The sequence below is a fragment of the Cygnus atratus genome, chromosome 10 (assembly GCF_013377495.2).
Source record: "Cygnus atratus isolate AKBS03 ecotype Queensland, Australia chromosome 10, CAtr_DNAZoo_HiC_assembly, whole genome shotgun sequence".
NCBI lineage: Eukaryota > Metazoa > Chordata > Aves > Anseriformes > Anatidae > Cygnus > Cygnus atratus.
This window is the reverse complement of record NC_066371.1, coordinates 20,592,553-20,880,910: the sequence shown is the minus strand read 5'-3', so window position 1 is coordinate 20,880,910 and position 288,358 is coordinate 20,592,553. Positions and strand designations below refer to the sequence as shown.

The 288,358-nt window shown below is 37.1% G+C and overlaps 5 protein-coding genes across 6 annotated transcripts; 3 read left to right on the top strand and 2 right to left on the bottom strand.

Annotated features, from left to right (window-relative positions):
• Positions 1 to 21,920: 21,920 nt before the first annotated feature.
• Positions 21,921 to 25,637, top strand: SELENOK (selenoprotein K). The gene is made up of 5 exons (XM_035558281.2): positions 21,921 to 22,035; positions 22,398 to 22,488; positions 23,271 to 23,348; positions 23,936 to 24,028; positions 24,936 to 25,637. The coding sequence occupies exons 1-5, from the start codon at positions 21,984 to 21,986 to the stop codon at positions 24,937 to 24,939; spliced, it is 318 nt and encodes a 105-aa protein (XP_035414174.1). The 5' UTR covers positions 21,921 to 21,983; the 3' UTR covers positions 24,940 to 25,637.
• A 624-nt stretch (positions 25,638 to 26,261) lies between these two features.
• On the top strand, positions 26,262 to 44,596 carry ACTR8 (actin related protein 8). The gene is given in 16 exon segments (XM_035558332.2): positions 26,262 to 26,471; positions 26,582 to 26,758; positions 27,541 to 27,651; positions 27,928 to 28,032; positions 28,808 to 28,981; positions 29,576 to 29,669; positions 30,345 to 30,477; positions 30,871 to 31,024; positions 31,735 to 31,830; positions 32,402 to 32,444; positions 32,447 to 32,541; positions 32,959 to 33,147; positions 33,149 to 33,224; positions 33,537 to 33,700; positions 34,388 to 34,534; positions 44,171 to 44,596. Coding segments are annotated over 15 exon segments (1,878 nt in total). The 5' UTR covers positions 26,262 to 26,348; the 3' UTR covers positions 34,532 to 34,534; positions 44,171 to 44,596.
• IL17RB (interleukin 17 receptor B) lies at positions 36,287 to 44,136 on the bottom strand. The gene is given in 8 exon segments (XM_050712814.1): positions 36,287 to 36,875; positions 38,978 to 39,062; positions 40,115 to 40,266; positions 40,906 to 40,953; positions 42,156 to 42,189; positions 42,191 to 42,283; positions 42,913 to 43,040; positions 44,106 to 44,136. Coding segments are annotated over 8 exon segments (1,026 nt in total). The 3' UTR covers positions 36,287 to 36,420.
• Positions 44,597 to 53,198: 8,602 nt separating the features above from the next.
• On the top strand, positions 53,199 to 64,984 carry CHDH (choline dehydrogenase). 2 transcript variants are annotated; one of them, XM_035558431.2, is made up of 8 exons: positions 53,199 to 53,485; positions 58,524 to 59,328; positions 59,761 to 59,912; positions 60,635 to 60,764; positions 61,420 to 61,554; positions 62,727 to 62,869; positions 63,917 to 64,019; positions 64,458 to 64,984. In XM_035558431.2, exons 2-8 carry the CDS (start codon positions 58,563 to 58,565, stop codon positions 64,874 to 64,876), a joined length of 1,848 nt encoding a protein of 615 aa, XP_035414324.1. In that variant the 5' UTR covers positions 53,199 to 53,485; positions 58,524 to 58,562; the 3' UTR covers positions 64,877 to 64,984. The 2 variants fall into 2 exon arrangements, with proteins under 2 accessions (XP_035414324.1, XP_035414326.1); XM_035558433.2 differs by having other exon boundaries at positions 53,250 to 53,489.
• A 6,268-nt stretch (positions 64,985 to 71,252) lies between these two features.
• On the bottom strand, positions 71,253 to 255,264 carry CACNA1D (calcium voltage-gated channel subunit alpha1 D). Its single transcript, XM_035558258.1, has 50 exons — positions 255,222 to 255,264; positions 253,048 to 253,366; positions 250,486 to 250,591; positions 189,821 to 189,960; positions 185,362 to 185,504; positions 183,800 to 183,952; positions 182,287 to 182,483; positions 169,297 to 169,400; positions 158,822 to 158,991; positions 155,547 to 155,624; positions 150,383 to 150,470; positions 149,192 to 149,218; positions 145,236 to 145,396; positions 144,428 to 144,653; positions 144,053 to 144,260; positions 142,116 to 142,236; positions 140,924 to 141,038; positions 140,077 to 140,146; positions 139,389 to 139,458; positions 138,025 to 138,169; positions 136,113 to 136,242; positions 132,794 to 132,853; positions 129,412 to 129,518; positions 128,186 to 128,273; positions 127,578 to 127,685; positions 127,356 to 127,408; positions 126,927 to 127,073; positions 125,957 to 126,158; positions 124,330 to 124,488; positions 122,894 to 123,004; positions 119,773 to 119,802; positions 117,098 to 117,181; positions 106,615 to 106,653; positions 106,068 to 106,196; positions 105,248 to 105,313; positions 103,928 to 104,019; positions 102,020 to 102,179; positions 100,865 to 100,992; positions 100,647 to 100,743; positions 99,362 to 99,464; positions 98,206 to 98,307; positions 92,807 to 92,937; positions 82,897 to 83,013; positions 81,026 to 81,393; positions 80,689 to 80,715; positions 79,691 to 79,840; positions 77,713 to 77,879; positions 74,075 to 74,196; positions 72,297 to 72,617; positions 71,253 to 71,546 (listed from the first exon to the last, which is right to left on the bottom strand). The coding sequence occupies exons 1-50, from the start codon at positions 255,262 to 255,264 to the stop codon at positions 71,253 to 71,255; spliced, it is 6,576 nt and encodes a 2,191-aa protein (XP_035414151.1).
• Positions 255,265 to 288,358: the final 33,094 nt, after the last annotated feature.

Below are 288,358 nucleotides of genomic sequence, written 5' to 3'. Positions count from 1 at the left end.
CAATTTCATTTAATGTTGGTCTTGTCTCTTTTAATAAGCACAGGCAATCACATATTCAGTAAAATTTTAAAATAGACATTCAGCATAAAATCATCCTGAAAGAAACGTGCAAAATCTTATTCTATATGACTAAAATTCAACAGATTACGCTAGCACTGCAGCTTTACAGCTGGATCTCCAGACACCCATTACATTTTGTGAGCTGTTTGTACTGTAGCTTCTGATATTCTTAAAGGATTGACAGCATCTATTTCCTTTCGAATAAGGTTGTTTTCAATTTAGCAGCATTCAGCAACCTGCATATCTGAGTCTGCAAGGCACTCTTCAGAATATCACTTTCAGACGATGGATGTTTTCCAGGTGGTTTTGCAGAAAAACATGAAATGCAGCTTCCACAAAACGTTTGATGAGACATAAGTAGAACAACATCAAAAGTGTGCTTCTTTTTGAGCAAATACATGAAAGCACAAAACTAGCTGACAGTGTCACATCATGGAATTCATTTGAACTTGCAGACAGAAACCAAGAGGAAAGATTATTTCTATGACCATTACTTGGAGCATGGCCTATTCAGTATAAAATCACAGAAATACATTCCTAACTCCATCATTATATAATCAGACACAAAACAAGAATTAAGCCTTTCAAATAGATACACATATATAAGTATGGTATATACAAATATATGTGTGGTATAAAAGTGTGTATGGTACCATAACTTATGATACTGACCTCCATAAAATTTCATTTCACTGCAAAGAAAAAGGTAGATGAAGAAAATAAAATAATCACAATTGCAACTCTCCCCTGAGCTTCACTCAGCCTCCTAAAAGGTACATCAGCTGGTGTGGACGACAATGCTCAGTACGCCCAAGGCAGGCACAGTACACTTAATTGTCCATTTTGCTAAAAACCAGCTCAGTCTAAGTGTTTCATTTATCATTTATAAAACAAAACACTGGCTGCTATATAAAGGGTCAGTTCTCTAGGCAGAAATAATTCCGATTCTGACTTGTTTTATATGATTAAGTTCTTAGCATATATTTCTTTATAACCTGTATTATTTTGTTAACAAGTTGGGAAGGTTAGGCAACAAGGACACCTTTCTGACATTCCGATGCACATTTGGACCCAGTAGACTAGTCTTATTTATGTGCAGAGATGCATGAGATAATCTTACGTGGAATTAAAAATAAAATAGTCTGTTGCTGAAGAAAACACCATATAGAAATTATCATTGGAATATTATTGAGAACACATTTACACATTACTTCAAGTCCTAAGGCAAGACTGTTAGGGAACATATGTTGAAAAACAAATACCTTTACTCAGTCCACTTGCCATTGAATATTTCATCAAATTTGAAAGCATTAAGCTTTATTTTGATCAGCATTTGGGACCATTCGGATAAATGAGAGGAATCTGAAACAGTGTTTACCAGAATTCATACAAAACTTAATTGCTACTTACAAAAAGTACAAAAATATATTCACTTTTTAAAGTATGTTTGGCTTATTACAAGCAGAGAATTACTGCTATTGTAGCCACAAGCATATGTTCCATGCCAAAGATCGGAAAGTAAAATATTTTGCTTTAATTAAACTACAATAAGCAGTGTGTTTTGTTTCTATAGCCAGAGGTCTGCATTTCAACCAAAACCCTTTATAGTGATATATGTAACCTAACTACAAAATATGCTCAAATCTGATATCTAGTAGATCTCAGCTACAGAGAATTTCTTGCATTTGCTATAAGTTTGTTGTTTTTGTTTGTTTGTTTTTTTAGTGTATGTCTCTGGTTAAATCCAGAACGAAGAGGCTTGCTTAAAAGTTTTGCCACTGCCTTCAACAGATGTAAATTGGAACGGCAGTAAGTAGAAATTTAGTCTAGTCAGTGGCTCTGCCACTGCTAGAACAAGCCTTGATTGCAGCAGTGTTTCCAGCTCCAACACTTACTGTCCTCTCATGGCCCCACTCTATAAAAACTTATATAGAATTATAATTTTTATGGACCGATTGTATAAACTTATTTTTCCCTACTGGAATCTAAAGAGATGTTAAAAAAAACCACAGTCTATGTAGATAATTTCCTATTAAAACTAGATGCATTATTTTATATTAGCCGATAATATATATCCCAACCTTTGGAGATATACTGCTAGTATCTTTCTGGCCTCCACAGGTTGAAAAAAAAAAAAAAAAAAAAAAAAAAAAAAAAAGATTTGTTTCTTATTTTATGAAAGGGACTTCCACACCTGATCTAAGGAGATTTTTTCTTTTGCTTGTTGTTCTGAAACAAACCTGATCCAGTAGGAAGGAATAAGTCTATCAAGCTGTTAGCACGAAATTACGATCAGGAAAAGAATTTTTAAAAATTTAAAGTGTGCTTTATTTAGCAATTTTTTTTCTACTATCTGGATATTTTTTTTTTTTTTTTTTTTCTACCTTAACACATATCTTTATTCATATTTGCTCTTCAGCATTACTGTGGTTGTAAGTGCACTATTCTGCTCTGCTTCACTAAACTCACTTAGTATTTTGCAGTGAAAAATCAATTTTATTGGTCTCAGAAAACCAAAAAAGCATCATTTCAGTGCCATTTACAGACATACTGCTTGCTAAACATTGTTAAGTATAAAGACATTTCAGATCTGTTACCTTGCAAGAATTTCTTCCAACAGAAACAAACGGAACATGTTCAGTTCATGGAGTAACCTACAAAATCACCAAGTCCTGGCAGAGGTTCGGTAACTGCTTGCCTTCCATTACCACTATGCTCAGGTACCTTTGGATTTCCTGGCAACATCCTTGCCAGCTCATATTGGTCTCACAGCCATTCACAAGTTTCTCCTTCTGGCCAAACTCATTCACTTCAGCTTCCCCCTTTCATGGTTCTTACAGAGCAGCCACCAAAGCAAAAGGGTCTCAAGCTAGTTTTGGCATGCATATCCCTTTGCCCTTGTCTATATGAAGGGTTTCCTCCTTACTATCCTTACCTTCTCTGGAATTTCTAAAACACTTGTTTTGTTGTTGTTGTTAGTTTGGTTGGTTGGTTTTTTAGAACCTCCACTATACTTCAGGCCACATTTTAGTCCACAAGGCATATAAGGAACCAACTTTTCTGGAGGTTTAACTGCAACTTGTTATTTGTGACAACTTCTCCATATTATTAACTTTTCCAAGCTGGTGCCACTCACACACAAGGAAATTTACAAGGAAATTTGGCTGAAACAACAGGATCTCCAACTATATATCTTGTATATCTGATATTATTACTGTCATTTGCAAGGTGGTTGTAAAACTTCGGACATTTTACACAAAATTTTTGCAAGCTTTTAGAGTGCTAAGTAATGACAAAACACAGTGAAGAAGATGTAACCTTCACACAAAAGCTGCAAAGTAGCATAGAAGCACAGCAATGTGTTTCAGAATCATATCCACAAGGATGACTTATTATTATATATTGTAATATATTATTATTATTATATATTATAATATATTATTATTCTAGGTCTGTCCCTTATCCGACAAATTTCTGTCAGCATCATTACAAAAATTCAACCTGGCTCCAGAAAACTATACACAAAGCATTTCTTGATGAGTAGAGAAGGATTTTTTTCCTTGTTGTTATGGGATATCTACACTTCAAGAATGCCCCAATTGGAAGCAACACTTAAAATATGTGAGCAATATTTCTTTGACATCTGCCACACACATTTCAGAACAGTCCTTTCCAAAAACACATCCTCATGAATCATCTACTGGAAAACTACCTCATTCTCCAAAAAGATGGTGATAATGGAAACCTGACAGTTTTTTGGATTTGTTACACTGATGAAACCAGGCAATATGCTGAGACAAGTCCAAGCACCCATAGGAAAGGAGAAGGAATGGTACAGTTGAATTTCATCTGTGCTACAATTATTTGGCTTTTCCACATGATAAACTGAGTTATTCATATTGCTCCTCATTCCTCACCAGGTTAGCAACTCAAATACCACTGCCCATCTTAAAAATGGGAAAACATCACTTCTAATCAGCTAATCCTAAACTTGCTGGTAGAACCCCAGTTTGTCCATCATCCAAGGAGACAGCAGCAAAGATACTTAGATTCAAGAAGATATAAACATATTTACCTTCTGTTCAGAGGCTATCACCAACCTCACCTGTCTGCTAAGTGCTGAAGCACCCAAGAGTGTGTGCAATTAAGTCATTTCAAATTTTCTAGTGAAAATCCCTAAAGTATTGCCAGGCCACAGTCATGATAATTCCGATAATTCCAGAGTATACTCTCCTAACCTTCACCAGTTTGCAGCTCAGACATCTTAGCCCAGAAGTTATATGTTTATGCTTCCTCTTCCTTCAAGAATTCTTCTTTCATAAATTTACATAGCCGATTTCTGAATTCACATAAAACCTACAAACAACCTAAATAAAACAGGAGAAGGGTTCCACAGCCTAATTGTATAGTGAGAACTACACAGTTATTTGTAAACCTGCCACTTGTGACTTCACGGTATGTTTCCTATTCTTGCACTACAGGGATAGGAACAGTCTTGTTCCTTGTTGACTTCTCCACACTACTCATGACTGAACACACTCACAGCTCTCTTCAATTCTCTTATCAAAGCTGAAGAGTCCTATAACTACTCTTCACACAAAGCCATCTCCATACCTTTGATATTGTTGAAACTATCTTCTATATCTTTTCTAGTTACGCTACATCATCTTGGAGATAGGACAACTTCAACCACACACTGTTCAAGATGTAAGTACTTGCATTCAGAGGAACAGTAACAATTTTAGTTACTTTCCTAACCTTTTTTCTTCCTTTTTTGACCACTGCCAAGCTTCAAGATAGTATTTTTACAGAGCTGCCTACTACAAGCCAAGATTATTGATCAGTAAATTGGAGTTGACCACTGCAATGTAAACCTGTTGTACAGAATTCACCAGGATACAGTTAAATAAATGATGCCACAATCTGCACATTTAGTAAATAACTGAGTCAGTATCCTTGAAATTATGAAATGAACTGCATCTGCACCTGCCAAATCAGTGAATGCATATGCATTAACTACAGACTGAAATAAAGAGGGATGTGCAAACTGCAAATTTTTATTTTAGCCAAGAGACTGATGAGAGGAAGACAGCATGAAAGGTCATTCCAGTGATGATAAGAAAGAAGAGAAATGTTTGAAATGTACATCTCGTAAGTGCCTCGCATTACATCTAAAACGCTTTCATGAAAGCAGATTATTATAACAGGCCTCTTCAAATAACAAAAAGGGCTGTCACCTTTATTCATTCTATAATTTGCTCCATAATTGGAGTTTAAAAAAATAGCCCACAGGTAGCAGGGCCTTTTGTAGATGTACTCCTGAATTTCAGTATTACTTACACAGATACATACTTTCCCTTTTAGCAGTTGGGGCTGCATTTTGTTTGTTTGGGTCTTCTGGTGATTTTAATATTGCTTCTGCCATTAAGTTTGCAACGATGCAAGGAAGCACATGATAATCAAAGTTTGCTGCTCTGTAAAATTATGAAAACCCAAGAAGCAAACCCAAGTCCATTACCTGTAATGATACCCAATGGAAATCCATGCCATGCCATGGGAGAAGCTTACATTATGGCTTGAAGATCTATTTCTTAAATAGAAAATCAACTAACTACCATACGGTATACTTGATTTCTTTCATGCTACCCCAATCTATTGCTAATTTGCTGGAAAACTATTGCAGACACTGCATTGACTTTATTGGTCAAATATGGATTTTCCATGAGGGCCTGAAACATCTCAATTTTTCAGATTTTCCAAGTATTTTTTTTTTTTTTTTCCAGGAAAATAAGCACTAGTACTAAAAAGAGAGGCAGAAATCTAGTTATTTTCTGTGCCCAAGAACACCATAATTGTGTATGCATGAGAACAGCTATTATCAGTTACATATATACTGATATTTATACTGTTCTTTCATGCCATTTATTGAATATAGGCTATACATGACACAGCCACTAAGCTCCAAATATCCCAACATATTTAGAATCAAAGTCAAAATGCAGTTTAAAGTGTTAGCAATAGCTGTGAACCAAGTAAATTCCCTAAGAAGAGATGGTCATCATGATGAAAGGGCAATGCACCCTAGTAGTGAAGATTTTATCTTTTTTTATTTTTAAGGTACAGTTATTTTATTTGTTATTGATCTGAAACATAATGACAATTTTATTCTGCTTATAAATTACTTCCACCTTAATTTAAATACAGTTGGTTGAAGTCATTCTTTTCAAGAAGCCAATAAAAGCAATTTATAGAAACAAAAACCAAAGCGCTGTCACTTAATTTATAAAGCTGAGGTTAATTAAAAATATGACACTAAAGGAAAGAACTGTAATTTATTCGTTTTTACCCTAGGAGAAAATATATCATAAAATGGCTACATTTAATGATGAAAACACTGATCAATGTAGATAAGTTTCTTTGACCTATGACGCTGACTACAGAGATTCTTAAAGTTTGTGCAGTGCGTAAAACAAGTGCACCAGTATGAATTAGCATCAGGATTATCAGCCAAGAGATGCCCATAAACTCTTTGCCATGACATACTGACTTTATTATTATTATTAAATGACAGTGGCCATCTGCAAATAGTTAACTGTTCTTCAAAATGTCCAAGGTGACAACAAAGAGCACTCTGGATTCTGTATTACAAATACCAAATGCAATATTGGTAAGAATAATAGTTCAAAAGGCTTCTTTTAAGAACCATAATTTATGCATTTTTGTACACTAATCTCCTTAAAACAATCTCTTAACTTTGAATTGTACTTTTTTTTCCCCAGTGTGCATGATTTCCATCTAAAAGATTTGACAATTTGATCCTGGAAACAGTTTTTCACTACTCTGAGACCTGAAGTTTCTTAGACTCTTCTATGTCCTGTGTCCTCAGATAACACAGAGCTAATGAGTTCATCATATATGAAATATATATACGTACACAAAATTCAGATACTTGTTAACTGAAAGTAAAGAAAATAACATCTAAAGACCTTGGGATCACTACTGTCTGCATTATGCTTCTTACCTCCCTGAACTTGGTTCATGTGCCACAGATCCTTTGGAGTAAAAACAAAGCAGACTGCTACCACTTTATCTTGGAGGTGTATATTTTAAAATCATTCCTCTACTTGCATCCATAAATAGAGCCCACGGTACTTTCACATAAGTCTTTAACTCTTCTTGTCTTAGTGAAAGATTTCACGGGGACACTTATGTAGATAAGTATCTTCTCACTTCTCTCAGCCCACCTGCCCTCTACATCACTCCTGACAGGCACATGCCATTAAAAAAAAAAAAAAAAAAACAGGGTTCAGTTACTTCTCACAGAAAAAGCAAGTCCTCTAGGAAACTGGGAATCATTTCTAAGTCTTTGTAAAGCCTTTGTAATCAGATTGCTATGCACTGGAGACACTTTCAAAACGTAAGGTCTGATTTTGAGAGTCACTGTATTTGAACACAACAGTGAAAGCAACCTAACACCTGCAGTTCTCATTAAGTTTTGCCAGACCAATGAACACCTAGACTTTCTGATAAACAAATGCATTATTGTTCCAATTAAGAACCTGGAAAATGGAATCTCCAAAACACATTTGCTATGTTTTATAATTTTAAATATAGCAAATTGTTTTAGTACTTGAGGAAGATGCAAAAGTTAGAGTTGATATACCTTCTGTGCTAAAAAACATTTTCTGTAGGATTTTACTCAGGTCATTAAAAGGAAAGCATTCTTAAGCATTATATATCCTTGATCCCAATTCTGTAAAAACTTGGAAATGTGCAAGAAGAAATTCTCCTCCTTTTTGCCCTTCAAAAACATAAACCACAAGGAGAATTTATCGGGAAGCAATTTCTAGAACTATATGGCTACTAGATTAAACAAACAGCTGATGGATGGCATACTTCAAAATTATGAATTTGTAAGGCAAAGGTTGTCACAAATTAAAAACTGAAACTAAGCTGCACATCAGAAACTAACTATTGCCAAGAGTATAGATCAGACTGTGCAATATGGAATCTATGGAATCCACCTGGCTAGTGTACAAGAAAAACCTCCATCTTCTTTGGTTCACATCAAGTCAGATAATTCTACTGAACTGTGAAAGTTCTCTAGCTTATTTCAAGATATAAAATGCAATAGGCATATGCTTTCAAAGACTGCCTAGTTTAAAAAAAAATAAAAAGAAATCAATCAGTTTCAGAGAAGAAGAGAGGCTATCAGAGGCGATTCAGTTTATGTTGTGGACTATGGTTGAAAGTGAAAAAAGCTAGCCTCTTATTTCTCCAGAATATATTTTAGGGAATGAAGCAGCTATGAAAGAAGTTAATTAACACAACACATCTCCTGCTCCACACCAGGGACATAGAATCTATGATAATCTCCACCAGCTCTACAGGAACAGTTTTGTATACAATTTATTCTGACCATCCAGGTCAATTGGCAGAACACATGGAAATTTTCTGAAAGTGAAGAGAACTCAGGGTCCTTTCCTATATTCCTGTTGGGAATTCTTTCACCTGTTCTCTTCTCTTCTTCACAATACAGGGGCACCCCATTATCTGCAGCTGATCTTTCTACCCATCCCTCTGACCCTATTATTAATTTCTTTAAATTTTTTCAGATGAGACTGATACCATTTTTTTTTAGCTTGTGCTCTTGCATCATTTAGTCAAGAACTCCCACCTCCTACCTCAGAGCTGTGAATGTATTCTAATTTTAGTGATACTGAGTCCACAGAGTAATTTCCGCACTAGTTCCTAAAAGACTTTTACATATGTTGTGGTGGGTGGACCTAAAATCCTTGAGACTTCAGTATCTGACCTCACTTTGGAGAGTTTTAAAAGTGAAGAGTAGAGCCACACAGAGTATATTTCCTCTTCATCTTATATGCATATTTATAAGAATTCATTTTAGACATTTTTCTTACTCTTGTTCCTGCATGTGAAAAATGAGTGTTGCCTGACTGATGCCTGTCATAATGAAAATAAACGTATCCTTTTCTTACAGCAGGTTTACAGCATACAGATATTTTTATACATTACATTAATTCACTTCTTTGTTTCAAGTGCATTTGATAAAGATTAGAAACCACCTACACGAACTGCTACCTGAATAACTGTTTCTGTAGGTGCATGGCTGTCTGACATCAGAGCCTTTCTGTACCCTCTTATCTCAGGTACCTATCACATCCTTCCCCAGCTACCCTTGATAGTTCTTACTTTAAAAACCTGCATGACTTGAGGAGTATCTCGAATAAAAAGACCTGCCTGAGAATTATTTGATGACTACTTCTGAATTACCTTGAAACATCCTTTTACAGGATCTACAGACAGATTTTTTTTTATTTTTTTATTTTTTTTATTCCAGACAACCTTAAAGGTAATCTAGACCAGCAACTATTAAGAAGAAAAAACAAAAAAAAACATCACCCTCTCCCCCTCCAAACACACACCCCTGGCTAACCACCAGTAGGCTTGCAAATTACAGACTTGCCATTATTTCAGTGGAAGTTCCAAGTGACCAAGAGATACAGGACTGATTTTTTCCCCTTCATGGTCCAATTCCCAGTACAAGAACAATTTGAGTAATATCTTGAGAATTTAAAGAGCATTAATATATTCTTTGACTCAAGTGAGTACTAAGCATTAGTATCTTCCCTAAATAAGGTAAATGCAGGAGGGAGAACATGACGACAGTGTTAAAGTTAATGACCCAGGGCAATAGTATTTAAAACAGATTTGACGCTAGCTTAATCACATTAATTGCTACGTTGGACAAACTGAAGAACAATGAATACATTGTCCCTGAAAGTCCTGAAGCAGCATCTTGTCCATTATCTTACGGATGCAGTAACATTCATGAACTTCTGGTAACTGGAACTTCAAGACTATTTCGCTTGCCCTGACACATCAGCTAACTTTGTGTTATTAATCTGAGCACTTCATTCTTTTTTTTTTAATATTCTGTGAAGTACTTTTAACAAGCAATCTGACTCTTTCCTAATCACAGCAATAGTGGTCAAAGACTATTATTAATTTTGGGATAAGATCATAAGAACAGGCGAGAGAAATGTCACCTAGTGCTACTGCCCTAAGAAAGTTGTTATTCTTAGCTTAAAACATATGTGCTTTTCCCTTTTTTAAAAAATATCATCCTAAAAGAACTGGGCTTGCCAGAAAGCACCAGCAGCCATTCCCCAGAAAGTAACCACGTGTACCTCAGTTCTGCCATGGTCAACGCAGACTGGGAAGTTTACAGTCCTTTTTTTTTTTTTTTCCCCCCAAATGTGAAGTTTCAAGATGGTTTTCAGCAGTTGTACTATGGTCCTAGAGCAGCCTATCACTACCACTCCAGTCTCATGCTGCCCATAGCCAGCTGAAGAGCCCAATGTATTTTCTACAGTCTCAGGCTAAGCAGATCATTAAATTCATGGTCCCCCACACATTCCTCCCCTAAGACTATCTAGCTCTTCTGGGATCTTAAGCAACATGTGAAAGTTCCCACAATTTCTCCAGAGGACCAGAGCCCAGAAAAAAAATGAATGAGTAGACTTAAGGTGGGGGGGAAAAAAAAAAAAAAAAAAGGAAGATGAATAGCACAGTCTTGCTAACTTTCATGCAATCACAGAGAAAGGAAGACATGGTAACACTGAACTAAGTCAGAACACCATAAACAAAAACGCATCATGGCTGATGGCACGTAGAACCAATTTTGTTAACAATAATAAAAATATGTAAAACAGGATATATGCTAGGAGAGTATGAATGAAAATTCACATAACCTGACTGTTAGCACAGCTGTCTGATATACAAAATAGGATCCTTGACAAAAGGAAGAAAAGTAATAACTGGAATAAGATTTCCCATGATAAAATGAACATGGTCAGATTAAAATGCCCTATTTTCATGTAAGAAGGTCTGTCTAAGGACACAAACTCATAATGAAATAGATAACATAATTAACCAGATAACTTTGGAGAATAAGAGGATACTCAATCTTTTGTAATTAGATAAAGGTTTGTTTGGAAAAGAAAAACCTTATATTGTTTTCTGTAGTAGATTTGCTGCATTAGATAGAGCTGCTGGATATTTTAAAAAAAAGTAGAAAATTTGTATTTGTTCAGATCTCAGACTACACAATTTTAATAAAAACTTCTTAGAACAACAAAAACAATATTCATATATATAACATCATCATATATATAACAACAAAATATAACAACCTTTCACATCAAATTCCTAGACTCTACCTGATTTTCCATCTTTATTCATAAAGACAGTCAAGATTGTGTAGACTATTTACAGATTGTTTGAGAGACAAAGATGTGAAGTCTTTTGATTACATCCAAGGTCACTGAACTGAAGTGAGCCACGCATCTTCCAGATTCTTTTCTGCTTACACTATTATATTATGTTTTCTTTTTGCAAGCATTATCTCTTAAGGGAAAGAACATACTGTCAGCAATTGCACTTTCTGCTAAGTCATTCCACCACCTTGCAAAGACATTTGAAAATATAAAACTGATTTACAACAACATTTTACAACAAAATGCTGCACTAGTTACAAGTGAGATGAGCACTATATATCAGTATGCAGAGTAGGAAAGGCCCTGCAAAAATGCTAGCAACAATCTGTAGGAGTTCCATAGAGTCACAGCCGGCCCAGGAGTTCAAAGCCCCTTATGAGTTTGAATAGTAATACATTCTGATGAAGCAATGATCAAGGCTTAAGAACACTGTAAAGACCCTACCTGAAGAATTACAGATTAGAAAAAATTAAATTGACTTTACAATATAGGTTGTGAAAACTCTCTGCGTGTAACACGTGTAATAATTTCTTCAGCCAGAAGAGATCTACTTTTGCCTTGTAGCAGCCAGTACAAGCCACAACATAGTCTCATAGAAACAATTTCAGGTATGGTGGAGGCTCAAAGAGCCACAAAAACATGTACTTGAAAGGGAGGGTTTGCAGACTTCAGAAAAATAACTTAGCATGACTTGAAACTTCTGTGCCATCCACACCAGCAGAGAATACACATAGCATAGCTGTAGCACATAGGTGCACAGACACTTGCAAAAAAAGCACTTTGCTTCTGCCTTCTTTCTATATTATATTGCAACTATTTTGTACTTGTCCAGGGCTATACACAGGTGCCATAAAATACTGAAGGAATGAATAATTTGCAGAGACCTGTTTCTACAGATGACACATTGCAAAGGAGACCTACACTTCACAGTCAGGTAACAAAAGTTTTAGGAAGGGTAACAATAGAAAGGAAGGGAGAAAGAGTATTTTATGCTGAAGTACTGAGATAACTATGGACCCTCACAATATCACTAATCCAAACTTTCTAGGACAAAATCACAGCATGGAATTCAAGTTCTTTGGTTCTCATAATTAATATCTATTGGGTCTATTGTTTGTTTGAAGAAGCATAACCTCCTTCTGCATGGAAGCGTCTTTCTGTCAAGACACTAAAAAAGGCTTCTTGCTACTTGTTATCACTGACTAATTTTCATGGGCATAAAATGTTTTTGTTACCACCAAAAATGCAACACTTGGCACTGCTTAATCCATTTACATTTTGATATATTTCAGTTCAACTCTCTTATTATTGACCTACTAAGATACCTAGATACTATTATATATGTTTTATGTGTGACTTTGCTTTTAAAAGAAATCAGCTTTTACTGCCTTTCTCTGTACTGCTATAACACCATTTTTATGATGCAGTAATTAGAACTGAACATACTATTCTATGGAAGAATTTAACTAGAATTTTTATCATCCCATTATTTAGATTGGCTTCCATTATTTTCCTCTACCTTTGAAGGTCAGCTTCATGCTGACTGGATTTCCGAAGAATCTTAACTCTTAACATACTTAATGGTGAATGAAAATAGCACTTACAATTTTTTTTTTAAAAGCTAGACATTTGTTCCTTGAGCATGAAACACATTTCAATTTCAACTAATTGTCAACATAAAGACGTTACCAGGGATTCTTCTCAATGTCCAGATTTGTTCCTTCTGAGTTAAAAAACTACTTATTTAAGCCAGGAGTAAAAGGATGAATTGTCCAAGTCATGATGAGCTGAATGTAGAGAACTGAAAGCATAGTTCTCTCACCTAGTCTGATTGAGGCAGACAAAAACAATTAACGTGAAATATTTTCTTGTTCATGGCTAGTTCTGCTTCTAATAACAAAATGTCAGTGTATGCTATGTTCTAGATTAGAACACAATGGGCAATCTGAAATGAGAAGAGATGGACAACACAATAAATAGGACAATAAAGAATTTCAGATATATTTTTAAATCATATTCATTGCAGTCCTCTATCATGTGTTAATGGCAGGAGCAAACGATATTCACATAAACTTTAAAACGTGGGTATAGCTTGTGCCCCAATCAGATATTATTTAATACTTCTTTGTTTGAGTCTACTGTACAACATCTTGCATATACCTAAACTGGTATTTCATATGGTAACTCAACATTTATGCAACCTATGAGACACTGTACTGCAAGGTGTACAAACCTCCTGCAAAATGTGGTATTTTTCTGGTGGTGTGTTGTCCTTCTATAGCTCTTAGGTGATTATCCTATCAGAAGCCCATTGGTTTAAATACATCTTGCAGATGTGGCAATCTGTTTTTGCACTGAATCTTTTGTCATGGCCATAGCGTCCCTGTTCTGCTCAATAAAAACAAGAACAGCAATGTTGCATACAGAGAAACATCAAAATCAGGAGCAATGAGAACGGAGTAAGAATATTGCAACCTCAAAGCAAGGTATCTCTACAGAATCACTATGTCAGCACCCTTCACAGCATCCACATCTTCGCAAATGCCCCCTAACAAATCATAACTGTTTTAAAAATATCTACACTGTTTGCACCAGTTTACAGGATTTTCATTCTCATTACCATATCTTATTGAAGTAATAACTTTTCAGAAGACAAGCGTTGATATTATTATTCCAACACAACCATAAGAGCTCTTCAGAGCAACGTGTCAATTATCACATTGCTGTTTTATTCAGCAAATATATTACAGAATTGGCTTCACCTACCTGCTTCTGACAAGTACCTTAACTTATTTTAAACTTGGTTGTTAGGTCTGAAACAGTTAAAGTTCAACAGCTAAAGCTGCAGATCAGCTATCAGCGATATCTGCCTCTAGCAGCATTTAGAGCCTTTTTTCATTTGTCACCTTATTTGCATTGCATTTTCATTTGCAGTAGTGAATATCCCTCAAATATCTGTTAACTTTTTTGTACCTAATGTCCATTGACAAGTATACATCACTGGCTGGTGTGGTGCAAAGTGAGAAAAAAAAGGTTTCAGCCGCTGAAATCTAGTATGATTCCAGGACTGCATATCCACATGAACTTTGCTGCTGGTAAAGTTGTAAAGTCAGCTGCTAATCCTCTGTGTTTACAGCAGATGGACAGAGAGCTAATGACCCTGTGTCTACACTGCAGGAGTGCTCCAGCTGCTGCACAACCGCAACCTTCATTCATCCCTAGAGAAGCCACCCTCAGCACAATAGTATACATCCAAGTGCCTACGGCAAGACTCCAAATACAGGCACGGAACTCCAAACATACAATAAAGTTTTGCACCAAGAAGAACCAGTTCTGTTAGCTCATCAGTGTAGATACAACCCGAGCAGAAAACAGTACAGTCTATATCCTAGCTATATATATTTTCAGGCATGCATGCTGTTACAATCGATTATGTATGAAGAAACAGAGAAATAGGTGAAATTGTCTTTGTTCTTCAACAATATTTAGCAATACGATTACTGTTTATGTTAAAGGGATAGACATAATCAAGACATAATTTCAGACATATCAAGACAATCAGACATAATTTAACTTATGTATAAATGCCTCAGTACATAAATCATCAGAAATTCTCCCAGGAGCTACAGCTGGAGATAGCACGGAAGTTCAGTAGAACTGGATTAGGCTATGGGACAGAAACTTTCTGGTAAAGCCAACCACACTAAACCAAGCATTAGGAGCAGCCAGCTCTGACAAAAACAATATACATACAAATGAGAAGAGAAGAAACTGAAGTAATATGTGGCAGGTTTGTGTTTTTTTCAGAAACGTTTAACCTTCAGCACAGGAATTCCCCCAATTCACTCCTACTAAACTCTACTACCTTTCTAGCTATGGCTAGAAAAACCTGCCCCAGCTATACCATGAGGTACTGCCTAGACAAAGCTCACCAGAACATGGATGAGGCCAGAGGATTCCATTATAAATTTCACGTTGTGGTGGGCTCAGACACACAAATAAAAGGCAAGCAGTAGCATCACACTGGAACATACGTTTTTCCAGCTTCCTTTCCCACTCTTCAAGTATGAGTTTTCTCAGTCACATAGTTCATGCTTCTCCCACAGCGTGGCTGCTAACAAAGTTCCTCAACCAGCTATCTACAAGCAGCTCCACAGCAACAGCGAGCTAAATGTTCTTTTCTCCCTTTGAGTATATTCATAACCAAGCCATCATCCAGAAGGGATGCATGCCAAACATTTAACAGGGCTTTACAGATAACAGAAACATGCTACACGCCTTATCAGGTGTATAACACATGCCTAACACATACCCAGTGAACACATTCCATGTAAAATAGATTGTTGACCAACCTTCTGAACAAAAAGAGGTTTGCTTAGATATGATGTCTGACATTTAAACCATTTAGATTTCTTCAGCATTCTGAGACGCCTTTTTTTTTTTTTTTTCTTGAACCCATTTATTCCCAGTCTTTAAAACAACTCCCTCTGCTTTGCTAGTACCATAGTGCTAAATAAATCAGCATAGGCAAATTTCCACATGCAGATAAGACCAAATGCACAGAAGATTATGACATCATTTCCAACAAGGTTGTCATCTGCTGATGATGCAGTGCCTTGGTCTGTGGGCTAAATATTCTGGTAGAAAAGCCAACATCCGCATCACAAAACCTGTCCTAACAAATTTATTCCTCTGGTTAATCATTCCTTTTTAATTTCTAAAGATATCGCAACAGGATAATGCTGTTGTTTTCAGTATCAAATTAAAATGTGTAAAGTGGAAGTAGCCATAAGAAGTCTGTAGGTATGTTTACAGACTGACTTAACAAGTAGGGTTTAAAAACGTAAGAATGATAATGACAAAGGAGAATCCCTATCTTGAACATTTATTTTTCAAACTTCATTACATTAAGTTTTACTTCTCACAAAATAGAAAGTCCGTTATTTGAAAATGAGTTCAGGAAAAGAAGAGGAAGAAAAATGTACAAAAGCATATACTGTGTGTGTATGAATTCAAAATTCAGTCTCAGCAGTCACATGACAAACTAGAGTTCTGGGCATTAGCAGAAAGCATAACAAGGCAAGGGATATTTGCCTTAAACCAAACCCCTAACCAATTCTAAGACTGCTTTTGTTTCTCCTTGACAGATGCAAGCATGTCCTGGAGAAATTAAAACAGTTGTAAGAATGAGCAAGTCAGTTCTATTTCAGACTTTGTCATTAGTTTGCTGCCTTTGAGGAAGCTATTTTTATTTTCAGTAGACCTATCTGATGAACGCCATTTTTCCTAATTATTGTACTTCAAAAGGTAATTAATAAACATATTTGTTATACTTCTAAAATTCTTTTTTTAAAATATGCAAAAATTATTAACACTTTTGGACACCAATATATTTCCTTTTGTATGTACTTATGTGTTCTGTCTTGTTTTCTATCTACATTGATCCTAGCGTTTTCACAGTTTTGCACTTATTCAAAGAAATAGCCAAAGGTACCACTAGCAAAATTAAGTTTGTTATTATACAGCAGAGTTCTCAGCCTCTCCTCAGGCTAACCATGGCTTAAAAACAAACAAAAAGAAACACACACAAAAAAAAAACTTGACTCAAAACCATGGCTCTAGTATATTCCACTCAGCAAAAGTCTTCAGTGTCAGGTGCTGTTCTAGAAGTGAACTATGTTTCCAGAGTGAAATCTAACCTATGATTCTATAGTAACTTTTGTGTTATAAAAATAGCGATATGTAAACATGCAAATGTTTCCCCAGTTTTACTCAAGACTCTACCAATACAAGCCTTCTACCAAATTCTCAAAATTATTTATCTGTGTATTCAACATTGGTTCTTAATCCAGTAAGAATTTGCCACTTATGCATGGCAAACTTCTAGTGACACTGGACCAAGGATTTTATACGGCAGAAACCAAACATATTATGATTAATTCGATAGAAAACCTGCACTGCGACGAAACAAGTAGATCGTGTTATTTCACACTTAGGCTGCCACCTGATGGCTATTCAAAGTATCACCACCACCCAACACCCATGAGTGGAGCACGGATTTCTTCACCATTCTTCACATGGTCAGGCGCTTGCTTGCACAACTAGAGCACGCTCTATTTCAGGCTGAAAAGAAAATGTAGTGGCCTATTCACCCTGCCTAGAGGAGTATGGAAGTTTCTTTCTAGGCTTTCTACAACTTCAAGTTGAAGGCCAACAATTTCATTCTACTGAGAAGTCAAGTCTTTGTTACTAGGAAAAGTAGATAATGTTTACAGAAAGTTATAGCTTTCTATACATAAGGATATGCTATTATCTAATTAAACATCAAAGCATATGGCAGTCCTTCAGCCTATATTTGTTTTCAGACTGTTAATTGTCTTGTAGCAATAAGTTTGCACCAAAGCCTCATCATGTTTGTTATTCAGATACCAACAAATAGCATAATGAAAACAGATCACAGACAAACTGTTACTGCAACACCTGGCCTGTCCCAGCTAAGGAGAAAAACAGGTCAGAGCATTACATGCTTATTTTCTTTACGCTTAGATCAGAGCTTCAGACTTTGCAAAATATATCTCCCTGTTGATATCTACACAATATATCTTCTCCTTTAACTGAAACCCTACAGTACATGAGTATATTCTTGTCTGAGGAAGCAGAAATTAGAAAAAATAGGTCTTCAATCAATTATCAGAAGTGAAGCCCATTTAAACAGTTAAGTTCTGATCAAAATTTAGACTTTAAATCAGCATAACTTAATTTCCAAGCATAACCAAGTTTCGGCTCATTCAAATAAAGCAAATTATTTTTTTCTTATGAGAGCTGTTAAAAAAAAAAAGATGGAATACTGTGAAATACCCTCTGAATTTCATCTTTAAAGATATAAGGAACATTCTACATTTGTAATTTGTTTTGGAGTTTATACAATCTTCTACCTCCAATACATACAGTATTAAATGCACGCGCATAAGACACATACTACAAGACAATCAGCTCTTCTACAAGTAATTCAAGTCTAACTGAATTTTGGCATGTTTCTATTTGAATTACGTGATGTGAAAAATACTATAGGCCAGCAAAAAAAAAAAAAAAAAATGCCTTTGCAATTTCTGCTATTCAAATGTGGTCAACAGTTTGCAGATCTTCTTCAGGACAGGGTCAGGTTTCTCCAAGTTAGCTTTTAATTCAAAATGATTTTCTGATACAAAGTTACACTGATATATATTTTTTAAAAAAAAAAAAGACTTTAGGGAGTACATCCTCTGTCATACTATATCACCACTTCTCTATGATCAGATGCACACAATTTTCTAACTCTTTTGCATCTCATCTAGAAGGTAATTCCATAGCATATAGAATGCTATAAAAATAGCTGACCTACATTTTTGGTACTTTTGATGAAAAAAAAAAAAAAAAACAAGAAGTTGTTAAAGCACAGTAATACACTATTCAGACACCAGTACTTAGGTATTGATATATAAATACGCAGTTCACAAGGAACCAGATTACACATATCTCTATCTAGAATAGAGGTCAACAAACTAAACAGACTAAAAGCACAAAAGATATCACAATTGAGAGTTCAGATTGTGTTACACACACACACGCACAGAAAAAAAAAAGAAAATCCCACTTAGTATCGGTCTTCTGAACTTACTCAGCTTAATATATAGACTACCCTACTCTTACTAGCATCATACACACATTTACTATACAATCAAAAATGATCTCATCTCTCCAGTTTCCAAACAGCATATACATTAACTTTTAGCACATACCTGTAACTGCCTGACTTCATTCTCCCTCGTATCTGTCTTCAGGGAGGCAAGCCAGATGTTTTGTATTTCCATAGCCAACTTTCAAAATGCCTCCTCCTGTGTTTCATCAAGAGCAGGTGCACTGCTGCTGTTGTCCTCTGAACTTCCCAGCATCAGGCAGGCAGACTGAAAGCACGAGGGAGGGTCACAGAGTGACATAGGCATAGCAACAACTGTGACATAACACAGCCCCCCCACGACCCGCCCTGCCCTTTGTCAGGGAGTAGCTGCTCAGAGCAGGATGCTAGGACAGTGCAAACACCAGAAAATAGTTCCAACCAGAGCTTATGTCTCCACATGCTGTCCCAGCCACACCACAAACTGCAAATGCACATGAATAAACATCTTCCTCTTCCGTACCCCATTCCCAAGCCAAGGATGGCCCGATAGATAATATGCTTGACAATGCTATGCTACCATAGATTTTTAACCACACCTTCTAAATCTCACATTTTCATGTATAAAGTTAAAATATGTATATAAATAAATAAATAATGCATATTTGAGCACTTAGAAATAGTTATAAACACTAACATTTTCATGTACCATTTTATGCAGTAGTTATTTATTTTTACTACTGTTAAGTACCTGGATATGCTTTCATGGAAAAATATATAATAGGAATAAACAAGCACTGGTAATCTGAATTTAAAATACGTATATCTTTAATTTCATTCACCAAAACTACTTTTCACATAGAAAGTTCGTATTGTACTTATATAATTTTAGAGCACTGAGATAACAATTTAATGAAATAAACCAAGACAATCTCCCATGTGATTTTACTTTTTTTTTTTTAAAATAACTGAAGAAGCATATACGTAGTTAAGCATCTTATGTGATATATATATATATATATTTTTAATTTGGAAAACAAAAAACCACAATTTTCCTCTCTGCAGAATTAACACATTCCCTTTGAAAGATAATCCATTAAAAATAGAAACAAATTGTTCAAACTGTTATTGGATGAATTCATGCAGGACAGCATCAACTGCATACAGCGTATGAGTTCAGGTGGAATAACTACTTAATCTTATTCACGTTCATTATTATGCTTCTGTCTAAACCACAGTGGAAGGCTTGGACTTTGATATCTGTTTTTATACAAGCAAGAGTCATTTTGTGTGTGTTTTCAGTATATCATAAAATTTACAATACCTCTTTTATCTCAATTTATTGCCATTAATTTCCCATTGCCATCCTCCCTGTTTTTGTTTTCCTCTTGGCAAATCTTCTATCTACAGCTTGTGCAACAGTTCTCTAAACATAATACAATTTGGTATTCTGTCTCAAAGCCTACTGGGAAAAAAAAAGTGTATTTGCGAAAATTATTTAAAAGCAAAACTATACCATTTTCACATTTTAGCATATAAATAAAAGGGTATGCATTTGTCATATACTTTCCTTGAGTACTGTTATTTTCGTATTATTTGACAATACCTTTTTAAAGTAATGCTTTCACTTTCCATATAAACTTAGTATTTATGCAACAATATCACCTAACACATCATACCAAATCTACAATGCATTCCATAGATTAAACTTATACCAATACACCTTTCCTTCTTTTTATTGTTCCATTTAGCTGGTTTCCCTGAGACTCCATAAACAAGATTTCAAAGACTTACTGAGTGAATGTCTGTTTTTCTTATACACCTAGTCTGTTCTGTGAGTTCTAAGCTGAAACTTTACTATTATTTGAAAAAAAAAATCATAAACATACTTAATGAAGAAAAAGGACAAATGCTGTCCCTGAATAATTTCAACATACACCCTGCATTTGTGCACACTTAACTCTGAAGCCCCCACTATTTCCAAACACTGTTGTACTTCCCCGTTTATTGAGTGACAGATTACCTAGGTCTTATATGAGGGATAAATATTTTTATTTTTTTATGTGTTCCTACAGATACTTTTCCTTCACAATTGCTTTCAGTCATTAGCAAGAGTTTATTTCTGGAAGGTGGAACTTGTGTAAACATCTGTCAGTTGCAAACAATTTCCCTGCTGTGGGACAACTACATTGCCAAAGACATATTGCACTACAGCTTCAAATTCAGACACCACCTTTGCATTAAGGGGGTTAGCAAATGGCTTTAAGTTGTAGTTATCAGGAAAAGGCCCGTCATGTTAAGGCAGTATTAAAAGCATTTTATCTAAGTGCGTGTTTTTCTTACTGCTGTCTCCCTGCAAAATCGCATGTGCTTTCTCTACATGTTTACAGAAGATGAGAAAGGGAAGGCATTATGTAAAATTAGCTTTCAGTTACCTCAGATTTTACACGCATGGACTCTCCATGAGAAGAAATGCCAGCCACTATTTGCTGGGCTTTATAAAAACGAAATCAATTCAAACAAATGCTTAACTCTGGTCTGAGCGTTAACATTAACATCAACGCAATGGGAATATGCATCGGCCAGTATAGGGCCGGTACCGGGAACATACACCTGCCCCGCACCGGCCCAACACCACGGCCTGCGGCCTCCGCGCTGGTGCCCTCAGGGCTGGCAAGGGGCAGAAGGGCACCATCCACCACGGACCGGAGGCTACCGAGGACTACTAAAAACGCGTCTATTTTGCGAAAGCGGTCCTGGTGCACTACTAACTACGGCTGGGGGTCGTGAGGGTGACAGACGCTGAGAGGCGGAGCGCCGCCCGTCGTGAGGTGGCTGCCGCTCTGAGCGACGCGGCGCGTCCCCAGGGCAACGACCGGCCCCGCCGCAGCGCCCGCCCCGTCCCCTTCGGCCTCGTCAGCCCGCAGCACGGAGCCGCCCTCAGCGCCCCATGCGCCTCCCGGCCGCGCATGCTCGGCGGGCAGGGGCTGGCGGCGGGCGCCATGGTGTACATCTCCAACGGTGAGCAGGGCGGCCGGGCCTCCCCACGGCGGCGAGGGGCGCGGGGCCGGGACGCTGAGGGCCTCCCCCCGCACGGCACGTCCCTCGGCGTGGGTTTAACGGGGAAGAAGAAGGGCAAAACGCCGCTCGGCGAAGGGGAGATGGCGTTTGATCGTCCCTCTGCGCTGTCCAGACGCAGTGTCTGTGTGGCGGTGACAGCCCGGCTGTTCCCAGCCCTGTGTGCTCATGTTCCTGTCAATAAACCATTACGCACGTCGTGTGGCAGCCTGGGTGTAAATGTTGCGCTCCGTGGACGTGGCTTTATGTAACGCGCTGTGCGGCGTCGCTTATTAAACGTCGCTGAATGTTTTCTGTCACGACAGGACAAGTGCTGGATAACCAGAGTCGGGCTCCTTGGAGTTTGTCATCTATAACAGATTTCTTCTGGTCAATAGCAGATTTTGTGGTTCTGTTGTAAGTAGAAATTAATTCTTTTAATCCGCGGTATTTTAGATTTGTCATAGGTAGATGGTACTCAGTACTATAAGCAACACAATGCAACAGAAATATTGGATTTATTCTTTAACATCCCATGTCTACTGTTCTCAAAACATGTATGAATGTTCTAATATGACAACATGGCCCTGGTTGTTAAGCACTTTGAAATATGTAATAAAAACTACATGGAAACTGGTGCTAACGTACTGGCAGGTCAAATGAGTTTTCTTTGATTTTTTTCCATTTTTATACTGAAAAAATGAAAAAGCGTGTATTCTTGTTAAATATCTAGTTTCTAATAGCTGGTCAAATTGAAATATTACTTGGAGAACTTTTACTGGTAACGATAGTTTCTGGCTGCATGAAAATAATCACACAGTGGTAATCACACATGTAAGACCCAGATTGAAGCCAGTAAAGAAACAAAGAGTTCTTTTGGTGTCTTCAACAGTCGTTCATTATTTCAGTTATAGGTTTACATTTTACGCATTTCTTGCCCTTTATTTAGCACAAAAGTAATTTTATTGGTTTTAAATATTTGAAAATTGGGTTTGAGCTGTATTGCAATTTGGGAATTACTTCAGATTTTATCTTCCCATATAGAAGAAGAATTGCAAAAATTAACAACAGTAATTTTAACAGAACATTGTTCATTCCTGACACTACTGTTTTTTCAGTCCACTTATCTTTAACTTTCAAAATACAGAAGTTGTATCTAGCAGTCAATTCAACCTAATTTCACCTGTTTTATTTTCAGGTTTCCAGAGCATTATTCAACCAGATTTGAGAAGAAGAGGCTACACATCCTCCTATTTAGGACGCAATGATGGAAGAGGGTATTTTCCATATTATCAATAGTTCTGATTTTTTTCCCCTTCTTAGACAAATGTCATTCAGATTCAAATGTATTCAGATTACAGTTGTGATTTGTGTTGAATCAGTCATGTCAGAGGACTGAAATGTTTGTTGTTTTTTTTTGTCTGCAGCATTTTGTCTGAAACTTGTTGATAACAATACTTAGTTCTGAATAGCTGTAATAACAGCATGGTCTAACTAATTTTTCAAGGCTGCATAATCGACAATATGTATCTTCAAAATTCTTATTTTGTTAGACTTCCTTAAATTAAGTGTTAGATTACATGAAATCTGTCATTTCATGTATCAGATGGCCTTACCTTTTTGTAGAGCTGTGTGAAAGCATCAGTTAGTGGTAGCTTTGTCTTGTACTACTGGAGTAATTAGAACAGTTTGTGTATGAGAAATTTTGTGAAAGTGTTGGCTTTTTTGTTACAGCTTTTCACTTGAAACCAAACAACTTTTCTAGCATCTCTAATTTTGAAATTACTGTAAAATAGGGACAGTGTTTTTATATTTCTAGTTGAACAATGGAATGTTTACTGAATACATTTTGTTTTCTTTTTAGGCCTCCAGGAAATCCTCGCCGTAGAATGGGTCGTATAAATCACTGGGGTGGAGGCCCCAATCCACCACCAATGGCTGGAGGTGGATGAGGAAGGTAATTCCAAATATGATATATCCTGCTTTGAACTTTTCTTAAAACTCCAGGAGATAACAGTGATAATCAGAGCTTAAGGTAGAATTGAGTGCTTTGTCCTACTTTTGTAAAAGTTAACAGGAAAGAGAATCCAAGTGGTTAGACACTTCATTAAGGGGGTGGGGGGGGAGTGTGTGTGAAGGGGTATCGTATAAAGTTTTGGCTCAGAAATGATGAGCTTCTACTTAAATGTTGAACAGCTATTTGAACACAGCTGATAAAAAATGATATGGAACTCTCTCTTTATTGGTTGCTAATACAAAGTCCCATCCAGATCAGTAGTAACGAACCTTTGCATTTCTAATGGTTATCATATGACAGGTGAGATTTTTTGTTTAAAGGGGATGCTTTTTGTAATTCAAAATCTGCATTGTCTTTATTCATTAAGCTGAGGGGAGTTTCATCTAACACTGCATGTATATATAGTATGGTTTAATTTACTTTAGGGCTTAAGAAAACAGCTCTTTTCATGAATTCCCCCTTGTTACCATAATAAAAGTTACAAGAAGAACACACATGCAGGTGATCAATACCAGGAAGCTTTGTAGCTAAAAGTTCATACTCAAGAAATAAACAAAATCAACCACGTATACTCATACTTCAGTTCTGTCCCAAAAAGGGGATAAGTGACTCTCCATGATCCTTTTTCCATCTGGATTTTTCATTTGACTAGATATGAGGCCAGCAAAGCCAGGGGGGGAAGGCTTTTGTGTGATAACAATGATGTGTAATCTGAGGAAAAGAATTTTGCAAACCTTTGGCCTATTTAGCTAAATTAAAAACAATTTTATTTTTATATGGTTACTTATATAATGTTATCTTGCAAAGGAAAGCCTTGTTTCTAACCAAGCAATAATTTGTCTTTTAGGTAAACGCCTGCTGTAAGAGGCGGGCAAATGAGCATGCACATTTGCAAGGTGAAAGGGAAGAAGAGTTCAGCGGTGGACCAAATGAGTTTGAAGTCATGAATGTGTATGCCTAACCAAAAAACTGTTCTGCAATACCAGCAGATTAATGAAGTTGTACTGGGAAACTCCTTCAAGGATCTAGTGTAACTGAACTGCAGTTTTATTAAATACATGTTTACTGTCTGTCTAAAGTCTTTGTATAGCTTCTGAACATTTTACTGTAGTTGCAAAATAAGTAAATTATTTATGGCTTGTCAGTAGGCAGACTCTTTCTTATCATTCTTAGAAAAGGAAAAAGTTCTATTCAAACCCTTTTCTGTGCAAATGAAAAATGCACTATACTTACGTGATACAGAGGATCATTCAAGAGTCAACTTCAAGCCGTGCTTCCTGAAAGGTGTCGGTTTTGCTGTATTTTTGTACATTGCCATATTTTTATAATATTAATGATATGCTAAAAACAGTTTTAAATGCATTTTAAATTAGTCAGTTTTACAGATCTTCCTTTTACAAACTCTCTTCCTTAAGCCCAATAATGGGTTTTACAACATGCCTATTTTATAAGCACTCTTGAAACAACTTCCTTCTGTTATAAAGGTATATGCCTATTTGCTGTACTGATGCTGATAGGACACTTCTTCAATAAAGTTTTTTTTGTTTTGTTTTGTTTTGTTTTAAAGGAAGAAAACATAGCAAACTTTGGTAACACCCAGTACTAACACAGAAGAGTTATTTTCTTTCAAACAGTAACTACTTTTCTGCAGTTCGGTGTATTTTTTTTATTTTTATTATTCTGGGGGTCAACTGGTATTTTGTACTTCAATGGAGAGGACTGGGTCTATTTGAGAAAATAGCACCTGCTAAGGAGAATCCAGACTGACTTATCTTCCGTAAGGTGCCACTTGAAGCTTTTCCACCTAAACTTCTCTAATAACCTCTAGCAGGTAATTATTACATCCAACACTGCCCCCTGGTTAACATATGGATGTACTAGTTTGTTTCGCCTACTAGTTACAGTGAAACGGCCCCTCCAGATGGCGATGCCCCCAGCCAAAGCCGAGCTACCCTCGCCCCGCGCTGTGTGGCTGCACCTAACGCTCTCACCTCCCCACGTTCCTCCTCCTGAAGAAGCTCCGTGCCCTGGGACCAGGCGCGGGCAGTCCCTGCAGTCACTCGGAGGAGGCCACTCCCCTTCCCCGCAGCAGCACAGCCGAGCACACGGCATTTCCCTCACAAATACCGGCCCCGAGCGGCCGAGCCCCCTCCCGGCACCTCCCTGAGGGGCGGTGCCGGCTGCGGGCCCCGCCCGCTCCCGCTCCCCTCTCGCTCCGAGGCTGGGCCGGGCGCCGCTCGGCTTCCTCAGGGCTGGGGCCATGACCCAGGCGGAGAAGGGCGAGGCGGAGAACGGCAAGGACAAGGAGCGCGACCGCGAGCGCGAGCAGCGCGGCGCCAAGCGGCCCATCGTCCCCGCCGCCGTGCCCGAGTCCCTGCAGGAGGTGAGGCCCGGCCGGGCGAGGGGCGGGGGGGGGCGGGGGAGACGGGCCCGGGCTCAGGTTCAGGCACAGGCACCCACTGCGGCCCCGCCGCGCCTTGTGCTTGCTTGCAGCAGATACAGAGCAACTTCATCGTGGTCATCCACCCCGGCTCCGCGACACTGCGCCTCGGCCGGGCCACGGACACGCTGCCCGTGGGCATCCCGCACGTCATCGCGCGGCGGCAGCGGCAGCCCGGGCAGGCGGCCTGCAGGGACAGCTGGCTTCTCAGGGGACGGCCCTCAATGTAAGCCCGGCACCCCAGTGCCCTCCGACCGCGCTAAAACGGGTGTTTGTGGGCGGTATTTCCTGGCCTTTCTGGCTGTGTGACGCGGCTTTTCCCCTTATGCAGATTTTTTCCACAGAACAACACTTCTAAGGACAAACCTTTTCTTTTCCCCCTTTGAACATGCTGTAGATGCCAACTTAACCAAGCCAGTAGATTTGCACCACTTTATGTCATTTCATTTGGTCACAATGAATTAAATTTCATAAATTGATAGAGTGAGAGCTTGTACTCATTGACTTCTCTGCCACATGATCTGCTACCATGCGTACTGTTTGTGTTTATAGAATGACAGCTGCGGAACTAGAATCGAACCCCTCCTTTAGTGATTGCACCCCTTACAACTTGTTTTGTAGTATGGATAACGTAGCTAGTAATATTAGTCTATTCAGAAAATATATGATTTTATTCATAATCAAAATCTATACCATAAATCATTAATCAAATTCACATTTCTAATACTAAAGCTCACTTCTAAATAATTGAGATCTATTTAAACATTTTTTCCTACTTTATATTTTTATATTTAAATAGATAATGTCCAGAGCTCCTCAAACTGGAGATGAAGTCCAGCAGCTGTTACAGTCAATTACAAAAACTCAGGATGACTTTGACAAATAGGTGTCAGGAACTCTAATATAAAAAAGTCCTACCGTCTAGCAACTACAATCATGATTCTCAGTCAATGTTACTAGTTTACAGACTGGAAAGTAAGTATTTTGTTATATATGTCTTTTTGTTGTTTAGAAACCTGAAAGCACTGAGCAGAGACAAAATGGCCTTAAAATGGTGGACCAAGCAATATGGTCCAAAAAGATGTCAAATGGTGCGAGGCGTATACCAGTGTCACCCGACCAGGTAACTCATTCTTAAGATTTTAATAAATTGTTAATTCATGTAATCATTTGATATAATGCTATGTTTTAATGCCCAAGAACAGACATCTGTTATACAGTAGATACAGACAGTGCTATTGTGTGCATTGATAATGAAGATTTGAGAAGATGGTGAAGATGTAAATTGGTTCTTCCGTGTCGATTGCTTTGATTTCTGGTTTTGTTTTGTTTAGCTTTTAAGCATAAAAAGTGACTGGTAAAATATTTATCAACAGCGTTTGACTCGTTTACATTTCAGGCCAGGTCATACAACAGACAGATGCGGCCAGCTATTTTAGATCACAGCTCTGGGGCAAAGTGGACAAACACATCAAATCATCCTGAATTTTTGGTAGGAGAAGAGGTAAGATTCATTTCCCTGCTAAAATGAGGCTATTATTTTTTAATATGGTTATTTAATCAGTAGTACTTTGCTATATAGTAGTATGTATTGAAGAACAATTTAGGCTAAATTTAGCAATATATGAGAAACTTTACTAGGGACTAACTGAATATTATTATTATTCAGCAAGACCAGATGGTTTTTCCTAGGTGCCTAGCAAGTAAACATTTTTTTCAAACTGCAGGATAAACCGTGTCTCTTTCATTCTTGTATTTGTCAAGGATAAGTAAAACATATGTGACTACTCTAAAGCTTCACTTAGTTATTAGAAGCAATAGGGTGGATTCTTTGCTGCTGTAAATCACCATTTCTGTAGGGACTAGGTAAGAACTTTGCCCATGTGGTATAATTCAGAGAAAAGGCAAGAAACTGATTAAAAGGATCAGCACATGGAATCACTGCTCAGTAAGTAGGTATTCATGAACTTCAAAGAGTTTTTAAATTATTTTAGTTATTACTTTGAGATAACAGAAAAAAAGACACTGTTAGAGACTTGATCTTGAAGGTCTTTTCCAACCTAAATGATTCTGCATCCATGGATAGGAAAATTCTGGCAATTTAAACCATGTATTGAATGTTTTTTAATGCAATCTAGACCTGTTAAAAAGAAATCCACTATATTGCTGTTACATTGGTCTCGGTGCTGCTGTATGCCATGTTCTAACTACTTCTGAAATATTATTTTAATATTTATTACTGATTTGGGGAGAAAAGTAACTTCATCTCTTATTTTCAGGCACTATATGTTAATCCACTGGATTCTTATAATATACATTGGCCTATTAGAAGAGGGCAGTTGAACCTCCACGCAGGGCCTGGTGGCTCCCTCACTGCAGTATTAGCAGATCTTGAAGTGATATGGTCCCATGCAATACAAAAATATCTGGAAATACCACTGAAAGACCTAAAGGTGAGCTATAAATGTGTTAGTGTGGCCTGTATCCACTTCTGTAAATGTTGTGATAAAAGAGAATCAACCTGCTATTTACTGGTAGCCTCTTACTGGTAGTTTTCTTAATGGATAGTCTGTCTGGTGACTGTCAGACTGTCTAAGGCTGTCTGCCTGTCTAAGACTTCATTTGGAATTTTGTGTGTTCCTTTAGGACAAAATTTGTTAATAGAACTTCTAGCAAGAAGATCTGGAAATCCTTTATGTAATCAAAGTCCTTTATAGAATCCATCATAGAAATTTCTGTCTTATTTTTTGTATGTTGACTAAAAAGGAGTCAACAGGAATGGGTGTCTAACACTTGCATAATTTCTCTTCCTGGCCAAGTAGGTGTTTTTGCTGTATTTGGTGTACTTGAAAACACTTTAATGACTTAAAAACTGTTAACTTGGTACTTATTCTCAATATTTTTAAAAAATTATTAAAAATGTTCCACCTTCCCATAATTTTGCTTCTTTAGCACCTCATATATTATGCTTTCTTAATTGGCAACAGGTATTCAAACATGCAAAGACAAACTCAGTTTGAGAGCTGACTTACTGTTCTTATATTCAGTACTATAGGTGCATTTTACTAATTCCAGACATCTACAATAAACAGCATGTGAAAGAACTGGTGAATATGATCCTAATGAAGATGGGCTTCTCAGGTAAAACCCTACAGAAGCAAGCACTGAATGATTAATAGCATAAAATTGTGTTGTTTTTTTTTTCCCCTTAAGACACATTTTTGCAGGCCAATCCAGCTTGGCCAGGGCTCACAGCTTTCATCTTTGATATTCCTGTAACTGTTGCCTCTTTTAATAGGGCAAAATGGTTGCCTAGCACTGAAATCATTTTCTAGCTTTGCTATCAGGTATTCCAACTGTGGGCTTCTCACTTCAGCTGAGATAAAAAGGCTGTAGCAAGTCTGATTTCTCAAGTATTTTTAAATGACTGTTTCTAAAATGTACAATGTTATTCTAGAAAAAAACTAGGAAAATGTTTCATATGCATCTTATAACCAAGACCTGGCAATACAAGTTACAAAAACAGGTTGTCTGGCAACAGTGTCCTTAATCTCACAAAATAAGAACATACAAATACAGGCATCCATCCTGGTAGTAGCTTTTTGCAGGACTTCAAGGGTTTACCCAACAAAAACTGTGTTAGTCCTCCACCCAATCATCACTAAATGTACAACCTTTCAGTGGAGACTCAGGCTATGAGTAGATTTTTTAAAGAATTTAAAGACATAAAAGACATTTAAAAGACATGCTTTGAATTCAGAAACGTAGCTGCGGAGCTTGGCGTAAATTGGATATTCTTTTTTCTCATATTGCTAGGAATTGTAGTACACCAGGAGTCTGTCTGTGCTACTTTTGGAAGTGGTTTAAGCAGTGCGTGTATAGTAGATGTGGGAGATCAGAAGACAAGTGTTTGCTGTGTAGAAGATGGTGTTTCCCATCGCAACACCAGGTATCTTTTCATGTGCAGAATTATTACAAGCATGTACTTAGTTACTTACCAAAGACTTGACTTTAAAAATGAGGGAAAACTTTTTACAAATACAGAAAACTTTGCAAATACAGTTGTTTTGTTGTGTTGTTTGTTTTTTTTATGTTGTTGTCATGTGGTTGTTTTGTTTGTTTCATTGTGAGCTATTCAACAAGGTCATCATGTTAGAACATGAACCTTAAAGAATTCTGACATGTTTAAAAGAAGAAAATAGCAGAACATTGTGCTCTGCAAACTATGTGGAAGTCATGATCGTAGTACATCTAAAATGTTGCCTTCATTCCTATGTTTTGCCACTATAAAAGGCCAGTATTACAGAAAATTAATAAAATATTTTTCTTCTCTATTCTTTAGGCTGTGCCTTGCATATGGAGGATCTGATGTGTCAAGGTGTTTTTATTGGCTTATGCAACGAGCAGGGTTTCCATACAGAGACTGTCAGTTAACTAATAAGTTGGATTGCCTTCTGCTTCAGCACCTAAAGGAGACATTCTGTCATCTAGACCAGGTGAGAAAGGAAAATTGTCTGTTCTCTTTTTTTCCTCTACAGAATGCTACTCTGGGAAACCTTTAAGTGAGTCTACAATTGCTAGCAAATGGAAAAAGCGTATAAAATGGTTAGAATATATGCAACAGTTCAGAAGATGCATGCTTTTTTTCAATGCAAGGTGGTGTTTGCACATATTGTGTGCTTTATTTTTAATATAGAATAGTCATCTCATATAGTCCTCTCTAACTGGTATATTTTTAATTATTAGATACAGGAGAGCTGTAGGAAATAGGCTTAATGGGCATAGAAAATGAAATACTGGCAAGAATTGTAGAAGGTTTAGAGCTGAAGTATTTGAAATATGTTTTATTTTTCTTGTAGTTGAAAGGAATCCCAGCTAGTTAGAAAGGAGGTTTATTTGTTCTCATTACTGAAAAAAAGCTGATAGTATTTGCATATATGCTGTTTTTCAGCTTCAGTTTTGTGAGATCTGCCAGCAGGTCTCATTGTTCAAAACACACCATCATTTTAGAGGCTTAAGCACGTGGAAAGGTGTTTTGGTAGATCTTGCTACAAGGAAAAGACTTTAAAAAGGAGTTTGAAGAATAGATTTATGAAATTTAGAACTGTTATTTTTTGTCATTGCCCACAGTTTAACCAGATTGTGCAGCTTGACATAGAGATACAAAAAATACATATATATATTTTTTTAACATTTTTGACTGCAGGATATTTCTGGATTGCAAGACCATGAGTTCCAAATTCGGCATCCGGATTCTCCAGCTCTATTATACCAGTTCCGATTAGGGGATGAAAAATTACAGGTGATTTTTGTAAAAGGGACAAGAAGTATATTCAGTGTTCAGGTTCAGGGCCTCTCTTTGTATTGTCTCCATGCTATTTAGCCTATGTAATTTACATACTGTTTTTTACATATGCTTAATAATAATATTAAAATGAATTACAATATATATGAGCGTGCCTAATGAAGCACAAGGCAATGCACAACATTTCTAACTAGCTTTAGCCAGAAGGTTTGTGAGTTCAATTGAATATGACAATGTTTATCCTTCAAGTGTAAGGAATGAATGCTGATTCTGCAAATTTTTCACTGCACTGAAATTTCTAACTCTGTAACAAACTACATTTGAATCATTTGTACGTCACACAAGGCTGTAAAGAAACCTATGAAACATCTACAAGTATATTCAATGTTTGTTTTTTTTAATTATACAAAACTGAAGACACTAAGCCTTTTATGAAACTACTTGAAAAAATCTGTATTAATTTTGATTTGCAAGAAAACTAAGATAATAGAAGATTTTTCTTTTTTTGTAGTAAATACCAATTTGGTAAAAATGCACATAATAAAATGCCAAATCTCTCATTCTTCAGGCTCCAATGGCTCTGTTTTATCCAGCAACTTTTGGAATTGTTGGACAAAAATGACAACTTTGCAACACAGGTCACAAGGTGACCCTGAAGATCCTCATGATGAACATTATCTGCTAGCCACACAAAGTAAGCAGGAGCAGGTGTGTGAATGCTGGTTTTATTTTTCATTGAGTATTATGTAATTAGGGAATGAAATGAGGACTTAGTACCTCATCTCTGAGACCAAGGTTTGTTATCTGGGTCAGCAGCATTAAAGAACAAATGTAAAGTGAGGAATTACACATGTCTAGACAAGTCCTTAATTAGAACTGTGTATTTTCAGTGTCTAAGGAGACTTCATAATAATGGCATTGATACTTCTGGTGGATTTGAAATTAAAACCCTTACTCTGAAAGTGGGAATCAAAAATTGTATGAGGCAGCAATGCAATGTTTAACTTTTCTGTGCAAAAAGGTGAAGTAGTGGTACTTAATCAAGTCTTTGTACTGTTCTGTAACCTGTTGAAGATCTTTTTCTATTTTTCATAGTTTATATTTAAACTTGTTTTCTTATTTAAGTCTGCAAAAGCTACAGCTGATAGAAAGTCTATGTCAAAGCCTGGTACGTATGAGGGAGACTTGAGAGGCCAAGCCACAGACATTTCAGAGAGGATCTACCCCCAAGAAGTGGAACTGGGATCTTCCCAAAGTGACTGTATGATATCTGGAAATGATTCAGAGGAACCTTTAAGTGCACACATGTCCAGGAAAAACAGCGATTTCTCAGTTTGAAGGCAAAGCCCTAGGCCTTGACAAAGCCATCCTTCATAGTATTGACTGCTGTGGTAAGAAATACGTTTGTATAACTCTGTCAAATTTCTTTTCAGGGTGGATTTAAAGTAACTCCTAGATTTAGGAAAGTAGTATGTATGTCCCTTTATTTTATCATCTCTAGAGTAGCTGCACTGTTAAACTTGAATCTTTGTTGAGTTTTCTTGAGCTCGTTTTTGAAGCTCCAAGGAATAGCAAAAGAATTTTAAAAGTAAATTTTTACCAATTTGTATCTAGTTTGACTTACATTAAGTTCTTTGAAATATAAATACAGGCCCTATTAAAGTTTAAAAATAGATATACTTCTATATATCCATTCCTTCCAGCATCCGATGATACAAAAAAGAAAATGTACAGCTCCATCTTAGTAGTGGGAGGAGGTCTTATGTTTCATAAAGCTCAAGAGTTTCTTCAACACCGAATTCTCAACAAAATGCCCCCTTCTTTCAGAAGAGTCGTTGAAAATGTTGAAGTCATCACAAGACCTAAGGTATAACATTAACTAAGAGCTACACGGTTAGTAAACTAGGGTTGATTGAAATCTTCAAAAGATCTTTAATAATACATTCTTTCAAACCACAGAAAGAATGGTTACACTTTTTTGTGTATTTTTGAGGAGATTTAGGCAAGCTGGCAGCTCATACTATAGCACTGGTATTACAGGCAGGCAATTACAGGTAAAGCAAGATAATTACTGGTATTGATCATGGAAGTGCTTATTAGCTGAGGGCCATGTTCTCAAAGAAGAAATTAGTATGGGTCCATGAAAGTATCTTTCTGCTCAGTAAGGAATTGTTAGGTTTTGGTTTTGTTTTAATTATCATCAGTGTTAAAGTATGGCCATTTTAGCTTGGCTGTAACCAAACAAAATTTGTAAAAAGCAAAGCTTGAGTATTTTTAGAGCATTTGGCCTGCCTGCTTAGGGCAGGATTTTCCTGGCATGTCTAAAAGTCATTTAAAAAGTGACTTTTAAAAACACCTTAAGTATTTTTTTTTCCATTTTTTTTAAAATCTCAATATCATGAAAGTTTTTTCTTCTGAATAATTTTGAAAAACTTTTTCTCCTCTCCTCACTACCAAGATTCTAAGTAATGAATACTGTTGGGAAAAAAAAAAGGAGGCAGCATTTGAGAACTGCGCACAGAGTAGTGACTCTCCCTATGTATTTTAAATTTAGGATATGGATCCCCGCTTAATTGCATGGAAAGGAGGTGCTGTTTTAGCCTGTCTTGACACAACTCAGGAGCTCTGGATATATCAGCGAGAATGGCAGCGTTTTGGTGTAAGAATGTTACGAGAGCGAGCTGCGTTTGTCTGGTAACTGGTATGTTTACAGGAGAGCATGGTTAATCGATCCCCAGATGTCACTTTTTTCCAGTGCAGATGTATTGATTTTCTGCTGATGGTTTATTTTATTAAAACTAACTTCAACTGAGATTTTTCCAATAATGGTGCAAAAATCTTATCGAATGCATATTACTTCAGCATTGCTATAGTTGAACTTTTCAATTGTATGCACTGAATTTAGTGTACAGAATATCACTTATCTCCAGATTCACTGCATTTATATTATGTAGGTTTTAAATATATACACACACAAAAGTGGCACAATGTGGGAATTTGAGATACCATATATTGAAAAGGTCAAGTTTAAGCCAAGATTAATTCCAGACACACATACATATACACAGAAACAACACCTGAAGGGTGCATTCTGTGTGATTAATGCCTTACTCCCATTCCTACACTAATGTTACCAAGAGATAAAATTGTTATACAAATGATCATCATGGAAAAAGTGAAATAGAGAACCTAGACTTCAGTTGCTGTTGTATTTCGCTTCTATAATAATTTATATTATTAAGTGAAAAAACTTATGAAAGTGGAATATATTTTCTTCCCTGGTTTCATAATTAAAATCTCATTTTAGCTTCTCCTTATTTGTGGTAGTGCTCTACTCTTTCCCTATTTAAAAAGGAAATCAATATAATACACCTAGAACTAGATTTATTTTTTATATAGCTATAAATAGCTATTTATATAGCATGGGCTTTTTCTCTGAAATCCTTAAATAAGTGAGGCTTAGTTTATATCTAAGTGCTATTTGTTGTTTTATCTTCTGTAATGAAGACTCCCACCACCTGCAAACGATGCCTTAAATCCCTATCTGCAATTAAAATGTAGGTTAATATTATTAAACCTCTTTCGACAATATAATATCAAAGATAAATGTTTCTGCAAATCACATAAAAAAGAACTGACTTACTTTTAACCTGCTTTCATTAAAAGTTTTAGAGAAAGGATCTCTCTAGTCAAATTATGCTGTAAACTCATCTGAAAATAATTTACTGCAGGCTATAGTTACATTATAATATTTTATTTAAAAGTAGTAACTGTGAGCTCCCTTTATTGAAGATCTCCAGAAAGCATACCATACTTCAGATTTTACTCTGGCAAGGTTACTTGTCAGTGGTGGGTTTGGTTTTGTTTTTCATTTTGGGGGGGGGGAGGGGGGGGGGGGGCGGCAGGCGGGGGTGGATGTCAAGAAAAGGGTCTAGAATTTCAGTTACAGAATTAATTTCTAGGTCACTTGAGGGTGATACAGAAGAGATAGTACGTATGTACAAAGATTTTTTTTTTTTATTTTTTGACCTACAAATATTCTCCACAGCAAAAAATTTCACAACTTTACATCAATGAGTGCTGATGACACCTGGACAACAAGTGAAATGTAAAATCTACTTCATTCTTACAATACCGTATCAATTATACTGTAAATGTGCACTGTATCTCAACAAAGTTACAATCACCAAAACAGCCTCTGAGCCAGACTGCACCACTTCACTGCAGCTGAGGAGTCCACCAGTTAACTTCACAAACTCTGCGCAGGGGAGAGCAGTACTTCTAAATTACTTAGTGAACTACATTCCATTATTTTCACAACCAATTACTTCTTACTGGTTATTTTAGTTGAGAACAAATTTCTTCATTTCATATTGTGGAAATCACTTCTACGTTTTTCACCAGTTAAAATAGAAGTATTTTATTAGTGATTTCTTTCAAGTAAGAAAGCTCATATTAAATTTGTCCCTATTGTACAGCTTTTGTAAGACTAGAGCTTAATATCCAGACAACTATTAATTCTCAATTTCTTGCTATGCACCTAGTTGTATGAAGCAAAAAGGTCTCTATAGAAATTCTTCATGTCCTTCATAAGACAGTATTTGGACAGATATTCAGAGCACTTGGTAAAGTGTCTTGTGCATTCGCCTCATTGAAAGAAACAACCATATATTTTTGCACAGAGGACCGATTTGTCATGTCACTACAGAAGAGGTTAACTGCAAGAGAGAACATGCTTTCTGTGTTACTGTAGTTTCTCACACTTTTACAGGCACTGTCACACGCAGCAGTGGTAGGGTTTGAACTAAGGAAAATCACCCTATCTTCTGCTGCTTTTTGAGCAGCAAGCCATGCTACAGGACCTTTTTCAGCAATTCTCCTTCTCTCCCACAAGTCTAGAATGACATCAGTCTGGCAGCCCTCATGCAGAAATTGAGCAAAAGAAAGGACAGTGTGATAAAGACAAACATCTGGATATATAACCAGTACTTTAACACGTAGTTGTAGCCACACCTGATGGAAGAATTGCCTTCTAAATGTATCTGCTTAACAAAAAAGACACCATATGCTCTCTTAAAATGTCAGTGTTTCTAGAAACAATGAAAACAAAATTTGAATGGCATTCTCAGTATGAAGGGGTTGACTGCAGCCTTGCATTATAGACTGGTGTGAAGAATAGAATGTAGCAGAAGGATACTGTTAGTCCTTCTGCAAAACTAATACTGTGAATAAAGGTGCTAAGCAAAGAAAAACAGCAAAACTATAGGAAACATCAGCTGGGTTATTGCAAAAGAAGAAATGGCAAACCAAAAATTGTCCACACTATGTAATTTACTGTTTCATAAGTGTTTAAGAAATTGAGTATCTATTCTCCACTTAGGAAAGAAACAGTGGAAGGAAAAAGGGTAGTCTTACATTAGTGAAAAGTGTGGTAGAATAACAGAGACTACAGAGCAGAACAACTGGGCCAAGGACCAGACTGCACCAAGTCTTTCAGGGGTTTTACTGCAGCTTATCCCTGGTATGGTCCTGTGGCTTGCATACCCACTAGTGGTTGCACTACATTAGATTCTTTAGAGCCTGTCTTCCAGTTCAATTTCACATGTGAGAATCAAGGCCACACTCCTCAACTACGCAGCGATATGAACCAAACTGTAATGAGTATGGTGGGTGATTCTCCTGAAAAGCACAATATTGATTTAAAATAAAGCATTAATGGAGACTTACCTGGAGTTTCTTAAACAACCTTGAGACTATCTATTACGATACGTCCTAAAAGGTGGTGACTTTTGTACGATCTATTTCATCTAAAAGGATAGGGTTGCAAAAATCACAAAATCAACAGGAATTACTGAAATACTGAACTTCAAAAAAAAAAAAAGAGAACTCTTACCTTGCTTTGTAAGGATACAAACTACCACAGCAATAACAGATACAACTGCAAGTACGGCAGCAAGGAGAAGACAAATCTTCCAACTGAATTGATTGTTAGGATCTCTGGGGAAAAAAAAAAGAAACAGTTTCAAACAAGTCTTGCATAGCTGAAAAAATCTGTCTCCAGTTAATGAATTACTGAAATGAACATTTCTAGTGTCCATACTTGGAAGAAGAATCGTGATAAAAGGTAACGCAAAAGACCTAATAATCACACTGACAACAGCATAGTTGTGTACTGAGTTACTTGATTTCCTTCCCTATTTTTAAACAAAAAAACAGTCTGAACCTATTTCCTTAGACTTCCTTCCATGTTTTTGGAACGCACCTCCTCCTGCAACCTCTCATTACTTGTTTTCTCTACCCTTTTGTTGAGTTTTGCCATAAGCGATAGTTACTAAGTAATCTCTGAACTGCAGCATTACTGACTGTATTAAGTTTAAAACTTCAACTTTAAAGAGAGGGAAGATGTAAGGCAAAGTTTACCAAGGCCAGTGTGTATAAAATTACCTTAGACTGAAGTCACCTGCTTTTTCAGAGGTTTTTGATGCTGTTGTGGTTTAACCCAGCAGGCAACTAAACACCACACAGCTGTTTGCTCACTTCCCACAGTCGGACAGGAGGGGAGAATTGAAAGAATGGACAAAGTGCAAGAACTCGTGAGTTAAGATAAGGACAGTTTAATAAGAAAGGGAAAAGGGGAAGAAAAAAACCACAATATTTAAAAACACAATTGCTTGCCACCCAACTGGCCAATGCCCAGCCAGTCCCTGAACAATGTCAGCCCCTTAGCCAAATCCCCCAGTTCCATTGTTCAGCACAATACCACGTGGTACGGAATAGCCCTGTGGCCAGTCTGGGCCAGCTGTCCTGGTGCTCTCCCTTCTCAACTTCTTGTGCACCCCCTGCCCCCTTGCTAGCAGGAGGGATGTAGCTGAGCACTGCCCAGCAATAACTAAAACATCCATGTGTTACCAGCATTACTTTCATCTAAAATCCAAAACAGCACCATACAAGCTACTAGGAAGAAAAATAACTATCCTAGCCAAAACCAGGACAGACATTCAAATGTTTGTTTACCAAAACATTTATTTTCCCAGATTTTGTCAAACATACCATGGAAAATCTGCTGAATGTACATAATACAACAGAAAACATTGAACAGTTGCTGATAAGTTTGTGACTTGGAAATGATAAACACTCACCTAACCGTTGTCTTTCATCTGTACACAGTTTGATAGGTTTTCTGTAGGCCTTGGGCAGTCATATCCCCACTTACCAAAATAAGGAAATATCTGGGGGAGGAAAAAAAAGGAAAAAAGTAGAACAATTCCAGTACACAATTAAATGGAAGTTCTGCACAGATTAACACCTTTCATATATTTTCTTTGGTGTTAGGGTTTAGTCTCCTTGGAAGAATAGTGCTTCCTAAAACAAGATTTTCTTGAAAGATATTTTCCTTACTAATATATAAATAACAATAAAGAAGAGACATTCATGAGATAAGTAAGAATTTAAGAAGATTCAGCGTGAATATATTAGGTATGTTTGCTTTAAGCTTTATAGCACACAAACACTACTGAACAATACAGTCTCCAATTACCACAGTGAGATGAGGCATGATGTCTATCAATCCATAATCAAAAAGCCATTTTAATAAGAAAAAATTATGTACAATGCTATAGTTGCATCTTGTTTGATAGCCAGAATCGATATAACTCTTCACATTAGCTATACACAAGCAAATATTCTGTTCACAGAAAACAAATCCAAAATTTTACTTACCTCTACAGAAATATCAGTGCTCTCATCACTCCCTAGTATCCTCACAGAAATTCTGCTTTCATTTATCTAATCATAAAATTCCAAAGAAGTGTCCAAGAGGGAGGAAAAAGTCAAAGACATTTATTACAAAAGGAGTCATTAGTAAGTTAAATTACAGGTAATAGTTAACTGCGTTTCAAATCACATTTAATAGGTGGTATTATATATGTTTTAATGTCTCTATCATTATTACATGCAGTGTATCTGTTTATCTTTAAATGCAGTTAATAAAACAAATAATATCATAGTGGAAAATGCAGGCAAGGATGAGTTTCATATTAGTTAAGCCTAAGTAACTAGTGACTATATATCTTCTTATATTTTCATATATTTTATTAAGCTCACAATGAATGAAATCATTTTGTTTAAAAACATCATAAAAAATAAAAAAGACCATCTCAAAAAGTGAAAGAATGTATTGGAACAGTGGAGTGCGGCACTTTGGAACAGTGGAGCACAACTGTGATAGTAGAGAACTTACAGGATGCTGCTTTCAATATATTATGATTTAACAGAAAATTACTTTTGCTTCCACGTTTTTTTCAAGAAGTACTTCATAATTTTGGCACTCATAAAGCAGAATTAAGTATTCAAGCCCAAGACTGCTTGTTGTAAAATTCACTTCTAATCCTGTCTCTATTTTACAGACAGTTACATTTGGATTCCACAAACTTCCTGAGGGTTGAAAATATTTCAGGTTTTTTTTTGTTTGTTTGAATAACTAAGTGATGAAATGGATGTCTGCTGTAAATGTGCTTGTGATAGGCAATGAACACCCTGCAGATGGCAGCTTATGACCTAAGAGAGTGTTTGTGCCTTGGAAGAGGGCAGGTCAGAAGTGTTAGTTACAAGGAGACCCTGCAGCTGCTTCGGGTACAACAGGTACTGTCACTTGAAAACATATGTGCTACAACTAGCCCATAAATGCTCCAACAGATTGGGAAGCAGTAGTACTTAGTATTAATGACAAGTCTGAATGCCAAAATCTGCAAGGAATTTTAGTCTATTAAATAAAGTACTTTTTTCATGTCATAGTGTATCTACCAGTAACTAAACTAAATTCATTATCTCAGAGAAACCAAGAAAACTTCTCAATCACATTTTCATGGACTAAAATATGGCATTATTATCTAAATTAAACTGTGCAGAATTCTCAAAATTCCCATCTTAGGGCCATGGAATATAATATACAGAAAAAAAACATAAGTAGATCTTAGATTATACTCAGTATGCAGGCAAAGATGATCATGTAAAACTTGTGAAGTGTTATTTTTCCCCTCTTCAGATGTCTCTATATGCATACATTGCACTTACCCATTTCAATACAACTTTTGCTGTATTTCATTACGTTGTCATTACAGCCTGTGAATGTAAATGGATATTTAAAATTTTAGCAAATGCTTGCATAATGTGTGTACATTTTCACTAAAGTCCATCAAATTAGCCATAAGTGAATCCTTATGCACAATGCATTTTAAAATGGACAGTTAGCAATAAGTACTAGCCTATGTAGTTCCTGCTCCATGAACAGTGGCTTAGTGGTTTTGTCTGATTTTCTATTACCATCCCTACTTTTATTGTCACCTCAAACACACACACAAAATGTACTCCACTTACCTATCTTCCTAGAGAGCTGCCTAAAATGTGATGGTGATAACTAAGGCATTCAAGTTTTTTTAAAAAAAAAGTCCCAGTGAAATCCCAGTGCTCTTTCTTGTGGCATCAAAAGCTTGTTTACAAATGATTCACTTATCTTACTGCAGATTAAAGGAAACCAGAAGAAATAACATCCTACTAAGTCTGCTGCGCTTATTACCTCTCCATCTCCCAACAATCCAACTCAAAACAAGAAAGAAAATTGTTATAAACAGATACAACCTATTTCAAACAATACTAATATAAGCCTTTTTAGGAAGAGAACATGTTCTGGCTGGAAGAGTGCTATGCATACAGCAGCAGTGCCTTGATCCAGATATGTGAAGTCTTGAAGGGAGGCATAACGAATACAGCTGTCTTTTAAGAAGGACAGCACTTGTCCTCCTAGACAGCTGTCCTGGAGGACAAGCACCAAGCTGGTCTTTGTCTTTGTGTGTGGAGACAGTTCAATAGTTATTGGACAAAATGACCAGAACAACACGTTCTTTAAAGCACCTCTGAATCTACGGTCTGCCTTACAACTTCAGAGGAATAATAATATTCCTGATTAATGTTGTACAAAAAACTACACTGAAGAACTATACAGTTAAAAATGCAAATTATTTTAAAACTGACAGCAGAACAAATATTTTCTTTACAATTATATCAATCCATTGCTAAAAGGAAAGTGGCAAGGAAATACAGAAACAAAACAAGCCTGGGGGAAAACAAAGTGAAAAGAAACAGTGCTAAGGAACTGCCTGCATCTGAGTACACAGCTTTGATAATGGTGTGTCTATAGGGTACCATGTAGATTTCAAAACACATTTAAAACAGAAGCCATTTCTGACCTCATTAAGGAAGACTGTGCAACATCATGGGTGGAAAAAGAAAGTAGTATCATTACCAGAGAATTCTTGGTAAATTACCTGGTGTAGTTAGCAAAAGGGATTTCGATGGAAAAATCATCATTTATATTTGCTGGGGGTAGATTGTAAGCCTGGATGAAATATTTTGTTTCCGGTTCTACAGGGAATCCAACGTAATAGAACTGCCACTAAAATAAAAATGAAGAAAAGTTCACCTTGAGGACTTCATACTTAGAAATATGTATACTATTATAGTGGGACTAGGTTTAATGGAGAATTTATATAAATAAGTATCTGCTAACAGATAGGTGCACATAAGAAGACAAAAATAGTTTTTTTGGGAGAAGAGAATTCTGAACTCAGAGACTGCAACAAGTTACAAAGTATCAGTGTAATAATTACACATGCACAATTATAGCTTGCAGCCAATATGGGATAATTTTAATTATTTCAGCCCACAATGAAGGACAGCTGCTCCCTATCACACCATCCTCTGTCCTAGATCATCCAATGACAGCTCATGTATTTCTGGCTTATGTCACCCTAGCTCTAAGCATTCACTTGAGAACAGAAGGAGAGGTAAGTCATGGAAAAGAGACAGGCCAATTTTCTTATAGCTTTGTTCTCCATCTTCCAAAACACATGGCTAAGAATCCTATTTCAGTAAAAATCTTAAGTATCAAGGTTCAATTTTTCCTTTTCTAGGTCCGTTTTTATTATCTTCAGCAGAAGGGACATTTCTAGTGCATATTTTTAAATGTCACTTCCCTTTTCCCAAAGTAAGGCAGATGAAGAAAACTGCTTGAAAATTTCTTACTCCTTGATTACCAGCTGCAGTTTGACTTTGAAACTTTTCCGTATAATAGCATCGAATACACTGAAAATGTTCAATAATTCCTTTGCTGTTCACAGAGATCTTTGTGGCTGTCAGTTCTTTGACATTGGCTTGAAGTGAAACAGACATAGTAAAAAAGATCAACAAAATATAAAAATGGTTTCATCTCATAGAACATTAAACAGAGAAAGCTTCTGTGGCAATAGATTCTCTGAATAAGATGTTGCAATGGTAAAATTTGCCATGGTACTTGATCTTTTGGCCTGTTTACAGAACTAACACCAAGGTCTGTCACACCTTTCCCAGTTTTATCCAGTTTATTCCATGTTCATCTCATGAAAACAAAAAAAAAGTCGGTTATTAAAGCATAAAATATCTAAATTATAGTCTCTGTATTTCAGCTCTCTGCTCAGTCACAGGAATAACTTCATTTTGTACCTGTGCCTGTCCTAGGAGATCTGGTAAAGTGGTTTTCAGTCTTGTCATTGCAGACATAAAAACATCCCACCGGAGGCAGAAAATCCTTTATAAAATATTTTATATTCTAACAAGGGAAGTCCCAGATCTGGGAACCAGAATTCATAATTCTGCTGGGGAAAAACGGTCTCTGCAATTTTATAGCATATTCTAATTTCTCACCGTCCATACAATATAAATTATGTTAATATCCCTTCCACTCCACAAACAACTACTACCTTCTCTATCTTGTTGATGCTCTCCTCGCTAGACTCCAATCATTTTTTTCCCAGCTCTTTTTTTTTTTTTTTTTTTTTTTACCTTTGCCATCCACTGCTTTTGTTTCTAACAGGAACAAAAGTTTGATGCCCAAAAACTTAGCTATTTTTTCCAATGTATTATGTTTGCCTACAAGTCCTGCCTGTGGTTGCCAGTGGCATAGTATCTTGTGTATTTATGACTGCAACCAAGTCATTGCTTTACTGAACATGTGGGTTCAGTACTTTAGTACTTTCAGTACTTTACTGAACATGTGGGGTGGCAGTATTCACTGCAACAATTCACCCAGAGTCACAAAGTCAGGTAACGCATCAATCAACCCAGGAGACAACATGCCTCTATTGATCTGGAAGCACATAGGTTTGTACTCACCAATCTCTTTAGAACAATTAACTTTCATTCTTAAACCTCTATGGTTAAACTGAAAGGCAGCAGGATACCTTTTGTTTGCTCATGGCATGTGTCCGACATTACCCTCTGCAGTTCATTTTCTCACTCTCCTTAGGATCACCACCAGCCACTTGAACAAAAAAAACTACCATCTGTGCTGAGACTCCAACTTATATTCATGAAATAGGAATGGAATTGTGTTTCAACTTGTTTTTCAACCAATACAGCATTGAGATTATGAAGATCTGCTGGTGCAACATGGTACTGCTTCCTCAGCTCAGGAACAGGACCTTCTGAAGAAAGAGAACCAGGAATTAGAAGAGACAGATCATAGCCAACGTATTCCCCACCTGTCCATCAGACTCTGGAGTGCATTTTTACTTGACACTGGGAGTGGAAGGAAGGAAAAAAAAATACACTTTGAATCTTGAATTTCAGTATCTGTTTATGAATACCACAGCCTTTCTTCTCCCATGTACCTTCTCTCTTTTAGAAAGAGAAAAATTTCTGTAAAAATGGCAAAATAAAGAGTCTGATTTTTATCCCCCTTCTTGTTTGTCTAGATGAAAGTTATTTGTCTTAAGCTGCAGTCTTTGATGTCAATGATAAAAATCAAATCAGGTAAAATATAATCAGATAGTAATCTTAGCTTAAGTTTGTAGATCACGCATTTTTGGGATTTTTTGTATATCAGTTATCTCTTGTTATAAGTAGGGTGAAAACATTTCTTGAACAAGAAACTAAGCCATGCTTTTTAAAAGGAGTGCTTTGCAAAACGCAATAGCCCTGGACCTCATGAACTCATCCTGACTCCCTGGTAACACAACGAGCCAAAACGAACCGTCAGAACTCAAGTGTTCTGTTGGGTGGACAAGCAGCTATGCAATAAACATGAACCTCCTCTCCCACAGAACTGAACAATGCCCCTTAGCACAGTAATTCTTCCAGGATAAGTTGTGAAGCAACTAGAAATCCATCTGAGAAGGAAGGTAAGTGCCTGAGAGCATTAAGGTGTGAAAAACAAATTTAACTAGATCCTACTACATCAGAGAGAAAGTACAAAAAAGTAATAATAATAATAAGTAACACAAGTTCTAGATATGTAAACATGTAAAGAAAGGATGCCACTTAAATGACTGTGGCAAACACAGGTGGGAAATCAGATTTTTAAACTTTATTTCTACATACCTGTTTCTAAGCCACACAGAAGGGACTGTAAGAAAGAAATGTAATCTTATTTTTCTTAAATGCATAAATTAAGCAATCATGCCTACATAAAGACATTTCTCTGTGACCTTTATTTGCAAAACCACAAATTTAAAGAAATAACATTAATTTGAAGGCAGAAATCATACTTCCAGTTTCCTCTATTTATAGGTATCACGTTGAGCTGTTAAAAAATACATAGCAAAATAAATTGTTTTTATTTTGCACATCCATTGGGATTTGGTTTTGTGTCTAGCTTTACTCTTATACACCTGGTTTCTTCTTGCAGCAAACACACACGAACACAGGAAAAAAAAAAATCCATATTATTTGAAGGGGTTTTTGTTTGTTTGTTTTATTAAAGTCAGAGCACAATAACTTAGGTTTCTCTCAGAAGCATCATAATTATTTAGTTATTGCAAAAATAATTTCCGGTAAAATCCTGAGCCCATACACAAAGTGTACGAGTGGGTCCCCAGGTAACAAATGGTCGAGGGGCATACAAAGCAGCAACAAGATCACCGCAAGCAGCATGCCAAGATTCAGTCACAACTCAGCAATTACCTAGCTACTGGTAGGCTTGGTTGTTTTGTTTTGGATAATGGTGTTCAGAGGCTTCAGCACAGAAACTGAAAGAATAGAGGCAGATCAACTCAGACCCTTGAATTTGCTTATTATGTAGACATCTTGGGAAACAGGTTAATTTATATTTGTGTAATGTTTATCAAAAGCATCTGGGCTATAAGGACAAATCATAAGAAAAAGATTGTATCAAAATTTCTGAATATTTTACGTACATAGCCTAAGAGAATTTTTGCAACAACAGGCAAGAGTCAATGTTTTGGCTCTACACTACCATCTCATTCTTGAGAGGAGAGCTGTCACCCTTTGTTTTAAAAGATGGATTATCATCTTTAAAACACTGATGGCTATCGACATTTAAGTCTTGTTTGTCTTTGAGTCTAACACTGAATGAGAAGCTACCTTGATATAACAAACACTTTGAACTCAATAATTTTCCTCCTTCCCAGTCCTTTGGGACAACTGTATTCTTTAAAGGTATTCTTTTCTTCTCCTCACAAGGATTTTAAAGGAAAGAAACCTGATTAATAAAGCTGGACATAGCACCTATGGATTCAAGCCATTAACCCACACAGGATTAGAAGTAACAGAACTGTAGCCAGTGTCTGTAGCCACAGTAGCATCCATTTTCTTTCTAGTGCATGAAGAATCAGCTTCCTTTTATGTCTTCAATTCAGTGTGAGAAGCTGTTATTCTGCTTTTGATGCAGAATAGACAGGAGAAAGGAAGGTGCATTATTTTCCCACTGATATCTTACCGGCTTAGCTTGTTCACCACCACTACAGCTTTTCATTACCAAATTCAGCAGGACACAGGCTGCCAGATTGATCTCCGCTGATAAAAATGATACAAACTCTTCGATCTGGGCAGAATCATCTTTTCTTCTGAAAACCAACTTTGCTATAAATCATTCGTAGCCCAAGCTGTGTGCTGAGAATTTTAGTTATCCTTGTGCTTCCCCCCACCCACACACCACAACATCTCTCCCATCAGCAAATTTCCAAAGTACTACAAGAAAAACTTAATGCACTTAGGCTGAAAGTCAGTAAATGAATACGGAAGGGCATACCTTGCAATATGGAGAGAAACACACAGATGACAGCACAACACAAAACATGTTTACAGAACAGACGTTAGACAACACACATCTACTCCCTTGTATGCTTAACGCCTCTATAACTCTAAACTTTAGTAAAGAGGAGATTGGAATGATAAAATGGAATTACTTACAGTTTCTACCCTTTTGCCACTTCCTCTGAAAATTAATACTGCTGTTACAAAAAGATGTGAAATACAGCACGCAATGACAAGTACCCACTTCTCAATGTAACATTTTTTTCAGCGTTAATGTCTGTTTTATATTAAAATAATGGCTTGATAATCAGCCTTACTTCCCTTAAAGTAAGCTCTTTTTACATATATTTTTCCTCCTACTTTCACAAACAGTTCATTTCTTTCCTTTACTCTTTAAGTTAGGATATTTGGTCTGCGTATTAGGCAGGTGCTGCCGCTGCTGCTTGATTTTACCTGCAATTATTCCCACAAATTTAGCAAAAATGTGAAACATCAACTTGCTCTCAACTGAAATGGAAATTCAAGGATGCAAACATACTCCTAAGAGCAACAGTTAGCCATAACACTTTTAATGAAACATACTGCTGTGAAATTTTGAGTCTCTTTAAAAGATTACAAAATTAAGGTAAAAATACTATTCTATTTTATGCTTTTATGTACTTTTCATCATAAAGGATTTTAAAGTGCTTTAAAGAAATATTTAGATAGTATAGCCACTTTCAAGCTTTAATAGTTGGCAAAAAAAATTAACTATACTTTGTCAAAGAGATGATTATACATTTTGTGAGATCAATGGAGATAAAAAGTATTGGTGCAGAAATAAAAGGATGATATTTATTCTGAATTTTACATGTTCACTACAGCAGTATTTGAACTGTTTAGTAAGAATCATTTAAGAAACACATTCATTAACATTTAATGCCCAAGTACAAATGAAACAATGGAAAAAGGAATCTGAGAGGAGTAAGGGAAATCCTGGCGCTTGGGGAAGGATCAGTGCATAGGAGGGGGCTCTACGTCAGTGCAACAGAAGGGAACTGAAAATATCCAGATAATGATGTGACTGTGACAGAAGAAAGTCGTGGGTTAGTTTGCTGAGCCAAGGACAGAAACAGCGATGCTCTGAGTAGCCAGGCATTGCTATTTTCTACAAATCAACAACAAACCCATAAAATACTGGCCACCTGCAGGAGGAGCCCTTGCCAAGATGTGGGAAACTTCTCCATTTTTCTCATCTTCAAAACACCAAGACAAACAGAACATGGTGCTACAGATCTGTCCATCGCTAACTGCTGAAATTACTGCTTGCCTCAAAAACAAAAACCCACCACCTCTTTTTAAAATGATATCTTAAAGAAGGAAATAAATTATTGAGCATCAGGAAGCAAGAATAGAAAGGAGAGGCAGGAAGGAATCCTCGAGTCCAAGGCAGACACAAATTCCTTCCTGAGAGAATGGCTGGGTGAGCTGCTGAATCTAATAACTATTTCTAACTGCCTTTACTGTAATTGCTGGATACTTTTAATTATGCAGTTGAGAGTCTGTATAATGAAGATAACATGATTTCGACTTTCAAAGTGTTTTGAACATGAGAGCTGATCCTCAGATCTAAGTATGCTCAGAAGTATGGTTATTGTACTACACTACACAGAACTTTGCCGCAACGGTTTTTTCTCCCTTCTCCATCTTGCAGTTATCAAGGTGCTGCAAAAATGCTCATAACCATGCAAATCTCTGTAGTTCACATAAATATTGATTTAAAAAAAAAAAACTTGGCAAAGTGCCACACAAAGAGAATGTAATGCACTTCTAACTGGAAAGAAAACAGTGAATATTCTAGATTTTATAGCATCCCTATAGGAAACATGGGATTCAAGTGAAATATAAACATGGGGATCGAAAAAAATTAGTGGAAGGTTTGAAACAGTACGACATCATGTAGTTTGTTTCTGCTAAGAGTGAACAGAAGAACTTCCATCATTAACAGCCAGACACGAACAAGCACAACGTTATGGATTAAAGCTTGGCTTTTCTGTCTGAAGTTTTCCCTTGCACGCAATAAGAAAAGTTTAAACAAGACAGCAGGCCAGAAAGTGCCAGAAGTTTTAATTACTATTTGCTTAATTTGAGATGGAAAGAAAAAAATGATTATCATTACCATAACTTCAGAAGTAGTTCATGATTCTTATTTTTTGCTTAAGGTGATAGATTCTGAATACATGTCTAGAAAATATTTTATTCAAATAAGCCCTGAACTTCCACTAGCTAAGCTTGAGAACATAGCAGGTGAGAAGCATCAGTCTGGATTCTACAAGTTAATAAGTGACTTGCATATAGCAGCTGCTGTGCCTTCTTAAACAGTAACAGATGCTTGTGACACTTGGTGCTCTACTAAACAGAATGTCAACCAACTAATTCTTTTTCAGTTTACAGTCCTCACGTTATTTATAGCCAAATATAGTTTCCTGTATAAGATAGAATAGAAATTAGTACCAGTTTTATTTGCTACACTTCCTTTTGTTGCAGCTAAAGTGGAGCAGGTTAAGTCTGAATAGACTTGAAGCCTGGCATATCCAAACAGCTAGTACAGCAAACTCCCTTTTTTCTCTTGCCTACTTCAGTCAGAGCTTTTGAAGTTTGTACTATAAGACAGCATCCTACTTTTGCTAAAGTTTCTGACACTAAAAACGTTATAAATGAAGATACAACTCAATCTGAATTTAGTAATATTTATAAGAGGCAAGTAAACAGCGCTGGGTGCGCGGGGAGTCTCTACCAACACGCGCACACAACCGTCAAACTTTCTAAATATATAGAACATGACTTTTACATATTCATAAGAAACCCGAGTACGCCTATACATATGTACAATCAGAAAAGGTACCAACTGAAACATAAACATGGCAAAGTTTTCCAAATTCTGGCAAGTGTTTAACAAACAATCTGTTAAGTCTATTACTATTAATGTCCATGACTGGGGAGCATAGTTGGAGTTGGTAATCCTGGTTGAAGTGCTCCCATATCTTCCATGACTTCATTAATTTTTCTCAGATCATATAACAGTCTCTATTTTCCATTCCTTTTCTTGATTACAAACACCGGAGAATTCCAGGGCTAGTCGTGGGAACAGTATGTCTCGCTTTAAGTTGTTAAGCAACTCGGCCTTCGGGCCTTATGTATCCTATTCCTTCTGGATCGAAGGGAAACAGATCCGGCTCCTTTTCAGGGCCTGTAGGGCCTGGATCAAAAGGAACGTCCAGGTCACCACGGGGCGTAACAGCAAAGGCCTGCGATGGCAGTAGCGGCGGGGGGGCCGATGGTGTAGCAGAAGGATCGGTGGACGAGCCCGCAGCTCCCTCGCTATCTGGCAAACCACACGTTTCTGATTGTGGTCGCACACGGCTCTTCAAGGCCTCAGTCTGCTCGCCAGGCGCCAAGCAATCCCACCTCAACCCTGTCGTTTTTAGTAGCGGAGTCCCACACCTTGACCTCTATTTGGTCCCATGTTTCAGGATCATAAACTGTCTGAATAAGCTGTAAGGTTACCAGGACAGTCTTTGTTTCTAAGGACGTATGATTGCCCATAATGCGCAACCGCTTACCTTCGGCCAGAGAGGGGCAGTTGTGTGCGCGGGTCCGCTTCTCTCAGCTTGAGCTTCTTTCCAGCTCCGGTGCGCCTATTTCCACCGACTTTCTATACGAGCTTCTTTGAGCTGTTTGCTGAGTTTGGCCGAACCTATCTTCATTAGGCGATCAGTGTCCTGTTCCCGTCCTGGTCCCTGTTCTGTTAGCCTGTCCCTGTTCCTGTTGTTCATGTCCCTGTTCGGGTGCCATTCGTGGCGTAACGACCACACGGACACCAGGGTTCTTTTAGGATCAGTAACTGCTACTACTTTATTGATGACAGAACTTCATCATATCGTGTTGCATCCCATACTGAGGACAGGCTCCCTTCTTATACCATTCGCCCCACAGCAGTCCTTTCCCGCTAACTCTTCATTGGTCAAACAACTTTGCCCAGCAACTTCCATGTCTTAACGGCAGGAGAACAAGCAACCCGAGACGGCATGACGTCTCCTGAATCACCATTCTTTGTTCCCTCTAAACTCTTTACATTCCTGATGGCCTCATCATTAAGAGTCCGATGTTATCGCCAACAACCACGGGGCTTGTCGACCCCCACGGCCACGCTCCCACATCTCCCCCTTCTTTATTAACATCAACCATCTTCTTGACACGAATTATTACTCCATATATCACAAAGATAATCCTGATTTATGCTTATCTGTTTTCAAGAAATACATCCACAAAATTTTAGCATGGGAATTCATCTATTGCTCTCTAGTCTTCTGGTCTTCTCTGCTTTTATGTACTGTTTTATTCCTGAAGAACATGTACTTATTAGTTTATATTTTCTTGTTGCAACTATATATTTAAGGTGACTTTAAAAATATACTAATTTCTATGGCAAAATACACATGGGTTTTGCCTTTACACAATAATGCATTTTTATTTTGTCTTTGAATCATCAGCTCAAGCGAAGATGTATTTTTTTTTTTCAAATAAAGTATTTCAGATTTCACTACAGAATATTTCATCATTAACCTCAGAAAAACAGAGTAATGGAAAGTATGCTCCATTGACTAACCAAATAACAGAACATAAAACCACACTGAAGACACTCCATAGTTTCATAACATTGTTCAATATATCTCCTGACCACAATTCTTTCAAGCTTCAATGAAGATTTTAAGAATTAAGAAGGAAATACTTCATAGAAAATAGATATTCTACCTACTACATAAGTGGTATCTCGAGCTGACAATTCAATTCTACGTGAACATAACATTAAAGGAGATACAAGTTAGTACCTTTGATTTTCTGTATACCTGAGATGTATCTGTAAGTGATCTACCCAAGCAGTACTAAATAAATAGTGGTCATCCATGCAAACTTAAGCACTTTGCTTCTCCAAAGCATAATTTAAACATACTGACAGAAACAGAATTGCTAGTGAATTTTCACTAACCCGTGTGCCTCTAATCCATGTATTTGTATATTGCCTTTCCAATAGTTTTAATGTAGCATGAACCAGCTGTAGTAACACAGCTGTAGTAGTGGAATCCATCCTGTTCTTCCACCTCCAACAGAAAACCAAAACAATAGCTTCCATAAAGATCCTAATCACCAGCTCTAGTGCCTGGTGCCCCAAAGTCTGTTCTACGTGAGGGTAAGGATTACTCACAAATAACTCAGCCTACAGTTTTACATCTTGCTTTAGCCAGATATTTACGGGTAGAACTTTTCTTGAAATTGACAGAACCAACTGCAATCAGCAAAATCAGCAATTTTTTTTTCCTCCCCTGTAGGAAACCAAAAATAATTATTGCTCTTAAGCACTCTGACAACACTAATAAGAATCTCTAGCAAGGGACCAGGTCCCCACAGCAGTTGGTGCTATGCAATCATGGACAAAAAGCTCAGTCATAGTTCTTAAACGTATATACTAATACATTTGTATATATTTTGTATAATCTAATATACATTGAATGCATGTTTTCTACAGTCTTTATTTGCTTACCAAATAAAAGCTTTGAGTAACCAATCATACTGCAAACATCCATCAGCTTGGCTTCATAGGCTTGGCTTTATTCATCACCCACCACATTCCTAACAGAGCCATGGGGAAAGACTTGGGAAAGTAACCAGCATCTACAAGTGGCATTGAATCATAGAATCATTAGGGTTGGAAAAGACCTCCAAGATCACCGGCTCCAACCATCCATCCTACTCTCAATGTCACCCACTAAACCATATCCCTAAGCACCAAGTCCAACTTTTATTGAAGATACTGTAGCAAAGGAAAATGTCCTTGAAATATCTCTGAAGAAAGTAAGTTCTCTTGATTAGTCTTCGTTATATCATTATTCTATCATGAGTGTTCTGAATGGGAAAACAAGACTCTTAGTTTCATCCCCACCAGCCTAGCTGTGCAGCTCTGACTGGCGGACTACACATACCTGGGCATTTTTGTCATTTTCCACGGAATTTTATGGCATCCCCCCGATACATTTTAATACAGCTTAACCTCCACTGAATGAAACTGGCGAGATTTAGAGGAGGCAGCCAATCGAGGGGCAGGCCCTGTGGCAGTCGCATAGGGGCGGCAGCTGCTGAGCCCCCTGAGGGGAGCCTCCCAGCTCCCGCCGGCCAAGTTTCTCAACGACCCCACGGCGCTGTCGGCCACGTTTCTTTCCAGCGAAATGCCTCCTGTTATCCCGCCCAGGGCCGGGGAGGAACAAGCTCAAGCACTCCCGGGGCGGGACGGGGAGGTCTCCTCAGCGCCGGGGCCGCTGTGAGGGGCGAAGCCCGGGGCCCTGCCTCGGCCGCCGTGCGTGAGGCGGACTTCGGCCCGCGGCCGCTCCGGGGGTTTTCGACACCGCCCCGGGCCAGCCGAGCGCCTTTCCCCGACGGGCAAAGGGCGCCTTGCTGCGGGAGAGCCCAGCCCGCCCCGCTCCCCTGCCCGGCCTCCCCCGGCGCTTCCCAGGGACCGTGCCCGGGCGTGCGAGTGAGTGAGTGGGGCCGGCGGGGGCTGAGGGGAGAAGGGCCGGGGGGAGCAAGCGTCTCCGAGGGAGGATCGGCAGGGAAAGGGGGTAACACGGCCCAGGGGTGCCCCGTCCAGGCCCTGGCCCCTCCTGTGGAGCAGCAGCGGCTGTGTGCCGCAGGTGGGTTGTTGAGAAAGAGCAGGGTGGGTGGGGTCGGTCAGCGAGAGCAGTTTCGGCTGTGGAGATGAAACCTCCCGCACCATTTCTGTGGGTAGATGAACTCTTGTTTACCTGCAAGACTAAAGGGAGAGTTACTCCAAAACAACCCCACAGCAGATAAATTTAAACTATGTACACAGCCTGCGGCAAAAGAGAGCAGGAGCTGCCGTTACCTGAGGGCTGCACATCCCTCCACCAGGCCCGGCAGGAGCAGGCTGCCCCAGCACCACACCAAAGGCTGGGCTGCGCCAGTCATGGGCACTGCCACCAGCAATCCACCTTTCTTGTTACACATTTTGCATCTGTCAGGGGATGGGAGCATCTTGGCCACAGTACAACGTACAATTCCAGTCAGCAACCATCTCCATGTAGTGTCCATATTGGTCTGGAGGAACCAGGGTGGGCTAGTGTGCAGGGAGGAGGCCCATGTGTGGGTGAACAGGGGGATCATATGATAAGAACTGTGCTTTAATATTAGTGTATGTTTTCTACTACGTATGTTGGATTTAAATTAAAGCAGAACAGCTTGATATTTAACCTCTGCACCTCAGAGCTTTAAAGCACAGAAATTTGTGAATCATCTACATGCTGATTTGCAGTCACTCAAATACCGTGGTGTGGACACTGTTGACTGACTTCACTCCCCACTCACTGCAAGATAAAAGTTAATTATCTCATTGATACTCTGTCTCTCCTGTTCCATTTTAATGGGTTCATTGATGTAAAACAAAAACAACACCAACAAAAACATAAAATAACATCTAAATATAAATCTGGTAAATTTATGTGATGGAGCAGATTCAAAATACTGCTTCAGTAACTTCAAAGGAACATTAGAGAGTCTGCTTATTTTTTTGTTCGTAATTCGGCCTCCTAGCCCAGACAGCAGGCACCATAACTGTCTTGGTACATGTCTTGGATCATTTTTATTTCCAGCTTTATCAGAGAACAGCACAGCTCTGATTGGTTAACAGTAATGATTCCCAATGCCCTCTAACCTTTCTAGATTAGCCACCTCATCCACCTACAGACCCACTCGGCTACTGCCCATTTTTCAGTATGTCCACTTGTGCAAGCAAGGCACTTAACCTCTTTGTCTTGGACTGACAGTCCTTTAAATCTAAAGGTCTAGAAATAAGGTCCCTGGGCTGACTTCTAAGACTTTTGCTTAGCTTTCTTGCAGGAGGACAAGCTGATTTAATCCTCAGATGTCCTATGCAGCTTTTTTCTTTGTCTCCCCAGTCCTTTTCCAAAAATCAGAACAGAACAAAAAGAAGTAATTCATTTTTCACCTTTCGTATGTTTGCTATACTTCAGAAAAGTCTCTTCTCACACATGACCCCAAATCAGCCACCATAGAGTAGCAGTGGTAGGTACCAATAGGTTAAGTGAACGTCTGTTTCTCCTGCAAACTTAGTACTGCATTCAGAAACATTACAAGGATGCAAGGAGCCCCTAACAGCTAACTTAAGAATTCCACTGCCCACTTCTAGCTACCTAGTGTAAGATTACAGATATTCTTACATCACAGCAACAGTTTTCCTGCTAAGGTGCTCTTGCTCTCCTCACTCTTAGAAGAATGCTGTCCCTCGGCCCACTTATCAGTATCTACCTGGAAAGCAGATACCATTTTTAAAGTGAGCTCCAGATTTTAAAGCTCACAGAATACAGCAACATAAAATGTAGTTATTGTATGTACTTCTGCAGGGCTGCTTGCTGATTCTTGAGGAATCTCGTGATGTGTATGTTCATAAAGGGGTCATGATATACAAGGATTCAGATAAAGACATTCAGTAATAATCCAGTAAGACAAAAATACAACTTTTTGTTTGTAAGTACCAAACATTTCATTAGAACCAGGCTGTTTACATCTCCTTAAATCAATATATTTTGCTTTGACATAGCCACCATAATATTTAATACAGCTGCCCATAAAACTAAAAGCTCCCTCCTGGGTAAGCGTCAGTTAGCATCACCAGCAAATCTCAGAGCCTCAGATGTACCTATTGGGATACCAATTTGATTTTTGCAGTTACAGGAGCAGGTAGAAAACCAACCAAAACCCACTTTTGTTGAAATACAGTTCTTAGGAACATGACGTGGGCTATAAATTCTCATCCTCAAAAGAGCAGGATGAAACTAAGTTTAGAAAGAAGACATTAAATTTGACTGATGCTCTCCAGTTCAAAGACTCCTGCAAAATTCCATAAAGCTATAAAAGGATTTGAACATTGATAAACCCATGTATGCTCATAGAGGTGCATACATTGTCAGAGAGCAAAGTATCATCATGTTCTAGTTCCAGAACTTAATGATACCAGTCTCTTCAATATACATTTGAATTGCTCTATGAGTTTCAAAGTCTGCATGCACGGGAGGCTCTTAACAAACAAGCTTTTAAAAAGATCTAGACTTCAGTAATAGTATCCTAGCATGAGACAGGACATGAACACCTAGTCCCATAACATCAATGCTTCCTTTTTATTGTTGTTTGAGATAACACCTTCAGGAGCTCAACAGGCACAGCTTATGCTGTAGCAAACTGTAGAACTGCAGCCTCCAGCACTGCCCCTTAGATTGTAGCACAGGGTAACACACTCTAACTGAATGTTATTTCAGGGATTCCACAGTCTACTCTGGCTCTTGTAGCCAGCACCTACGTAGGTCATAGGCTTTGCAGCCAGCAGCCTGTTCAGAAAGCACAGTAATGTTTGTTGGTATTATAGATCCCATGCCAAAATAAACAGACCAGTATGTCTTCCTTATGTAATTGACCAAGAACCTTTCACAGATTATCAGGGCCAAAGCCCATACTCCAGCAAACCCCATCAGCTATCTGCTGTTCCTGTGAAATGCTGTGACCGACCAGTTCTCTAGATTAAGCATATATCCTTTAGAATTGTAGCCGTTCTCATCACTAATAAAACAACACAAGTAAAACCTCTCTGCCTTTCTGTTCTCCTCTGCTGCATCACCAGAAATTGTAAAGCTTTCTTCTGATGAAACAACCCTTCTAATATTCTCCATCTGTAAAAGATAACCCCCCCAACTTCAGCTGGGATTCATTTTGAATTAGCCAAGTGAGAATCAGGTGTGTCATTCTCAACTTAGACCTATACCTTGCATCTTTTTTTTTTTTTCCTTTGGCTAGGGCAACTGTTTTTCCACAGTTGGTCATTCATGTTCTAGAAAATTCAGGATTTGTACAGCTTATTACTATCCTTCCTAGAGAAAAGTAAAAGTATGCTTCCCATACGTTCCCTGAGAGAAAACCACATTTGCATGTGAGAGCATACATTAAATTGTAAATAAATACAGTTCCACATGGAAGACTTCTAACATTAATTAAGGACTGCATATAATGTTGCTACAGAGTTGGGCCTTCAGGGTTTGTGTGTATTCTCACAAACTAGAGATTTCTCTCACAAAATTGTAGAGTTTCACATGAGAGAATGAGTACAGTTCTATTCCACCTTTTAGTAAGGAAAAAAAAAAAAGCTATTTCAATGATTCATTAAGACACTTTTCTGTGAAAATAAACATTTTACGACAATGTGGGGCTTATATCATAAAATATTGGATAACTATGAAACTTAAGTGTAAGAAAATCAACATTAACAACCTAATTCCTTTCTGAAAAAAATAGATTTCACAAACATAATATAGTGTTGAATATATTTCCAGGAGCAAGCTTGCCTGTCTTTTTCAGATGGGCAGTACATTACAGCATACCAGCCCCTGGAGAGGTTGCTGTTCCTAGAATCCACAGCAACCCTTTAGATAGAAGCCATGGGACAGGAAAAATTAGCTTTTACAATCCAAGGATATCTATCAATTTTTACTAAATGTACCAAGAGTAATGGTTTCAAAGGGAGAGCAAGAGAGACACACTTCAAACTGGCCAGCAGCATTGGTACTTTGGCACTTAAATGGGCTGTGAAAATCTTGGATTTAGTCCCTGCACCTGAACCCCTGGAACACGCAGCTCAACCTGTGCTGCTTGCAAGGCTCACAGGCATTTCTGAAGGTTAAAAATTGCAATTCCAACTGAGCCTCAGGATCTGGTGTTACTGGATTGTAGCTGTACTCGGAGCACTCTTGCAGGATCTGGTTTTAGTAATAAATAAAACACGTTAAACATGGCAGAGGGATTGGAATTAGATGATCTTTAAAGTCACTTCCAACCCAAACCATTTTGGGTAGTAAGGGAGAAGCCACAGATGTACAAATTGCGTCTTTACCTATGTTACCTCAAAAACAGCAGTTTTTCAACTTGGGGATAGCTGAAAATTAATTTCACTGTTACATGTACTTTGTAGAGAGCCATCCTAGTTTTGATCTGGCAGAACTACAGCAGGAATACTCATCCCATTGTGTTCCCAACTGAATCATGTACATGGTTGTGAATTGGCTGTGCACTATCACTGACTCACAAACTTACAGAGCAGTGTATGAGATTGTTGTTTTTCTTAAATTCTCATCTACTAGAGGCAGATGAAGACAGACTTCCAGGTAAACAAAGGTGTCCATTCCTTATGGTCTTAGCAAATACTTGAAAATGTGCTGCAGGTATTCACCTCATGAACCAGAAGCAAATCAAAATCAGGCTGCATGTAATACAAAATACTGTGCCACTCAACTGGTGCGTATAATGCATCAAAAGAATAAGACAGCAAGTTTCAAAGTAAATTATCGTTTTATTGGCATTGTAGTTAACCTTTAGGATAGTGAGAATGGGTGAAGTATGACGATTTTACCTGAAAATGATGGACATTTTAGAGGTCATACACTGTATTAATGGTTATGTTTTAATTAGGATTTCTTGTTTGTTTGTTTTTCTAGGACAAAACACCCAATTCTGGAGGAAATACTGTAGGAACGATGTTCTTAGTAAAGATGTTCTACTTAATCAAAGGAGTTAAATGTTACAGTCCTGTGAGTCAGATGCACAAAGTAACAGGAGCTCTGTTTAAAGCACACCTGTTAAGGAACACATTGGGCAACAACGAATCATTCACAATCGCACGTGCATTGTCTCAGCTTAGTTCTGAAAAGGCAAACTCTTATAATTATGTCATTGTTGGAGCTGGATCAGCCGGGTGTGTATTAGCCAACAGGTTGACTGAAGACCCTCTCAGTACTGTACTACTTTTGGAAGCAGGCCCTAAAGATACCCTTCTAGGTAGTAAGAGGCTGATGTGGAAGATTCATATGCCTGCTGCATTAACTTACAACCTCTGTGATGAGAAATATAACTGGTATTACCACACAACTTCACAGAAACATATGGATAATCGGATTATGTACTGGCCCCGAGGAAGAGTGTGGGGTGGTTCCTCTTCTCTCAATGCAATGGTGTATATTCGTGGGCATGCTGAAGATTATAATCGATGGAGCAGAGAAGGGGCTGTAGGATGGGACTATGAACATTGCTTGCCCTATTTTAAGAAGGCACAAACGCATGAACTGGGACCAGATCAGTATAGAGGTGGAAAAGGACCTCTGCATGTGTCAAGAGGGAAAACAAACCATCCTCTTCATCACGCATTCCTGGAGGCAACTCAGCAAGCTGGGTATCCCTTCACAGATGATATGAATGGCTATCAGCAAGAAGGATTTGGCTGGATGGACATGACTGTACACAAAGGTAAATCATAAATGATTCCTTAAGGAATTTGTGTTTCTGACCCACCAGAAGTGCTTCTGAAAGCATTTTAGAATACAGACATATAACCTGCACTTTCAGTTGTTTGGTTTGCTGAACAGCTACTGCACTCTAAATGTACATGTATTCATTTCACAGCAGCTTGTTATCAGTCTAGGCTGTATTTCATTGAAATTTGGGTTGGCATCCAGGTCTTGATTCATAGTTAAATTTGGGAGAGTAGGTTTGCAGAATGTCACTGAGAAGTTTGTTATGTTAAAATAAAATCTTTAGTTATTATATCAAAGCACATTTGCTTTGAACTCTAAAGAAGAGTGTATAAAACCTGTATAAACATCCTGATTGGTATTGGTGAAAATCTTGAAGAATACTTAGCATGACTATTTTGATTTTCAATGTTAATATAAATTGTAGGTCAAAGATGGAGCGCAGCTAGTGCTTACCTTCACCCAGCCATATCCCGCCCAAATTTGTCAATCACAGAGAAGACACTTGTAACAAAAATCTTGTTTCAAGGAACAAAATCCATTGGTGTTGAGTATTTGAAAAATGGTCAAATGAAAAAGGTAAGAGATTTTTATTTTCCAGTATAAAATACATTATTCAAAGCAAAATTTAAAAAAGACAGAAAGACGGAAGGAAGGAAGGAGGGAAGGGAAGGGAAGGGAGGGAGGGAGGGAGGAAGGAAGGAAGGAAGGAAGGAAGGAAGGAAGGAAGGAAGGAAAGATAAAGAGAAGGAGAAAAAGAGAGAGAGAGAGAGGGAGAAAGAAAGAAAGAAAGAAAGAAAGAAAGAGAAAGAAAGAAAGAAAACATGTTACAAGTGATGCTTCACTATACAAAATATAAGCTTTCCGAAACTGTTTTCTCTTCCTGTGTAGGATTCCTTGTGAGTTACTTTATAGCAAGTGATATTTCAGTTGTCTTGATTTAGAGATTAACATCTCCATTATATTTCCCTCTAAGGCATTTTCAGAATTGCTTTTCAGAAATCCCAGCATTTCAGCACACTAGTCAATATACAGAGACAGTGTACAATTACAGCATAGGTTCCAGCTCGAAACATTACACAACACTCTTGTGTAACATCAAGTTATGGCTTGTCCCTTCAGACTGAAAGCTTGAGCATTTCTTTTTGCTGAAAGACAGGAAAACATTTGGAATAGGAAAAATGTGGGGGAAGGGTGTCTAATCTGGCTCATAATAGTATCTGAACAGAAGCTCTTGATGTGTCACTTACATTCAGATCAAGCTTAATAACGTCAGGACTTTTGCGCTTGTTTCATTTTAGGCTTTTGCCAGTAAAGAAGTTATTTTAAGTGGAGGTGCCATAAATTCTCCACAGCTGCTTATGTTGTCTGGGATTGGCAATGCAGATGATCTAAAAAAACTGGGGATCCCTGTTGTTTGCCACCTTCCTGGTAACTTTATTACTTCTTTCAAACTTGTACCTTCCTAAGGAGGCAATTCAGACCATTAAATGGAATGAATCCATGAAATTTGTTTGTCTTTATGTCAAGTTGTATGGACAGAAACTAATAGTGTTACAAATCTGTGGAAATGCACTGATTTTAGAACGCAGCAATAACCTCCTACAGTTTCTTCACTATATTTGATAGTGGAAAATGCCTTTCTGAAAAATGCCACTGAATAACTTTAAAGCAGCATATTTAGAATTTTGGATGGGTGGTTTTGATCCACAACAGATTTCATAAGCTTCCATCGTCATATATATTCAAAGATGGAAGAAATAACATAAACTTTTCCTTTAAACTAGAAAATCTAGCATTGTATTTAGAAGTCATATCTGGCAATTTTAGAACAAGTGATATGTCTGCCATTTAACTTTCTATTTTCATTCTAGTTATACTATGTTTATGTAAAACCTTGTTCTGACATGAGCAAAAGGCTGATATGACTCATGGTCTTGGTGTTAGTCATCACTGCCCTTGTAAGAGGTTAGTTTAGTTCCCATTTATGCTGTTTTCTGGTAGCAAATGTTATGTATAATTGTTCTCTGTGAAATAACTTTTTCTTTTCTTCTCCCTCCTGCCCCATTTTTAAACATTTAATCAGGAGTAGGCCAGAATCTTCAAGATCACTTAGAAGTGTACGTCCAGCAAAAGTGCACCAAACCTATCACTCTGTATAGTGCACAAAAGCCGGTTAGCATGGCAAGGATTGGTCTAGAATGGCTTTGGAAGTTCACAGGTATGAAAAAAAGTATGCAATTGTTCCACTGTTGATCACTTCTGAATTATTACAGCCTTTTGTCTGTGAATTTCGAAGTCTTTATATAAATTGTTTTTCATGTCTACTAAATAATTGGATCCTGCAAATGGGCCTAAAAGATTTCTTTTTCTTACAGGTAGGAGTCTTTTTAAATTGTTATGTCTTAAGTATCAAGTGAGGTTTTAAACATTTTTTTTAACACATGTAAATCTCCTTAATTTTAAGAAAATAATCTACTTTTAAATCTTGGTGCCACTGATAAAAGCTGTTTTAAAAAATAAAAATGAAGAAAAAAAATCTATTTAGAAATAGGTATTGTATAGATAAAAATGTACTGCAAATTTGTTTTTCGTTATCTCACCCCAAATGAAGTATTTTGTTTTTCTGACCAGAACCCGTTAGGCTTGCAGGTAAATAAGAGTGACTTCTGTTAAAAATGACACTGTAATTTTATAATAATCCAGCTGTAAGTTGTATTTTATAAAGAATCTGTAAAAGTCATCATTGAAATCAGTAAAATAGTTTGGCCAAACTCAAGGACTTCATCTCCTGCTTAATCCTTATGTTAGCAGCTGATCCAAAGCGATGATTTATGCTGTGTACATGTGGCATTTTACCATGCAAGTAAATGTGTATTGAGGGCTGAATCATGGTGTTAAATGGATTTGAAAATAACATAATATGGGGGGGCACTGTAGCCTCTTCATCTTTTCCCTTCAGGGTAGGCACTGGGGATGGCTCTGCCTGTTACATGTGACTAATGGGATAGTTATGCTGCATGTCATGGAGCATGCAGTGCAGTGATATCAGGGTGCTGCAGCTGGTTCCCTCCACACCTGTCAGGATATTGATTACAAATCTGCCTCTGGCAGTGCTTCTGCCAGTTACACTGAGGTAACTATAACATCCCACTCTCAAATAACTGGAATTTCCAAAATTAGATGTAGTTACAGTTACCTAGTGATTCAGAAGTAGGTGAAAGTGGTGCATATTTCTTAAATTGCAAGCTGTTCATAAACATTTGCATTCCTTGCAGTTTCCACTGTATATATGCATTATAAACTGTAGTGAAACAAGGGTTAAGAAGAAGTGGATTTATTGCTGTTCTGAGGTCTTGTAATGGCTTTTTCTCTCTCATTTACACTCTCTAGGTGATGGAGCCACTGCCCACTTAGAATCTGGTGGGTTTATTCGAAGTGAGCCGGGAGTTCCTCACCCTGACATTCAGTTCCACTTTCTTCCTTCTCAGGTGATTGATCATGGTCGCATTGCTTCCACAATGGAAGCTTACCAGGTGAGTTTTTGAAGAACATATTCCAGTAATGTTCTGTAGCAATTAGCAAGTAGGCTTACCCTTTAGTATAATCATCGCTAATTTGGCTATATACAGGAAAATACCTTTTTCATTATTACACAAAGACTTGGCTTAACCTCCTACATTGGGGAAAAATATAGGCTTATTGTTTGATATTGCTACCAAAATTATGTTGCTTTTTATCTTTGGGAAAGTATTTAAGTATTTGCACTACTGAGCTGCCATAGTGCTGTTCATTAGGATACCATTGTGTTAGATGCTGTACAAAACTAACCCAAGGTGTTCCCTGTTCCACTGCAGTTTAGGCAGAGGTGTAAGCTAGAATATATGAGGCCACTCATTTATTCGTTGAACAAATCCAAGGCCCATTTTAGAATGTGATTTTGATCCAAGAGTCTGTTGTAATGCTGGGGAACTGTCACTGAATATACATATTTTTTCTTGCTGATCTCTTCAGTGATAGTAGTTTGGTCTGACTGCTGATAGGACTAGAATGCTGTGCTACTGGTAAATTGGAATGATTGTACTTTAAATTAAAAGAAAGCTGTGAATTGTAAAGACAGGTATATTCCCTTCCCCTTATAGAATGTCTTATTTACAGTTTAGGTTGGATATTAGGAAGAACTTCTTTACTGAAAGGGTTGTTAGGCATTGGAATAGGCTGCCCGGGGAAGCAGTTGAGTCACCATCCCTGGAGGTCTTTAAAAGACATTTAGATGTAGAGCTTAGTGATATGGTTTAGCAGAGGACTTGTTAGTGTTAGGTCAGAGGTTGGACTAGGTGATCTCGGAGGTCTCTTCCAACCTAGACGATTCTGTGATTCTCTAAATTTATAAAATTCTGTAAATTTGTAAAAAATATTCTGTAAATATATAAAATGGAAAAATATTCATACTTTGACTTATTTCATTATCTTCCTTTAACATTTACATTTGCTTAATTTGTAAAATCTTGAAAAAAAAATCACACTGAATTTGGAAATGTGTCTGGTGGGATTGTGTCATGAGCATAGTATGGCTGTTGCAGGTCCACGTGGGCCCCATGAGGAGCACAAGTGTGGGCTGGCTGAAGCTGAAAAGTACAGACCCAAAGGCCCATCCAATCATTGAGCCTAACTACATGTCCACAGGTAAAAGCAGCCTCTCCTTCATCTGATTAACCACTCATTTCCTGCCCATTTCAGTAGAATTTCACATCTACTCAACACCAGTTCAGAAGTGATGGTTGGTGCATTGTTATTTAATTTTAAAGTCAGTTAATATCAAAGAGGCCTCTGTGCAAAGCACTGTATAAACCTAAAGAATTCTGCACTGCAGATGCCATCAGTTCTTAACATTTGCCTGGGTTATGCTCATTTCTTCTCCTTATTCCTTTTTGAGAGTGTGCCAGATATGTAGCAATTTTGCTCACAGTGAATGTAAATATCTGTGACTTTAAAAACTGTTCTGCTTTATTTTGGCCTTCAGCAATAAGTGGGAGACTTCCCCTCCAGCCTTCCTTCTTTGATGCTATTTTTTTCTGTTATGTAAGAGTGCACTTACAGTCCTCTTATTTTCTTTCCTTACAGAAAGAGATATTTGGGAATTCCGCCAGTGCATCAAGCTGACCAGGGAGATCTTTGCTCAGAAAGCTTTTGAAAAATTTCGTGGGCCTGAAATTCAACCAGGAAACCATGTTCAGTCTGACAAAGAAATAGATGCTTTCATAAGACAGAAGGCTGATAGCGCTTATCATCCTTCCTGCACCTGTAAAATGGGTCAGCTTTCAGATAGCACTGCTGTAGTTGATCCCCAAACAAAAGTAATTGGTGTTGAAAATTTGAGAGTAGTAGATGCCTCAATAATGCCCAGTATTGTCAGTGGGAATTTGAATGCCCCAACTATTATGATAGCAGAGAAAGCTGCAGACATAATTAAGGGGCTTCCGTCACTTCAGGAGAAAAATGCTCCTGTATATAAGCCCAAGACCTTAGAAACACAACGATAAACAATGTTGCCATACTTTTATACTTTTGCCACTTAGTCTTTCAGTCTTTCATCAGCATGTTGGTATGTCACACTGGACATGCCAACCAAATAAAAGCTATGCAAAAAGCAACCATTAATTTGATCCATTCTCTTATAGAAGATTATCTAATCAGTTTTTTAATCAGTTGGCTCAAGTTTCATTTTAAATAGGAAGAGATTAATGTGTGCTATTTTGAAAACCTTTATGATATGCCTTGCTATTTAAAGGAAGAATTTTAACTGTTTTGAGAGCATTACCCACGGTAACAGCTAGTTAGCATTCTCCATGTGCTGAAAAGAATGGTTAAGTAAGCATTTATTTAACTTCTTATTCACAGACCAAAGTAGTATCAGCATTGATAGGAGAGACACCTACATGATGTTCCTCCCTTTTTATGGGAGGAATGCACAGTTTACAAATCCTCACTGAACGTTAGACTTTATCATACCTAGCAGTCTTAACTATATAGTATTCAGAAAGAAGACATACGTCTTTATCAAAAAATGATTTTTTTAGTAAATGATGATCAAAAGCTGATGTTTATAAAAATATACTGAAAAACTGGATTTCCTTGCTTTTATTGCAAGAACTATAGTAGAATTCAGTTTACATTTTTAGCTGATTTAGTTGTGCTGCTTTATCATGTATCATAGTAAGAGTCCATGCTCCCGATAACTTCCTTAAAGTCACTGGTCTTTGCTCAAAGGTGAGTGTGTACAAAAGATATTTCTCAGCAAATACTCAATCATGAGTCATCTATCACTAAAATTAATTAATAAAATAGAGCCAAGGTAGTTTTAAAATGGAAGTTTACTCAAAATAGCTGCATTAAATAAGATATCAGTGACGTAGGAAGAGATCTTTTTAAATTAGTGTCCTGGTTTTAGCTAGGATAGAGTTAATTTTCCTCCTAGTAGCTGGTAGGGTGCTATGTTTTGGGTTAGGATGAGAAGAGCGCTGATAACATGCTGATGTTTTAATTGTTGCAGAGCAGTGCTTACACCAAGCCAAGGACTTTTCAGCTTCTCGCTCTGTCCTGCCAGCGGGCAGGCTAGGGGTGCAGCAGGAGCTGGGAGGGGACAGACCCAGGACAGCTGACCCAAACCGGCCAAAGGGGTATTCCATACCATCTGACATCATGCTAAACAAAAGCCGGCTGCTTGGGGATAGGCTGGGCATTGGTCAGGGGGTGGTGAGCAATTACACTGTGCATCACTTGTTTCATACACATTATTAGTAGTAGCACTATTATTATTATTGTTGTTATTATTATTATTATTGTTATTATTATTTTCCTGTCTTAATAAACTGTCTTTATCTCAACTCACAGGCTTCACTTTCCCGTTTCTCTCCCCCATCCCAGAGACGGAGGGGGGGAGGGTGAGCGAACGGCTGTGTGGTGTTTAGCTGCCGGCCAGGTTAAAACCACAACAGTTAGAAGCCAAGTAGCTTATTCAGTAAACCAATGCTTTAATTAGAACTTAAGTCTTTTTACTGTTTTCAGATGTGCCAAGGAAATAAATGATCTTTCATGGCTGCTTTCTGTATCAGTCTTTCAGATATTGATTTTAAAAATAATAATAATAATAAAAAAACTAAACAAATTGAATTAATTGAATGAATTAATTCATTGAATTGTATGGATTTGTTAAGTATTCCAAAATATCTTCTGACTAAGCAGCTGCTGAATTAAAATGCTTTTGTAGCTTGGGATTGCTCAGGACTTGTGATGAACAGAATAAATTTTTTTCCAGGATAAACGGAATTTTACACCATTTGAGCACATTGAAAAAAAAAAACTGCTGAATCAGATGTTAGCTAGAGGGACAACTGCAGATGTTTAAGGCAGATTCTTCTACCTGGTGCTGCTGCAAGGCAGTGGTTGGAAGCCCTGCTGCTGAGGGAAAGGACTTAATTGATTAGTGTAACAAAAATACTGAAGATAGAAGATGATAGCAGTGAACGTCACTCCCAAAGGAGACAGGTAAACCCTTTCTATGTACATCATACATTCTTGTGGAATGAGGGGAACAAGAATATTTTAAGTCAGAGGTGACTGATTGGCTGTGTTAATAAGACAATTCATCTGACAAAACTGTGCCTTCAGGGAAAGCATGAATTGTGTATGGTGTACCATTTTTATGGCAAATAATGGCTTTTATTCAACACCTGTGCTTCTGAGATTTTCATTTAAAGCTATTCACTGTATCTTAGTGTCATTTGGAATATAAAGTATTAGGCTACACAGAATGATATGTACTGAGGAGACTTACCACAGTCTTGTGCTGTTGAAAGGGGCAGCTATTAGGAAAGCCAGGATATTGATGGTCCTGCGTTTGCAGATTTACAACATTGGTTTCCACTCTAGGCATGCAAGACTGAAATTGTTACTATGAAACTGCAGAGGATTAACTACCCACTGTCTTACATAACTTACTACTGAGCACACCTAGGGCTATCCTCTACCACAGCAAGGTTAGCTGTACAAGCAAAATGCATGTCTCTGTTATATTTGGGGACACGTTGCTGCATTGTGCAATCAGATAATCAGACATATCTGAACCATCATCTTTTTTTTTTCAGTTCTCTGTGCTCTGTAGAGTACTGGGAGCCCGCAAGCTAAAAATTAGCCATCTATACACCTTATTGGATGATGCAGAGCACAGGCTGATGATTCCAGAATTTTACCTATTTAACAAAATAATATAGTGAATAACTGAGTATTATTTCCAGTTTTACACGGACGTTATTTTTTTTCTATAAATAAGCAGTTGGTACTGCATTATGTATTCAAAAACAGTTAACTGTAAAAACTGATGTAAGAATTTGGAACTTACTAGACCTGCCAGCATGACTTGAACAGCAGTGGTACCACCAGTGAGAACATCAGCATTTCCATGCTAATAACTTGCTGCAGATACTTCAGACTCACTTGGAGGTCTCTGGCTGGGGACAATCAGATTAAGAAAGAAAAGTGACCAAAAACTTTCCGTACATGTATCTCAGTTCAAGTTGCTTTAGTATGAGAAGTGCTTTTAAAAGCAGCAGAAAATGGCAGCATTTGTAAAACTGCATCTTGTTTAAGTTAGGCCACTCGAGGTTTTGTACATCAGAACTTTGATGTTTCCACAGCTTAAAATACTTTAAAATACTTTTTGAGTTCAAGATTTCAGTTAGTCTACAATCAAATAAGGCAGCTATAGAAACACTGGAAAAGTGGAAAGTGGGCTTGTACCATGCATTCTCTGTAAAAGAAACATACAAAAGCATTTATGCATCTGAGACAAGTAATGGTTAAAAAGTTACAGAGAGAACACAAGCATATCTTATTCGAGTGTTCCAATTTTTAGTCTATATTGTTCTGTCATCCAACCTCCAAAAAAAAGACACTGTTCAAATACATTTTTTATGTACACTTTTTCAGTGACTATACTTAGCTATGTTTAACTCTGTGTTAATGATCAGCTATAACATTTTCTGTCATTATATCCATATATAAACAAATCTGGAATCTCATGAAATATGCTTTAATGGTTGAGTTGACTTATAGTTTTTCTGTATTGAGTGATAACTATGATTGGCAGTATTTTAAGGTTGCCAATTACCATGTAATTATGCATATATGGATTACTTTTTTTCCTTACATTTCTGTAATAAAATTGAACAGGTATTCTATGTATCCATATATATATGTTCTCCCTTAAACCATTAACTATCTAGAACATGGCTTGTAGCTGAATTTCCTTTATTTATTTTTGTAAGGACTGTTTGCTCATAAAATAGCATATCTGTGCTAAAGAGTATCTCTCTCATCAGACTATTCAAAGCTAAGGACTAACAATACTAGCAAGAAAACATGGTGAGATCAGCATATCCTTTTCTGTCTCCTTGGACAAATATTTAATTAAAAAATTGTTGTTCAGATCAATCTGCTGAATCAGATGTGCTATGAAAAGTCCATGTACTTAAGCAACCTGGGTTGGGACACCCCCTGCTTGTTCATGATGGTATCACATCTGGAAAGCGTAATTTGGTATCCTGAAGTTTGCTTCTGTAAACTGGGATGTGTAACAAAGTGACTACAGCTGGGTTACCTGTCCCAATGTTTCTTGGCAGATGAACATGGTAGATTTGGTTTTGACATTTTAGGGGCTGTTGCTCAGATTTTCCTGATTGTTTCCACAGATCTGCATCTAGGGGAGTATTAATCTCCTAGACAGTAGGGGAATAAGAGTACCCTTTTTCACAGAGTTACTCTGATCATTTTACTCTTTTCTGGTGAACAGCAATCATTCATAAGACTTGCACACTATGATAGAGTAGATTGATTATTAAATTCCATGCATTCCCTCTCATTCTCCAAACAGTGCAATCAGAATTTAACCTTTGGAGCTTCATGGTGAAAAACTGTTAGCAAAAGGAGTCCCAAGTATAATAAAATTATTACACAGTTTTATTTTGAACATTTCGCATTTTTTTTAATACAAAATTATGTAGGTCAAGAAATAATTTACAAACTTTTAAGTTCTTATCCTGGCATTTGAAATAAGAATGATTCCAAAGGAAGTTTGTAAGCTATTCATAGGAAATTGTCGTTATGTACAAAATGTTTATTGACATGATTTAAACATCACATTCGTAAAAATGTGAGCTGGATTGCTATCTAGCATATGAACTACAGGTAAAACCTGATAAGATAACTTGTTAGAACAAGTCATTGTTATCCAGTGCTAACAAAATAGACAGTAGCTTTCAGAGTTTTTTGATTTTCCTCCAAGGTTGTATTAGCCTCAAAGTCATTTCAGGGTTTTACTGCATTGTGAACAATATCTAAGCCCTCTTATGATTGCATAAAAATAAATTTTTGAAACATTATACATAAAACAACAGAAAGGTAGAGGCAATAAAGTAATATATTTTTTATATAACCAAGGGTTTTTTTGGTTCTGTGAAGAATCATTTCATCATATCCCTTTTTTTTTTCTGAGCAGAGTAAGTAAGCAATACTGAAGTAAAGCATTTTCATCTACCTGTAAAACAGTTTCTGCCCTAGACACATCCTATCAAAGTAGGTTATTTAGGTAATATACTTAGCCAAAATGAATTGTCCCATGAGCAGCAGTACCCTGGCATGAACTTGTCAATTTTTTAATGATTTTAATATTTTTGTAGCATGGGATTAATACAAAAATAAAATTACAGCTTATTTTTCAATCCAAAAAGTTAAAATAATTTCAAATCTTTTACCTTTCCAAGTACAAGACTGCAAATAGTCAACAGTGCAACCCCTACACAGAGAGACTCATTCGACTCAATTATTTAAAAAAAAAAAAATCTGTGTGTTGCCAAGTTCAAACTTGACAGTTTATCCCAAAAAGAGATTTACAATGAGAGGTGGCTCTATTTAAATATTTATGCTATAGATCTATATATTCCAAGTAAAAATACTTATATCTAGAATTCTGTGGAGAGTTATAATAATTAGGGTCCATAAATATTGCTGCAGTTCAATTACGGTACAATAATTACAAAATATAGAACATCTCTTTACAAATACAAATCAGTATATATTACAATTCATTTACAATAATTTCTACTATATAATTTTTAGCAAACTATCTTATCTAATTCTACTTTAACCTGGTTGCAAATGCATTAGTAAGAATGCAATTATTCCAGTATGTTTTGCCCTTAACGTGATAGTCATAAAACAGACTATCTGAATGATATTTTCCTATGTAAACTGGTGTTACATATGACAGAATATTCTTTATATAACTTCTTTTTCCAATGATCTCTAACAGGTAGAGCATGACAAACCATATTTTAGAAGAGCATTAAGAAAAGAAATCAGGAGGCAGGTTTGAAAACAATATTAGAATGGATATGCAATGAATAGCTGATATGCTATTGAGCACTGAGGTAATGACATTATTGGTTGTCATCACTCATCTTGTTATTTCCCACGCAATTTTGTGCTGGACTTACACAGATACTTCATTGACAAAATCCTGCTCTACTACAAAGGACAGCAGCACAAGGTTGAAAGACAGGCAAGATATTACACCTCAGAATCCTACTCTAGCCCTCAAAAAACTGATTGTCAGAACCTGCTTGGTTTCAAAATAACCTTATCCCTACAGAGGAACTGAAGATTCTGTGGGAGGAGCTTGATGTACCGCAACTCCGACCACATTTCAGCAACCCGGAGATAATCTATTTATTAGTTATGGCTTCCTTGAGGTGTGACATCACTTGTACAAAACTTGATTGGTTATTAATTCCAGCTAGTGCCTAGCATCTTTAAACTATGAGGCACTTTTTCTGTTATTAAAATCATTTTCCTTGCTAAATACTATAAGCTTGTAATGCATATCATTTCATCAGCTAAGTCTTCTTCATATCGTCCTGGTTCTGGTTCTTCATCGCTGTAGCCAGGACCAAAGTCTTGAAGTTCATAATCTTGTCTGCTTAAAATGGGAAACATATCCCCATTGGTCCCATTGCTAATATTTCCATTGAGAAGATTACTTGCTGCGCTTTCCATCTCATCAATAGTCATGTCACACGCATCAGCAATCTCGTGTTTTGTAGCTGAAACAAATTTAGGGTCTTTTGCATACCTTCCTAGGCCTTCAGATATAAGTACCTGGCAGATGGAGAGGACAGAATGAGATACAAAGTGGAATTATGGAAGAACATTCAGATCATAAAAATGTTTTTCATTTGTGGAAAATACTAGAAACTCCATGCTAAATCACAAATCAATGATCCAAGTGATAGATGGAAGCAAGAACAGTAACTATGATACTCAGAAATGCAATACATTATTTTACTTATCTTCAAATCCTTTTTTTTATAATACAAAGGAATTCTTAGCATTCTTTAGTATACTACAACTCAAACATTGTGGTCCTTATTCATCCTCTCCACACCCAGTATATTGATTCATAGAGTTCTTGTTCTTTTATTCAGATTACTTTAAAAATAGTGATGTATTTATATAGAAAAAAAATACAGAGAAAACTGGTCTATGTGTTATCTTTCCCCTATCAGCCCTTGTAGAAGGATACTTCACAACTAATCCTCATTGTCTAATAAACTTAAATTTCATTTTAAATCCTGTCCTTGAAGCGTTTCCAATTTTCCTTCCACGTATTTCTTGCAGTTTGATTTCCAGCTCCCTGCCACTGATGTTAAGATTTGGATTTACCTGAAATCCTTTACAACATGACAACTGAGAATAAGTTCCCCTATCTTTACCTAAAACCGTTTCATTTGAAAGTGAAAATACCACATTTTCAGGGAGATCATATGAACTGAGCCATGTGCTTTTTAAAGTTAACATAAAAACTGAGCAGACACACTTGACTACTTCAGAGGTTTCTGCAATACTTACCGCTTCTACCAAACTGTCTGCGCTCCTCTGTTTGTCACTATGTTTATGCCTAAAGTCGTTAGGTACAGTTAAATTGGCTGGTGTAAATGTTCGGTAGGAAATATCTGGGTCATCTGTGTACCAGGAGCTCCTGTGTAAGGAAGGCAGGCTACCATTCATATGCTCTGTAGATTCAGCCCTGTCAACTTGGATTAGAGGTGTGTAATACGGAGTGCAGTCCCTGTTGGGAGGGGTTGCAGGAGGGGTGGCCCAGGAACGTGTTGAACGACTTGGTGAATGTTTATGAGCTTTACTGGAATCCAGACCTGCAACAGCCATGACCTGGTTGTGGGGAAGAATTTTAAAACTTAGAGAATTCAAATGCTCAGTCATACCCATTTCTGATTTTAGCAAACAAGCTGTTCAAGAAGCAGCTATGCAAAGTTAGCATTTTGTGATGTTTAAGAGTCATGTAAAAGGGGAACAGAAATGCAATTAGTAGATAGAAGATAAAATTGTATTTTTTTTCTGTTATTATAACTGGTTTAAGCACGTCGCTTTCCTCAGCCTCTGAGGAAGAGCGACCTATTCACCTGGCATCATTTAGAATTGCTGAAAAACTTTTCTTATTGGTACAAGTCCTCTATGCCTGATGATGAAGCAGGGGATAGGAGACTTGTGCCACAGAAAGATTTTGTTTGGTCATATGAAACCAAATGATTCCATTTAATTTGAAGTAATTAAAAACATCAAAAAATGAATAAGACTACATGCCACAAGATCTAGTTTAGATCAAGTAAGGAGATGTAAATACAATGTAATAGGAAGCAATAATCTGATTCACACAAATCAGATTCAGCTCCAGACACAGAACATGAACTAATTTATATTCACCACACATTGCCTATGCTTGTTAAAACGTCTTTTAATTATCCCAAAGCACCTTTTTATTTCACAGCAACATCCTCATGCATTGTAATGACCATCTAGTGCTATATATCTCTATTACATGACATACTGAGAGCTGCAAGATTGTCTTTACAAATTCAAATTCATTGTCCTATTTTCATTGAAACAACACCAGTTTTTATGCAGCACCAAATGAAACAGTGCACTTTGACTCAGAGATAAACCATTAAGATAAACTTTTGTTTTACTAAATCCTTAAGCAGGTAGAAAATACTGCAGTCACTGAGGTTTGCACACAAAGTACTGACTCGCAGATTTTTCCTTTTTCCCCCGACTCAGTAGATCGGTGGAAGATCTTCAGGAACTCACCCAGGTGACCAGGGGAAATGCAGGCTGCTTAAGAAGTGCAGTAATAGCAGCTTGCAGCTACTGAGCATTTTCCAAGGATCCTGGATGGTATCTCTAGGCTGTACAAATTACCATTTTCTCAGGGCCACATGAGAGCTGAGTAATGAGCTGCAGAAAATGTATAGGTTGTACTTGCAAACTCTTGCAAATGCAGCTGAGTAACTCCATGTGGAAAGATCAATCAATGGTTGCCACATTATTCAGCCCTAGTCAAAACTAGGGTTTGCCAGCTGCTTGTTCCACTTAAAGAATCACAGGGAAAACTACCCACTTTCAGTGTTTTGTAGAAGGCAGATGTTAGAGAAGCCTTGCATCTAGCAACTACCAGAAATAACATGGTACACACGTGGCCTGGAAATAGTGCACAGGCAAACTGCAAAATCCACTAGTACTGTTTCAAGCAGGAATGACAGTCAGAGGTACAATATGGAAGCTACAAAGATGGAATTCATTATTAGTTTAAAAAAAAAATTTGGATTTACCTGCTGCTGCATTAAGTGAAGTGGTAAAGCAGTGCGATGGTGGAAATTTGGAGAGAGTGGTATGTCATCTTGACTACTTTGTCGGCGGAGGCATTCAAAGTTAAAGGAAGATCGTCTATTTGCTACAGGGAAACCATAATTCATTAGGAAAATAAAATACTTTCTTTTCCTCCAGGTTTATTATTTCCAGAATTTCAGTGTGGGCCAACTAGCACACAAATAAAAAGATATCCTTCCAGTGAGAAATAAAGTCTGCTAACAGAAGTAAGCAACTGGTAATAAATAAAGGATAGATTCAGCACATGAGCAAACACAGTCCTAGGCAGAAACATGAGCAGCCTAACGTGACGCAATTTGAAGCAGCTCTGTTGACAAAGCAAGCGTTGTGTAATGCAGCAAATTGATTCAGACAATTCAGAGTTTTGCTGTAAAATTCTGTGAATAGTTAAAACGAGTTTATTCCTTCTTCCCCATTAACTCTTCATTCTAATGAGCTGGATTTCCCCAAGAAAATACCAAATGCCCAGTTCCCTGGAAGAAGTGTGCAATATGAAAAGCCACGTTCAAGTCCAAATCAACTAAACATTATCGATTCTTGGTGTTTGTTGTGTTACCTAAGACAATGATAAGCCATGCTCTCTGCTGTTATGAAGAACATTTACTGCTCATGTAAATGCCAGAAAGGAAAAAAAAAAAAAAAAAAAGTAGAAATCTAAACTGGATCTAGATGTTTAGCTCATGTGGAATTGTTTCATCTGGTCTTGGTGAAAGCCTGTGAAACGATGGATAGCAGCACATGGTGACATTCCTCTGTGTTAGTTTCAGTGTGAAGAAAACCTGGATGCTGAACAGCAGCTGGGATCCAGCTATGTCTTCATCGGAAAACTGGAATAAGCCTGACAGCACAAAGGAATGATAAAAAATTTTGCTCTCCTGAAACTAATGGAAAGTTGTATCTTTTTTCCAACACCAGGAATGTTGTGAAGAGAGTTGAAGAGTTAATTGACATAAACTCTAGATTCATCATAGTTATCACCGGCCCCTTAATGCTGGATAGCAACAACTGAGGTTCCCTAAAGAGCCACAAGATGAAACCAGGCTCCTCCAAAAGGCAATTCAGTCTACTTTTAATACAAACTCTGCATCTCTTTTCATTAACTCTATAGCAAATCATATACTAACAGATCCTAACAAATGCTAAATGTACCAATTCTGAAATGAATAATAAATAAAATAAAATAAATAAAATAAAATAAATAAATAAAATAAAATAAAATAAATAAAGCTCCCTTGTCCAAAACAGGACATTTTGCAGATGCTTCTCTCCAGAAGACAGGTGGAAAGAACATGAGAATTAGTTCTCAGTGCACTTCTGGAAGTTACTCAGATAATACAGTAATGAGTTTGCTATAAAACCTCTAGAAGGCCTGACAGAACTCAATTTACTCACTATAGTACTCAGCCAAGATAATGGATGTTACATGAACTTGGGTTGAATTCAGATGCTAGTAGAAAAACTTCAGTGCAATGTTGCCGGTACTTTTTCAACACTTTAAGTAAGAACATGAAGACTTCCTCCCAAATCAAAGAGCACATAAACTAACTACAAATAATAGCCTTGAACTTCTTTTAAAATCTGCTGAGATGCTGAGCCTCTAAAATTTCTCATCTGTGCTCCCAAACATTAAAAAAACAGTTATGACAGGAGGCCTGACTGTCCTCTTGTGTATACTGGTGTAAATCAAAGGGCTTTTCTGAAGCTCTTCCTATGCCACCCTTATGCAACTTAGATCAAAAGTAGGTCCTCTTATCCTAGGATGTCAAATACCCTCTTATCTAGTACATTTATCTAGCTGCTTGCATGTAAGAAAGAGCACCCTGCTTAGTTCACCCTATTGGTGAACTTCCTCTAAAGACATCTGTTGTATACTCTCATCAGAACTTCATCAGAAAAGTTAAATGGAGCCAAAAGGCTGCAGTCACAGGAAGCCTTCAGCCCTTCCAACACTTCCACAGGAAGACCCCAGAGGATTTTTACAAGAAGGCTGTTGTCCTACAGTTTATGGAACAGATACCTGAAGCATCCATCTCTCTGGCTTAAAATTCCTCTGCTATCAGAGCATCTTGTAGAAAGATGTACAGAAATCTCCTTTCACAGCCTCCCCTTTGTCTGAAATCTTTCCCTGCTGCTGCTGGAGGAAAGCCAGCAGCTTTCTGTACATTCAGCTGAGCTGAGCTATTTACCCTTTGTAGAATGAGACTCAGTCCTTGTGCTTTTTTCCATCTGCACCACTTAGGGTCAGAAAGTCACAGGAGGGGTCAGACAGTCACAGGAGCTGAGTGCCCTACATGTCCAGATGGCACTGTGTATATGGTCAGAGCACTCAGGGACGTGTGTAACAGACCTGGCAATGCTGACCATGCTATACCTGAGTACCCTTAGGGGCACTGTGGGGGTGGCATGGAGCTGAGTTTTGTTTCTCACGCACCCACCCCTCCACACCAACCCTTGTTAGTTTAACACTCGAAGGCAGTTTAGTTTGCACTTCACAACCCAGACAAAGTGCTTCCTCCCTGTGAAGTGTCAGAAGGCCAAATTCCAAAACCTTTGCATCTGCGCCTCATTTCACCAGAGGATTAGCACTGCTAACCTCCGTAGTATGGCCTGGAACATACAAAAACAAAATTAGAGGATAAGAAGCCTGAAAGGTCTTGGTAATGCAGACAGAGAAACACTGTGCTTGAGAGGAAAGGAAACCAAGTGAAGGATCTGAGAACTAAAAGAAAAGACAGTTAAAGAAATGAGTAAAAAACATATGTTGGCAAAAATAATTCAATCTATACACTGAAATATTTTCCCAATCAGGAGCAGCACAGAATTTTAAGGTACGTTCTACAGATGGCAGAGTGAATTTCCAATGTAAATCTGAGATAAGATGCTTGGTCTGGGATAACGCTGTTATTTTTCACAGGGAGTTGAGACACACATTAAAAATCTAAAGGCATTCCAGAGTTCTTTGGGCAGAAAAACAAAACAAAAACTATCAAAAAACCCACAACCCCACACCATTAAGCTCTCTCTTGGTTCTGTTTTCCCTGAAAACTGCTATATTTCAGTCTAGTGTTTACTAAAGCAGCAGGAGGTAAAGATGTAAATGGAAGCGGTCCCAGTGCCAGTAAGCAGCATGTCTGCCAAGAGATGGGGACGTGCCAGCAGGTCCGGAGGTGTTCCAGAGGGATAATGGCAGCACAGCATATCTGTGGGTCTGGATAAAGGGGGCACAGACTGAATCCCTCTGATCAAAGTTTCAGAGAAAACTACTGCTGCATTCTACCTTGCTCTTTCTTCATTTACCAATTCAAGTTAAAACTAGCAGTTAAATCAATTATTTTCATATTACTGCATGAGTGAGGCAAGAGATATTAAAAAGGCTGACTTGTGTGCTAGAATCTGTAGGTTGAGCAATGTCTCAGGATGGATAGGTTCTTCTGCTATACACAGTAATCTGCTAGCAACATTCATCGAGAAATGTCTTGTTTGAAATCCAAGTTACAAAGAAGCATTTTGAAACTGGAAACCGTCTTAATGAATTTAAATAATTCTGGATTTGCAAACAAATTGTTCTTAATGTACTTACGTGTCGGTGTTGGAGGTAGCAGCCGTCTCCTAGGAGATCTTTTTGTATCGTAACAGGGCTGTGAATCGTCTTCCTCAAAAAACCCATGTGGGTGATGGTAACCTTTTGGTCTCTCAAAATCATGGCAGTCATGGCAGTGATGTCTACAGTGGTAATCATATATATGCCTGAGTTAAAGTACAATTAAAGTAAATGTTATTTCAGAGTTTCTGTAAGTTGATCTATTTAGGTGTTTTCTAGAAGATAACCAAACAAAACCAAGTATAACTACATTATATAATTACATGACTCAGTTTTAAAACCCATGTTCTGTATGCAAACTGATTTTGAGAGAGTGAGCATAAACTTTTCTATCAGTATAATTACATAATAAATTCTCAGATTAATTTTTTATCAAAGTATATTTTCAATGAAGTTATTTTTACCATTACAAGCTAAAATGTACATTGCTTAAAAAACAAAAACAATATTCTGTTCTGCTCCTGCCATTCTCTTTTGTGAACCCTAGCTATGGAACACAGAAACCCAGAGAATGGAATTCAGCCTTTTACACTTGGATACTTGTCAAAAATCAAATCCTGTAAGGTTATTATTTGGCTGTAATTATCATACCAAAAATAAGTGGCCTGAGAATTCTGTATAACTTAGTATTTATGCAAATCTTAGCTTCTATGCAATCCAACAAGATGCACATGAGTGTGCCAATCTTGTCAAAATTCAGATGGCAAAAAAGATAGGAGAGGAGGAGGAGAATAAAGCATGTCTGGCAGTTGTGCGTATTCATTTACGGCTCTAAGATAAAAGGCAATAAATTCCTCCACTACTTTTGAGCAGTTGTTAAATTTACTCATCAGAGGGAAGCACAGCTATTTTAAGGAAGAACACCACAATCTACTGAAGATCTTTTAAGTCCAAACGAAAAGTTAGGACCTGACGTTACTGAAGCCATGTCACAGCAGTAATACTCAAGCCAAAGTTAACTTAGGAACCACTCTTCTAAAGTTAGGAAATCCTATCCCAGTCCAATTCTGAAGACTGTGTGAAACAAAGCTGCAGTGAAAAGCTTCGATTTATCAAAATTAAATTAAGGCTTTTTTTTTTCCCCTTAAACCTAAAATTAAGTTATTGAATGCAAAGATCAAAGGAGTTAAATACAAACAATCAGGTAACAGTTGTTAAATACAACTGGACCTTGAAAAAAACAAACTAACCCTATGTGATAGAAATACCACAATTAACTAGGCTACTATTCTGAGTTTCGGCCAGAGAAAACACAAATGAGTGAGAAAAGCGAGAGGAACTGGGTTACAAAACGAGAACTGTGCAGTTACAGCAAGGAGCCTCTGGTCAATACAAGTCTGCACATTGTTCAGTAATACAAACGTGTAACAAATGCCAATATGCTGACTGAAATGCAATCTATGACATTTCCATAAAACATATGAACAAACCATAAAAACTATCCATTCCAATCACCTAAAGGCTAGGAAAACGTGACAGTGATTGTATCAGGGAGACAGAAAATGATGCTGAGAGGAACATTATTAATGAAGTGGTAATAAAGAAAATCTTCAAAAGGAAGACATCCAATTCATTAGTTAAGCTAATACTACAAGAAGAAAGCCATGTCTAAAAGTTCCTTTATCTGACCTTAACCCTTAATTCCACTGTAATTGAAATTTTGTTTATAAACAAAAGGCTTCTTTGGTTATGCACTACTTTATACTAGTCTATATAGTTCAAATGAACTTTCTGCTTTGCTTAAAATCTTGTACAGAACTTTTGCCGAATCCAGCGCTTGATGCCAAACACAAAGGTTTGCAGAACCTACACTATTTCTATTCATCATTTCACTTACCAGCAGTTGTGGAGTATTAACTTCATTAGAAAATTTTCACTGTAAGTACTCTTGGTGGAGCATATATGGATACATACATATGTTCCTGAAATCTTTTCTCAGTTTAACAAATATCCTCACCTGCTTCCTGACAACATGCTGTCTTCCTCATAATATTCTTCTCCACTAAAATATTCCTGTTCTTCCAAATAATGATCGTCATTGCAATAGTCTTGAACTTCACGTTCTTCACGGCAAATAGTAGGTCGACGTCCATCACCAGAGTCAGACCTGTAAGCAGCAAACAAATACTTGGGACTGATTATAGTTTAGACATAGCTCTTTGAAGGTGCATTCAATAAAAAAGAATTAACAACTCAGGCAGAATGTGACTTTATAGTAAATTCTGTAGAACTACAGTTCAGAATAGAAGCAGTTTACCTGTTTTTTCATGACCTTCCTTTATTTGTTTATGGTACAAATATGAAAAGAATTAACATGGGGATGTTCTGTGAAGTTGAATACATTTAAGACATTTTTACAAAATATAAATTCAGAGTACTTGGCAGAAAAACAGCCTCTCTCAAATCTTGGAAGGTTGCCACATAGCTAAACTATTAAGGAGCATTCACTGAGGTCTTCCAAGAAAAATGCATGTCCAAATCTAGACACTAAAAACTACCACTGAAAGTACATTTAGCAATGCACTTCAAATAACACACTACATCTAATTTTAAAATCTTGTCTTAGAAAATATTCAGATACAAGGCCAGGATACATTTTGGGCCCCCTATAAATGGGATCATGCATAGAAGTATTTACAAAAGCTAACATCATTTTTTTTCCAGTTTATGCAAGTCAATCTTAAACAAGGACTACCACCAGGTGTGATCTTTTGTTTGCTGAAAACTGCACAAACCTGTGCAGACTTTAGGAGGGTTTGAATAGTTTTGAACTATAAGAGAAGTTTACCATTTTAGAATAAACAGTGGAAAATCTGACTTAGCATTCTTCTATTTAATTTATCAGCATATGCATTGTCATGCAGTTAGTCTGGAGAACTATACAGCTTCTTAAAACGAACAAAGAAAAAAAAATATTTTGTGCTTTTCAATTATATCAGAACAAAGTAAACTCACCTAATGTATGTTTCATAGTAGCGGGTTCTATCCAGGTAAGCCATGAAATTATGGAGAAAGATACTTTTAAATCACGTAGTTTTGAGAAATTCATTGGTGATTACATTGTCTGTACTGTAACTAATAATTTCATTTTAAAGAAAATGACTATTTTCAAACCTTATTAAAGTTATACCATTTTCCCACATATCAAAGCTATAGTTTGAGTTTTGTACATTAATAGAGAACTGAAATGAAGCTAAATATATGAGTTAGTTTAATGCAGCACAATTTTTCTTATAGTGGATTTAAAATACATACATTAATTTAAAAGCAAATATTATTTTTGTAAGTTTACCTTCTACTGCTTGGCCTTCTACGCTTCTCATGATCAGCTCTGGAGTATGAATGGTAACCATTTTCAGATCTATGCTCATGATTTCCAAAATTTGTATGTTTTCCGTGGACAACTTTGGACACGTTGGCATTATTGAGATTGGCATTTGTTGAGTTTGGAACTTGCTTTCCTACTGAGCTGTGGTTATGATGATTGCGGTATATAGAATTTCCTGTCTGAGGATATGGATTTTTCTCAGTATCACTTGCAGATGGAATTGAAGGCCGTTGAACATGTAAGGGACGGTGTGTGGTGTTGATCTGTTGAAATGAATCTCGTCTGTCACTGCTAATATGGTTTATGTGGTTGCCAAAGAGGGCACCATTCCTCTGTTTTAGGGGAAGAGAAAGAAAAAATAACATCAGATACCTTAGCAAAACACGTTTCTGACAGCGAAGACGTCTCTCCTACATGCATACAAAGTACCAAATAAACTGTGATTTTTCTTTCTAATTTATGATGCTTCAGATGGGATCTGCTGAAGTGATAGAGATGTGATTGTGATAATGACAATATTTGTATTTCAGAGTCAAATCAGTGAACATTATTCTTTTTCCATACAACTAAATGTGACATCCAGCTTACTCTGTGTTTTGTTACACAAGAGAAACCTAGATTCCCCTACATGAAGAACATGCACCAAATTCCTCAGAAAGCGACAGGTCTGTGTAATTTCTGAGAACACTTCGGTGGAATTCTTTCTTATTTTCTCAGAGCATCGGTTTGCAACAGGTGTCACTCAGACAGGATGGAGTGCTATGCAACAGTTTGCAAGCATATCTCAGGTAGATAGCATTAACTTCAGTGGTTCCATTCTTTCTACTTGCAGAGGTATAAGAAAGAGCAGTAACTCTTTATCAGTCCTGAGAGTGAAATGGATGATGAGAAAGAATGAAGTGATAAATTAGGACTATGACATGCAGCTCTCTTTTCCATCTAACCCAGATTATGTAGCCTCCCTGTCTAGCCAGGGGTGCGTCTTGGATGACAGCAGTCTGTCTTGAAGCTCAATCTAGAGAAGACAGGAGGTAATGATGGTTGGCAGAGAAATGCATCTACTGATGGTCACTGCACCACTGTCTCCAGTACCACATCCTCCTTTTTTGTAAAGGAGGACAGCAAGCTATGAGCTTCTGACAATTACTGCAGGAACATGCCTTTACATCGACTTCTTCTGAAACGTTGCAAAGAATTAAGTTTTCTTGCTAGCTGAAAAACAGTTTGCTGATTACAATACCAACTTTAAGTGCTCACCATTAGCCTGAATAGCTAAAGCATAAAAGAGGAAAACCAAAATTTTTTCCCAATTAATTCTTATTGATATCCCGCACAGGAAACTGGAACTGGCATTTGTGAGTTGACTTCTGTGCAATTCTAGGCATTCTTTTAAAATATGCAGCTCTGCAACTCTTGTGGTTTGGCTGCCTAGAAGTTCATCTCTTCTTCCTACCCACCACTGCAGATGTTAAGACATTTCCCATTTAAACCTTGCCACTATCTCAGTTTGAGCTGTCTTCATAGACACATGCAAGACTCACACATTTCTTAGGATTTACTTAAGAAAAAATAAGAATTAGGGAGAAAAAATTAGGGGCAGGAGAATCACCCTTGCAGGAACTCCTTTCTAAATTTATGATGAGACGCAGATGTCCTGGTAATACCATTTTTCTAGATAGACATAAAACATACTTGATGTTTATAAAATATTTACATTTTCTGGTTTGAGGCTTTTATTATTCTTCCATATTCGGGGATAAACTCATTCTATAAACCTTATATTACATAACCAAACAACAACAACAAAAAGTCACATAGCTGTGTTCTAACATTACTTTATAAACATCCTCCTCCTCCTCTGGATTGTTTTCCTCTGGTTCATCATCTTGCAAGTCACAGGATATAGCTCGGCGTATTTCAGGACCAATATCATGAAGTGTCCTTAGTCCTGCCTAAATCAATGACAATATCATAACATATTAGGAATGCAAATTCTTCTATAGTTACAGACATGTAAAATTCTTAAAAAACAGTTAACAAGCTTTTGTATCCTGATATTCATAGATGAAGCATCCTACTATGTCTCTTTACTGTCATTAATAAAAGGCTTATAGTCCAGTACAGTCCCGTTGAAGTGAAGTGTCCTTATTACCACTGTGTAGATCCTGACTAAAGGACCACTGATATTTATGGAACCCTACAGAAATAAAATTCATCTTATAAGAAATTATAAGCAATCAACAAGTACTTTAATAAAATGTATTTCAAAGAGATGTATATTTAATGTTAAAAACGTGTTTGCAGCCTGTGTCCATGCAGGAAACACAAAAGGATCTTTGCTCCAGCAATAGCAGTTTTAGCAGAGCTCAGACTGTAAAGAAAGCAGTGAAATAATTCCAGCTCGTCTGTGCTGCCTGCAGGTACAGATGTGAAGCTTCAGTGTAGGACAGAAAGCCATCCAGCTACAGCAGCAGGGGCCTCAGCATGTATTGGTTCATACTCCTTCTCAAGCCTGCTATCAAAAGGAATTTATAGCAAGAGGGTCTGTGCTGGAACTGCCGAAGAGACCCCTACACATCACAGAGCTAACAGACAGCATCCTAGCGCCCAACAATTCCGTGCTTTTGTATGCCTTACCTACTCTGAAAAGATGATATTTTTCCTATTTTTACTCTGGCTGCCAATGTGTAAAGAAAACAAAAACAAAACAAAACAAAACAAAACAACACAACCTTGTTCTCCCCAACTCTTTTTTTTTCTTCTCAGGTTCAGAAGAAATCAAGAATTTGTTTACCCCCTTACTAATGCTACACTTACACATATAAAGAGCATGCATGGCACTTGGCACAATCACGATCTAAAAGCCTGATTTATCATCTTTCTGCGCATTTTTGATACAGATGTGAGGGCTGACCAGCCCATTGGGGCACGTTACTTCTCCTGGGGTGGCATGGAGATGGGTGGGGCATTTTGCATGGTTCAGAACACAGATGGAGCTGGAGGGCCTTAGCAGGTACCAAGCATGGCTGGGTCGCATTCCTGCTGCCCATCTCACACATCCCTGGGAGCTCGCTGCAGCCCTGCACCCAGCTTTCAGACCCCAGTGGGAACAGCCAGTTTGCTGGGGAGCAAAATGGCATTTATGCAGTGTGGGCAACCAGAACCTGGAAAGGGATGAACTAAAAAGCTTTGTATCAGCCTGTGTGGATTTACCACATGTTCTTGCTCAGGTTTCACTCTACTGGTGTTTTACCTCCTGAAAATGGTGCTTGAATAATCACATTAGCTACGTGAACTTGGCAATTACATTTTCTTCCTCAGGGATGATCTTTGAGAGTTATGCTGTAGTAGAACAGGTCTCTAAAATCATTTACTAGGGAGTTAATATCCAATATACTTTTCATGAATACATTGTGCTTTTTCCCACTTCTTGTGCTAATTACATAGTCAAGTTTAGCAAGGTTGCTAATGGCATCACTTTGTAAGGTGCTAAAGGGAAGTAGAATTAACACTCTCGGGTACAAATTTCAAAACAGACCAAAGGCTTTAGTATTTATTTAGCAGAGGATTACTACTATATTTTGGTTACTTGGTCATTAGCAAGAATAATCACTTACATTTCCAAATCACTGACACTATAACATAAACTGTAGTAAGAACAGAACACAATGCCAGAACTACTAAAATAAGAAAATATGCATGCAGAAAAATAGCTGATTAGACCTACGCTATAGCAGTGAACGTAAGAGACGTAGTAGCCAAGTCTCGATTCCCCAGTGTTCCTCATCTTCATCAAGCCCACCCTCTAACACTGAGGCTGAGCGCACTGCTCTACAACGGCACAAAAGCTCTGTGCTTTTGGTCAAGCCCCAACTCCCTGCAAGCTAAGCCCTTCTCTGAATGCAATGCTCTCAGCAATATTATACATTTTAGCTCTAGCAAAAACTACTAGCTTATGTTCCTGTATGCCAAATTGTGACAAAGTCCCATAAATATATACCTGAAAACTGAGAAAAGGCAAATGTTTGGCAGGAACATATCCAATAATCACGTAATTACATTTCCCACTTCCTTCTGGTATATTTCTTGCTGAATTACTCCCTCTTAAAAAGAATAAATAAGAGCAGGCAGCTTTTATCTTCTCATCTCACCTCAGTAATACTCATTTTCCTGTGACAGACCCCTTGCAATGACAGTCACCAGCAGAAGATTAAAACCTGAATCACAGTATGTAAGAGTATACCTTTTAAAGTGAAACAATCAGCTTTATTTACTGACATCCAGTACCAAAGCCATAGGTTCTACAAGCAACACCTGATTGCAGTATTAAAATATCCCTCAGGTTATTTGCTCCAACAGAATCACCCAGAATGACCTTGCTAAGTCCATCAGTAAAGTGACTACTCCCATGTACTGCCCCATTTTACATGGAGTACTCGAAAAGTATTCTAAGCAATCTAAGAACAATTTTTACAGCAGGAGGGCTCTGCACCATGAGACAAACTCTAATGCTGAGCTCTCACTGGTGAGAAGACAACCCCTCGTTATATCAGTCAACTTCACTGAAGTTGGGCTGACGTAAAAACGCAGGCACTGTACTTGTCTGCCAGTAGGAATATCCCTCCTCTGAACCACATTTCAGGTCTTCTGTGAAGATCACAAAGAAAGCATGGGCTGATAAATACTTAACTTTTACCTTCAAGTACTTTAGAAGCAAATCAAAGATCTCTTAAATAAAAAACAACATCACAAAACAACACAAAATCAAACCAACCCTACCCACATCTATCCATTAGTTGAAAGGGAAAAAAAGGTCCTTCTGATACACATTTTCCCCTACAATATTGACCAGTTTAGCCTACCCACAGCAAGAACCCCTCAGGGACAATGGGACTATGCACTGTCCTCCCCTGGACAGTGATTTACCTGCATTTTTCAGGGAGGTGTGCCTGTTTCTTTGTTCCTACAACTGCTGAAGTCCATAGCAGGCAACTACTTCCCTAAGAACTTTATAAAACCTTTTGTTGTTATTACATATAACGAATCAAGACCAGCCACATTTCTGAGGCATCATAATTAAATGACTTTTTAAAAAATGTCAAATTTTAGCGCTATACAGAAATTACTTCCTCACATGGCTTGTCAGAGCTGCAGAGGAAAGGAAATCACAGCTAAATCCTTTTTACTTTCCATAAATGGAACAACTGGTAGGAGTTAAAGACTTATATAAGACCCTTCATAACATTTCATTTAGTTAGTAATGATTGCTGGAGGGGTGACACTCTCTCTAGTCTCCCTTATATCCTTTATATCTATTTCTTAAGACAGATTCTTGATTTCTGCAGATTTTCCCCTGTCCAGAGAATTTTTGCCTTTCCTTAAAGGAAGCTTCAAGATTATTTTATGCTGTTTCATCAGTAAAAACACCTTTAAAGTTTTTCCCTAAATAAATATAAATGTGAGTAAGTATTTTATTTCCTATTTTTTGATGGCCAAAATATAAATCACATTATTTCAAGAAGCAGGGGGTCATATATATGTCTAATATCCATCTCAGCTCATCAGTCTGGAAACTTGCCTGGTTCAAGTTTGTTAAATCGGTCAAACGGATCACATTTCTAAGAAAATGCATTAATAATATCAGATTATAACAGAACACACAACTCTTCAGTTCTGTTATCTCTAACTTTCCAACACAGAGTATCATTATTTGCTATTCACAAGTATTTTTGCTTAGTGGATATGGGACTGGAAAAAATAGTGTGTTTTTTTTTCATATAAAAGTTAGTATTTATGTACATTTACCCAACACCTTTTAGCAAACTTTGTTTTCATCAAAGACACTGGAAGATAGAAAGACCTGTAACAGAGCTGATAAAACATATGCAAGAGATGTTTAGACACTAGTTTTACAGGGATAACAATCAAAACTGCACCACTGAATTATTCACGCTCTTCTGCAAAAGGACATCTGTTGGTTCTATTCATATTGTTCCATTTTGTTGACATTTCTTTGAAGTAGGGGAAGAGAAGAGATACATGCTACTATATTTGATTGACTCTAATTCTATTCTATAGATTTCACTACAAATTTGCAAAAATAAAAGCTCTTTCTTATTCAGACGTTTTCTCTCCAAAATTTATTTTTGATGCCTTTTTTGCTTAATTTGTTCATTCTAGGCATGGGAAATATGAGATATATCAGACCAATAGTTAGTTAGTTCGTGACACAGAGTGCGCCAAACATAATTACATAATAAAACCAAGCATGTCTTTAAATAGGCTTTCCTCTAAATACACAAGATGACTTCAAATTAACATGATAATTCTGTGCAGCTGTCCTTTATGAGGCATAATAGCACCTGCAATGTTTTCAAGATGGCAGGAAGCACTAATACACCAGCGCTGTGTGCTAAACAGCAGCTCGAGAGACAATTAGCGATGCCCCCTGTCTCTGACACAGCACTGAGATGACATGTGTGCCTTTAAAAGTTAAAGAACTGTAGGTGTCCCTCAGTGGTAAAATTGTCATATGACTAATAACTATAGTTCTCAATTGGTCATTCAGAAGGAGATAACCTTAAATATACTTGAAAAGCATCACGTGCCAAAATGCAAAAATATTTAAGTCAAATTAAGCTTGAAAATATTAAGAAGTTAAATATTTCAAAAAGATTGCTTTTAACAAATGCCAAATAGTTTTAAGATTAATTTTATGCATCTGTAGTATTCATAAAACAGTAGCACCATTTTAGATATACATTTTATATTGAGAAGTTTGTGTATAATGCAAGACTTCAGAGTCACGACTTTTAGAAAAATTTTTAAAGGCTTATGAATACTGGAACTACAAAAAGACAATTTTCCCTATATCTGAACTCAGTGCACATCCATTTAGAGGCATCATGCAACCTACACACAGATGAAGTTTTAGCTTATTTTAAGCTGAGTAAACACAACAGTCTAAATAGTAAGAATCACGATCACCACAGTAGTTCTAGTCACATAAAATAAACAATGCTCCGTACTTGAGGCATTTTATAGTGATATCAGGAAATGGCAGACACTTGTATAATATGCTTCATAGATTTTAGAAGAATGCTGGATAGTTACGTATATTGCTATATAAACTAATTACATCTGAAATAAAGCATAAACATGAATTCTAAACGCTTATGTCTTAAGAGTTTCAGAGTACTGAAAGTATATGACTATGAAACTGTTCATATGAACCACTGTATAATGAATGTGATAATGAACACGTTTTTAGTAGCTGCTTATTTTATAGCAAAGAAAACCAAAAAGAACAAAAAAACACCACAGATGCACTGTCACGGCATAAAATAACCTGAAGGCAGTAAGAACAGAACACAATGCCAGAACTAGTAAAGTAAGAAAATAAGCATGCAGAAAAATAGCTGAATAGACCTACACTATAGCAGTGAATGTAAGAGATGTAGTAGCCAAGTCTTGATTCCCCAGTGTTCCTCATCTTCATCAAGCCCACCCTCTTAACACCGAGGCTGAGCGCACTGCTCTACAATGGCACAAAAGCTCTGTGCTTTTGGTCAAACCGTGGCTCCTGTCAAGCTAAGCCCTTCTCTGAATGCAACATGAACACAGAAGACAATTAAATTGAATTTGAAAAAAGAATATTAGCCCCTCAGTAGATGCGTGCTAGGGGTCTACTTTCTCTCAAGTTTACTGAAGGGTTGATTTTACTAACAAAATCTTCATAGATAAAAAGCATAATTAGCTTAACCCAAAGCACATTCCCAAGATCAAGTTCAGCTCAATAAATCAGTGTCTTGTGTCCTTCTGATGTGAAGGGAAATATCCATTAACTTTTATTTGCAGATATTAACAAAGCAGATTGTGTGTAAATAAATGTGAAATACAGATGTGAATGTTACATAGTTTAGAGCACACATGTTCCCTAGGAAAAAGAGCATCAAATTAATTCATTTACTCCAACTAACAGATGAAAGTAATTAAACCTGTTCATGCTTCACTTAACATTTATTTTCACCAGCAATGTGACTACTGTTTGGCTCAATACATTTTTCCATCACCACAAAAAGGCATCTCCTGAACTACTGCTACAAATATAATTTTCTGGTTTTATCCCAAGAATGTATTCATTCTCATTGCGTAAGTATCAATTAATAGAATAATTCACCCCCAAGGAATTTTGTGTCTCATGTCCTAAAAGTGTGTATAACACAACAAAAACGTTGGTAGATAGCTAATGCAAACTGGTCACCTATCATTTCAGAACTAGCTGCTTTTCTTCCCTTCATAAGGACTGAAAACTCCTGAATCTGCAGAAGACATTCAAGCCTGTTGTAGTTCCAAGGACCATCATTATACTATTTCTGAAGATGTTTTCAATGACAATACACAAGTTTAGACCAAATGCTGTTGGTTATAACTTGAAATGCCCTTTTCTGACTGAGGAGGACTTTGAAACTTCATGGCAAAAAGACTTTACTGAGCAGCCTGAGCAGATAAACTCTGGAGACACACTTCATGTTCTAGAGTGCTTCCTCTTCTCTCCCAAAGAGCAGCCTTTGTTAGGCTAACCACAAATGCTGCAGCCTTGAGGACAAACTGAGCTATACAGAACGAAAATCACCCTGAATGCAATCACTGTGGGGTAATAAGGGGAATTCCTGCCTGCTGCAGACTGGTATTCACAAAGCAAACCTAGTTTTGCAGGGAACTCCATTCCAATGGTCTTACTCAACCCAAACTTTGCTGCTTCTTCCCCTCAAACATTTCTCAAGCCAACTATCAGAAGAAGCCATTGTCTTTATTCCAATTGTGTCAAGGTTCTGATACAAAAATGGCAAGGGGACTGCCACTGAAATTCTCTTGACATAACAGGCAATTTGTCTCATGTAACCAAATAACATGAAAGCAAAGGATGAAATTTTCAGATCTTCATTTGTTAAAACTCCTGTCTTAATGACTAAAAAATAAATTAAAATGGTATTCTGTACTTATTCTGTTGTTAATTAGAAGACACTAATTTACAGCTTCTACACTCTTAGCTATCTTAAATATTCCCAGTTTCTATTCCTTTCTTTCTAGATAAGTTATTTTGGTAGAACATACTATTAATTTTCTTTTCTTACAGTCCCCTTCTTTCTCTGATTGTGCAAAGAGTCTGATACCTTCAGTAATTTATTTACTACACATATCTGGTATCATGAACATTGGCATCTAGGATCCAGCTTTCCTTCTTCTGGAAAATTCAATAAATGCTAACTATAAATGTGTTCTGACTGGAACTGATAAATGGCAGAAATGAGACAATACAGAGTGAGTCTTGCAGACTGGAGCATAAAACTCCAAAAATTCAGGAGACGATATTTAGGGTAGAGCATGACTCTATGTTTTTCTCCTTCCTCCACTACAGAAACATGGTGTTGGACAACCTATGTTCTTGATTTTGACAGCTGACGGGATGGAAAAATACCTGCTATCAAGCCTATATATCATACTCACGATGAAATGCAAATGGAATTGATGGAACAGTTATCAGAAATGAGATCTAATTTACTGTTAGCCCCACTGACCAAGTCTTCCTGAATAACTGACATTTTAATAAAGGAAGCTAAAATGTAAATAAGCAGTAACTTTCTAAAAAAAAAAAAATAGGGAAGAGTTTATTCCAGTAGAAACTCTTCTGACCATATCAATACATTGTTTTTTGATTGAGCAAAATTGGTCAGCAAAATAAAGAGGAAAAAAAATAACTTGTTATATTTGTTGATAATCTACTTTGGAGAAATAGCTATAGGAATCAGAATCATTTAGGTTGGAAAATACTCTTAAGATCATCGAGTCCAACCATCTAATCCTTTAACTGCTGGGCTGAACCCCCATAAGACAGGGCTTTTTTCCAACCATAGGTTTCAGGTTTCTTTGAAATGGCATTTCTACTGATATTTGGTAGATGAAGCTGAATTACTATTTATTTATTAGAAAGACAGAAGTAGAACAGAGGAAAATGTGGAGAAAGAAAGAAACAACCTCCTATCTACTAGCCTGAATCATGTTATTGCCACAGGAACATTGTTTTAATCAGAATGAAAACAAAACAAACAAACAAAAAGCCATTGTAGATTCCTAGCAGAGATTCATGGTGCAATTTTTAGCTGTTCTGAACTGAGAAATGTTTGTCTAAAGACAGAGAAAGTGCTAATTCTTCCCAGTTTCATCTTTCTCTCTGTCTTTGGTATTGAACAGAAAGCACAATCTGATAATAAACAATGGAGCACACTCACATTTGGGAACTCTATTTGTTTCTATACTGTTACGTGCGCGACTTCAAAAACAGAGGTGGAAACCTGTAATACTGTGGCTTAGAAATAATTTTGAGCTCCTTATTACCAAATACTGTTCAAAGTCTGCAAAATCCTTTCTAACAATCTGGTGTCTTTCACTTTCCTCTCAACTGTTTCCAGCCTTTTCCTTTTTACCTCTTCCATTCCCCATGTTATTTCTTTTCTCTCTGATGATGTGCAAATATAGCTCATGTTGTCCCGGCAAGCCGTGTGCTCATACATCAGTAACAAGCACTGAGATGAATTTTTCTCTGCCTATTGTAGAGAAATGCATGACTTGGAACAGCAAATGTATCAGAGCTCCTGGTAGAGACATTATTAGGAAATATGAGAGAAAAATTGCCCACTGAAGACAGCAAAGATTGTTATGTTAGACAAAAGAAAAAAAAAACAGTAGGATTTTTAACAAAGAAAAAGATATATGAATTAACACATTCCTCCCCCTTTAGATACTTTTACAACATAGTCTTCAACTTGCATCAGAAAGGTTAAATATCTTTACAGTTTGTTGGAATCCACCCAGCATTAACTGAAGTTTGTTGAGTCATAATCCAATTAAAATGATACAGTGTATGATATCTGGAATTATTTGAGGGCAGCCTTCCATCTGCATGTTTCAAAGTTCATAATGCCAAGGGTATCAATGGATAAAATTTTCAAAATATAACCTTCAGATCACTTATACTCTATGGACTGCTTGCTGCAGGCTTTCCAAAAAACAGATGGCCACGTAGTACTAGTTAATCTATTGTCCTGGGTTCCATTTGACAGCTTGTTTTAAGACACAGGCATTAATATAGCATGTTAATATTACTTCGTACAGAATAAATTGATGAAAGTGAAGTTCAAAATGTGCAAACATTAAAAATGTTGATAAGAACTTATTTCACCAGTAACCATGAATGGAAAAGAAAAAGAACAATGAGAATTAGGAAGCAAATACCATATAAAAACATCTTTACTATGAGGTATATATACTATAGTACTATCTTTACTTTACTAATACCTGTTAGGAAGTTACCTGAGAATTGGCTTATAACATCATAAGAACATAAGAAATTAAACAGTTGAAGTAAAACAACATAAATGATGGCTCAGAACTTCGTTTATCTGATTTTACTTCAGCAACTTTAGACTTGGATGTATCAACTGTACTTGTTGAGGAATCTTATAACTGTTGCTACATTTGAGTAATTCACAGAGAATAATTTATTGCACTTACCTTGTTATAGAGAGAAAAGCAGGGTTACGTTTTACTTTTCTGATGAACAAGGGCCAAAAGTGTCCCAGCTAAATTAAATCCTTGCAGCACTGCACAATCATCAATATTCATCTACCTGGTATTTCAAGTAAGCTCACAAAATGGTTAGTTAAAATGTAAAAACAAAATCACCTGCAGAGCAATCGTGGTATTCTTCGCAGGATATTTCCCCACCAGTCCTTGTTCTTTGCGTTTCTTGAATTTCCTAAAGTAGTCCTGTATCAGGAAGGTGGCATAGAACTTCCCCACGGTTACCTCATCATCTAAATGAACAGACCAGACAGATCTCTCCCAGGTCAGCACATTTGTCAATAGCCTGTACACTCATATCTGATTTGGGGGAAAAAATGTGATGGGTGCAATAGGCACTATGATTTCAGCTTACAGTAATGGAATCTGTAACTAGCTTAAAGCAATGTTTTAGCAAGCAGTTTAGGCTCAGTGAGGTAGGTGAACTCGTCCTTAATAAAGAAGGAAATACAATACTTTACCAACTCTCATGTACTTCTAGGCAAATTCATGTAAGTTTCTAAAAAAACCATAAGCATGTTTATATGTTCATAGAAGCTGAAAGATTGGCTTTAGTTACTTGAAATAAATTGATTAAAATAAGAGCTACTGTGACTTACACACGCTTATAAGAGTGACTGTCTATAAAAAAAAGTCTTGCTTGTAACATATTTCACTTTTTTTTATTCCTGCTGAGCCAAATTGTCTTAGTGTACCAATATAGCATTGTTTTAATTACATAAGGACTTTGGTATCTTTACAGGCTGCTTTGTTATGCACTTTTTTTTTTTTAATTGGTGTCATATCCTTACTATAACAGCTGAACATCTTCCACTTTGAATTTGGTCTGTTACAGATACTCATGTTGGACCGTATCTTCTGCTGTCTTACTGTCACCCAATAAGACTGATTCTAGAGTAAAATCTCACAGATTTTACAATTTCACATATTTTCTGTGAGGCTCTTATTTAAGTGAAGATTTAGTCCTTAGTCACCTCCTAGATAGGTAATGATGATAAGAGTAAATATGAAACAGACATGGTGCTTTCCCACATTATTGTATCATATAAGGTCTGATTTGCTGATAGATAGGAAAATAATTTGCAACAGTTAATTTTGCACAGTTCAAAAGATACACAGACAGACAGTGCAGTAAAAATTAGATTTTTTTTACAGAGTCACTGTTGTGAACCAAATCCAAATTTCCAAGTTTTCAAAGTTCAACAACAGGTACCTTATGACAATATTGAAATCTCCTGGTTCACAGCATGTAAGTATGTATGCATGTGTTTTATGAGTCCCATTCAATCGTTCAGTTGTGGAAGTTTGATGCCCTGATAAGTAATGCTTGCCAGAAAACTAGAAATAGTTTTCGATTCAAAAACATTGCTTTTGTTCTCACACATTTCTTTCCCCTAAAGTTACCTGGCACAAAGTTAGCTTTCTCCCTTTCTGCTGCCTACTCTCTGGAGTTTAGCAATATGTAGAGCCAGCCATTTGCGACGTGGTTGCTAGTTGGCTAGTGCTGCACATAAAGGAGGACTTTAGTACTGGAAGGGCTGGTGTATTTTAGGTGTCCAAGTTCTCTCCACGGTTACGGCCTGCATCCCGGTGGACAGTAAGCCCCTGCCATTCTGGCTACCCTCGTTGTGTCAGATGGGTGCTTAACACATCTCAGGATCTGGGTTACACCTTCGTGACTTGCTTGGCTGAATGCAGAAAATCTAATGTGCTCAGACACACTTTAACACACCTTTGATAGAAAGTACAGGCTTTTTTGTTGTTGCTGTTTGTTGGTTGGGTTTTGTTTTTTTGTTTAAGTTTTATGTCATTTGCTTTGTGTGTACTTTAACGCTAATGGAGATTTAGTAGACTTGATGTTTTTGCTTGTTTCCTGTTGGTTTGTTTTGTTTTCTACATATGAACATATCTTCCTAAGCAAGCGTTTTCCCTGTCAATGAAATTTTTTAAGTGACTGTCATCTAGTGTAACATCATACATTAATGTTTGATTAAAACAATCTCCTTGTGGTTTTGCATTATCAATTTTATGTTGCAATGTATCTCACTAATAATAGCACTTTTCCCTGTAATATGACAGCTTTTGCTAATTTAAATTTCAGTAGCCTTCTTTTTTTCATGACGTGATGAAATGTCAGTAAAAAGTATGGGGAAATCCAATTCATATGTAATACTATTTAAACTTATTTTTATCTCTGTGACACAATCTGTCTCAAAATGAATCCCCACCATTCAAAATAAGCTCCTTCCAGAATTCACAGGATGCATTTCATTATAATGTCTGATGTGGGTTGTGTGCATGTGAGAAACTATGACAGGCTTTAACTTCAGAAAAATTGTACCAGGGATGTATCCTCCCAGCATTTTATTGTCTTTAGAGGTATCAAAGCAAAAACAATTGTAATAATTGCATTAAAATATCTTGTTTGGAAGACCAGTCTGTTGCAGGAAATGTCTCTGCTTGTTAATGAGTCTGTTCTGCCAAATCCTGATATGTCTTCAAAGGCTGGGGTCCCCCCAGTTCCTACTAGGAAACAGCAGGGACTCCATAGCTCACAAGAAAAGCTCATCAGTGTACTGATTCAGTCTCATCGTAAAAAGGTTTTTAATTGACTCCCCAAATCTAATTTCTAATCTTTTTGTGAACATTCACTTTGAAGTTCATCTGCAATCTCTCTTGGTAGCTCCTCAGGAAACAAGTCTTCTATTAAGAAGAGTTCTCTTATAAAGTATCTAACCTAAACCTGCCTTCCCTAGTTTAGCTGAATCTGTTAATTTCTGCAACGTATCCTTGGTCAACCTCCCCCAGTAAGCCTTTCCCCATCTTCTATATTATTTTATTTCAAGTATTTCAACATAACTTTTAAGGAAGTGATATAGCAAATGGCTCCTAGAAAGAACAAGCACATAGAAGTGACAGACTTGATATAACATAGACTACTATGGGTTGCAGTTAAAGTGTGTCTCAAGACAGGCTATGACTACTGACTGTACCTGAGACAACAATAACTCCAAAGTCTCAGTATGCACAAACAGAGGACCCTATTAATCACTGCAGACATAAACCAATTTTTTATTAGCATATTAGATGGATGCATTACCAGTTTCCTGAATTGTGTATGTCAAAGTCTGTTTTTACAAACAAGATGCACGTGTAATTCACAGGCACAGTCAGTTGTATTGCAGACAGGTGCACACAAGAACTGAAGCTTGGCCAAGGGGAGCCATCCTTGACTTTGTTTTTTGAGTAACACACGTATAGCCAGATATGGACAGGTAGGGAGGCAGCTAAGCATAACTGACCACAGTATAGACAGATGTATAGTTACAAATAGGGACAGCAAAAGGAATCATTTCAGTAGGAAGTTTTTGGAAGAGGTCAAAAAGTATTAGGCAGGATTAAATGGGTTTGCAGGTAGAGACTGGGGAGCTTAGAAAATAGAAAGCAGTTGAATCTTTAGTGGGTTGTATGCCTTTCTCTTACTCTGTAGTCTCCTAAGAATATGAACGCGTTCATACATTCAGGCATTTGACTCTCATTCTATGTTTTTGCAAAACAGTTTCATCTTTCTATACTGAAAATCTGTTGCTATCTATTAACAGTTTAATTAAAGTATAGTAATGAGTTATTTAACCAGTATTTAGCTAACTGTCTGCAGAGAAAAAGTAAATTGAAAATTAGTGAATCTTAAGGACTTCACAACATGTTCTAGTTTATATCAGACCACTGAAGACATAGCGTCTTTTATCATTCAAGCAATGATCCAGATTTTCAACCTTCTAACTACACTGAAGAGCTATATTTGTGGAATAAATATTAGCAATGAATTTTAGTATAGCTGAAAGTAAATATACAGCTTACATTCAGCAATGAAATTAAGCTGAAGTTAACAGTGAGTCGCTATGTAAGATTAGTTCTAGGAATGTAATCCTTAAAGATTCTTTGTCAGATTGGTTTAGGCAGGCACAGCTCACTATTCTGAAGCATGCATCTCTATTTCAATAAAAAATGTAGGGGAATAAAGTTGGCAAGAGGCAACACTAATTCCATGCCACCACCCTAAAACAGAATTGCTTCAGAATATTCGGAAAGACTCATAGTTGAAAGGAACAGAGGCTGCAGAAAAAGCTCAAGCACATAGTTACAACAATAACAAAGCAATTCATCTATGCCATGCAAGCACTTAGGTGTAAGGCTAAAAACAACAGAGTAGAACACAAAAAGTTGTTTTAAATGTGCAGTATCAGTTCCCCTTTGGATCATCAAATTTGCTAGATTTTTGTCTTAATCCCCAGTAGTAGCTGGCAGCCACCACACCAATAGCAAGTGGCTCCCTCCAGCGACAAAGCTAATGCTGCTTCTTGGGTCATGCTGAACAGCAGTGCAGCCAGCATGCTCTTTCTCTCCTAGAGACTGAGAGTATCACCTTCAGAAAGGGATCAGCATCCACCACCATCGGGCCTGGGATCTTGAGTCTGCTTCCAAACCTGAGTCTGATCAGTCTTGAAAGCTGCTGTAACACTATAAAAGTACAATAAACTACAAAAAATACCAGATGATTACAATGGATCTGTATATTGCCTGGATATATGCAGCCTGGGTGTGGATGACACAGTGCAACAGATCCTGCACCTTTAAAACTTGAAAAAGCAAGTAAAATGTCACCTAAACCTACACTACAGCATATTAAGAAAAATGTATATATTGAAAAAGGCTAAATATATATATTTTGCAATATATATATTTAAAAAAGAGATATAACAAATATTTGATGCCATTTTATAGCATGTAGGAATAAGTAATATTAGTGCCTTGTAGTTCTTGCAAACGTATTGGTATGATTACAATCTAGATATCTATTTACAAGGGCCATACTCATACCTCAGTCATACTGGCATAAATCCAAACCAGTTCCATTATCTGTTGACTATGGAACTGCTCTGGTTTATACTAGTCTAACTAAGATAACTTAGCCTTTTGCTTTACCAATTTAGCAAATATATATATATATATATATATATATATATTAATCTTGCATTTAAAAATTTTTAGTTTTCTCCCAAAAGTATTCAACATATACAAGGATATAAGCTAAAATGTAGTGTACATTGACAAGCTTAATTAGTAAAAAAAAAAAAAAAAAAGTTATTTTGCTGAATGCACTGAAATCAAACTAATTAGTTTATTTTGCTGAATGACTTGAAATTAAGACTGAATTTATCTCTAATAAGGTTTGTTTTGTTTCCAAGCAAGAAAATAAGCATTAAATGCATCTTCCTCTCCTTCTTTTTAATCTAAGGAATTTGGGTTAATCAGTCCTATATTTATTATCTAGTGTAACAGGATATAATGTTCTCTGCATTTATTTTGCTATTATTGTTTGTTGTCCTTTAATGACATTATCATTTCAAATTTTAGTAATTTTATTTCTTTGGTTCCTAGCAATCCACAAAGACCAAAATGCACAGAGAATAGCATATTGCAAAGTTTATCACACTGACCGCCAGCTGGAGGGACAACTTGGTCAAGTAATTTCATGCTCGTTTTCTTCCATATTTTCTTTATAACTGCTCTAAGTTCTTCATTTGCTTGCTCTAGGTTACCTGTGGTAATGAAATAGAAAAACAAAAGATGACCACTATGTTTCAACTAGCTGCAATGAATGACCCTTGGATATTAATTAGCTGTTTACATATAAAGACTGTGATAAAGACTGTTAGCAGCAGTCTAAACTACATGAAGTATCAGATAACAATACTGCAATAATCCAAGAGAAGAAAGAGTGTAAGAGAGAACTCCTAGGGGCTTTCAAAGCAGTCTCTGGAGTACTTCAGAAGTCAACAGTAATTTACAGGTCTTGGCTCTACTCTGTCACTGCTTAATACCTTCTGCCTAAATTATGCAGAACGTGACAACTTGTTCTTTACAAGCCACTTCCTTCCTGATCCAAAGCTGATCCTTTTTTTTTATTATTATTATTTTTTGTCTAATCATAGGATTTACTCAATTGTGCAGGCGTGCAAGTTCAGGCATCCAACTACTGTGCAGTTTTCTCATGCAGTGCTACCCTAGCCCACAGAGAACAGCAGAAGAAATTGGAACAGGAAAAAGTAAAAGACAGTAAAATAATGAAAAAAAATATATAAAAACAGAAAGCAAAATTCCTCAAAACATAGCACAATTTTTAAAACCTTTTCCCCTTTTGATGCAAATGACAGAAATTCATTCTACACAGTCAGAACTGGTCTCCAACAAACCAGTGATGTCACTTTCAAGTGTGCAAAAGCTGCAGTTGTACTAATGTGGGATCTGTGTACTGACTTAAAGAGCAGTGAGGAAGGAGCATCTTGGTCATCCAGAGAGGGGAACTCATTCATTCCTTGCAGTAGAACTCCTGTTACATCACTGCTGAATGTTTTTATCTGACCAGGTGAAAACATGTAATAATTTCTGATATTACTTGGGCTTTGGCCTCACTACCTCCTTCTTTTCGTTTTCTCACAAGTCATTCCTAGCAATAGTGAATACAATCCATGATCCAAAGTCCAATCAAATCCACTGAGACTTAGGCAGCCTTATTCATGTCCAACAAAATGAATAAATTCTAGTTTTTCTTCATTGCACTTTCTGACAAGACTTGGCAGGTAAAACCCTTACCTTCTGTTTTTATCTTTAGAGCAGTCCTAACCAAAGCAAACAAAGTAGCATTGAACATGACAGTTCCATCACTGTTCAGTGGCATATTCATGGCTACTAACCTCTGTGAAGGAGAAAAGAAAACTGTTCAAAAAAACAAACCCCTGTAACATTCATTTCTGAAAAGCTGACATAATCAAAGAATAATATCCACTGAGAGGAGTAAAAATTCTGTAACTTTTCAAAAAACATTGAGCCTTCTATCCAAGCTGTCTATAATAAACACCCAATATTGCTTATTTCTGATACTAATCATATGTATGCTTCTACAAACAATAAAACTGCCCAATAGTTTTCATAGGTAATTTTTATTGAGCTAATCTGCAGACATTGAAGCAATATCAGGGACATATGCAGTTATTCAAAAGCATGCACTCCAGTTGCACTCATGTTCCAGGCTTCCCATGGAGTGCTCCAGCCTCATGCTCCATGAAGAACCACAGCACCAGGTCTGGCTTGCATAAACTGATTCATTTCTCAGGTGACTCTTCAATAATGCTGTGCATCTTTTATGCTATCTACATAGAATTAGTGCGAAAGTGATTTTCTTCTTTGGATTAGCCTCTTCATTAGAATTCCTTAAATACATTAATAATTGTTCATCTCCTTTGTGTTGCTTTTCAGCCTTTATATTACAATGTAATTTATCCTCATCCAGATTACACACTGTGCTTAACAAGTTCTACTTGAAATTTCTGCTAATTTTCAGTCTTCTCACTTCTGGACATTGTTTGGACATTGTTATTCATTTCTGCGTGGTTTATCATCTTGCAGTCCACACCCTTCAAACTCAGATCTATGTTTCACATGCAGCAAACATTCCATGAATGCAACTGTAAAAGTACTATATCAAAACTTAATTGCGAACTAAAGTAAACTACCACCCTCTTCTCCTTGGGACTAAAGAGAAACCAGAAATGTCACTGGGTCACCAGCAATGCTGGGCTGAGGTAGCTCATATATGCCACAATAATAGATTGATAGATTTACAGACCAACTCCTTTTATGTTGATGCTCTGTAAAGAATTTTATGTTGACAAAAGCTACTCAAATGGGTACACTGAAGGAAATGACACTGATTTTGCTGCTTTAAGTTAAACCTGCATAAAACTGGGAAAACCCGAGTGGAGGACACCTTGTGAATAGACAGGTTTACTGTGCGTACAGAACACACATTTGGCAGAATTGAACGAATGAATGAATAAACTGTGAAAGAAGCCTACAAAGGAAATAGGGTAAAACCTACCTTGCAGGCCACTCGGTGAGGGCATAATTTGCCAAAACCAAGTGGTGGCTGAATGCGTCTCAGTAACGTAACCACATCAAGATGCTTTATTCTTCCCCTAGAACCGACACATATCAATTACCAAATACCAAATATGCATGCATTCTCAAAGAATATACTATGCTACGCTTTTATTGTTTTTATCAGATAAATCTTACCAGAGAAATGCTCTAACTTACTTTGCCTCAGGGTCGTATTCTGACCATATCCTTTTGAACTCATCCAAATGATGTGGACCCAGGATGGACCAGTCACGTGTCAAATAATCAAAGTTATCCATAATGACAGCCACAAATAAGTTTATTATCTAAACAAAAGCAATTAAGAACACAGATCTACTTGATTTTTTTGGAAATACAAATATTTTCAATAAATAACCTTATAAGATAGGAGTTTTAGAATTCAAATAATTTAATAAATTAATAAATAATGATTATTGGCAAATACCATTGAATATCACAAAAAAATACTTGCTGACCTATTAACTGCTTAACTGGAACTATCAAGAAATCAAATGACAAGAATGTGATCCTGTTGTATAATACTCAGTCTTTGACATAGGCTTTTGAATGTTTTTTTTTCTCTTCCTTGACTTGCCAGATCAAAGAATGGATCCAACATGTTTGACTCTGTGTAGATTTCAGGAAACACCTTTTATATTCATAGGATTCACTGACATGACATTGAGACTTCTGCCTATGTTTCATCAACATAAAAGACGACACAAGAGAAGGGGTATGTTTACAGTGGTCCAGGATTCTGTTTGACCAATCTCCTTTTGCAAGGAGAACAGTACTGAGAAAAGAACAAATCAACCAGCTTAGCCAAGACATCTGCAATGAGGAAAAAGGGATTTCTGCAGATTGTTTTAGAGCAAATAATTCATTATGCCATCATTAGGAAGAAAGTTTATAGTTTGCATCTTGTGCACCACAATCTGAGCACACTTTATAGAGACACATATCCAAATCCTGATAAGTTTATATAATACTAATAAGTCAAATGAACTACAGCTTCATTATTAATGAATATTTAATGACATTATTGAAAAATGCATTAAATAATAGCTGATGAAAAGAAGGTTAACAGCTTTCAAATGTCCAAGGAACCATTTCCTGTGTACAGGGAGGCCTGTAGTCTGAAGAACATCTTGTGCATGAGAATTTATTAGCCTTCAGTATAAGATCCAGGATTTAGGAGTGTGTATAAAAAATACAACCTTGCAAAAATATTTTAGGATTCTAAATTCTTCTCTGACCCTACTACTCTTTTAGTTGAGAAGAAATTCAAAATGTTAAAACTTATTTCTGCTAATAAGCACAAGCTGAACTCACCAAAAATGCACAAAGCATGTAAAAACTGATAAAATAAATGATGGCAAAATTGCTTCCACACGTGTACTCTTCCCCTGGATTATAATCAGATTCTGGATCACAGCGTTTTCCAGGCAAACATGCCAGCATGATTTCCTGCCAGGCTTCTCCAGTTGCACACCTTCATAAGGTCACAAAGAGAATTAAGTATTATTTGATCAAAATGAAGTAGAATGTATTAATTTGTTACATTCTGATAAAATGTTTGGAGCTGTACATGCATAAATGTGAAGACAGGCCTCAAACTCCTCAGAGCAGAAATTAATTAGAAATTACAGAGCATGTTTCAGAAATGACAAGTTTAGATCTGACACTGCAGGCAAATTTTATAAGGTACACGAGTACACCAGAAAGGCTCACATGTAAAAATTTGAACTCCAAACTGTCATTTACAAGTTAAATACCTATTGCAGTGGGGTTGCTGTGTATGGAAGTGGAGTTATTGTATAACAAAACCATAATAAAAGTTAAAAGTAAAAGTTGAGTTGCTTTTTTCTCTCCATGGCTCAGGAAATGTTTGTCTCTTATTTCTGCTGTTGCCTTTTTTTTTTTCCCCCTATATTTGGGTAATGCCTGTATACACACCTGTGATTTCAAATACTTAAAAACAACCACTTACCTATGACCTAGTTGCAAAGGCAAGTCTTCACATGCATAAAGTGCCTTAGCTCTCATTGGGTCTACAGATACAGAGCATTGTAGCTGACTACAGATGTTGAACCTATGGGATTCTAAGTTCGTTTTTTAAGTAATACAAGTAATACACTCTCTCCCTCTTTTACCTTCAGCTTATTTTCTGGGGATAGTCAATCATCTTATGCAATGATAGGAATTTTTCCACAAGGCAGAACTGGAAAATGATTTGGGTTAGCTTATGGTTTTTATTTCCCTCCCGACATCCCAAAAGTTTTATTTCAAGCTTTTCTAAATTAAATAATGAAACCTGAGATAAACATCCAAAGCAATTTGAGAGCAATGAACTGAAAGAAGGCGTCATCTGAGAACTGTATGTTTTGCTCAGATTTTTAAGTAAATTGTTTTTAACAGAAGATAAAGTGTACTTTTGAAACAAAATAAAGCTGTCTATGAATTATTGATCTATAATGTGTTTTGCATATGCAGATGTTCTTCGGCATATCTCATAAACAAATTCAGTTTTGGCTTAGATCCACAGTGAACGTGGAAGAATTGTCACATCTGATGATACATTTTGGTTGAGAGTCAAGTAACAAGCAATGCAGAAGGCCTAGATGAAACCACAGCACTCCTGGCAAAGGTTTACCCTGTTCTCAAGCTCTCTAGTGATGAAGATTCCATAATCCCCCAGGATCATTTACACCAAGGTTTAGCTACTTTTATTATCAGTAGGTTTTTCCTACTGATATCTCCCTTCTGAAAGCTACACCCCACTACTTCTTGACATCTCTTTGGAAAATATAAAGAACGGATTATTTTTTTCACCTTTGCAACAACCTTTCCTTTTTTTTTTTTTTTTTTTTTCCTCAAACCATCATGCTAGCTTGCCTGTGCTCCCACAGAATAAAATAAGGTCAAAGTCTTTTTCACCTTCCCCAACACCTGCAGAGAGCCATCAGGGCTGGCTATTTAGGCTCCACCTGAAGACAGTTTCTCCACAAATGCACTGTTCCATAATAGCTGTAATGACTTCAGGCCTGCTGCAGCACCTGATTAGAGCCCTGCTGTGCCAGTGGACACTCAGCATACAGCTGTAGAGAGTACATGCTTGTTATAGGAAATTGCTTCTTACTTGCAGACACATTTTGAACAAATCCACAGCAGAAGGGTTACAGACATTTCTTACAGACCATTGAAACGGGATGCATTAAGTAAGAGTTCAGGTTTACTCACCTGAAGAGGAGCAGCACGGCTTGGGGGAAAGTCTGAAAATTGTTGTTTCGGTTTATTTGATTGTTGTCCCTCATGGCCACTTTTCCAAATACCTACAGAAAAACAGGATTTTGACTTTCATCCTAGCAACCTGTACTGGGAGAAGCTATAGCCATCGTAGTCTAAACCAGCTTCAGTATGTATGAAAAGCACTTTCACAAATGTACTTACTCTTTTGAGTAAGTCATGAGATTTTTCCTGATAATGTAAATGTAAATGCAGTAAATATATCACACCTACAAGATAATTGTTCATTTTTATTTGGCATCATTAAGTCATTATAACACTAATAACTTCTCCTGTATTGTAGGTGACAAAATATTTGCTTTAGACTGGCACCTAGAGTCCTCGAGTAAGATTAAAACCCCACTAAAACAGATATTGTGCATACCTGTAGTAAGAAATGCTGTTCTGAAAACCTTGAATCTAAATAGACAAATTAGATGCAAAAATGGAAGCCAAAGCATAGAGTCCCAGCCTGAGCATTTTGTCCCTGCCAGAGATGGAAATTTGTTCACTTCTCCAAAATTAAACTGCAATTCCTTGGTTGCAAGACCATTCTTTTTCCTCACATTAATACACTGATATTGTCTTACAGTACAGTAAGGGCTGTTATTTCATTTTGAGAGATTAAGGTCACTGTGCTCTGTATACATGCCGCTGGACTGTAAGGATGTAAGCTCTTTTCAGATAAAAAAAAGATGATTAAGAATCAGGAAGCAAATTTACTCTCCATATCACGTTTCCTCATCTCATCATGTTTAATTAGGGCTTCCCTTTGAGTTGGTTTGGGAACCTTACAACTCTGAGATCAAAAGAAAACCTTTTTCTAATCCTTAGCTAGATTCTTTTCCTAGTTCTATTTTTTTCTCATGGAAGACAGGAGAAAAAAAAAAAAAAAAAAAAGGCTAGGATTTTAATGCCATATTCCCCAAACAAATCTATAGTAAAGAAGCCATGCATTCTTTCATACATTCATGCACAGGAAGAATAAACCTCACAGTGTACGAAAGAGGAATGGCTCCCCTCAGCAAATCAAGATACCATAAGCTCACACCCAATTCTCTTTTATCTTTTTGGATATTCTGACTGCCAAAATCATAGCCAATAAAAGGTTTCTACATTACTCTGAAAGCTCTGCCTCATACATAGCATCACTATCAAAGGAACATTTCAATAAGCACTTTGGTTAACCGGTCTCAGAGTAGCCAACACTGAGCTTTTGTTTAATACTAAGGAAAAAAAAACAACAACCAACCAAAAAAAAAAAAAACACTATACCTGCATTCCAATGACAGCATAGATGAAGAACAGCATGGCTATCAGAAGGGCAACATAAGGCAGAGCCTAGGAAAGGGACAGGTGCATTGTCTTTCAATAATTTCACACCATAATTTCAATTTACATTTACAAAATAATTTCTCTGTACACCATAGGCCTTCCCAGGGGTTTTCTTCTTATGCAAGTGCTTAACATGTTATTACCTGTCACTCTTAATATTCTGCCACATACAATGAACATGAACTTCATTATATTTTAAATTACTTCTGCCAGTAATCCAGGGGGAAGAGCCATCTTTACCAGTTTTAGATTTTATTTTCATTACTACTTCTGACAAAACAAATGTACTTCCCACTATACTACATTAACTTCACATTCTTCAGAATTTTCAGGAGACAGGATTGAAATATCTATTTGCTACACTTATGAAATCAGTCTTCTACAAACAAAAGATTAAATTTCTCTTTTGTAGTCATATAATAAAAATACGTGGAAGTAAAAGACCTGTGTGTGTCAAACCTGTATTTTTTTTTAATTTCACAAAAAATCCTTTTTAGACATACCAAATAATTTCTTGTGAAGTATCGTAAAAATCTCATTGTAACAGTTAAACTTATTTGACAAAGAATGACCCCTGGTCTCACAGAATTAACTGGCAACGTTTCTTTTAGAATTAACATGCAAATGAATTTATAAATGTAATTACTGCTAGCACGAATTTCAAAAGAAATGCTATTTGCACTCTACAATGTATTATATCACAAAAAATGGTATGTAAATAGTTGTAGTAATTAAGCAACCTTAAATAAATTTTGCTAACCTGAAATGACTTAATAAATGTCCACAATAAAGTTCTGATTCCTTCTCCTCTGCTAAGCAGCTTCACCAACCTCATCACCCGGAAAAGACGGAAAAAAGTGATGGAGATTCTAGCGCTGTCTTCGGAGTTCTGAAGAGTATCATGGAGAAGTCAAACCAAATACAAACTCAAACATGCAACACTTCCAGATAAACAACATCAAATGCAAAGGTGGAAGAGGTAAGATTTGAAAATGTATCTTGAGGACCTTTCACCTTGATAAGAATGATATGAAAGGAAAAATTACATGCTAAAAACACAAGACCTGTAGAAATGCTTCACACATCACATGCATTTCCAAGTTTTCTGGTTTGTTAATAAGGATCATATTGGGTTTGTCTGTAGTAGACTTCAATAGTACATTGACAACAAATGCAAACCACTGCATACACCTTTGTAGTAGGACAGTTATGAAAAATACATAAAAAATTGGTGGAAAATAGAGACATGGTAAAAAGAATAAACTCAAGTAGAGGTAAAACCACTGGGGTCAGTTTACTAATCTTACCCCAGACTCATCAGCTGTGACTGTTTCAGTTGGCTTTGGCTTTAAGAAATTAAGAACATTAAGTATTAAAATCAAGTAAAAGATCAAAAAATCAGCTTCACCATAAACAGAAGGAAGGACATTTTTCACTTCTAAATGTAAATGAACACCTTTCAACTCAATGTACTTCCTGAACAGAACATTAAGTACTTATTAAAACCTTCCCTTAGCATTTCACGTTGGCTGGCACACTAAAACATTGTTGGTGACTCATATTAAATCTGCTAGTATAGAACATGTTTAAGAGAGTCAACGTAAACTAAATACAAAATAAAATGCCTACTCCCATGGTAAGCCAGTCTAAATTAGACACAAATTTCCATGGTTGTATGAAACTGTAGCAGTAAGCCTTACGTAAAACTCAAGAACAAAGCTTTGGGGTCAAGCTGGCTTTTCAAGGTCCTTTTTCCAATGTGCTTTTTTTTTGAAAGTTGATTACTCCATCACTGGAATCTAACCATATTCAAGAAATTGTTGTTTTGTATCACATCAGGAGTTCTTTTAAAGCAAAGTAATACATGTGAGTTAATTCGTTCATTGATGAGCATCAGGCCAGGCGGTGCTTAAGAAGGACAGATTTTTCACTCAGCTAAGTGGCAGACAAACATTTTTAGAACAGTAACACAAAAGCTAACTTTCCCATGGGGGTGCAAATGAGAAGGCAAAATTTGGAGTCTCTCATCACCTATAAAGTACCTGTACATTTGAGCTGATATAACAGGATTGGGCATGGAGAAAGGGTTTCAGGATTTAATTGACCCCTTTGAACAGATCTGTACAACCCGCATGAGCTACAGGTAGGGGAGAGAGGCATACCAACTTCTTGTTCAGAGCCAAACTCTACGTCCTGTGAGGAAGAAACTCACTTCTCTTTTTAAAATCTCTGTTTGTCTGTCTTTGGAGAAACTGTCCCAATATCCTAAATGGCCAGACACTTAGGCAAAGCAGCTAGCAAAGCTTACAGGACCACATGTTCATGCTTGCTTGTGCACGGACAGATTCACTGCAGCTTCTTCAAAACTGGATGGAAAACTCTTTAAAAACTTTATAGGACTAGCAAAAATGGAATTTGGGAGGTTAGATCCAAGTGATGGCTCTTACTCTCTTGTCTAAAATGTACACCTTTTTCAAGTGGCACTTCTCAACAATTAGGGTCACATACAGTGGCAGTAACCGTGATGCCTCCCCAGTGCTGCTTCCAACACACTGAGGATGCATCGGGCACACTCTCAGTGCCACACTTTGCTTTGAGACTGAGTAAAATCTCAAGACTTGCTGTTACCTAGGATAAGACCCAGAGGGAAAGAAGGGAACAGAGAGCAGATGAGTCTTTTGAAAATACTAGCAGTATATCATACAAATATACTATGGTAAAATAATAATAACAACAAAAGAATAGGTAGCACTTTCTTGAATCCAGATCATTAACAGTATTTATTAAAAGACTAATTGTTTTATTTGTTACTTTTTTTCAAAACATATATAATGAAGGTATCAAAAGTGGCTAAAAAAATGAGGTAAAAATAACCATTTGTTCAACTATATGCAATATCTATATGTGCATTACTGCCCTGCTAGGATTTCAGTATTTTCTGAAACAGTTCTAAAACTGTTTTAGGGGTTATTACTAAAGCAAGGCATTAATGTTAACAAAAACCCAGATCTCATCATCAGACTTTAGTAAGCAGACTTTAGTAAGTTTGTAAAATCAGCTATCATGTCTAAGCTTTGTAAGCACTTGTATAAAACACACACAAATAAAATGCTGTCAATAAAAGAGAGTTGCTGCATTAGAAGTGCCCTGCATATTTCAACAATTTGAAATAAAATCACCAAAATATTGATTAAGGAGAAATCCATAATCACAAACATCATAGATGCCAAAATATCACAAACATCATAAACGTCAAAACACCACACAATGCTTAAACAATCTTACAAGGCTGTCTAACTACATCAGCAATAAACCTGTACTAGTGCACACAGACCCACATTGTTACTGATTTTTCGGTACAGAAATAATTCCTCTTTATCTGAAACTTTTAAAGGAAACAGGTTTCATTACAACTTCTGCAGACGAGGCCTGAAATTTCATATTAATCTCTGATAACTGGCATGCTGAGACAGATAGTCCTAATCATTAATCAAATTAATTAGCATTCAATATTTTGTGTTATCAAAAATTAAATGAAGTATTTGACAGAAAGAGAACATATTAAATTACAACATCTTCACAAGCTGGCACTAAAAGAATGAAATAAAATGCTGGATTTTGCATTTGGGATCTTTCCCCACTAGGAGAACGATTGGGCCCCAATAATCTAGGAATGGTATTAGGATAACAATGTATAATGGAATATATAATATCAGAATAAGCATACTTTAGTTCTACAGATTTTTAATTTTGTTCCAAATGAAAAAAAAAAATGAAGAAAGCGCATGCATTAAGATCACTGGATTTGGTTATTAAAAAACTCATAAAAGGAAGAATAGGTTAAAAAAATACAACTTTTCCTGCATATTATGATTTTAATAAATGCTTAATTCCCAGTTTTTACACTGTAGACAGAGATCAGATTACCAAAACTGCATGTGAACAGTTCTACTTCCTACTGCAAGTGCTAAGGAGTGATGAGTGTAAAAGCCTTTTTTTTTTTTTTTTTTTGATGTGATGGCTGATCAGCTGCTGTTGGGCAGTGGTAGGATGTCAAATGCAAGCAGTAAGAGCAGGCCAGGAAAATGCCCTGCTCACAAAAGAGAAATTGTGCAAAAACACCGGGGTGCTGAGATGGGGACAGATGTTAGAAACAAAGAATGCAAACAAACACCTGGTACCTGAGGAGTATTTTCCACTGGAGATGAAAACATTAAACTTCTGCCCATCATTGGCCAACTCTTTTGGGTACTGACATTTTAAAGTGAGTGTATCTAATTTTTTACCCTCTCTGGCACTTCCCTCTGATAATACATCAGCTCAGTTCACACTATGAATAATAATTCCAATTAATTTTGTATACTGACAGACCAGAAGCAATATTCATACTTATTTACAAAGGAAATGCTAATCTAAGAGATAAATTAACATTTGTTTATGTCGAGCCAGCACCAGTAATAATAACATTTGGGAAACTAAGTTTTTGACACAGTTTTCAGTAACAGAGAGATTGACAATAACAGTGAACATCTGCTTCCTCCAGATAAGGAAAAAAACATACTATCCAAACACAAACTTATTTACAACATCAGTAATATTGCTTAACATGTACACACACAAGTAGGTGGCACATTATGTAGGAAAAGTATTGAATAGAATCGAGATGGGGCAGGTTGAGCAGAGTGTCTTTGGAGAACAGTTGCTGACAGGACTGCAAGTCCAAGTATTTTTTGTGGCCAGGCTGTGCCTACAAACTGCTCTCCCCTCACCTTCCAGCAATGATTCCAATACTACCCGTGCCCCAGACATGGGCACTGGCTGGCCATTCTCATATTTTTGGTCCCCCGTGGGACTACATGATTTTGAAGATGGCAGCTGTGCTTCTGGCATCACTGCTAGAAGTCTGGTAATGGGCACGAGGTTAGAGCAGAGCTAGAATATTTATTTTTATATGAGCACCTTCTGCTTTCACCCCTTGCCCAACAGATGCACTGCGATGAGGTAAATGAGGACAGAGACTGGCTTAATTATTCTCCTTTCTGTCAGCCATGTGCCAGCTACACTGAGAGCCTAGTTCAGCAAAGCACCTCATCTCTCTGTAAATTTAAGCCACTTCTTAAATACTTCAAATAGACTCTAAATCAGTAATATATATTTATTTTTCTTAATCACAGCTTAATACAGCAGTTTTCTTCCCAAAATAATCCTAACCCTCAAAAAAAGATTAACCAATGATCAGCCAAAATTTCTGATTCACTAATTAAAATATTTGCAACCTGCTGGTATTTATTGCTGCTTACAAAAAATTTAGCACGTTTCCTAAACTGTAACTCCTCTTTCCATCTCTTCATATTGCAACTAAAGCTCCAAATAAACATCCTAACTTTGGAAAAGCTTCAATGTCAAAACTGTGATCAGTGTGAAACTGATTGCATCATGCATTGGAAGCAAACCATAGTGCTGTGTTTAAGGAAAAAATAAAATAATAGTTTAAAAAAAAACATGGTGCAAAACTGTGGATGTTAGTAGGCAGTTCTGATCAAATATTTCTTGTTATATTTTGTGCCAAAGTGTACTACAGTATGCAAAGCAAATTAACACATAATGATGATGGAATCACGATTGCAAATATAGCAGGAAATATGCAAATGACAAATACATACAATGACAGTAACATACACAGGAAAGCATTCAGGTTGCCAAAATATCTTCAGAAACATGTAGTGTATGTGCACCTACGTATGTACACGATTCCTTCAGAGAATAATTACTGGGATTCAAATTTGCTACTAAGTAATTAGTAGTAATTCTTATCACTCTCTGTATTCATGTTGGACATGAATCAAATGCCCATATGCAGTAAAAACTTTGAGTCAATGTGAAGAACCCCAAGATAGTAGATTAAGAAGCATATTTTCCTCGTTTCCTAGAGTATTTAATACTCTAAATTCGTAACATCTGTTGATGACATGGGATACTGTTCTCATAACAGTCCAAAAAATATTCAGTTGTACAATAACTAAATTGTCAGTATTAACATCTTCATGGAAGCAATTCCAAAACCGGAATCCAGAATCTCTTACAGGAGGTGGATGTGAGTTATGCAAGAGCGAGCCCCAGCCGTCCCAGCAGACACTCCACAAGCAGCCTAGCAAACAAAAAGTCTCCCACTGTCCTCAAGTCAGTGTTACACACTGCATAGTGCTGAAATGGTGACAATTTGGCTCCTTCCTGCCAAATGACAGAATATCTGATTCTGGTTTTGCAAGAGACATTTTTTGGTCGATCTTGTTGCTACTAACCACTGTTAGCTGTTACGGTAGTGTAAGCATTGAGTAAGTCTCACACGTTTACAGTGTTGAGCTCCATATGAATAGATCTTTCTGAGGAGCTCAGGAGGAAGATATCAATGCTCTTCTTTGAAGTCCTGCTTCAGCAAAGAACCTGAATCTTACTGAACTTGAAGCATAAGATTAGGTTCACAGGAGCTGCATAAGACATTTTCACAAATGAAAAGGAAAGTGAACTCTCCATCATTTTCTTGACATTTTGGCAGCACATGAATGGTGAAAGAAATGTAAAAAAAAAAAATGTGAATCAAAACCTCTGAATCTACTACTGTATATCAGTGTGATCATGCCTTTAAGTCATCCAGTGCTGGTCATCCAAATGGTTTCTGAACCATCAAATATGAAGATAATTTTTGTACAGTCAGACCAGGTTGAACCATGCCTATTATTTCCATTTAAGAGCTTATTCATTTACTCGGAATTTATTTCCACTTATTTCTCTCTCATTGCCTTAAGTTAAGGATGTTCGTCTCCCAGAATGGGCTGACCACATATTGAGTCTCACAACCACCACCCTGTTTTTTTTTGTTTTGTTTTTTCTTTTTTTAAGTTAAAAGGAACCATTTTTATGACCACACAAGATCTTGTGTGTCATGTGAAATTTTTTAAAAACAAAAGGTTACAAAAAAGCCAAAGTAATTATATAGATTTTAGTAGTGCTTTTAAATTTTGTATTTCTATTCCATATATATATTTACTTATATATACTTGCCTCTAAAAATTTCTAAAAATAAAATGAACATGAAAACCAATTAGGCTCATAAAGAGAACTGGTTAAAGGAAAGGATATTAAATGACAAAGTGAAAAAAAAATCATAGAAAATAGTGTGTTGCCAAAATATATGTTGCTCTGAGGTGGTTCATTTCTGGAGCCGGTCACTGATCCAGTCCTTGAGGATGCTAAGCAGTCCTGTAAATTGCTGAACACCTTAAATACACTGATTTCCATGGGCACTGAGATATTCAAAGCACAGTAATTTCCTGGATAGCATGTAAATGAGAGGTTACTGGATCAGAAGAATCAGCCTCAGGGCACCATACACATTATCATAAAATTTCAAAAAAATAAGAAAAGGAACAGCAAAATAAAAAGAACACAATTTCCAAAACCTAATACTGAAATCAAGGAGATATGTAACTAGAAAGTCTAACCCACTCACTTGAAAAAAACTGGGTCAGATGCAATATTGTTAAAATTGCTGGCCTTTGGAATTAGTCTGAACGTATACAGCTAAAATGTCACAATGAGGTCAAGTTGTTCCCACCGCATGAGGCAATTATGTACGCAAATCAATAAGAATGTTTAATTAATCTCAAGTCTCTGTACGTTATTTTAGGTATTCACATCTTTTTAAATCTTCATTTATACCAACCAACTAAGAGGGCTGCAACTTGATCAATTACAACAGCAACAAGATCCAGGTTTACATCAGTGCTAGCAGATTACACTGTTTCAGACCAGCCCTCAAACAAGGCTGAGCTTCCTCGGTTTAAGTAGTTTCTCTACTGGGAATTTTTACAGGTGCCATTTCAATGGTGCCTGAAATCCCATTGAAAACAAAGCCTTGTTAGCATCTTAGCAGAGCTGTGGATTTCCCAGGATCACTGTCATTGTTAGATAAAAGTACGGATGGAATAGTATATTTCCAAATGCTGAAGAAAATATTGAGAAAGAGATTCTAAAACACTAAATTTGTATTACACAAACTGACACAAAACTAATGAAGTAGGAATAATTCAATAGAATCAAAACAATAAAAGTCATTAAAGAAAGTTCCCTGGACACTGCAGTATACACTGTTTCATGCTGAAAATGGGAAATCAAGCCCAGAATTATATTGAAACTGAAACACATTCATCACTTGCACAAACAAAGCACAAAAAAAAAAGTGAAAAAAGACCAGAAACAGACAATACTTAGTACACAAACAGTCTGCTGTGCAGTGCTCAAAGACATCAAAGGTAAGCCTTTTGTCTGGTGAGTATAGTATGAAAAAGTAAGAAATGCAGTGCTAATTCTTGACTGTGGGGTGTACTGTAGCTGAAGATCACTACTTGATCTCCAGAGTAGTTTCAAGGCAACAGAGTGAATCACTAAAATGTCCGTGTTCATCACAGCTGAAAGCTCAGCAGTGATCAGTTACAAGTAATGCTGTCAAATTAACACTGTCCATACAGCAATAAATGCAGGGACATCTATAATTGCAAAGGTACATTTTGAGCTATTTTTCAATGTCTTCACAAGTAAGGACATTAGGGACAGCAGTTCTTAATGAGTAGGAGTACCACTCCTTCATTTTCTTTCCAGTGATGCAGTCAGTCATGAGACTCTTGATCAACTTAACATAAAATCAGTAAATAAAATTTAAGGTGAATCAGGCTTAAAATTATTTTGATTGTGATTATTCTTTGAGCTGGCTGTATGTGGAATTTGCAGCTGTATAAAGGAATTTGAAGTCCTTAGTGAGATAATAAACTGCGTGTGCACTTGAAGGCATTCTGCCATCTTAAAAATAAATAAATAAAAGAATACATTTGTTTTCTATATTTGTGTGAAAAGTATTTATAATATGTATTATTATGCTTACCAAATAGACTAGAACCTAAGAAGTTTAAAAACTATGCACATCACTGTTTCTCAGCAGCAGCTATTGCAGTTAATTGATGTTATCGAGGCCAAAGCTAATATGAACTGAAGGGAGACCTGTATGGGCACAGTATGAGAACTGTCTCCTTTGGCAAGCAGCCATATCCTTTCTTGTCTACTCACTTCTGCCTCACCAAGGCCCACACTTTTGCCAGTAGCCTGTGCTCAGCACCTGATCCAGGCAACTGTGAAGCCCCTGGTCACTTGTGGAAGCAGAGCTCGCAGAGCTATCAGTAGGAAGAAGGGCTGTGGGTGAAGGCTGTGTAAACTCACAGGGATGCCAAAAGTAATCTTCATCAAACCAAAGGAACCAAAACAAACCATCGAAACAAAACCTCAGTCTAGACCAGCCCAAGAAATCCATGCTCCTGGTCGGGTGGTTTACAGATCACTGATCTGAACAAAGCATTTTAGTTTCATTTTGTTTTGTTTTCTCCTCATCCTTGAATGCCTGGAACAGATTACAGCCTTTTCAAACACAGTTTCTACTCCATGTTCCTCAGCAACCTTTTTACTCTGGTATTCACAGTTCCAAAATTAAGTTACTGTCTAACTGAAGATCAGGGTATCATTTCTGCTATTCACTGGAACAGTGTGATCCTAAGAATCTGGTTCCTGGCATGAACCACTTTGAAAAATATATTTTAATATGTCTTTTCTCTGAGAAACTGTTTCAATTAAATGGCAGTGATAGCCACAGAAAGGATAGCCAACTTTAAAAAACAAACAAACAAACAAAACATACAGCATATATTTATTCTTTGAATGCTTTTTAGTTAAGTTAAAATCTGGGCTTTACAGAAGTGCTATATAGTGTTAGGGGTTTGCTCTCTACTTTCTTTTGATAAAAATGTATCTAGAACCAAACTGTGAACACTCTTAGCAGACTCTTTTTTTGATTTGGTAACTGTATGCAATGCATAGGGCTTAAGAGCCACTGTACACTGGCCCCCACTAAGACTTTGGGTATATCACAACTTTTCTGCCTTGCTTCTCCCAAATATAAGCTAGAGATATTGCAATTATATTCACCACTTAAGAGTATTTACTGAAAATTTAAAGTTTTTTCAAAGATGTTGCATAATAACTATCCCTACTGAAAAGAGAGCATTTGGGTAAGTAATAAAATCTAACAGAGAAAAAAAAAAGAATCAAAGAAAAAAAAGAAAGGTATCTAGCAAGTAGCTTACTAAATCAATTATATGAGAAAAGGAATGTTTTTAGCCAGCTCATAAAGTGGGACTGATGCACAGAAATATGCAATCTTCAATTAAGATAATACCAAGAAACCACTTATATCTACATCTTTCTCTGATTAATCTGTTCTTTGATAGCTGTGAACGTTGGGGACCTGCATCTTCATGGATATTTGTGGATAATTTTGTTCTCAGCTTGCCAAGCAGGCAGGATCTCCAGCAGGTGTAATATGCTAACTACACGTGCTGAGTCTGTGCACTCATTGAGCATTTTTGCTTGCTGAGTTGGATACAAGTCTCACTATCTTCAGTCTCCCTTTTTGAGCTCTTAACAAGCACTAAAGAGAACAGGCATTTTCCACTGAAATTTCATTTTGACTAAAGAAACATGTAAGTATGGACAGCATTTACTCCAGAGCTGTTCTGTGTTTTCTTATCTTTCATTTATCTTTTTTGTCATACAGCTTTCCTTGTTAAAACCAGCAAGTCATATAGAAAATAAGAAAAAAAATCACAATTTCCGTATCTTTTTGTTGTCCAAATACCTATACATGTAGTGGCCATTAATCAAAATTTTGGTGAAAAGATGGAGTCTTCAAATAATTTTAAGAGTAAATTGAATTTCAAAACATTTACTGCAGTACTGGAAAAGGAAAAAAAAAAGGGGGAGAGGGGAATAAACATTTTCCATGGCATGGAAGTTCTTATTTTCTCTGTGTACCTTTCTTCCACTACCTCATGAGACCTAGATGCCAAAACCACTTTATAAAACATACCTCCCACGGGAAAAATAAAAATAAAAAATTGTTGTTAAGCTAAGCCATTAAAGCAACTTAAAGATGCTTAAATTATCTGAGTCAAGCTACATACAAAAATCATTGGGCTTCAGATAAAATAGCAATTGAGGCTTCATTTCTTTTTTATATATAAAATGTTTAAAATATTTTCTGAATATAAATAGAAAGATATAATTCCATTGTTTCACTATACTGTGTGCACGTGCAGTTTTACGGGTTTATAGTTCTATAATAACAGCTTGTATGAACATCTATGTCAATATTTTGGTCTTCAATTTCAGGATAAAGCATACTTTTGTTAAAAAAGAGAATTTGGGGGTATAAAGTTTACATTTTCTGTATTTCTTGATGACAGCAATTACTTTTTAGTGCATGAACAGTTGCTACTTACATTAACTTCTGTTATAGCAATATCAACGACGCTACCAACAACAATTAAGGCATCAAAAGTGTTCCATGCATCAGTGAAATAGTGCTGTTAGGACAAGCATTCAGCAGAAAGAGAGCAAGAGAAAAACACAAACAGAAAAAGAGAAGAAAAGGACAGTGTTATAACACAGAAACACTCTAGGCTTCTCTGATGTACCACTATACAATCTTTCCCTTTTCTTAGCTAAAAAAATTGGTAGAAAAAAAAAGGCTATTTATTTCCCATATCAACATAATTGACCTATGACTGGTCTGTACTCAAACTTTAGAAACATCAGATCAAAATCTGTGACTTGTCCAGATGATGGAAATAGTGGGGAGACAGAGAAAGAGAAGTAGGGACTGGGGAAAGTAAGCTGGGGTATACTCACATCAGCTTCACTGAGAACGACGTCTACTATGCTGCCAATAACGATGAGGGAGTCAAACGTATTCCAGGCATCACTAAAATAGCCCTGAACAGAGCAGGCAGGGTGCAAACGTTTGTGATTACACATGAAATGTCAAATATTTGTATACTTCTGTTTAGTTTTGCATAAACAGAAATTAGTTAAACAAAACCTGTGATCTAATGAGAAAACAAAACAAAACAAACAATATTGCCTACTGAAGGAAAAGCAACATATATGTGCATGTGTGCATGTGTGTATATATATACACGTTATATATATACATGTACAGACACACACACAGACACACGCGCGCACTACACATGCATAACGCACCATCGGATAAGCACGACTTTGGCAAGCAAGCCATCATCCAAAACTGTTGTCTGGGACTCACCAGCAAGGCTGAAAAATTCTAACATATATAACCTAACAAGCACAACAAAATCCCTTTAACCAGATTTCTACAGGACCAAGCCAATTGAAACCTCCTTAGCATTAATGACTTTGTGATAGTCCTACCTAGGTAACTGGTAAAAAATATTTAAGGGTCATCCCTGTTTATGAATGCACAATTATTATTAAAGTAAAACTGTGCAATAAAATATTGCAGAACTGACTTAATCTTCTATTTCAGACCTGATGACCTCTTGAGGTCCCTTCCAACCCTTACAATTCTGTGATTCTGATTCTATTCATAAAGAAGGTTTAATATAGAAACCTACATTTGCTGTTAGGGCCTGATTCTGTAACCCGTGCTAGGAAGCACAGCACCTTGAACAAGTTCTTAAGGCTTTTAATGCAGCCAGTCCAACGTCTGAAAATTCATTTTCATAAATCATTTAGTCACCCTTCTGACATTTATGCCCTTAAATATATTCCCTTATGGATATGTTAGTAGCCCACTGCTGCAAATTGTTATAAACTACTATCTTCCAGCAAGAACCCCAATTACTGTCTACTGTCTACTGCAATCAAAACTGCATGTTTGTGCAAAAAGATATTTGGGAAGAAATCTGGAGGTGGGTTACAGGATCGTCTGTCACTGGGAACAAATCAAGATGTATTATGCTGCTGAAGGTAACTCTATGGATACAAGATACGTAGGTTTCCTACAGCAGGTGGATTTTGCCTAGTTATTACAGAAATTCAGAATTGCACAAGTTACTGAACTCATCCTTTCTGTCATTCAGATATAATGACTTATGAGCCTATCATGACTAAGGATTGTACGTTATATTGCAAAGGCTGCAGTGTACATGTTGTACATGTGCATTCTGCTTCCAGGTAATTCATTTTAAAGTAGTAACTTGTTAGTTGCTGTTGCAGTTCTAAAAAGTTAATTTAGCAAAAAGTTGAAAATAACAAGTATGCTGATCTTACCTGATGTCTAGTTTCACTTATTATTATGCTACTTGCTATAAGATAATGTTTTAGTTGAGTAGTTTAAGTTGTTATGTATGTTTTTACCATAGAAAAGAAAAATCAGAATTTTTTTTTATTTCTTTTTTTTAGAAGTGGACAATATTTTGCTAAACATTTTAAACTGTTAGGACTTCTGGTAACTTTTCACTTTAACAGTTACACCTGAGTACATGATGATTCAAAAAAGCGAACGTTAAATTTGCTCTTAGAAACTATGGAAGAGCTGCCACAGAAGATGACAGCTCTATAGAGTATTCTGGGAGAGAAAGCACTGAGCAGATTCGGGAAAGCCTCCTTACATTTCTAAGGCTACTCTTTGCTCCCAGAAATACTGTACTTATTAACACTACTCCATTTTAAATTTTAGCTCCTTTATAAAGAGAATTGCTATAATCATTCCTTCATTTAAGGAAGGAGCCGTAGGAGGAAAATCCGTCAGAGAATGATTATCTCTACAACCCATTGTGGCACATGATTTCTTTCTCTGGGATTAATCATCAATTCCAGTCTTGAGGCAAAAGGCAGCGTTCATGGATTTGGCTTCCTGAACAAACACATCCACATCTGAGACCTCCTCCACAACTCCCTGTCACTCCTTTATCCATCCCACCTCACCAAAACAAACCATTCCCAAAGTCCTGCTAAACTTCATGTTCAACCATCTAAAGTTACTGAGATTTATAATCCTGAAGAGATTAGCAGCTGCCAGCTAAAAACAGCAGCTATATTCTCATGACATTCTTCCTGGTCATTTATATGCCTTACTTCTCTTATTTAAAAGAAATATCCTTCTTGATTTTAACCTAATTTTATATACATACATATTTAAAAGACTACTGGCAAACAGCGAAATGATAATCAGCACAATCCTGAGGTGTGCTATCCATTTTCACCTACAAAGCAACCAAAAAAGGTTCTCCAAATAAAGGTTAATTTCAGCTATAGTAAAAGTGACTTGACTAGACATGCTACAATATAAAGCACTTAAATAACAAATTCACATTTTAATTCAATACTGCTAAAATACTTTAAACATTAATTTTATGAAACCTTTTCCATCAGTATAGACAAATATTGTTCAAAGTAATATGTAAAGCAAAAGCATACAAACAAAAAAAAAAAGAAAATAAAGATGATTTTGGAAAAGGGAGGAATGGACAAGTCACAGCAAATAAACATCATGCAAATAAGTTGTTTTCACCACTGCAATGACCCAAAATCAATTCACTTACTAGCCATCTTTCCTTTTTTCTTACAAAAATCTGATGTAAAATGACATGGAAAATCATTACAAGTTTAAGTAACAGCTGACTATCATGAAGCTGAACATACGGTATGTGTTGATGCATAGTTTTAGATTTCATTACTATATTTTGTTTTGTAATGTATTGACCATACTAAGTAACAGACTTTAGCGTATGCGGAGAACAACATGGAGAAAAATATGCCTGCTCTTTTACCTTATATTGTGAAAAATTTATTCATTTAGAAATGCTTAAGGATAAATCACAAATTCTGGGGAATATGTAGGCACAGCGAATTAACACAGAAATATGTTTCTATTGGTTTATCACATAAATATTTTAGTCCTTATAGTACTCTGTTGAAAAGTTTAGGGCCTCATTCTGCAAAGTACTGTGTGTTCCCAGTCAACAAGTGTGCCAGGCACTCAGTGTCACCTTTAATATCTATCACTTATCCAAGTTTTATATACTTCAGAGTTGGAAGGTAGTCTGCAGTACCTTAGTTTTATACAACACAGTATCACAGTAGGAGTACCAATAATTTGTAATTGCCCTAGGTTGGCGGCAACACCAAAAGCAAAGATTACACTTTTTACAGGATTTTTGTCAGTGTTATTAAGGGGACACTGTCAAGAAGATCAGATAAAAACTAACACATTCTTATCCATTCTTCTTTTTACACATAGGGTAATGGAGTTTTTATTTGATGCTTTAAGCAACTTTGAAATAATTTATAAAAAGCAAAAAATTAATAAATAACATTATCCATTCTGCTAGACTAGACGAGGTAACCCAATGGTGACACAAACAAAGGAAATGAATCAGTCTTTTCCCAAAAAACATTAAGCAAAATTTTAGGCTTGACTTCAGATTGTTCCTACAATGACATTTTTAATATTAGTTAAAACAATTCATTTTTGTTTTAAATATGTATCTAGTTTAAAATTTAGATTGCAAAGAGACGTTCACATTCTGCTTAAGGCTGCTAGCTCATTTACAGTTATTAACAAACAAAGTAATCTATGTTGCCACTAAATGATTTCATATAGAGTAGTTGAAAAAAAAGGTTTCAACCTTCAAGGAACAAGGAACAACCTTAAAGATATTTAACTCTTTTCCCTTTGTGCTAATTAATATCTGCCAGATGTGATTAATATCATGGCCATTTAACCTTGTCCTGCTAATTAACAAATTTTAGGTCTTCTGTTTCTACAAGGTAAGGAAAGTCAGGAAACGAGGACCTGTCACTGACAGTGGATTCCCTTCAAACTCTCAGTTTTCAGACCCAGGGAACCATTACAGTAAAAACATCCAATCAGACAGAAAGCGTGTTGCAACAGTTAGAACCCAAATTGTACAAAGTCTTAGAGACCACTATTAAGACACTGCTTTCAATAATGAGTAGGAAGTCCATAATACAAATGAAGAACTGTGATTTGTACACTCATGATCAGACCACTAGGTTTTGTATTTTAGCTGCTATTGCTGACTATAGGCACAAGTGTATGGTGAACCACACAAGAATTCACAATCTTTTTTCAAAGAGCAGATGATAAAATGCAGCAAAGTCTTCTCAAAATCCACTGTGTAACAAGGATATAGAACAGGAAATACATATCAAGAAATACAATCAGCATACTCATGGCACTGTGGTCTACGTAACTATCCCCTCTGGGGCTTCATATTGTGTTAGTTTTGATGTGAAATCCTTAGCATTTAAATAAGATAGGCGACAAAAAATAAATTCACACAAATAAATTCATTAGAAACGTACAATGGACTGGACAGTGCAGAGCAAGACCATGGGAGAGTGGGTAAACTGTCACCCAGAACTCCACACTTCAGATCTCAATGCCTGACCTCAAGTGATATAGAATTCATTTACATCTTCAGGCGAATATAAGCTAGCCTTAAATCAAGTAGCTCAGGCCACACAGCAGAGCTCGTGGCTAAATGCTACTGAATAAATATCCTTAAAATGCTGGGAAGTAGTTATGCACCTACCCCACACTAAGCTCTGAGCTGCCATGGCTATGTTGCTGCCTCAGAGCTAGTTTGTTTAAAACAAAAATTTTGCTTTAAGTTTTTTAAGATTGCCCACACAGACTACAATCATCCAGTTCACTACTTAAAACAAAGGAAGTGCAGTTTACATTCAATTACAGATACAGATGTCCTGGGTACTTTAAAAGAAGGGCAATGGAAAATGAAAAATACCAGCCTTAGATGGTGAGATCAGGAAACCTCAAATGGCATGACTGACTTCCTTCAAATTCCACGTATATTGAGTGACCGCACTTCACTTATTTACATAGATATGACACCAGAATTGGTATTGATTTCATTGTAATGAAAACAAAATTTAGTTTAGCCTGTCATTACCTTTTGCACTGTCATTAATGGTGTATTAGAACTGAACATACAAGACTGCATGAACTGTCACAATCTAAGTTTCTTTTTTTTTAAGTCAATATTAATTCTTATCAGTGTCTCTTGCAAATCTACGTTTGAAGATGTGTCTGCATTACTTATTTTGACAGTGTCCCTTTAAGGCAAGGAATCCAAACTGCTCAGTGTGGGGCCCTCTACCAAATGGTGTGTGCATATAACTGAAAACATTAAAATCTAAAAAGGCTATTGAATGTTCCAGTTATTTCTGTGTATGTTTGTAGTACCTGGCTATATTTTTAAAAGTAAGGAAATAATTTTGCGTTTTGAAAAGGATATATATCATAACATACAGGTCTTTACTGGAGGTTAACTTGGTTTAAGGTTATGAATGTAGTACTATGAATAGGAGATGTGGTAGAGCTTATAACAGGAAATGATTTATCTGATTTAGAAAGGGACATTTTCATTACTTCAGAATATTCCAGATCTCATCAACCACCTTGTAATGTTTGTTCCAATATATGCATTTCATTTCCTGGAGTTACTTATATACATTAACATTTTATAGATTAACATTTCAATTATGATTTCACTCATAGATAACTGTGGGAAACACGTAGGTTCCTTTTGTTCTTTGAATAATACATAGCTAGTGTGAAACTTACATTACACTTAATTCTTGTGGTGATGACCTAATTAAATCATGTCTAAAACTTACCTTGGGTTTGAATGCAATCAGTTTCAAAACCATTTCCACAGTGAACACTCCCGTGAAAACCATATTCATAATGTCCATTGCATCATTAAAGAGCTTAGACTGTCCATAGTGCTGTGAATGAAAAATATGACACATTTAAAATAAAGGTTTTAAAATAATAAATGAAAGTAAGGCAGAATACAAAAAGTTGGCAACAGTGCAGCACAGGAAAATATTTTCTAATAGTATATTTTGATTCACACCTATATACACACAAGACTAGCTGAATATCTCTGTCCAAAAATGGCTATTTAAATCTATTCTGTTCAGGCACTGAGTGGAACAAATTTGGCATTCCTCTACATCTGGGGACCCTTAAAAGGACGTTTTTGAGGAGGACTGTGTTCCTCCAAAAAAGGAGTATCAGACAAAAGCAATTCCCCAAATCTTTTAAAGATCCCCAGATCTTTCCCCAGGTTTTAAATTACATAGCTTATATCTGCTTAAATCTGCTTAATTACATAAGCTCATATCTGCTTAAAAAGCCCGCAGTATGTTAGTCACAGAAAAAACATATTGTATAGGAGTAATATATTTAAGAGCATAACAGCGCATGCAAGTTTATTGCAAAAAGTAAGTAGAATGGGTATATTGATTGGATTTGAAAGATTCTTTTTCATATCAAAATCAAGAGTACTGGGGAAAAGAAAGAAAAAACTTGGAAAAGTAGATAAGAGAAGCAGCTGGTGAAAAACAGTGGATGTTGTATGCAGGAAAAGCAGAAAAAGGTAAACATACAGACAAAAAGAGCATGTGCAAAAATACACCCAAATATATACAGACATAGAGCTAATATAAAAAAACATATTTGTATGTTTGCATCTTTATACAATTCTAGAGTTGCTTCATATATGAAGTTTTTAAACTTCTGGAGAAGATACAGACATAGGTGGTGGAAATATGGGTTAGTACATATACGAAACAAAGACAGAACAAGTACAGAAGTTACAAAGGGATGAAGTAACGCTTAAAGGCATTGAATAAAAGAATAAGATATCTTTATTAGATAAAAGAATCTAAGGGGTTCAGAGAAACATTTGCTAACAGAGAAATGTTTGCTAACAGAATTTGGCTTTTACATTCCCTTCACATTTTCTTGCACATGGACAACCTTGGGAATAGATATTTATAAATTACATTAAATTACAATGATTAAATATAGATCAATGAGCTTCATTATGTTAGGAAGACCATCCACATAAAGCTCTTTCAGACATTTAAGAGAACTAATAAACAGATTAGCATGCATCACAGAAGAGTACTTTGATGAGAAGTTGTTTGTTTTAATTTCACTTCACAAAAAAATAGAAGTTGCCATAAATGAAAGGCATTGTATCACCCACATCTTCCCTTGCAATTCATGCAAGTGGCTTCAGAAGAGCTTCTGGTTTTCCTACCTGCATAGCCAGGCAAAGTGTGTTCAGCATGATGAGGACAAACATGATGTATTCAAATCCAGTAGAATTCACCACGTACCAGAACTTGTACTGGTAAGGATTTTTTGGAATATATCTACGAAGAGGACGTGCTTTCAAGGCATATTCCACACACTGACGCTGTAAAAGCAAGCATGTCAAAAATTGTCAGACCATACCTAACAGTGAATCAAATTGGAATATAATTAATCATAAGTACAAAGTGTTACATATAAATCTTAGAAACATGCAGTGTATCTACTTTACATAGATTTTTTATTATTAAGTACTAACAAAGTAATCAAGTAGCTTACCAATCCTCACTTATTTATTTACAACTATATCTGATCATATACACTACTCAGTTACATACAAAGAATCAAAGAGTGCTCATGGAAAATTCTGAAGTGGTTCACCTTTGTACAATGTAGTAGCAGACCACAGACAATATGTATGTATATGCGTATGTATAGTATATAGTACTATGTGCACTGTATTTTATAGATACACATATCATCATACTGATACCCAGCCTTCATAATACTAATGAATCATCAAGAATTCACTGTAAGGAATCTCAGTGAATAATAATAATGATGACTATTAATTAGTCTGTAAGTCACAGAATCACAGAATCGTCTAGGTTGGAAGAGACCTCCAAGATCATCTAGTCCAACCTCTGTCCTAGATGATCTTGGAGGTCTCTTCCAACCTAGACGTCATGCTTCATCTTTACAGTTTTCAAACACCAGTGTAACTGCACAGCATAAAATCCTACAGTTAGCGAAACAGCTACTGGGGGGGGTGTTATTCCTATTAGTTCAGCTAAATTGCCCAGCAAAATCATGTCACATATGTAGGAACATCACAGACTCACCTCCAACCCCATTACTACCTGAAATCTTCATATAAGCTGGACCTTCCACTAGTCTTTTGAAGAATGCTTACAAAGGCTTACTAAGGGAGTACAAAATGCAGTATGAATGCTCCCCTAGGTTTCATGCTTACCTATGTTTGAATGAATACTGCTGTGCTACAGTCGAACATGAGCACCTGAAAAATCATGACTGGTGACTGACAAGTTTCTCAGTCAAAAGATTAAACAATAAAAGGGGACAGATTTTTTTATTTGAATCTATCACCTGTGAATTTCTGAATAAATGGGAAAAAAAAGAGTAGAATGTTTTGAACACATTCACTTTCTTTGAACATTTTCAGATTATTCTGCAAGTAACTTTTATATTCTTGTTCTTACTGTATAATCTACCTCTGCCTATGGATAAACTGGCAAGTGCTTGTAGTCTTCCTAACATGACACCAAGAAGTGAGACACTAAGAAGTTAATTTAAATTATCAAGCTTAAGGTAACAACCTTCACAACAAAAAGACCGAGACGCTGGGCTTACAGGAAGAGGAACATATAGTAACCTGAATATTAATTGATAGTATTTACTAGTGCTACTTTTTTTTTTTAACCTAAGATATGTGTTTGATGCCCTCTTCTGGCCCAAAGCAGAAAAGAAGCTCTTTGTGCAAAAATAGTAATAACAGTAATAATAATAATAAAAGAATTCTTTCAAGACTAAAAGAGTTTATTATTTATTTTAACCTGATTTTTGTCCAGCTCACAGTTCTTATATTCTTGTTCTCCTTGTTCTTGGAATGTAACAATGACAAAACCAACAAATATGTTCATCATAAAGAAAGCAATAATGATGATATAGATGATGAAAAAAATGGATATCTCCACTCTATAGTTGTATACAGGTCCTACATTCTCGCCATTCGAATCAATAGCTTTGTACAGCAGCCTGGGGAGGGGGGTAAGGGGGGGGGGCAGGGAGAAAGAAAAAGAAAAGAAAAAAGTTATCATTAAAATGGCAAAAGAGAGTAGAGCAGACTCCGAGGACAGATTTCACAAGTGGCCTCCTGTTTATTATTATCTTTCTCTGAGTACTGGCAGCACTTACAAGCATATCAAACACAGAAACACACCACACAATGTTTTCTTTGGTGATTTTTGTTGTTGTTTTTGTTTGCTTCAAAATAATCAAAATAATGACCAGCTTGGTGGTTGTTTTTCCACATAATGCTGTCCTGGAAGACTACTCATTTAGGTAAATACCGAATGGTAGATTGCTCTTCCAGGGTTTCTTTATGCAGTGTACTACTTCCTAGTTTTATAGTCGATTTACTCAAACACCTAAAATTTTCATATTAGTTAGTATTATTTAAATTGCATGATGGATAAATATCAAAAAGGATTACTTCCAGTAGAATTAAAAGAATACATTATTACAGCAGAAGTAGCTGAAAGATTAGGAATCAAACAATATAAAACAAAGATTCCATTGGTGTGAACAGGCGCGCACACACACAAAACTATTATATTCAGAGACTATACAGTACTTTTAAGTTAGGCTACATTGTGCTCCTGATTTTAAATTGATTTCATTTACTGAAGGTGGCCTGATTATTGCTTGACTGTTTTGTTACCCCTGAGTGCTCAGTAAATGATAGAGAGCTTTTCTGGAAAATCTGCCTTAATACTAATGTGAAAACATGGAGAATTCACTCACGCTGGCCAGCCTTCAAAAGTGGACACTGTAAAAAGGGCCATCATAGCAGACAGAACATTGTCAAAGTTGAAATCACTATTTTGCCAGACCCTCTCTTTGACCATTGGATTATCAACATCTCCATCTTTATAAACAATGTATATCCCCCTGTAGGAAAGGGAAAGAAACAAACTGCCATTAGTGAAATATTAAATAAGACCTCAGATTATTCCATGCTCTATTCAAAATAGTTCATTTTACTCCATCAGCAAGCTCATTTTATTCCCTTGATAACCTGTGTTGACAGCCTTTATTTTTTAAAGTTTCCTGCTGGATGTCAAGATGGTAATTCAAATTTATACAAACCTGAACAGCCTGTCACACATGCATGCTACATTTTAAATTATTAAAAAACAAAAGAACACTTTCTTAGCTCAAAGGAATTCTCACCGGCATTCCTCAGGATTCTGTTTTGCCTCATCAGTGCATCTGTAGAATTTTCCCTATGTGTAAAACAAGAAAAACAATGATAAAATGCAGAATAAACAAAGTAAATGCATTTATACTATGACTGGTTCAGATGGGACCAGCCCACTTCCAGCAGCAAGCCACAGAGAATTCAGCTCAGCTTTGCTCTTCTTGATGAAGTGCAGATTTTGAGAGTTTGCTTACCTTGAACAGCTGCACTCCAATGCAAGCAAACATGAACTGCAGCAGAGTTGTAACAATCATGATATTACCAATAGTTCTAATAGCCACAAAGACACATTGAACAACATGCTGGAAAGAAACAAAAAAAATTAAACATAACTTGTTATTTAGTAGCATCACTAACTACTACCATAAGAGTAAACACCTATTTTATCACATTTAGATTAATTTTTCAAACTACCATTTTTGCATTGTCAGTATTATACCTGCTACCACACTCAAACTTGTTTTCTAAATTTGTAAGTTTGTTGAGATAGACCTAGCAGCACGTATAGATTAAAAAGTGCATAAGCACTGTGGAACAACAATGGAAATATTGCTGTGATATGTTGGTTCACAGCAAGTGTTATGGTCAAATCTCTCCATGGCAGTGGTGTTCCTCCACATATAAACTGCTGTAATGGTGGGCACAATCTGGCCTAGTACATTTAAGAATCAGGAACTGATTTATGGTGTTGCCCTGTGACCTTCTCCAGGGAATTTTTCTTGTGCTAGACTTTTTAACCTGAGGCAGTATTGAAGAATAGGGTCAACAGAAACATAACTTAGAAAAAGATAAAAATAAATACCTTAAGTCCTTTTGCTCTGTTTATTGCCCTTAGGGGCCTCAAGACTCTTAAGACTCTGAGGATCTTCACAACTGAGATAGCACTTGATCTGGGAAAAAAAAAGAAAAAAAAAAAAGAAAAAAAAAAGTTTTTCTTTTACTTTTAAGGTAACAGGTTTTACTTCTAATAACTACGTTCTTGCAACTTCATTATACATGAAAATTTGAAAAATATATCAAAATTTAACATACAAGACTTTTGAAGCACTCCTTTACTGATTCTTATTGATACTAGAAAATAGTATTAACCTCATAAATACCATAAGGATAATTTTGATTTCTGGAGCAACTTGGGAATTAACAGCTCAGAATCTTGTCTGACACTAATACAATTAAGTTTGGTCAGAAGAAAAATACTCCCCAAAGTATTTTTTCCATGTTGACAAGCTCTTTCAAAAACAGTGTTTAAGTACTGTAAATCCACAAATACCTTAATTTCCAACCAACTGGATTTAAAAAGATCTAATTCAACTCACATTCACATTCTCTTTAAGTAGCTACAACTGCGTTTTCAGATAAAATAATAGTAGATAGCCCTTTAAAGAACACGTTGTGAAACTGAAAGCTTGCATAATTGATAGTACAAGCAGAATACAAATTGGGAAGCAGCTGACAGACACCCAGCCCTTGCTCTTTTCTAGGTCAGTAAAGGCTTCACAGATGATTCTGAATGAGGCACAACTGCTCATGCAGTGAATTAGTAAGCACCTTCAGACTCTTATGTTCTGCCTCATCCAAAGAAAGAAGCAAAACATATCTTCACTACCACTTTCAGTCCTGATTAAGGTACAACTTCTCTCCCCTTCAAATTCTGTCAGGTTACATAGCCCAGTAGGGCAATGCCAAAAGAACAAGCTCATAGAACTAGACTGTACATGTGGCAATAGCACAGGGTAACCTTCTGAAACTAATAAACCTCCTGAAACTCCAGGAATTATTTGCTACACAGTAGTGTTTGTGGTGCTCTTCCTTGTTCTCTTAGCAATAGCAGGAAGCAGGAATTTGTTTCCAACCTGTATTAGTAATGAGTTACAACACTCTCCACGTAAAGCATTAATTCATCCCATTCCCAGCCCTGAATACTGATTTTGCACATCTACATACAATGGCAGAACAAAAGGAGCTGGAAGATTGATTTCAGTATAAAACCCCAAAGCAAAAATAAATTGTTCACATTATAATACTTACTGAATACCAAATGATACCAGAGAAACACCCACAACCAGCAAATCCAGCAAATTAAAATAATTCCTGCAGAAGGACCCTTTATGAAGGAACGCTCCAAAAGCTGTCATCTAAAAACAGAATTGTTACATGTTTACTCTCCATTTCAATTTATCAAAGTGGCATTTAGGCTGTTTACAAGACACTTGCCTGGAGTGTGAATGCATACAATAGCATCTCACCTTCTAAAAGGAACTGAGATAAAAATCCCACTACATATGTTAACTTTCATTTAAATCACAATATTCTGCTCAAGCAACACAAGCAAATGTGTTAATTGTTTCTGATGTCAACAAATGTCGTACTCACGTAAGAACTGATCTTACTGAACTGATTGGGGCCTTTTACAGAAAAACAACTAAAAGAACCATAAAACTCCCACACTTACTAAACTATAAGGACCAGATTCTGACTCTTAAACATTCTTTTTGTCTTGAGAATTGAAGGAGCTGAAAATGCATTGCAAAATCCTGAGAGTAAAATCTGGTGCAGAAGCAGTACAAGGCTGTCACAAGGCAGCATCACATTGCTGTTTTTCTCTTTCACACCAGAGATGGGTTAAGATAATGAGTGGGTATCTTGGAAGACAGTGTACGTGGTGTTTGTGGTACTGGGGACTAGGATTCCTCAGGGTAGCGGAACAACAGGTAGACTGTCCTAGCTCACTTCACTTCCAGTTGTATAGAATGTGGTTAAACTAATTAAAATCTGTGGGAGTTAAGCACTAATATAACTATATAAAGATGTATCAAGCCTACATCTATCTACAAACATCCATTCACACTGTAGTATGTGATCATTTAACTGTATTTAACATAAATACTCCCATGAATGTTAAAATATATGATGTAGAAATACAGCTGAAGTACTCATCATCCCATCTTTATATGGGAACTCGCTTCCATCATTACAAATCGCAGCAAAAGCATTTGACTAAAACTGTTCTACAAAAACACCATTCTATCCTTTGCTCAGGTCAAGGCAAACCCTAAAGCAAACACAAGGTAGTGAGCATGGCCACACAGCCTTCAGAAGAGCCAATGCTGGAGAGCACTCACTGAGCTGAGCACTGTTGCTCTTTTTCCTCCTGCCTGTAATTCCACACCAGTGGGGACTGGTTTAAATGGTGTGGGATTAGCACAGCTGGGGCAAGGTTAAAAGCACAAAGCCGTAACCTGGCCTTCACTCTGACGTTTTCACATTTGCCAAGTACTGCAAACAGGATGGTAAGCTAGATTTGAAAGCTATGGAGGGGTTACATAAGAGAATTCTTAAATGCTTTAAACTGATATTGCAGCTTTTCTGTTACTCATATCCTCACTCATAACCTCAACAGCATATAATGTGGAAACCCTCATGTCTACAGAGCAGGCAATAAAACAGAGCAGAGGAAGACTCTTCACGTGGTTATTCTATTTTAATACTTGCTTTTTTGGACATGTGCAAGTTTCTCCTCTGCAGCTGATAATATTGCCACTGGTTATCTTCTTATCGGTTTCACATATCTTTTGACGGAAAATTAAGGAATGCTATTTTTTCTACAGATCTTGAATTTGCTCTCTGTAGAACACACACAATTTCTGTATGACTTGGATACTATCAAAAGCCCAGTGCAGAACCTAGCAGGGAAAACATGGAGGACTCAAGCCACAAGCAAGCAAAGCTGGAATCTGAGACATGTTAGAAAAGCAGGCATGTATAATGTACTGTCCGCTAAACTTTTTATGGTACAATTTATTTCTTTATAAATACATGTGAGTACACTGCCAGGTGGAGCTTCCTGGAGAAAGTGGAGTCAGGAGCATCAACATTTTGGGCTCTGATTGGGCTCCTTGTTTTTATGTAGTATTTCACAATGCCAGATTTCAGTAGCTCTGGTGCTTCCTACTTCCCTAGAATAACTCAATGTCAGAATCTTTTGCAGTCAGTAGGAACATTTCTTAATTCATCCAGTATGCTTGTTTATGGCAGAATTTATAATTCCTCTGTCCGTAGAGAAACACAACTACAGAAGCTATACAAACTGCTGCTCAGAGCATGTGGGTGGTCTATTGACTCTCTTCTGCCACAGAAATGGCACTAACACATTTAGTATGGCTTCTCAAATTCAGAGTTTGGAACTAATTTGTTCTAATGCTACAAACATTTCAGTGCTTCATTCTTTTCTTTTTGTTTTTTCTCTTGATGTGAAAAATCGGGATTCTTTTTTCTAGAATGTTAAAAATGTTACAAGATTTACCAATTTTTTAGCAAGTTCCTCACTGCTGAAAATGAGAAGGGGATAAACAGAAGTCTGTGAGAATATCTCCAAGCATAAATATAGTCTACTACTTACAGTACAGCTTATCTTGTAAACAGCCCAAATATTGCATCAGTTAGTATTAATCAAATCGCATTGTGAAGAGTATGCACAGCAATGTGAGCAAAAGCTGGGAGAAGAGATTTTATTAAGCTTAATCCTCAACTGGAAATGTAAAGTTTATGTACAGATTCTTAGTGCACCAGAAATTCATAATTGTATAGATTGGGTTTACTCAAGCAAAAGCTTATGGTGAATATGCACTGAATTAAATTTTTAAGAATTATACAAAATTCTCTGGAAAAATATTAACAAATTAAAAAAATATATACTTTTATTGCTTTGTTCAGCATTTTCCCCACGTGAACCTAACATGCTCAGTTATACAGCTTCTTTGCCAAAATAAGATTTACACATGTAAAGTCTGAGTAACCCCAATGGATATTCTCAATAATCAGTACACAAAACTGTACATTAAAATGCCAGTTTTGAACTCATGCACGGGTAATACATTTAAGCAAGCATATTTATGCCTTTCTGTGTATTTAAATGTATGCCCAAGATAAGATAAATGCAAAGTATCTTAGTATACCGATAGATAAATGCAAGATATCTTGCAAGTCCTATTGCAAGAAAATAGTTATCTATTTTATCTCTGTGAATATAGTTCAGCAAGAGAAATGAGAAATTACATGCTCCCTCCTTACAAGACTGATCAACTCTTTTTAGAAATGCCAGAGCAGGGAGAAGGAAAAGCTCATGCGCAGTGTTTTTTTTCCTTTTCTGACAACTGTAAGTTTTAAAGGGTAAAAAAAAAATGAATTACTAAGTTGATGTAATGATAAAAAGTCAGCTTCTACATGCATCCAATGGCAAAAAATAACCAATCAAAACTATAAGAAATTGTCAAATAAAAAAATCCTCGTTTAAAAAAAGTTTAGCTTTGATCGCTTAGAGAAAAGGCGAAGAACATTTCAAGTGCCTTTTCTTGGCAGGTGACACACAAGGAAAATCCTTTTAAACCAACTTCCTTTAAAACCCTGTTACCTTCAAAATGATCTCAAATGTAAACATACTAGTGAAGACATAATCTGCATACCCTAGGATCTGGAAGGTAAACAAAAAGTTACAAAACATTATTGCTAAAGCTGCTTTTGAGCTAACAAGGATCAATTAACAATGCATTACCTTTAACAGGATTTCAACAGTAAAGATGGCTGTGAAAGCATAGTCAAAGTAAACCAAGTATCTGCAAGGTATAATATGTGCCACAGTAAGAAATCCATCTATTAATAATTTTTTACAATTTAGACCACATGCACAACAACACCTGAAGAAATCTAAATAGGTAAATGGGGAATTAAGTCAATGTAGTTTAAAATACTAGCTACTGTGCAACCATTTTTGTTTACATAAAAAATTATCAGATGTCACCATAGTTAGATATGAGATTTTACCACAAAGACCCAGTAAGTGAGACTTTCTTTCAATTCAGACTTTCCTCTGTCAGCTTTCACAGGTACTTTCTTCAGCCTTTCACAGAGATACATGATCTTACGAACAAGAGAGATGTTTACTATTAAGTTAGCTTTTTTTGTTGTCGTTACTGTATAGACTGATCTAAAGTGTCACAAAGCAAATTAATGAATAACTGAAATAATTAAAATCAGCACTGCATCTATTTTTTCTGAAACTTGGAAGATATAGCAGTGATTTTTTTTTTTCCTGGAAATTTAGAAGAACCCACACCTGTGACACGCACAGTGACATGCAAACTTTTTAAAATATTTTGTATTTCATACTGAATTCTCTATTGTCAACAGGAACATTGCCATATATTTCAATAGAACCAGGATTTCACCCTTTCAAGGTGGCAGTACTGCTAGCACCTAATTTAGTTGTTGCCATGCACTGCAGTACTGCACTAGTTTAGTTTCAAGAACCCAGCAATTCACCCAGCAATCAGTTGTACACAGAAACATGTTGTCTGTGGTGCAGCAGATAATAAAATGGGAAGGAGGAATAAAATAAAGAGACAACACGCAAAGGAAATATTCCTATTAGATCAGATAAAAGGAATTTTTCTTTCCCATATTCAGATGAATATATCCTTCTGTCCCTTTCAGGGGCTGAAAGAGTCATATATGAAAGCCATTCAACAAAAATTAGCAGTAAGGAATTCTAGAGTTAAAAGACATGTTTAAAGCCATTCCATTTTGTTAAACTTGTTTTTTCACTCCTGTACTCTGTCATGAATTTCAGCAGAGACACAGAAGAGACACACTCATCATGATGGTTAGCTACCATGTTCAGCAGTAGCAAGTGTGTCTTGATCCCTCAAGGACATAGCCCATGTGCTGTCCATTATCTTGGAATCTTACCACAACCTTCAGTGATGAGCAAACACAGGATATTCATCACAAAAAGCAAGGACTGTCTAGAAGCAATGATATTTGCAGAAGGGATAGCATGAACACTCACCAGAAGGCCATAATATTGAACTTGAGTGCCAACTGGAATAAGCAGAGGCCACCCTTGTAAAAACTTAACAACCAACTTTTGCATCATATTTTTCAGTGTTTTTGAGTCTTCCACCCACCAACTCACAAAGTCAATGCTAAGCTCTCTATTCTGTCATTCAACAGGAAGTTCTTTCCCTTGCCAAGTTGGCCATTTGAAGGAAACATGATCATTGAAAATAATAACAAGGAAAATATGCAAGTCTGGTGCATTTGTGAATTTTTGCAAGAGGGCAATGTCTTCTCAAAATCACTCAAACATTTTACCTGTTAGGTAAAGGAATAGGAATAACCTCTTCAATTACTACCACTCTGGAGTTGCATCTTCCTAGCACTCTTCTGGTTACAAAAAGAAATACCAGCCCTTCAAGCCATTTCTACAGTAACTATTTCGGTATTGCTCACCAGGTCTGTTTTGTTCATCCACTATCATGATATATTTGTAAGACTGCACTTGTTCAGATTTACAGATATGGAAACAACACGGCTCCACTGAACACTACACAGAGTGCCTTTGTGCTTTGACCTAGTTTTACCTTTGGAGAAAGTATTAGCTTTTGTGCTTTTTTGTTGTTGTTGTTGGTTGATTGTTTTTTTTTGTTTGTTTGTTTTTTTTGTTTGTTTGTTTGTTTTGTTTTGTTTTTTAATAATGTTACTGAAAAAATGTTCAGGGAATGTCGACAGTCCAAAGAAGACTTCAGAGGCTGCACGTATACCAGCAAGAACTACAGGGACACAAGAGCAGAGCAGAGTATGAAAGTAATGTTGAGGACCAATACCTCCATTTTACCTACATATATGTCTGTTCTCATTACATGAACTCAAGTCCTGTTAGTGGTTGAAGTGCATTTCTCAGCCTAGGTTTACCTCAAAGCAGATGATTTGAGTAGAATCTATCTTCATTACATAAGATGGCCATTTTGGCCTGAGAAGTTATGGCACTAGTTGAGGCCAAAAGGAATTTGACGTGTTTAACAAATCAAAAGTTTTTGCATTCAGTGTATGTGTTGGAGTATAAATTTCAGCTTCAACTGGAAGGAATCTAGTTTGTGGACCCTGTGACTATTCTACAATGCAAAGCCAAAGTTGGGCAGCGCTGAGATGTGTGTCAAAACTGAAGACAAAATCTGAAGTAGAATGGTAATTCTTCAGATACAAAAGATTAGCACCCAGCCTACTGTCAACTTGTGGCCATCCCCACACCTTGAAACAAAAAAAGTTTGGAATTTTGATAATGCACGTATTTATTTTTTGATTGATTTTGGAAGGTCTTTCTGTTGATGTCCTGTTATGGTTTTTTTTGTTTGTTTTGTTTTGTTTTTTAATGTTATGAGTTCAATTCTCAAGCTTTTCTCTAGAAGGAGAGGCTAAACAAAAGCTGCATTTTCCATGTAATTGCCCCAGTAGTTCTTTACTGGAACCTTTACTGACCTAGTAGACCCATCTTGGAAGATGTGGAAAAATTTTCTCTAACTCCATGGCTATCTCTGCAAATCAATAATAAGACAGGAGAGGACTGGAAGTTCTGTCCAAGTCCCCACAGACTATTACTGGTTCCATCACCTCAGCTATTTCATACCTAATCAAAAGCATGCACAACTCACAATAACTTGATAGGCTTACTTCACCACTAATACAAAATGGTTCTAATACCTATGATGTTCCAACAGTAAAGTTACTTGTCTTTAAAAGATTTATGTCTTTTACAGAAAAAAAATACTTGTGTATGACTTGAAAAAGTAAAAGGAAAGTTTCTTAACTTGAAAATCAAAACTCAGGCAATAGTCCCAAAGGATTGTTATTCTGTGAGGAAATATTAATCTTCAGACATAAAATGATGGGCTTACATTATTTCTAAAAGAGTGGCTGCGAATTGGATCTTCTGCTGCTAGGGAAACACTGCTCAGCATGATGAAGACAAGGATGAGATTGGTAAAGATGTGGTGATTGATGAGCCTGTGGCATCCCACTCGAATTCTGCAGAAGAAATACAAAAATATACTACATGTGCAAATAGAATTCAGCAGATCGCTAATACAGATTTTCTATTACTTTGCCAATGCCAATGGAACAGGGGAACCATCAGCAGCTAAAAAGCAGTGTATATGCTGAAGCTATTGCTATGCCTTATAAAAATTTAAAAAATTCGAAATCCAGTCCACCTGTTGTGAAGGCGCACTTAACAAAGGAATCTAAGAGAAATAATTTCCCAGCAGAATGGGAATTTTGAATGTCATTAGAAGTTCCAGTGTTTGTACCACTGTGCACGTACATAAAGGACAATGTCAAATGGGCCAAATGCCACATGTTAAGTCATTTCAGATCACAAGTTTGATTTGACATTTATTAAAGCTGTCAAAAATATTAATTTGGTGAAATGTTGTTTAGGATGGAAATCTCATTGTGTTACTTAAAGACTCCACTTAAATCAGAATCTCCTCGGAAGACTCTTTTTTGCAGAATTATAGGACAAGTGAGTGTTGAATATTACAGAGCTGCTACAATTCAGCCAAATATGATGAAGTGGAACTGCACATATGCTTACAATCACTGAGACCAAGGTTACTGAGCACTTCACTGGAGTTGGTCCAGGATTAAATTTGCAAAAAGGCAGGATCGGGTTCTTAACTGTTGAACACCAAAGTTGTCTGAAATATTCTTCTGAAGAATAAGGAGGCTCTTAGTAAAAATTTACTCTACTGTTAAGCAGATTATCAGCGTACAGTGTATCTCAGTTAAGCAAAATTTTGGCCTGAGAAACTATAGCACTACTTGAAGTCAAAAGGAATTTGATATGTTCAGATCTAGTGATTTTTGCATTCAGCATATGTGTTCTTAAAATTAACAGTTTAAATAGATGTCTTTCCAGTTTGTCTGAAAATTCTGAGGAATGTTAGATAGCCCATGTAATCAGTAAGATACAAGACCAAAACATTGTATCCTGATCCTCATGCTGTCTTTTAGTCTTACCTGTGATAACCTCTACTACTGAGAAGACAGTATTTTCCCATACCAAATAACTTTTAAAATCCTTTCTAAGACTACTGATAAAATTGCTATATATGAATGTATCAGCTATCTTCAGTCCGGTAGGAAATTATTCTGTTCACTTGTTCACTTCTGTCCAACAATCAGTAACAACTTTTACTGACTATTGAAGCTTGCTTTCTTCATCGCTATAGAACCTGAAATGTTCTGGAGTTAGACATTGGTGAAAGGTTCCTGTTCCTTCCCAAATCCAACTACTATTTTTCTTGATTTTTTTTTTTTGTTAAGTAATTTTCTTTCTCTTCAGTGTTTGCTTGAATCTGGAAAAATACTGTCCCCCTAAGAGGAATATATATATCCTTTCTACTTTTCACTTTCTCTCTTTCTTACTTTCTCTTCTTTCTCATCCTTACAGCTACAAAAAGATACCATTCTTCCTAGGGTTTCCAGGAATCCTATCTCATGTAAAAAACGCTCGCTTCACAAAATAAATAGCTAATATACATTAAAGAATACTTTTCACCCTGATGAAGGCTTGATAGTCTATATGTAAAAGATGCTGTCATCTTTGACAGTGGGAAACAAATTAATGTATATAACAAATTAGTTTTATTTACCAAGTCATTTAGAAAATTGTAGGAGATATACCAATCTCTATCTTGCTGCAGACAGATACTGCAATTCTTTCCTTAACCTCACACCTCATTGCAAGGAAGCCTGCTCCTTCATCCCCTGAGAAGCTAAAACAGTATTTTTCAAAATGGTATTTACGGATTGGTGCTGCTGAAAATGAAGAAGGCACTCCCTTCAGGGATTGGTGTTATTTTCTCCTTCATATTTAGTTCTGATATTCTACGGGGACGTGGGCCTGCTGGTACCTCTGGTTCTTCCTCCTCATCTTCTTCATCTTCACCTACTTTAAATTAAACATTTCTTTTACTAGGAAAGAAAAAAAGACTATTTTTTTTTTCATAACAATATACAATTTTATTAAAATATATATGGCTCACTGGAAAATTATATATGCATACCACAGTTCTAAAAATCTATGAACCAATATGAATGAATCTATGAAAGTTCCTAAGAGATTCACCCCAGAGTACTGAAGGAGTTAGCAGATGTCCCTGCTGACTGGAAGCTAGACAACACTATACTCGTCTACAAGAAGTGTTGTGAATGCGGCTACATCTGGTTGGCAGCTGGTCACTAGTGGTGTTCCTCAGGGCACAGGCCTAGGGCTGGTTCTGTTCAAAGCATTTATCAGTGATCTGGATGCAGGAGTGGAATGACTCTTAGTGAGTTCACTGACAACGGTAAACTGGGAGGTGCTGTTGATTCTCTGGAGGGATGATAGGCCTTTCAGAGGGATCTAGATAGACTGGAACATTAGACAATCAGCAATGGGATCAAATTCAGTATGAGTAAGTGCCCGGCACTGACACAACGCTGGGACAGGGCAATGCCAGACACAGGTAAAGACTGGGATACAACTGGCTGGAGAGCAGCTCAACAGAAAGAGATCTGGGAATTCTGGGTGACAGTAGGCTGAGCGTGAATGAGCCAGTAGTGTGCCCTGGCAGCCAGGAGGGCAAACTGCATTTGGAAACACAGCATAGCCAGTCAGTCAAAAGAGGTAATTCTCTCACTATAAATATATTGTTGCTGCGGCTTTACCTTTAATATTGTGTGCAGTTCTGGGCTCCACAATATAAAAAGGATATTAAGGTAATCAAAAGGTAGGGTAAAATCAGATTTCTATATTAGGTGTCCAGATAATCAGTCAAAACTTATTATTAGACAGACATGTCCGCTGGACTAGAAGAAGCTAAAACAAAAGTAACTGAACACCTTCAGCCCTGGAATCTCCTTTTTTGCCAAACATTTTAGAATTTGCTCTCACATCCATGAAAGGAATAAGCCCGGCAGTTTTCAGGCTCACAGTATTAACTCTCATGTATGTACGGTCTAGGGAACTGAAGAAAAAGGTCATACTTCACTTACAGATCCATTTATCCAGTGATAACAGAGCACAACTTCACCAACTTCAAATGAATTGATGCAGTGTTCAGTGAGAGCTACTTTAGGATATTTTAGCAAACTTAAATACTCTTGTCTTCTGGCTAGTATTCACATACCTGGTATATCACAGGGTGGATAGGGATCTTTATCCTCATCCTCTCCTTCTCCATATTCAGCAATTGTCACCTATGGCAATAAAAGAGATGCACAAGGAGAAAAATAATTTTTCATATAGCTTTCTTTGTGTATAAAACTTATTAGAAAGCGAAACAACTGAGCCTCTGAAGTCAAGAAAGTCACCCCCATGTTTACTTTGAGTTTTTTTGAAACAGTGTAACACAGAGAACAGTGGAAGAAAACTAACATTTTAACACATTTTTATAAGAAGATTTTTATATAATATCCACATACTTCTACCTGTGTATATTATAATCAGGATATAACCAACAGATTTGGTTAAAAAAAATATACTAAAATCATTTGAAAATTCAAATAAGAATTTATCATTCACTAATCTCTTTCATTGGCTTTATCTGGCAAAACACATACAGGGATCCTAAGGTGATGTCAATTAATTATTGCATGCTCTAAGAGCTCCCCTTCTCAGAAGATCAAAATCAAAAGGATTTTCTGGGCTAAGAGATTCTGCAAGGATGCAAAGCATCAGAACAGTTTCCTTTGCCTAGAAAAAATGTATGGACGATGAATTCATAAAACAAATCACAAAGCACAGCAGGCTTGAAAAGTACTCCTTAGAATTAGTGAAACTGTTTCTCTAAAAGACACATTTTAAAAAATAAACACCTTACTATCCTTGGGCTTCTTTTGGTCACTTTCTGCCTTCTCACTTTTTTTATTTTCCAGACTCTCCTTTCTACAAAATACAAAAAAATATATATATAAAAATTAAAAAATTACAATGCAAATAATGTAAAGACAGAAGACTTAAAGTGAACTATACCCATTCTATATACCAAACTATATATATCTATATAACTATATATGTATCAAACTATACCCACTCTATTCAGAGTATACCTAAACATATTGTAAAATATTTAAAATTATATTTAAAGCAGATGTCAGAGCAATAAAATCTATTGCATTTGAATGCACTACATCCATTTAAAACATTATCATTTTGAACATATTGCAGAAGCTAATCCCCAAAAAATGCAATGCATGATCATTACTCCTTTCTAGGTGGATAAATTGTGCCCTTGGACTCAAATAACAACTTGCACTGACTTCAATATGCATGCACTGATCTCACAGAAGGTTGTATTCTTCTCTATATAAGGGTTACAGAACTGATTCCACAGGGCAAGAACAAATTCACTGAAAAGAACAAATACATTCCTGTTCTAATTGTGCAATAAATCGTACTATTGTAACGTTTAAATATCAGCTGGCTTATCATTATGTCCTTAGATGACCCTATTTTCCCAGTCAGTAGCCAAATTTTATCTAAAATTATTTTAATTGGGTGTTACTTTAATGTCAAGGTAAATTCTTTCCTTCTTTTTTCCTGAGTCCAGTAAATTTTAAAGATGGTGAAGGCATTTATATAAAGAAAATCCTTATGAAAGAATTAATTCCTTACTTTCTTCTTCCCCTCTCCTGCTCATTCAACATGCCTGAACTGTTTTACCTCGCATTCTTTTTCCTTTCCTTTTCTTCTGCTTCTTCCTTCTGAGCTGTATTTAGACTTTCAGCATCTGCCAAGTTGTCCACAGCAATGGCCAAGAAGACATTTAGCAAGATATCTGTTTCAAATCATTTTAAGGACATTATGCCTTACCACACGTTTAGTTTATTATCAGCGGAAACACTGACAATGTGAGAGAGATAAAACCCATGTTCCCAACCTTAAGTGTAGAGATGTGTGATGCTGGAATGTAGTACAAATAACACTCATTTCATGGACCAGAATAATACCACGTGTAAAATCATCAGAGATCAATTAGGGTCACTGATTTTAAAATAGCAGAATATTTGATGTATTTAAACAAACAAACAAAATAACTTTATGCTTGCCTGATCAAGTTTTAAATACAAAACATTGTTTTGTAAAAGTCAAGACTGCTCAGGCATTTTGAAAAAAATATTTTTATAATGCCCTGTCTTCTGTGTCTATAACAATCTCTATCAAATTCCGCACTTCAGTCCATATCAGTTAAGTACAAACACTGATTCAAGTACCGTATAGTACAGAAAATCAAATATTTTTGCCCTTTTATTACCTCCTGACCTTTTAAGAACTTATGAGAATGACACCAGCTTCTTTTGCTATATGAGACCAAGGGAGTATTTCCAGTGTACTCAATGCAGGGAAGGGAAATGCTGCTGAAGACTTAATCCTAACTGACCTAACATTTCTCCTTGTAGATTTCTCTCATCTGGTCCCTGCACTATACAGTGGATCGCTGGCTCCACTGTCAGTATGCGTAAGATTTATCACAAGCATCAAAAGGATGAACGGGAAATTACTGTCATAGAGATTGGACTACATCCGTGCATTTTGAGGAGAGATGTCAAACAGAGACAAGCAGGTAGAATAAGGTTTTTTTCCCACTGAAGGAAGAATGAAAAAAAATCTAGTGGTTTGGTAGTGGCTTGAGATGCACTTGGAGATCACTGGAATCTCATCTGTTAGGGAATGTAAAAAAAGGGAATTGCTGTACAAAGAACAGTCAATTCAAAGGACTTAGCACATACAGAATGGGCATTCATATCCACTGCAATTTACTCCCTCCTAGAGAAATTTTGCATATGCCCCCAGTATGGTTACACCCTGCCACACAGTCCCATTTGGAGAAGTTTCCAGGGAGCACAAAGGATACAGTTACCACAGATGAAGAGGATAATGAAATATATGCAGACTATCATGCCTGAAGATGATGGGCCGCCATATGCCATTATGCCATCGTACATAACAGCATTCCAGTCTTCACCTGTTAGGATCTAAGAAGCAGAGACACTGTTAGTACCCCAATATCAAAAAAAGCAATAGAGGATTATGTTTCCTCTTCTCAAAATACACTATAAAACTAACTTTCTGTATACACAAAGCAATACCATATTTTTTTCATTAATAAGCATTGTTTTAAAATTGCTATTTAAATAAACACCTCCTGAAAGCCTGGGTTTAAATCTACTAGCTTTTATTTTATGGTAAGTAATTACATCACTGAACTTCAAAAGCAAAAACAACAAAAATAGAAAACTAGAATTTTATTGATTTGGGCATGCAAAACTAAGAGCCCTAATTTTCAGTAATGCCACAAATCTGATGATGCCCCCATGTTCAACACTCTTGAAAATCAAGATTCTCAACTCAGTATTTGTTGCAGATTCTCTTTTCAAAAACAGTGGTCACAAACCTTTTCTAGTGTGTCATTTTTTAGTCCTGTAAAAGAGTTTTCCCGATTTTGGTTTTAACTAGGACCAGTCACCTTATCATAAATTACATAATACACAAACAGTACCAGTATAGTTTTTGAACTGGTATCTATTTTAAACTGAATGGAGCTCACTGCTGTGGGAGAATTACATGATTTTCTTATTTACTATGGTTTCATATAGTTTACAATGTGACAACTACACTTCTGTACTGCTACAAAAATTCTGATTATTATGAGAAAGGTTATAGGGGGTGCTTTATATATTTTTAAGTAACTTAAATAGTATCAGTTCTATTCTGGGAAAATAATCTCATTCCAAGTAATCAAGTGACTGTTCAAGTATAGGCGTGCCAATTTCTGAAATCCATTTATGAGAGCTAAATTTATCATCTGATTTTCATAGCTGTTGAGCACCCAACAGGTTGGTTGCTCCAGAGCATATTCTCAAACTGAATGAAGCCTCATTCCTTTGAAAATCAGGCATCCTAAAATCTGAATAAAGTCCAACTTAGCAGAGTTTGAAAGTATGGTCTTAATTTTTTAAAGGGACAATGTCAGGTCAAATGTGGATACTTTTCTCTTAAGGAGATTTCTCATTAAGATTTTGTTAAGTTAAAATTACTTGAAAAGGTTTTTAGCTTGCTCTGGTCGGCCACCAGATGAAACATCTACTGAGGAAGCTGACACAGAGTTGAGTCTTACAGGGTCACCTTTAAACATTCATCTACAATGTCTGCAACCAAACACTGTGGTAAGCTGAACATGAAAATGGCTACAAAGATGAAACTGCTATGCCTAATTACAGTGTCCAAAGAGGGAAAAACAAAAAACAGAAGCACCAGAAAATAGTGAAAAATACACTGTAAGTATGGCCCTGTCTTTTCAAGAGCAATAAGCAAGTTGCTTTAAAAATGTGATAAACCTGGCAGTGTCCCTTTAAAGAAATTCATACTTATTTATACATTATAGTAACTGATAGGACCCATATGCAAATATGCATGCTTACAATGCTTCTCAATTTTTCCTACTTGGGAATAGCTGAACTTTTATATAACTAATAAAGTTAAAGAAAACAAAGTAATTAAAATAAAACAACATTCCACCTCTTCTTCTAAGTGTATATTTGATGGACAAATAAGATTTAATTTTGTGAAGTAATATGACAGCTATGTTGCATAGATAGATCAAATAAGACATGAAACGAATGGTACAAATGGTGCAGAATTACCAGAATACTGAGTTTAATGAGCAGAATGCTACTTAAAGTAAACTGAATAAATAGTATTCGTGATTTCGTTTTCAGGCAACATGATCATTTAAACAGTTTTGTTGATCATCAAAGGTAAAATGTTTCATAGGGGATGAAAGACAGTTACCTGGAATACAGTTAAAAGAGCTTGTGGAAAATTATCGAAGGTGCTCCGTTTTGTTTGAGTTTCATCAAAATTAAATTTGCCTCCAAACAGCTGCATTCCAAGCAACGAGAAGATTATGATGAAGAGGAAAAGCAGAAGCAACAGTGAAGCAATGGACTTCATTGAGTTTAACAAGGATGCTACCAAGTTGCTCAGGGATGCCCAGTGCCTATAAATTAAAATGTGTGTGTTAACACACACGAGGAGAAAAAAAAAAAAAAAAAAAAAAACACAACCAAAAAAACAGTAAAAGAGCAGTGCATGATGAAGTATTATAAAAGAATTGCTGATCACTCTTCAGCTATGCCTAAAGTTAGCAGTATTAGTTAATCTTACCTTGTTACTTTAAAAATACGCAGGAGACGAACACAGCGAAACACTGAAATTCCAAGGGGTGACATAATTTCCAACTCCACCAAAATGGTTTCAACAATGCCACCACAGACAACGAAGCAATCAAAGCGGTTAAAAAGAGAAACAAAATAAGCCTGTAGACCCAAGCTGTACATCTTTACTAACATTTCACAGGTGAACAAAGCCAGAAGAACTTTATTTGCGATATCTGGAACAAAATATTTAAAAAAAAAAAAAAAGACATTTCTGAATTCTCATATTTTCCATTTTTATTTTAACATATTTATACTTATATATGAGTTTACAGTCTTAAGCTTAAGAAGTATGAAAGGGCTGGGTTTTGGGTGTTTTTCTGTTGTTGTTTGCTTTTTACTTTGGACTTAAAATGGCAAAAGTTACACAAGGATGCAGACCTTCTTACTACTTAAGACCTATTCATATTTCCAATCCATTGTGGAGTTCAAGACTGCTCAGGTCATAGCTTGAGTCCACACTAACTTAAGGAATGCAACCCACAGCATGTTCTACTGTGCCAGTTACCATTTCCTTCCTCATCTTTCAAGCACAGTTTAACAACAAAAGTACCGGAATTTTGAATTTATTATTGTCAGATTTTTTACTGGTCTGCCATTAAGCTGTGTTACCGATGTGGAAATATAATACACTCAGTCATTTCTTGTATCACCCTTCAGGACAGCAACAAACAACAAAATGGCAAAGTACAAAAGTAGCCACTGATAAAATGCAAGTATACATAATCAAAAACAGGACAAATAATTTTTGACTGTACCTTGGATCTGGGTCAGCCAGTCAGGTTGATTATAATGTTCTGATGAGATAGTTAATGTGTTCAGAAAGACCAAGACAATAACAAGCCAATAAAATGTGACAGATTTTACTGCAGCTCTACATTTTCTTCGATTAAATCGATTCCAGCGACGCCAGCGTCGACTGAAAGTTCAAATAAAAACAAATTTATATTATACAGAAATTGCATAAGAACTTAGGGAGGGTTTCATCTGCGTAGAAAAATAGTGCAAGTTATTATCGGTCACAGATTAAGAAGTGCTAAATTGTTATTCTCATTTTAGATTTTGTTATGGATTTCTAATAGTAAGCCACAACCTTTGGAGTCTCTAATTGTCTGTGACAATTGTATTAATCTGGATTTAACATGGCATTGAGTAACAAGATAATTGAGTAATCTGTCTTCCTAGGCCCCATACAATTAATAGCAGCAAAGAAAAGCCCACAAAGCAATTTAGAATTCAGATTATATTTAGTCTGAAAATGGAGGCTTTGAGTTAAACTATGGGCAAAACTCAGGATCAAACAGGGCAGGAAAGTTGAGCTCATCTTTTAGAAATCTACCCTGTAGTGTTAGAAATCTCAGTCAGCTACTTCTAGAGGTTTTTGTTGATGTGCCTTGAAATCTTATCAGTTGGCAAGAGTTTGTGAGATGAATACGGGTGACAATCAAGGACAAGTAAACAGACTCTAGCCAGATCTGAGCTGGATTCTGACTGAGGGCATTAGCTCAGTTTAGGCCTCATAAAACAGAATTCAATTTCTGCTTCACTTCTGGGAGCTGTGGAAAACCAAATTAGTCTTATTGGGTTGCATTTCTCTTTGAAAAACAGGAAGAAAATACATTGTTGGATCATAGGAACAGAAGGATTAGAAAGCACCTGATATTATGTAAAAGGGAAGCACATAAAATTCACATACCCGGAACTACAGCTGTAGATTCAGTAAAATTTAGGAGCTCACAACAACTGCTTCATCCAAAATTCAAGGAGAGCAGGCACAGATTCCAATGATGGAAGCTTAAGCAAGCCTTAATACAGCAAAGAGCTCAGGAGTAAGCATGGTATGAGTTTCTTCCTCTGGAGTTTTACAGTCAAGTCAGCATAAAGGAGTGGTTTGCTCTCCCTGTTCTGCCCACTCCTTTTCCATTTGCCAAAACTATACCCAATTAACTGAGTCAGAGCTGAGAACTGACTGGTGGAAATCAATTTTTTTCTTCTGGGTTGATTTTAGCTGGTCAGTTTTCTGATCTAATTCCTTGTGTTGCTGCATCACTGAAAGAGCAGTAAGGATGATTGGCTAAGATCAGGGAAGGGCACCGCAGCCTCTTGGCAGTATCTCTTACATGGCACCATGGCTATGGAAAATCATTACAAATAACTAGGTGAATTCGTTAATACTTTTAGTGCCTGAAGTAGCAGATAATGTATTTCGTACACGTAAGAATGTGGCTATATAAAATAGGCAAACAAATTATAAGATTTGAACTCAAGAGTTTTCTGTTTTTTAGTTACCACCCCTCCCAGTTTTAAAATATAAGCTCTATTTTTTTTGAAGAATGAAACATACCCTTTTATTTTGAAGAGAAATTCCATTTTCCTAAATTTGCAATGATATAATACTGTTTTTATGAAATTATCAAGAGTTTTTCACAAAATATAGCAGTTGAGCAAATATTCAGATCACAGAGAACACTTAGAATTGATATAGTTTGTTACAACAAACCAAATTATTCACTGCTTAAATTCTCTTTTAAATAATTTATCATTTTTTCTTCTTAACTATTTATGAGTAAGCCATTATTCATACAAATATGTTCCCAATTTCACTTTCATTCACTGATATATTCATGGTTAGATAGCCCTCTAAGGCCCTGGTCTTAAATATGATACCACACATGGAAGAGAAGTAGTAGGAAGACCTCCAGGTGCTGCAGACCCCTGCAGCACTTCCGGATGAGATGCACCAACATCTCATTGCTGACTGCCACAAATTCTGTGAGTAGATGCACCATGGCATGCATGAACAGACTTGTGTGACCTGTGTTTTTAATGCAGCAAGAACCTATTCTGATCAAAGAGCTCATGCAAAAGACATTTAGGATAGTGACAGACAGAACCTAGACAGCTGGAGATACTTTGACTACTTTCTGGTTTGCAAGTATGTTTTCTTTCAAATTGCTGTTGACTATGAGAACAATGAATGTTGAGATGGATAGCACTGACTGATTGCTTCTTACAGCTTGACCTATTAAAAATGGCAGATTTGGGGAGAATTTTTGTTTCTCAAAATGACGTAGCAGATTTCATTTTGCAGAGTTCTAGTGTTCTCTTTTTTCCTTTAAATACAAGCAATGGGTATGGATCAGAACTTAGACATTACTTCATTTTCTTTGTAATGTTTGTATGAGTTCCTGCTGTGCAAATAGACCAAATTTGGAGAATGTGATATAATGGCAGTCTATTGCACTTCCTGATATTTGACATTTTATGCAACCACTTCAAATTCTAGTTTTTCCTTTAAAAATAGCTTAAGTAGGCTTGGCAGCAATTGACAGTGTAAAGTTGATTATTTTGATTCATGAGATTATCTCTAATCATGCTTGTTTGGTTTTTCATTCTCAGCTAATGAAAAACTAAACAAACTCTAGTTCCATTTGTTCTATTGTGATGCTAATTGGAAACAATGCCAAGAGAAATTACAGACCATTAGCACACTTTATCTCTTCTCATTAACCTAAAAGCAGTCTCATCTCTCACATTTCTCATGAACAGTTATGCTCAAAGGTCCACATGGACCTGACTGATGAAATCTCTAAAAAGATAGGTCTATATTCGCTATCATCCTAAATGCCCAGATCTCCATAGGCCAATCTTCAGCAGAAGACTGAGTGAACCATATTTATGTGCTCACCAGCTAGTTGGCGGAAGGGGATGACAAAGTAAAGCCCAATCACAGAATGACATGAAAGTATAGGAAGTTTTCTCAGTGTAGAAAAGAACCAGTAAAATGTTGCCTGTGAGCTCTTCTTCAAAAAAGAAAGACTATTCAGAAGGAATGCAAATCCACTCAAAATGGTCGCAATCCAATGGTCAATGCTCAGAGAACATTAGCGTTAGTAAGGCTAGTAGAAAAAAAAACGGGTACACTATTCTTCACTGCTGCAAGAATACACTGCTGCTACCAATGATTTACTTACTATAAATTCAAAACTGAAATCACTTTTATTAGGGTTAAAAAATTGTAATGGTTCTAGATGTTGCCAAAACTGCTGATTCCACATGTTGACAAATCTTGATTGTCCTTTTTCCACTGAAAATTTTTTGTGAAAAGATTTATTTTGTGGATTGTCTGCAACTGTAGGAGTGTCTTTGCCCTTCATGATTCATTAGGTCTGCCACTTGATTATTTTCCTTAAATCAGAGAGCTTTTTTTTTTTCTTCTTCTCCTTCATAGAGTAAACCAACCTTTTTAAACAGAAAGAGGTATGTCTTCAGTGTTGGCAATTATCCTTTTTAATTGCTCAATTTATGTTCTGTATGACTGGAAATAAATCAAAATAAAAAACCCTGTTGGTTTTGTATTGGCACATCCCACGTCTACAATATCAGGACTATTAATTCTGCTCATGACCCTTCCTTTCTGCAATCATACTTGCAAATAAAAGCTCACACTCCCAAATGTTCCTAGTAAGTGAAAAGAGAGCCACAAATATTGTTAAAGCAAATCAGGGAGTTTGATTCCCAGGAATGTTCATGAATATTTTTCTTTTGTATTCACCAGTAACTATTAGCAACAATTTTCAAGCAGTACAATTTAAAGAACAGTAAAAAAAAAATAATCATATTAGATCATCATGATGTGTAAATAGGAAGGAAAACAAAGAATATATAAGGATCAAGGAAAAAAAGTGATGAAAAGAGAAAGGAAAATACTGACCTGAACTTGGATTTTGAGATGGTTTGACTAAAAGAAAATGAAAACAAATTTTTAAAGAGTGTAGTAAAAATAATTGACACAAATTCATTCTCCTTGGAATAAGGCACTTTTCCAATTCAATACATTGGAATTACATATACATAAAAATAGGCTCCCAACAAGATGCTTCATGAATACTAAAATATTATTGTCTGTTATTTATTTTCTGTAATACCATTCCCAAAGCTCTACAAATTTTCTAAATGAAAGAAAGGAAATGCTTTAAATCTACATAACTAAAGTGCTCATGTAGAAGATGCTTGGAAAACATGAAAATCTGAGCAAATAAACAGTGAACACCATTGTATATACAAATATTTCCACACATTCAATTATTGCCTATAAAATACATATTTTCCAGTTCATATACAACATACCAGAAAACATTTTTCTTTTTTGCATGTCATAGGTGACTTCCTTTTATTATTATTATTATTATGGACAATAGTAATTATATTCTATACAAGTTTTCAGGAAAATATAACTCCTCTGGAAGTTTAGTTGAATTTATCTACATTTTCCTAATTTGAGAACTTTAGGAGTGTGTTAATGCCAGAGTCTAACATAAAGTAACAAAAGGTAACAAATAAATAAAAGCCACACAAAGTTTGACTGCTTGAAAGCAATTTTGGCTAAATCAGCAAAAGGAAGAGAATGTTTCTTTTAAATTTTGAGATGAGGAGGTATCCTGATTTTGGCTGGGATAGGGTTAATTTTCTTCCTAGTAGCTGGTATGGTGCTGTGTTTTGGATTTAGGATGAGGATAATGTTGATAACACACATGTTTTGGTTGTTGCTGAGTAATGCTTACACTAAGTCAAGGGCTTTTGGCTTCTCATACCGCCTGCCTGCAAGGAGGCTGGGGGTGCACAAGGAACTGGGAGGGGACAGCACCAGGACAGCTGGGCCAGACTGGCCAAAGGGCTATTCCATGCCACGTGGCATCGTACTGAGCAGTGAACCTGGGGGGAGCTGACCTTCGTCTTTCTTTCTTATTAAACTGCCTTTATATCAACCCACAAGTTCTCGCACTTTCACCTTTTTTAATTCTCTTCCCCATCCCACCACGGGGGGAGTGAGCAAGCAGTTGCGTGGTGCCTGCTGGGTTAAACCACAACAGGAGGGAACCTGAAACAGTCTGTGTGTACTCACCATAAACTCCCACAGCATGCTGGGTTCTCTCCTTCTCCACTCACGTTCTCTGTGTTCACTGATTCAGTTTCACTGGTGGGCATACTTGCTGTTAGGAGACAGCAATTGTTTTAGAGTACTAGCCAAGCAAGGCGTTACACAGAATCTGATCTGTTCTGTTACAAGAATGCCTCTGCTCTGCAGATCTAATGAGAGCTTGGAAGGTCTGAGGAATAGTAGATGAAGTCCGACACTTCCAACAGTCCTCCTCTTATAACAAAACAAAGCACACAGAATTCCAGAGTATATTATAACTTTTTTGTTTCATTTCAGTGATTCGTCATAACTGCAGAAAATGCACCACAGAATACACTGTAGGGAGATTTTGCAACAAAGAGCATGTTTCTCCTAATAAACGAATGCTAGATTCTGTGACCTTTGAAGGGTTCTGTTACTACCTTGGAGGTAATCATCAGTTTAATTCAAACATGCTTGCTAATCCCAAGAAATACCGAAGTTCCTCTCAAAACTGGGGCTACCACATTCCAATCACACTGACCACTCTATGCTTTCACTTCCATTATCAAATTACAAAGGCAAGACACTAGAAAGTAATTGTGCCTGCAAATATCATATGAGCAGACTGGAAGGAGCACTGGGAATGGCAGAATGGGAACTACAATGGATGGAGAGGACTACTACTAATAAAAAGCAGGTTATCTGGAGGTTATCTGGTCGAACTCCTTGCTCAAGTAGGGATCATAGTTAGCAACTCTAGCTAATGATTTATTAGACTAAACTCATTTGTCAATTCATCATCACCAGTTACCTCCAAATCAACTGAGATAGAGAGAAGACAACATATATTGATAGGTGTTAGGAAAGGATGAACAATCAAAGTGCTCAGTACATCCTAGGAGAGAACACTACTTCCACAGCTGCAAAGGAAGCATTAAAGGAAAACTTCAGGAACAAGAAAAGTGTCAAATTAATTTTGCTGGTTTATATAGACGAAATATCATATAAAGTAGGAAAAAAAAAAACAGAAGGTGAAAGATACACAGAAATAACTGTAGAATAGCAAGGAAAAAAAAAAAGCAAAATAGAGTATCTTAAGGGTATTCTGGGTTGTACCTCCTGATGGTTTGTTGCTTTTTGGATCAACACATATCCAAATGTCCGATATATATATATTATATATATATATATATTTTTTTTAAGCCCATATCTGTGGACTGAGATTAATGAAGGCAGAAGGACTACAATGCCCATTTCTATTAGGGATCTCTCACTATTTTGTTGCCTAAAGGAAGCTTAAAGTGGGCTTAATTATTCATGTTAATGTGAGTGAGAACTAGGCACTAAAATTCTGTTTTGTCTACTGATCAGGTACAAAATGAGAACTGTTAGTAACAGCTTCTCTGCATAGCCACTGTATTGCCTCAATACTGACCTAGAGATACTTGCAAGGGATTAATGGTAGTTTGGTTTACATGCTCACCAATTCCATACTTGAGAGACTGGCAGCTCTGTGCAGACTAGATGCTCAGCAAGCCTTTGCAAAAGCTGAGAATCTGTCCCCACAAATGTAAGTTACCATTACAGGAAACGTTAAACACAGACTTGGCATAGCATAGAAAGATCCAAACTGTCCATGCGGGTCTTTGAATAAAACAAGACACTTCAGGCAGTAAGCACAGCAAAACATTCTTTCCCAAGATCCTTCTGTTCTGATTATTCTTTTTAAATCTTAAAGTATTTTATATATGAAAAATCCCTGGTTAGCACCTGCAAGTGCCTCTGTTCTAATATCATAATATAATCTAATATCATTGAAGTTTTAGAAAATGAATGCTGCTAGTCTCATGTGAACTTCACAGCTTACAGAGTTAAAAAGGATTTTTGTTCAAAATTAAAGCATGTAGTCTTTGATGACATCCAAATTCCATAATTAATATTTTCAAGGGCTTAGGAAAAAAAATGAAAAAACTGTTTCAGGCACTGTCTCAGATCTTCAGAAGGAAGAAGAAATGCTAGCTTTATTTTGCAATAAATACAATGAGTTTCTCTGTCTGGTAAGGAACTGAAATGGTTATTCTTTGCTGGGTGGTAGCTTGCTGTTAGGAAACACAACATGATAGCCACCTAGTGATGAACATTTTAGCATTTGTTATGGGTAACCACAAACATAGGAGTTCAGAAGGCTTGTTTCATACGCTGTTATTAAGAGCTGTTACATAAAAGCAGAGCTAGGACCACTTTTGCAGAACGTCCCACATGCAGAACATGTGCAACATCCCTCATACTTGTGCATCAAATATACCATCCCAAAGCAGTACCTAGAATCTTGTTCCTCAAATTGTCACTCCGTGTCACACAAATGCTATTTTGTTTTAATATATGTCAAATAATTTTTTAAGTGTAAAGTAATGTAATTTTTATTTAAGTCTACCCAGACTTGGTGAGTTAATGCTCAGTTAGAATTATCTGCCCTTTCTGAACATGACTGCATTAAGAAAAGCAAAATATCAAGGAAAAAAATCTTTGTCCCTGTTGAAGCCAAAGTCAGTTCCACTAATTATTGAGTACAGCCAGGATGTCATCCCCTATTTCAAACAGGGCTGCTGCTCTAGCTCCATTAGTGACTTGCAGGTGCTTTGTTAACAAAATAGGAGAGGAAAAAAAGAACCATGGCAGTTCAGTCTAAATTAGAAACACATCTATCATTATATGTAATTTGTACACCAACAGAAAAACTTGACAGAAGCACTGAGAAAGGCAGAGTGTGGAAGTCTAGCTCCAACAATGCTAGTAAGTCTTTAAATCTAGCTGGAAGAAAACAGCAAGAGCGCTGCATGACCACATCAACTCTAACTAATGCAAGCAACTTGGCAAGTCTTGAGAAGACCCAGTTTCACGAGGACAGCTTAGTAAGGTGGTGTTGGCTGGGCAAAGTACAACACACAGAAGGCCAGCTTTGAGGTCTTAAAACCCATACTTCAGTATTCAAGGGAATATACCGAATTTTCTCTGTTCTTTATTCATCTTTTGTCCTCATTTTACTGGTGTTCTGGAAAGTTTATCTAGATTTCTAGATAGTATCAGCTCTCTCCAAATTATGGGAACTGGTTTCAAAGGACAGAATGCTTGCATTAGGCATTGTAACTACCCATACAGCATGCAGCTTGATACCTTCCTGAGGGTACAGAAATTAGGTCGAAAACATCAGCTACTGCATTTTATTTGTGAGAATAAGAACATTGTTTGTTTTTTAATTATTATTGTTTGTTTTTCCTTGTGATACAATGCTGGCTCTTTACTCTAAACAGTCTTCAGATTTTTGGAGCAGGAATTTCAAACCCCACTCCAGGACAAAACCATGCATAACTAAGAGGGAGCTGGTGTCCATCAGCATTGATGTGTCCCAGCCAGCTGGAGTTGGAAGAAATAAATTCCAATAATCCTGCTATGCAACAATCTAGTGTTAACATGGAATCCAGAAGCAGGCTAAATTACAGCCTACAGTATTGAACAGTGGTGGCACATATTATTGTGGCAATTTCTTTCCTATAGAAGGTATATAAATTCTATTTTACTCTGGTTCAACTTCAGCTATGCATTATCGATCCACTGGCTGATCTCTCTTCCACAGTGAGCACCTGGGGGTAGCTTTCTGGTTACACATGCTGAAGGAAAAACCTGCAGAAGCACAGTGATCTGTACAGCTAGAGTACAATAACCAGAAATAGCTACTGGTGAGAATCATACAATTACTAAACATGGTATGATACTGGCAACATTTTAGAGCGAACCTTGCAAAATGCTCTTCTTGTGTCTGCTACTAATAAACAACCAGTTCCATCAGCTTCAGAATTGTCCTAATTCTTTCTCAAATCAGTACAGAGATTTTCTCAATTCTTTATGCCAAATATTTGAGGTAGTCAGATAGGAAAACAGTCTAACAACCAAAAAAAAAAAGAAAAAGAAAAGCGGCAACACTATCATTGCAAATTCATCACAAATTTCCCTAAATCTCCTGTATGTCCAGAAAACAGATCAGGAGGAAATCTTTTGACTGTGAAGCCCCTCAGAACAAATTCTGTTTGTGGAGGGGCTGCCTGGAATATGTTCTACGTGATACTGAGGTACCTGCTTACATAGTGCAGATTTAGTTTTGATACTATCAACGTTCATTCTCATGTTTTTTTTTTTTTATTGGCAGCCCTCAGAAACTAAAGATAAGTTTGAATGTGGTTGGTTGCCTGGCAGTGGAAGGACAGTGAAATAATCAGTATTACAATGTATGTAATAGCTACATAAATAATTTTTTAATTTTTAAAATAATTTTTTTAATATTTGTAAAAATTAGTCCATAAAGTCCTAGCAAAATAATATTCTGCATTCTTTGAAGTAACTGCATCATATTTGCCAGCCTTTGGCTGAGCCACAACAGTGACTGCCTCATGACAGCAAGGAAGTCAGTTGCTCCAATAACTTTGTTGTATGTAGGATTAAAAACAGATCTCCTAATTGTTACCATTGTGATAATGTCAAATCAACACATCTGCCAGTATTAAAAGAGTGCAGATTTGAAAATGCCCATCACACTAAAACCCTTCTGCATCTCCAGTGGGAGTGGAAGAGAAATTGAAAAAAGAAAATTACCAAAACAAAACTATCAATAGCAAGAGCAGATACAGTAAAAGTGTGGGGTTTTTTGTTGTTATGTCCTGCATTTAAAACGTAATCAAAAATATAAATATTATATTTAATATTTATAGTAATATTAGAATATAATATTAGAACCATGCTGTTCTAAACTTGCAATATGATCCAGTATAAAGCTTGTGACATACTTCGATGGATTTCTTCACACCTGAATTTAAAATATATTTTGTATCTTGTAACTTTAAAAAAGAAAACCTATGCTTAAACAACATTTAAAGACACTTCAGTCAAAATCTAAATGGATTAAAAACTATGCTTTAAGAAGGCAGAGCACTGCAGCACCAGTCTATTTGAAGCATGCACTTAAAACAGCAGAACCGCATGCATGGGTGTCTACATGCTAGATGTATACACCTTTGTTATAGAAAAAGCATACAATATGTGCTTCAAAGGCTAACGCATCAAATGCAGTATTGACATAAAAGAAAGTTCAACTGCAAATCAGAGCATGTTTTACCATGTTTATTGGAAGAACGGCCAAAGCAACTAAGTCTGCTTTTCTTCTTTTCTTCCATTAAGTCAGCCAATGTAACCCCTTCGTGTTAAATACATGTAATCCCAGCATTTACACAGTAGATGGCAGCAGTTGCAACGCAAAAAAAAAATAATAATAATAAAAACGTGTCCAGATACACAACACAAGCAACGTTAGGCAAAACAAATTGAAATTACCGACTGCATAATTTATCAGAGCTACAGCCCTCACCTGTCACTTGGATTTTTGCATTTTGAGCTAAATTCACACTCCTTTGAAGACAAAGGGTGGTGGTTTTTATTGTTGTTGTTGTTGTTTTTTGTTTGTTTTGTTTTGTTTTCATTGATTTCAGGGTAACTAGCTGTTGGTTCAAAATAAAGATGAAAGCTTTTAACATTTACTAGAAACATACTGGCAATTCTAGTAGTTAAAAGGTTGTACATTACTCAACAACACTGAATACCTGCCCACTATCTGCAACAAAAATGCACAAATACACAGGTTTCATATATAAATAATTCAGTGAAAATTCAGTTATCTGGTTAGAACTTTTAAAATGCTGTGGTCTCAGAAACCTAAACTACATTTTTTAACGACCATACAAGAAGCCAATAATCACTGATTTTAACTGCCTTTGAGATCAGTACCTTTTCCTGTCATGGCGAGAAGAAATCTCCCATATCCTAAACCCAAAGCTCTACCACATCGTTGAAGAGCATCATGGTGATCTTCCATCACCATCCTCCTCAGTGGCAGTCATGACTGTCCAGACGCTTAGCCATTTGAAGTAGGGCCACAGCTGCTTAGCAGCTTGCAAATGCTTATTCTATCCATCTTGGGGCCCAGCTCTACCACCTGCTCCAAAGATAGTTCTAGAAATCATTTGGACTAAAATCATTTCCCAAGCTTACTACTCAAGATTATTAACCTGGTGATAGCTAGCTAAATTTCACCTGACTCTCAAAGAAGTAGTTCATCATCATAATTATGCTCCTAACCCAACAGCTTTCTCTGGAGTAAGTGGATAGACAGCTCGTGCCCTCTCTCATCGCACCTTCCCATGCAACGGGATGTGCAGCAGAACACATCTTAAATGCAAGAAGGTGGAGTGATTGAGCAAACCTTCGTCCTTCACACCCTCTTGCAGATGATACTAAAAATGAATGACACTGCCACATATTTAAGCACATGCACAAACCCAGAAGAGTGCTAGGAGATTGTCCGTTTGCTGGATATTTTCACTCAATGTCCACATACGGCATGCTCAGTGCCAAAAGAATGCTGGCACGTTAATAGTTTACTGTGAAACAAACCAGTGAGCTTGTGCAAAGCATTTTGTGAACCTTTTATGACTCAGACAAACCAGAAGTGATTTTTGCAAGATGCCTGGAATATACAACTTAAAGACCATTACAGGTGATTGCATGCACCATGTCTGCTTTGTGGAGGAAAAACGATGCTAAGACAGGTATCTTGCCAGAAGAAGATGACCAAGATCTCAGCCACAGCTAAGGGCCTAGTATACTGATGCCATCACCATCCTGATTTCTTAGTTCACTTCATTCTACAATGCTAGCAGAGCTGCAGAAGTAGGAATCGCATCAGGTCTGCGAGCTTTCCCTACGCTCTCTCTTGCTACAGTAGCAGAAATTAAGCTGACAGGACTAAAGAGATACCCCTAGGTATACAAAAGCTGACCACCTGCAAAGAAAACATTATTAATTGAAAAGCAATGCTGTATTGATGAGACTGCAGTAAACTCATTCACTTATTAAATCTCCATTTCAACTGTTTTTCTCTGAAGTCAAAGGAAAACTGCAAATATTTGCATTGTAAGGGTATTATGACCAGCTGACAGTCAATGTATTAGGGCTTTGAAGATAAAACACACATTATGTATTCAGTAGTTTTATGACACTGATAAAGGAGTTTCTACTCTTCTTTGGTATTTCTCATGTTAATAAGTTAGCTCTGATACTGTATATTTAAAATAGAAGCAACTATCTGAAATTCAATTCTTGAGATTCATTTTACAGTTCTTTTAATTACATTCCCTATCCTGTTGTTACTCTGGAAGTCTCCTCCAACTCTTAATTTGTCCTAGAACTATGTCTAAGTCAAAAAGCTCTCTCAAACCCAACAAGTAAGGAAACAGGTATTTTTGATTTATGACAGACCTATATGATCTAGAAGCTGTTTAAGGAATGATGGGGCAAAGGGTTCTTCACAGCAAATTAATGAACAGGCAATTTGAACATGATGCAAAAAATTCCTGAGATTTCATCTGCAGACTTCACAACCAAGTCCATCACAGTTGTGCATATCTGGCATCACCCACAACCCTGCATGACAGCCTTGTACACTAGATTTTACTCTGTAGAACGTGCAATCTTTTACTTCTCAGCTTTAGAATTTTATACTCATTCACAAACCCATAACTTATGTGTATCTTCCACACAAAATTATTAGCTATCACCAAACACAGTGAACTCTATTAAATCTTTGGCTTTTTTGCTCTGCTCTAGATCAAACTCTGCTTGTGCTACGGATTTTTATATAGCTATAAGTTACTCCTTTTAGGGCGATACTGACATCATCATCCCACAAGTTGCTTCCCAGCTTCTCATAAAATCATCTTATTTCCTTCCCATCAGCAATGCAGATTCAGACCCTGCTTTTATTGCAAACAAAAGGACTGGTACATTTCTTAAAAATATTTTCAAAAGCTTAACCACATGCATTACAGAGCTAAGTTTAAAAACAGATACCTCAGTATCAAACTATGTAACTTTTACTATTTTTTGACATTCTTACTTCAAACCTCAAAAAAGTCCTATTAACACAAGGTTATTTCTTTACTGTAGTTCTGGCTGTGAGCTATGATTTCTATGCATGCACCTACAGGTAAGCATGTATTCTTCTTGACCAAGGATTTATGACAACACCTAGGGGCATGTATGCACTAACTTTTCACAGAACAGAAATAAAACAAAGTTTTTAAATCTCAGTAGTGATTGAGTGCAGGCAATGATTTGTATGTAGACAGGTCAGAGCAAACATTTGCTGTAAAATTCTAAATTATCTTCCATAACTTCATGTGCCAATATATTAGTAGACATGATTGTTCTGCTAACAAATCCTTTTGCAAACTGAAAAACAGACAATACCACTACATAGGCTGCATTCTCCCCATTGTAACTCACTAAAAGCAATCAAACTGTCCCACACGGAAGTAGCACTAAGTAAAGAACACGTACTGTTCCGTTTGCCTTCTTCATCAACCTCTTCATCATTCTCAGGGTCAATGTCTTCTGCCTGTGTAATCCAGTCTAAATACCCCTTCAGATCTTCTTCGAGCTGTTGCTTTTCACGTAGCTTCTGAAAGTCTCCTCGGGCCTTGGCTTTTTCTCTTTCCTTGGAAAATTCTCTATCAAATTCAGACAAAGCAAAAAATAAAAAAAATACTGATTGTCAAACTGCCAGGTATTTTGACCTAGGTCTTGACATTGCAGAATAACATACCGACATAGAAAATGAACTAAATCAACAACACAGAAGATTTGAGAGCTTCTTTGAAAATGAGACAGTGATACAAAGAAGTCACGGCAAATCCCTATAAAACAACATCAAAACTTTCAGAGCTGTTTTAATTTAACTAAAAATTAAGCAATATTCTTAAACCTTCCCATACAGTCTATATGCCACCACATGGTTATGCACTCCTACAAAGAGGTTTAAAGTCTGACTGGCACTAATAAAATAATATCAGAGAACTTAGTTACTTTCAGCGAAAAAGAAATGCCATCTTAAAATACCTCCTCCTTCATCCAGCCATGGCTCATTGGCCATGTCTAAACATACTTATTTCTGTGTATGGTTCAGAAAATTTCACTAACAAGCTTCCTCTTAATTATACCAGGCACAGACACCTCTGCTGTTTGAGATTTGGATGTTTTGCCCTTTTGCTCTCAGATAATAAAATCTAGAAATCGTGTCCTTACAGATCAGAATTGCATCCTTTTACATAAACTGAATCTTCTGCCTGGTTCCCCCATCTCAAGATACATAATGTATTTGACTCTGTTAGTTTAACTTGGTGATTTGACTAATTCCCTACATTATCATGGAATGATCTTTAATATAATTAAGCAACACTTTTTGAGAAGGAGGGTGCATAAAATGACCCTGAGGTCTTTTCCAACCTGAACTACCCCACAAATCCATGATTCCCTCAATTATGTATTTCTCAAGACAACTATCACGTAAGTTCTTGCACTGTGACATTTCATATACTGACATTGTTAAAACACTCAGCACAGTAACAAAGGCTCCAAATGCATAACTCCCTTTGCTAGAGGGATCATACATTCTCTGATTTATCTGAAGATCGATGTGTATGATTGGGGTAGGCAACCATCTTTTGAACTGTATTGTAACTATGTACTGATTCAGTATTTAAAATTAAGCTTCTCCTAGACTGTTGTATTACAACGGGGCTGAAATTAAACCTAGGAAATGGCTACAGTAATTCCGAATACCATGGATTTGCAACCCCTTTATTTTTTGTGAACTTTTACTTTAAAATTTCCCCTAATTAACATACTCTCAAGGGGAAATTTATTAAAGCACTGAAGGTATCTTCTTTCAAATAGAAAAATATATTAGGAAGTTCCCAGATTCAAACAGGTAAGACTTGCAAAATATTTTAACAAGGTGAATACAATTATCGGTATTACGGTTCTCTGAGAATAAAATATAGTAAAATAGTAGTCTCCTATTTTTTCAACGTTTCAGTTCAGTGACAGACATTACTTATCTGGAATTGCAAACATATAATCTGGTTTTGTTACTATTTTATTTACAGTCTTCAAATGTCTTCTAAATACTAACTTTCTGCTTTGCCATTAGTAATTTTAAGTTAAGCTCTTTACAAGCAATCGTTCAGATTTTTTTTTTTTTATGTTATGTTGCAGAAGCTGAAAGACTTTCAGATGCAAAATCTATGAGGCAGACACTACACCTTTTACAGTTTAGGTCTTAATTCAACAAAAATTACATTTGGCATGTGGAGAAGATCATCTTGTTCTATCTGATGGCACCTTAATGAAGCTGAAGAATGCCAGTGCTTGCTTTGCATTTGCTACCCTTCATCTAACATCCACGGAAAAGGTCCTTCAAAAACCCCTCTCTTCGCAAAAATGCTTGTGAAAGTGACAGCACCTAGCAGCTCTATGAAGGATAACCGCTTTATTTAAAAAATAAAAACAAACAGATTTCATTGTTTTGGCGGAAGATGTCAAAAGCCTAAAAGATTTTTTATTTTTTTTTGTATATGGAAGACTGGGTTTAGGCTTATCTCAAAGAGGCTGTCCTTTACATCTGACTAGGGCAACATATTCATGACTCATTTCATAGGCAGTATACTTGGAAAGAAGAGCTACCGTAGCATACTATGAAATCAGAAGTAATAACCTTTGTTAGCTTTTACTAAGTACTCTTGTTTTGTTCAATTAAGTCTTTTGGGTGTTTTTTATTAGAGTGAAGGATTTGTGATCTGTGTGGGTAAAGTAAAATGAAAGCTGCTGCTATTATATGAAGAGACAGAAGTCATTTTAAAATGAAACAGTTGGCAAGATTGCAACTTCAAACAGTACTTCACCCATGACTGAACCACCTTTTAACTTTGACTTTATATTAAAATAGCTTCATGCAGAGAATTAAACACAGTTTTTATACACACAGCTAACTATGACCTTTCCCTTCAATACAGCACAGAAGCCAGACATTGTCTTGGTTAAATGCTGCAGCAATTTATCAGTAGGGGGAGATGCAGTGGTACTTAATTTCCATAATGTTTAAAAGATTTCCTTTTATTTAAAAAAACTGACTGCTTGTAAGGAAATATAACACACCTGAGAAGACTGCATTTTCTTCAGGGGAGGGAGGAATCTGGATCTATGGTATTTTTTTCACTTACAGCCACAATGAAGTGACATCCCTCATATGAATGTATGTACACATTCCTTTTACTGAAATGCCACGTATAAGAGTGGAATTAGATGGAATTAGAAGTGTAATTAGTAATCTGTTAGCACAGCAAAAGTACTTTTTTTCCAAGAAACAAGAAGTTAATTGAAAAAGTTGATAGGGGTGAGGTGAAGGAGAGATGTTGGCTCTTCAAAACTGCGGACAAAGACATTTAGACAACAAGATATTTGGCTGTATAGACAGGTATGTAGGCATTGGCTGTTCTCCTGGAAGGAGGAATAAGACAGCTGCTTGTGTAGCATTTAATGGCTGTGAAGAGTGTAGGCTAGGTCCAGGGCAGAAAAAAAAAGCTTTTGGATATGTCGGCATCATTAGTCTAACTGTCATTAGACTAATGGCCTGAACTGGCCTCCCTCACTGTGTTCAAGCCAGAACTCAGTCCAGAAGCCTACAATGCTGACAGGCGTAGGAAGCTGTACATTAATTGTGGTAATTGGACTTTATTTATTTACAAATATGTAAATGTTTGGTTTCACAAATGCCTTTGCTAAGGGCTTATTTCAAAATATTTCATTCTGATTTGATAAAAATGACCTGGATCTGGTATTTGAAAGGGTAATTAACTTTGTTTTGTTGTTGTTCTTTGACTAACCTGACAAAAATTGCATTCAGAGTTATGCTCTCATTCATAAGGGTTTCTCTGCTAAAATGTGATTTAAATCAGTCCACCCAAGTTGTTGTAAACTGAAAAATCACAACAAGCTACTCTGATTTGCCACACCAGTGTATATGAAACGAAAATCTGGCAACAGGAGTGCTGCTCTATCTCCTGTCCATCACTTAGACAGTGATGATAGGAAACAAACAATTGCCTTCCACCTAAGCGTAAACCAGGACTAATTCTTGGCTGGCCATATTACAGACCTTTTGTGTCACTGCAAGTCTCTGCAGACAGAATGAGAGCAAGAATTCATCTCCTGTATGTAACGTACTGCGCACGGGGTCCAGTATGTGGAAAGCACTACGTGAATGCCATATGCAGAGCTGTCACCCAGACATGACAGACTCTTGTTTGTTCACGGAGAAGAGTCATGCAATAGCAAAAACGTGCTCACAGGAGTACAGTGTTGGCCACAGCAGAGGTTTCACGCAGCGGTAACCATACCAACCAACAAATTAGCAGATTCAAATCAGGGAACTCAAACTGCTTAAACTGTACTGGTAATCATGGACAACAGCTCACAGCCAGGCCTATTGGGTAACCAGATGTAACGAGATATAAAAAAAGGTGTGTGACATCACATCTTTAATTAGTCAAGATTTTTTTTATATTATTACTCCTTCTGTTAGAAATAATAACTCATATGATGAAAACTGCAGAATTATTTCTGCAGAAAAAAATATATATGTATATATCAGGAATTTTGCTTGAACAATAATTGATGTGGAAGTGCAAACTATTAATACCTAGCTATAGTTTTTTCTGTATAGCTGGCCAACAATTGAGAAAATGTACACTCAACAGCAAAATGTCTATTTACACTGTGTCAGGGCCTGGATAGCATTATTATGCCAAAGAGTGCACATGAAGGTGATGGAATCAGCTGTGGGAACAGCAAGGTTGGGAACAATTTGATAGAGGTGGTAATGGACCAACAAAACTGAGATTGGATTTTTCAGACTAATTATATTTGCACTTTAAGATTGGCTCATTCTGTCCTGAGTAAAGACTTGTTTGGCTCACAGTGCTGGATTTTTTAGAGGAAGAACTGGCAGCAGTGAGGGTAGGTCTATTCCCCATAGTGTGTTCACCCTACCATCATGATGAGCATTGTCAAAGTTTTTGAAACTGATAATGGTTTGTTAACTGCCAGGAGCTCATTTCACAGGACCAATACCTAATAAGACAGTGTGATGAGTTCTAACAAGATGGAAATAAAATCACTCCCATTCATGCTCTTTTATTAAAGGATACTGGATTACTCCATAGTTTTTTATTGGTCTCTGTTTAAAGAAGTTGGTTAGAGTTACCACTGTACATAGCTGAAAGAATTTTCTAATTATTGTTAGTATATTCAGTTGATCAACCAAGGATATTCCCTTTTCCTTTTGATTTTTTTTAAATGTATTTATTTGTGTATTTGAGTTTTATTTTTACTAGCCACACAGCAATCAAAAGCAACCTGCTGAGATCTGGAGCTGAAGTTCCTTTCCTCTTTATTAATGTATATTGTGTGAGGGAGTTAATTTTTTATCTGCAAGTCTCCTTTTTCTATGAAGCTTTCCCTCTGATGTGAAAAAGAATGCTATCAAAACCAGTTCATTTCCCTTTTGCTGAAAGACTATGGATGACAGTTCACTGCTGTTTTCTATTTTGTGCATCATTATTCAAATTTCATCTTCTACTTTTTTTTTTCCATCTATACTGTAGACAACAGTTCTTAGGTGTATAAGCTTCTCTGTGTGAACATATTTTGTATTATATGAATTGACAGATATTACCAGTGAGATTAGCATGTATAAGTATGTGCCCTTAGCTTTTAGAATCACTACATACATTGCAAATAATACTGTGGGAAAGAAATGGAAAAAAAAAACCACAAACATTCTCTTAGTAACCTGCAAGACTTACATGTAGGAGGATATATATAAGGACATGTCAAAGCTTATGCTTTGGTGTCCTTTAGGAAAGCAATAAGTTCAACTCAGAGAGATTTATTAAAGTGTGGTTGAAAGGTCTTATTTGTTCCCATGGCTACCCAATGAAATACTAATGCCTTGAGCAGAAGATGCCGTCAGCAGAAACCATCCCCGAATGATAAGGAATATCTCAAGGAATAGATTATCATGCATCATTAAAAGCCATGACTCCTGATAAATAAGTTACGAAGTTTTATCATTTATTATTTTCTCTGTTCATAGTAAAACAGTTGAATGCATGCTGAAATACTGGCATATTTATTTTAACTTTCAGCATACTTTTAAACATACTTTCAGGGCTGATGAGTATCTCTCAATTTCTGCCCCTTACTTTTTAAAGGTAGCCTCTAACTTTATAATGTCTAACAACTTTCTAGTTTCAGCTTTCTGTCTCTTGCAGTGATGGTCATGACACACTCTGATCTTTTATCCTGGAATATTTGGAGGCCTGCTCTCAGGTCCCAGTTTCTGTCTGGTATTTCATGAGTTCGGAGAACACAGGTCCTGTTTATGCCTGATACACACACCGTGTATAACAAAGCTACACATAAAAGCAGGCTCCTGAAGCAGTCCATCACCCTTTACAGAACTCGAATTGCTGAGCAACTCCTCAGTTGCAATTTCTGTGCTATCTCATCAAGTGTCAAGTTGCCCTAAAGCTGCACTGCCCAGTCCTTGGATCATAACCAGAGGGATCTTTACAAAGGAAAAAAAAGAAGTGTGCTCTGGTATCTCTTGCAGACCGAAACACCTCCATGCTGCTAGCTCAGAACACACAGCAATCAAAATAGAGTGCAATTGTGTCATGACAACCCTGTGATTTCTAATTGCTAAAACAATTACTTGGAACTACATTGCAGCCTTAAATTTCTAACGTGAACTGGCAAAACGCAGACCTGCCAATGAGAAAGAAAATTAAAAGCTATCTGAAGAATGCATTTATTTGCAGCTTTTCAGAGCTGCAACAAGCATTTTGATCTGTATTCCAAATACTACATGAATTCAATCTTGCAGCCTTATTGTGAAAGATCAGGTAAAGGTTCGAGGTGGCCACCTAGATTCCCCTAGCTAAATTCACCACGCTGGAAGGAATTCCCAACATGCCCACATTCTGAATCACACTTCCAAACATTTCCAGATACCTTTCAGGAGCCGGATCTACCACCAGTTTTTCTTGTGTGTTTAGGGAGGAGCTGTCTGTCAAGTCTGTTCTCAGGCCAGAGCTAGTCTTCTTCAGAGCCCTCTGCTGATGTTGCACCAGGAGCCAGCACTAGAACCCTTTCCTAGAGCCACTTCTATAGCTGTCTCCAAAAGCATTTCTAGAGCACTTGTCCGATACAGAGTATGAAAAAGGCAGTATTTTGAAAAAGACAAAACTACCAAAAACAATTGTATAACTAAGCCTATGAAATCTCTCCATCCTTGTTATTCAATTGACTATTTAGAAAAAAACTCTATAGTCAGCTTCCTTCCAAAAATTAAAATATTTACCACATTTCCTACACACACATTATTTCTGTTAATTTACATATCTGCTATTAAAAGCACAAACTGAGTTTTTATGATTATCACCTTCAGCATGCAAAACTGACATGGATCACCAGTAAATACTCACCTTCAGAAAGTGCTAGATGTAAAATAAAAGATCTTCCAAATCATCATTCTCATCCACTTGTACAGTATCTAAATACATCAAACATGCAGTGCACAAGAGCCAGTAGAGAAATACAAAGGGGCAGGTGGTCACAGTGTAACAAAGGGATGCAAAGAGAGTGAATGAATGTTTTAAAACCGCTAACAGATCAAACCAGCAAATTTAAATGGACACAGCACAAGTTGATATTACAAGAACTAACACTTTCATACAGAAAAGTTGTATTAGGCATTCAGATTCCACTTCCAAAATCTGTATGCAAAGCCATGCTTTTCAAGTCAGTTGGCATAATTTTTGCATTCCCTGATTGGTTTAGTAAAATTTAGTTTTGTTTGTAGATTTATCAGTGAACAAGTTTCATGCTATGGTTTGAAGAACATAAAACGTAAAAGCTAACTCAAAAAAAAAAAAAAAGAATGCAAGTGTTACTCATTCAATGCCTGGCCTGGCTCAGGATGAAATATATATATATATATATATATATATATATATATATCTTTCTGCTAATTAATGCAGATACATCCAAGGATGTACAGAGTGCCCCTAAGATTTAAACAGGCATGTCTAAATAGAAAGTACATGGAAAATATTTACTATGTAAGTATAAAGGAATTCATCGATCAAAGTAAATCAGTGTAACAGTGCTACATACTAGCTTTTATCAGAGTTTCAAACAAGTATGCCTGGACATTTTCTTCACTTTTGTATCAGTTTGGTATAATAGATATCCTCTCCTTTCTCCTCCCCTTCTCAATGTCAATATTGGTGATATTCATACATCACAAATCTCCATCTATTTATATCATTTCCTGGAGTGCTAGGATGTCTCTTCCACATGTTTGGAGCAAACATTGATACAGGCAATCCATCAAGCACTCTGAATTCTTAAGTGATGCTGCAGTTAGTGACACCCCGGCAGAAAATAAGTTTAGGAATGAATGAATTTATAAATTTCAGGTGAGCTCATGTGACACTTACCACTGCCAGTTAAGTTCACTGGAAATCAAAGGCAAGTGTGTAAGGATTCTAAAGAGCGTTAGAGCTCTAAGGATCAAGAAATCAGTGGTGAGTTTTTGTCTGCAGAATGGAACCCAAGGACAAGGGGATACCTTTTCCTCTATATTGTTACAGTGGCTATAGAACAACTTCATATTCCAGCAAAATTTCCTCAACAAAGCTGTCTCATTACAACAGAATAAAGGAAAAGTTGCTGAAAGAGTACCAACACTGATGCCAACAAAGTAGATATTAAAGATATCTGAGTCACAAATATAAGAGAATTACAGAGGGGTACAATAAAAAATACAATGATTTATCTGACTTACCCAACAAATTTTTACTAGCTTTGAAAAACTACCTTATTTAAATATACAAATCATGCAGTTAAAAAAAAAAAAGGCTAACATATCATAATGTTGCAAGCCTTATAAAATATTTTAAATGTACTAAATCAAATAAAAAGCTTAGCTGTGTAGATCTCTGAATTTCCTTGGCTTCAGTGGAAGAAATGAACAGGTGTATCAACACACCAAATCTGGCATTACTTTCTCCCCTACTCATTTTTATAAAAGTTAAAAAAAAACTGAAACCAACAGCAATTCATTTGAGTCAAGCAAGGGAAAAGGGAAATAATAATTAACTGTTCCCATAGCACACCTTCACACAACAGGAAGAAAATTAATTTCTGCTTATGACCTTCTTAAGGGACAGTGAAAGGAACCATGGAAACCTAATCCACTAATGGCTTTAGTGGGAAGTCTGGTCACACAGCAAAGTTAGGTAACAGTATCAAACGGAGAAATAAATCATACAGCAACTACTCTCAGTCTTCTGTCTGTTCTTTTCTTTCTTATTTGACCAGCATGGCTGTGATGCAAAAGCTAGGCCCTTAGTTTTGCAACAGTTTACATATTTGTCCCTGAAAAAAACAAAGCCTACATGACAGCATAAGTTAGCCATTACAGGGTGGGACTTGGAAGGAAGAAATTAAATCAAAAAATCAGCAATGTGTTTTTAGCACATTACCTCTTCACTTTTAAACATCTGCTTTGTAAATTGATTCTGAAAGTAAGGTAAAAACCATGCTTTCCACAGTTTCCTGTGTGCAACAGTAATCTATCACAGATAAACGATTTTTAAAAACACATTGTAAAACCATTAAAACAAAAATGCCCTAGTAACATAATTATCACATTATCAATTGGAAATTGTTTCTGATTCCCTGATTTCCATGAACATTCTATATATAGCATTCTATAATTCCTTTCAAACCTAATGTACAGCACAGCAAAGCTGTAACATGGCTGCGCACACACTCAGCAGTCTGATGACACCATCAACTATAAGGCTGTGTTCAATGCAAGACACGTTTTTCTGCTGGGTAACAAAGATGGCACAGCTAGCCCAAGGCTGCCAGAACAATATCATTTGTTGTGTAACTCGTAGCTAACATAAAAAATAATGTGTGTTATAATTGTATTTGGATTCAGATGCCAGAAGGACCTTTTCTTTCTTTATGAAAAAATATCTTTACCATGAACTGGATTTTCCCAAGCTCAAGTATGTTGGAAGCCAGGAAATGGCAAAGGAAGTAGAGATATAACCTCAGAACAGGGGCTTTGTAAGAAGAAAACTTTGCAAACTGTTGCCATAAATTACAGTTTTAAACCACATTACACATCTAAAACTGAGGACACTTTAGTTCTTAGCTGGAGTCTGGAGTATACAGAGCAACAAAGTGCTGTGACAACCTCCCACTGACAACCATATTAAATTTATATTTGATTATTGATAAAAATATCAGATTGCTGCTGTGGGATGTCACAGCAGTACACACCTCAACAATACAAGAAGCATTAAACATTTTGTGTCATAGTAAACTAGTCATACTCTTTCTATCAGACAGATCTTCAAGTACCCCATTAAAATAAAATTTGCTACATGACTGGTAAATGCAAAGAACACTCCAATTACTTTATAGCTATTTGAATTTAAAAAAAAAAAAAAGATTTTCAAGAGAGACACTTGGAACTATTTGAACTAAAAAAAAAAAAATTATTTTCCAGAGAGACACTTGTCTATAATTACAGGGGAAAACATTTGTACAAGTGCCACCCATCTCTGTGTGAAAAATGTTTCTCCCTGCTGAAATATTAGAGAATGAGAAGATCGGTGCCTCATCTAAAGAATATTTTTGGCAAGCATGGTGAATGTGATGTCAGACAGATACAGGCACTAGGATCACACACTTCAGTCAAAAGAGCAAACACTGGTAGGATGACATAAGAATCTCAAGTGCATGCAAAAAAGCCATTGCTGAGAAGCTTGAGTAAATGCAGAGGCCATCTTACAAGTAGCAGTAGCATACACAATGTTAACTCAGCTGCTTACCCACTAAGTACACCAAGAACCAGGTTAAGTACGAAAAATGAGCCAAGGATGATAAGACTAACAAAATAGATCCATGGCCATTCACATCCTATTGCATCATTTACCTGTAAAATGCAAGGAAATAAGTTATGATTCAATCATTCATTAAACAGCAGAGTCCTTTTTGCAGCTGCCAGATCACGTAGGTGTTAACACTGAAAGTTTTGGGCTTATTCAGTTCTTAAAAGCAAGAAACTTTTGTTTAATTTATTTACTTACCCAAATTATATTGCAAATGTGATGCCTCAGAAGCTGAATTAAAATAACATATTTAAATAAGTGCGGGAGAACTTTTAGTTCTTCTTATACTTTTGCCACAAATATGGACATGAATATATACTGGTACGTCTGAATTCTGATTTTTTATTTGGTATTTTTTATGAAAGCTACAGAAAACTCCTTCTGTTCTAAATTAGAAGAGGAAAACATAGAAATTTAATTTAAAAAAATGTCATTGCAACTGAAGTCTCACCTGTATAAAATAACCTGTGTGTTCATGGCAACTGAATTCAGGACTCTGCCTTCATGATGAAAAAGGTGTATGCTTACCCGCTCAATACACCAAGAACAAGATTTAGTACGAAAAATGACCCAAAGATGACGAGACTGACAAAATACACCCATGGCAATTCAAATCCCATAGCATCATTCATCTGCAAGAAATAAGATGATCTTATAGAGTAGATCACTATAGTAATAGCAATGAAGAGTCAGAGAAACAGAATTTAATCATTCAGATGAGACAGCATTCTATGCATTCCTGCAGCAATTATCAAAGAAGAATAATGTAAGAAAAAAGGCACTGGCCACATCAATTTGCAGTCCTAATACATATTCTAGGAGAAAGTACTGAGTGAACCTAGCCTTCAGATCAAAAATACTATCAAACATACAAATAGAGCACTATAACATTTCTGTTCTTTAACACCTAAAATAGTAAATTTCAGATCTCACTAAGTTAAATGATGTTTACAAAGTGCATTGAAATACTGGGATTATTAGTTCATATATATCCTAGCTATATGAATGATCCTTTGAGAAAGTAAATAGTAACATGTACCTCAGCAGGACAAGCAATATTATTTTTTTCTGCAAAAGTGAATTTCAATACTTTTTCCCTGAAATACCACAGCTGGATGCAATCAGATACTTGAAAAAACATGAATACTTTTATGAAAATGAAAACCTGAAATCAAATTTTAAAACATAGCAAAAACATGGAAATATTCCAGAAACAGTAAGGTTGAAGTTACTGAACTTCAGACACACTACTTATAGGAACACACAAATTTTTCTACAAAGACCTTTTCCATTGTTATTTTTAGCAATCCTATGAGATGGATTCAAGAAAAACATCCAGGGAAAACTAAAAAGAACTGTTCAGAAAATAAAAGATACTTTAAAACACAGGGAAATGGTTATTGTGTGTATCATTCAGGTGCAAAAAGACGTTTCATTAAGTTATAAAAAAGCAATTCTGACTTGGAACTTCTTGGAAATTTCTCTTATGGGAGAAGAATTATTCTGACTTTTTTGTTTATACTGACAGGTTTGTATTACATTCTTTTTGAGATGCTTTTTAGCCATAAAAATTCATCAGACAAAAAAAAAAATCCATGAGCATTCAGGACTAGATATGGCAATGTATAACGATTTTGGGGGAAACCTTTTTTCTCTTTGTGAATGCTGTCGTATGACTGTCTGTCGCATCTGAAACTTACGATTAGGCTTCAAGCTCTATAGACAGTCCATTTTAAATCATGTCATTAACATCTCTGTTGGAATGGACACAATCCCATATTAAGCATGGGAACAAAAGGTTTTCAAGCTGTACTTCATTTTTTTTTTTTCTCTATCTTTTAAAAATTTGTCATAGTCTAAGTTTCTGCAAGGCACTCCAATGGATAGCGAGATGTAAGCACAAGCATTAAGTCTTTGCAGGTTAAGGCCCATAGGCACTTTTCTTCACTGGTGAACTGCAATAATACCATTTTATACTAACTAACTGGAACTTCCACAGTTACCAAAATAGTAATATACAATCACTTACTTGATAGTATATGTAAAAAATGACTTAAGAATGCAAATTATATATTTGATTTGGATTTTTTTCCTTTTAAATTCAATAAAACAGTATTTTAGAGAAATTGAAATGGAGAAGAGTTACAGCCATTCTGAAAGGCTGGGATTTTTGACTTCAATTTTAAAAGATTTCAAGTTTCCATGGTCCAGTTCTGCTACAGCTTATTCATGTGGGAAATAAAGTCTTTCATAATGCTGCCATTACACTGACCTACTTCAACTCAATCTCCTGTGCAATACTTTTCTGTGCAGTACTTTTAGCAATACTTAGCATGGTAGGCACCTAAGCTAAGGGGATTGATAGTTTATCATCCATGCCTGTTTCCTCAGTGCAAGTCCCCTCCTTTGAGAAGTCTTAGCAGCAAAAGAGAGCTAAGTATTTACAAAAATGCTCTACTGCTGATACTGAATTTCTTCTTTGTTCCAGTGTGTGTTGCCCTTTGCACCTTCTTTGAATTGTAAGCATCTGGCCTTAAAGTTTAGGAATAAAATGTACTCAGTTATTATTATTTTTTAAATTGCATACTTAGTAATTATTTTATTACTTCAGAATTGAGTTTCCTTCATAGAAATGATTCATATGATACAGATCAGGCAAAGAGGGTTTCTAACAATAGTGTGTAAGAGCCAACATTTTGTCTGAACTTCAAATACTCACAAATGTGTTTTGCATCCAACTTAACTATACCGTTTGCAAACAGTATTTTGCAAGTCACCAGAGTTCAGACAAAGGGCATAAATTCATCTGGTGTTGATGTCAATGTTTTCCTGCTATAAATCATTTTGAAAAACCTGAAACTGCAATTTCACTTTAAGAAAAACAAAAGATCTGAGGAAAAGAAGTGCTCTGGGAATCACTGCAACCCAAACTGATACACTTTTTGCTCAGGAGGATGCATCCAAGAAGCCAGGCATTGTGCTAGCTTAGTAACCCAGATGCAAAGCTGAAAGTTCCATGGTCTGTCACAAAGGCTCTATTAGCACACACAGCTGTGATTTGCATTTCCTTCATTCTCTTTACAGCAATGTATGAAAAGAAATCCTTCTCATTTATGCAGTTTGATTTTAAACCCAATATTTCAGGCTAATCTATCTAGGACTAATGCCCTGTGATATGAAACCTGGAAACTGCAGTTAACCAGCACCAGAAGAAATGCTTTGGTTTGGGCAGATGCTGAACTAATCCAAAAGCATTCCTTAGTCAGGAACCCATATTCCACTAGAACAGGTTGGTACTAATTCCTAAAATCAACAGCATGAAACTGCATCTACACAATTTTACCATTTAAATCTAGAGACAATTAAACTCTCTTTAAGTAACGTGCTGTAATTTCTATTCATGAAGTAATATTTCTGATTGCATTAATACCAGAGATGAAAGCATGTAAAGAAGTCCTTTCCATTTGGAAAACTTTACTGTTCATGTCATGCATGTCGAGTGGCATTTTCTATAACTTTCAATTAAAGAAAGATTAGAAGAGTCAATTTGTCCTCTGACTAATGATGGAGACAGAGCTTTGGTAATACATAAGCACAAAAAAATCTCCATCCTCAGAAATGATTTTTTTTTCAATTGAAAGCATTGATACTAAATTCTCACACAAAGTCCAGATATATGAGTTAAAAGACACAAATTCCAGACCTATTGGAAGTTGCAACTAAGAAACATAATAGCCCCTAAATATTGCTAAAAGGGCACCAGGAAATCCAGGAGCTATCAGATCTCAAATCCTCAGTAAAAAGTCTTGCAAGACCCCCACTCTCTGTGGTTCAGGGATGCAGCAATCTAGAGCAGGCGTCAAACCTAGTGGCTCTCAATGGACTTGTCCCATCTCTTTTTGAAGCCATTAAGCTTTTAGCATCCGTAACACCTATCACAAAGACACTTGCCAAGTGCCATTCTTCCTGCCCTTCTTTGTACCATTTTCTAGATCTAGACATAATGTTTCGATTTCAGCTCTAATTAGTTTGCCCATCACATCATCCAGAGGACAGACAAGATGAAGGATGATATGAAGGACAAAGTGAGTGTTTTTCTTATCACTTAATTACATTTCACTGTAATGGTAGATGCATTACTATTCAGTTAGATAACTGTTTAAAAATGCTTTTTTTTTTTTTTACCAGAGATGCTTTTTTTGGCTACATCCTGACATTTTCATCCTTTCATACAGACACTACATTAGAGTTCTTATGTTGTATGTTTGAACAGCTTTGAAAATAATATTTGAACTAAACTCTGAAGCTCTTCCTATCCCTTTCATGGTGACACAGGAACTAACTGCTCTGAAGTCCCTGTAAAAGGAACCATCTTGATACTATCAGATCTGGAGACAAGTTACTCTGTGCAAGTCAAATTGGTAGAGGAAAAAATATTATATATATATATTACTCTACATTCGTATGCATATATTTGTAAGCATATGCCTACAAAGTCTTGAAGAATTATCCTGATCTGATGGGACAAACCTGGTACAATCTGAAACTGCCTCATCTGGCCATTGGGGGTGAATTATCTTGTTAGTTGTGCTGTAGTTGGAATCAGCTGTCATACAATGCAGTGTAGATGTTCAGGGACAAAGTTTCTGAAGTGATACCAGGAGCATGTCAAATTTACAGCATAGATAAAACCATTACATAGCAGCAGATGGCACACCCCAATCTAAAATATAAATTAGAAATCATTAAAATGTCTCATCTATCCCTATCTGTGGTAATTATAAGTAAAATCCCCATATGTAACCAAGACCTTAATTTCCTGAAAAGCTTTCACTAATTTACCAAAAAATGTGGCAAGCTTTTTGTATGTATTGATTAATCTAAGCCCTAACTGGGGGATAATGATAAAGCTGTGCAGTAACACCTCTAATTCTGCATTTATATTATTAAAAACATATTGTGCTGAAGCATGAGGCTATTTTGAATTATTTTCCATTATGTTTCAAACTCATTTAATTTCTTAAGTATCTTAGTTTCCAATTTTACTTTTCTCCTTTCACAACATTCTAATGGACACAATCAGTGTGTTTATTTATCGTTACCTAGAACCTATCTAATCATCTTAAAAATTATTAAGTCTCTTGAAGGGTGTAAAAATACCTCAGAAATGAGTGTTTTGCGAAATGGGACTAATCCTGCCTTCTCTGAAGCGTACACTGTAGGTTCACAAATCTCATATCACAAACTATTTATTCTACTCATTTTAGAGCACACCAGACAGCTTTTCAAAGCCTACTAGCTTCAAAGGTTGTGTCCTGGTGTATTCTTGGCTGAAGTGGAGTTAACTTAAAGCTGACTTAAAACAGGCTGTGCTCAAAGCATAGCAGCCTCCAGGCTGGCTTGTGAAAAGCATGTAGTTTTATCTTCAATCTTCCCTGGGTTCTGCCATTAAAGCATAGGTTTCCCTGACATTCTTCTGGTTGGACAGACTCAGCTTTGGTACACCACTGACACAGAAACATGCTGAGTGATGCTCTGGTGGGGTGTGAACTCAAAGACCACTGCTCTGTTAAGCATCTCAGCCCAAGAACAACTTGAAATCAGAATTCCATGGCTCAGGCATTAAGGCAGGCTAAAAAGAAATGTATCTCCTGGAGAGACAAAAAGTTGTTACAACACCCAGACAGCCTCATAATTACTTTATCACCTCTAAATTTGGCCTCCATCTTCTGTATGTAAACCATTCTATAAAGTTACCCTACAGTACACACATAGGAGACCCTTTCAAGTTAAACCCCAACTTGTAAGGCATGTCTTCTTTTGCATTGATTTGCTTTGATCTGTCTGAACAGATCTCAGGTTCTACCTTTTGTTAATTTTATCTGTTGTTAGCTATTGAAGTGTATAGGTTAGGTAGTCACATGAAGCATCTATTATTCAAAGCTAATTGCTCAGAACTATTTTTTCTAACATTGATTAGAAATAAGTTTAGATGTGAGTCTTTTTTTTTTTCATTCTGCACCTAATACTATTCTAGCTAATTACTGTTGATGGTATTTCATTAATCAGCTTACTGTCTTTGACTAGGAAGAAGGAGAAAAGCCTAGATGTCAAATGTGATTGTTTGCTAAGAAATTACTTCTTTTTCAGGTAGCTATCCCAAGTTGAAACACTCTGGCAGCAGACTCCATTGGTGGCAGAGCAGATTCACATCACCGTAACAAAACGGAGAGTACTGCCTCTCTCCATTTTAGTAATCCAGAGAAGTTTTCCTATTGGATCATTGGAAATAAAACTATGATTCTACCAGGTTTAACAAAATCCATATTTTCCAGGTATAGCAAAACAGAAGGATTTGATTCCTTCATTGGTTGCAGTATATTAATTTAAGATTAACAAAATTAATTACTGCTTCTACATATCTATCCATATTGCCCAGACTACTTTCACATAATTTTGTAAAACCTATCTACTGATGTATTTTATTAAACCTAAGGGATGGAAAACATGGGTTTTTTTTGTTTAGTTTGGTTTTTTGAATGAATGAATGAATGTGATGAAGACTGTATTTATTTTTCAATTTTAAGCTGCAATGTATTAAAACGCACAGGGTAGTGGTGTCTACTTTGGAGGTAGGTACTAAATATCTTTCTTATTTTCAAATCTGCTATGCCAGCAACATTTAGTCCATAAAATGTGATAAAATAATTGCACGCATTTAATATTTTCCTGTATGCTGAGTGGAGAAAAAAAAAAAAAAAAAGCAAGCATAATAGCATGTATTATTTGGATTAATGATGTGTAACTGTTACCTTAGTTAATGTAGAGAACATATGAACAAATAAACAATACTCACGGTAGATCTGAATTTATCAACTCAACTGTTATCCTGGGACAGTCTGGGAACCAGTATTGTTTTAAAGTGATTTTTTGCTTCTGGTAGCAATTCTTTTGAGGAAACCATAGCCTCAATCAGTGGAGTCCTCAGCACTACCTAAAGTAAAGCCTACTTCTAATCCAGTTCTCTCTGTTTAATTTAAACTGTCTGGGGAGAAGAAATATGTTCTTTTGAGTATTTGCAATGATGTGTGACAAGAAATTAGTTCCATGCTTTGACTGCAGTACTGGTCAGCAGTCAGCTAAGACTGAGATACTAGATGTCTTGTCAAAGTAAATCAGGTTCAATGCATGGGAACAATATTTCCATGTGAGGTAGTTTAAAATCCTCCTCAGGTGGGTTGTAATAAGCTGTTCATTTGAGAAAAATTATATGATCATCCCTTTTAATGCTAATTCAAACTTGTTAATACGCATATTCCCTGGCTTGGTATCTCTGTTTGTAGGTCTGAATTTGATCATTCCATTTTCTTTCTGAGGTTTCTAACTTACTCGTTATTTAAGCCACATCTCTTTGCTATCTAAAATTGGTTGATTCTGAGCTTTCTTACACCTAAATGACATGATCAAGTAGTCCAAATCATTACCTAAAAGGGCAGGGCAAGGGGAAAAAGCATTAAGCTAGATTTTGACAGGAAATTGGATTCAAGTGATTAACACACAAATTCAAAAACTCCTGTCTGCCATCCTTGGCTCTTAAGTGCCATTTGTGCAGTATACTAATACTGTCATCCAAAATTTCTACCATTCTCTCTCCAGCTGGATATCATGTGTTAAATTTCTGGCTATGTAGTCATCAAATGCCAGGAGCACTGTGCAGCCAGCACATCGATGTCTTTGTGGATGAACTGCCTTGTTTCACTGAAGAGTCTCCCTTAGATGACCTCTGAGTGGTGCTGAACGATGCTAGGAAAACAGCATTAAGCTATCCTTAGTACATTTAAGGCAAATAAAAGGGTGAAATAAAGATTTTTTAAGATTTTTCTTGCGTATTCCTCACAGTTTTTAATACTGCCAAATATTTGCAGCTGACATACAAAGGACAAAAAGCTGTCAAGCATCCTTTGACTTCTTATACTAAGCTGAAATTTGTCGCTGCCAAGTATTGTTTGGATGCAATAATGTGCCTTCCATATCTGCAGCGGTAATGTAACTAGTATGACTTCAATCACCCTATGTAGTTCTTTCCCAATGGTTTATTAGATTATCCAATTCAAAGCTCTAGAGTATCATTGCTTACTTGACTGTTAGCCAAAATTTTATTTTTTAACAGATTCCTTCTCAGCACTCTGATGACAGTTTTGATAATACTTCAAACACACTGCGACTTTTTGTTTATGGACTAATAATACATTTTGTGCCTGAGCCAAGGGATTCTCTTGTGAGATATATTTACAAGATATTTTGTTGTGTTCATGAAAAATCTTTGGTTGTACACCAGTTGGTCTCAAGTACGTTATATCCTCCTATAATACCTCTCAGTAAGCTATCCTCTAAGATTCTTGCACTAGGAACATCATAAAAAGTGGCATGATTAGAAGATTGCCTGATTGTAATTCATAATGGAAATATATTTAAAGAAATATTGATATTTTTTTCTGTCTCAGGATATGTTATTCCCAGTTACATTAGTGCAATGGCCATGTAGACATCTGAACACTAGACATATGCAAAAGTGCAGTGCAGCCTAAACAGACTGTATTGCAAAAACGATTGGTTTTCTTCAAATGTCCCAGGATGCTTCAAGGAGCATGTTAGGGAATATAAAACTTAGAAACCTGTTTCTTCCTTCAGAAATTAAGTGCACACTTCTTTTTGTTATAAAAGCAAAGGAATTATGAAGTATTATTTGGTGTTATTGTCAAACATTAGTAAAGGATATAGTTTCAAAAAGTTGACATGTTAGTAAAGGGCATGTTAAAAAAATACCCTGGCATCCCTTTCCTTAAACCTGATCAAAGTTTTAGATATATTTTAGAATGCTTAGATATTCAGTTAGTGAATTGTACATTTTAAACATGAAACCGTGAGAGAATACCTTGTTAAAATATCAGTACTTATATTAATACGCAAAAAAAAAAAATATATGTACCATTATTCAGCAATTTCAGTTTACGCAGTATCCAGGTTTCAGTCCCAAAAATCTCTAGGTCAGTCTGAATGGTGCTAGCTATGTGCCAGAGCACTGATGAGCTGTTAATATTTGAGCTAGCAATTCCAATCCTGTCCATAAGGTTGACTTAGTAAAGTTCAGTAGTTGCTAACGCAGTTGCTCCATGATTGAATGACCTGTGCTGGCAACCCACCACACAAAGTAGTTTGTTTCACAGAGTCCATGCCCTGCTCTATTTCAATTTAGAGTAGTATCAGTGTAGATTATTGAAGTGTAGTAACTCACCTAACTTCACTATGGTAAAAACATGAAGATCGCATTATTAAAAGTGACAATTTTAGTATTGACAGGAAAACTGGGAGTTGTATTGGCAAGTATCGCTGCTCATTATGTGTATTCCTACATATCAAGTGGAAGAGCTAAAAACAAAAAAGCAATTTACAAAATATGTTTGCCATTAATAGACTAAAAATCTGGATGCTCCAAAGACGTGCAAAAAAAGTCTTGAGCCAGTTATGCAAATGCAGACTTGGATTTTGTAATTCTTGAGTGCTTACTGACATAAATTGAAACTGGGGCAAAGAATACTATGCTCTCAGCTTTAGAACATGAGCCAGAGCATTAAAACCTTGTGCAGACAGAAGCTGCCACTTTGCCAATAACAAGGACTGCACAGGAATCCAAAGCTAATAGTGTAAGCCTTAGCTAGAGCTGGAGAGCAAATGGAGAAGATGTGCAGCCACAAACACATTACACAATTTGGGAACACATATGCTGCAGTGGCTGGTGTAAACAAGGACACTACCCCTTAACCTTTACAGCTCAGTCTAGCATTTGGCACTAAGGAGTCATGGTTTTAGTGGATGAAGTAGGTAATATATGCCAGCCAGTGGGTTGCACATAGGCTAAAGAAAACTAAGTGGCCAAAAAAACTGTAAAAATAATAGGAGTCAGATGGAAAACTGGTGAGCAGCAGGATGTCCAGGTGACTCACCCCAATGGGAAGGATGGCTAGCAGTAGCAGGATCAAACCCTCATTCTATAATAAATATGCATAAGAGAAAAATCACTATTGATGCGTGGGGAATTTTTAAGCAGAGTTTACTGTTGTTAACCAGGTGATAACGAGCTGTGCTAGAGAGTGTTACTGGAAGCTGTCATTTTCAGCTGTCATTTTTGCTAACAGAATGCCACATAACATGATGCAAAATATTGCACATATTTCACCCACTCAGCTTACACCTGCTAGCAAGATAAGCCTACATAGTTAATTTTACAGTTCACACAGTGAACAAGTGGAAATCAGAATTTTGTGCAGTTTCTAATATTTGTGGTTTTATTTTTATTGCATTTATGTTTTGTATAAAACTCATTCAGTCTGGCTCTTATCAATAGATTTCTAAGCAAAAACTAACCTCTAAAACATGTACACCTATATCAGTAGTGCTTTCCTTAAACTGTTTGGACATTTTTATCACAACCTAGTGTAATCCTGTTTTCATTTTGTGATTAAAACAAAATCTTTTTGAATTTTTAGCTAATAACAGCTAAATCAGGTTAATCAAGTGATAAGAGTAAAACATGTAAATGGTCATTTCTTCTGTCTGCAAGAAATAATTTCAGCTTGACATTGCCTAATTCATTAATATACAGATAGAAAGAATCTAGATCTATAATTTAATTATATAAAACAACAGTTAAGACAGATTCCAAAGCCATCTGAATATCTGGCTTTGTATTTCAGTAGATCAAACATTTCTTTGCTTCTCTTGCTGACAATCCCAGTATCATTTGTAATAAAATTAAAACTGAGATTTGTGTACCTGTAAATAACTTTGGCTTTGGGAAGTCATTATGGAGAAACAAACAAAATAACATGCAGTTTTCATTTTTTTGAATTTCAATTTTTCTTATGCTTTGATTTTGAAATTGTCTGACCATAACAACTTTCACAGCATCCTATTTTCATGTTATAGGGTTTTTGTGCTGTCAATGGAGACTTTAAAAAAAATCTTAGGATACATCTGATCAATTAGCTCATTAATTCTCAGGGGAAAATTTAATAGGCCACTTGTCTTAAATTCTTTCTATATCTTTTTTTTAACAATCATAGTCCAAATGCAGTAAAATCCATTACTTTTATTGTTAATTTTCTTTGAAAAAAATGGTGACAGAGTAATTATCAAGTACCAAAATGCGAGCATACTTTTGCTTTGAAAAATGGTAAATGTCTATTTTTTACCAGAGAATCATAGCAAACCTTCCCTTTCCTCTCAGGAGGGATAAAAATAACTGTCATCATCATGAACACAAATCACATAAAGCACATACTAACTCTACACTAACACAGTCTCTCAGAAAATTAAGAGTTGGATAGCAAAACCCAAAGAGCATAAATCTACACCATGAGAAACAATAAATTAGCCCATGTGTAGCTCTGCATTGTTGTTAGGCTCTTTACTACTGAATGCTTGCAGGTTTATAGCCAACTTTATATCCCTGACAAGTGACAGTGAAAGCACAGGTTTCTGCTTTGTCAACGTTTTTGCCTTGCAGTCCAAAAACAATGCCATCTTACCATCTTAATTATTTTTAACAGTGACAACATCTTAAAAACATCTTTCTATTATAGATTCTTGTATCACAAATTGTCATCTGAGACAACACACACAGGTGCTGTATTCTTTGCAACAGTGTATTTCACCTTGATTTGCAACAAATGACCACAAAGTGTTCATTCACTGAGTAATGCTTTATCCTTAATTGCATCCAATACTCCACAGAAGATTCTCTATTAGTAAATAACCCCCATTTGGCCAACTTTTAGGGCAATCCAAACCATTAGCTGCTGTGAACAATATAACGCAGAAGAATACAGTTCCAAAAAGATATGTCTTGAGATAGCTCGTCTGTTTTCAACAGCTTTCTAATAATGATCGTTACTAGCACAGAGTTTTCTTCTTTCATGAAAATTTCCAATATTCAAACTGTTAAAGTTGCCATAAGGTCCTAATTGCTGCAAAGACTTACTGCTGAGTACCAAGAACTACAAAATACTCTCAGTGATTTTCAGCACCTATGGTTGGCAGGTTCTGTCACAGACTTTTGAATGACCTTGGACAAGTCATTCATGCCAAATATGTAGATGCTTACAGATTCACATAGGAACATAATGTCCTTTGATTGGAATAGGGTTAAGGCAGAGAAACACTACCTGATCTACCTGACCCTATTCATTTAAAAAATCTGTGTTTTTTTTCTCCATTCTCATCTATGAAATTCGGAAAAAGAGTATCTCATTTTCTAGTCTGTGTCCAGCTGCCTATTTATGTTCTAAGATTGCAGAGGTTCCATATTTAATGTTAGAGTAGCATTTAAAGGTGGGGCTTTACAAAGCTATGATTTTGAATACCTTTTGCTGCTTCCATGGAGACAATGTCAGGCTCACAATTCTTGTGATTTGTTGTTTTTGAATGTTTAACAAATGGTTTGCAGTCCCCAAGGTAAGCAATGACAGCTGAGAGCTTGTTTTGGTCTAATTTATGTTAATATTGCAAAATACTTTGCAGAAATACTGCAAAAAGAGAGCTCTTAAGCTTAATCAGAAAAGACATGCTTAAAAACTGCAGGCTTGCACGAAAAAATGTTAGTCCAAAGGACATAAATGGGATATTACATTTATACAAATGGAATAGGAAAAAAATCAAACAAGCAATGAATAAATTCATTTCTAAAATGTCTTCCTAGACTGAGGAATCCAAAAAGGTACTGTGACTTCAAGAAGTATGCAGTTAAGCTCCTCTCCTGTAAAACTCTCCAAAATTTATTGGTTGTGGTATTGTAAAACAGCTTATTTCTCATTTGAGCATTGAATTTTGCTTAAAGGTAAGCAAAATTCAGTGATTTATGAAGTTACTTACCCAGTATAACACATCAGTCCATCCTTCCATGGTTATACACTGAAACACAGTCAACATTGCAAATGCAAAATTATCGAAGTTCGTTATGCCTCCATTTGGTCCAACCCATCCACCCTTACATTCGGTGCCATTCATGACACACTGACGTCCATTCCCTGAGAATGCACAAGGTGCTGGATCTTCTTCAACTAGTATATCTGAAAATTGACAAAAATAAAAAATAAAAAAATAGGTATTTCAGAAGCTAAGGTTAAAATCAGAAGTTCTCAAAGTTTTTTGAATTAATTCTATGTAGAGAAATATCAGTCCTGTTAGATGGTAAATGCAGACACCAAATGTTGAGAAAGTGAGCCAATGGGAACTTTAGAGCTGTTAGTTGTTCTCACATCTGAGCTCTTAAAATAGTTTAATCAAAACTGAACATACAACATAGCTCAAGCCATTTAGCAATAGGAAAAAAAATAAAGCAAGTTCATATTTACAGTTGTACTAATGCACCATATCTTTTTTGAATCTCACCATACTGATGTTTTTTTTCCATCGTCTTTACTCTTTCTTCCCTTCCTACTAACACATGTACCACCAAGGACTAATCCTGGACTAATTCCTACATATAGTTCACTTCATTGCTTAGGTAAAAAAACATACCCTTAGCCATCAGATGCATCTCTCCCTCATGATGATCACAGAATCACAGAATGGTTGAGGATGAAAGTGACCTCTGGAGACCATCTGGTCCAAGCCCCTGCCAAGCAGTGTCACCCAGAGCACACTGCACAGGATCCCATCCAAGCAGGTTTTGAATATCTCCAGAGAAGGAGATTCCCTCAACCTGTTGGCAACACTCTTTCTAATGCAGCCCAGGATACCACTGGCCTTCTTGGCCACAAGTGCACATTGCTGACTCATGGTTAATCTGCTGTCCATCCCCAGGTCAGTCCTTTAAAACTCTCTCTAAGAAACACTTTAATTCCATCATTTCAATCCACACAAGTGGAGGAACACCGTTTTCTTTTATTATTATTCTTAGAACTGCACTTCTTGTCACACCACCCAAAATTCTGAAGGAGGGACAAGCCAGATTGTCATCTCAGGAGGGTATCTCTTCCCCGGGACTAGCTAGCTTTTAGTAATTAAAGGCTCAGAAAACTGTTAAGTTGTCCCTTGTGGATAGTCACCCTTACTATTTTCAATAATGACATTTCAGTTAGACATTTCAGACATGAAATACTATTCAAAGCATGTTCTTGTCTCTAACTGTTTTGGATATTGGTGGTAGAGGTAGTTTTAGGTTTGTTTTTTTTTTGTTTGTTTTGTTGGTGATTTATTTGTTGTTGTTGCTGTTGTTGTTGTTGTTTAAATTTAAGGAACTTTTCCTAAAATTACTGATCACTGAAAATCAGGGTTACAACAGTTTTAGTGCTTTGGCCCATTCTATTTCAAACTGAAATCCCACAGACTTGAAAGAGAACAGAACTGATCTCTTATTTTAGTCAGCAGTTTCATGACTTACCTGAATCAATAAGAAAACAAGATTTGTGCATTTTTCCAATAAAAAGTTCCAATCCTATAATAGCATAGATTATGATTACAAACAATACCAAAAGGGCAATATGGAGCAGGGGAACCATGGCTTTTATAATGGAGTTCAGGACAACTTGTAAACCTAAAAGAAAAGAAGATACAAGATATGAGCCAGATTTCTATGTCTTGCCTTACCAAAACTTCTATAATTATACATTATTAGAAATTGATGATACAGGCATGCAGACCATCAGTTTAAAAAAAAATTCTACTGCTCAGAACTACAAAATGCTACTGCAACATAATTTACTTCATAAGAGTCTAAAGTTTTGTGTCAAAGCCTAATTATTTCCTCTGTTAATAAAGGTTATATCACTGAAGCCAATGCTTGAAGTTCAATAATTTACGTGATTTTCTTTTGTTTGTTCCATTTTTTTTTCCGAAAGAAAAGGCATGTAGTCAGCATGTGGCTTTATTTTATATGACCTTTAAAAAGTCCTGTGCTACAACCACAACTTTGTGACAAGTGCAGAGAAACTGTACACAGGCAGTTGCAGAAATGTATTTTTGGTCCGGAGAGATAGCATATAGCTATCTGGGAAAACATATTTTCACTTTGAACAATCTTACTTTTTAGTTATTCATTCCTTGTATCACTTTCAGAACTATTTCATTTTTCTTGTGTTTTCTCCTTAATTTAGCCAAATTTTGTTCTTGTAAAAGAGTAAATGCCAGACTACTGAGGTTGCCACAGTACTCATAAGAAAAAAATATGGCTCATTTTAATTTCAAAATACTTCCTTTCTGGCATCTCATAAGACTGCTTCTTTCTTCAGTAAAGCTCTTTTGCCAAAAATATACCATCACAATCATTTCCATGTAGTGGAGTATGATATAATAATAAACACAGCGTTAGGTTTCTTCTTTTGAATGTACTGGGAAGAGTTGAGTTGTAAGTCATGAACCTCTTATTCAGCCCAAATAGCTTCACTAATTAATAATGCATGAAAAGAAAATAGGAAGGATTGTTATAAAATTCAATTGCTTTCTTTAAGTAATATTGTTCTACTTTTCAAGTTTCCTAATTTATCTATTATATTGAGATAAACAGAAGGCATTTATGTGCATTGGAGGGGGCAGGAAATATGAAATGTGTAATGTGCTTTGGCATACACTTACCAATTTATAAACTGTTTTAGGACCACCTACATTTTCAGATGTGTAGGATTTTGGAATAATATATATATATATATTTCCTAGTGTATTTGCATTTACACATGTAATTTATTTTTATGTAAAGCTTCTAAAAGGGAAGTGTATTCCCAGTCTGCTTATCGAACTGTGTAAGATCACACACTGAATGAGTTCACAATGCTTTGTTCAAACTGAAATAGTGTATCATTCATCTTGAACCTCACTTTATATATATAACTAGACAACAAAAATCAACTTAATATTATCTCATTTACGTTAGTATCTGGAACATGAAAGTTAAATAATCAGATTGGTTACAACACTCATTCCAATGGAATTAAACAGAAAAGTGCTTACTGGGCACTCCTGATACAAGCCGGAGAGGTCGCAATACACGAAAGGCTCTTAGGGCTTTGACATCAAAACCACCAGGTTTGCCACCTGAGTGGCTGCCACCTTCTGTTTCTTTGGTTAATTGTTCCAATATTACACTAAATAATCTAGAAAATGAGATGAAAGGTAAGGTCATCACCATCCATTTAGCATGCAATCAGAGGTATTAGGAAATTACTTGAACTGCAAATAATTCTGAAAAGCCATTCAACTGTCAAAATGAGAGGTATATTTATGCATTAAATCATGACAGGAAGAGTTATGAAGTGCAAGTTTCTAATCCCTTGAGATAATGACGACAGTCTCCAATAAATTAGCAATCTGCTTGTACACACCCTCAGCTATCGTTAATTAAATGAAGCTACTTTGCCATTTCTCTTTGTTCTAACATTTTATAGCTGTAAAGTTTGGAAAAGTAGTCTTCTCTTTAGAAGATGAAATAGATAATCACAAGAAACCATCTGTTTTAATTTTGGTGGAATATATGAACTCCAAGTGACACTGCAGTTCAATATTCTAAACATAGTCAGCAAAAGCTGCATATATTAAAAACAATTACAAAAAAATATTAAAAATGGGTCTAACATTTAATAACACCAAAAAGATTTGTTTCTTACTCATAATAACTTTGAGTATAAAAATATTCCCAGATGAGTCATTTATTATATTGTATTTCTCCACAGCAGAAATGAGCTAGTCATTCATTAGAACAGTTTGGAAGACAAGAGTTTTATTTTTCCTTCCCACTTCCAGCAAAAATTCAAACCAATGCAACTGTTTGAAGTGCAAAGTAATCTTAGGCTTATTTTAGTTTGGACCTGCATTTCAGATGCATAGTTTTCTAGACTGCAAGTATGGACCAGGCAAGCCATAACAATACTTTGCAGAGAGTCTATAGTCCAGTACTTGCAAAACTGCACTTCTCCTAAATGGATTTTCAAGGCAATAGAGTCTTGTAATCCTGAAATTTCTTCCACATTCAAAAAGGACTCCTGAAACATGTAGGTTTTTGGTTTTATCAAGAAAAGTTCACAATGCTGTTATGCTGGATAGTTGCTAGAAATCATGTAATATTTAATAACTTGACCAAATGTCCTGGTTTCGGCTAGGATAGAGTTAATTTTCCTCACAGTAGCTGGTATGGTGCTCAGTTTTGGATTTAGGATGAGAATTATTCAACTAGGGCGGGGCGGGGGTAGGGAGGGAATCACTTCTCAGGGACAGGCTGGGCATCAGTCAGCAGGTGGTGAGCAATCGCATTGTGCATCACTTGCTTTGTACAAATTATTATTATTACTATTATTGTTATTATTTCTCTTTCTTTTCCGTCCTATGAAACTGTCTTTATTTCAACCCACAAGATTTTTACTTTTTTTTTCCCCCCTCAAATCTCTCCCCCATCCCACTGGGGGGAAGAGGGTGAGTGAACAGCTGTGGGGTGGTTAGCTGCCTGCCAGGTCAAACCACAACACCAAAGTAGAATATTGAGGACTTTCTCCTCTTCCAGTAAGCAACTGTCCTGTATAGGTTCATTCCCACCTCTACTCTGCTTATTCTCTTCCCGAATGAAACCCATACAAAGAGTGTCATACAGCTCTTAGAGTGAACACCATTCCAGCAGCCTATCTATTGTAACCCCTAGAGAAATCCAGACATTTAATATTTCAGGTCCTAATTCAGCCCCATAATTTAACAGAACACTTCTAAGAAAATGAGCCATCTCAATGACTGCAGAGTGACTGTTCATGCTCCAAAGGCAACCTGGTTTAACAGACTTCTGAATCAAATCCCAAATTAAGAGAAGCTGCTTTCAGCCTGTCAGTCCTTACATCATCCATAAGATTTAAGGGGTACAGGGACAATGAAAGCACTATGAAAGCTTTCTACTAGGCCCTTATTCTTTCACTTAAATCCATTGAAATTATGCCACAAAGAATGCGGGCAAGTAGTAGACTGCTCAGAAAGTAATTCATACTCTGACTGGTTTCAGAGAATGACAAAGACAGGAGAAATCATGACATTCACAGGTATATCTACTGCTCTGTCATTTTATATCCATTGTCTAAAGCCGTTAAGGTATAAAAGGAACAAGCTCCTTTATCGCTCTTGAAAATGACAGTTATTCTCCTGTACAGTTTATCAAAGTTTAGGTGCCAAATTTGATGTTGGAGAAAAAGCCTGTATGCATGCTTTCCCTTCGCCAGTAGAGGTTTCTTTTGGTACTGTTAAGATTTATGCATTTGGACTGTTTCAATTTATGCATTTGGACTGTTTTCAACTTTTCAGCAGACAAAGCACATTTCATCTTATATGTTGAACATAGGACATAACAGCAACACTTTCAAAGTTATTAAAATACCTAATGAAATTGCATGATGAAACTAGTCAAATAGAATCACATCCAGAAGTGATTCCATATCCATCTTGGGTTATATATGAATACCAACTTCTCACTAGGCTTTTATTTTAAGTATCTGTTAGATAAATGGTCTCATGCTTGTTTGCTTATTTATGTTTACTTGTTTTTTGGGTTTATCTATTTTTTGTTTGTTTGTTTTGTTTTTTCTCTGTTTGGTTTAAACTAAATATCTTAAAACTGTTTTGTCAGTGCCTGACATGTTATGAAGGGTCCATCTTGTCTTCCAGGTAGACTGATGGCAGTGTACATAGTAATTTATACCTCAAAACTTTTGGGTTTTGAGCTATAATTTAAATCTTAGTGGGATATTTTAGGCATTTGATAAGATGTAGTCCTTTTTGCGTCTTTTATTTTCCCTGGATTCAGTGTATTTGACCTAACTAGATTTAGCCTTCAACACTGAACATTTTATGAGTTAATGGAAAATTTTTCAGTTATCATGTATTTAGGACAGAGCCAAAGATAGAGGTCATGTTAATTAGACTGCTCCAGGGTTACTGTAGCTTCATGGTCACTTGACAAAAGAGAAGAGGTCTATTCAAGTGACGCCTGGCAAGAGAATTGAGTTTTTGTCTGTGATAGTCTCCACACCTGCCCACCAAGCTTCCCCTTCAGGCACAGAGGCCAATCTGTTGAGAATGACCTAGGCTGATGAAGAATCTATTTATATACAAATTTTAGTCCTTAACCAAAACCTGCCTTAATGCCAAGCAACTGGCCCAAATACAATCTTCTCAGCACTGTTTTTTTTTTTTTTTTTTTTTTTACTATCTCAGAAACAAAAAGTTATAAATCGGGCATTCACACATTCATAATACTTCCCCAAATTTAATAGTGCTTTACCACATATTTCTTTACTTAACATCTATTTCCTTAATGCAATGGCATGAAAAAGAACAGTATACTCTTGAACTCCTGGGCCTTTTCAATTACAGGCAAGCCTTGATGCAGTCTGAACTTAAAATGAAGTTAGAATGGCATATTGCATGCCAAGGTGGTCTTTGCTAGCCAGCCCGAACCTACAAAATTATACATGGATAATGTTCTCCATTTCAATAAACATTTTTAGTAAACCTACAATACTGGAAATTCCCCTTTTCAATATTACCCTGCCATATTTAGATATTTACAATATATGCCTCAAGATTAATTCCCTAGACATCTGAAGGTAGGATCTTCTAGCGAACTAGCACAACTGTTGACACAGAACACCCCCAATGCTTCCTATATCCTAAGCTGGTGCATAATGTGAATGTGGGACATTCCACTCTCCACTTTTCTGTAACCTGAACAAGGCCTGAGCAGCATCTTATCAGAGAAGTGGAACAAACTCTTCAGAGTTTCTCGATACAACAAGAGGCACTGGGTTAAAAAAAAAAAAAAGGCACTTTTTAATGCATATTCTCCCCCAGGCAAGTCTCATATACATCTGGAGCATAATGTCCAGCACACCAGAGTACTGAAGCATCCAATTTTCCTCGTATTCCAGGAAGGTCAATGAAGCACTCAGTTACTCCGACTCCCCTCACCACTATCCTTCACTTCAGAACACAGGGGTTCTACCAGAGGTCTTTGGTGAATAAATGAAATCCATGTAACCTCAGTGTAGGTATAAATGAATAAATGACTTAACAGTGCATGGACCTAAATGAATAAACCTCTAGCATATTGAAAGACACCAGGAGTTTACCTAGGAAAAATCAGATGGAAAAGATTCTGCAGGACAACTAAGGTAAACACATCTGGTCAAACTGTTTGGCAGAACTCAGAATTCCATGGGAATGTTTACTATAAAGGTGATGGTGCAATACAGCCTACAGCCAAATACAGCACTGAAAACTTTTACAATTTTGTTTTGAATTCTTCACTCCTATCAGTTGATGGTTTTACTATAAAAGAATAAATGTCAAGCTCAGGCCCTTATACACAGCCAAACAAACCTATAAATAATTTACTGTAAAGAAGATTTTAAAACCTTTTTATAACGAAGTATAAGTTACTTACCCTACTACTACTATTACAAAATCCAATAAATTCCATCCATTTCTAACATACGCATTGGGGTGTAATAATAATCCATAGGCTATAATCTTCAAAAATGTTTCAACTGTAAAAATTATCAGGAAGGCATATTCTACTTTTTCCTGTAAAAGACAAAGAGAAAGTAAAATGAAAGACAATGTAATTTAGCAACTCTTTTACTAGTTACAATTCGCAGTAAGAGGGTAAATTGTATTGATCAGGACTATGGAGATATAGTACTTCATGGCAGTTTATTTATGGGTTTTAATTGCACAACATTTAATGATAGCTGCACTGACAAGGTTATAATCATATAATTGCATGAGATATTTCCTGTTTTCACATTCCACGAGACAAAAAGACTCCAGTTCTGCAAACATGGAAGCACTCTGGGCCTTTGCTTAAGTAAATAGTCCCACCCAGATCAATAGTATTCTTTATATTCATTAAAACCAGAAAATGCTGTAGAATAGGGTCCTGGAAACATCCTTAAAAGGTACGCAGTAGTATACTTACTTTCACTATTCTTTACATCAGCCTTTATTTAATTAGGACAGAGTTCTACCTGATAAGGGAGTTTGAGACAGTGTCATTATGTACTATCGAACTTCAAAAAGTTATTGTAATCTATCTAGCAGGGTCTTAATTTAATTCTACTGTCTTACATCTTTTTCTTTTTTATGTGGAAGTTTATATTGACTTATTCTTCCTTCCACATCACTACTATTGCTTTAAATCATCCAAATATGGTTGAAGAAATTTTAATTTAGTGTATCACCACATTGTATCATTGACATTCCAACTTCACATTTGCTTCAATACTTTTTTACAATATTATTAGCATCTTCATTTTTACCAAAGATCACATTTTAAACCAACGTATATGTTGAATCTCTTTTCAGAGCTAGCTGGATAATATTTTTTGTGGCTTTTTCTTTCTAGACTAATAGCATATTTGATTTGGATAAACTGTAAAAATCACTGCTATCAAAACAGGTCAGTTAACACATTTTTTCTTTTTACTTTCATCACTTCATTGCTTTGTATAATCTTTGTTTTGTTACCTGTCGTTATGCAAATATTAGAGCTAAGAATACAAGACAGAATGATTTTTTTATTATTATTATTTTTAATTTGTTCAAGCACTCATGGCTATTTATCACTATTACCACACACAGCATTAATTACATGGACCATAATTGCTCAGTAAGGACTACAAACATCTATGCATCAAAGACATTACACACAAAACTATGTATTTGCTATTTGTTATACGTCCTGACACTTGCACACACAGCCAAATAAAGAACAAACATGGTCCATTCACAATTTAAAAGGAAGATTTTTATAAACTCATGCAAAGTCTGAATTTGAGGGGCCAGATTTCTTTTCCTCATGAAAAGGGCATTTAGTGTTGGTTATGTATAGGACATGATATATCCTTTTATAAATCTGACATTAGTGAATTAATAAATGGTAGAAGCTTATCCATAAATCACATAATCCCGTCCACCTCCAGCAAGTGGCAACCTGGAATCACTATGAGAGGTACGGATTTCCCTAATGTGAAGCAAAGATCCTGCTCATCTCAATCCCATACATCTGCATTTTACCTCCAAATACTGCTTATAAACATTATAGATCTTCACCCAAAGCAGTTTCTCCTCATCTATGTTGTTTTGCATGAGTTCTTCTGGCCCAGTGATACTAATGGATACCCTTCTCCAGTCATTTTTCCTAATTCGTATTTCAAAATCGTCCCTTCCACTTACCTATTAATTTATTACTGATAAACTGGAGCAATTACAGGATAAGAGTGAGGTGGCCTCACAGAAGCTTGAACGCTTTGTGCACCAAGAGCCATCACAATATTTTAGCTAGAAGGCACCACAAGGGTTAAAATAATATGAATTATCAGCATTTCTGAGAACCATACTGTAAAAATGCTGAAATTCAACCAAGTCCTACCATGTATACATTCCACAATAACAGCTATTTCTGTCTCCCTGCATACGAGTCTGTAACTCGGGTATAGAAAGATAAATAATGTAAGACAACATAAGGAAGACAAAAATATTAGGTTGGCATTTGCTATAGGCAAAATACATATCAGTAGTCACAGTAGTAAAAACCAACACGAAACAAAAGCGAGGAAGCTTCACATAGGCAAATTTCACCAGCTTCTTACCATGAAAGGAATGCAGGACTGGACCAACCCTTCTGGGCCATCACAACCAGTCTATTGTTATTATAAGGAAACATGTAATTTAATACTGCCCATGAACGTACCAGATTCCACCCTAATAACCATCTTTGCCCTTCACTGCTCCCCTTCCTGGAACGTCTTAATGCTCTACAGCTATTTGGGCTAGGAACCAGTCCTACTCCCAGTGAAACTTGCTTAATAGTCACGTACCCTAGCAGTTCATTTGTTACAGTTCACATCTAACAACTCTATCCTATCCACATAGCACTCATCTTCCTGCACATTTTATTTCCCTTCTGTGGAAGCAGGACTGTTTCCTAGTTCTTAACCAGCATTGCAAACATTCTGTTCAAGCAATATGTGATACAAGGCAAGCTCATTTTTTAAACCCAATGGCAGTAAGTCTTACTGTCACTAGCTTACGACTTCCGGTTAACAGATCAGGGAGAAAAATGCTGTTGCAATTTCAGTGCAATTACTGTGAAGGTGTACCTTCCAAGCGAGATGGAAAATGATAATACTATGAAAACGAGCATTTTAGAGCAGCCAAGACAAAATGAAATCGTGTTTTAGCACCAGTAAGAACCACTTTTATTATGGATAAATATGGCATGTGGAATACACATTTTTGGCATGTTCATCACCTATTTTCCAATTTTTCAAATCTTCCTCTAGCCTGTAGACCCCAAAGATGATTTTTGAATGTTATTCTCATCCTACTATTTTTTAAGTTCTATCTGTTCTAGAATCAACATAACAGGACCCTACTCCTCCTTCTTATCCTATTTTCTTTTTGAGGTATGCTGGAATATGGAAGAAAAACAGCTACGGTGCATGACCAAGATGAGCACTGGGTTCTGGCCCACTGAAGACCAGTAGCAGTTGGCACTAATCGGAAAGGAAACAGGCATTAGTACAGCTACTCCAAAGCCAGACAGAGCTCTGGATGGGTAATTAACCAGCCACAGACAAGTCCCTTGTGACTCCTCCACAAGATCTGTTACCAGACGGTAGAAAAGCTACTTCTCTCTTCTCTTTCATTCTCTTCAACAATGTGAATTGGAAGACTCTACTCATTTCAGGTTTTTTTTTTGTTGTTGTTGTTTGTTTGTTTGTTTTAAAGAGACTTGAAAACTTTCATTTAACAATTATTTCCCAACCAATGAGTTGATCCTGCAAACTCCCTCTTTAACAAAACAAAGGGACTGCTTGTTTTAGGTGGGAATCATAGGAATGGGTTCCTACAGTTTATGCTATTTCTATCTGAAAATTTATTTCCCTGAAACTAAGCTTCAATCTCTGTAAAATGATATCAAAAATATAGTGAGATGAAAATCAATTATATTTTTACCCTGCATATTCTCCTGCAGAGTTCTGTTAGTTTAATGATAGCAGAAAGCCCTGCACATGCTTTTATTCATCCGTTTTACTTTTGGTAGTTATTTTCATGAGTAAATTCTTATCTACTATGTGCTTATCTAGTTCTTAAAAGACTAACATGGAAAAAAGATGTAAGCTTGCTTTTGCAAGGCATTATGATAATTTTTCATTATTAGTCATTTTGTTTTTACTAGTTCAGATAATGGTATTATTAATCTCATGCAGGGTAGATAGAATTCTCAGAAGTTTTAGAAAAAGGATAAAGAGTCCTAAAAACAAAAAGAAAGAATGAAAGGATGAAATACATACTGGCACCCTGCTCCCTAAGTTCACAGGGTAACTCTACCTAATACAAATTTAGTGCGGATCAAGACTGCAGGATGTCCACATCTGAATAGCAGCTTGAGTTCTGCACTCAGAGCATTCTGAATTGCAGTGCATGAATAAAACTGAGAAGTCAGTGTGTGCCAAAGCAGAGGGACCATATGAAACCTTGACAGCTGGACCAACAGAAACCTCATGAATTTCAGAAAGAAGAAGTGTAAAGTTCTGTACCTTGGGTAGAATAATTTCATTCTTCAGCACAGGGTGAGAAAGGACCCAAAAGTCACAGTGGACACCAAGTTAAATATGTGCTCATTGTAAGACAAATTGCACACTGGCCTGCATTGGGAAGAGCGTGGTCAGCAGATTGTGGGAAATTATCTCAACTCTACACCGTGCTGTGAGGTTACACTGCTACTGCAGTTTGGGGCCTCTTAGTTCAAAAGCCATGTTGAGAAAGTGCAAACTCCAGCAAAGAAAAGATCTCCTCTCCCTCAGAAAGGAGGTTAAGAGAAGGACAGTGACTATATAGAAGAACAGTGGACTATAATTATCTGCAGGGGAGTTACAAAGATGATGAAACCAAATGCTATGTAACAGCAGACAGTAAAATAAGGGGAAACAGCCACAAGCTCCATGGAGATAAGAAAAACTTCTCTGCCAACAGGGCAATGTGTCACTGGAACAGGTGGCCTCAAAGCAGTTGAGATTTTGAAGATGCAGCTAGACAAAGGCACAGCTGATCTGATCTAGTGCTGGCAACAGTTCTGCTAGGAGCTGAAGGTCTAGATAACCTCCAGAGGTTTCTTCCAGTTAATATTCCTGTTATTTTGATACATTTCAAATAATTCTCACATGAGCACAGGGAAAAGTACAGACAGAATCAGGACAAATACAACTACCTACATCCACTACACATTCAATATATACCCCCGCAGTCTACACAGTGTTGAGCATTGTACAACAGTTTTCCTTCTTTTCTGTGGAAAAATGGAAATGTGTGCCCTAGTTCCAGAGTTTGCCCTGAGATATGTATATTCATAATGGATACAAGATAGAATTGGGGATGATGCTATTAACTGAGCCAATGGCACAAAGAAAGAATGCTTTTTTAACAGGATAGCTAATGGACATTCTAAGACCTGATTTCTTGAAAACCCTGTTAAAAAGGAAAACATTTGTATACATTGACAACTAAAGAGGTAAATTATTCTCAATGCTTTTTCTTTGTTTCCTCCTTTTTCCTTCCTCTCTTTCTTTTTTTCTTTTTTCCTTTTGTCTTTTCATTTTCCTTCCTGCCTTCATGCTCTCACATTTTTTTTTAAATTCACATTGTGTCTTTCACGGGGTCCAGAGGAGTGATTTGGCACACTGGTTAACACCAGTATCCAAAGTATACAGGCTGTGCTTTCTTTACAGACTGTTTTTCGGTAAGTGGGCAGCCAACAGATGTTCTTACACAAACTGCAAAGCTGACAACCTGCTCACCCTCAGGAAGGTACTGGCAGTCCCTCCTCACACTTTTGTCACCTTCTCCCAGTCACTAGGGACATCATCCATCTTTACCTCTGCAACCTAGGTAGATCTACATGCCATACACCACCTAGTGCATCCAGAGCTTAAGCAAGCATTACTCAAGAGTACTCAAAGTGTAATCATCCCATTTTCAGTATTATTGCAAGGGCTGCAGAGGCAGGTTTTCTATGTAAAGCTAAAGCAGTAAGTGATAATTTAAGAATACAGATGGAAGACTGCAGTTCTAATGGATTATGAGGAACACGTCTCTTATTTTTCTCTATGGTGGAGAAAACCATCCCTGCACATTTTTATTTTGTTCATATTAGCTGAGATCTACGTGAATAATTTATTCCATTAAAAATGGAAGCAGGAACACTAAGAAATAAGACAACTGAACTAAAAATAAGGATATCTGTATGACTGAGTCCCTGAAAAATATCTGTACTGAAAAGCAACTGAAAAGACCATTTTGCTTCTACAGATTCAATTAGAAATTGTATACAATTACTGACATCTATTATGGCACTTAGTTCTAGATTGCATTACGAAAGTATCAGGTTAAAAACTGATAGCTGTAAATCTAAAGATGTTAGGGAGCACAAAAATATTTGTTACTAAGGATCTAATCGTATTGCAGTACAGATTAACAGCAGTTTGTTCACTGACTTGATTCCAAGCAGAGCTAGGTCCTCTATCTTCTCAGGGGGCCGACTCCTGCCAGGCTGTCTAACACTTCTGTTAATGTTGCTCAAACCCTTGGAGTCTCAGAAATCTCTTTATGAATATGTGATGCAACAACAGGACAGGTTAGATACATGGCCATTCTCATAATGCAACAGACCATCACCCTCCACTTTGATATCAATAATTTAGTACCAAAAAAGGCTACCTTTATCCACTGAGTTTCAGTGAAGTCATTAGAACATTTTCTCAGCAAAGAAATGTTTGCATTCTTATTTTAAGTAAATCAGCTTAGCAGAAACCCTGTTGCTCAGGAAGAAATCTTTTTTTTTTCTACCCTTGCCAGATGGCATACATTAGTCATCATTTATTATCCTCATATTTTCAAAATCTCTGAACAAAATAGGCAAAGCTACTGCTACATATTTGAACATGACACACTGAAACTCAGCATATAACTTAAGATGTCTCACAAGAAAATTGCTTCAAAATAAAAGGTTTGCAAAGCCTTAATATATTATGTTATATAATTAAGAGTCTTCTCATATTAATTCCTACTCCCTGGGCATCAAAGATTTGGATTAATTCTTAACTGTGGAAATGTATTTTTGTATCCAAAGTAAAATGCATGTATCAGAATAAAAACTGCTTATCAGAGGAAGTGACTCCATTTAAGGGAAATAATTGAACTGATCGCCCTTCTGCAGATCAGCCATGCAGAAAACCAGATACAGATATCATTTTACGTTTATGTTTGACCAGCAATGGTTCCTCACTTTTAATTGCTCCTAGGGCACCCTCATCCCCACATCTCAGAGAATAAAGGTTTAAACGGATTTCAGATTCCTGAGGACTAGGATTCTCACTGGAAAAGAAGTGCAGAGCTTGTGTAACTGATTAAGGAATCAGTTAAATGCTCACATGGACTCCACTTTCGGTAGCTAAATTTTCTGTATGTTTTCAATCGAGTAGTAGCTGTCCTCCTTACATAGTAACTGCTGAACAACTCGATTAAAAAGACACTCCATCTAGAAATATATACCAAAGAAAAAACATTTTTGCATATGCGTGAACAAAAATCTGAGATTTTTTTTTCCAAAATTCAAAAGGCAGTAGCTGGAAAAGTATTGAGGTGGCTAATCCATTTTCAGATGTTAACTTGTAATGTGTCTTTATGCATTCAGAAGTCTATTTGGGGAAAATCTATCCAGAAGTCAGAGTCTAAACACATTCTTTAATTTACAAAAATTTCTACTACAAGTAAAAAAAAATTAGCTTCTGCCACAGTTGTGAAAGTCTTGAAGAATAAAAAAAGAAATGAATGCTTTGGCTCAGCAGTAAAATCCAGGGCAACTCTGGGCAGGAATTTATCATGAAGCTAAGAAATATCTTCAGCCTTCTGTAGCTCTTCATAGGACACAACCATACTACCAGAGATCCACGTTTTGGCTCTTACTACTGGTACATCCAATAGCAATGTTGATATTTAAGAGTCATTACCAGACACACATTCTATATTCAGGAGGTACTGCTGACACTAAGTAATTGCTACACACTGTGAGCATTTTTAAACCAGTTTATATAAACCTGAAGGGATGTCATGTTCTTAATAGCACTGCTGAATGACAAATCTCACTCACAGAATTATCACTGTTTCCAAAGAGGATACAAAATGTTTTCATCTCATTTGAACTGTGAATTCACAATCCTCTGGTACAGCCACAATTAACAGTTCCACTCTCTAGACCTCAAGCAGGCATGTATGCCTGCAAGAAAAGAATGCACAATGGGACAGCTCAGAAATACTGGGCACGGCCAATGAGCAAAATGGATTTGTAAGCCATATGCTGAAATGTAATTAAATTCAAGTGCAATTAAATTCCGCTTTTTGACCAATGTAATCTGAAGTAAAATTTGAATAACTTAAGTCACCAAAACAGTATCTCAATTTTCAAAAACAGTTTTAGGTTGCACTAATGCCCATGCTTTCATCTGCCAGATGCTGGCAGCCACAGATAGATGACTAAGCAGATCATGTTTAACACTGATTACTTTTTTTTTATTTCCTGCAGTCACTTCCCCTAAATGCGCTGTAAACCTGCATTTCGCCTCTGAATGTGATTGCTTCTCATACGTTTAATCATGGTGTGTTTTTTTTTTTCCCATTTTACCTCGTAAATAACACAATTATGGAGATATAGTTACACACCTCAGTTCTATAAAGATTGATTTGTACCGACAGGAAAATGGTACATCCAGATGACAATTTTTCATGCTGGAAACAAGCCTCTGTGTAGACCCATTCTATTTTTGTACATGCTGTACAAAATTTTTGCATTTTCTATGTGTATGTTATTACACACACTATTCCTACTCTCCTACATTCTCTTGTACAGCACAGGCTTTTTCTGATTCATACTGTTCTGAAGGAACAAGGTAAATGGCATGATTTTGGAAAAGTACTCATGAGTGACTAAATATGTAACTGACCCACCAATTTACCATCAACTGAAAAATTATCCAAAAAAAAAAAAAAAAAAGGAACAATTATCAAGAAAATATTTCTCCACCAAAAGGAAAATTTGAGTTCTTCTGAGTACAGTACACCACTTAGCAATAACTATACTTACAAAGTGTGAAACGCAAGTTGTAGAAATGCCAATAGGTAGCGGAGTGCAAGTTTCAACCCTAAATCCATACTAACTTCTACTGAAGATTAAGCACAGCTTGCCAAATGATCTGAATTGCACAACAGAAAGCAGGCCAAGCAAGCAATAAAGAATATAACTTGAATAGAACCCAAATTACTTGGGTGTATTTCTGCTGCCCTCTTATTTAATTGATTATATTCAGGAAAATAAACTCAACAAAGTAAGGAAGTAGGAAACAATGCCTATGTATACTGTCACATATTTTTATCTTATGCAGTTAACTAGAGTCAGTGTCAAGAAATGAATTAAACATGTATCTAGTCAGAAAACAGCATTAAAGTAATCTTAAATATATTCTGGTACTCTCCAGCAATTTTGTTTATAAGGGAGCAGATTTTGGCTAGACACTGTGGGGAGGGATGGAACATACTCAAATTCTCAGAGAATTTTTAAACCATGAGAACGTTCTAATCCCTGTAAATTCGCCTCTGACCGTACAGAAACCAACAAGCAGAAAACAAACAGGTGCACTGACAGCAACAAATCCAGTACTTTATAAACTTACGTTAGAACATAGAAAACTTTCAAATGTTCTGAGACTAGTAACAAGCCCACTTTTTATGTTTAACTAGTATTTCTTTAAAACAGACTTCCCAGAATGTTCAAAGTGAAATCAAAAAAAAAAAAAATGGGCAAGGTGGGTTAAAAAAAATGCATTTCAGCAATATTTCATTCATGTACAAAATAGAAATATACTAATGACTACCAACAAAGATGACATACTTGTCATTGTCTTCAATCTACCCTGCTTATATATTCTCTCTTCTGGTCTTTTCCCCTCCCTGCTTTTTTTTTGTGGGAAAGCAGTGCTCCCTACATGCACTTTAAGAAGGATATGACTTACTGTTATTACTTTCATTTATTTTATTTGGAAAATTAAACAAGCAAATAATTTAAGTGTTTAAGTCTTTTCATAAGCTAGCAGTAGGATTTAATTTTTTTTATGAACAAGGAATGAAAATGGCTTTAATTTCAAATATTCTATCTAAAATACACTCAAAAATATTTCAAAATAAGGCAGTTCAGTCTACCACCTATTCCCTTGTCCTTTTCACTTTCTTTTCCCCCAGCAAGCATCTTCAAACATAACAGTCTACAAGATTCATTGTATTTATTTCATTTTTTCTTTCCTTTGCACATATTGAAACGGAGCAGAGAAATAAAGCAGGACAGGATACAGAAGTGAAGTATTTTAAAAAATCAGTAAGTGGTTTAGAATACTAGAGGAGGTAAATCCTCTAGACTGGGATAATAACGTTAAGAAATTTGATCAGACAAAGAAATGTGTATTTAGTTCTTTGTTTCTTGTTTAATGTTTCCCAACATCAGACCAGCATTAGAATTTCACACGGACGGTGTCGAATGCAATGCATGTTGTGGATATGATGCTTGTATACTGTGGAGTATGGTAGTTAGATAACATGTTCAATTGTGAAAAAATCTAATGGCTTTCTGGTAATGACATGCTACATGTTCTACATGTTCTATAACCTCTTCGGATTTTTTTTTTCTAGGAAGAATTTCTTATATAGTTAGATATACATTAATTTACATTCTATTTTTTAGGAGGTAATATGCAGTACTGCACTATAAAAAATAACTCTCAGAGTAATTCTGGGAAGACTGCACTACTTATGAGCAGACAGCCTGCCAGAGCATTAGAAATCATAAGCTACAAAAACGTCAACAGCAATGATGTTAATGAAATAAACTTTTACCTATAGGAGAGGGCAGCATAGAATACTTCTTGTAGATACTGTTCAAAACAAAGATGTGAAGAACAGAAAAAGAGTTTATCTGAACTGACAGCAGAATGGTCTGCAATACCCATGAAAATGCAAAAGCACAACTTTATCCTTGATTGCCGCAGTTTGCTGAACAAATTCTACTACTTATCCTCACCTACGATTGTTTCTGAACCAAATGGCTGAAGTGTCTAATAAAAATTTTACTCCTCAGTCATCAAAGAAATCCAAGCTTTTCTCCTGACAAGATATTGATGAGTTAATACTTTGAAGTAAATTCCAGATATGCAAAATTTAAATTGACTGAAGAAACTGGGATTTTCCTGCAGGAAGACAATGCAGGGTGATTCCCATTTTGTGTGGCCAGTAATTAAGTATTTGGATAACAATGAAAGGAAAGGCCTCTATATTTCTTTCAACTGGAACAGAAGGTTCAATGAACATGAGAAGTGCATTTTGTTTATTCATCAGACTAGTGAGGGTCAGATTGTTCTGGCCGTTTCATAATCATGAAAATGCTGATTTCTGGAGCAAACAGTTGCAAGGAGAACTGTACTCTTTTGCCATAATAGTCTTCAATGGAAACCCTTTGCTCCCTAAAATAAAAGGTATTAGCCCTTACATTCCTTGCAAATCTGGACCACAAGGAAAAGAATTAAGAGGTGGAATGGTTCTCTGTACACATCGAGGAGCTCCAAGAAAGAAAAAAAAATAGCACAGTTAAAACACCAAATTCATACTCTGTCCACATACGAGATCAGTGACATATATGTCTTCATTTCATCTGTGCTCAGATACTGGTAGACTCTTCTGAAAATTAATATTAAAAATTAAGAACTTATTTAGCTAGTTTCTAGTAATGGCACCATATTGAAGACTTACTATTTTCTTTATTTTAACCTATATGCCACACTAGTAAAGTGTTCAGCAGAAGTAACGGCAAGTGTACTAGCTTAGAAACAAATAAACATCTGGAATACTACCATAGTCATTGCTGAAACACTAGAAATACTTACAAAAATTAAAAAGTAAATTGAAAGAAACGGAATAAAGTTGAAAAAAACGTGTTTGTTCTTCAACCCTTATACCTTTTAATTCAAATAAAAAAGATTTCTTACATAGCATTCCCTCCCCAAAAAAATCTTTAAAAAGTACTCAAAGGCAATGTATTAGACTTGGCCTAAAATAACTATATAAATTCCTGTGATCTACAGATCAAACCTTAGCGATAAAGTCTGCAACTACTGATAGAAAGAAAAATATGAAACTGCCTGCCCTGAAGCCGAATTTCTTTCTTCTCTACAAATGAATCAGTTTTTATTCTCTCTTGTCAAATGTTACTAACATTAGTTAGTACTCCCCCAGCAGCTGCTGCAATTACAGTTCCAGATTCTGCAAGTGACTAGGCTTGTTTGTTTCTTTAATCACCTAGCTAGCCTTAATATTAAAGGCAGTAAGCAGTGCTCAAAAAATCTCACACACTTCTAAGTGTATCCTTGCAATTTCAGTTATAACACAAAGTAATTTTCTTCCTCATTCCAACACCATTTAGTAGCCCAGGAGATTAATTTAGGTTGAGTTTCTTATTCCATTTTCCACTTCTCCACACAGAGCAATATTTATCAGGAAGATTGTCTTGTTTTTACCTACCTGAACTGCATCTAAGCTTTTTTCACTTATTTCAGAGATCAGTCTTGATTTCCAGAGAACACCCTGTCTGGAACAATATATTTGTAAGTACTCTGTCACAGTTTCAAGTTCACTTCCACTATCTCTATAAGGCAGTCTGAGTATACCAACACCTGCTTTTTTCCCATCCATAAAACAGCTCTCCAGGTGATGTAAAATAACCCAGTCCCTAAAACTTGCTCGCAGCTACTCAGTGAAATAGCCCCTAAAGCATATTTACAAGTTGTGTTCTCACAAGTAATTATATGGAATGAGATACTTCCCTTTTGGAAAAAATATAGACTTTTTTACACCTCAGGAATTGTAATCAGGTCTACCAAAACTATTTTCAAGTAGGCGAGAAAAATGATTACTTTTATTAGATACAAATCACAGAGACATAGAATGCATTCTTCAGTTGTATGCACAGAATTTCAACAACACTCCTTTGCTCAAGATGTTTATGTGGAGTCAGTCCTGTATGTTTCCAACTTCTTCTACTTCCATACTTGTTAAGATGAAAAAGTGATCATTAGGAATTCAGTCACAGCTTGGCTAATTTGATCTCATACATTCTATGGAAATGTGCTCATAAATTCATATGAGACATTCCTATGTGTTTGTATATATATGTTCTACTAATGATACACAGCCTGCCTGGCCCACCTGGACAGTCCATCCCAACTGTCATTTTGCCAATGAGACAGGGAGAGTATGTACAGCCAAAAAGTCAAAGTCTATGTATTACAGTCAAAAATGGGCACTTAGTACATTTAAGTGAGGACTCAAGTACATGAAAAAAGCAGGATAAAAATCAAGAGAGTTGGTTCCTTGTTTTAAGAATATACAAACATTACCAATGAACAGGTACCAGTGCTTATGGGACTGTGTTAAACTGTAGCTAAAATTTTGATGTAAAACTATTTGGCTGGACAGAATGAATCACCATCATCTGTTAAAAAAATCAGAAAAACTACTGTATTATTAATAGCATTCATCACCTCCAGAAGAAGGAGAGAACCCGTTATATTGTAAACCTAAGGTGTCATCTGTTAACCTATTCCTCATTGTCTGTGCAGGATGGATATTAGGATTAGGGCCACAACTTCTTCCTTTGATTTTGAACATTTTATGTTATCTCTCACGTATGAAACTGTTTACAACACTGGAGAAATTCAGATTACAACAGTGGAGAATTCTTCTGTTGCATAAACATACAAAAAAATAAGAAACTTCATCACATCTGATGAATGCGAGTGTCTAAGTGAGAACATTTTACAGCCAGAAAAGGTGAATTCAAAATGTTATGACTCCCACTGTTTGAATGATTTGAAGATTGAAGAACGCTCTTATAAAATTTTATGATTCTATTTTAAGTTTAAGATACAAATCTCTCCATCTTAATGGCCTGGAAAGACACTAAGACATGGAAATAAATTTATACAATACTTTGATCTTCGAAATAGCTATTTGACGCATTGACATATATTCTCACAATCCGGTACTACGATATGCAGTGGCCAGTTTAAATACTGGAAAGACTGAGGTTTGAAACCCTTAACCTGGGATAAAAGTTAAAAGGAATTTCCTCTGCAAGTCCTTAAATCAATACTACTTTAGCATAGGCAAATACCATTTTATACTCTTTTGCTAATGGGCCATTTTATATTGCAAGTTTTCTACTGTATGATTCCATAACAAACACCAATCCTTTTAATCTGGAAAGAGTTGAGGGTCTTCATCTTTGCAGAAAAGACATTCAACTCTGCAAGATGAGACATTCAATACTCTGCAAGATGAAGTCCTCAAAGATGAACAAAATACTTTAATTAAAACTATTTCTTTTGCTCAGTGCTATTTCTAACTTAGGATTTGCCAAAGGCATTGTTTTACTCATGTTTCGATGGAATACTTAGATGGAATATGCGTGAAATAGATGGCATCTCCTCTGAAGCAAAACCAAAAGGTTGACTTCTGCCTAAGGCATCTTTTATTTTCTATGAAAGCTTAGAGGTAGAAACTGAAGCATGATAATTGAACCTTGAAGAAAAAAGTAGTGACATTATAACAACTGTTTGCATGAAGCGATAAATATTTTGTATTGAGTTATTTAATTTTTCAGATTAAATTGATAGCGTTAATAAATATTAAAGCTATACCATACTAAATGGAACATGCTGATAGTTGGTAAACCCTGCTTATATGGCTCCAAGTAAAGATGCAGGTTACTATCAACAAAAAATAGATAATTCCCCTAATTGTCTTTTTAATAAATTTCAGCATTTGCATTTATTATACATGGCATATTAAAAAGGTAGTTTTCATATTTTCTAGTGCCCAAGGCAGTGGAAAGAACAAATGATGTAATACAAGTGGGTAAAACCTGAGGCAATAATACATCATAGTCAAAATCCAATGTTTTTGCTTAAGCGACACGCACATTTGCACTCAAAAGTTTTGCCGTTTTCCTTTGGTTAAAGGTATCAAAGCAGCAATCTCCTAGTGAGGTATGTCAGAACTAATGTAGCTGTATGTAGTTCACCGTAATTGAAAATAATTCATGCTGTCACATTTACTGTAACGAGAGGTCACATCTCAAGGGCCATAAATGTTGTTCACATTAATCGTAACTGACACCTTCCTCCTCCTTCAGGGAAATTCAGCCATATTACAAGGCTTAGCTCACATCCTTTTTAAGCATCTGAACTTCTTTCTGTTTTCTGGGGAAAGGGGGGAAGGTGAGGGAAGAGGTTATTTGGGGTGGGGTGGGGGGTCTGCTTATTTATTTGTTTAAAAATAAGCAAAATAACAGCAACAAATTGTGCCTTGTACATTATACAGTTATCTCACAGAAAAGCACGATAAATACAATTACATTGATCTCCAAAATTCCCACAGATGACTAAAAATAATGATTTACAATCTGCCTATTCTGGGTGGGAGCACAAACAGTCCCTAAATAACGCATGCATACATGCCATGTTCAAAAGCAGTAGTTAAGAATGCAACATACTACACAACCACCAAGTGGACTGCATACATTAATCTTTTACTAGTAATGAAAGACAGTACAATTGTGGAATGCTAAGATCACATAACAAACGTATTTCTTTTTGAACAATAAATATGTATCCAGCATGCCTGGACATGAATCTCTATTCTCAACATGTTTATATATTTCAAGACTGTTATTTAAATTATGACAGCATTTCCTTTCTGCAATATGAACAAGTTACTTGCTTTTTTACTACATATAAGACTAAACCTTTTGTTTTGACAGAGCCACATGATTGAAGAAAGCTCTTGAAAGCACAGAAAACATGTACTCCATGTATAATTAATACAGTTTACAGAAAGTGACAAGCTTTTAATTCTGTATGCTTAGTTTATCCTGGAAATAGGGTTAAAAGGTTGAAGTTGCTGAAGAATTAAAAATGGCATGCAAAAATGCATTGGAGATAGTATGATGTACTTGTTGACCAGAGAATAACCTTCATTTCTTGGTTTGATTTTTGTTGGGTGGAGCAATAACTGACAAACAGCATGTTAGCTCAGACTTAAAAGCCTGTTTGTTTGTTTGTTTGTTTTCCCCTGACATTCATTCATAGAAATGCAAAATGTAAGTTCTCATTTCTTCACATGAGCAAATGTTTATTAGACACAGAGTCACTGATGACTCTCAGAATTAAGTATTAAACCAGTGAAGAACAAAATAGGAACACAAAGGCAGCTTCAATTCTACAATATTGTATATTACAATAAATTGTTATTTTTGGAAGGCATTTTAGATCTAAAACAATTATTTAAAATGGCCATATAGCCGTGTAAGAATATCTGCTGTATGATTATTTTCTAGCAGAGTAATGCCATGGATTATTCCTGTTATTTTTTGTTAATCTTAACTATCCTTACATTTTTAACAACATCACTCAACACTTCAAAAATAAACCTAGGTTTTGGTTTGAAACAGGTACCCACTTCACATTTGAATATTTCCACACTGTCATATTTTTCTTGGGCCACTATCTACAATACTCTGTAAGAAGGTTCTTGTGCCAAGCGTAGGTAGGAATGAAAATGTAACTTATATTTAAAAATGGTTCTCCAGCTTTGGTTTTCTCACCTGAACTGTAATTCCATTGTTTTCTCTGTATGAGGCATTTCAGCCCAAGTACTACACTTATTCCTAATTCCACAGATTGTCATTAATCCTGTATAGTTCCAAGATATTATCCTTTAGGAAAAGAGCTCAAGAATGAGTGAAACTATATTCCAATAAATCATCATGCCATTACTGCCTCATTGTTAAAGAAAATATAAATAAATACCTACAGGCCCTTCTAACCAATGAGACTTTTGGTTTACAAAGACCATCTTTACTGTTTTACTAAGAATAAGCCAATTTTTTTAAAAAATGCATTTAGATAAGAAGTGCAATATTACTGAAGCCTAAGAGACTACCACTATGTGAACCAGGTGCTTGCTTAGTACTCTGGGTAATTCAGCAACTCATCATTCACCACTTCTAAAGGCTATGCAGAGAACCAGCAGTAGCACCAGTTAAGTCCTGAATAAACTATTTTATCTTTCTGCAGATATTCTAAGGCTTATTTTTGTACAATAATATTCACTAACAAAACAGTCTAGTACTTTATTAGGTTTGGGGGTTGTTCAAGAGATTTATTAAAACATCAGTAAACTCATCAGATTTCTGAGTTTCTCCAATTTTATTTCTTGATTCTTCACCACACTCTTTCCCAGCACAGATGACAGCATTTCAATATGTGAAGTTGTCCCAGTTTTGGGGGCCCAATCCTCCAAACATGAATGTCTTGTTCACTCCCACAGGAAGTCTGTTCCTCTATCTCACCCCTCCAGTGTCTAGAAAGCTTTCTAATCTCCAATATAACTTTACTCACAGCTAGTTGATACCCAATTGTTCTTGAGCCAACGCTAAAGTTTAACTTAAGCAGCTTCTCTCTCCATCATATTCCCCCAATGAAATTCTCCCACAGTCTTCAATTTTCCTAGCTGAAAAACGTCAAGCTGTTACAGTTCCCTCTTACAAAAAAAAAAAATCTTTCCACAATCATCCTATTATCCTAATTAATTGATCCAATAGAGGATTATGAATTTACCCTCTATCAGAAAGCAATTTCAACAGTGTCAGAGTAAGCACATAAATCTGTTATTTAATTTTAAAACACACATTTATTTACATGTCTCTACTTCAGTGAACATTTCTAAACTTCAAATCCTTACTTCAGGGTCAAAACTGTCCCCACTTGAACTCCATCAAAGAATCATCTCTAGTTTTCTCCAATCACCTTTGATCAATATTTCTTACACTATTTTTTGAGACACCATAGGCTGACATTTCAGCCAGGGCACCTCAACTATTTTCCCCCTCTAAAAAATTTACAGAGCTTTATAACATTGAACATGTTGGAGTTCTTTGCATGGGGTTCCTCAAAATGTATGTGAACTTTCTTAGAAGAAAAAATGACTGTTTATTTTGCCTAAAGTTGTCTTTTCCCATGTTACACAAGCCTTGATGATATCTGCACTGTTATGTATTTATCTTCTCTAAAGTTAAACAATATTCTCATCTAAGTCAAAAGGAACAGTACTGAACCTAGAACTTGGAAAGTATCCAGTGACACTTCATTGTAATAACGTTTTGTTTGGATGAAAGATGTTGGACAAATACAAAGCCTTTTTTCTATTGTTACAAAACAAGGTTGGATCAGGTATTCAGGCTATATACTTGTCATTTAGATTGTGGCAGTGATAAAAGCAGAGACAAGCTAGCCAGGTAATCAGCCCCTGATATTACTGAAAAAATCCACATTTCTGTTAAAAAAAAAAAAAAAAAAAAAGTCATATTAGAGGGCAGAAGGACTTTTACCTTTATTTGCCATCTTCTAGAAGCATGATTTTCAGGGACTATGCTATGTAGCTGTTTATTTTCGTATTATGTTTTCTCTACTGCATACTGACATAGAACATTTAAAATGCTGTCATTTATGTTTTTTCTATCTTTTGAATGAGTGTATCCTTTCATATGAGCTTGCTTTCCCAAGGGATAATAAAAATATTACAGAAAAGGCCATTCTAATACTATTTAGCCAAACTGAGAGAACATGTTTTGAACACTAGCCTATAGATTATTGCAACTATTACCCCACCTCTAACAACAAAGAATACTGGAGGACTAAATGCTTTATGCCTCAGATAGGTTTCAGTTCGTTACATAAGCAAGTGCAGTACAGACATGTCATCAAATGACAGAATGAAATTACAGGGCAAATTTTAATTTCTGAAGAATTGTGTTGAGACACCATCCACACTCCCTCCAGAAAAGCATACAGGTCTCAAGAAAAAGCCAATTTAGGATAATTTAGCTCAGCTGCTGGCTAATTCAGAAAATTTTCCAGACAAAAATCCAGTCTCAGGTCAGTTGCTGGTTGTATAGAACACTTTTTTAAAGGACCTGAGAAGCTGCAGCTCAGGCAGCAAAATAGTACTGCAATGATGGCACAACATAAACAGTGAAATCAATTTGATATGCTGTGCTGTCTTCAAGACAAACTGATACCAAGCTTGCTTACCTCCCTGGGTGTGAAAATTCACAAAATTCCACAGAATGTATGCTTCAAGTCGGCAACAAGGAAAGAGAAAATACGCTATACGTGCTTACATTTATTGCATTCTCCTGTCTTTCTCACATTACTGAGTAGGTTTTCTCTGAACTAGACATCATGTTCAGCTCGTGTCTCATTACTTTAGATTGTCTACAACAACAGACATTTTAATTCTAAACTAATACTATGCTTTGATCATATTTGCTCAATTAGTTTAACTGAGTCAAAAGTAATTAATAGATGTGCTGTAAACTTGACTGCATCAAGGACAGATATACGGGGATGTATTTTATTTTTTATATTCATAAGAATTTACCAACAGTGCTAGCAGAGAAGTGACTGTAGCATATATAAGGTTTACCAACATCAGCTGAACCTGAGTAGAAACGGCCTTAAAGTTTTAGCAGCAAAACATCAGCACAGGTTTGTCACCTAAAATCTGCAGAGTGAAGTCTGACTGCAGCTGCACCCATCTCCATGCTCAAGCTAGCTAGCTTGACATCCACCCCATGTAGTCACTAACTGAACATCTGACTGCAGTGTATACCACCTGGACAGTTTGACAGCACCATAAATGTTTTTATAAGTGTTTTTATAAATACATCAACACAAAAAGAAGGACTAGGGAGAATCTCCATCCTTTACTGGGTGCGGGGGGAAACTTAGTTACAAGAGATGAGGAAAAGGCTGAGGTGCTTAATGCCTTCTTTGCCTCAGTCTTTAGCGGCAAAACCAGTTGTTCTCTGGATACCCAGTACCCTGAGCTGGTGGAAGGGGATGGGGAGCAGAATGTGAACCTCATAATCCACGAGGAAATGGTTGGTGACCTGCTACAGCACTTGGATGTACGCAAGTCGATGGGGCTGGATGGGATCCACCCGAGGGTACTGAGAGAACTGGCGGAGGAGCTGGCCAAGCCGCTTTCCATCATTTATCAGCAGTCCTGGCTATCAGGGGAGGTCCCAGTCGACTGGGACCTCGACTTACCGGTACTGGGGCCGGTCCTCTTTAATATCTTTATCGATGATCTGGATGAGGGCGTCCAGTGCACCCTCAGTAAGTTTGCAGATGACACCAAGCTAAGTGCGTGTGTCGATCTGCTCGAGGGCAGGAAGGCTCTGCAGGAGGATCTGGATAGGCTGGAGCGATGGGCTGAGGTCAACTGTATGAAGTTCAACAAGGCCAAGTGCCGGGTCCCGCACCTGGGGCGCAACAACCCCAAGCAGAGCTACAGGCTGGGAGATGAGTGGTTGGAAAGCTGCCTGGCAGAGAAGGACCTGGGAGTATTGGTTGATAGTCGGCTGAATATGAGCCAGCAGTGTGCTCAGGTGGCCAAGAAGGCCAACAGCATCCTGGCCTGTATAAGAAGCAGTGTGGCCAGCAGGTCTAGGGAGGTGATTGTCCCGCTGTACTCGGCTCTGGTGAGGCCACACCTCGAGTACTGTGTTCAGTTTTGGGCCCCTCGCTACAGGAAGGACATGGACGTGCTCGAGCGAGTCCAGAGAAGGGCGACCAAGCTGGTGAGGGGTCTGGAGAACAAGTCTTATGAGGAGCGGCTGAGGGAGCTGGGCTTGTTCAGCCTGGAGAAGAGGAGGCTCAGGGGCGACCTTATCGCTCTCTACAGTTACCTTAAAGGAAGCTGTAGCGAGGTGGGGGTTGGTCTGTTCTCCCACGTGCCTGGTGACAGGACGAGGGGGAATGGGCGAAAGTTGCGACAGGGGAGTTTTAGGTTGGATGTTAGGAAGTACTTCTTTACCGAAAGGGTTATTAAGCATTGGAACGGGCTGCCCAGGGAGGTGGTGGAGTCACCATCCCTGGAGGTCTTTAAAAGACGTTTAGATGTAGAGCTTAGTGATATGGTTTAGTGGAGTACTTAGTGTTAGGTCGGAGGTTGGACTCGATGATCTTGAGGTCTCTTCCAACCTAGAAATCTGTGTCTGTGTCTGTGTCTGACTGGCGGCTAGCAAACGTGACGCCCATCTACAAGAAGGGCCGGAGGGTAGACCCAGGGAAGTATAGGCCAGTTAGTTTGACCTCAGTGCCAGGGAAGCTCATGGAGCAGATTATCTTGAGTGTCATCACACGACACTTGCAAGGCAACCAGGCAATCAGGCCCAGTCAGCATGGGTTTATGAAAGGCAGGTCCTGCTTGACGAACCTGATCTCCTTCTATGACAAAGTGACACGCTTGGTGGATGAGACAAAGGCTGTGGATGTGGTCTACCTTGATTTCAGTAAGGCTTTTGACACCGTTTCCCACAACATTCTCCTCGAGAAACTAGCTGCTCTTGGCTTGAACTGGCGTACGCTCCGTTGGGTTAAAAACTGGCTGGATAGCCAGGCCCAAAGAGTTGTGGTGAATGGAGTCAAATCCAGTTGGAGGCCGGTCACTAGTGGAGTCCCCAGGGCTCAGTACTGGGGCCAGTCCTCTTTAATATCTTTATCGATGATCTGGATGAGGGGATCAAGTGCACCCTCAGTAAGTTTGCAGATGACACCAAGTTAGGTGCATGTGTCAATCTGCTCGAGGGTAGGGAGGCTCTGCAGGAGGATCTGGATAGGCTGGACTGATGGGCTGAGGCCAGCTGTATGAGGTTCAACAAGGCCAAGTGCCGGGTCCTGCACCTGGGGCGCAACAACCCCAAGCAGTTCTACAGGCTGGGAGATGAGTGGTTAGAAAGCTGCCTGGCGGAGAAGGACCTGGGAGTATTGGTTGATAGTCGGCTGAATATGAGCCAGCAGTGTGCTCAGGTGGCCAAGAAGGCCAACAGCATCCTGGCTTGTATAAGAAGTAGTGTGGCCAGCAGGTTTAGGGAAGTGATTGTCCCCCTGTACTCGGCTCTGGTGAGGCCGCACCTCGAGTACTGTGTTCAGTTTTGGGCCCCTCGCTACAGGAAGGACATGGACATGCTCGAGCTAGTCCAGAGAAGGGCAACGAAGCTGGTGAGGGGTCTGGAGAACAAGTCTTACGAGGAGGGGCTGAGGGAGCTGGGATTGTTCAGTCTCAAAAAGAGGAGGCTCAGGGGCGACCTTATCGCTCTCTATAGGTACCTTAAAGGAGGCTGTAGCGAGGTGGGGGTTGGTCTATTCTCCCACGTGCCTGGTGACAGGATGAGGGGGAATGGGCTAAAGTTGAGCCAGGGGAGGTTTACGTTGGATATTAGGAAGAACTTCTTTACTGAAAGGGTTGTTAGGCATTGGAATGGGCTGCCCAGGGAAGTGGTTGAGTCACCATCCCTGGAGGTCTTTAAAAGACGTTTAGATTTAGAGCTTAGTGATATGGTTTAGTGAAGGACTTGTTAGTGTTAGGTCAGAGGTTGGACTAGGTGATCTTGGAGGTCTCTTCCAACCTAGACGATTCTGTGATAAAACCACATATTGGCTCACAAATTTAGTCTGATAATTACAGCATTCTGGCAATTTAGGGTCTCTATTCCGGCATCTAAGATTCGTATAGAGAATTATGTACCCTCACCTACCACTAGCATGCAGAGCAGTGATGAAACCAGGCATTGCAAAGAGTAAGAGCTGGAACCTGGCCCAACACCACTCTGTTGGAGTTGGGACAGCTACAAGCTTGCTATACACAGATACCGCATTTACCTATTTTTCTTCAACATTGTAATGGTAGCTTAGGTAAATATTTCTAATACACAGAACACTGGTACAACAAAAAAATAGGAAGCACAACACTTTTTAGATATTGTAAGTGGTAGCAATTCCTTATAGCATATTCTGTGAAGCAGAGAAAAGGAGATTTCAGACCCAGCTTCACAATTTGGGCATATTATCAAACACATCTAAAGTACAGCACAAGGAAAATAGTGTATTCCTACCACCACTGCCGCCTTCAAAAATGAAGAAAGTAGGTCATTATGACCCAGCTGTACTTCCTGACATTTTTATGCAGGCCAATTACTGTGGATTGCAAGGAAGAAAATTAAAATATATATGCATCAGAAACTCTTTCATGTGTTTGCTATACTGTTATAGGTACAGCCAGAGGAAGTAAGTAGAGGTAAAAAAAAAAAACAGAAAATGTAAATACAGACGTTTTATTTATTTGTATCTAAATTATTCATGCCTCAACCCTAATCTAGAAAAATCTTTCCTTGGCATACCAACATAATGCAGTTGAATGTTTCTGTAAAAAAAAAAAAAAAATTTAGTTCCTTAATTTTTGCTTCCGACCATTTTGATTATATTTGTTCTTTAAAAGCAAAAGGCAACAATATAGCCTTTTTCCCCCCTTGTATGAGATGGCAACTTCCAAATGCTATTACTATTAGAATTGTATCACGCACTCTTTTTATTCAGATTTGCATTAAGGTTTGTTTTTCATCAGGAAAATGAGAGTAACACACAAAGTCTGAAAACCCTATATGAACAAAGTTTAAGTAAGATTAGCAGAGGACAAATAAACTTTAGAACATAACCAAAGAGCAAATTATAATAGTATATAAACCCTTTTACCCACCAATCACTTGTTCAAGATCAGTTTAGGTTCACAGCAGTTGAAAGTGGATTCTTTGAATGTTCTGTTGCCTACAATACAATGAACTACACTCACAGCAGATCCTAGCACATGTGGTGACATTACAAGTATCTGGTCCAACTCTTGGCACCAAGGAGTTAGCATTTGTACACTTACAGAAAGAGATAATGTTGTAAATCCATCTCTTGCACTTTTTCTATTTCCTGGTATTCTACCAAGGGGTTGACCAGAAAAGTTCACGAAACAGAGATAAATCCTTTTGCTATGCTGATCCAAGTCTGACCTGAGTTACAGATTATATTGCACAAACCTTATGGTCCTTATATTCTGCCTACTTGAAAAACGTTAGCATATCAATTTAATGAAGTTTAGGTCAAGTTCTTTAGAATCCATCCTAATACCTGTCTTCAATCACTTGCCCAACCAGATCAAGTTCTAAGTAGATACAGCAACTAAAGTACTTAGGGCTCACAATGAAGCATCTGACAACTTTCACGAAGACTGTCTGGACAGCATCTTTTTGTAGATAAAGTTGTTTGCTTCAAGCAATAAATTCACCTTCTATAAAGAATGCAGATGGCTAGATAACAGTCTGATGAATGCCATACAAACCTTCCATGTAAGATGAAGGCAAGCAGCTACTCTGTCAGATATGAAAGAAATCCAATTTAGCAATTAGAGCTAATTTGCAGGACAATATTTATTAGTATGGCATCATATGGCAAATATTTTACTGTGGTCTTGTTTGTACGCCAACTCACCTCGGTTTTAGCAACACCAGTGCATTAACAATAATCAGCCATGAAACCAAGGCAACATTTAAAAATGCACAGTTTAAGACTGTCCCAGAACAGCCAAAGGTCAGCTACAACGCGTACCGAGACCATGTCCTTAAGTTTCTGTACAATGGATGGCATTACATCCATTCCAAAATAATACAATAAAAAAAATCCACGAAGCCAGTACCCTTTTCTCTCAACAATTTCATATCTATCTTCCAGTAAAATGTTACAACTGCCAAAATGCTGTATGATCTGCAGCTGACTTCCGTAGATGTCACAATACTTGGAGCCACTTGAGAACTGCACTTAATAGATGTACTTCTTCCGGTGACAGAACCAATACCTTAAAGCAAGACAATGATAATTCATTTCTAACCAAACTGCCCAACACCAAAATTAGTTCCAAATGGACAATCACGTTCTGGCTAGACTTAAAGACACAGAGAAGAAAACAAGGTTTTACTGCAGTTCAAGGAGGAAGACTGAAATAGATGTATTAATTCACAGAGCCCTGAAGAACCCTTCAGAAATACTCCTTAAGATGTTATGGCTCTTTGAAATACATTTTTACTATAGTGTTAGGAAATATTTTTGTCATCATTTAGCATGTGTTCACTCAAACTTCAGAAATCCACAACTGGAAGGTCAGAGTCCAGAAACCCCATAGTTTGATAAAAGGCATTCTTTCCCTAAAATTCTACTCAGAGGATTCAAAACTAAAATAAGTCTGGAAACTGAGGCTGTAAGTTCACAGTATATCTGTGTTAATTCACCCAACAGCAAAAAATTTTGACACACGTCAGACGTGCCCTGATCACATATCTCTTCAATTATTCACAGCACATAATATAGAGTTTATAGAAGTTTTTGATGGCTGAAGTAGGTCAGAAGATCCCTAATTCAGCATAAGACCTAGAAAGCCAACGAGACGATATCTGCAATGCAGGAAGTCTGTCAGTGAAAAGTTGATCTACTGAAAAAGAGATTTAGCAAACTTGTAACAGTCAAATGGACTTGCATGAGTTCGGAATGCAATACCACATACCTATGGCATTTTAGTATTTTCAGCCTCTGAGCCAGACTGAACAGTTCAGTTTTAACGATCTTCAATCTTAAAAACTAGGTTTGCTACAGTTTCTCATTTTAATTTAGTTCTGCATACATTGAAATAGCCGTGGTTTTATGTCCAGCTTGCAACCTTTCTGCAGGATAAGGAATGCAGGGAAGGATACCAATGAACCATTTTTTCCAGCAGATATCCTGGATTAAACTGAGCATTTTCCCCTCTTACCATCACGCTTTCAACTGAAAACTGTTCATCAAGATAAAACCCTAAGTGTTCTTTCTTTCAAAAAAAAAGTATGTTTTAGAAGATAAAAAGTCCATATAAAAATTAAAAAGTGGCATAGGACACTAAATGAAGACATCATCTAGCAGGGAAATTGTTAAAAAAGTATCAGGAGTCAGACCCTTTAAGTAACTTCAACACAGAGAAGAAAGCAAAGTAGCATGATACCAGGTTTCATCTTCCAAAAATTTGAAGATGGGACCACAGAAGTTACCAACGTGGGCAATAAAGACATTAAAGCCAAAATCATTCTTACCCAATTCCCCGTATGAAAAAAAAGGACATTTTATTTTCCTCTTGCCAGTCTGAAACAATGACTGCGAGGCAATACAGGAAAAAGGTTTTTATCAGACCTCACTTCATAGCTACAAGACCAGAGTAACTCAGCTCGGTGAACAAAAGCATCTCCCTTCCTTCAGGCTGAAAAGCAGTGCCCTTCAATCAACACAGAGGAAAAATTCACCTATGAATAAAGATGGCCCCCTTTAATAAATCATAGTTAATAAATCCATTCTGCCCTCAAAACATAGGCTGATCTTCTCCACTCTTTCTTGGCTGAGACCCTACGTAAACCACATTGGTTTACATAAATTGGAAGAAAACCACAACACATGGAACAACATGTAAGTATTTGGAGGGAATTGCTTAAGCCTCATGTTGTTCATCAGAGAGCATGGTCAAAAGTTCTAACCAGTCTCTAAAAAGAAGTTCATACACAATTCCAAAAGATCAGTTCACCTCAGACCTGTTTGAGCAGGATAGCAATCAGCAAAGAGTATCCCATGGGGATTTCTAGGATGGTCAGTACAGAGCATGTGGAGTGCCTACTGTAACACTACAACTGTCTGACAGTGGTTATCTATACTAATTGTTTAAAGTTTTCACTTTACATCTTGTCAGAATTTATACAGCTTCAATTTCCAGCATTAAGACATTTAGGATCAATGCATCGGATAGGTTTAGGATTTAGATCAAAAAAGGTACTGCTACAGTCCATGTGTTTCATGGTGTACCTGGAACTCTTTCAGTCCTATTATTTACAAGCACTGATGTAACTTGGCAAGATGTCATCAGAGCCTCTAAAGCAGATTAGTCTGAAGGGGAGCAATACACAATAACCCATCTAAAAAATGAGACAAACAACATGTGTAAGACAAGTAGAAGATTAGCAAATGGTTGAATATTAAAGTGAGGGTGATACAATAAGATTAAAGAGTATATAAACTAGGATATAAAAACAACTTGCAAAACAAAATGTAAAGAATGAACACAGTTAACATAACTGTCTGCCTACACAAAATGAAGTTTGTAAAAACTGAGCAAGTCTACCATGATTTCACAGACAGTAATTTGCACTAAGCAAAGCGATGTGATCTATTCCATAATAGGAACAAATTGGATTAGCACCAACTGCATAGCAATGAAATGCAGTGTACCCAAAGGAAAAAAAAAAAAAGAAAAAAAAAAAGACCTGTAAAGTGTCTTCATAGACTATGATTTGCCTTGGGACTGCAGAAATTAATTCAACTTGTTTCAGTAACAAAGGAAAGTGAATTTCAACAGTTTTACATTTTAAAAAAATCTACTTTGGACAGGAAAGTGAGGAGTATTTTTTAGGAAGTCTTTTAACTGTATTTCTGAAAGAACATTACATGATGGGGAAGATTTTTATAGCCCAGAAAGAAAAGATTAGATAAAAAGATTTTGACCAAATGTTTTCTTCTTCAAATTGTGTTTTCTCCCCCCCCCCCCAAAACTCCCTCAGGTTCTCTTTGTTCCTACAGGTATATCTGTAACTTGTGGAAGTAACCTTGTCCAATCCTCTAGTCTCACAAGGCAGAGCTAAGCATAAATTCCACTTTCCTCAAACACTGAGTTCTGTCTCTTCTTCATTAAAATTGCACTAGATTCATTAAAATTGCAGTAAAAAAAATCAGCATCATGTGCTGCATGATCTCATTCCTAACTAATTCTGCACTAGAGTATTTTGCTGTAATAAGCTTTAGAACACATGATGAAATAATCACACGTTTCTAGCGCACCAAGAATTAACTTGCAGCTTGCTTAAGTTTACTGAAAGTTTTTTAAGCCAGCAAAATCTGTACGGACAACTATTAGATTCATGCCAAGGAGACTGGAAAGGGGAGTTTAATAACACAAAACTAAATTAATTTTAACTGCATATACTGATGTATCAATATTCATGTCAAACACCCTGAAGAAAGTCTAGCTTTTGTTCAATATTTAGCTTTATTCAAATCACATGAAATGCTTCAGTTAGTGGATAAATTTTATTCATCTTTACTACAGCTTAATGAAGTTCTTCTAGTTATATCTAAAATCCTATTGCAATTTTTAATGCAGTGATTTTCAGTAAAACAGGTGACTACGTAAAAGATTTGAAAATATAAAAATCAAAATTTATCCAAGTGATTTTCACTCATACCTCCACACCATTCTAATATCAAGTCTCTAATGGTGTTTCTTCCTATCGGCATGCTGAAGTCAAAAAAAAACAAAAAGATCTGCTCAGATATACAATCAGAACACCTGACAGCTTGGTGCAATGAAATAATAAATATCACCAGAGGCTTTACCCAACAGTGAAGTCTGTAGAAAAATATGGAAATTAGCTGTCCCCAGAAATTATATGCATTATATTTTAAAACTTGTTGCTTTTTAAGCTAGGCAGCAGACTAGCAGAGTCTAAATCACTTTCTGCTCCCACAGACCTGTATTCCCATGCATCAGGATCCTTAATTCCCTCCTTACAGACACAAAATAACTTTCTATCCAGAATTCCAGAAGGATTTTAGAAGGTCAGCCTCAAACTATTTATTGTTGACTACAGACCTCAGCTTGCTCAAAGAAAAGTAACAGATTCTCCACTGTGATCATAGTCCCTTCTAAGGAAATGATTGAGAACATGATGGAATCCTAAAATATTTAACCAGAATGTATTTTAGAAGCTGCTGCTGACAACTTTACTATTTCTGTGAGTATGTTTTACAGTATGACTTCCTTCCAATTTTCAAATACTACCTTATTTGGGAATGCCAAGATCAAAATCTTAACCAGGAAAAAAGCTCATAAATCCTACAGAATGGAATTGGCAGGTAAATGCTGAATATTCTTTCACTGCTTATTATGATACAATCTTTAATATACAGCATGATGACAGGCTAAGATAAAGTAAAAGCTTCACCCTTCTGAATAACATCAATAGAAGTTAGTGTAACACCAGGCTGTGAAAAAGTGCCCAAAATCCTATGCATGCAGGATAATGGCAGTGCAGAGAAAAATACTCCTACCAACCCAGTGGAAACCAAACAATATACCTGCTGGGCAAGTATTCATGGAAATATATCAATATTCATTTAAAAAATAATAATAAAAAAACCTCTGCATACCTAATACAGTAGTTTCATCTTTGTATTTCTACATTTTTCACCCTCTTCTTTTGCCTTGTACCAGAACCTGAACAACGAGTGATTTCATCTCTCCACCTATATCTAGTGTATCTGACAAACCCTGACCATGGTCACATTGAGAAAATACAGAGGGTTAGTGTGTACCTGAAACCATATTGATATGAAATTTCTTTAGATTTCATTTCTTACTTATGTTCAACTCTTTCATCCTTGTTCATAATTTAATCTAGAAAATCCTATTAATTTCACAGAGGCTAGCCATGGGGAAAAGTGCTATTTAGTCTACACTTTACAACACCTCCAGAGTAGGGACTTTTTCCTCTGTCAACATACCGGGGTACATTTCCCTTCAGTACAGAGTAAGAATATAAATATTTACTAAAAATAGTTCAGCATGAGGATGAGTCACATCATGTCCTTGGAGGCTAATTAAAAGTGGAGTCGTTCTGATCAAGTGTTACAATAACCAGCTAATAATCAATAAGAAGTTAATCAAAACAAATTGAATTACAGGTTAAGTAAGTACTATCTATCTAATGCAAGAATAGCTGAATCATATACTAAATTTTAAGAGGTCCCATCATGTATATAAATAATTTCACTACTTACAATGGATTATGCATGATAAGGTTTAAAATATTGGTTCTCACTTTTGGAAATGAATCAGAATGTGTGTGGAACATCAACTTAATGAAATTTTGCTGAAGAACCCACTCATCACAACTCACTTGCTGTACATTATGAACTGAAAAAAACTGGCCAAAGCTTTCTTTGACCTTTACTTATGCAAGTGCATAGGGTAGTTCAGCAAGTATTTTGTGCTTAAGGTTAGGTAATAAACATGCCAGCAGAATTACTCCAAATCATAAATCTCTCCAATTACTACCCCATGCCCCCTAGACTGGTTAGACTTTGTCTGTTGGAGGCAAACAGCGACTGACATGGCACAGCTCAAAAGGAGGTTGGTCTTCATTTTCTGTTAGTCTGTTGGTAGTAGGTTTTTTTTTTGTCATTGTTGTTTTGTATTGTTTTTCAGTTTTGTTTTTTGGGGGGTTGGTTTGTTTTTATTTTTTATTAATTGGAACTGCCAGGTATAACTTAATCATGAGACCAAACTATTTTGGGGAGCCATGAGGACATACAGAATAATATTAAAAAGGTGTCTCTGATTGCCTTATACTCCCAAACAAGCCTGGAAAGCAAGTGGTTTTTTTTTGTTTGTTTGTTTGTTTTTTAACTCAACAACAATCTCAACAAACTCAACAAATGCAACAAATCTAATCTTTAATGAAGAGCATTTCTATTTCCAAGTAAGTTTTCAGAAAAATGTTAAATCTGGGGCACCACAGTTTCAGACACTAAATAATAGCACTCACTTGTGTGCTTTATGAAATAAAACACAGGTACTTCAAGAAACACACGCCTACAGAAGAATGTAGTTTGAGAATGCTGCATGAAGGTCTAACGAGTCTCCACAACCTAGCTGTAACTGAGGGCTTCACAGATCAGGATGCTTCACTTTGGAGGAGCTCCTCCTCAAATACAACTGCCATGCTGATGAGCAAAAGGATATTGAACATGTTACCAAAACTCCCAAGAGGGAATCAAATTGTAATTTCCTCTATATAATAGTTTCAAATAAGTTTATTCAGATGAAACAAGACCTCCTTTTTCAGAAGAAAGAAAAACATATGGGATATTTACATGGGGCTTAACCAAAATATAAATGGTTTCCTGGACATTTTCCATTATTCACAATACTTGAAATCAGCAAAATAAAAACATCTGTAAAAAAAAAAAAAAAAAAGAAAAGACTTGCCAAAAATGTTAATGTGGTACACCAATCATTAAACTTGTTTACCATAGTATCCATACAAGAGATTTTTTTTTAATCATTCAATAGCAATGGAAAACTGTCCAGGTGCAATGATGCTGTTTTGAACTTGTTATGATTAACAGGTAACATTGTTTGTCCAGATCATAATTTTCTTTTTCATGTCAAAAATGTTCTCAGCAACCTCAATTTAAATGAAGACTCAGAACAAACAGGAGAAAAATAGAAGTTTGTACACTTAGCTTGTCATTGACAAGGTTCGCGTGCTCATTAGCTTCAAGGAAGCTATTATTTATTACAGTAAGGCTCTGCACCACTACGAGTGAATCTTTAGCATAAAACTAGCTGAGCTTCATTCTCATGCCAGTGTGTATTCATACACTGTATACAATTTGAACTCATTTACACTTGAATTTCTATCCTAATACTCAAGTAAATTACTACAGAAGCTTCTATATTAATTAAATGCAGTTCTAATTGTGAATACTTGTTATTCTTTATGTATGTAATTTATGATACTGGTCAAAATAAGTCATGATAAAACCTTAGACAATCATTGTGTATCACCTCAGTCTGACAGATATTGCAGATAAGATAGCTAATATTTAAAATTCTTCTCTACCAAGAATAGCCTTACCTTTGCTTTAGCTCTTTTATGCAAGAAAAAAGTCAGAACTATGGTACTAAAAATTGCCAATCCAGGCACAGAATTTTCTTAGCTCAGCTAGTGCAAAAAGATACCTGTGCTGCTTCCTACCAAATACAATGCTGAGCAGTGAAATAAGGCTAAATTAACATGCTTGAGCACCAAAATTATAAATTATTTTTCTTGTAAATATCTCAGCCAATTTGGTTAACATCAAGCTTGAGAGAATATTTGATGTGTTGTTTTTGCTGACCGCTTCTTCTCTCATTTTAAATTAGTACAATAGTAAATAAGCCTAAATATAAAAATAACTTAAAATATACTGAAAAGGGAATAAAAATAAGTTTGCAATTATATATGGATCATAGTATTATGAAATTAGTAAGGATTTCATTAAATATACTCCTATTTCACAGTTCTACACAACCCATATACTTGCCCTTTCCATTGAATTTCTTTACTTTACATTTTTAATCATTTGGTGCAGAAGCTCTGCTCATTTGACTAGAAACCATTTTTATACAAATGAGAAGTGTAAAACTAGCTTTGAAAAACTGACGGATAGTAAGCAGATCAATTCAAAGACTTCTCCTAGCTTGAGCTGGACCAAAATACGAACAATGTGATTTTACGTAAGTCCTTCTGCTGTTATAAGAAAACAAAATACATTACCTATTTTTGACAAAGACAATTTAGTTCCTTAGCATATTACTAAATGCAATGTTACTTCAAGAGTAAAGAGTTGTCTGTAACATTACAGTCATCTGTAACAAAGTAAAATTTAGAAATTGCATCTAAAGAAACTGCCCTTATAAAATTGATATAGGCTTACTTCCTAGATTAGTACCTTCCCAAAAGGAAATTTTCTTTACATGGAGCTTTCATTACAAGATTGCAGAAAAGCTAAGGCGTTTCCACGGCATGTGACTTTGGCATTCATTATTTTTTTATACCTCTACAAGGAAAACTCCTAACAAAGTAACCATTGAAGGAGAAATGTAAGTAAGTCTGACCAGAATATATTTAAACTCCCTCTAATTTACCTTATCAGTAGATAAAATAATTTTAGTCACTCTCCAAGAGACATTTGGTATGAAAGACCAACATGATGTTCTGGCAATTTCTAACTGCACATCTTAAAACACACAGAAACACTGAGTTGCACGTGTTCCAAAGCCAGCTTTTCAAGTGCATATAGAAAAGAAAATAATTGTCCCATAAAATGAAACAGGCATACATTAGAATAATCTTTCTTTTAGATTAGCAACCTACCATCCTTTCTCTCAAATGAGTGATTATTAATAGGTTGCACTTGCATTGCACTTCCCTTATCAGAAGCCCAGGCAATGCCTAAGCCCTGTAATACCTTAAATGGAATTATCACTCCTGTTTAAGATAGAAAACTCTTCTCCCCTCTGTGCTTGGAACACAGTTCATAGTTTGAAATTTCAGACATGAATACTGCCAACAGACTCCTGTTTTATATTCTTCCACTACATTTTAAAATAACTGAATCCAAAATATTACATAATTAAAAGTTACCAAAGAAGGGATGACAATTTCAAACATTTATGATCCACACAGCCACCTCCTTTCTCAGAAAGCTTCTAGGTGTGCTGTGCTACCACAGTTTTATCAACCAAAACCATTTTTTCCTGCAAATTCAGGTCTTTGCCATTGAGCCAGATCAGTTTCACTTTCTCCATAAAATACTCTTTCAATCTACACGAGTGTGTGATTAAACCAGGATTATATAATTGAGCTCCTGGTAACTCACTTGCAAAGCCATCCACAAAAATACCAGTAAAAATAGTACTTTCCATTGACAGCAACGTAAAGTGCTGGAACAGCTGCTGTCTTTGAACTGCTCAAACTTCCCATAGAGATTCTTATGTGCTGCGTAGAATTGCTAACACTTCCTATTTATTTTAAATTAAAAGGAGTAGTTAAAATTTGAAAGCTGTAATCCCTCATGTTTTGGACCTCTACAAGAATTTGTACTAGGTGAGGAAATAGAGCTAGCCAAGATCAATTGCATTTCTAGTTATAATGTCCATTTTGGGTTTTTTGGTCGTGGGGTTTTTTTGTTTGTTTGTTTTGTGTTGTTTTTTTGTTTGTTTGTTTGTTTTTGTAGTTAGGTTGGTTTTTCTTGTTGGGTTGTTTTGTTTTAAATTTATAGTTATATATTCTAACTATGTTCATACACAAGATTAGTAATTTAAAGAGGGGAATTTCACTGTTTTGTGCTTTTTATGGTATTACCAGAAGTGCAATTCATCTCATCAGAAAGTTAACTTGAACTGAAGGTCAATAAAAAAGAAGGAATTAGCTTTCAGGAAAGAAAGCTTTCTGCCATTCAATCTGCATGCTAACCTGGTAAAATGTTCTTTCCATCCTGACTATTCTTACTTTAAAGATTATGCTTTTTGTAATGGAATAGAGTTTGATAGGTAGTCTTTGTACCTGGTTCTCAAAACAACTACTAGCAAGACACAATATGCAAGACGATGTAAACCACGACCACTTCAACATGACTGTCTTTGTCCATGGGCAAAAACTGTATAGACAATCACATTATTTGAACACATTATGAAAGATGATGCATTCCTTCTTCTGTTACAGAAATCCCCATAGTCTTTAGTTCTTCTATGTGCCCATTCAAAATCTGAACACAATAAAAGAGTAAACAGAATTTGATGAATAAAATATAACTGCATAGAAGAACCGTGGTTGATTTCTCATCTTAATTTCTTGTTCTCTAATTTTTGTTAGTGAACATCTGAAAATCTAATCCCATGAGCAACAACAATCAAGTTCTCTTTTCTTGTCATTTTATGTGCATTTTAGTTCCTTTTTAAAATGACCAACCTGTCTAGTTCATCATCATCACATTAAACAATTATGACTATTATCAATTTTAATTTAGGACACTGTTGCACTGCCACTGAGAAAATATAGAGTTGTTCAATAATGCTGCTGTTTTGAAGTTGTTAGCTCTATGTGCAAATAAGGAATCTGAGCTCAAGATCTAAGATTAAACTGAACAAATGTTACATTAATCTCAGGAATTCTCTGAAGGAAAAAAAAAAAATCAAGATTATTGCCTTAAATCTATCATGACAGATAACCTGCCCTCACGTTAGCCTTCAGCTACCAGCATTCTTTTTACTCTACAAACTACCTTGTAACTGAAAACAGGTAGCATGGATAAGTTAAGGTTGCACTGACCTAGGTAGTTTGTTCCAGGTTAATATTTAAATGGATTAGTTAACTAGAAAGCAGTTTTATCATTGCATTTTCACTGCTGTGGTTGATAATATCTCCCTCAGAGATAGCTCTAATAGCCATGAGGATATGCCTACAAACACAAGGAAACAGGATGCAGGAAGAGAGCAAGTGATGGCATTATCACGTGCAAGCTACACTTGCAAAGAGTCACTCTCTATTGAAATTTCATATTATGACACCCCTTTATTGCCATAGCATTAGTGTGTCAATGTAAGTCAATCGACATTTCCCCCATAATTAACTGTCCCCAAAGGTATGGGCCCAAGAAAACGTTGTCTGCAAAGTCCCACAGTACACCTTTGGAACAACAGTTACAATCTTACTTGATTGATTTTAGACCTTTCTTTGCAGTTCACACAGGTGCACTATAATTTGTAATGAATTTACAATGTTGTCTTCTAAGTGGCATTTTGGGAGTCTTTAAAAGCATCATACTCCATGTAATGACGGGCAGCTGACTGATAGCTCCTGTGCTAGTTTATCAAAAAATAGGAATTCTAACGAGAAAAAAAAAATTTTGAATAATCAAGTACTTGCATCCACTCCTAACACTAGATCTAGCTATTGTATTGTACTGCAAAACATACCAAACTGCAGTTCAAAATACAAGAAATTACTCAGAAATAAATGTTAGCAGCAATAACTAACAAAGCATGTCACTCAATCAGTAAGAGTTTAACTTAAAAAAAAAATACCAAATATCTTCAAAATGCAAACTTTATAATGGTTATAGTCTATATTTTTCCCCATGATTAGCTGGAGGGTTACAACAGTGAAGAGTGAAAGATGACCTTGCAAAGCTCCTCCCCCAAACCGACTCCAAAACGTGGAATTGCTGGACACACTAAAAAGCTTCAAGCTGTATGCATGAAGCACTTAACTACATTCTCCCCAGACAGAAGATCCATAAAGATCTCCAAAATCCAAACCTGAGGACACACTCATTAAAAACAAAGAAGGCAAAGACTCATGAAAAGAGAAATCCCATAGGAACTGAAGAACATAAAGGAGCAGAAGTTACACTGAACCTAAACAGCAGCTCCAAATTCTTCTTATTCAAGTAGTCTACATAGAAATCATATACAAGCTTCTTTTTGCAACATTTCCTCTGCCCTTCTCTGGATTTCTGCCAGCTGCATATGGTTGCACAGATCTGTGCATCTTTGTAAAACAAAATTACTATGCTTTTAAGGCCCTCCAGCTCTATTTCCACTCCTATGAGTGTTCAGAGGTGGTTCTGTGGCTTGTGCCAATAAGTAGCCTCTGATCAATTGCAAGTTTTACAGGTCTTCTGATTAAAACAGATTACAGTTATTCATCAAGCAAATTACTTCCTCCCCTTTCTTCCCTTCAATGTACAACCAAGTCCAAAGAGTTTATATAATGTATATAAAGTTGTTACAGAATATTATAGAAACGCATTCTTTTTATTTTCCTTTTGAAATAATTTTGTTTCTATTCAAAACTCTCTCCAGACACCTGAAGTGTTCTACATTCTTTTCTGGTTTAGAAAACCAGAAAAATCACTTTCTCTGTAACTAAATACAGCTGTGAACTGTTGTTTGTTTTCTGACTGAGGGACAATGTCAATACAAAACTGTGCTTCAAGGTCAAAACCAGCCCAAAGAACTTTGTAGTGAGAATTAATTTCATTTCAGGGGAAAAGAACCCTTATGTTTTCTCCAAAAGGTGAGTTTGTAAGCAAACAGTGTATTATTGAAATGCGAAGACAAACTACAGATGAAACTGAAGGTTCACATTCCAACGAAGTACACATATTAAAAGATAACACAATTTTGACCAATATTGCATCTAGTCCGCTTCCTTTCTGATATCATATTTTTCCAAGGCCACAGTCTTGTTCATTGCATGATTGCCGTAAGCCATTGTGTAATTTTCTATGTCCTTGCTAGGTCAATTACTGCCACCTGATCCAAGAATCTCACTTCTGCATTAAGTGATTTTATGCACTCTTCACTCATACTGTGAAAAGTTGCTGACTTTTAGAGAAACTAAAGAGTGGTTCAAGCTTCCTGGAGAAAGGGCTTCATCTGACTCTATTAAAAACACAGTTTGGATGTCTGTAAGTAATGAAACCTGGACTCACTATCTCATCTTGCAGCCTAGGGGTACAGTACTCGATAGTATTTTCAACCATACGGACGATACCAGCAGTATTCACTTTGGCAGCCTGACTGGCTGTCACGTCCTTTGCCAGTGACAGGGGAAGGCTGCAGCCAAACGAACAGACCTGCATCGTGCAGACCTGCCAAGCCAAATGCATATAGCAAACCTGTAATTTCTGCAAGTATCTCTAAATATGTGCACCTCAACACATTCATATCCTTCACCAGTCCAAAATGGTCTCTGATAAATGAGTGTTCTGTGAATGCAGCTGCAGCCAAAATAATTTACGCAGCTCCCTCATAACTGCCTCTTCAGAGAGATGTCTTAGAAGCTTATTCAGGTTTGCAACCAAAAACCAAAACAGTGGATTAATTACTCTGATGATGGCAATCCATTCTCAGCTACCAACTTTTCTGGACTACTGAGACCTCTTCTGTCATATCACAGAGAAGCAGTAGCCCTGTCCATACAGCAGTGCCATTGCCAGTAACAACCCACAGGCTCAGCACTCAGGCTGCACAGTTTCAGGATCAAGGCTTGCCAGGCACGCTCCGTCTGAACTTGTCTTAGCTACCCAAAGCTTTCTTTCTACCTGGCTTAGTTGTAGCTGCATTTCTGTCTAATGGCCAGTAATGGCCTGATTTCAACTTCCTCGTGAAAAAGATGAAACCATCAAACCACCCCCTGGGTCACAAACACAAAGCAACGTAAGCCTTGAACTCTGCAGTCATAGGGGAGAACTGCCCCTGCATTTCAGTCAGCAAAATCTTCTGGAGTATATCTTTGGGACTGTTCAGCCTGGAGAAGAAGAGGCAGAGGCTCCAGGGTAAAAACAATCTTGGTACCTAACACACGTTACTGACCAGAGAGCACTGTGTTGTGCTGGAGCTGCATCTGATCACTGAAACCAACCACTCTTACAAGAAATGCTAATGCTATTATATTACTTAGAAGTGAGATATGACAAGAAAGTGATTAAATCACAGCAATTTAAGGTCATGTGCCTCCCATAATTATGAATTAGCATTTTAATTAAAAATAAAGATCTTGTCCTATTTTTTTGTAAACATTTAATGAGGAAAAATCTGAAATGCCATCGAGATAATGAAGAAGCTCTTTTGGTTCACTGTTGAACCACCTAAAAATTCACTGCATTATAAGGCCAAAACAGACTCCAGTGACAATTTCACATTAGAGGAAAAAATTCTATTTCCCATGCTTTTCAGAAAAGATGCATACAACATTAAGTCCTGGTAGAGTATGATACACAATGTTTTTACTGGTACACGAACATCTCTTGGGTGCCTTTTCCTCCAGAAGCATCAGCAAAAAGTGCCTAGGAAAATGTCTTCTGGTTTATGATTTGCTCTGGCCACAACTTTGTCGCATCAGCAGAATGTCACTAAAAATACAGTAACAGCAACTGTTGGTCATGTATCCTTTCTCTGCTGTCTCTGGTGACACAAAGGGTTGTATTTGGATGTCTTACACTATACCCCCTTCCCTCCCCATTACTCCTAATAGCTCTCACTGATGCCATCTAAGCTCTCATAATCACTCCTCAAGAGCATCCAACACTGTCAGCTTTGCTGCAATATAATCTTTCTGAGCACGATCCTTATTCCAAGTTTCAGAAGATGTCTTACACAGATGAGAATTATCCTGATAATCAAAGACTTTAAATTCACCAGAAGAGTGCTTCTGACAACATTGTGTCGTATTTTATAATCAGATCAGAATAGTAGCAGCTTCTCACATCTTCAAGAACACTGTAAAATCAACACACAAATGCACGTAAGGAAGCTACAGGTAGTATTGGTTTTGTAATCAACCAAATCTATGATGGTAGAGGCAAACACAGCTCACAAAATGCTGGAAACAGAAAAGCTTTACTCTGGTCTTTGCTAAGTACACAGCAGACCATAATACCATTACTGACCTCTGACTTAGTGTCAACACAGAGCAGATGCTCTAATACATTACTGGGAAGCACATGGTTTCTTAAGGTAATGGCAGGCAGCCTGCCACAGCTTGCTTTAAATAATATCTACGCATTTAATATGTAAGTATGTAGACTGCTAAAAGCATTTGTCAGATTACCTTAAAAATATGGCACTGGAGAAGCTGCTCTTAACTGAAAACTGTACATATTCAATAATGTAGAAATCAAGAAAAATAATCAAAACCCCCAAGAGTAGACCTGAGCTCTCTTCATTGCATGTATGCATCACAAGAAAATTTCTCACTACAGAGTAAGTTAAATGCAATAATTAAGTCATCTGTTTATGTTGGTATCTTTAAAAAGTACTGTAATTATTTTCATATAATGTGTTTTTGTTTTTCCTTTTTTTTCCCTTCCCAAAGCCAGGACTAAAATCAGATATAATTCTAGAACTGCAGCATTATAGTTAACAAGAGTATAACTAAAAGAAGAACTTGGCAACATGTCTCTTCATGCCTTGTATAGCATTAAAGGTACAATCTGTGCGCTTAAATTGATGATGTCTCGTTACCAAATGTTTCGTGCTCATGTATGTATTAAAGCTTCCCCACTGTATATACACTGAAGCATAAAAAAAGACATTAATTCTGACTTACCTGAACTAGCACAATTAAGATCTTCACCATGTGCTAATGTAAGTACCATTTATCTACAAAACAAAAATGGTCCGCAGAGGGCAAAGAAACAAAATATCCAGGTTTTCATTCAGAGAATTTCAGGTTTTCTTCACTGACACTGAAACAGCATGCCTGCATAAATTTGAAGGAAGCATCACAGAATTCAAAGTCTGCCAGAAACTTACTGGATTCAATGGAATATAGACTCTAAATCCATCACAGGTAATTTCATGCAAGCACCTGGCTCAAGAAGTGCTCAAGCCAGGTGCTTTCCTCCAATCATTGCTGCTGTGTAATATCAGAAAGCTCTCACCCTCTTCCACCTCCTGAACTTCTAATAAAAGAAAAAAAAAAAAAAAAGGGAAGGAAATTCTATTTGCAAACCTCACAGAGAGGAAGCTTCATCAACTGAAGATTATGTGTCAAACTTCGAAATGACACTGTGGGCAGACATCCTCTGCTGGATCCAGCTGTAGAGCAGAAAGGAGAACCCCACTCAATCTATTCTTAGCTGCTCATCACTCCTTAGTTTGGAAAGAAAAGTGAGCCTTATTGTTTCAACTGCTTTAGTTAACTCATTTTGACTGAAACACTAGGGTACTGAACAATCACAGCAACAGTTCAGCTGGCAGGTGAGACAATGGTTTCCTCTGGCAGAGAGGAAGAAACAAGAGCCAACAGTGAGTCTGGGTTTTAATACATTTCACTACACTAAAAACGATTTGTAACACCTTTTATATAAAAAATTCAACTTGACTTTACATTTGAAAGTCAGTCTTAAGATAACATTTAACAGGTTTATAAAACCCGTCCACAAATGTGCACAAAGCATATTTATTCCACCTTTGCCAACATTAAATTTTTCAAGTGCTTGGATTTAAGAAAAAAAGGTAAGGCTCTAAGACAGACCTTCTGAATATGCAACCTAACACTTTACATAATCTTTGTATTTATAAAATTGATGATTCAAAGAAATCCTTTCTAACCTTGTTGACAACTCTGAATGTTTTGGAAATGCTTATCGTTTTCTAAGATTTGCTTTCTTTCTTTCTTTCCCTCCTCCCTTTTGTCCCCCTCCCCCTCCAGCAGAAGACAAACTAAAGATAAATAAACAAGGAATTAACATAAAGAGCAATAAATCAATGCCAGAGATGAACTTAAATTTGTCCACTTAACCCTTTTTTAAATGGAATCCAGTACAGAAATTTTCATAACTTACATGTCAAGTTAAACATTACTTAAAAATTACTAACAGCTCCATCCCCATTAGAAGCCCCGAAGTGATACTGTGAATGCTTACCAAAACACTCATTGGAATCAATAGGTTAAGTCAGCTAGATGCTTGCTCATCCATCGCCTGGTCTCTTGTTCAATAAACTCCTATTTAACGAGCTAGAAAATTAACACTGAAGATCATATATTCAGGCATCATGGCAGAATTTGTTGAGAATTTGGCTAACTGAATTCCAGTATTTTACCCAAGTTTCACAGTGAATGAATAGGAAGTAAAGCAACAAGTTCACTCTTGTAAATTGCATTGCTTATCCAAGACATTGAGAAAACCAAACAGGAATTTGAAGCTTATGAGGGGGAGAAATGGATCAATTCCTTCAGTGGACATCAACCATACTGAACAAAAGTGTTATTTTTCGAAGTTCCTACTTATCTGCAATATTTTTACCACTTCAGCTGTTCGTTCTTACAGTTCTCAATGTTTAATTATGAGATTTCAAGAAAAATACTCCAAGAAAAAGAAATAATAAAAGGAAAAAGATCTCACCAAATATATATATATATATTTTTTTTTTTTCCTCAGAAGTCTACTACTTAGTTTCCACCACAATGTGTGGTGTACTCTTTGAAAAATCAAGACATACTATGAATGAAGTCTGGGATTTTCAAGAAACATTAAAGTGAGTTTAACATCACTTTGATTTCAGATATGCCAGAGTCTTATGTCTAGAGAAGAAAAAATAGTACTACAATAAAGTGCACCACACGCAGTACAGGATACAGAACTTCTCTGTACCGCTTCTGCACTTTGCAGCTTTGGTTGTGGGGCTCCCTCCTGCTCCAGGAATAAAGCCCGTAGCTTCCTCATATACACAAATTTATTTGTAGTTAGGAAAGGAATTAGTGAATACATTAGCTACAGAGCCAATATAGTGCAGGACTGTCATTAGAAGATTGTCAAGAAAGTGATAGACATTTTGAAGTAAAACAGACACTGAAGTCTAAAACTCACATGCATATAAATTCACACTACATGGCACAGTCTGACACCAGAAATGTAAGGAATTTTATGATCTTGAAATCAAAAAAAAAATCCAAAAGCAAATCCAACAGCGTAATTACAAAGCAACCACATCTAAGTTGTAGGCCAGTTTAGAAATCTACCTATTCTAAATAAACTACAGACAAGACATCATTCCTGTGCATTGGCTCGGTTGTGAATATCCCCGCTCCAGAGTCCTTCTATCCCCTCCACCATAACCACAGGCTCTGGGACCAAAAACCGCCGAGCAACTTCTAGGTCATTGACAACTGATAAACTGATGGGCCAAATTCTTATCACAGCTACGCATCTTAAATCAGCTTGCAACTTGAAGACTCTGTGACAAACACAAATATTTCAGATATACATTCACTAATGACCTTTTAATCTTCAATCATGTAACTGAGTTTTAGAATAAAGACTAAAATAGGAAAGCATTTGCTCCATGAACTTCCAGTCATGAGCTCCCCCCTTAAAATGCTAAACTTTATGTTAAACAAATTGTCTTTTCTCAGTGTTGTCACTGTAAAATATAAACAAATCATAATTGCATTATATCACAATACATTTAAAACTCTCCATAAAGCAACAGAGGAAATGGGCAAACTCTAATACTAGTATCAATTACATGTGTAATTATCAAAAAGTAATTTTAGAAAACACACACAAAGAATCAGAGATTAAACATAAGCATCTTAATTTGTACAACCTGGCATTTAATAGGTTTTGACACTGCAAAACAGACATCTGGCTGTAGAAACTTGACCTTTGTTTACAAGCTATCTAGAAAATCCATTTATGGCCCAAAGTTTTGACACAAACTAAAATTTCAAAAAGTTCTAGCCCAAAGGAAAAAGCTTCTATATTATAATCTCAACTTAATTTTATATTCTCTGCGTTTCTTATTGGATATGACCTTGGCACTAATTTCATGCCAAGTCTCCAGTAAGGAGTTGTATATTCCTTCCCTTCCCCTGTCCCCAACTAAAACTCGATAAACGCCCAGTTAGAGTTACAAGCTCACTGTCTAAGATGCTGTTTGCAAGACACTGATGTGAGACAAAAAACATTATGACAGCTGAGAAAAACACTTGAAAATTGCAGGCTTATTCTTCTAGAGGTAGACAGCAGATTTGTAACAGATAATATTAATGTTAACGAAACACACAATATTGTCTACATTTCCATGAAAGGATAGACAACAAAGCAGGATTTTTCCTCAGCATGAAAGAGCCTTCTCTTTAATGATTTTTGAAGTATTTATCAACAACAAAAGCAACCCAGAACACTCCTCTAACAGCAGTTGTCTACATCTGAAGGTAAAAATGAAAGTTACTTCTTTTCACAAGCACAACTTTTACAGACATCAACTTTCAGCACAGAATAACTGCCTTGTTCAAAAAAAACAGTATTATACCATAAAAATAATTACAGTAACAATGTCAAAAGATGCATTAACTGGCATTTGGGGGGAAGACAAAAAATACAGAATACAATTACAAAAGTACTATAAAACACAATTTCATAAAGATTGGAAAACAATGCATGTTTCACAACATATTTTCCTTTCTTCTAGTAATGTAATTTCTGGTTGAGAGGATAAGAGATCATCATTAATAGTATATAGTGCTGCCAGCAGGGGTGTAAGACAATATCCATAAATCCCTTAGGCACAATTTGGCCCCTGAGCCCAACTTCATTTTGTCCCCACATTACAGGGACAGAAGACAGTGCTGACAGAGGAAAGGAACACACCGTCAGGCTCCCACCGCCCATCACATTGCAAGTGCAGTCCTGTGGCCAGAAGGATGGGAAGACAGCAACCAGTTGCTCCCATGTGCCCTATGGGCAGATCAGCACAGGGGCTTTCCTAGATAGACCCCAATGTTGTGTACTGCAAGGATACTGAAACCTGGCAGCATCCCACAGGGCCACATTCTTTGAAGCTGTGGCATGCCAATACCAAATTACCAGTGTCCCGGAACCAAGCAGTATGGGTATACAAAACAGACCCCATTAGCTTCTTGGTTCCTGCCTGGTCCAGCCTCCTAAGAGATGTAAATTTACAGACAAAGGCACAAGGTGCACCTGAAACAAATAGTAAGCGAGATTGTTCACTGACTCTGTGAGCCCTAGACAAGGGATGTAGTTGCTTCTGAGATGGCTTCTAACTTATTAATCACTACCACCTAGAGCCAAAGTCTCCTTCAAGAACTCATAAAAGCTACTATCAGTGATCCAAAACATCTTAATGGAAAAAGGAATTTCTGTACCATTTTCATCATTACTGTACCGATTACTATATACTTAAGCAGTAGCTGCTAAAGAGATGTTTTTCCAAGGAAGCAGAGCTACCTCCCAGCAGATTTGAGCTACATTCTACAATCAAGGCAATGGAAAGAAATGAGGAAAAAAAGAAATACTGACTATTTTACCAGCTGGAATACCAGCCTAAAAATAGTTTAGAACAGTGAGTGACAATGCTGAATAGTCCAGTTGCGTTAAAAAAAAAAAATCCACTGCTCTCTTGTCTCATACCAGGGAATAATTCTGGACTGATATGGTATCATCTGTATAATTCTGCTAGAAACTTATAGTATGTACATAAATATGCGTGCACACACACACACTCTACTGAAACAGTATCAGTCTCACTGAGAACCATTTCCTGAATAAAAGTGGCAGACTTCCAAAGCAGTACTTCTAAAGTTCTCCACTGAGGGCCTTCTACACATTATACTGAGCTACAAACCGCTGAACATAAAACAGGATCCATTTCTTTTATCTCCAAGTAACCAGAGATGCTCGTGGCAAATAAGGAATTTATAAGTGCTAGGATTTTTTCTTTAACAACACTATAAAATGAAGAGATTTTTCTGATCTTTTTTACCTGACTTATCTTCATTTCTTACTTCGATGCTGTATGAAAACTTAACATTTACCCTAAATAACAATGAAATTACAGTGCAAAATCCCTATATAAATGGAAAGTATTTACTTTATTCTGGACACTTTGCTTTTTTACTTTACTCTGGACACTCTGGACAGAGAAACGGAGGTGCAGGCATTTATTTATTTATTTATTTTTGGGGGGGGGGGGGGGGGGGGGCGGGGAGGGGAGCAGTAGAGTACACAGGCACACAGTAGAGTCTGTACACCAAGTGCCGAACAGAATCACAGGTTTAGCTTCTGAGTTTGAAAGACTTTGAAGTTATCAGTTTTATAGATAAGGCATGGATCTTCTGGGATCATTGTAACGCTTGTTTGTTATTCATCATTTCTACTTTGTTGTAACTACCTTCTCACACAGAGCATGAAAAGATTCTGCATAATGGAGAAACCTTGGGAGAAATAACCTGCGGTCCACTCCTCCTTACCTCACAGTGCAACGAACGTCAGGACAGTTGACAGGTAACACCAACTGCTTGAAAAGCTGGGAAAGAAGTTTGAGGGGGATGGTATGTCTTCACTAACAGGGCAATCTTTTTCATGTCTTGCCTAGACATGGATTAGCTTAGCTAGGCTTAGCCTGCCTCGGCTTAGAACCACTGCAGTGCTGAAGACAAAGGTTTGGTCTGGAGACCAAAAGAAGAACCTGGTGAAGGCTGCTCCCCGGAAGCATTCCCATGCCTACTTCCCAAGCAGTGTCCCTAATAGAGAATTTAGCATCATCAGTCATTAAAAGCTTGTCTGAATATAATCGCACAGCTCTTTCTATACATAATTAAGAAGGTTCTATCAATCTTGTTCTCAGACAAAGGCTTTGGTCAATCCCACTGGATAGCAAGGAAGTGATGGGATGGCCATTATCCGGCTGAAAGACAAGCTTGTCAATCAGGCTTGGAGTACTGCCCTTCAGGACTTCTAGAAGTCTATTTTTAGGAAGAAAAGAGGGAAGAGATTTCTAAACTAGATAAAAACAAACACTTAGGCACAATTCAATTCTAACTTAACTGTTTTCTATTGTTTCACTATAGTGTCTCATTTTCCCTTAGATACTCCCATGCTGACTAATTTACCACTAATCAGGTGATGTTGAAACCAACAGAACACTTGATTTTTCTTTTAAAAGCTGTTGGCTATTGTTGACCAGTTTCAGTCTTCCTCCTCCTTCAGCAGGAATCACCAGCTTCTTTCAGTATCTTTTAATACCAAGAATGTGCTGTTGGCTGTTTGTGTGCATATATTAGTTTGGTAACCTGGAAATAGATCATTGCTTTTATTCAAGAGAGGAGAACTATGCACTGATCAGTTAGATACCAAAGATACCAAATTAGACTCAAGTCTTGGGACAAGAAAATAAAGGAAGAAATAGTTGTTAAATTGTATAACATTTTGATTCACAGACAAGCGTTTTAATATTCTGTAGTTTAATTCATGACTAATGGCCTTCTTTACAAAAAGACCGGCAAACATGAATAAATTTATGATGGTACGATATAGAATATGTTTCTCGTTCCTAACAAGCAAGCTAGAAAGGCATTTCATACTACTATAATATACTTTCATGGGAAATACTGCAAGAATGGCCTATAGTCAGGAACTGTGTACTGAACCATTACTATATGTAGGTGTATGTAATGCAGTGTGATTAACAACAATATGCACAAACAGTATTTAAATATCTAGAGATCATCTGATGTAAAGTCATTATTAGCATTTGTCCAGGAATTACTAGCTTTACCTTCTGCAAATAAAGTTACTGAGCAGTAGTAGTACTACAGTGAAATGATACATTTAAAATGAGAAACTTGTGACAGTGTGAAATCTGCTAAAAGGCATAGCTGACAAAGCCCTAAATATTGTAAATTCCATGTGGATGTTCTGTTTACTTGTGATATCGAAGAAGCAGATATAAAGCTGTTACTTTATCGAGATGATTTTTTTTTTCTTAACTCCCCCTTTCATTACAAAAGAAATAATATACAGTACAGGATCTCAGAAATACAGAAAACCAGACACTGGGGCAGAGGAGTAGTGGCAGTATAGAAAAGCAACTCTCCTATTAAAAGAAGTATCTACCACAGTGACATGAAGAATGAAAAAAAGCTTGTTAAACAAGCAATAGAAAAAGTATTAAAAAATGCAGGTTAGTGGGAGATTGCTTCAAAATGGAAGTTTATGGGTTACTTGTCAGAAAAATTTCAGTCTCAACTGAAATAGTTAGAAAGAAAATTCAGACCACATGAGTAAGAAAGAAAATATCATGACTGGATAATTTTCCTCTCAAAAACTTCTAAAGAAAACATAGCTTGAAATTGTTGAGCTATTAACAGTGATGCGTACAGTCTCATTTAAAACCATTACATACAAAAACCTTATTTCTGTCTCAGGAATTTCTGAAGATGAGGAGTGCTGGATGCAGTACCATGTATTAATTTCATTCCCTAAACATCCCCTATTAGTCAGTGTCAGAGCCAAGGTTTGGGGTTTGATGCTGTAACCCAGTACAGATGCTGTAACGCCCTGTTCCTCCAGTAAGATAAAATCTTGCTGAAACATTGTTGCTTCCAGCATGACCAAGTTCATTTTTGGGCACATCCAAATAGAAAGTAAAATCTTGACATTTAACTTCCTCAACTAATTACAGTGCTTAAATTATTAATAAAAATAACCTTTGAGTCCTTTTTAGAGACATGAATACATTTTGAATTTACATAAAATAACTTATGTAGACTAGAAGTCAATAGCTCAGTACAAACATGTTGGTCTATTTTAGGCAGATACATACACACAGTATTTTGATATAAAAACAAAACTGAGTGCTTGATTCTGCCCTTTGGAAGGTCTGTGTCCAAGCTGAAAAGGTCTCCACAGTCACTATGCACAATTAGGACAGCAGACCAGAGGCCAGATTTAGCCCTCCAAACAAAGAATTTCTAAGTACGTCTTTGATTTTTCTTTCAGTTATTCCCAGCAATGAACGTTACCACAAACCACATAGCACACATTAGACTGCTGGTTACCTCCTATGCAAAATCACAGCTAGCACATAGAAGCTAAAATGTCATTTTTTTCCTTAGGTATAGTACATTTGCATAGATATAACACCAAGTTCTTAAGTAATCATCAAAACATCACATATATTAATGGCAAATACAGCATCATCCAGATACTGCTGAAATAAAGGGAAACTATTCACTGATTTTAATGTATTTTGAAATGTTATTTTTCATTATTGCAATCTCACCATTTATAAAAAAAAAAAATCTTAGTATGGGATGAAAAGTCGTACTAGGAAAAAAAACAATAGAAAACATCCTTGATTCCAGCTACTTTGGTAAAGCTCAATATACACGTAATACCTAATTTACAAATTACAGAATTATTCCTCAATATTTTTACAAACCTAACATAGTTACTGACAGTATATACCGTTATGAAGCCTTGATACTTCTTAAAAACTCATCAGCTTAAGTTTTGCCTCTCACTTTTCCACAATTTTGCTCTAACGTATACTTGTCTATACACCTGCAAAGGTGAATGAAGTCTTCGACCTTCTTGGGAGCATTTAGTATTTTGTATTAAAGCAATAATCGCTTGTTCATTAGCAGCAGTACCTAAACATTTCTCAGCTTATAGCCACAGATCTGTAGTAGTCTGTGTACTTACTAGATCTATGAAAGACAACTGAGAAAAACCAATTTTCAGTAGTTTTGCATTCTCTATAGAGAACTTCATATGACCACTAGAAAATCCATAGAGCTTCCCAAGTTGAAAGAACTTCAGCTACTGTGAAGGGGATATTATAGAGCTAATCATAGAGCATATGGTATATGTTTAGAGGACAAAGGACAGGATAACTTAGGCTCTTATATCCTGAGGATTCCCTGTTTTCCCTTCACATCCTCAAAAAGGATTATAATATGAAGCTAATGTTTCAGGTTCACCTTGCATGCTGAGTGTGACCCTGTGTTAGATCACCCAGGGCACCAAATGCTGCTTGTCCGTTAAGGAAATGCCTCCTCTAGACAAACACAAGCAGACACGTGCCCCTGGCCAAGAAAACTCAAGTGTCTTGATTCTACGTGACCTTCAATAATTTAGTGAAGAGCAAACATCAGCACTATACCCTACAATTACGCAGGCTATGAGTACGCAGCCAATGACTATGAAGAAAAACACAAATTTTTAAGGTCATTGATATCTGATGAGGTTACTCATGTGTTCATATCCTTTCCAAAATTCTCTTCAGCTCACAGAAGAATAGATGAGCTTCCACTACTTGCCAAGATAAAAGTTACATTGTTATCATGAAAAAAAAATCACCAATGGGGAGCCCAGTCCAGCTTTCGCAGTGGAAAATAGAAAAGAGTGAATAATTAAGTTGAAAGGAGCTTGAATGCACAGACTATCCAGGGTGCTGCAGGTCCTTTACACTTGTTAGGGACCTATTTGAAAGTATTGGCTAATAGGCCATCTCTCTCAATCACAAATTCTTTGAAATGTCATGCTGGAAACAGGAATCTAATACAAAAACTTGAAGTTTCTTAAATATAGTACTATATGACCATATTCATTTGTATTTTGAATAGTTTCAGCCATTTGAAGGATTTACAGTTGTATACTTTCTTCCACATTCAGCAAAATGTGATTTACATGCTTGATAGAGAAGTTTGATTATTTGTTCCAGAAGCTATCTCCTCCTCATGAGTTATATCTTCTGGCATGCACTTGGGCAAACTTTTCTTTTCCCTGACTTATAAACAAAATTAAAAAAAAAAAAATCTGCACTATAAAGATGCTAATTCTAAGTAATGAACTAAAAGTAACATTAATTCTTTATTACAGATGAAATCTTTGTGTAATAATGTTAAATATCTTGTACTTCTGCAAAAGCGAATTCAGAGATATTTTATGGTTTTAGTGGTACTCCACAGCTGCATATCAAAGGGAATGATAACATCACTATTTATCTTTTAACACCAAATGCTGGAGTACAGAATTTCAACTAACATTCCCCAAAACAGGATCTTGCTATCCAGAAAGCATGCTGCTCCGGCTATTGCTACAGGAGGCTGACACAATTAACCATTTTTCAACATCACCATCTTGACTTAAATAAAACCACTTCATAGGCAGAATTCATATTTTCATACCTCCACAAAGCAGTGTAGCTACAAAATAATGCATCTTTTCTAATGTTTCAATTTATTCTTTAGAAATACATTAATATTGATAAGTGTTATACGAAGGCTATTGACATGTCCTTGACAGTTGAAAGGATTATCACTTCTTAAGCAATTAAAACTAGCTATTGGACAGAAGCCCTCAAGCACAGAACTTTAAACCATCTCTTCAAATACTTCCAGCATCCTCAGCCCAGAAATCTATAACTAACTCAGTTGTAGTGTTTCATTTGCCTGAAGGTTATCTACTAAAACACCTGTATTTTGTTTCTTCTATACTTGTTTAAAGGCAAGAAAAAGACAATTCTAGTGTGCTTATGATTCACATTACTTAACCCTTCAATGGAAGTTTCTATTCACTGAGCACATGCTAGCATCAAGGCCTCCAAATCACCTGTAAACCTTCACCCTATTTTCACTGGAACTGAACAAAGCACATTCAAGGCAATCTAACATAGCCATATATTTGTTCAAAGAACAAATTCAGATCATTTATTAAAGCAAGGTGCAAGACTAAAATGCACTGTCTTCGTGCAGTTGCTCTTTAAGTTGGTTTCCTACCCATTAGACTTTGCAGTTGTTACTTCTCTTGATACCTTCTGAAACACCCTCATTCACAAACATGGAAGAGGGGACAAGAAACCCACTCACTAAGTTCCTGTGCAGACACTAATTACAGTTACCATTGCCCTCCCACCCCCCCCCCCCCCCCACTTATTTTGCATTGCTTCAGATGACAATTTCTCTAATCCAAGTTTTAGCTGATAAGCTAACTTTCCTGAAAGTTTCCATAAAAAAAAAACTCTTGAATCCTATTTCACCTACACCTTTTATCTGACGTTAATTTCCAATCCTGCACTTAATGCCCTAGTAACTATTAAAAAAAGAAACTTGCGTCCTTTTTATTTGCTTGATCCTCAAGCAGAAGTCCTAACATGATTGCAGAATTTGCACTGACCAATAAAGGGCTACATACAACGCCAACCAGTACCTCAGCTCTAGCACCCACTGAATGAAAATGAATACTTAGGTCCTGGGTCCTTCCATACATATATTTAAAATAATTATTTGGGCGCAATAGGTATCTAATGTTTAGATCAACAGCAATATTGCTGCAAGGGTTTCCAAAAATAGATTTGCCATCTGCATGTCACATGACCATGCTAAAAACACCTTCTGTGGTACTGTCCCACCAGCTGGACAGTTCATAGAACCACGTTTGTGAACACTCCATATATCATGCTTTCTTCAGCTCTGTGAAGTTCCTGCTGACTGGGATATTGCCTGGGTTCATTCACAGATCACCTGTTCAAGGAAGTCACCAAACTTCCCACCAAACCCTGAGGGGTGCTTGTGCTACTAATATACCAAACAGGAGACTAACATTAGCATTTTTAGATACTCACGAAACACGTGGAAGCTTGCTGTATCCTCTGAGACATCTAACATTAACTCCCCCAAATTTCCTTTCCTACTGCTGTTTACCTAAATGTCACTGCTTTTGCTGTATCACTATGGGAACAGTGGTGGTTCCTTCTGTTCCTATATTGCCACTACCAATCACTTTCTCTTCACCAAAATTCACTGCCAAAATATTCTACGTTCAACCTTGAAATATAGCCTCTGACAACAAAATTAATGCTGAGTTTCTTCTGTTCACCACCAAGTTAGCCAAGTAATCTCCAATTAAAGAAAAAGTAACAAACTGTTTTAAGAGAACACCTCAGATCACATTCTAGTGATTATACAAACCCTATCACCATATCTGAACATTTTATAGCCTCAGTCTTACTCTTTCTTTTGATGCCTTTTTAGAGCAGAAAAAGGTTTATAAGTAGGAAAGTAAAATACTATCAACATAAATAGCCTGACAAAGTACACACAAGAAGTTGGAAGCAAGCTCCAAAAAAAGTGCTCATTGCTGAATTTCTTGGCTACTGCCTTACCCCCCTTTTTTCTTGCCCTCTCCATTATGGCTCCAAACCATCATCTCTCCTCAACCAGCATAACTTGGTGTTCCTGTTAGAGATGAGCAGTTCTCTTAGCATGAAAATTAATGAAGCCTTGTCCCTACAGCCTAGCATTGGCTGGTTAGTTCTGGTGTGACACGTGTCTCCCTGCTGCAGCCTGCCTTTGGGGGAAAGATGGAATACTAAGGTGCTCTCTTGAATTTCTCTAAATAAATAAATAAATAAATAAAAGCTTTGAAATATATGTTCCCGCTGTATTTGTTGAAACCAAATGCTCTCTGAAGTTTCAGGGCTTAAAGAGATATATACATATAGCACATTACTGCAACAGGTTTTTTTGTGTTTGTTTTTTTTTGTTTGTTTTGTTTTGTTTTGGGGGGGCTTTTTCTTTTTTAACAGGAAGCTCTCGTGAGATCAACCTTCGCTACATCACAGTTTGTGATCCATGTATTTTTCACCCTTATTAACACTCTCGTAGCCATACAGTGCTTAGAGAAACTGGATGCGAGAAGCAGCTAGCAGTATTTTAGTACTAGAGAAGACAAAGTCCTGAAATACTTCACAAGTGCTGACAGACAAGGTCTGTGTGTGCTCAGTCTACCTGTGTTCAGTCTGCATTAACTGTGGGAGCGTTAAGCCTGCAAAGCCTCCAGTGAGTTTCAGAGTTCAGGGTAAGGTCTTCTTATTGTATTAAGAATACAGATGGCAGGCATGTCTGGTCTTAAGATGGGCTTACACCAACACATCCAAGACGACACAAACAAAATAGAATGGGCAACCAGTAAAATAGCATGGCCTCTGCAGAAACCATATTTTAGGGCATTTCTTTTAAGTTTGGTACTGTTTCATTATCATTAAGACAATATCTGAAAAATTTCAAGTACAATTCAACTCAGTACTAGAACATATAGAAGCTTTCTGTTCTGTATTGCACTTCAAGAGTGATGGAAGCTGAGGTACTTCTAAGGTCAGGAGACAGAACTTGCTCTGTTGGGCTAAATCAGGCCAGTCACAGACACTTTGTATCTTGAAGTATTCATCTTTGCTCTAGCAGTAGATCAGAACACAAACTGTAGTGAGCATCATTTAATAACTATATCTAGAAGTCTCTAGTAAGTTAAATATTGTACTTCAATACTGATTTTTCCATTTATTTTTTCTTCAGTCAGTGGCATCAAGAGATAGCATCCTCATCTTAAAAAGCAGAAGAACAAGATAGAAATATTTTTGTAGTTTTTTTTCTCTCAGCTTTTTCCTTTGCTATACCAAAGAAAGAAATTATTGAAAGAGAAGCTACCTGAATTTGCAACTGTTGGGTCTTCTTGGGATGAAGCTAAGCATACAATTATTTCAATACCAAATTATGATGAATAACTTACTTTTGCCACACTCCATCTGTAGGTGTTTTAAAGGACTCCGAATGGAGAAAAAAAAAAAAAAAAAAAGAGTGGGACCCTAATAAATCCATCAGAGTGAAAACTGCACTAGCAAAACTCTGATAAACATAATACAGCTTCGGGGTGTTCGCCACTCGGTTCCTAGGAAGGACTGCATTTTTCTGATTAGCTGAGTGGCATAAGATGCAATGTTGCTGGAGGCTGCTACACCACTGGAAAGCAACTGTAGCCACTGTCAGCCAATCCAGACAAGTGTAATGATTAAACAACTGAACCTTATTAGTGAACACTTCTTCTGTTTATATTCTTACATTGGAAACAGCTTTCTTGTCATTATGCCATACGAATTTACAACTTCAACTGACTCTGTGCACCTTTGCGTCACTTGATCTGCAAAATTTCACTGAAACCCAAGAGGATATCTCAGTACAATATACTTAAATGGGTAGTAGTTGACAGCTTTGCACTATGTGAGAAAAAGGCATAACTAAAACAATTGGTCAAATGAATTTGTGAGCTGAACTGCTGTCCTCAATTAAGATATCTAATGTTAGTCTCTTAGAAAATACACAATAACCGTAGAAAGAATCAATTCTGGTCTTCTGCAAGCTCCTTGTCTAGCATCATCCCATCCGCCATACCGTCCAACACTGTATTACACATTGTTTACCACATTAACAAATACCAAGGTTCAGATCTTTGATGATGACATTATTATAACATAATAATATAAGCCTTCAAAATTGCAAGCAGCTCTCTACCCACATGAATAGTGACCACCCTGACAACAGGCAACAGTAACTGAGGAGTTAAACACTGCTTGAATTTTTAGCCGTGCAAAAGTAAAAATTTATAAATTTTTAATATTTTTTACTATTATCAAATACCTTTTAATAGTAACTAAGAAAAAAATACCGTTTCAGAGCTCTGTAAGTATATCCATGCAAACAAATCAGTCTGCTCAATCAGCTCATCATTTCAGTTTTGTGCTATCAACCACTACAGAACTATCTTATACTCCCTACTAACCTTGAATACATAAATGATGCATCCTGTCCAGCTGTGTTGATTTCATTGAAAACTTAATTTTCATAGTTAAGTTTTGAACATAAATCTCAACTCTTTATTTAAAGCTTAGCTTCAAATGCTAAAAGCAAGTACCAAGATCTCTGAGAAGAATCGCACTGTTTAATCAAGGCATTCTTCAGGAATGGAAGTCTAAAAGCATTTTTCTTCAAAAAAATAAGAAACAACATCAACTATCAAGTTGCTAAATCAGCACTGCCAAGTGAATTTTATACAAGCAAGTACTAAAGGCATTCTCTCAACCTTCATCGAAAGGCAGGGGTGAGGGAGGGTATTTTAGTTGTAATCCATTAAATGTAGATTCTATTGCAGAGTATTGCACAATAACCAAAAAAAAAAAAAAAAAGACTAGCACTGAAAAGCAAATCCATCCTAATTAATATTCTCCCACTATCTCAGTAAATTCACTTAACCTTTCTTTATGGCCCTGTCCTTCCAGATGGTCCACCAGAAGTGAAAGGTTTTGGTGCCTGACAGCAGCATAAGCAAATCTGAACTCGAAAAATGAGTGATAAAGCAAATCACATATTCAAGTAACCAACCCAGAAAATAGTTTGTAATTAAACCTCACCAGATTAGAAAATACATTATAGTTTATCTTAACAGATGCATGTGTCTTTTGAAGCAACCAGGGACTGGCTTTGCAAAGCCTCCCAGAACTTCTCCATTTCTGCTGAAATGAAGCAAGCAAACAGGTCTGTGACCAACGCTTCCAAAAGCCATGGAATCAAACTCTGTCAGATTTCAAGACACAGACAGAGAGACACAAAACAAAACAAAACAAAAAAACACAGGTCTCAGCACATAAAAAGATTCTCATAAGAAACACTTTTTATCAGACTTCCCTATTCTGCATAGTCTGGAGTTTTTAAAACAGCTTCTGTAAAGCAAATCTAAATAATATTTTGACTGTCTACTTGTGGCATGGCACTGGTACATAGCAACATGTAAAGATTCTCTACATGTTCATTCATTGAGTACATTCCAGAATCATAATTTTCAGGGTTTCCTTTACTGTAACAACTATTGTCAAGGAATAAAACTATGGATTATAATTGTGTTAAATTTACATACTTGTAATTGTAGTAAATTAGTTTACTGTCTATGTAAACCATGTGAATTACTGTTTTTATAACCTCGGTGTGTTCATATTTTTTTCAGAGCATTTAAAAATCAACTTGTACTCTCACTATTCCAGTAGTTTGCATGAGAAGTACAAACTTCTCCCACTCATCTTATATGTTTACTTTTAAACTTTAATGACAACAATATTAATGTCAGACCTAAATACTTTCCCACCAACCGTTCAACTGTTACGGTATCTAATAAGACTAGCTGGTATATTTGGAAGGACACACGTTTATATTTATTAGGACCAGACTACACCTGAAAGTTTTGCAGGCATACCTTTATTATGCAAGGGGTAAGGGCAAACGGGGAGGCAATAAAACCCCACAGCTCTTCCCGGAACAATTAAACTAACAAAACCATCATTTACCAGTGTGGTACTATTCTGTCTGAGAGACTGACTTTAGGCTATAATAGAAAAAGAACTTTCTGGTATATGCTCATCTCCCTAGGCATTTTGCCAGTGAAGCACTACCAGCAAATCTTTTTAAGGAGAGACAAGCCCTTAGTAGGAATTCCCCACAGGAACAAGCTTACAACTTTGAACATGGAAAAAACACTTTATTTCAAATGGGAATGATTAAGTACATCTTTTGGGGGGCCTTCTGGTTTGGATAATTGGATGGTTAACTCCTGTGTTTTTTTGTTTTTGTTTTTAAAAAGGAACTATTTTTCCAATGTCATTAACTAAAACCTTTAAAACTAAATTGTGGACCTCCTTTTCCTACCCTTGCACACTGAACAGGCTTTTTTTTTTTTTTTTTTTAATCTGTGTTGAAGTAGCCAGATCCTCAGTTGTATCGGGGCATGCAAAAATAAAAGGTTAGCAGAGACTAGTCTGTTATTCCCAAACCGCTACAGACCCAAGTGACCCTTCTACCAGTTGGAAATTGCCAGTCATCTTGCTCACATCTTTCTTCCAGAAATGTCCCTTTTCCTGAGCCAGGGAATGAAGTAAAAGCTTTCTTCATTTACCATTAAAAATGGACTTGACACATAGCAACTCTTTACCAAGAATGATGAAGACCTCACTGTTGCATGCTACTAGCACAGTGCAGAGCCTAAGAAGTGGCTGCAGGACAAAGTGGGTGCAAAATTCTACCAATCTAGAATTTTTCATTTAACTTTGCAGGGGTGTACATTACAAAGCAAAAGAAAAGTTTTCGAAAAACTAGGATCCGCACTGATAACAAGTCAAACCAATCCATAACTATTTATTAATGCATGCTATTGGAAGCTTGGGGCTGGCAGCAATAGAAGAAAATTGAAATGTGAAGATAGGTCTGAGTGGAGCATTTTTAAATGATCCCCTTGCTGAAGTGTCATCTAGTAAGGGATTCTTGCAGCTGTACAAAGGTTACTTGCCAATGCGCAGTCTCAGCTAGAAACACAACAGCTTTATTACTTATTTTGAGCAAAATAAGTCAGGCTGCTACAACAGTTACTTGGAGTTTTTTTTTTTTAAATGAGATGTCAGCGTAATCAAGGTACAGAAAAAGAGACCCAAGCCTCAAAGCTCCCTCAGCTGAAAAACACAGCAAATAAATACAAGTAGAAATCTTTCTAAAATACATCACAGAATATTTGTCAATTAAACAAGTTATTATTTACTGTGTGTTTAAAAATCAATGACATTCTACACAAATATACTCAGATAAACTACATGTAGAGGATAACTAGGTGCAAGGTAGTATCCCAAAACCTTGTCAATGGGTGGATTAGTCAATCATGTGGCCTGAGGACTGAATGAGTCATGGGGTTGCTAATGAGATAAGGATAGAAAGCCTGATACCTTGTGTCAGGAGTTCAACTGGTTCTTAGAGCACTCTCCTGCTGTGACCTAGATTGAAGGCACAAGTAACAGTGCAGGGACAACATCGGCTTTCCTATTGGAGGTGACTGAAAGATTCACCTAAATCTACTTACAGAGGAAATGTTTGCCTGAAAGACAGAATACAAACAGTAGCTTTCTGTAGCAGGGTCCCCCCCACTAAGGTTCTCCCAGTCCCAGCTGCCTTGAAAAGCCTGGAGAAAGAAAAGGAGGTGTTGTGGGCCATCAGCTCACCAGCCCTGTAAGCACAGGCTGGGGAGACCTTTTAATGCAAAACTTCATCTTTCAAGAGAGTTCCCCATTGACAACCATAAACAGAAACAAGGCTGAAGAACCCTGTTATCAGGTGCACAGAGTCTTCAGTTCTCGTTAGGGTCCCTTGTGGGGACCTCGGAGGCTCCTGTTAGCCCCTCGTGTATGTGACTTCGCACTTGCCAATTTGCTGTAATATATGCAAATCCCTCAAAATGGGAGCCTTGAATCTCTTCAAGTAGAACAGTCTCACCAGTGAAAACTCTTGGAGTCTAGACACAAGAGATGCAATACATCCAAAGCAAACAACCAAAGATGTCTTGATCACGGGAGAAATCCCTACCTGTGCTGTGCCAGTCTGCCTCTGGCAGAGTAAATTTTATTCTGCAGAGTAAAATCCGGTGTTAGTCTAACCCATGGGAAAGTAAGTAGGAGGCAAAGCACAAGGCAGTCTGAGAGAACTGAACATGGTACAGCAGGATGATACAAGAAAAAAATGAGGTGGGAGAATGAGATAGAGCAAAGCATGCTGCAGAAGAGGACAAGTGGAAGAGTAAACACAGAAGGAAGCCAGAGGGCAGAGACAAAAGATAATGAGAAACAGAAATAAGCAGGAAGTTGAAGACAAAAGACATGAAAAGAAATAACACAGATGAGGAAAAAAAAGCAGAAAAGGCAGAAACAGAAGAAATACACAGGAAATTCATCCTGCCAGAAACAGCTTCTTACCAAGTGCAGACAAGAGACACTGCCAAAAGAAGAGCTGAATCAAGCATGAAAAGTTCAGATCACCTGAAACTTCAAGGCAGATCAAAAAAACTACATTAAACTCTGAATGAAATAGTGGGCTTATGAGGATTCAGCCCAGAGTATACTGGCCCTATCCTCCTGTTGCAGCAAAAGAAAGACTTTCCTGGATGAATAATAGTTTCTCCAATCTACTTGCAGAAGAACTGTACCAACTTGTGAAAATGTCAGTTGGTCAGTGCTTAGTCAGTTAAGTAGAATAAGGGATCAAGGTCAATAATTCTTGGAAGTTCATTAGTCTGTATAGTACTCTATGCAGAACAGACCATCATGACAGAACTGCTCCATTCAAGGAATAGAAGATCTCTTTCTCCTGTCTCTCCCAGAACACAGAAGAATCACGTCAAACTGCTTTCTAGATACATGTTCCCACAGAACACAGAACTGTAACACCAGTAAGTGGTCAAGCACAGTCCGTTCAGAATATAACTCCACATTTCTGATCCACACGCATCAGGAAACATGCTCAAACCGGTTCCCAATTAAGCTTGAAGATTTCTAAGTTATCTTATACAATAGTGCTTCACATCATACTTGAATCCAAAGTACCAGCTTAACAAAGGAAGTTGGGCTACACTAGGAAAAATGTCAGCAAAATACCTGAGAAAGATACAAGGACACAGATCAATGGTTAGTGCACTTCATGATGTGTAACCCTAGTCATAAGGAAAGACAACACTGCTCCTGCCAGAGCAATTTATTCTATTACATCAGGTAGACAGGATGTGCCAGTACATTCCCTTATCTGGCTCAAGTCTGCCCCAGCACATGGCAGTACTTGAGCAAGCCTAGTGGAATTGCTCAAAATTAACAAGAGGCAAATTTAAATGGCCAAATTCTAAACTGTATGTATACTTAGAGGTGTTCAAGACCTCTTTTCCTAAAATGGATAGGGAACTCTTACTAAATAAATAAATAAATAAAAAGGTAATGTATTTTTGCTTAGACCAACCCGTTCACATTAGTTAAAATAACATCAGGGACAAAAACGTCCATTGCTTTCTAACCGCTAACACATTGCAGAATTAGGTCAGATACCAGCCTAACAAAGCTAATGCTAAACACATTTATTTCAAAATGATTAGCCTCTAACATAAGTAATTATTTTACCATGTAATGCTTTATGAAAGTTGTTATTACCAAATCTCTTGTTGGATTGACAGCTATTGAGATCTGTGCCCTCAATTTCTCACAGAGGGGGGAAAAAGAAGAGAGAAAAGACTGTTGGCTGGCTAGATACACAGCTGCATAAGTAATTCTTTACATTGACCTGAATTATTCTGCCTTTTGCTAGCATTTTTTTTTGTCATCCATATAGGCTTAATCTTGATGAACAAAAATATATTAAACGGGTCATATGAATAGAATGCGGTTGGTTTTTTTTCCCCTGAAAGTAGTTAATCTTACACACCACAGAATGCATAAACATCTCCATAAATAGAAAGCCTCATATCAACCTAAATTTTCCATCCAAAGTAGTCCAAAATTACCTACTTACTGATCTGGCATTCAATTTTTGTTCTGAAGACACCCTCCCAACTGCCGCTCAAAAAAAATAAGCCACATAGATTTTCAGAACTCAAAGGACTACTGAGGTCTAGTAACTATTTCAAAATGTCTTTTAATGTAAATGATGAAACTAATGTAAATTCAAATCACCTTTGAGAGTGATAGCCTCCCTAAGTATTAATAAAATAGCAACTAAAAGGAAAATATTTTTCATGATATTTTCAAGTACAACACAGGTATACTATTTTTAATGGAGGAAATACAGCTCTACAAAGTACTGCAATATCATCCTTTTTAAAAAAACACTTAGAAGTAACTGCTTTTAAAATTCACGTTGATATTCTTATCACTTCAAAATGTATTGCTGTAAAGTTTCCCACCATTCTCTTCTCATCTAATAACATATACAGCTAAATAACACCATTAAAAATTGAAAATAGATTAGACAAGTATACTAGGAAAGACAGTAAAACTTCAGAAGGACTGAAAAAGGCATGTCTAAAACAATAGAAATTTAAATCAAGGTTTTTAATACCATACCTATATACACACACAGCATAACATTAATTTACATTCTCTTCCAAATAATTTTACTGCTGAAAAATATCTGTTTTTAAACATATGACATAAAGGAACACATTAAAAATAAAAATAAAACAATTCCACATTCTGAATATATTTTATTCCAAAGTATCACTACATACCATTTTTTTGACTGAAATTGTTACACTTAATATGGTCTCAAACACTAGCAGCTAATCTTGACCATCAAGATAAAAGAACATCATTATAAAATAAAAATTCAAGAGTACTTACCAAATTATGATTAGTTGAATTAGAATCATCTTCTGGGAATGGAATGTAAACAGCTAAGGCCACACAATTGGCAAAAATAGACAGTAGTATAAATATGTCAAATGGTCTGGAAAATCCTGTTAAGGAATCCATGAATTCTAAGTGCCTACTAACTTTTAAGCCTAGCTCTTCTTTCAGTTCTAACACTCAAACAGGTCTTAGGTCTCAGGCAATCTTTTGACTGATAACTGTGACAAACACTCGATCACCTCCAGCTATGTCACTACACTGTATTATTTTCCATCACACTAATGTTTCAACGTGCTGCTCTTTTCTGCAAAGGGGAGAAGACTATTACTGTTGCTGCCACAGAGCACTTGTTATTAAGTTCTAGAGATTAATTTAATTACATACTCTTAAATCAATATGCAGGTTAACATGATAGATAAGGAATAATTATGGAGCTGTTTTGTCTTCATATGCTCACATTAAGTCTCATTAACAAACAGAAATGTGTTTATCCAAAGGAAGAAAATCATTTGGTATCTAGTTCATAGTAAGATGAGAATGATTCCCAACAAATCACAACTGTTCTCCTGTAGAGAGCTAGAATGTTGTGTAATGCACACAGAAAATTCTGAGCCCCTTTCACCTGTCTTGAACAGCTGAACACCTGAACAGTTTTGCTTTGGCCAGAACCGATGAAAGGTTAGGTGAGTAGACTGGCTAAGAGAATATCATTGCTGGCTTGGCAGCCATACATACTGGGAGGCTTTAGGCTTTCACACAGGATGGCAGGAACTACAGCTACACTTTTAACACCATGTCTAGATGAATACAGTTGAAATCTGGAGATATTTTTCCTCCAGGAAAAGAAAGATATTTCTTAAAATTCAGCCTTATGAAGTTTATCCTCCAGCTTATCATCAATTTGCCTTTCACTGAATAATATTTAATTATCTTCTTCTAACTAAAAATATGGAGGTACTCAGATGAAACTATCTTTGGAAGTTTGGAAACAAAGTATTTGGGGCTTGACTTTTTTCGCACTCAATTCAGTGCACAGTTTCCTCATATATGTCCATAAAATTTCCATAAAAGATTGAGCAAAGAGCACTGAATATAATCTTTGTTTCCTCAAAAACAATTTTGTAAATTTAGAATAGACTTTTTATGACAAAAACACCTATTAAGCTCACGTACCCATTAAGATCTTGTAAATTTCGTTTGTTGGCATCTCAGTTTGTAACCTCAAGGGCTGAGTTTACCTTCACAAAAGCCCATCAACATCAACAGTCATTACAAAATGAAGTTAGAATACACATCTCAACAAGCAGTGTTCTCCAGACTGAAATGGACAATACCAGCGCAAGACTGACAAGCTTGTTTTATGATACAGTGATAGTGGGACAAATTCTGCCCTGAGTTATTCCACTCTAGACCCATAGTAATTTCATTTCACTGACCTTAGCCAAGGAGATGCCAATTTACTGAAATTAGTTGGACTTCTACCAGTTTAAATGAAAGTGGAATCTGTTTCACTATCTTTAATTAAGTTCAAAGAATTGGAAAAAAAAAAACAAGCCCTATAAATGAGGAATATTTCCTACTGAAAGCGGTTGGGTGCGCTGCTTAAAATGACAAAATGAATTTTCCTTTGTTAGTCTACTCTCCTGAACAGCTGTCTCCTGCTACAGGGATATTGCCACAACTAACAGGCAAGTGTTTTTCTCCTTGTACTTCAACAAAGCTTCATTCTCTATTTCAAATTTTTTCTTGAGAATTAAACAATATACCAAATCTACACGCTCTTTGTTTTTCCAAAGAAATACACATTCTTCCAAATCAGAACCACTGAACTGAAGATAAAGCAATCCTTCCAAGCACTCACGTCATCATGAGCACAGGCCAGTATACCTGATCTTGAATCTACAGGTGGACGAGCTTCCACATGTTTGGTGGCAGACATATGTTGTAAATGTTCAGGCATTCATATGTAATTACAGTGAATCCGTACTTTAGCTAAAAGCCTTCCTCACATTTAGCAATTGGAAAACATAATTTTGAAATAACTTCTACATTCATTCTACATCTACATACATTTGCCCTAACACCTCATCACTATATAGAAGATACGGGTTTGACATCCTAGGTCAAAGGTCATCTCCCAATTAAAACCATTAGATGCACTCCTGTCTATTCAGCCTTATTTGAAAGAGCAATGAATTCAATATAGAGATTTGATGGAATATAACGTAGGCTTGCAAATGCAAAAAGCTAAGGTCAGAATGTGTTCCCCTCTCCCCCTAAGAACAAATGAACAGCTATGAGCTCTTCCCTGTCTTAGAGGTACTTACTTTAATGAAACAATACTCTACATAATTATGACACAGATTAAGAGGCTATCATTAACAGCAATTTACATAAAATTAACTAACATTAACATTAATGAGAGTTACCCGCACACAGTTAAGTGAACTAACGCGTTAGCTGTGACACTATCAGACATGGCAATACAATTCCTTTGATCTATCTGGAAAACTCAAGGAACAGATGGTAAAATGAAACTGCATCAAAGGATACTTCCATTCTACTAGACTGATGCAGGCTCTTCGTATTGGGTTGTTGAGGGATAAACAGAAAAGGGCACGGGGTGGCCGACTATTAGACGTATTACCCTGTTTTTTGCTCTTGGCATATTGCTGGCGTTTTCTTTGGGACAGAGATCCTACAGGCTGGGTTGTGGTGGTACTCATATTTTGGGCAGCCTTTGCTTGCCTAGCAGCATCAATTGCAGCTTGCCAAGACAGAACAGTTTGCTTGGATGGTGCTGAACTGTTTGACTGAGTAGTTGGTCCGTCACCAGGGAGAGGAATTCTGGTGCTACTTGCATAGTTCGCCTCTGTGAGAGAAAAGGAAAAAAAAAGTATTTGTTTATAACTTTTTATGCTAGAATGTGTCACAGTGTTTTTGATGAAAAGATCATTTTAAGACCTCTTGCTGGTGTGATGCTTATATTATGTATACTACAGAGCATAAGTATATGCACATGTGTATGTATGTATGCGTACATATATACATGATTGAATATACAGGTATGAGTGTATATATGTGATTCAACAGTAGCCAAAAGGTCTCAGGAACCAGCATTAATTTCAAGTTTAACCTAAGTGTCAAGGCAAGTGCTACGCAAACACTTCACATTTTGATTGTTTTTTTTTTTTTTTCCTTCACAGACCGGATAGCAGCTCTTCTGTCAGCACAATAATGCAATAAAACATACCTCCTCCTAAAGACCAGCTGGGCTGTGGTGCCTCAGCATTTACTATTTCCTCACCTCATCCTGGTCAAAGGAGTAGTCGTTTAATCCTTGCACATTTTTCGATTGAGAACAACCAAGTGTACACCTCTTCCCTCAAAACAAAAACCCCAGAAGTCCTATAAGCAAGTTAAATTTCACACTGTTCTGTATTCTCAAATAAAAATGCCTCCCACACAGGAAAACATAATATTGTCTGGTGGTAAATATGTTCATAAAGCCCTGCTATCTTGCACGCCAGAAATTACACCCGTCAAACTACTGTAAAGGAATTTTATTTTATTTCTGCTTTTCCACAAGGTGTCACAAAATAAATCGCACCTTCTAAATAATATTTTTAAGGTCTTTTTTTATCCCGGAAGACAGCAAAGCAGGCAAAACACCACCTCCTCGCACAGCTCTTTCCTCGCGAGCTCCCTGACTAGAGCAGCAGAGCCTCCTCCTACATGCACCTGTAGGAAGGAGACGCTCCTAAGTCAAACCCAAAACTTGAAGATGCCTGTGTGGGGAAAAAAATGGAGGAACGGCACAGCATACGCGCAGGGAACCGGGGCTGACAGGCGGAACGGCAGCGAAACGCATCCAGCTACCCGGGCAGGAGGGGAAAACACCTCCCCAGCGACCGCCGCTCGCCAAGCAGCGGAGCCTCGGGGCTCGTCAGCCCAGCCCTCCGGTCACCTCCCGTCGCCTCCCCGGCGGGGGCAGCGCAGACCGGGGCCGCCTCAGCCGCTCAGGCGCCGCCGGTCCCAGGCTCGGCCTCGGCCGCCGCCGCCGCCGCCTGCGTGAGGGGCGGCCGCGGGGGGCGCGCTAAGATGGCTCCCGGCCGGAGCTCACCCGGCGGCAGCAGGGCAGAGCTGCCCGCCCGCACCTGGGGCTGCCCGCGGGCAGCGCGGCTCCTCGGGGGCGGCGGTGTCAATCGCGACGTTTTTCACTGGATTCCTTTTTTTTTTTTTTTTTTTTTAAAGCAACGGCACAGACATCCCTCCCCGCCTGCCTCCCGGGATGCTACGAACCGTGGCTCGGCGCAAATAACCCCCCGATCCGCGCAGCCATCCCTCGGGTTCTTCAACACGAGAGGAACAAAGCCCGAGCTCACCGTGCCCCCCGTGCCCCGCTGCATCCCTCCCACCTCCAAATTACTGCCCCTGGGAGGGGGAGGGGGGGGGGCTTAAACCTTAAACCCAGCTGCGGGGGACGTGGCGAAGCCCCCAGTAGTCGCGTCCCCCCGAGCCCCGACGGCACCCCGATCCCTCCTGTCTTCGCCCCCTGCCCCCCCCCTCCCATCTCCCGGTCCCCTCCCCACCCCAAACCTGCCCCATCCTCACCCTTCCCCTCCCTCTCTAATCCCCGTCTCCCAAATCCCTCACAAATCCTCCCCCGCTGCCCCCCCGCCCTCAGCCCCGGGCATGCTGCTGCCGCTGCCCTTGCTGGCTCTTACCTTCTGGGTGCTGCTCCGGCTGCTGCTGCTGGTGGTGGTGCATTATTCTCACTTTCTCCAGCGTATGAGAGGAAAAAGAAAAAAAAAAAAAAAAAAAAGGGCCGAGACGCCCCCCACCCACCCCGAGCCAGGTGTGCGCTGCCCCTGCACTCCCGCTACCCGACCCCCATGGTAGTGACTAGCGACGCGCGAGGGGCTGCTCCTCCTCCTGCTGCTGCTGCCGCCGCTTCTTCGCCGCTGCCAAATCCCTCAGAGTTTGGGCCAACATGACACTCACATCCGGGTGACACGGGATCTCTCCATCCCTAGCAACCCGGCTGCTGCCGCCGCCAGCTCCTCAGTCCCCCTCCTGCCGCTGCCGCCTGCTCCCTGGTCCCCCTCCTCCCGGTGCCGCTCCTCCTCAGCGCCCTCCCGCCGCCACCACGCCGTTAACTCCCTCGCTGCTGCCGCCGCCGCCGCCACCTGCTGCTCCCTGGGCCGGGCCGGGCCGGGCCGGGCCGAGCGGGGGCGCGGAGCTGCTCTTTAATCTCCCGGAGGTCCGGCACGGCGAACAGAGCCGCCGCCGCCGCCGCCTCAAACTGGCCGCGATCTCGCCTCACCTGCTTGCCGCCCCTCAGCCCTCCCTCAGGCGCCGCGGCCCCTCAGGCGCCCCGCCGCCATCTCGGCCCCCGGCCGGGCGGCAGGGGCCGGGGGAGCCGCCCGGGACGGCCCCGCGCAGCGGTGTTGCCCCCTCCGTGTCCCCGCACCGCCGGGCCCCTCAGCTCCGCTCGGGCTGGTCAACCTGTTGAAGCGTCTCCCAGCCGACCCCGACCTTTTCAGATCATTCCCTGAATACTTCCAATAAATCTTTTGAAAATATTTCGTTTTCGGCGTCAGCTTTCAGTACAAAAAGACAAAGCCTGTAATTTCGTTTTTGTTTTATTGGTCTCGAAGCGCAGAAGCCCTGCGTGCCGGTGCACAGGACTGGAGCAGCCAGAGATGTGGTAGGAAGAAGTCGTGCCAAGGAGGGCAGCTGCCCTCAGTTACTGAAGGAAGGGACTTCAGCCACTGGGAAAAGTAATTAACGAAACAGCTAAGAACTATACACATTCAAAACTAAATTAATACTTGAAGGCTAAACTTGGACTTCTCTGCAATTAATGCTTTCTGATTTGTTAAGGGTATTTCAAATTTTTTTTCCAAACCATCATCAAACACAATGGCTTTGAACCTTTGGCAAATGTGTTTTCTGTTAAGAAAACATTTCAGCAAAACTACCACTAGCCCTTTTTCTTCTACCACTTTATCTATCTCCCTGTCCTCTCTTCTAGCTATCCTTCATCCACAATTAGTTTCATCTAATTAATAAGAAATAGCAACTACACACCAGAATTAGAAGAAGAGCAATAAAACCTTGGCTTTGCAGGCATCCTCCAGTTTTATAAGAAGCTCTGCTTGGTGGAGTCTATCCCCTTTGGTGTTATCTTTGTAAGTTAAAATTAATATAAAAAAAAAAAATTATTCAGGAGTACCCACAGACAAGTCCTCCAACAAGAAGAAATCTTCCACCTCCCTGCCACTTCCTAGCCTCTGTCTGAGGACTTCCCTTTTTCTGACCTTCTGATCTGATTCATCAGCCAATCTGCTGCTCGGGAGGTTGGTTTAGCCAGGAAGGTACCACTACCAGTTAAGAGGCTTGTATCATTAGAGCACATGTGTTTCCTGATGAAAACTTAGCAGTCTATGTACCTGGGTTACTGCCTTAAAGATCCATAAAAGTCAGGGCAATGTTTGGTCTTGACAGTCAGGTATTTAGGTGGCAAAGATGCTTGGTGCATCTTCAAAAGCACCTAACTGAAGGCTGGTAGCCTAACAAGCACTGGAAGCAGGCACCTAAATCACTTACAGGAAGCGAGGTGCCCAACCTGGTTAGTTGCTTAGTGCTTTTACAAGTCTAGATTCAGGTATCTCACTCTTTTTTTTTTTTTTTTTTTTTTTGAATAAGGCTTATGAAGATCAGCTCTGAGATGCTATTAACAAATTGATAACTAATAAGGCCTGGATCTAACATAAGCAAAAAGCATCCTAAAGAAAAAGGCTGCCTCCTTTGCAGAAGTCCATGAAACTCCTGGCTTTTGGCCTTGCCAGTGCTGCTTTTCTAATCCCCAGTCCTCGTGATGATGCATAGCACTATGTAGTGGAAGCTGCCAAATACTCCCCAAAAATAAACTTTGTGAGCCTCCCAGTGAAATGAAGAAACCTTGCTTCCTAGTTGGTCCAAAACCATAAGCATATATTTCTGTTTATTTCAAAGCTATCTGGCATTTTTTTGCCAAATCAAATTATCAACTATATTTTCGAAATCAAAATTACAGTTAAAAAAAGAAATGCAAGTCCTTTTAGAGTTTCAATAAAGTATTCAAGAATACTGATACTGTTTAGTCACAAAAGTGCTAATTACTGAAGCCATTAATTATCTAAACAGCTATTTGCCCTCTTCTTCTAGAAACTAGTGTCTAATCATTTCACTAACATTGCTTCACTTTTATGTCACTTAGATATTAGTTACTCATTCCTGAATGAAATGGCTGGCTTTATATTCATGCTTTAGAATGTGTACCAGCTACCATAATAAGTGATGAGACTTTGAATGAAAACAACCCATATTCAGAGAAAAAATAAGGATGAATGTCCTCATCTGTCATACGCTCGGCGCTATACCGTTGTCACTTTCTTTATATGTTAAGGAACAGGGTGGGAAATGAATATGGTCACTATTACCATTTATTTGTTGCAGAGTTGCCACTCACTTATTATCGTTTTCCCCTTGGTAACATTCATTGCTTTTCAGGGACTTGTTCTCTGTAAAGGAAAGAGGTAACCAAAGAAGCATCCTCTTAAGCACATCTTAGTAGCACAAGGAAGCCCATTAAGAATTCAAGAGCAATGTGTTCAAGGCTAAACCCACTTAAGCAAAACCTCAGCCACCTATGAACTTGTGGAGCAGTGTGCAGCAAAACTGCGCAGCCGTTCACTGCGGGAAGAAGGAACAGGTCCTATTGTAATACAGTTGCAAGTGTGGGAGGCAGTCACGTAACAAATACATAATTTTATAAAATGTGAAGCAGCAGAACTAGCCTAGTCCATTAACAAGCAGGCAATTCTCACTCATGTGCATTAATCCATTATTCTATTAGTTCAGCTGAAGTTATTATTATACAAACATACACTAACCTATCACTACCCTTACACACCGAAGGAATATTTTAATGAAATATGGCCATGCTGAGAGCAAGGACTTGCAGAATTCATTCTCATCCACATTATGTATTTCTAACTTTGCATACACTTTCATATGCATTCACTTTTTCTTTTTGCCTGAAGACTTCTATTTTCATTCTTCTCGCCTGAAGGATGATAGAGCTACAGTTTGAGTTTGAAGATGTTTTTCAAATTTTTGTCTAAAAATGATCATAATGAAACTTAAGGATGTCCTTATATTGCCTGTCAGATCAGTGAATATCATCTTTCTGATGTCAGTACAAGTAACAAGAGCTAAAGCACTTAAAATAGCACTTTGTTATTATGAGTGTAGTTTATGTGGAAAACTATAGAAAGCACGTGCTTCTAAAAGCCTACTAACTGAGATCTCAAAAATAGACAAAAATGTGCATGTATGGATTTTAAAATGTAAGAATCTACTACAGAATAAAGATGATGAGGAGAAGGAGTAACTATCCGTTTTATTGACCTTATCCATACTCTAGATTTAATATGTAAAATATCTTCCACAAGGAAACAGCACCAAATTTTGATTTGCCCTCTACAAAATAGGATTTTACATCTTCACATAATAGTTTTCTATTAATGTGGGTGAGGAGAATATCCTAATATGAAGTATAATTCTGATTTTCTTTTCTCCTATTTAGAGTGTGACAAAAAATAATTCAAGATATATAAAACCTACCACACTGAAGCCTTACCATTTCCATAGAAGCTTACTAAAAAATACAAATTTTTGAAAGCAAAATGTAAATGAAGCGAGTTACACTAATTCTGTCTAGTGGGAGATCTAGCTGTACATTTTGCGAAAAAAAAAATATCACTGTGAAAACTTGTAAACAAATAGGGATGGAGGGAGGGAGGACAGGAAAGAGGAAAGGCAGGGGGTTGCACAGACAATGCTCTTTTCATTTGTTTGGCTGAACAACAGCCTCAAGTATGTCTCATTGCCTGTGAATTAAAGAAATGGCTGGTGGTCTCTATTAATGCTTACCAACTCAACAAAATTAATTTTTCCCGTCCTCTCACAAAACATCATATAATGATACCCAGATACTAAGGGACAACTGCAGACTTGATTTTGAACGAAACAATCCATGAATATGTCTCTGAAACTATATTTTTCCTTTTTGCTATATGCAAGTAAAAAGTGTAGTATGCTCTGAACATATTCAGGATCTGCTAAATTTAAAATCCAGTTGGACTTTTTCAAAACAAATTACTAAGAATGTAATGAAATGAGTTTTTCTGACTAATTAGATTCTTCGGCTTTCTGTGGCTTCAATTAGGATGCAATTACTCAACACAGTTTATGTTCCTCCATCAGTTCTCTCTCTTAGCTCTAGCTCTTCTTCTTCACTATTTTTAGGGTTTACCATATCTCTACACTAACTTGCTTTGAATATTTGACCAGAAATAAACCCTCTTTGAAGTTACCGCATATTCTGTTATTCCTTATCTGGAAGCTTCATTTCCTAACAGTCTTCTTTCTCATCTTCTCTCTCTTCCCTTCTTATCTACTGTCATGGATTCTCTTCACATTTTTCTCCAGTGATTCCCCACTACTACTAAATATTTTCCACCCTGTGTGTTACCCACCTTCCAGAACGCTTACATTCCTATGCCAGTCCTGGACATTTGAGGCCCAGGTGAATTTGCTTTGGTGGGCATTAGACCAGGTTCCTAGCCAGAAATTATTTCCAACTGTATCATTGTGCTAGCAAGGTGAACTGAAGTGGTGACAGCAGGACTACATCACCTTAAATTTAGAGTATCCATATTTAGGGTAGAAAATATTTAAACTGTTGACTGCATGAACACATTTCAAACTGTCATTTAAGTAGATTCAGAATTTTCTCAGAAGAGTTTCATCTCTATTTTTAGTGCTCAGTAGAATGATGATTTCACAGATGGGCAACATAGCCAGCTACCAAAAAAATTCCACTACACATAATTGTGCTTGAAAATGTCACAGCAAAATGGACGGATGACTCACAGTATCAGCACATGTGCCTCATGCAAACAAATAACTTTTATAAATACAAGCCACACTCCAGCTTCTGCAGGATATTCTGGCAGTGGCTTGTGATGGAGCTTGAAAACGCCACTCTGGAGGCTGGAAGACTGCTAAAAACCGCACGGGTTTTAGACAGAAGCAAGCGCGTCTGAGTGGGGGTTCTCCCACGGCGACTGCAGTAGACAAGAGCTAGGCAGCAGCAGCCCTCAGCAGGAGCTGGGGAGGGAGTGGGAGAGGAGGAGGCCTGACAGCCTCCGGTGGGAATCCTGGCCTCGGGAGCCTCTCCCATGGCACCCCACGGGAGGCACTGAGGCACTGCCCCAATGCGCTCCACGCCGAGCCCAGCCCAAACGAAGACTTTCGGGCACAATTCCTTGCCCGTCATACAAAGTCCTTTTGCTTTCTCCTAGGAAAGCACAAAGACATCCTTTCAAATGTAAACTTACTTTGCGCTTTTAAAACAACTTTTTCTGCTGTGGGGTCTGAGAGTATTTTTGCCAGGACAAGTAAAATTTATTAGCTCTGCATTATATATTAAGAAACTGACACTTACAGAGGTCAGGGAAGAAGTGAAAATTCATGTTTCTTAACACACAGCAGAGTACAGAGTGAAATCAAATTCTCAGATCTACCAGTCTCTGCTCCACATGCTAAACACAACACATTACCTGTTTGTTCGTTGTCTTTTTTTCAAAAAAAAGCAAAATGTTCTTTTCTCACCAGATACAGGAAAAATGAACTTGGCAAACTTCTCTGCAGAATTTTTCCCAAACAGATTTTTTAAATGACTTTCAAAGACATTCCTTGTAAAAAGCATCTCTTGAAGAAGGCAACAGCTGCACGGTTGTGTACACCAAGGTCAAGATATACCTCATTCTGTGGCTGCATCATGACACAGTTTCACATGATCTGTTCTTCCTTTTACAGGAATACACACCACGTAGTGTGTGAGACACCTTACACTTAAAGCATGAAATTGACAGTAAATATTTATATTTATCTTTCATCAGATTAATTAATTTATGTATTCAGCAATGGATAAAACACTAAATGTATTCCAAACTTATTTTGCTGGAAGACAAAATTCTACTGTAGCAAAGGCATGCCAGATTTGCCCATAGATGTTTCACAATAAGTAAGGTTAGCAGTAACCACAAGCAAAAGTTTTTTAGTATGCAGGAGCTAACAACACCTGTAAAAAGAAAGATTTCTGTCTGTGCTAATTGATACCTGCTGGAGGAAATGTACTCCTGTCTCTGTTGGTGTTGGCACCCCACACTGAAAGAGGAACCACAGATAATAAGAAAATCACAGCTCTAGAAAATGAGGGAGGAGTCAGAGTAATTGCATTAGAAAGGGAAAAATAAAATAAATAAAATAAAATTAAAATAAAATAAAATAAAATAAAATGCCACTGAAGAAAAAGCAAGATTTTCAGATTTGGAGCAAGATTTTAAGGTCTTTTTTTTATAATTTGACACTCTTACAAGCAGATCCATTGAGATGCATTACTCATGAAAGTAAAGGATTGCCATTATTAAATACTTTAGGAAGTGTGGTATAATCTCAGCAGTAGATGATATGACAATCCCTTTTAAAGTGCCTCGCTAGGTAGAATGGAGACTCACATAAAGATCCTGTATTTGGCTTTAACATGAACATCTCATATATATATTCAGTCTCTGTTTTTATGGATACCTAAATACATCTGCCAGTTGCATTCCTTGTCTCTTTGAATGCTGAAGGATATCCAGGTTGTTACCCTGCCAAAAATCTTTCTCCTTCCTACCTTTATGATTACATCCAACAAAATGCAGAACCACGTTAGGTCAAACCTCTGACAGCCATGCTTTCACTGGAGTTCAAGGAGTTTGAACGGACAAAAGTATAACGATGGAAGTAAAGTAAATATCCTTTCATATCATAAGACTTCACTGCGTAGTTCTTGACAACCCAAAGACCAACACAATATATTAGGGAAGCAAATCCCTATAGAAAAGCACCGAGGGATCATGCCAGTAGTAGACAAGGCAATAGAGGAGCTTTCAATCTGTAATAGAGTAGCTGGAAATAAAATTGCTTTAGGACACAGTGGACTCTCCTTTTTTGTTTTTCAGTTAGCAGGTGCAATTATCAAAAGATGTTTGTGGAGTAAGGTTTGTCATCTAGAGGGTTTGGGGTTTGTTTTGCTTTCATCAGAGACAGACAGTGCTGCCCAAGCACGTCAAATGAGGATGTGCTATGATGTGTTTAAATTAATGGAAATGTTCCAGATTTGCATCAGATTAGTATTTCTAAAAAACTAGCAAATTCTGTTACACTTTTGCTTCCTTTTGCATGCCCTTGAAACCAACCAAAAATCAGTAAATGCAGCCAAACCTCAATATTCTATATTATTGAAATAAAATAATCACCCGCCTCACACAGTTGGCATGTTGACGCAGTTCGCTTATAGCTTTGAACATATGTGTAAAGCTCCTGTTAATGACCACGAAGCTGGCATCTCAATGTCTGGTGCCAGCTCCCGATGAAGGGGGTGTCTCCCATAATGGAGATAGCCTGAGATAGATGACAGCCCTGTCAACATAGTCTGCAATTTCAAACACAATAAAGCTCTATTATGCATGCAAAATAAAACTTAGGCTCAGGTGGATTATGGCTTGGGGCTTTTCCAGTTTGCTATTGTAGAGTAATTCTCCAAGCATTTTTTTATGCAGAAAGCTGGTAATGAAAACACTGCACACTAATATCTTCAGTCATTTAATATTCATGCTTCTTTTTTTTTTCTTTCCCCCTCAGGGTCTTTATTTCCTGTCAAATAAAAAGATTATTTCTGAAAATGACGCTCACTAAACTCAGCAAGATTTTTATCCATTTCTGCATCTGAAAGGTTTGCATCATCAAATAAGAAACTAGAGATTATGGATATGAAAATATGTGAATAAAATCAAAGGGACAGATGCTGAACCCATAAAAATTACTAAGGCATAATCTGTGTTTGCCATTCCATACAAATACACAGTTAAAAAAATACAAACAGCAACATAGAGTACAATCTCAACATTTATTTTCAGCCTCTAGCTGATTTAGTATGTTTTTTGGCTTTGTTCTGTGGAAAGGCCAGTGATTGAGCTTATTTATGGGCATATTTTAATTCTCTAAAGACACAGATTGCTTCCTCTTGTCTCATACTGAATTTAGAAAATTGTAAACAAACCAAATGGTGAATTTCACTTAGAAGTTCAATTTAGATTAAGTTGAATTAGGTTTAAAGGCTCTGCTTAAACGTATCACATTTTGACCTACTTTGTGTACCATACAATGGGTAAAACAACACTTGATGAGGGAGAAATGATGTGCCTCCTGAGGGGTAATACAGGTACCTAGAAATATGAAGCACATTTCAGTGCCTCACACATACAAAATCATATTCTAGTGTCACACAAAGTTGGCATGGTACAGCCGCACCTGGTGTGTTACACAGGCTCTTGGAAATTTTGATAACAAACTCAAGGTTTAAACAAAGTGAAAAGAGCCCAAACGATATTATTAAAAAATCCTAGCAAAGATTGTCTCAGCCATCACTATTTTTGAAGTTTTGATGTTTCAGAGGAACCTCAGAACTGCTTTAGCCCTCAGTACATGGTGTTCTCAATGGAAGTACAAATGATTGTGACCTTTGCCAAGGAGATCCCAGGCTAAAGATACAGTTCCTTAGCATCTTGCAGTCAGGCATATATTAGAAGAGTCTGCAAGGCAAATTAATGTATGTCAGTTATTAGACTAGTCCCTAGCTGTAGTCCTGGGTCGCCAGAATGTAAAGACATCTGCACAGTACCTCTTTCCATTAGTGCCATCTCTCCACAGAGCAGCCTTAATTTGGAGAACAAACTGTAGCTGAATGTTTTCTTTCAGTGGAAAGGAGAAAGAGCTCAAATATTTCAGGAAGTGTTGACAAAAAAAAAAAAGACTGCATATTTTTTATGATTTGTTATGTCTGACACAAGAAAAGGAGAAGGCTAATGCTGACTTTCATGCTGTCCAGCCATAGACTTCATCTGGAAATGCACTGCAGGCAAGTACCAAGGCACACACAGCACACATATGCCCACACATGAACACTCACCCTCGTTAGGAAGCAGCTTATTATAATGAGGCATAAAATGTTCCTCATTGATGGAGGTGAGGCATGGTGCTGGGATGCCTCAGAGGTACTACTTCAGAGCTACAGAGAGAGCAAATGTAATAGAGACTTTTTAAATCGTTAGTTGTGAACCTATATTTTAGCATAATAAGCTGTTAAACCACTTAGAAAACATTAGGAATCAAGCTATTTAAAAATAGACAAGAATGCTTCTTCAGTAGGCTGGATTTTTGTCAAATATTCTACACTGTAAACCCATGTGAAATGTTCTTTTGCTCCACCTTTCAATTCTAATTCTGTTTTTAGATATATCATTTCAATGCCATAACTTCATTGGAAACACTACTTAAATTATGAAGGCTTGAAGATGGAGTATGTGTGCAGAAAATGGATTTGATCTGGTCTGTGATACACAGGTGGCCACTGTAAGATCAGATGCCACGTATGCGCATGTATGCCATTAGCTGATACACCCTGCAGACAATCGGTAGGCAATTTCACTCTGTAAGGACTTTTTCTCACTTCCCCGAAATTCAGCACAGCGCTGTCCAGCCGCTATCACACAAACACAGTAATTTAATATCTTCCAAGGTTTTTTGTTTGTTTGTTTTGATTTGGGTTTTGTTTTGTTTTGCTTTGCTTTGCTTTGCTTTGTTTTTCCCTCTGCCTAAGCATCCTGCTTACAGACAGACTTACCTTGTGGAAAGCAAAATCTGTGTCTATTCAGTCCGTGCCTGTTGCATCACCAAGCACCACCTTCTCTGCTGTCCGAATGAGCCAGCAATGCGGCAGTGGCCCAGGGGCAAAGGCTGACTCAGAACCACTGAAGCTAAACATCAATGTTTCCCCTAAATAGGCAGACACTTCAATATCATTGACTTCCATGAGATCTGGTATTTCTTTCAATCCAGTCACTTCCAGTGCTAAATAACAAACAAAATAGGAGTTGGGACAAGGGAGGGGGTCAAGAGAGAGTGAGAGCATGAAGAAAGATTGGCTCTTCTAGTTATAAAAGAAGGATAAGACTGATATGGATGACTAAGAATGTCAGAAGAGCTCTTGAGGAAAAATAGAGGTTATATGACATATATAAGAACATGAAATCTGAAAAGGATTAAGAGAATTATGTAGTGAAACAGAAAGGCTGTACAAAAAAACACAAACCCAACAACAGCACTGTTTAAGGCTGCCAGAATTGACAAAGCGAGAAGATTGCTCAGAGGGGGATGAAAAACAATGCAGGATCTCAAAATATTTAAGTGATGTGAAGATCAACAAAGAATTAGCTCCTGAGCTGTTAACAGAACCTGTGCATGAGAAGACTTAGCAAAACAGCACAACAAAGCTAGAAACTTTAATGTGAACTTCTATCCAATATCCATGCAGTAAAGAGAAGCAAAATGCTAGAAAAGAGAAGACAACTTAGAGAGCAATACCATAAGCACCAACTTTGCACAGTCTAGAATAACCAGTAACACAGAAGATGGGAGGCTAGATTATTTGTGGCAAATATACTTGAAAGAAAATTTCAAACAGTCGTGGCCCCTTAATGGTGATTTTGCAGAAAGAGCTCAAGATGAACACAAAACCAAGCGAATGTTACTCCACCCTGCAGAAACCAAAACTGAAAGAGCTAGGAAAGTAGAGATGGCTCACTAAGACCTGAGTGGCCATCGTGATCCTACCAACATAAAAGTATGAGGCCAGGAACCAGGTATGGCATTGGGAAGAACTACAAAGCATTCCATATCAATCTACAATGGGACAACCTTTGCAAATGAAGCATGCTTGCAACTTCATTTTTCATTACTCCAAAGTGAAATCAATCTGAGATAACAGTCTGCACACACACATACATAATTTCTACCCTTATTTTTTTCACAGAAACCAGTGGCTTACTGCTTAGCAGCATCCATATTCACAATGTCAGGGAAACCTTAAGGTTGATTCTGTTAAAACCTGATTGCAGATCTAAAAGAAGGGGTATTGCAGGATCAGCTACGAGCCCTATTTCAGCACTGCAAAATAACCCTGAAGCTGGAAGACCATCATACATATTCTACTACCTCTTTATAAAAAAGGTCAGCAAGTCCATCCAGCATCAAATCACTGGCCTCCCATTTAGCAGCATGAAGGATGGAACTCACTGACCATCTTAGATTCAAAGGATATTACCAGACAAAATTAAAGAACTTAAACATTTTTTTTTTTTTTTGTAATTTAAAGTTAGTTTCAACCTGTTGTATCAAGTAAGTCATCTGCTAACCACAGGAAAGAGAGACTACTGCCCTTTTGGCTTCCCTGCACCCCTGTATGCAGTAACACTACTTTTTTTGATTAATAAACACATTTTATGCTCTGGCGAGGTTATTGAAGAGATGTCTGAAGCCTAGTATGAACTGCCAAAGTAGGTGGCAAAATAAAATTTATCCAACTATTGTCTTCATCAGATTCCGAATAGTTCTGCCCAGATTTTGCACACTAATTGAACTCACTACTGCGCAATTTGTATCTCTTACTGTAGATACCTGCCATTCTGAATGCACATGCAAACAACCTATATGTCATTGAATACTGCTTAGTTTAAATGTTTGTAGATATGCTTCCTTCCTGCTTACTGGCCTTTCCCTAATAGCCTACACTACCCTGTGTTTTAGGCTGTACTGAAACTGCTATGGATGCTCTATTTAATGACATTACATTAAAGAGATTCATGCTGAAACTCTTTGGCCACCATCATCATTGCTGATGTCAGCGCAGCTTTGAGAACAAGGCTAGTTAGCTAATTGCTTTACAGAGCAATCACAGCCAACACAGAGCCAAGTGTATTGCTGGAACAAGCAGGCCAAATGCCGCTGAAGACATCTACTCCATCAGGCTGAAATTCACCCTTGCAATGACAGCCAGCTCCAAGTTTTCTATATATGGTTATGAAACCAAAGAGTAAGGTTTCAATAGGTTTGCATCCCACATAGCACAGCACCAATTGCCTAAAATTATAATCAGTCTGATGATTTATGGCCACCCCATACAGTAGGCTTCATTGATTTTATCAATATCAGGAAAGGTTATTGATTTAGGATAACATGATGGAATTACTGAAACCAGTGGGAGCTCTGCTGTTAGTGTATCAGCAGAGTGTTCACTATAATGTTTCTATAGTGTTAGGGTTTAAGTTTCTGCTGCAGAAACTATGCAGGCAATGTAATGAAGGTTAAGTGGAAGAAAACTCTCTGATGTTAGATAGCAAGCCAGTGTCAGTGCAATCAAATCAGTGTATCAGCAGGCAGAAATCATATCCATATGTTTAATACTCTCATTTATATCAAAGAACTTGTTACATCAGACTTGTCACAATAGATTCAACACATTATAATATATCCATTGATCCCATGGCTTGCAATAAAATCATTACTAAAAATAATTGTAAATAAAATAAACTATGGCCAAAAAAAAAAGAGCTGAAAATGTGATATTTTAATATTAATTGATCTTTCATGGAAAAGAAGAAGGAAAAAGTTAAACAGTTCTATCACAGAATAAAATTGTAAAAAATTATTTAATACTGTTTAAGTAATAATAATTTATAGTGCCACTAAAGTGGGCACTGAAGTAGAATGGACATATATAGAATCAAATTTGTAAAGATAAAACAACAAATCTTCAGGGAAGTGCTTTGTACTGAATGGGGTAATAGTTTTTAATGGAAAACAGCTTCCAAATCATGGTATTTTGGCAAAGAAGTAGCAGCCAGGAGAAACATTACAACTTAGTTTTAATCATCATCTACTGTTTTGTAAAGGGCGTAAAGTATTAAAGTAGTAAATCCGGAAGTCTACAGAGAAACATGAAAACTAGCACAGTAATTTGATGATGACACAGATATTTTAAGCTCTACTAAAACTAACATTTTATTTTGATTTTGTGTCTGCAACACAGTAAGAATGAATGTGGCCATTCCAGAAAAACACTCTGTGACTTTTTTGATATTTAAAAATGTAGTTCAATACTTAGGGAACGAGGAACGCTCTCTTGAAGGACACGCACACTGAATTCATAATCAACTCATGATGGTCCTGAGCTCTCCTGAAGATTAATTTGCTCTTGCAAATTACTTAATAACTAGCAAGATGGTTCTTCTCTATTTTAACTTGTCAGCGTTTGACCTCTAAATATTATAAACGTTTAAGTAGCAATACAGACTATCATCCCACCTTGCACTTGTGTGCAGGAATTCCAGTGTTGCAAAGACCCCCTATGCTCAATGACCCTGAATTAAAAGACTTCAAGAGAATAAACATTCAGATCATTATTCTATAAAAGTTAATTATTTTAGGGAAAAAAAAGTAACATTTTTAAGTTGTCCTCCACTTCTAGATGTTTTCTGTTGAGATATAGTACTTAGCTATTTAGAAAAGAGTTTTGTGTCACAGTGACATATACTGGTTGTCTCATGATGTGAACAATATAGTGTCAATTATTATTTTCAAAAATTCCAAGGGCAATTTCCTACCTTGGAAGGAGAATTCAATACTAAAATTCAGTTTGACAGAAAAAAAGCTAAATCGTGCCAAATTTAAACAGAGTAAATGGAAGGACCAAGGTAATTACGGGACTGTCAGCCTAATAGGGATCCTGGGCAAAATAGCAGAAAAAGCAGCACAGGAATTTTCAAGTAACAAAAAATTAAAGGAAGGTAATATATTTCATGCCATTCAGCACAGTGTAATGGAAAATAAATCTTTCAGACTACCTTGCTACTATTTTTCTGTCAAGACTAAGAGATGTTTTGATAAAATCACTTCATTAATGGAATATATTTAGGTTTGTCTATGGTATTTGACTTGTCCTTTTGATTAATAAAACAGGATGATGATATCAGTGTGGTATACAATGTATAAAAGTTGGCTGATGTACCTTATTGTGAAGTTGTGTTTTTCAGCCTTGCAAAGGACTTTCCATCACGGAAAAGCTTTAAATCAAAGTTGGATATTTTTCTGAAAGATCAGTTCGCCTTCAGTCATAGTTGTTGGATGTGATACAATGACTCATTCATAAAATTACATAGATCGAAATAGACAGTTACAATGGTCTCTTACAGTTTTAAAATCTACAGCTCTACACTTTATATACTGTCATGTAGAATCAGTGTTAAGTGAAGATCATTCTTTCAAGATCTTTCCAAGACAGAAATTAATGGCTCATATACCTCCCCATGTTCAAAAGCTATTCCTGAAACCAGGGAAGAATATTAGTGGGTAGGTGGGATTGTGGATTTTTACAAGACACTGAAGGTTCTTCTTTAAACTGAATATTAATTCATTTGATTTGTGTTTTGAGTTTCAAAGGACAAATAAAAACAGAGATGTCATGAATTCAAGCAGGGAAATCAGGAATATTTTGTTATAGATCAGTCTAGGAAATGCAGTAGAGGTCTGATAGACCTAGAGACCATCCTTTGCATGATATTAATGCATCAGTATCTCAACAAAGTCCTTACGTTTCATAACAAGCAGAAATATTTGCCTTCCAGAAAGCACTAATCCTGAATTCTATAAGATTTCACGAAAAGTATTCAAAAATTTCAAGGGAAACAAGGAGGTCAGTTTTTGACCAGAGCAGCTCCTAGGAAGCTGCAATAATTTTTTTCACCTTTATATTTAATCATTTCATTTCAGCTAAGCAATCAAATACCTGTCTCAGTCTGTGAGCCTTTGGTAGAACAACAGCTACCCATTAGCAAAGCCAAGCATATATGACAGCATAAGAAACTATTCAAAGTAATTTAAACATGTCTGGAGAAGCTCACAGTTCAGGGAACAACAGGAAGCCCATGTCTCAGACAGACATCATTTCATTCACGGTTAAATTGGCTGCTTCACTCAATGCTGAAGATACAAATACATCTGTGCACATCCATGCCAAGTTAAATTAAAATTATTTTTAAAAGACCACACAAAATATTATATGTTTTTTACTTTTCTTAAAATAATATTCAAATATAATAATACCAAAATTATAAATGCAAAACTGACTAGAAACAGCTTCTTCATATATAACCATGACATGATTTCAATTCCCTTTACTCTTGAAGCTACCACAGCCAGGAGAACACAGTGACTAGACTTCCAAAAAGTAGGGAAATGTCACTTTGTGATCACATCTTTTTCCAGTTCCCAAAGCAGCAGAAATGGTACCTCATCTGCCACTGGCTACTCTCATTTCCAAACTCACATTTTAGTGGTCATAGCCACATACATTTGCAGAAGTAAAAAACAGTTCCCCTAAGACATATTTTACAAAAAGCTTTTCCCTGCACAAAACCATTAAAAAATCTGGAAAAAGAAGTAACTATTTGAATTTTCCATCATTTCTTCATAAATATTATTTAGTACTGAAAAGCTGAAGTAATATAAACTTAGAAATAGGCTTAGGCAGAAAGCAATTAAATATGGACAGGAAGAATGTCATTTTACTTAACTATTCCTTTGGTTTTCTTTTTGGCAATTTTACACACAATGAATTCTCTTTTCCCCAGGAAGTAATTTCATTTATGTTAAAGAACCACTCAGTGTGAATTGGGGTTAATGAAGTGGGTGCCAAAATAGTGCTGATCAGTAGACTATCTTTTAACTTCTGAATTGTTGTGGCTGCATTTTTCACTGTTTTTTCTAACACAGGAATGTCCCACCAAGCAATCTCTGTAATCTGGATACATCACCAGTTGTTTCCCATTGACTGCAGTTCTTTAAACCTGGGAATTAACTCAAAATTGCAGGGTTTAAATTTTCCATCAGCTGTTAATTACTATCATATCTAATAATTTTAGAGTATTACTAAAATAAATACTGTGTTTTCCCTCCTCTGCTTCTACCCTTTCTCAAGCTAAACAAGATTCTCATTCAGTCTACGTAATTTGACATTAATGGGTGTAAAGGGAGATGATAATCCAGATTATTGTGTAGCCAAATCTCAACAGAAAAATGTCTCCCAGCTAAAGGCATGGATGACTGAATTTTTGTTAGCAATGAAATGGTCTCAGAATCATTAAATAACTATTTCTGTATTCTTCCTGCTCCTCAATCCCTCTCTAGTCATTGTGGCTCTTTGCTAAGTCATTCCTCAAATTGCATTCACAACAGCAGGTACATTTGAATTTCAGTGTGTGGGACTTTGATGCTTAGTTGTCACAAGGAAATATTTTTGTTCCATTTGCTTCTGTGAACACTGCATCATGCCCATAAAGAGAAGACTTTCTTGAAGAAACTCAATGTCCTTGCTTAGTACAGTCCCTACCAAGTTTCATCTCGAAAAGGAATTCATGCAGAAACTTCCCATTCAGTACAACACCCACTAAAGAAGTTGTTGAACTGGTTATTTTCATTTATCCTTTTCTGAACTGGGTTAAAAAGCAAGCTTAAAATCTCAGTGAGTATCTGACTTCTGGTTCACCCTGCAGATTCATCCCAAATGGAAATACAATGTGCAAAGCTGTGTGGCATTCATAAGAATAAAACTTTTCTTAATTGCTTTAAAGAAGTGTCTCAAAATGTTCTGTGAGATGGTTTTTGAGCTCAACTGGTGAAATAATTACCTGACCTGTTTAAAGGAGTTGGTTCATAATTAAGAAAATGCTAGACTCATTAAGAATTGTACCTTCCAGGAGACTGACTGTGACTTCAGTAGTACAGTGACCACCACCCATCACTGTAAACAATGAAGCTGAAAGGTCATTGGATGTAAAAAATAAATGTGAAAAATATTTTTTTACAACAGGCTCCTGACAGAATATATTTGTATGCCCACCCATTAGCACAGATTAGTAAAGCCAAGTCCCAAAGAGAAATTAAATCTCTGCAGATCAATAGTTATTTGTAAATTGGCTAGATGTTTAGCTTGATGATCTTGTCAAAATACATTTTCACCCTTACAGCCCAAGAGCAAACGAGTGACTTGCAAGCTGAACTGCCATGTTCCTGTGAAATTTTCAGTCAACACACTATAGAACGGGTGTAAAACCTGAGTTTAAGCCTTCATGTTGTCTCAAACACAAAGCACTAAGCCTTTTATATTAAAGAATGATAACATTAGGAGAATGACATGGGTTTATTCCTTTAAACCGGAGCCAAAAAATTGCATACCATTTGCATGAATGCAACACAGTGTTCTGAAGTCTCTTGCACAGTGTGTACAAGGCGCAGTGCAAAAGTGGATCTAACAGCTGTAAGAACAGAGAAGGTCAACAAATAATTTAGAAAACGATGTTCTAAATATGAAAAGTAGAGGGAAGACTACAGTGGAATCTATGGCAGAGACTCTATGGCAAATAATTTTGTGAAGATTTACTTCTATAAGATACATCCTCAACTCACATTATTTTCAGCTGACTACATCTTCTGGGAAGGGTATGTGTCTGCAAATACACTAGCTGTCATGATGCCCCAAGGCTTTGTGCAGAAAAAATGTAAGCAAGATTGGGTTTAAAACCAAAGCAAATAGAATTTGTAGGAGACTGATTCTCATAAACCAGAAAAATATCCTAAAAACAAAATTTGCCAAATATCCATATTTAACTTTAGAACATTTGGGTTAACATTCAAGTATTTCAACTCAAGGTATACAGAACTAATATATATCTTGTTTTTCACATAGCAAATACATTTATATTTGGTGAAATTAAATGTTTTGAACAATAGGAATCCTTTTCCCATCTCTCTTCACTGAAATCTGTGTGAAAAAGATGGGGTGGGTGTTTCTCAGAACAAATACTTCTAAATAGGAGGATACCAGGTCCTCACTGAAGAGGCAGAAGAAGAATCTCAGACTGTTCAGGGAGAAGAAAATAAGTATCTCAGTGGTGATTGTCCCACTTTCCCCCTGGAAACCTAGTGCCACTCTTTCTACCCACGCCTTCACAAGCACATCTTTCTTGCTTCTCTCATTTCCTCCTAGTTCACACACTTAGCTTTCCTACATTAGTGGAGTTGCACATGTAGTCTCTAGGTATTACAGCACAACCATGTACAGGTGAGGAAATGGTGTGGGCTGACTTAAAAGATCTTTCCTTCTCAAAAACTCTGTGCTTTTGGTAGTGATGTTGAGAGAGCTATTTATGAATGGCTGGGTCACACGAGAATTAATGTACCACGGCAGTGGAGCACGATATGCAGATCAGAGAGGGGAGGAAGAATGTGGAGTTCAGCATATCACTTCATTCTCATAGGAGCCGATGTGCAGCTTAGAGAAGAAAAACATGCTAATGATGCAGCTGATGCCTTGTTAGAAAATATCTGAACTGTGACCAATTTTTCTTGACAAGAATTCTTATTCTGTATAAAAATGAGGTGCTTAGTCATTTGGAAAATAAAGACTAAATCAGTGAGGTAATTCCATTCAATGATGGAATTTCAAAGATTTTTTTTTCCTTTATTATAAAGAAAATCTTGTAACAAGTCTATTGAACCAGCCCATTAATAAGCTTCTTTCCCATCGGCATCAAAAGAGAAGTGAGAGCACAGTGCCTAGAGGATAAACAAGGACATAAAACCTTTTGGCACTATTTTAAAATTCAAAGTTTCCATGTCTCTGCATAAGGCCGTATGTATATGTTCATGTACAAATAGGAGTGATGAGCAACAAATAGCCTCGGCAATTTTTAGCCTCTTGCTGTACACGAACAAAGGGCAAATATAGAAGAAAATGTAATGTGTCAGACATCTACACACTTTTTCTCCCCGCAAGATAGTCTCTAGTTCTCCATAGGGAAATCTGCAGGAAAGCAATCCTCTGATTAGCATGCAGACTTGCTGATGATGTAACATACATTTAAGCAGGGGAAAAGAAAACAAGCTAAACCAGTTAGGATGAGTTTTAGCAGCATTTATCAAAGTCGGTGAGCAAGGCCCAAGACAGGGACTGTTGTCTCCCAAGGTCTCTGCCATAGCCCCTCTGAGGATGAAATTCTAGTTTTGGCATCCAGTGAAAAGGAGGCTGTCAGAAAAAGGTGGCTCTGCACAGCTCTCCAACTAACCCTATATACTGGGTCAGGATGGACCGACATGGGTTTACATGCTGCCACATGCTGCCGTACCAGAATGTCTCTGTCTTAAACATTGGCTCTGCTTTCAGGGATGGAAAACTGCATGGCTTCTTGGGCAGAATATGTATTCTTGGGCAGAATATATATATTTGGTTTTTGAAAGCTTTTCTGTTGACTTGACACACTGGACTTCCCATAAGCTATTTGGAAAAGTGATGCAAAGGACAAAAAGCCAAGAGCTCATTACACTTACAATTATGCTGGTGTTTTTGGAAGTTTTCTGAAAGTTTACTAGACACTCAGCAAATCACTATTTTTTTTTATGTCAGCTCATATCTGTGTCTCAAAGAACAATCACAATGAAATCAGCATAATGCTTAATACCCAAGTCTTACTAATTATTGAATAATTTCTGTTGTACACTCAAGAAGATATGGCTATTTTGGGTATCTGCCTCTTGTACCTACATTCCCAGCCCAGGAGTGACTGAGACCATCACGTATCTGTTTTGGAGGTGCTGTGTAACTGTGTTTTCCGCAGGGGTTCCTTTAGGAACTCTTTCTGTCATACCACAAAACAGGAGGTCAGAAAAGCATTCACACAAAAAAAAAAACACAAACATATCTAGACTTTATTGCCATAGCTACCCACACAGCAGTTCCTACACAGCGAAACTTTGGACTCACGTGTCATTCTCTAAATACTTCAAAATACTTTACAAGGATGAATGGGTTAATCTTCTAATCCTCCTTTTCAATCTTAGTCAAAAATCCTCATTTTATGTGGAGGTAAGGTGAGGCAATGAGAGGTGAAACAAGAGTTGTCTCAGAAAGCTGTTATCAACTATTTTGCAAATCTGATACTCAGAAGCTTTTTCTGATGTTTTTCTTACCTTCTTTAATCAAACCTGACTCAGAGGAGCATGATATCACCCCCACTGCTGCTGTTCCTATTAGCATTGTCCCTCAAAAGGCTGTTAATGAAGAACTGGTGCTAGCTGTCAGCTCAAGAAAAGCAGTGTCACACCCAGGTGTACAGACAGCGTGTCTGCGTGCGCCTTCTTTAGGTAGCAAAATCTTCACAGACCAAGGAGAGTAAAAGAGAGACGAGGATCTGAAGAATTTGTGCAATTTCTCGTGGGAAGCAGCTGGCAGCGGTGCTCCCTGGGGCAGCCACATTTGTGTGATGGAGTCCCAGGGAGTCCCCAGGCCATACCCCAGAGAGCCTGAGAAGTGGGTGCGAGCCCTGCGATACAGTGCTGCCGCGTGTGAGACGCAGGAGAGGAAACGAGATCAAAGGCAGGGAGGATGCACAGTAATCCCTTCTCTGTGAATCAACATAATTTTCAGACAGTAAAGCAAAGGAAAAGTGTGATGATTTCGGACTAAGCAGGTGAATTCTTGAGACATAAGCATTCTGATTTAATAATCATAATGAAGAGTGAGAGAAATACAGATCTCATAGTGACAGAGAAGCACAGGAAATCAAATCAGAGTTCGTACGCTAAATTTGCTGACAGCAACGAGCTCATCTGTTGCTGGTACATCACACTTGTAGGGCCTTTCTTCAATGGTACTGATCCTGAGAGAACTATTCATTTCTCTCTAGGCAATTCTAAGCACCCACTGGTTTCATAGTTTAGTCAGATTCACAGCACAAAGGACAATGATTTAACTGCTAATTTTTCTTTTAATAGACTAAGTTTGTAGGATGATGTACACTGGAAAGGACCTCTGAAGGTCATCTGGCCCAATCCCCCACTCAGAGTAGGACCAATGTGAGCAGGCTGCTCATGGCCTTGCCCAGCCAGCTCTTCTCCATCTCCAAAGATGACGATTTCATTTCCCTAACAGGGAAATGGGACTGAGCTTCATGAGCTCCGCATCAGTCCATGTCTAGGCTGCTAGCATCCCTCTGCACATACACCTTTTAAAATCTTTTCTAACATTTTCTTATCATATGTATTTTGTTCAAATTAATACAGCATTAATCTCAGTCACCACAGGGAGGTAGGTATATGATAGAGCTAAAGGGATTACAGTTCACCTCTCCCTTAGCGTTATCTGATCGCATGGCAGAGCAAAAGCCAAGCATCCACACAGTAACTGCATCCACCTGGAATCAGGCAGGCACTGGCCAAGTAACTTCTCAGATGCTAAATCCTGCTCCAGCATAAACAAACAGGACATATTCAAGATGAAAGGACTTCTATCATTTTAGAAAAGCTAGAGATCTAATCCAAAAGGCCTCTTTAAACCTTGCCTCTGCTTTCACTGAAATCAATGGGAAATTCCACAGGATCGTTACTTTCATTGCTGCAGCATCAGCTACACACCGACAGAGAGTAGGCACTGATTCATATCTAGTCCATGCATTATTTGTGCTGTGGTAATGTCAGAAACGTATTGGACAGCATCCACACACACAGAAATGCAGACACCCTACTTCAAATGACTTACGGTCTAAAATATTAATGCCTACATCATCAACGAATAATTTTTTTTAATATGAGCTAAATTTCCTCACTCTTAATGCTTCGCTCTCTCCCCCTTCGCAGTACAGAATGCCCTTCCACCTGAGAGGATCCTGACCTTGCCTCAGTCAGGTGTGTATAAAATCAGGCATCATCACAGGGAGCGCTCACAGGGGGCAAGGGTGGCGGCAGTGCTGCAATGGTGATGCAGCATCGAACACCTTGCTAATGGTGGCTTTCCTCCACAGTCTTAAACTTTTCCACACCTCTAAGATGAAGGAGGCAGCCCCCAGAGAGGCGCCCTTCCACCCCACCAAAAAACTCACTTAACTGCACAACTTCTAAGCCATAAACCACTTGAGCAATCCCACTGCTCAGCACAGGATAAAAAGAGAAAATAGCATTAAAGATTTAAAGTAAAGAACACAGCAAACTCAAATGATAGCTGCACCATTCACGTCATTACAGCTAGGGGGTTGTCAGCACTTTCATTATAATGCTTATTTCTCTGCTGTCACTCCAGGCTAAAATTTGGCAGAGCATAAAGCTTAGAGCATAGACAGACACAATAAGAACGCAGTGAAAAGGAAAGCAAAGGCTTCAAGAACGGCATCCAAAGATACCTCACATGTCAGGAACAAACAGTATCTTACAAAGCATGATGCAGGAAGTTAAGCCAGGAGAACTACCCCTTCCCTCATTAAGATGGTGCAATAGAGAGGGAATTGCACTGAAAGCTCAGGAAGATCTGTTGTCATGAAACTACTATGAATGGCTTAGCAGATCCAGAAGGCTAAATATTAAGATGGCAATTTAAGGTAAATTTGTGCTACCATACAACAGAAACAGATAAGCTAGAAAGAGGAGGCAGGCCACAAATACGTATTACAACCGAACAGTTGATATCAGACTTCATTTAAGGGATGTGTGAAAATACATCTGCTTGGCCTGCTTTGGGGGCTGGGAAGTGCCACTACTATGGGAGATTTCTCTCAAGAAACACAGTGTGTCTATCTGCCTTCTTCCGTTCGAGCCTGTCATTCCAACAAATGCCCAAATACAAGAAAGCAGAAGTGAGCATCTCTCTTTTATTCTAATACTCCAATAGTAAGTCTTACATTGCAGGGTAGTGTGAATGACTACTGCCATTAAAATGAATGCTCTCACTTGCTCCTCTCCTTCATCCCCTCAGGTCCTGTGTCAGCCTAAGTTCTGGCATCCAGGTGCATGCAGAATGACCCAGTGGAAGGGACTGAACTAGATTAAATCTAAGTTGTGGTGGTGGGTTAGTTTTAACTCAGACAAGGCGCTGAGCACCCCAGTTTGAGATCAGCCGTGATGCCTGCTTTGAGCAGGAGGCTGGATGGGGGGACCTCCCGAGTCCCCTTACCACCTCGGAGATCCTCTCTTCCTATGGGCCAGATGGTGGCCAAGGTCAGAGAGGTTTGGGACCACTTCTTGCAGTAACATATCTAGATAATGCTAGGTTGAAGAGTGTGTAGAACCACAGTATTAGTTATTCTTTTAAATATATTTTATACATTTTTAACAGGTTTGATTTCTTCCACCAAAAACAGTAAGAATGGCAATGATGCAGTTAATGTTACACAGATGTGGTGCGTCGGATGGATTATTTACTCCACAACTTCATCAGTAGGTGCTGTGGGACTTCATGTAAGCCATTTAATTTTGCTTCAGCATCAAAGAAGATGATTCTTATCTTTAAAAAGCACTTAGAGATGAACAGTACTATCTATGCAACATACAATTGCTCTTATTATCTCACTAAAATTTTATGAGGATTTGAAAACTTCCAGTAAGTCAAATAAGAAAGTGCTTAGTTCCCATGTTCAGAATTAGTTCTAACAAAGACCTTAAGATAAGAATTATATAGGTCACCTAACCCCATTGATTTTGTTAGAGTAGCTTCTTCCTTGACTTCAGAAATGAGTGCAGGTTTGCGATATCCTTTCAGCAGCCCTTAAAGATGGGCAGCTCTACATCCTTCATAATATATGTTCGATTGTTTGAGAAAGTCTATTGCATCATTCTTAAAGCAGTGCAACTACTGAACAAGGAAAAATTATATTGTGCTCATTGTCTGAGAGCTCTGATGGTTGTAAAAAAGAGGGAATCAAAGGCAATCCTAAACCAAAAACAAGTCCACATGACATCAGTTTAATTTGGTAGCAGAGTAATTATCAGTGCTGTTGCTTATGAACAGTCGCTCTGTCATAAGTTGTTAGGACACACATACATGTTGATGGTCCTATATAAGCTAATGTCATTTATCACAGAGAAGAGGTGGAAGTCCACTTCCCTGCTTGCCTGCATTGTCAGGGAATGGCATGGCGTTTGCGTAAGATACAGGTCACACATTCAAAAACATTTTCCTGATGCTCTTAGCCTGCTTCCTTTGTGCAAAATACCGATGCTTTCAAGATGCAACAATTTAGTGTGTCACTGTGCTAGTGTAACAGATGTCACAAGAGCACAGAATGAATAAACAATGAATGAGGGACCGCGTTTCACTTTTGCCAGCATGTTTCAGCAGTTCTGGTGCAAGGCATCTATTATTTAGTCTTTTTTGATCAATATGCTCCCTCTGTTTAACATAACCCAGTTAATAATGAGATACATTTTTGTAAAAAAAAAAAAAAAAAAGAAAAGAAAAAATAGGTTAGAAGTCACTGCAGTATGTGGAATTAATGGGAGAACAGTCTGGTCTTCTTAAACATGAGGTTCTTATTTACATCTAATGGGACCCCAGAATGCTGTGTTGTCTTTACCTTATACGTTCACACAGCTCCCTGAATCAAAAGCAAGTGATTCCTGGTCCTCTGTCTCCACTTTCCCCCATGAATTCCAGCACAACCTTTCCATGTCACTGAAGCCCCAGCTAACACCTGAAGCAAGGTTAAGTGAGGTTAAGCATTCCTGGACAAGGACCTGAGACTTTGCGCTGACTCTTTATACAAGGATAAATCTAACCTAACAAAGTGTAAGAAAAAGAGAAAATGGGTTGAAACTGAAAGTCTTTGAGGCACTGTTTACATGGGTGGCCACATTTACCAACTGAATAGGCATGAAGAGCAAAGACAGTGAATTAAAAAACCTCTTACCCACAAGTAAACAGGAAATAGCTGCAAGATAAAATGCGAAGGATATCTTCTGCTCTTGTACAAATTAGCGATCACCGAGGCTCAGCAACATTCTCATGTTTTGTCAGACCTCGGGCAGCCGTTTCACATATTTCAATGAGTACAGAAAGCAAAGAGTGATACTCTTAAATACCAGTGTATGTGTTAACAAGAGAAGAGGATGTATCAGGTGGAAAATAAAATATAAGCTCTTCAAGAGTAGGTATTAAAACACTGAGCTTTGAAAAGCGCTGCAGTGCTCTCTAGTAACAGTCCAAACACTGCAGTCTAAAAATGTTACAGAAATGTTTACATAACCGGATCTAAGGACCTAATCCAATGCTCATGGACTTCAGTGAGATGAAAAATCTCGATGCAACTTTTTTTTTTCTTTAAATAATCCCTTGGAACTGTAAGAACACTTCTCTGCAATGTATTTGGAGACCAAGGGCTTCCCACTGAGAAAAATCCTGGAGAAGCCATTATTTTCTGAAGTTATTGTTGTCTCTGGAAGTTAATTAACTTCAGTTTGATTTAGTTTTAAGGTGAGAAGAAACGTGACTTTATGGTCTTAATTTCTTTTGATTTTAAACAATGTGTTACTGATAGGCAGTACGTGTGAGCTGCACATTTTTCTCATCTGACAGCTCTCATTCTTTAATAGTCAAGACTGAAAAAGGAAGCACCCTGCTTAGTGTATAAGGATACAGATCCTGCTTTAAAGAGATGTGTGGCAAAACCCCTTTTAGTTAGAGTGACAAATTATCCCTCCTTTGGGAAATTCAGACATTTCAAAATTAATTTTCATCCCAAGTGGGTAAAAAATATTGAAACCGAGAATTAGGAGTTTGTGCAGTGGTAAAACCTCTCACATTCAATCCTCCAGCACATCCTACACCAACACAATCCTAAAGCTGATCTCTCAGCTGGGGAACCCAACCAGGTTAGAGGCACCCTTGATCCCTCTCCACCCTGCCTGCCACGTAAATTATTTTTTTTTTTTTTAAAGAGATATGGGGCCAGACTTTGAATGCAATAGATTCACTGGAGAGACAAAAAAAAAAAAAAAAAAAAAAGTCTCTCAGCTTTGGCCAGTCTTCATAATACACATGGAGTGTCTGTGCATCATAAATGTGAGCAAGATCAGTCAACGTGTCATCATTATTGAATAATGGGAATCACAAAGGAAAAGACAAAGCCTGAGTGCAGTGGGCAATGACAGCTTTGACGACTTTTTTTTATCTCGCAAGTTGTAGGTGTGAAATATCAGAAATAAAACTAAATTAGAATCCACAATGCAAGTTATAAGTCTTATGTGACATCAAATATGAGGAATACATAGATAATGTCTCTCTCAAAGTAATGATCTTCATATATGCTGCTTAAAAAATTTCAAAGTATGCGTCAAGTCAGTCAGGATGAAATAAAACTGCAGCTAGTTTTGCAAAAACAAAAGACAGCAGCTCCAGCTGTCTGAGAGAAACATGGGCTGCAATAGGAGCCGTTCTGATGGCAATCCTCATCCTCAGAAAGAGCAAACTGGCACCACCATCTGAAAGTTTTCTGAATTCAGTTCAATTCCTCATCTAATTCCACTTAACAGTTTAATTAAAACAAGAACATTCTAAACAGCCTTTAATAACATTTCAATACAGAGAGAAATTGTTGTGTTTGTGTTTGTTGTTTTTTTTTAATAAAAATTAAACCATCGTTTTAAAAGATTATTATTAACCCAATTTGCCCTGAAAACTACTTGTTTAAAAATATAAATAGAGGACCACAAGATCCTGCTTCTCCTTTACCTGTAAGACTACCTCCCCTATGAAAAATAATAATAATAATAATTATACTCTGTGCCCTTTACTGCACAAATATTCTAAAATTTTGGGAAGAAACAACAGCGAAGCTGCCTTACCACAAACACTTCTCAAGAATGTCTACTCAAGGAAGAACTAATAGATATCAAGACATATAATTCAGCTCTCTGCCTATTATATATGAAAATCTAACATGATAGTTTCTTTTTCTGTATCATACACATTTCATTAAAAACTAAGCTTCATGACCGCACATAAATTCAAAATGTGGCAGAAAAGCTCTCAATAAAACTAAAATGTGAATTAATTTGACTACCATTTTTTTATTTTTCTATGACCAGTACCACGAAGTACAGTCATATACATTTAAACTAGCGTTACCAAGGCAGTTCCACAGTTCTGTTGTTTGGTTGTTTACCCACTACTTTGCAAAATGGGCTCTTCTAATTTGTCTTCTGCACATGAAATTACTCAGTAGACGAAGCTATGGAGATAATCCTTATTTTTCCTGAAGAATGGCTGCAACATATGAACTACAATGCTGTGTAGAATGTTTTAACAGTGATGTGTTCAGTTTTACACGAACCACATATTGGAAAGAAGAACCTGAAAAACTGGAGTGCCCTTCCTTCCTGCTTAGTATATCCCAGCATTAAAACTGACCCTCGGTATTACTCATTAAGACTGGGAAATACGTGTGGAAACCTACATACCTTAGTTATGCAGTGTTCCTAAAAGAGCAGGATTAGATCTAACCACTGAATGCAGTGACCTTCCATTTTCACAATTTATATAGTATATTATATATATAAACAGCTAATCGCCTGGTAAGGCATGAGAGTAACAGACATCTTGTACATTTTTTGAATTGCTGAGAAGAATGACTACGGTGCATAGACTCCCTCTGCAAAATAGCAGCTGTCTCTACCCTGCAGGAAAGAGAAAAGAGCTTGGGCTTTTGGATTCAAGGTGGGGGGGTCAGCAGAAGAGATAAAGAGCTGGCACAATTCAAAATGCTGCCATAACACACACCTCACCGGTGGATTTTCTGTTTATAAAACAAAAAAGGTTATTACAGGGGGTGGGAGTGGGGTGTTGTGACTCGAGCTGATGGAACGAGGTGCTGATCCCAGACCATATGTACCGAATTCTCCCCCAGAAATTGAAAGAACAGCCACCGAGTCCATCTGGTCCCATACAGCAGGATAAAGCCTCCTTTGCTCCGAGCACAGTGCAGCACATGTATGTGATTTAACGTCACCTCCCCGTAATTATCTTTGTGCATTCCCCAGGAAGCTTGTCTAATCCACCTGACAGCTCCCAAGTGATCTGGGCTGACCTCAGCCCTCTGCCCGAGCCAGCGGCACGTTAATGGTGAGCCGCATGGCAGAAGATGTGACAGGGGAGCCGAGCGCAAGGTTTATCGCGCGTTTCCCTTCTGCGATTTCCAAGCTGCCACACAACCAGCAGCACTTAGTGGAGCTGATTCTCCCTATCTAGGCAGCCCTGCTGAGGCTGTGACAGTGATTCCTGTTTGAAATGTTGGGCTGCATTCCTGAGCAGGCCCAGACTGCGTTAACTGTGGAAGAAAAGGAGAGTCGATCTCCTCTGAAATTATACGGCATCCTCACTTGAGGAACAACTGGATCTAATGCACTGAGCTCTGAGATCCCAGAGGAAGGGGTGACAGAAAGGTTGATAAGCAATTGAAAATATATGCCGTGTATTTCCTTATATCCCTTCTTCCCACTAAGTGTACCAAGCAATTAGTGCTTTCCTATAAAATACTGTTGGGACTGTCTGAATGGTCTTGTAGTTATTTAATAAATTACTCAGCAGAGGAGTGAATTTAGCCAGGCATCCACTGGTGAAGAGACTGCTAATTAACCGATATCTAGGCAGGCAGCAATTATCCTTCCCCTCCCAGACAAAAAAAAAAAAAAAATCTCTTTTCCAAATAGGTACCCAGAAATAAATAAGCTCTGAAACGTATGTCTCCTCCACAAGAAAATGGTTTGGAATGGAGGAGCACTCAACACAACGATCTCAAATCATTTGAAGTAATTACAAAACAGGATAAAATAAAGAATCTGTGTTTTATGAAGAGAGTGAACTGACTTCAGAAATAAGTTTCCAGCTGGGACCAGATTGCAAATGCCTTTATTCACTCTGCAGGAATAGTTATTCATGCGAACACTCGCAGTAAAGCCAGGGAAACAAACGCACGTGAGCATGTAGTCACAACTGTGAGCATGAAGCCTGCCATCTGACCTTCAAAAATGACACAATTTTTTGGTGATTTTATGGAAAATACTACAGGGTTGTTGGGGGTTGTTTTTATTTTTCATAAATAAGATCTTACTGTCACTTCATATCAAATGACTTAGAAAATTAATTGATTTCATTTTTAATTTATGGAGTTTTTCTTTCTGAGACATCTGATGAAATAAACCAATTTACAGGTTGTTGTCTCAGCAACAGATTTCTAGCAAACGGGATGCCAGCATCCAGCAGGCTTGGACGTGTCCTGGTTTTGGACCTTCCTGTGGCCACTGGGGTGAGGCTCGGCCGAGGGGCACCCAGCCACCTGCGTGGAGCCCACAGGAGATGTCCGAACAGACAAGCGGGGGGCAAAGGTGACCCAGGGGCTCCCCACGTTCAGTTTGAAGCAAGAGTTCCTGGAAAAGTGTCCAAGCCGCTCTGCATCCTCGCTTCAGTGACCCACTGGAGGAAGGATGCGTTTAGAAATGAGCAGAACAGAGCTGTTGGGATTACACGAGTTCGGACTCATTTTTGTAAAGGTTGTAAAAGAAATGTAAGAAGTACCACTGCTGACCTAAGGGGAAAACTTCAAAAGCACAAATGAGATTGAAGTGCCAGGCTGCAAGAAGCAGCTAGAGCTACTATCTGAAAGCCGAGTCCAAGTCTCGGACAAGAAGCAGCCTGGCACCCAAAGACCAGCAATCAGCCTAAATGCCAAAGGTCACGAGCCTGAGTCAGAAACCAAGAGACAAGCCAGAGGCTGGGTCTGAAATAGGTCCTGGATGCAAGCCGAAGGTCACAAAAAGAGCCTTTTCAAATAGCCCCACACCTCAGCTACTCACTAGCCAGAAAACTCGTTCCTATGCCCCCCAAAATAGCTCTGGTGTTACCAGTGAGCACTCACAGGGTGACCGCGGTCATCGTGACCGAGGCCGTGCTGCAAGGGTGAGCCCAGCCCCTGGCTGGAGCAGCCCCAGTGCAGAGGCCAGGGAACACCTGGCTGCTGCACACACAGGCTGCCAAATTCGCCATCGGAAAAACCAGTTACGGAGGTTTGGGGAGGTTCCTCATTGCTGTAAGCTTGATGGAAGCACAAATATAAAAGGTAACTCCAGCTAAAATACAAGAGAAACCTGCACCCCAAAGAGACTGTAGAAACCTCAAAAACCTATGAGCCAGCAGAAGATCTTACTACGAATCTCCTACATTTTAGAAATCTTTTTCTTCTGTTACCACTTTGCTGATTATAACAGTCGTGTTCATACAAGCCCTGCTGCTACTGCAGTCCTTCAGCCAGATACAAATGAGCAAAATACTCTCTGGATTACTTTCTGGGGTAAACATTTCCTAGTAGTAGAATCTAGTATTAGAAATAGTTTATTTTCTCATATTTCTAATGAGAAACAGGTAACAAAAAGACCCAAAATTACCTTTTTATGTATAAATTAAACTAATCAACGCATCTTTATGTCCCATTGTATGCCTCATGAGCATACCCTCTGGAGATCACTTGATGGCTTTGGGAACCTTTCAAGAACCAATGCAATGTTGCTTAGGTACTTCATAAACTACAGGTAAGAGATATCTTAAATAATAATCTCAGTGAACAGTTTGCAAATAGTCCATAGACCAGAATACGTTTTTGCAAACATGAATAATTAAATTCTGAATAGAGATGCAAATGAAGAATTAAAGAGAATATTTTTTTCTCTTGCTCTCTGCTTTTATTTTATTTTATTTTATTTTATTTTATTTTATTGAGGTTATAAAGAACTAACGGGGATTCTAGACATGATAGTAATCAATTAAATACACTCATAGAGTTACCTTAATTATTATACATTGATTTTTCTCTTTATTGAAGTGTTTGACAAAGTGCCCTTATTGTGGCAGCCAAGCCCACCTGGTAAAGTCAGTGTTTCAGTTACCAGCTTTCACTTGCAGGGAATTTCACTTAACAGGCCTCTCATTGTCTGAAAACAAACAAACACTTTCTACCCTTAAATACCTCAGCAGTTGGCCTGGTGCCACTCAGCCACGGAGAGCACTTTGCCGAAGTGTGAGCATGAACAAGCACCACCAAGTAGGCTAGGGCCTCGAACAGGAGTATCTGAAGTAGAATGAATGTACAAAACCTGATATTACACAGTAATACTTGGGAGATTTTCTAAAGGAGCAAGAATAACTGATTATCAGTCTTAAGCATTCCCCGTGGCTGCTTGTAAAACAACAGCACTGCCTTAGCTCTTGTGTCACAGAAGCTCATGAATCACATGGTGGCCCTAAAGTGCTAAATCTCAGAAGTTTGCACAGCCTACTTGGCCAGCTTCACATTGCACCTGGAAAAGAAAAAAAAAAAAAACAACTAACCAACCAAAATAATAATAATAATAATACCCAGAACAGACTTTAACTGGAGAATTTTATCAAAAATGTATGCCCAAGGTATTAACAAATTCAAATATGCCACTTCCCAGACAGACACATTGTAAAAGCAGTGCTGTCTTTCCAAGCTAAGACATCCTTCAGGCTGAGTGCCTCTTGCACAGATGCTCTTGTGAGAATTAAAGCAAGCGTCAGGAGGAGCAGCCTGCCTTCCCCCTGGCTCATCCCCCACTCCTCCATGTGCCGCAGGTACTCCAACAGCTTACTCCTGCTTCAGCTTACCTCCTAGACATAGCCGCTCATGAATTATTCAGGTCACCAGTCTGTCCTGAAAACGGAGCTGATCGGAATTTTTCTTAATCCAGACAAGGCAAAAATACCTTGCATGCCAGTTTTATCACACAGTGAAAATATTTTCTAGAAGTAATTTTTTGCTCTATTTTTTGGTAACTGGCTTTAAACTACTTTCAGTTACAGTAAGTAGTGGACTCTGGTCATTCCTGCCCTGCAGAATAGCTCAGCACTGCTGGAATTAATTTCCCTTGGTTGGTAAGTCTGTCTGTAATGGAAGTGCGAGCCCTCCTGAAAACACCCCTTCTCTGCCTGACCGATGCCAAGTACACAAGCACACAGGGACATAGGAAAGGCAAACACAGTAAGTTTGACCTACCCATCACCAATTTCTACACCAGCTGTCACCATCCCCAGATTTCACTCATGGGTAGCAGAGGAGCTGGGCAGTTGTGCAAGCACTGGGCTCAGACCTCCAGGACAGCTGAGCTTGGCTGAGCTGGCCAGCTTGGAGAGGCATCAAGGCCAATAAGGAAAAGAGAGATTTGGCCCTGGGCTATTTTTACTTGTGTGTATTTATTCGCATTGCAACTATCAAAGCCTGTTAAACTTAGTTGTTTTGGAAATCACGTAACTAATTCAAGCTTTAGAAGAGGTAATCATTTTTAAAAATAAGAAGTACTCACCATATTGACCATGAGAGTTTTGAAAGACCCTGTTAGAGCCTGCCATGTAAATGGGTACTCTGGAGGAGTTAAATAACTATTTGTGTTTATTATAAATAAATCTATTGGAGAGATGCTTAGCAGCTCTTCAGCCATTTACCTGACAAAATGTATCACCCCTACATAAGGTCTTCGGATTCATCATTTCAGTATACTAACTCCACATCATAAAAGTAATTTTATTGTGAAATACTGCTGGGGACAAATTACTATATGAATGAAGTAGATGGTTTCAGTGTAAAATATATCAGTTAGTCCTTTTTCCTTTGAAAATGTTCCAAAGCAAGCAATCCAATTTGTAGATTAATCTCTAAAATTACATTCATTTTCAAAATGAAAATTCAGTAAATTTGTACTCCGTATCTTGTAGAAAATATTTCACTATGTGACTGCCATTTTGCTTACACACATAACTGCACACGACCCACTTGAAATTATTTAAAGAAGATGTTACTGCTTTTGTTCTTAAATAATCCACTAGTATCTGATCACTCATTGTCTAGCACCAGAGTCAAGGGACATGAGGTCCCAAAACTAAAGGCTGAAATTGCACTCCCACCACAGGCCTGCCTGAACTAAGCAG

Coding starts and splice junctions, on each gene's coding strand:
- CHDH (XM_035558431.2), top strand. CDS start 58,563: ATGTTCTTAGTAAAGATGTTCTACTTAATCAAAGGAGTTAAATGTTAC. Junction 59,329..59,760: donor GGACATGACTGTACACAAAG/GTAAATCATAAA, acceptor TATAAATTGTAG/GTCAAAGATGGAGCGCAGCT. Junction 60,765..61,419: donor TGTTGTTTGCCACCTTCCTG/GTAACTTTATTA, acceptor ACATTTAATCAG/GAGTAGGCCAGAATCTTCAA.
- CACNA1D (XM_035558258.1), bottom strand. CDS start 255,264: ATGCACCACCACCAGCAGCAGCAGCCGGAGCAGCACCCAGAAG. Junction 144,654..145,235: donor CTGGCTGACCCAGATCCAAG/GTACAGTCAAAA, acceptor ATTTTGTTCCAG/ATATCGCAAATAAAGTTCTT. Junction 74,197..77,712: donor GCTACCTCCAACACCGACAC/GTAAGTACATTA, acceptor GTTTCCCTGTAG/CAAATAGACGATCTTCCTTT.